Source organism: Antedon bifida, chromosome 10 (genome assembly GCF_963402885.1).
Source record: "Antedon bifida chromosome 10, ecAntBifi1.1, whole genome shotgun sequence".
NCBI lineage: Eukaryota > Metazoa > Echinodermata > Crinoidea > Comatulida > Antedonidae > Antedon > Antedon bifida.
Window position 1 is genome coordinate 13,318,312 of NC_136235.1, and position 288,358 is coordinate 13,606,669.

Below are 288,358 nucleotides of genomic sequence, written 5' to 3' on the forward strand. Positions count from 1 at the left end.
CATTTGTTTTATCAAATCTATTGACATTCAAATGAGTATTACTCCACCTAATGTATTCATTTATGTTTATTGAACGAGAAGTAACTATCACTGAAGTCATCTTTAATCTTTCTTTTTTGAAGAGCTGTAGTGGGCTTTTGTTTTCAAATGTTAATTCATCTAAACCATCTAACATTATTACAATTTCATCATCATGATTCATTATAAATTTTTTAATCAGCTTTGGATCTTCTGCTAGATTTGTTGATAAACCAAAATCTTCAAGCTCAATTTGCTTTAGAATTACATCTAATATAGTTTCACCTTTGTTTAAATCTCTAATATTGATAAGAAATAATAGTTTACCTTCAAAAATTGTAAATGAATCTTTAGTAGCCCAATTATATGCAAAATACCGCAATAAGGTAGTTTTACCAATACCACCCTCACCACTGATGAGAGTTCTAGGTTCAGATTGGACTATTTGTAAAACATCATTCAATTGTATAAGTTCACCACCTGCTTTCTTTGTTGTGTCTGATTTTAGTATTTCCATGTCAGTAAACATGTCAACTATATTTAGTTGGAATATAGAATTCATGTTTTGTGGTGTAAACCATTTTAAATTGCGGTACAAATTTCGTTGATTGGTTAGCAGATATTTTCTCATTTTTTCATCTAAAAAACAAAATAATAATAATAATAATAATGTCCATTGCAAATGAGTAAAAAAGTCCATTTGTCGATATGTTACGTACATTCATTAGAAGTAGAAGAAGAAAAAGAGAACATTTACTGGATAGGAAAAATAATTTCTTAAAGTAACACAACAGCTTATTGGAGATAAAATTACTTTTATAGGTCTGTAATTATGCCAAGCATAATCGTAATGGTAAAAAATAGGTTTAAAATTATTGAAGTGTTTTAGTTTGTCTGTCTAACAGGCAAAAAGGTGTATTTATTATTTAATTTTACTAAAATAAAATACTAATTTTATGCCTGAAATAATAAACTAAATTTGGTACAATACCTGATGATTTGGGGCTTGATGTTCTATGTTCTTGATCTGAAATATATAATTAAAAGAGTATTTACAATACAACTACAATTTTAAACATGTTTACTGTTTAATTAATAATGATTAGTAGTCGAGTTAAATTAGTTATGAAAAATGCATGTTACGTTATTGTTATTGTAAAATATGTTAATGCATCACATTGCTCTTATGCTATAATACAAAAATGTATTACATTTGAAGCTCCGCCTATAATTTTATTAAACTCGATAGAATATACCATGAAGAATTTCAAAATATACTATACTAATAAGAAACCATGTTTATAACATGTGTGCAATGAATTACTGTATATATTATCGCTGTCATGACTTAATTGAGTAAAAACATACCTTCTTCCTTCCTTGATTTTTTCTTTTGTTTTGATCTATCAGGTTTATCTGTATAAAGACAAACTATGTTGAGAATTGCTTTTGTCCATTTTTTTAAAAACAATAAATCTTTAACAGGTTTCTTTTTCAAACTTCTAACAATTAAGTTCAAAGGGTCTACATTAACTATTACAACGCATCAATGTTCATTTTCACTACGTCTTGTTTCAGCATGATTACATTTCAAGAGTATTAAAACAACTACAGTTTGAAACAAAATTGAACCATGTTCAATTTCTATTTTACTCTGTAAACGACACATTACAAGTCATTATTTTGCTATACTATTCAGGTCTTTATGGAAGCCCCAATAGATTTATCTGTACAAAATAAATATTTAGAATGGTATATTTCATTTTTCTTTATTTTTAAGAAATATTTAACCTAAATTTTAGACAGTTTGGAATATCTAAATAAGCCTATATACGATTCACGGCAATATAAACTTATAGAACTAAAATTTCAGTTTGGTCATCATAGCAATTATACATGCAAAGTGATTCAGGCCAATACAAAAATGGAAGCAATGACAATAGTAATGCTTACGATAATACTAATTTGAGCAGCAATATCAATTTGTATTGTATTAATAGTAAAATTGTTTCATAACAATTTAAACTTTAAAACGGTATTGGCAATTTTTATTATCACAGTATCATAATTGATTGATGGCATCATCAATTTGGTTCAATATTAATTTATCATACTGTACCATCAATAAAACACCTCTTAGCTAACTCCATTCCATTTTGCCGTAAGACTTCCTTAAATGCTTCCATTTTGTCTTCTTTCAGTATCCCTTGTGTTTCAAGGTCCGTAATTAAGCTCCAACTGTCTTTATACTTTTTAAGTTCTGGAAAGTTGTATCTTCCATCAAGAAACTCTATATTGGCATCAGTAAGTTCTTTGCCAAAATTGAGAATATTTATTCTGTGCTTTGTGAACGATGTTACCTGAAGTTTATCAATATTCTGGAAGTGATAAAGTTTCTCTTTAATTGTTGACGTTTACGTCCACGATGTCTCTGAATAAAACTTTTAACATTCCAAGAAGTCCACGTCCATCACACCATGTTGCAATGTCCATAATTAACTGCCTGAAATCATCATCTGAGAGATCTACGACTGGACTGGACCTCGGCACCGCCGCCTCATCTTCATCGTCGTCATCTTTACTACCTAAACATTTATCAATTATCAATTTAATTGAACTGACAAATTTATTGTATAACAAAATACACGATAAAATTAGTTCAAGAATATAGCAACAGCTAATCACAAGCCTGGTCCCTGCTAAGATTGGTTACATACACTACAGACGGACCTTCAAAGTTCTTTAAGTTTTTTTTAAGTTCTTAGTTTTTTAATATGGCATACAGTATATCACTATATCACTCTAAGATGTGCAATAGGCTGGAATTCAATAAAAGAACATACAATAATAATATATAATATTATAATTATCATTAGGGCACATTAACTTGGGCTTAAATTAAAAGTTGTTTTTTTAAACATTTATTTTTATCCATTATAGCAATCATTTACATAGCCAACAAAATGCATATGCATAGCTTACCCTCCTCAGATGACATACTTTCAGTGTTTTAGGATCTTCTGAAATTTAAATATGAAGCTATGCATTAAATGAGCATTTTAAAATTGTAAAATGTTATTGTGAAAATACATTATGTTTTTTTATTCTAAAAGGTCGATAGTTTTTTTTTAATTACTCACTCTACTCCTTTTTTTATTTTGTAATCTTTAAGGTATGGATAGGCTTGGAGTTTAATTACTTGGCGGTGATTACAGTCACGTCTATTTATATTAATATATATTTACATTATCTACAACAAATTTCATCATCCGTCCCTCTCTCCATCGTTTCAACGGTGTAGGCGCCTATTGATGTGCTTTTGGGCACTATAATAGCGTTTTATTATAATTAGGTATAGTAATGACAGTTAGGTTAACTCGTCAAAAACCGCTTTCGACGAAATTTGTATAGTTGTTCTGCTAATCATTTGTTCGTCATTATCATTTAAATGTCAGTTAGTTAACTCGTCAAAAACCACCGTCCGGTTTCGACGACGTTTGTATTAGGCCTATAGTTGTTCTGCCCATAATGTGTAACACACAGGTCATGTGTTTATGTGAATCTGTAAATAAGTTTGATTAAAAATGGGCTCTCTGTTGCTCCTTGTCTGACTTCTCCACATCTTGTTGTTTTTTAATACGTTTCAATATAACTGAAAAACTTCGGTTGGGTATGAAATATCTTGCCATGACAACTTTCGAATCACAATACCAATATAGCGCGCTGTGTCAGACACAGTTAAATGAAATGAATATTGAAATAATCATAACAATCCACTGTATATGGCGTTAAATAATAAAAAAGAAGAAAACCCTGACGGGGGACATAGAGAATAGGTGACTGGGATACAAATAACAGACCTGCACAGCTTAAGGTAATGAAAGGAGAATTTCTGTGGCGCGGTGGAAGTTTCAAATTCATAAGTCAAGTATAGGAAAAAAACACGACCAGCTCAGGAAATATAAATGAATGTTTAAAGTAAAAAACGAATTAAAGAAAATTGGAAGCTATAAAGTGAGATTCAAATCAGCATAAATAGTTGAAAGAAAAGCAATCATTCATTAACTGTAGAACAGTATTATTATCTGATCTAAAGCATGTAGTAAATTTGGATAATGTGAAATAGCCTCTGACACAGAAATAATTTAACGTATAGTAATACTTAACTTACAGTAGCAATGTACAGATGTATCCCTCTTTTTACCAGAGAAGAGTAATTATTACTCTTCCCTGTTTTTACTGTCTCAAATACAGCACGATTTTGTTCAATATGGTCGATCTTTGATAGTGAAGATCTACGTTCGTGCTCTGTCAATCAGGTGATTTTAGGTATTTCATTTGTTCAACGGGTCAATGTATTCCAACGGAGCATAGTTCACAGCACTAACCAATGAAAATCTTAGATACACTATATTCTATCATAAACAGTCACTAATCACTTTACAAATATTGAACCGAAAGAATTGTATAAATAAAAATGATATATGCCAAGCTAAGTGTGTACATAGTTCAACGTAAATTATCGATATTAATCAAATACTGGTACCTTTGGGGAAAAAATATAACGAATTGAACTTACAGGTACAGAATGGTGACAATGTACTACGTTACAATATAGAATCCATCCTTTGGGACACACATTATTAAGACACCCGGCTCTAATAAGAGACAATTTCCCTAAAAACGAGGGGAAATATAACTATGTTTAAAAAGTATGGCCTGTTTAAGGGACACTATTTAAAATAATTATAATTTCATATAAGGGCATGTAGCGCAGTGTGTTGGACGTTCGACTACTGTACTGATCGTGAGATCGAGGTTCAAATCCAACTCTCGCCGCATTGCTTGTAGGCAAGATTCCACCCAGGTGTATAAATGGGAACCCGCTTAGATCAAGACACATTACGCTGATTACTAGCTGCATTATGGGAGTATGTTTCCATACTTGTTTGATCCAAAAAATGACTGGGGTAATAATGTTCAGCGCATATATATATTTCACAATATTAGGCGCTATATAAATATAAATCTAGGATATTATTATTTCAATAGAATGATACCTATCTGGCTTTGCCCAATGCACTTCAGATTTTCATTGGTGGTATTAAAAGGGGTTCTACTTTATACGAAGTAAGCAACAATATAGGTAAGCTCCACATTGGGTAAAGCATTAACAAATTAGAAAGCTCATTCTGAAGGACAATTTCTGCTTAAAACATAATATAAAACAAATATTTGAGTTTTAAGTTATACCTTTACAAAATGGCCAACAACCTTCAGTAATGTATAGAAATGACATTGACTAATTACATTGATCAGACAACCAAAACTCCAAAGTCCAACTTCATAAAGCTTCCAATCTGATAATAACTTAACAACAACCTTTCAATATATTGTCAATCTGGAATCGAATTGATAATTGTTAACAACACACATATATTTTATTTTTATATAATTAAAAAAGGTAAAGGTGAGTCCCGTGTTCATCCTGAACGTAGGGGAATGAACTGTTAGGAGCTCATTATACTAAGCCTCGGCATTATGTGGTAGGGTGGCCAGCTGAGTGAACTGAGAGTTGTCGGGAATTGAACCTGGGTCTCTCTGTATGACAGTCAAGTGTCCTAACCACTCGGCTACTCCAACAATACCTAATTACAACAGCAAATAAATAACCAATCAATTATCATAGTAATATTATAATCATCAAAATCAAAACCACTTATACCAGCTAATGATCCGTTTTTTGTTAGACATTTTAGTTACATGATTACTAGTATTTAAAACTAAAATACGAAAATGTATTTAAAAACGATCATCAATTTGACACATATTGGCTGTATATCTTTGAAAATAATATAAGTTAAACCAGAAAATATGATAACAATTATTGTGCATAATACAGAAAACTTGCATTTACAAACAGAAGTTACCATATGAAATGTTTATGAAGGAATTAATACAAAACAAAATAAATACATGAATAATGTATAAACATAAAAATGACATTGACTAATTTCTTTCGCATTTTCAGGTAATACAGTAGTTTGTATTAATTAAGTCAGAGCATGAACATAATTTATGCAGTAGAACAATTGATTACCGAACAATTAACTAAATTGTGAGATTAATTGAATATAAAAAAATTACGCCAAGGAAATAAGAAAATCTAATAGATTGCCTAAATTAAATTAGCTATTTATAGAATATAAAATGTAATGTATATTTAAAAATAATTATTCTTAATTCAAGAACGGTAGAGTACAGACGATGGTTTAATAAAATTATTCTGAATCATGTCTACTACCTTTTGAAAAGTTGTTTTCTTTGGGAATTTACGTCGTTTTTTTATTAAAGACTTTAGTTCCAGTAACTTACCGTTATGTTTGCCTCAAAAGTTGAAGAAAACGTGTTTTGTTTTCAAGTTTATTATTTGTTTTAAATCAAATGTTATTATTCTCACTTCAAAATAGTTTATTTTATATTGGTGTACCATTAGATAAACTACTGCCTGAACAACCTGAACGATCCAACGTTCAATGTTTCGAAATTGAACTTCTTAACTTCACTTACGAAAACATATTGCACATTGCAAAATGACAATATCAAAAACAATTCACATTGTTTATTCACATTTTTCAATTTTGTTATTGTTCATTTGACAGTATGATTAACATATAATTTACACAGTGCTACGCAACACAATTGATTTTCATATACACAACATTATTTAAAACCGTTGCGTATTAAAGTTGGAATTTATTCTGGCTAGTAGGCCTCAACTAATTGTGAGGGCGTTTGTTGTATGAGAGAATGTATCTGGTGGGTGAAAATCTGTGATAATACCATATATGGCTGTGTGGTCTAGTGGCATGATACTCGCCCTGTAAGCGAGAGGTCGCAGGTTGGAATCCCGCCAGAGACATTTTTTAATACTAAAAATACGAGATTATAAGATCATGTTCCGAATATGAGTACTGTTTCAATCATTTGACAGTATGATTTATATATATATATAAATCCAAAGGCAAATTACTGAAAAAGTGGCTGGATCTCAATGGAGATACAAAAAAAAGAAGCGAAAAGCTAAATCAAAAGGATAAAGTAAAACAGCCAGAAATTGACGAAATATATATAACATACACATTATTTTAAATGTCTGAGATTGGAGTGGTAAGAATAGAATCTTGCATGTCTGATGTTTCAGTCAATGCTCGGTTTTTGCTCTTGTGGTAATGTCGTTTACAAATATCAAATTCGTTGACTATTCCTAAGAACAAGAGTATTGTATTCGAAGGCAATCTAACCGGAATATCTTAATATCTCTGTGTACACTATCAAACTGTGTATGATGTGCCCATATATGGACATGATGATGTCATTCATTTTTTCATTCATTCATAGTAACATTTATTTCCTTCATAATATACAAAATATAAATAATACAATACAAAATTCATATTACTACCATATTTGGTTTTGTAAAACTGGTTTGATAGTGTAGACAGAGCTTTAGATCTTGTACATTGTCAAATCCATTGGATACAAAGAAATATATTACACATTAAAACAGCACTACATAGCTTAACTTGTATTTGGTTCTTTATTACAAATCCTCAAATCCACGTATTAACAATATTTTCTGAGAACGTCATAAAAATAATTATCAGTAATAAATTTCACAAAAAGGTGTAGTTTCTTCCTGTGCGTGAACATCACATTTAATTCTCATTTGCGTAACGAGCTTAATTAAACGATGTGCGCACGTGTACTGTACAATAATACTTTTACTCTACGCATTATGCATAATTGTATATTAATAATTGATCTATGAAAATCATGTACTGTACAGAAGAGTTACAAGTAATTGAAATGAAATAGAAATGTAATTGTTCAATTTGTTTTTACTTCAGTAAATTATTTACCATCAAATGCACTAATAATATATTTTCAATACGAAAATGAAATAAATTGTCTACAAAATTACAATTATTGAAACTCAAAATAATATGTTATCTATTTAAATGAAATATAATGTTCTTCACAAATTATTATCACCATAATGTGAATTGTGTACAGCGTTTTGAGCAATATGAAAAATCTGATACAATTTAACAACAAATTATAAATTTGGGCACTAATCTAGCTGTCCTGTAAATGTTGTGTTTATTGTTTAACCTTGAAATACATAAGATGAACTAGAAACAAAAATGTATTTACCTATAAAACTATACTACTACACCTGTAAAGAATTCATACTATTGCGGAAACCGTTTGGTTTACACTTTTAATGCATCTAATAGCCCAAATTATAAATCGTCACTCTTCAACAGGGACACGTATTTTCACACATTTACTAGGAGAACACTTGGTAAATTACAATTTTTCAGTTGAAGTTTGGTGGTCAATACATTATATTGCGGTATATTATTGTTAATATCATAATGATTCCTATGTCAACAACCACATAACTTTTCTACTAATACCTGAACATTTATTATCTCACGTGACATACTGTAATGAATACATAAGGCCGGAGCCATACTTACCTATACTAAATAAAGAACTGTGATGCTCAATTTAACAGATTGCAATCCATTTTAGTTATTTTATCTTTCTAAAGATAGCCTCTTTACTAGAATCATTGTTTATAACTTCATTTATCAACTCATCAGGCAAACTACAATTATGCATATTAAGTTCACAATGTGAACGACCCATAGTATTTAGTAAAGATGTCAGTGAAACACCATCAATTGTACTGAGATTATTATAACTCATATCTAGTTTATCTAATCTCAGGTTATCTCTAGAACACTTTTCGATAGTATCTTTCATCACATCCCCTGATAAACTGCAATTATGCATGTTAATGTCACAAGGACAACTCAATAACAAAGCCAGTGAAGTACCATCAATTCGACTGAGGTTATTATCACTTATATCCAGTTTATCTAATCTCAAACTAACTCCTCTTCTAGAACACTCTTTGATCATATCTTTGATCACATCACCTGATAAACTGCAATTATGCATATTAACATCATAAGAACGACTCATTAAGGATGCCAGTGAAGCACCATCAATTTGACTGAGATCATTATCACTTATAGTCAGTATATCTATTCTGAACGTACGAGAACACTTTCTGATCATATCATTTAATATGTTCCCTGATAAACTGCAATTATGCATATTAAGTACGGTTTCCATAATTAACCGATACTGGCAATTATCACGATAACATTTCTTACTCATACTGTAACTCAATAAAGAGGCAAGCAAACCACCGTCAATTGTATTCAGATTATTATCACTTATATCCATTTCTTTTACCGTAATTCTTTTACTAACACAATCTGTAAGTAATGCATTCATCACCTCACCTGATACACCACAATTATGCACATTAAGTGTTACATTGCTAGATAAAGAAGCAAAACGCATTTGACTGGCATTTATAATGACAACTTCTCCACTAGAATTCTCATTCAACAACTCATCATCTAACTGTATAACAATACGTTGTGCATGACCCATAGTTATTAAAGATGCCAGTGAAGCACCATCAATTCCACTGAGATTATTATCACTTAAATTTAGTTTATCTAATCTAAACGTAACTCCTCTACTACTAGAACACTCTCTGATCATATTTTTTATCACCTTATCTGATAAACTGCAGTTATGCATACTAACTGTACGAAAACAACTCATTAAATATCCTAGTGAAGCACCATTAATTTCAGTGAGATTATTATCACTTATATCCAGTTTATTCATGTCCCTAGTAATTTTACAAGCTGACAACTTTCTAATCATATCATTGATGACTTTACCTGATAAGCTACAATGTTGCATATTAATATAAACCCTGGAATCCCTGGTATCAGTATTTATTAAATATGCCAGTGAAGCACCATCAATTTGACTGAGATTATTATCACTTATATCCAATTTTTCTATCCTCAAAATAACTCTTTTTCTAGAACATTCTTTGATCATATCATTTACTATGTCGCCTGATAAACTACAATTGTGCATATTAAGCTCAAGATGCCAACTGTGATAACTGGTATTCATTAAAGATGCCAGTAAAGTACCATCGATTTTACTGAGATTATTATCACTTATATCCAATTTAGTTAATCTAAATGCAACTCTCAAATCAGAACATTCTCTGATCATTTCATTCATCATGTCACCAGTTAAACTGCAATTGTGCAGAATAAGCTCAGAAGGGAAACAATTTCGAACATTCACACCGATACTCATTAAAAATGTAAATGAAGAACAATTAATTTCACTGAGATTATTATCACTTATATCCAGTCGAGATAACTGTAAGGTAAAACATTTACTAGAAAATACTCTAGTCATATCATTAACCACATTACTTGATAAACAGCAATTATGCATATTAAGGTAAGATGGAAATTGATCCGTACTGATATTTATTAAAGATGCCAGTGAAGCACCATCAATTTCACTGAAATTATTATCACTAATATCTAGTTGGTATGCGTTAAAAGTAAAACCTCTACTAGAAAGGTTGCTGATCGTTTTATTCACGATATCCCCTGATAAACTGCAATTATGCATATTAAGGTTGTGGAAGTTAACGGGGGTCGTATGGCCACTCAATAAAAATGCCAGCGTAGAACCATCTATTTTACATAAATTATTGTCACTTATATCCAGATCGCGTAATGTTAAGGGACCTCGGCTACAGTTGCTAATCATTTCATTCAATAAACCACCTGATAAATTGCAACTATGCATATCAGGCATATAACGACGACTCAGAATGAGCACTAAAGATAGTAGTGAATCACTGTCAATTTGGCTGAGATTATTTTCACTTATATCCAGATAAGGTAATTTATTCAAATCTCTATATCTCTTAATTATCCCATAGAATACTTTACTTGATAGAAAACATTTTCTCATGCTAAGGAAAAACATGTTTGAGCACATATCAAATAATAAGTAAAGTGAAGATGCCTTCAATTCACTGAGATTATTTCCATCTAGGGTAATGTTTGTTAATGTTTTTAACGTAACTGATTTCCTACAAAGGTGAAATAACACATCATTCAAAACAGTACCTGTGATAGTATTATGTCGTGCATCAATATGTCTCAGTTTTGGTGAATGTGTTATAATATGAACCAAAAATTCAGTAGTTGTAGTATGATAAACATACAGTTTGTCCATGTCATATTTCATATCATGTTTTTCGCATTCATCTATTACATAATTAATATAATCTCCAGTAATACTTCCCAACATCTGCTCTTGATTTGACACAGCAATTAGAGTGTGAGCAAGTGCTTTTCCCTTTTCTTTACATAACATATTATCACAGAAGTTATCAGTAATTTGCTCTGTATTGTAAACTTTTCTCATAAGATGTACTACATTCTTTGTAGATACATGTTCATTTGTTTTAGTATGAGCAAGAAACATTTGTAATGAGTTACATACAGAACCAATTTCTATTTTTAACTTTGTTTCTGTTATATGATTCATCAGACTTTTTTCTACTTCCTCCATATTCTTTTCATTCACACATTTTAAAAGTAAAATCAATGATCGATATGTTTGAAAACTATCTGTAATCCAATGCTTTAAAAACTTTCCAGCACTAGCACCAAGAAATCCAATCGCAAATTCACGAGACATAATTAAATATTCACTTTCTCTTATAATCTCCCATTCTGTATCATCTAATGGTGAAAGTAACAATTTCATATTCTCACACTCACTTTCCAACCCAGACGTTTCACATAGTTTGTATAGGTAAAACCCAACCAATGATTCTGCTATTAACTTGTGAGGAGCTGTAAAATATTTTGCCAAATTGGATTTGTCAAACATTGAATCTTCATATACAAATCCAAGCTTTAAAGTCATATCAATCATTTCATCATTATCCCTATCAATACCTGTTGTATCTAGATCGTCTTTGGTAAATGATAGTTGATTTTTCTTTAACTGTTTATACATACACCGCCCTAACAGAACCATAGCAGTTACATATTCCTCTGGGATTCTTTCAAATTTACAGATTTTAAGAGGGTTGTCTTGCCTGTCAAACTGATTTAAAATGCATAGGAAAAAACTTTTAAATAAATCTGCTTTGTCAGTTGGAAGATGTTGGTTCTTTTCCCACATGAAACAAATAGAGAGAAGCAACATTGGATTTTTAGACATCATATACACCTCTAAATGTTTTTCTTCAAAATCATAACTATCAAAGTTTTTATTTAAAGAATCTGCCAATTTAGATTTGTCAACATGTTTAAAATATCTCTTGATATAGCTTTTTACATTTGTTTTATCAAATCCTTTGACATTCAAATGAGTATTACTCCACCTAATGTATTCATTTATGTTGATTGAACGAGAAGTAACTATCACTGAACTCATCTTTAATCTTTCTTTTCTGAAGAGCTGTAGTGGGCTTTTGTTTTCAAATTTTAATTCATCTAAACCATCTAACATTATTACAATTTCATCATCATGATTCATTATAAATTGTTTAATCAGCTTTGGATCTTCTGCTAGATTTGTTGATAAACCAAAATCTTCAAGATCAATTTGCTTAAGAATTACATTTAATATAGTTTCACCTTTGTTTAAATCTCTAATATTGATAAGAAATAATAGTTTACCTTCAAAAATTGTAAATGAATCTTTAGTAGCCCAATTATATGCAAAATACCGCAATAAGGTAGTTTTACCAATACCACCCTCACCACTGATGAGAACTCTACATCCAGGTTTAGATTGGATTATTTGTAAAACATCAGTCAATTGTATAAGTTCACCATCTGCCTTCTTTGTGTCTGATTTTAGTATTTCCATGTCAGTAAACATGTCAATTATATTCAATTGAAATATAGAATTCATGTTTTGTGGTGTAAACCATTTTAAATTGCCATACAAGTTTTGTTGATTGCTTAGCAGATATTTTCTTATTTTTTCATCTAAAAAAGCAAAATAATAATGCTGATTACAAAGGTGTCCGTTTGTCTTTTGCTTCAGTGATATGTTTTGTACATTCATAGGGTAGAAGAGAACAGTTTCTTGATGGGAAAAATATTTTGAAAGTAAAACAGCAAAAATGATAAAATAATAGGTGGCATAGGATGTCTATGGTTTTTAGTTATTTGAGATTAATTTAATATTATAGATCTATAATTATGCAAAAATTTGTTTGGAAAAATTATGGTTGTTATGGTAAATACTAGGTTTAAATGATATATAAAGTGTTTTAAATTCTACGGGCAAAAACGGGTATTATTATTATATTATTTCATTTTAGCTTACTTCTATGCCAAATTTATGTTATGTTGCTAAGCAAATTGTTACTAAAACCAAAGGTTATTTTATTGTAAAATAGGTCAGTGTAGTCAAATATATTACATTTGTATGCCTACACATAATACAATTTTGAAGCTCTGGATCCGCCTATAATTTTATTAAACTTGATAGATTATACCATGAAGAATCTCAAAATACATGTACTAACAAGACACCATGTTTATAACATGTGTGCGATGAATTATATTATTATCACTGTCATGACTTAATTGAGTAAAACATACCTTCTTCCTTCCTTGATTTTTTCTTTTGTTTTGATCTACCAGGTTTATCTGTATAAAGACAAACTATGTTGAGAATTACTTTTGTCCATTTAAAAAAAAAAATTTTAACGGGTTTCTTTTTCAAACTTCTAACAATTAAGTTCAAAGGGTCTACAATAACTATTACAACTCATCAATGTTCATTATCACTATGTTTTGTTTCAACGAGCATAATATTACATTTCAAGAGTATTTACAAAAGAACTACAGTTTGAAAAAATGCCACCATCTTTAATTTCTATTAGTAGTTTACTCTGTAAACGACACATTACAATTGATTTTTTTATTTTGCAATACAACTCAGTTGTTTACATAAGCCCCGATAAACAGATTGATCTGTAAAGAATAAATATTTAGAAAAGTATATGTTCATTTTTCGTTAAAGACATTATAAGAAATAATTAACCTAAATTAGCTTGGAATATCTAATAGGCCTATATACTATATTCACGGCTATATAAACTTATAGATCTAACATTTCAATTTGGTCATCATAGCAATTATACATGCAAAGTGATTCAGGCCAATACAAAATTGAAACAATGCAATGTTTGCGTACGATAATACTAATTTGAGCAGCAATATCAATTTGTATTGTATCAATAGTAAAATTGTTTCATAACAATTTCAACTTTAAAACGGTATTGGCAATTTGTATTATCACATAACTGATTGATGGCAACATAATTTGGTTCATCATCAATATCAATTTATAGCATACCATGAATAAAACACCTGTCAGCTGACTCCATTCCATTTTGCTGTAAGACTTCCCTAAATTCTTTTATATGTTCTTCTTTCAGTATCCCTTGTGTTTCAAGGTCCGTAATTAAGCTCCAACTGTCTTCATATTTCTTAAGTTTCGGAAAGTTATATCTTCCATCAAGAAACTCTATATTGGAATCAGTAAGTTCTTTGCCGAAATTGAGAATATTTATTCTGTGCTTTGTGAACGATGTTACCTGGAGTTTATCAATATTCTGGAAGTGATACAGTTTCTCTTTAATTGTTGACGTAAAACCAGATTGTTTAGTTACTTTTACGGTGTCGTACAAAATTGTTAGATTTTTTTCGTTCAATATTCCAGGCCCAACATGAGATAACAATTCTGTTACATTCGATGCTCTTTGCAGATCTTGATTTACGTCCACAATGTCTCTGAATAGAACTTTTAGCATTCCAAGAAGTCCACGTCCATCACACCATGTTGCAAGGTCCATAACTAACTGCCTGAATTGATCCTTTGAGAGATCTACGGTGTAATAATATTAGACATATCTTATCAGTTATTTATCTTCAAAACGCTTGAAAACAGTTAAAAGAATATGTCAAATAATTTTCAGTAAAGTTGGGTTGTTCCAACACCCTCCATCCTCTTTTTTTAAACTGAAAATATTTAAGATAGTTTTTCTTTCTTTACTATTATTTACCTTGTGGTTGCACTCTGGATCTCGACTCCGCCGCATCATCTTCATCATCGTCATCTTCACTACCTAAAGATTTATAAGCATGGACTAATCATAAATGAATTACACTATGAACGCTACCTATACCCAATCGGATTTGAACGATTCTATGACAAGCACCAGTGATCTGATGTTTGCATATCAAGCAGAAGATCCGGATTCAAATCTCAGTTGGGGCGGCTTTATCTCATTTCCTATTATTTTATTATTCTCAAACTTTAAATCAGATTAAATTAAAATAATGATTATTTCTCCATAAGCCTACTAAAATGCCCATCCAAGCAAACAATATTAGTTTACCTCCTCCTTCCTCAGACGACATGCTTTCAATGTTTTAGAATCTTCTGAAAAAAAAATTATAAAAAGAAAGTTAAAATGACCTAAAAGATCATGATGCAATGCACATGTAACTATTTCAAAATGTACACATTTACTATTTATTTAAAAGTATTTAACTACTTTGTACTAAAATAAAAAATAACGTTATTACATTTACCCATTTCCTATATATAAGTACATACACGTTAATCTGAATATTATAGGTAACATTGTCGACTAATGATTAATTAATAATATTGATTTACTGTACCGGTATTTAAAACAAATATGTTATAAGATGTCCGAACTAAAAAAGGTCTTATAGACACTGCGCCTGCTGACGTTAATTTAATAGAGTATTAATATCTATATACAAATTGTATTTAATTCTGACATAGGTGGACACAATGCAAACACTTCTGTAAAAAAAACAACTTTCTTGACTACCTGCCCTCTATTGTAGGTGTTCCGCGAAACATAGAACATAGTTGGTTAAATAACTATAACATATACAATACGGTATTTTTCCATTGTAGGTTTGTTTCATTCAAAAATTATTCAAGCATTATACAGTAATACGTTTACTTAAGCTCTATCTACACTATCAAACTTTATGTGACAAAAAATGTGCTGTGCCCATATATATATGGACATGATGATGTAATATCATATGTCGAGTGGAGTTGTGGCTTGGTGGTTATGATGCTTGGCTACCACTCTAAGGGTCCTGGGTTCAAGTCCCGTCACATGTCAGGATTTTTTCTAAGGACCAAATTACTCCACTCCCAAAGACTTGTAATAAGACTTTGTTTATGTAGAGCATCTTGTGTATATGTTTGTCCTGTGAACCTCTGAGGGTCCCTAATGATCAGCAATAGCTGGATGGATCACCCTCATTAAATATGGTTAAAAAAAAATATCACTACCAATTTAAGCATATACTATCATATATGTTCACATCACATTTTTTTTGTCACAAAGTTTGAGAGTGTAGACAGAGCTTTATAATCGGTGCGTTTATTGTTTCTCAATTTGTCAATCAACTTGAGATTTCAGCTTTTCTTCATGTTCTCTAGAACAGACAGCCGGTTAACTTATTTTGATCAAAACGGTATTGTTGTATTACCGTGTTCTTTGTCGTATTTTACATAATGGTGGATAACTCAGGAGGTATTATACCTCCCTGGATAACCTCTCGTGTGGTTCGATTATCAATACAATACATTTCCTCTTGGTTTCGTTGAATATGGTTATTCCATTGTAAACCATTGTAAACGTAGGTAGGTTGGCAAAATGTTTATTAAAAAGAATTACCAAACATTTCAGCTTATTCGTATTTTACATTTAAAATAATTGTTTTCCAACGTAATTTTAGCAATACCCGCATTTGGTTGATTTACGCGGCGATCGTGAAACTGTGAATTACAAAGTTTAACTTTTACAAATATTGTTACAAATAGGCATAGGCCCTATAGGCCTACAATTGGTTTCATACATACAATATACGTCATCGTCATCGAGTAAAGTATAGGAGGCGTTTAGACATTTTTGAAGTAGTGATCGTCAACCCCTGCTCCAGTATGGTTTCGAGTCGAGTAATAGTTTTAGATCGTTCTGTTGCCCCCTCCCCCCCCCCCACTCCAAAGACCAGGGACGCTTAGGTAGACACATTTATAATGAATTTATAATGAAATAATGAATTTATAAAAAAATGCATCAAATAGCTTTTCCGTAAATCACCACGTATCCTCATTGCATAACACAGTTGTTCTTTATGCTATAACAGAGCTTTTCCAGAGTTTTCATAAAAATGATTAATTAATTATTAATAGTCCGAGTTCAAACTTCTGAAAATAATATGAAAATCGTGATATACATCAAAATACCTTGCTAAACACTCGGTTGGCCAAGGAAGAGTGTAAATGTCCTTACTCGGAATAAGTTCGAACGATGCTCTAAATCCCCCCTACTTTACTTAAATTTTGAATTCGCTGGTAAGAGGAAGTGAACTTTATTTTGTATCAACTATAATAATAATTAGGCCAATAATTCATATATAAAAACAAAATCAAATACGTTTGATGGAAGTTTTATAATTACGAAATACGTATCAGATCAGACAACTTCCCTTATGGTATGGTACATTAACTGCTTCATTTATCGATATTTTAATCGATTGCTTCTAACGACAAAAATGAAATCGGGTGAGATTTTACACTACTCAGGCAGAAAGACCAAACGCAAACGAATAAATCAGATATCTGTTATTAAATTATAAGGAGTTTTTATGTTCTTATTTTGGTAACTAATTAGCCATGACCATTACGTATCGTAATATTTATCTCATAGCTCTGACAAAGGAATAAAAGTACGAAAGCTTGATAACTATTCTTTCTGTGTGTTTTACTTCACTTTACTGTTAGTTAGCTTTTTGTTAGGCCACAGCATTGTCATTTTCTCAGCAATTGTTCTGGATTTATATACGTTATGTCTAGATGGTTATGTCAACAAAATAACCTAATGACTTTTCTTTATAATTAATCTTCAGATACTTTTTACCTTTAATTGTATTAGAATGTTGGAATGTTGAATTATAGTTAAAGCAAGTTTAATACATATCCTAATAACATGTAAAGAAAACACATTCAAATATCTTCCTCTACTTTCCGTAGATATCACAATGATTGTATTTTTCTTTCTAAATGCTTCATTCTATTTTGTATTTTTCAATTTTGATCTTCATCGTAATTTTATAAACAATCCCATCTGTGTTCCCATTAGTAGAATCAATGTTCTAAAATATGGTTATATTAGTAGATTAAGTTATCTTATATAATAGTTTAGTTCAGGCCCATCCCCATATCGACATTTTAAATTCCAGTCTTCCTCTTTCTTTTCGTTGAAGTGTTTCTGAGTCTAAATTTTGTTTTTGTTTCGTGTTTCTATTAACCATGCTATAAGCGATGGATTTGTTGTTGTCGAAAATAAAAATATAACCTACCTTTTTGAAACAAACTTCGTTTATATCAGGCACACACCTAGATTAATGGCGACTGTCTCTCCTTCCTGCTCTTCGGCTCGATTAATAAATATAATACATGTTCTATTGATGTCGTTGAATATGGTTATTCCATTATATTTTTGTATAATCTGGGGTTTTATCAAAAATACCAGGTACCTAATATATACACTTGATATAGTACATTGAATATTGCAGAATTATTTGGAATGGAGGTGTGCAGAAGAAAGTAAATATAAATAACGACAAAGGAAGACTTGCAAGAAAATGACTACATTTATACAGAATCGTCCATGCGACTTCATTTCTCTATGTGTACAACATTAGTATCTATAGTTTTGCAAACAGTATTTTATTAAAACGTGAATTTCAATTTTTCCTACAAAATGCATAGTATTTTATTTTTAATACTGTATATGTAATAATAAATAATTTCGAATAATACGTAATGTTTCCACTTTTTTCTCTAAAAAATGTTGTACCTTTTTATGTGTATTTATATTGATTGCGTATTTAAGTTTTTTTATGATAGCTTTATATATTTTTATATGTACATTAGAGAATTAAAAATTAATTGAACAGTTATCAAATATTACAGAATTACAAAGGATCCGAATTTGGTCCGATTTCTGAATTGAAAGCCAAGTAACTTGTGTAATGTAAACAATGAAAATGAACTTTGTTCTGAGATTTGTAAACATACTTTAGGACACAAAGAAACCAAACAATTTTAGGACATAATAACTTTTTTTTGGATTGGACTTTTATCCATTTTTCTTATGGTTTTATCATGTAAACAAAATTACATAACATTAAAATGGCCTATTCAACAAAATCAAGGGGCAATAATATCGGATATGTTCTTATTGCAAACAACGGAAATAAAAACAATGGATCTTACTCTTCACAAACCATTTTAATATTTGTAATCAGAAATGTATTGCAAGTATGTAGGGCCTATCTATGTATAAAAGTATGCCTTAATACAACTAGCACATGTAAATGTATACTGTTTCGTTGGTGCACAATGCATCTTCACTCTTTATGCCAGTGTTTCACAAATGACCACAACTTAAGAATTATAAAACTTTTGGAAGAGTGGATAATGGCTATCTTTGGCTACAGTTCACTTTTCTCCAATATAATACCATTTTATTTTTATTTTTTTATTTATTATATGGCCTATCCAGTTCCAGTGAACTAACTGATCATTAAAGGCCCCTAAATCTAAATCTTTGATTTTACAGTAATGTTAATGCCACGGATTATACAGAATTAAAAAAATCAAGTAGTATGGTGTTTATGTCACCTGTTTTTTAATCTATTTTTATAAGTCTTTTTCTTTTCTGGTAATGCAGGGTCTTCTTTGTGGTGATGAGCGACTGCTCCATGCTGTAGTTGGTAGTTGCAGAGCGCCCTCAATGGCTTCACCAAAACCTGTGTTAAAATAATTAAGGAATCAAATATTAAGGAACTTAATATAATGTCACTTAAAGATATAAATACTTATCAGCAATATATTTTTGTTCATAACTGTATTAATCATAATTATGCTCATAGATTTTACGATATGTTTAAATTTAATGTTAATTTCTATAACTACAACACTAGGTAATCCTTTTATATTCATCTCCCAAAACATAGGACTCTTTATTTCACCAAAGTATTAGATACTCTGGTGCAAAACTTTGGAATGTTTTGCCTCTTTTGTTCCAAAACATACAAAATAAAAATAGTTTCAAAAAGATTGCAAAATATTATTTATTATCAAACAATACTTAGCGGCCATGTTTTTGTTAATATATTTACCTCTAGCAATTGAAAATGTATTAATTTGATTTATACTGCAATTTGAATGTACCGCTTTACGTCGTATTGTTATTTTCATTTCTGTGATTTTTATATATATATGTTTTGTTTGCTTTTGTCTGTTTTGTTTTGGCGTCCCTGACACAAGCATTTGCTTTAGTGGTGACGCTACCATTTTGGAAATATATGTCCATTTTTTTATTGATTGATTGAAAATATGAGTTAAATTTGATAGCAAGGATATATAGAGGACTTAGTCCTGTTTTCAGTATATCATCTACGTAAACACAAGTAATAACACTTGTTTGAGAAACAAATATTCTGATATTGTTGTACAATCAGTATACATAAAACTCACAAAATGGTTGTTTAAATTACTTATACTGTACCATAACTGACCTCATGAATATCTGTATCTCTTTCAAGAATTGATAGAGCAATGGCAGCAGACTCACATGTTGATAGCGACATTTTGGAGGGTTGTGTTCTTATAACATATTCACTTAATCCAACATCTTGAAGTTGGACCTAAATGAAAAGATTACATTTACACTATTAAAGCACTTTATGTGTCAAAAAAATGTGATGTGCCCATATATGGACATGATGATGTCATATAACTAGTAAGCATAGCACTACCATATAATTATGGGCACATCATTTTTTGACACATAAAGTTTGATAGTGTAGACAAGGCTTTAAACTAATATATTGACATAGTCCTACATTTGAATATCTGTGTCTCTGGTAATGGTATGATTCATTACTGTACCAAAACTAAGTATAAATTGTAAAATGATGTTTTATACAAATTAACTAAAAATGTAGTTTTTTTGTAGTTTTAGTATTTATTTATCAGTACATCAATTGTTAGTACACATATGCTATAAGTACCTTCTTAATTGAATGTAACATTTTATTCTTGGCATACAATCCTTTAGCCTGAGGCCAAGTTCCGTCTAACAGGATGAGGTTATAAGGTACAGATCTATCTACCGGAATCGTCTGAATATCAACAGCATCAGCTCCTGGAAAAAGTAGCAGAGAGCTATCATCAGAACAAATGGATGCCAAATCTGGGTATCTGAAAGTACAGTTTGAATTTCAATAATGTAATGTTCATTATTAAAAAATGAATGTAATTCAATGTTCTGCAACTTTGGGTTGCAGCCCAATGGTTTGGTTGCAGAGAACATTTTGTAGCAAAATAAATCAGGCAATATTATATAATACTTCCATATTGACATGCTCACAGTAAATAATTGTCTTCACTTTGCATTAAGCCATGCTTAGTAAAAGACTGCCATTTACAGGTTATTTTAGCTACAAATTTAAAGTATGTAAACATTAGTGTTATTGATTTTAATACATTGCTGCTACAATAGTTTTTCTACACAGATTTTCCTTATAGTGATATTATATATGCACATATAACACTTTTTAATTTTCTAGGTGTCTGTGAATGGTCAGGTTTTTAACCATTTTATGACTTTTGAAAATTCAGTGTTTTATGCTGAAAAAAATTAAAATGAAATGGTGAATATAGCCACTAGTGTGTACAAGTGAAATATACCTGGCTGATGAAAAACGCCGCCCAATAACCACTTTACATTTATCCTCTGCAAGACAGCTGCTTAAAATGGGAACAGTTCTCAGGACTTTGGACTCCTCACACGGATGCTGCATAATGATCACATTGGTTGAAATCTTTAACCTTTCTTTAGGAAATGCAGAACATATACACACTTTTATTGGACGACTAAAACACAAGAGAACAAAGTATTAATACAATGTCAGTGAGTAGTAGTGATATGCCGATTGTATACTCTGTTACTGATTTATTAAGAGTAAAAGTTATCACTCAACAATGCAGAAATATTACAGCAGATATGTTCATTCATAGCTAATCCAAAATGAAGTTTAAAGTGGGTTACACATTACAAAGTGGGGATCCAGGATTTTAGAATAGGGGATGAGACAGGGTATAAACATACCCACAGCTATCACAGCTTCTTCTCTTGGCGATTGGGCTGGATGGCAATGCTGAGAATTCCTCCAAAACATGGTCAACTGATTCCTCTTCATCATCATCATCATCTGATTTCGCAGAATGCTCAGTCAAAGCTGAATCAGCTAATGGTGAAGCCATATAACAATGGCAGTGTATGATGCAATAAAATTAGTCTAAAACAAAAAATGTAGTAATAAATTACAAAGATAAAAGCAATCCAAAATTTAATTTTTGTCATAACGCAACTACTATTGTTTAATTTGTAGTAGGTCTACCTTAGGCCTAGGCTTGTACAAAAACTATATATATATTATATAGGTCTAGGCCTATTTATTACAAATTATTATTATTATTAATGAGTATGACAATTGAGTGATAACTATTTAATTAACAAATCAGTAACAAAGTATACAATCGGCATATCACTATATAATTTGTCATTGTATTATTAATACTGTACTTTGTGTTCTCTTGTGCTTTAGTCGTCCTAGACTAGGCTAGGGCCAGGCCTAGAATAGTAGTACTAGCCTAGTAGGCCTAGGCCTAGCCTCTAGCTAGTACTTATAGAATAATTCTCATTAGTAGTAGGCCTAGGCCTACTACTAGAGTAGTAGTACTACTCTATAGTCTAGGTAATACTAATAGGCCTAGGCTAGTACTAGTAGATAGTAGTTACGTATAGGCTAGGCCTAGGGATTCTAGTCTAAAGTTCAATTACAGTAAGTAGGTAGGTAATTAGTTAGCCCTAGCCTAGGTCTTTATTGGATTTTAATTACATGAAAATCTCTAGGCCTACTACTAGCTGGACCTCTCTACACGTACATTTTCGCCTCAGCTCTCTCTCCGTCCCCACCAGTCCTCTATATATCTCCAAAGAACTTATAAGTTCTTTGATATCCAATTGCGGTTTGCTGCAGCACGTCGCTGAGAGTGAGGCATACATATATTGTATTTGGCTTGAGGTATTGCCTGTTAAAGAATAGCACGGGCTATTCCATTTTACTGTGGGTAATTGCGGTCAAATTTATAATAAATATTGAAAAACTGCAGGTACAGTATAGTATATACAAATGATTTCCTGATTGCTGCCCTCTATATATTTTATTCCATGGATTTTTAACTGTATTCAAAGATACTATTTGCTGTATATTGTAGAAACCTACTGTAAAGTTTTGTTTTTTTCTCTTTCGTGTTTTATTTCGCACTTCTACTTTGATAAACTACGGTGTACTTCTGTAGTATGATTTAAGGTTTTATTTCAATTGCCATATACAATTAATAAGAAATAACACGAGGTCAAAAGATGGAGATATAAATTAATAAATATAAAAAATGATCAAGGGAATTTTCCATCGAGGGTATTAAAAAGAAAATACCCGACACGGGTCATACTATACTGGATAATTTTTTAAAAGCATAACATGGCACAAGCGTACATGCATAGGCTATAAAAGTGTTTAAATTTCATATAAATATTATTTTGATGATTTGCATCTCTAAGTATGATTATTAAGAATGTCGATTTTAATTCAATTTAAGTTTCATCTTACTCAATGACAGATTCATCTTTTTAGCATGCTCTTTTTTTACTGCTCTAATTTTGTTCCAATATAACAAACCTAGAATTAAACATAAACAAAGTCCCAAGTTAAATATGCAATTTCTGTTATTTTTAGAGCGAGTTCGTTTTATTGTATTTAATTAAGTATTTAATTGTTGTAATAACCAATTTAACGATGACCACCATATTTACCAACCTGAGAGATTTAAAATGCGGGACAGACTATTTTTGTAGGGGGTGAGGGGCGGGTGGGGGGGGGGGGTGGTCGTGAGCGAACACGAAGTATACAGCCCCCACCCCTTAGTGGCGGCTTGCGACGGAAACAAATTTAGTTCACTGGCACTCCTATGGCCGGAAATATTACTCTCGCACGTAAAATTCATGATGAATGGCACCTCTTGTATTCCGGTACGGTAAGCGATGCAAATATTATTAGATTGTATGTTACTCTTTTTTTGTTAATCTATAATTCAACGTTTTTCAGCATGCTGATTCTTGAAATTATTTTATTAAAAAACATTTTTTGGAGTGTAAAAATTGAACTGATCCACCAACCAATAGCAAGAAAATTGGGTTTACCTTTCATAAACGCACACATGTCATGTGTAATATTGCGATCATGACAAACGCATGGTTATAAGCCCATCCTCGTCACGGCGAGCGACCACGGACACATTAATTGTAACGTTCCCCTGATATTACGTATTTTATTGATGTGTGGTGTAATAATATAAATAGGCCTACTCGTATAATGTTCTATACTTTTAAAATATACCAATTAATTTGAATGCATTTTCCTCTCAAATTGTGATAAAAAATATTAACGCATCGTATTATAGGCCTACTTAGGTTTAAACGCGTGTTTCATTAAAAAACACTTGAAATGCGGCTGTCCCGAACGATGTGAGACGGTTGGTAACTATGGACCACATAAATAATTTTTAAGTAGCCCTACCATTTGTTTGTTGGAATTAATGGTATCGATTAATTACAAAACTATTGAATATTATGTAATGTCGTACCTTATACCGCCAAACCAAAAATTTGGTGCTGAGAAATGTTTTTGTCTTATCTTACACTTTGATAGCATGTGTTATTGGTGGTACAATTCAGAATAGAATAGGACAGGCGGTTTTAGCGTTAAACCCGGCCGATGTAAAATAAAAATCGGATAAAGTTAATTTTCAGTAGAGCGTTTCTTTGGTTGCCGATGCTCTAAATGTCGTCAAATTTAATAACACTTTGTAATAGGCCTATATATATATAACAATAATTAATCAAAAATAAACTTATAAATTTGTAATTGTGTTCTGACCACTCTAAAGGTACTTTTTCACCGGTTGGTCTCTTCCCGTCACGCCGCTCCTTTTGTATATTCTTATTGATGATATAATTCTGCTTATGCCATATTTTTCTAATCTATTTTTAAATGTGCCTGTAAAAATCCTAATAATAAATATGAACCTCTAACCACTGAAATTTTATAAAAGATTTACTTATACAGTGTTATTTAGGGTTAAAATTCAATTAGTAAACAATATGCATACATACATAGTAGATTAATAAAATTTACAGCTTGCCCAGCTTGTTTAAATGGACCCGCACTCAAGGTTACAAAATGGGGATTTGAATTGAATGCTATTTAACTAAAAAACACGCTCTCAGGGAAAAATCACAGAAATTGCATAACTGTACCTTTAAATTTATTTATAAAGTAAAGTCAAACAAGATAAAATCAGGTCTATTTAAGCAATTGAATGCTGTTTAATTAAAAAACTCGCTCTCAAGGAAAATCTCAGAAATTACGTAACTGTACCTTTAAATTTATTTTTATTGAATGAAATTATTAGTGTTTATCACATGGAACTAAAGTAAACTCAAACAAGAAAAAATCAGGTCTATTTAAGCAATTGAATGCTGTTTAATTAAAAAACTCGCTCTCAAGGAAAATCACAGAAATTACGTAACTGTACCTTTAAATTTATTTTTATTGAATGAAATTATTAGTGTTCATCACATGGAACTAAAGTAAAGTTAAACAAGAAAAAATCAGGTCTATTTAAGCAATTGAATGCTGTTTAATTAAAAAACTCGCTCTCAAGGAAAATCACAGAAATTACGTAACTGTACCTTTAAATTTATTTTTATTGAATGAAATTATTAGTGTTCATCACATGGAACTAAAGTAAAGTTAAACAAGAAAAAATCAGGTCTATTTAAGCAATTGAATGCTGTTTAATTAAAAAACTCGCTCTCAAGGAAAATCACAGAAATTACGTAACTGTACCTTTAAATTTATTTTTATTGAATGAAATTATTAGTGTTCATCACATGGAACTAAAGTAAAGTTAAACAAGAAAAAAATCAGGTCTATTTAAGCAATTGAATGCTGTTTAATTAAAAAACTCGCTCTCAAGGAAAATCACAGAAATTACGTAACTGTACCTTTAAATTTATTTTTATTGAATGAAATTATTAGTGTTCATCACATGGAACTAAAGTAAAGTTAAAAAAGATAAAATCAGGTCTATTTAAGCAATTGAATGCTGTTTAATTAAAAAACTCGCTCTCAAGGAAAATCACAGAAATTACGCAACTGTACCTTTAAATTTATTTTTATTGAATGAAATTATTAGTGTTCATCACATGGAACTATAGTAAACTCAAACAAGAAAAAATCAAGTCTATTTAAGCAATTGAATGCTGTTTAATTAAAAAACACGCTCTCAAGGAAAATCACAGAAATTACGTAACTGTACCTTTAAATTTATTTTTATTGAATGAAATTATTAGTGTTCATCACATAGAACTAAAGTAAAGTCAAACAAGATAAAACCAAGTCTATTTAAGCAATTGAATGCTGTTTAATTAAAAACACGCTCTCAGGGAAAATCACAGAAATTACGTAATTGAATGCAATTATGCTATTGAATGCTGTTTAATTAAATAGCATTCAATTGCTCAAATAAGCTTGATTTTATTAGTGTTCATCACATGGAACTAAAATAAACTGCTTAACTTTTCCTTGATAGTGCGTTATATTAATATTTATAATATGTGAATAAAAGATACTGTACATAAATTGACCCGATTAAATAATACTGTAGAGTAATAGACGAATATATAACATCTTGCACCTTAATATTTTGCATCATTGCAAATTTGTTTTCAACAGATGCTGCAGTTTGTTGAGGAGCCAACAAGCTATGCAAGACAAAATAATTCAGCTACCATACACTCTAAAAAGAAACAAACAAATATTAAATGTCAACCAGGAACTAGATTGAGCACCAAAAAACAAAAGTATTATATCAGCCACAGTTTCTCTTAATATCATATAAATAAAACTAAACATTCTTATTCACCAGGTTTTATTGTAGGACATTTTGATTATATAAATCCATTTACCTGAAAATGTATTTGAATTTCTTGGCTAAAATCACAAGCCCTTACGGCATTATCAACTGCAAGTTCAATCAAGGTCATGAAAGTGTTTTGGTACAGCTGATTTTTATTATCCTACGGTAAAAAGAAAAAAAATCATAAAATAAAATATTCTATATAGATTAGAAGTCTGCAACATGTATACAAATAACACACCTATGCACTTGTTCTGACGAGTATGATAATATGAATATTATACCATAATTAATATAACAGAGGGCGCTGGTCATCAGTTTTGGAATAAACCTAATCAGAGTATTTTTACATTAAATTGTAAAAATGTATAAATTAAAATGTACATGTATAACATTGATTAATAAATATAATGTTAGCTAGCATTTACTTCTTGACATTGTATAATATATCGTAAAACACTAACGGTTGATACTGTGTGTAAATTAGTATGACTTCTATTCTAAAAAAAGTCTGTCTGTAGGGTAGGCCTAGAAGAGTATTATTATTACTAGGTGCTTGCTTCATCCCGCCTAGTAGTAGTAGTATAGTAGGTCGGGCTGGGCGCGCCTACCTGCTACTACTAGGCCTACTTACTACTACTGCTACACTCTTCTATTCTAGCTAGTAGGGCTACCCTATCCCACTATAGTATAGGCCTAGCTAGCTAGCTAGAGGGCGTAGCTACTAGGCCCCTAGGCTCAACATTAATTAACCAGGCCTAGGCTAGGCTACATAAGTTAAAAAATACCATTAATGAATTGAAAAGACAGCCTAGCCTAGACGATCCGCCTAGACTAGGTTTCTTAGACGTTAAGCCCTGCCCACCCAAGCCTTCCTCTAGTAGGCCGAGGGCTAGGCCTACATCATACAGCACCCGTTCCTCGAAACACACGGCAGCATTAAACAATCTTTGCTGCTGTCGCGTTCCTCTTCGTCACACACACAATACTGTAATCAGACTTATATGACGGTTTGCGGTGAGTTAGAAACACAAAAGTAACGCCACTTGACGCGAAATTACAGTGGAAAACAAATACCCACGAACAAATGGTACAGGCAATACCTCAAGGAAAATGCAATATATGTAGGGCATATCCTCAGCGACGTGCTGCAGCAAACTGCCTATCTTGATATCTCTCTCTCGGGCCGGTCATATCGTTTGGTGGCGCACCACCTTCTTATTTCGCAGAGCTATATATGGCTCTGTTATTTCGTCGAGCGTTTTGTAGTTCACGCAAAAACGTGTTTTTGGTCTGGGGCCTAGGCTAGTCCTTCTTAATCAGGCTGCTCTAGACTTTAGACGTCTGTGGCGGTGACACGAACATTTTGAAAAGGTAGGCCTATGATGCTAGAGGAGTCAGTAGCTTTGAAAAAAGCTGATCCAAGCTATATTTTGAATAGGCCTAGGCTAGGCCTAGAGAGCTCAGAGTACTACTACTAGGCTAGTAACTAGGGCCCTAGCTAGTGTAGTAGGTAGGCCTATAGCAATAGCAGCTGTAGTGTAGGCCTCTAGCTAGGCCTATCTTATTAGTAGTACTAGCTAGGCTAGTAGCCTATATATAGGCCTAGCTAGGGCCTACTTCTACTAGAGGTAAGAGGGCCAAGCTAGTATAAGTAGGCCTCAGGCTCAGACTAGCCTACTAGCAGCTAGCTGCTAGGCTATAGGCTTTAATTACTGTTCAATGTCTGTCACTTTTTCCACAAAAGGAGAGTCATGGTGCGTCCTTGTTCTTTAAAAGGTCCGTCACTGTTTTTAGGTGCGTCATTGAAATTGTCACTTTATAACAATTACCATGGGTTCAAGCAAAGATGTAGCCAATCAGTCGCGGTTGAATGAGTCACGTGTGCGCTCTTTTTCACTATCATGCACGGGCGTGCAAAAAGTGTGCAGCAAAAAGCATAACAGCACGATGGTGTGTAAACCGCATTGCAGAATACTGATTGCGCAAATTTAAAACAAAACACATTTATCTTGTCAATTCTGCTAGTACACGACTGTTTTGCTAGGCGCTAATTTGGTCGTCGAGCAGAGGTGCTTGCCGTGGTAGGCCTAGCTTCTTTCTACTAGGCCTATAGGTGTATTCACCCTCAAAAAGGTTGTGAAAATAGTTCATATAAAATAAATAATGCACAAGTCTAAATTCGTACGTTAGTGGAGTTGCGGCGCACTCTCGGTCGAGTATAGTATACACAATGTCGTGCAACATGCGACGTCTCACCATTGTGTGATACCCTAGAGTGCGCCGTATCTTCACTTGTGCATTATTTTTATAACAAAAGTACATCAATTTTGTGACACAGGGGTGCGTCATGGTACAGTATACAGTACATTTTAAAGGTATGACTCACATCGGACAAATGACACACCTCTCCCGGGGGTCGTATACTCTGTAAGTATAGTGGGTCATACAATTGACAAGTGCATTATTAATATACAGTAGGCCTAGCTAGTGGAGGACCCCTAAACTGATTGAATAAATAGGCTATAGGTCTGAGATTCCCTAGGCCCTAGCTAGTACAGTACTACTATATACTCTGGGCTACTGTATGTCTACTTTTATTGTCTGAGCCCTCATCCTTATTGAACTGAAGCCTGACAAGAGATTCCCTTAGTCCTAATCTACTAGATGCACATGTGGCCACATTTGACTCAACAACAACGACAGATTTTCCAGTCGCGTTTAAAATTGGTTGAAATTCTTTGGAGAATGGAGAAGAAATGACTGTGACAGGATTTGAACCCAGACGACAACCTTAATATGACTCCACTACCTAGAATTTGAGAGAGATGAGGAGCGCAGTTTGACCAGCGGCACCGTGGTGACTATGTGAGAGCAAAATTCCCTTCCATTCGAAAGAAAATCAATAAATTATAACGCCTAGGAGTGTTGCCAATCAGACAACTATAAACGAAAATTTTGATTTATAGTCTACAATACGTAACCTTTTTTAAGTGGGTGCATTGTTATAGGAGGAGAGTGTCTAGTCTATGTACTGCATTGCTGATCAAATTTGGAATTGTTGCAATATATCAATATTTTTACTTAAACTGAAAGAAAAACTAGCAATAGTGAAGTTTATATTTTATTTTACAGAAATTAAAATGACACAATCTATAGTGATACAAGTTGGGCAGTGTGGCAACCAGATAGGATGTCGATTCTGGGACCTTGCATTACAGGAACATGCTCAGTATCGGAAACATGGATCTAGGGACGACTCTTGGAACAGCTTTTTTATGCAGTCAAAATCAGGCAATTTATCGGATAATTTAAGTGAATCCATAAAAGCTCGAGCTGTGCTTGTAGATATGGAAGAAGGTGTCATCAATCAGTTACTCAAAGGCCCTTTGGCAAAACTCCTTGATCAGAAACAACTGTTGACTGATGTTTCTGGTGCTGGGAACAATTGGGCTACTGGGCATTTGCATTTTGGTGCACAGTATAGAGAACGAATTGAGGAATGTGTACGCCGTGCTGCTGAGCAGTGTGATTGTTTACAATGCTTCTTCTTGTTTCATTCCATGGGAGGAGGAACTGGATCTGGTGTTGGGACTTCCATACTGTCCATGCTGCAAGATAATTACCCAGATATCTATCGTTTTGTCACCGCAGTGTATCCATCCGCTGATGATGATGTTGTGACATCACCGTATAATGCGGTCCTTGCCATGAATCAGTTAACGGAACATGCAGATTGTGTTTTGCCATTTGAGAACCAAGCACTTATGGATATAACAATGAAATTTGGCAAGGAAGGAAAAGATAAAGCTGACAAGAATCCGTACGATTCAATGAATGATATCGTTGGAAAAATGTTGTTGAATATTACAAGTTCTTCACGTTTTGAAGGCGCTCTCAATGTGGATATAAATGAAATTACAACAAATCTTGTTCCGTTTCCAAGGTTACATTATTTGGTATCAAGCCAGACTCCTCTTGTTCAGGATGGATCTAGTATGCCATTAAGGAGACTAGATCAACTCTTCACTGACGTGTTCCTCAGGGAACACCAGATGATTAAGGCAGACCCCAGAAACTCTATGTACTTGTCATGCGCTTTGATGTGCCGTGGAAAAATAGAACTATCTGATCTCAGACGGAATATCGACCGTCTTAGACCATCATTGAATTTCATCCATTGGAACACGGATGGATGGAAAACTGGTCTTTGTTCAGTAGCACCAGTTGGACAACAACAAGCTCTGGTTGCGCTTTCTAACAACACTTGTATCCGCCACAGTATGCAAAATCTGAAAGACCGCTTTGTGAAGTTGTACCGCCGTAAAGCACATATTCACCACTACACAAGCATCGATGGAATGGATAATGAAATCTTCTCTCAAAGTCTTGAGAGTTTATCAACACTGATACAAGATTATACTAACTTAGAAACTGGAAATCTACCATCTAATGCAGCTCCTATTATTATTGCAGATTAAATTTGAAAACTGCAATTTTACAATACAATGTAGATGCATCTGCCTCTTAATAACTTAAAGAACATTGGTCAAGTCGTAATACTGTAGTAAATGAGTATTTCAAAGTGAACCTAACATAATCAATCTGAACATGGAATATCTACTGTATAATAAACAACCCAACAGGGATGGGAAACAATTATTTAAAAAATTATGTTTTCAATCAATCTAAAATGTGTTGTATAGTAAAGTAAATTTGCATATTATCATTAAAAAAAATTATAAGATTTATGCCTAATCAGTTTGTTTTGTTTGGAATTAAATTAATTTTGGTTAAAATGATTAATGTTAATGTTACACTATCTTATTTGGAAGTTAATTGAAGGGACAGAGGGTGGAGATTTTGACCCCTATTCTGCATCCTTTTCTCAAAATCGTAGAACTTAGTATTTATGAATGATATGAGGAGTAAATATTTTATTATTATGTGGGCCACAAAGGTCCAAACTTGAAGAAGTTTTGGCTTTTGGGAGAATTTATAAAAGCACAGCCAGGCTATAGAGGGGGTGCTATTAAAAACTATCTTGGGCATCTGCATGTGTAGTGGATGCAAGGCACCTTCCAAGCATTTCCAAACACATTATTTGTTTGTTAAATATTAAAAAATTCCCCTTTGGCAAAAGGTAAGAGTATCAGAATCCATTGCCAAAATATCTGTACAGGTTTGCGGCTGACAGTCATACGTTCAGTATTTCTAGTCACCGTAGACAATTTGTATAAAATTAGTGAAAAAAGGATGCTGGACATATGATTGAGTAGGTCCAAGTGTAAACATCCATATTATAATCAACAAGCATGACTATACATAACAAAGTTTTAATATTAAATCTATTTCAGAATAGTGTTCATCTGAGGCTTGTAATAATGTTGTCAACATTAATAAGAAGACGACCACTTCATGTGAGCACTTGCAAGATACTGCTAGGCTCATACTGTAAATCATCAACCTCTTTTCCTCCAGAGGTTGCAGAAACTTCAGTTGTCAAGGAAAATCTTGCCACTTCTGCTAGGAAGAAACAGAAGAAGAAATGGAAATCACGTGTGTACGTTACTCAACGAAGTAATGCTGCTAAACACGTACTAAATATTGCCTTTCCTGGAAATGACACAAACATAGAGCCAGGTATATTGGGAATCAAAGCTTCACGATTTAGAAGAAAATTCCTTGATGATATTCCATCATTATCCACAAGTATGAAGATCGTAGAGAAGAATTATAAAAGTGAAGATTTTTCTAAAGTTATTGACTTTAATGGCTTGATGGCACACATTGGTTTGCAAGACATGACCATCAATGATGTCTTGACCAGCAAAACATCTCAAGGTGAAGTTTCTTCATTATTGATAGAGAAGTTAAATTCGATGTCGGACGCCTCGTTCATTGATGCACTTATCTTGTTGTATAGAATGAAATGTGATATTAAGAATATTCACATTGTGGAATCACAGTGCCTTCAGAGAATAGAGACGTTGACATTAAACAACATCTTCCTAGTTGGAGATTGGTGGTTAGTATCGGGTTACAGATCTGAAAGTTATCATCTGAAGATGATGGCAGTCATGAGTAACGTTGTAACCCAGCTCTCAACACCAAACATTCTTCAACTTTGTTACAATATCAGTATATATCAAAATGTCCCCATGCCTTTTTTAAATGACATTTTGAAATTGATTGAGGATAATGTTGATAGTCTTTCTTTAAATGGCGTTATTATAATCTGCTCTGCGATTATAAAATGTAAAGGAAAAGTTGACAATAATGACAAATTAATGTATCAAATTGGGGACCGTGTGTCACGGAATATACAAGACATTTCTGCACATGATTTAACAGTTGTTCTTCGAAGTTTATCAAGATGTTATTTCTTCCACCACAAGTTTTTAGAGGCAGCAGTCAAACATTTGCCAGAGAAGTTTTCAGACATGACATTAGAGATGCTAGCACACAATGCATTTGCTTTGTCTAGATTCAGAGTTCTTAGTCAACCATTCATGGACAGTGTGGCAAAGAGGGTTGTTGAAGAAACTACAACAAAGCTTCGTATCAAAAGCACTTGGATGCTGCTAAGGGCATTTACACGATTAAATTATGAACCTTCTGATGCAGACACTTTTTTTGAAAAGTGTGTTGACCTAATGCTAAAGCGCAAACAGCAATGTCAGCAATTTCCATTTCAGTTCTTGAGGGCGCTCATCTCTCTTGCTTACATCAACAGGTACTATGACAGTCTACTTGATATTCTATATGAACCAGAATTTCTGGAATTTTGCATTGGTAAGTACAGTATACACCTTTACAGTATTGTTTTTCAAATCTTATTCCTAAATATACATTTTGCATGATACAAACTTTTTAAATTCATTGCAGCATTGAAAAATGTCTTGCACACCTTTTTTACAGCTTTGTACTAGACTTCCAGGAACGGATCCATTAGATTTAGATAGATTTCAAACAAGGGTGCATTAACAATAGACTTAGGCAGGGGTTTGTGTACACTCTTTTTTTTTTATGCAGTGGCGATTTCTCTCCAATTTAAAAAAGTCTTTCAAAATTACAGTAGAATGATATGAACAATAATATTGGCTACCAAACACACTATGATACTGCAGTGATACATTAAGTTGCCTTCCTTTTCGAGCCGAGTGTCCCATAAAGCTACGAAGTAGCCAATAATAATTGAGTTCAACAACATTTGCATTTACAGAGAGATCACCACCTGGAGTAGAGAAGCATCTACAGTTCCTCAGCACCTGTATTGAGATTGACAAACCTGAATACAGTGGTCACAAACTATTTGCTAAGGTAACAACATAGTACTTGGGATAATGGAACTATGTTGCCATGAGCTCATTTTGTCTCAAAGACCATACATGCGTTGCAGGGCCGTAGTCACCAATACGGTTGGTAAAGGTTTCAACCGGACTACTTTTTCACAGAGGCCTTTGACAACACTGTGGGTTGCACAGGGGATTGTTCTTTTTTCTTTTGCCAACCTGCACCACTTTATTTCTTGTGGTTACATCACTGAATTGCAATAATGTACACTACAGGTATTTCTAGTCTTTCAACAGCAAAATATGGTACTGTATATTGCATGCTACATTATTTCTCGGAAAAGAATGTATTGTATGTAGTATGAATCGTACAATTCACTTTTCAAGTTACATCTCTCTTTGAGGAAGATAGGATATTTTCAGTTTACCCAAAAGTAAATAGACTACCAACACAACTGTTTGTGTATCAAGTGTTGATGAATGAGTGCATTCAAACATATCAACTATTTTAATTTGTTTTACTAGGATGCTTTATATCACAATGGAACATTGCAAGAACATTCCTTTACAAGAGATTTTAAGATTGAAGTGAATGCAGTTTCAGAGAGTCTGCAAAGACTGGCTGGCGGTCCAGAGTTTGTCAAGTTGCATTGTATACTCAACCATGCTGGCTATTTTAGCACAGTTGCAGGTAAAGACAGTGACGGCAGATCTAAGACCCATTTACACTTACGATTTGGGCTAGCCAAGTGTAAACACTCCATAAAGTTAGGCCAGCCCTGGGTCGGCTTATCCAGTGAGCCGTGACCAATGACTTGAAAAAATGAAGTAAATGAATCTTCAGGGCTATCGTTTAGAATGCAAGTGTAAACACGCTGGATCTTGCCCAAAAAAATTAATTTTGACCGACCCAGGACCCAATCGTAAGTATGAATAGGGTGCTTGATTTTGGGGGTTTTAGAATGTGAATTTAATACTCCTACCTACTACCTTTACTTTTATACCTTTCTTCATTAAACTTCTTTAACAACATGATTCACTCTACTTTTCCAAACTGATCTGGTTCTATTGTTTGTGTATTTAATAACAAATTAAAGCAAGATTTTAAAAATGTTATTTTTTTTATAATTTAGATAAATTGTTGAATGAAAATTTAAATACTGTGTTATATAACTATTAGCCTTTCATTTACAGACATAGAAATGCTGTTGGACAAAAATGGTCAACCAATGAAAGTTGGTGGAGAGACTAACACTGAATCAGAGCCAACAACTAAGTAGGTTCATTTCCCATCATTTTTTACAACACTCAGAGTCTGAGTATATGAGTCCCATATACTGTGGTACTGTAGTTTGACTCTTTGTTACTATGTACAGTACTTTATAATTTATAGTCATTCCTAGTTTTAAAATTGCCCCATGTGGGAATAAAGAATTTGACTTGATTTAAATGTCTTTTAATCCAGTGTTAGTACTGTTGTGCTGTTATGTCTTTAATCCAGTGTTAGTACTGGTGTGCTGTTATGTCTTTAATCCAGTGTTAGTACTGTTGTGCTGTTATGTCTTTAATCCAGTGTTAGTACTGGTGTGCTGTTATGTCTTTAATCCAGTGTTAGTACTGGTGTGCTGTTATGTCTTTAATCCAGTGTTAGTACTGGTGTGCTGTTATGTCTTTAATCAAGTGTTAGTACTGGTGTGCTGTTATGTCTTTTAATCCAGTGTTAGTACTGTTGTGCTGTTATGTCTTTAATCCAGTGTTAGTACTGGTGTGCTGTTATGTCTTTAATCCAGTGTTAGTACTGGTGAGCTGTTATGTCTTTAATCCAGTGTTAGTACTGGTGTGCTGTTATGTCTTTAATCCAGTGTTAGTACTGGTGTGCTGTTATGTCTTTAATCCAGTGTTAGTACTGGTGTGCTGTTATGTCTTTAATCCAGTGTTTGTACTGGTGTGCTGTTATGTCTTTAATCAAGTGTTAGTACTGGTGTGCTGTTATGTCTTTAATCCAGTTTTAGTACTGGTGTGCTGTTATGTCTTTAATCCAGTGTTAGTACTAGTGTGTAGTTATGTCTTTAATCCAGTGTTAGTACTGGTGTGCTGTTATGTCTTTAATCCAGTGTTAGTACTGTTGTGCTGTTATGTCTTTAATCCAGTGTTAGTACTGGTGTGCTGTTATGTCTTTAATCCAGTGTTAGTACTGGTGTGCTGTTATGTCTTTAATCCAGTGTTAGTACTGTTGTGCTGTTATGTCTTTAATCCAGTGTTAGTACTGGTGTGCTGTTATGTCTTTAATCCAGTGTTAGTACTGTTGTGCTGTTATGTCTTTAATCCAGTGTTAGTACTGTTGTGCTGTTATGTCTTTAATCCAGTGTTAGTACTGTTATGTCTTTAATCCGTTGTTTCAGGTTGGCCGTGCTCCTAATCTCTCAAAGCCACTGTCTTCAGGATTCTGACACACCTCATGGTTCACAAGCGATGAAGGTTAGACATCTTCAAAAGCTAGGGTATACTGTTAAACAGGTACGTAGCCTTACTCAGTACAGTACATTTATTTTTATTATTCTCTAAATTGAATTAAACATAGAATCAAATGATAATGATAACATGGTTGTCATTTTCAAAAGCTATTCTTATATTGTTATTAATTATCACTGGATTATCACCTGATCTATGCATGGGTTGTTTGTCACTGACTTGACCTTTGACACCATCAAGTTTTAATTGCTAAAATGCCCTCCCTGTATGAGCACAATCATGTGTGAGACGCCGCGGATCTAGCGATTCATTATGACTGTTGTACGCCGATTACCGTGACTGGGGCGGATCCAGACATTTTTGAGAGGGGGGGTCCGCCGATAAAAAGGGCACATCAGATATTGAGTATTTGAGCCACAGCCCCCCCATGGTGGGGGTTGTGGCGAAGCGAATTTTGTTACAGGACACACTTAGATGACCGGAAATGGCACTCTCGCACGCAAAATCCATGATAAAATGGCACCTTTCTAGTTCGCCGGAAATGACACTTATTAGCAGGGTATAACGATGCAAAATTAAAAGTTGTTATTTTTCAACCAATTTAAACATTATCTGTTATTTTGTTTCAATATTCCAATAAAGAAAGAATTACGAAAATCTGACTTGTAGTTTTCGAAATATAGGGTCTAAAACATTGCCGAAAATGATCGTTTTTAGCCACGAACGTTGTAAACAAATTGCGCCATTTTTCGCTAAAATAATTACATATAATTACGTTTTATAGTAATTTCTTTTATATATCAACATTGGAAATATCAATAAAATATGTTATTAAATGTTTTTAAAATATATAGAGTTGTTTATTTAACGGAATTCGTACAAATTCATTGCTCTAAATTTGTGTAGTACCGTTTCAGTACAGAGAGATCACGTGACTTCTTGGTACACGCGAGAGAAAACATTCCGCTGTGGGTGATTCGCGTCCACCAATCAAATAGCCAGAATCCAAAATCATTCAACCGTGAGCTCTGCCGATCGCGGGAAAGCTCAGCTTTGATTGGCTTACGATGACATCATATCACAAAATGGTGGTTTTGTAGTTGAGCCTCACGTAATTTTCACAAATATTGTTTCAAAAATGAAATAAATGAACCTTCTTTATGGTATGTGTGATTTTTCTTTAAAAGATTTGAATAATAAAGGCTTCATATCGAGAAAAAAACTATTTTTTTGGCACTTATAATAAATATTTCTCAGAGAAAAAAGCACATGGCTTCAACTTGTAGAACTATATTATCTTGGCATAGGAAGACAAACAAATCCCAGGTCATGAGAGGCTCAACTACAAAAACAAGGTTGAATAGTGTAATTTCGATGATTTTTGAGTAAACAATCTACCGCGTATGGTCGTACGCGCTAGATAGTACGATATTTTAACTACATTTTTTACATATTTGGTTGGATGTAATGGAAATAAAAAATAGTTGATCTGATGGAATGATATGTAAATAAACAAATACTCAAAAGAATTATGTTTACAGTTCAATTATTTTCAGAATAATAATACATAAAAATGTGTTTACCAATGGACAAATAATCGAGTCAATGACATAGCGCGCATGGTAACGTACGCGGAGTTGAATCGTAAAAAGTTTATATGCGCCCTCTGTAGTATGTGAAACGATCTATTTTTAGAAGTTTAAGTAGAGATCATCACGCGTCACCACCTCTCACGATGCTCTTTGATCGGCCGCCGTAACTTAACATCGCGCTCATTGTGATAAATTTCTGTTTTTATTTTTGGGGTTAGTGTAGCCTACTCTGTGCATACTAATATACACACAAATATGTCACACAAATAAAATATTGAACCTCTAAAAAAAGGGCACCCTTAAAATTTAGGGGGGGTCCGGACCCCGTGGACCCCCCCTCTGGATCCGCCCCAGCGTGATCGTTGATAACTTGCGTTGCATATCAACACGGCGAGAGCTGGGGCAATCAGAGGCCCCTGGCCCTTGGCTTACAGAGCGAGTTTATAGCTTGTTTTAATCAGTTTACAGGCACATGTAAATATGGTAAAAGGTGAGATGTAAAAATCGGTTTTGCAAATAAACAATGTTAATTTATTTGGCAAAAAAAATTTGATGTACCCATATATGAACATGATGATGTCATATCACTACCATATTTGGGAATATCAGTACCATATTTTAGCACATCACACTTGTTTGTCAAACTAGTTTGATAGTGTAGACAGAGCTTAAAAGATAATATAACACAAGTGTCTGTTATTTGTTAATATAAAAAATGATCACTTAATATGTATATATAGCTTTTATATTTTACAGTCATTCAGTTATTTATAGCAACTATATTTCTAACTTTTTAATTAATACGGTAACAATATTCGTTGATTCATGATTGTGTTTCCTTACACGTAGGTAAAAACTAAAGAATGGAGCGAATCGCATAGTAACAAAGAAAAAGAGGACTACCTTATCAACAAGTTATCCTTATCATTAGAATCACGTGAACAAGTTTGAGACAGTGGTCTACAGAGCAGTAACAATTAAAAATATAATGGTACAGTCAGGGGGAAAAATGGCAAAATGATTCCTACTTTCTTCTTGTACAGTAACATGACCACAGTGCTGATTTTGTCATTTTTCCTCTAACTGGGTACTTTTTTACATAAATTTTATCTGAAAGCAAAATTTTGGTACATTCTAGAATCAATAAATATATCAAATGATATTTATGGTACATTAGTTTTTTGTTTGTATTGAATATGTACATAAAATCAATATCACCTACAAAAAAAACCAAATATGTACAACGTAGACAAAAACTATATTCCACAATATAATTGATTTTATTTACCACAATACTACAATAATTACATGGTACAGTATTTACAATTTTTAGAAAGAATATTGTTGCTTTAGCTTGTCTTTGGTGAAAGTATGGAATGGCTTGGGCATTTAATTTTTGGGGAGATTTTGCAAATGAACCATGGGTATAAAAGTAGAAGACCAAATGTGTACACACTAAAGTTATGTAAAGCAAAGCCATGTATAACGGTATACTACCTTCTGTGTACACACTAAAGTTGTGCAAGGCATACTACCTACTGTTTACACACTTAATTATGTAAGGCAAAGTCTTGTATAAAGGTATACTACCTACTGTGTACACACTAAAGTTATGTAAAGCAAAGCCATGTATAACGGTATACTACCTTCTGTGTACACACTAAAGTTGTGCAAGGTATACTACCTACTGTTTACACACTTAAGTTATGTAAGGCAAAGTCTTGTATAAAGGTATACTACCTACTGTGTACACACTAAAGTTATGTAAAGCAAAGCCATGTATAAAAGTATAATGGTAGAATATCTACTGTGTACACACTAAAGTTGTATAAGGCAAGGTCTTGTATAAAGGTATACAAACTAAAGTACTGTGTACACTAAAGTTATGTAAAGCAAAGCCTTGTTTAAAGGTAGACAGCATGGAACATATTATTAATTATTTAGTCGAGCATGAGTAAAGTAACAGTAAATAATATGTGTATGTCAATTGGAATGGTACTAAAGCATGCCTAAACATGTTACATCACTGTTGTTCAAACAAATTTTCCTCCCATTAAAGGGTATAGCTGCAAGTTTTAACATTTATATAGTGTTTATTATAAAATATAAACCTTCGCAACATTCAACTTATTTTCCGACAGTAGTGAAGCAGAATAAGCGTTGTGAAATTGGCGGCTGATGATGGGAGCCCCCAAGTACAAAGAAGCTAGGATATAGCTAGCTCGAGTCTTCATTCAGATCCCACACAAATAATACAATAAAAAAAAGATAACCAAATCGCTCTTCATAAATAAGTTTTTATCTGGTCATTCAATCAGAATGTTTTAATTACTAAAATTGTATTATTTAATATTCTATATTAGGACTGCCCTCTACTGTGTTTCACCGACTTTCAGAATTTGAGCCGGTGTCCTCGGCTCGCTGGGTGAACCAGTTACCATAATCCAATGGTTATTGGGTTTTTCTGCTTTATGTGAATCAAGATCAGTGTATGCCACCGCTTCGTAGTCGACTCCAAAGGCAGTTCTAGATATAAAACATGAAAAATTCGTTATTAAAAATGGCAATGAGACATGATTACAAGAACCAGTGGCATTTTGGATTATGTATGACATGCCATGTGTGCAAAAATATTAAAAATTAAAAGATAGCCTTACCTAACAATTTTATTTGAGATGACACAAAGATCTTGATTTGTCTTACAATGATTGAAAATTATCTTCTGATTTGCCTGTAAAAGAAAAGTAATGTATTTTATTCTGTCAGTCAGTGTAAATCTCTCAAGCACTTCAAGACACTTCCAAATCTATTTTGTAGTGATTTGTATGGTATGTATACAATTTTTCTACAGTCAAGGGAAAAATGGCAAAATGTTTCCTACTTTCTAGGATTTTTATCAGATAATCTATATTGTTTTGACAACTCTTGTAACATGACCACAGTGCTGATTTTGCCATTTTTCCTCTAACTGTCTAGGGGATTTTAGTTGCTGATTTGTTAAAAGATTAAAGCCATATATTGGCTACCTCGGCCATAGTTCTGGTGGTAGAACAATTTTTCTCCAAAGGTACACTTCTGGCTTGTGTGCATTTTTAAATAAGCAAATGCATTTTTTAGAAAGGTATTCTGGTCCATGACCGACTATACTGGTTTCATTAATTCTTTTGGGTATTTTTAGGCCATAAACAGTGCTTTATAAATATGTATTACTTATTTTTGTATTTACCTGTACTGGTAAACCCTCGGTCTCCATTCTTAATTGTGGGTTAAAACAAAGAATCCTCCATTCTCCTATGTACGATGAATCATCTTCACTAAACTCCAGCAATTGTTTACGAGATTTCTTGGCAGACGACTGGAATGTTGCAATATCACTCTTCATAATCAGCTAAAAAACAATTATTTAATAATTTACAAAACTGCAAAGACCACTTAAAAGTGATTCCTTCTTGACGGGTCTAATTTAAGTTAGATGTGTTTACTGCAATGTACGCCGATGCTCAGTACATTGAGAACTCTTGGCGAAAATGTTTTAAATTCTCTGGTGGGACTTGAACCCACTATCTCCAGATCAATAGCCTGGTGTTCATTTCTCTCAACAGCCAAGCTTGTGCTGATTTTTTTACGAAAGTTTTATTTTATTACTTTGTTATATCTTTATTTAAAGCACAATTCTTCAACATAGGTGGTTTCAATGTACTGAGTGTTCAGTACAGTTACTTAATGCATTGTAATGTAATTCCTGTTATACAGTACTTACATCACCACCGACTCCTGGTAAAGTACGTAAGTAGAAATGTTGATTATACACTAATGGTGATCCTGTTGGAATATTGGAGCCTTTTCTGTTAAAACATAATATTAAATAAATTAACATATAGTATCCTGAACATTATATTCTTCATAATATATCTTGTACGCATAGTGATGCTATGTTTAACTTCTCACTAAGATGTACATCCGAAGAACTAGACATAACATAGTGAAGGATGGGACCAACAGGTGGTGAACACCTTTAAAACGGTCCAGTCCCATTGCACAATGAGCCCAGTTATGACCAGTGGATGTGTGCGACAGTGGTTGTGTGTGTGTAAACCAGGGTAACCCCCTACTCATCTGGAAACATGTACTAGGTTCTTTAGTGCACCTGAGATAGATCATATGTGTACACTGGACCTACGGTTTATAGTCCATCCGAGAAGATGTTATCTAGTCTGCTGGATCTGTCACACTGATATTAACATGAAACAATTCAAATCATAGTAAATTTTGTGTATGAGCATAATTTATACATTTTTGTATTATAGTACTCCCAACACAATTAAACTAATTAAGAGATGATAATGGTGCTTACACTTGTGAAATAACAAAGGTATTTCGTGCGCATGGTTGTAAGAGTTTTGAGGCAGACACGCTGCAATTACCCTCAAACTTTAATGCTTCGTGTATTTTACTCTCTGCCATGTTTACAGATAACGCACTTGATGTTTGCGGCATGTCGCCAAAGCTTGTGGCAACCTGTAAGCGTGGTGCTTCATTCATTACCATGACAACATCGCCAAAATGTAGTAATCCATCAGAAGTTACTGATAGTTCAACCTACAGTACAACAATGAAAAACATAAAAAAATTAATAATGGTATTTATATATTGGAAAAATTTCATCTAGTTGTGGAATAGGTATTAAATAAAATTTCTTTTTGAACAACCAAAAATAGTATAAGCGAACTTACAGTACGTTTCGAAACCTATCAGGTTTCATTCTCAACTGGCGTTTCATCGTCTAGCGTTGTTAATTCCATGACAACGATGAGTTGGTATAGCGCCACCAATAGGTCCAAAAGAGTATTCAACCAACATCAAATTGACACCTTTTTCATCCCATCTAATAAGATCAGGCAAAACCTCGTTCATCCGAAAGACCGCATCGAAAAAGACCAAGTATGCGGTTGCATCTACAAACTACAATGTTTGAACTGTCCACAAGCTTACATAGGGGAAACAGGGAGGGCTTTAAAAACACACATAAAAGAACATCGCACAGACACAGAAAACAACACGGGAGGGATTTTAACTAGGGCTCAAAGATCGTCTACATCTTCAATCATACATAAATCTGCAATAACAGATCATGCACTACAACACAATCACCTCATTGATTGGAACGCTGCTATCCTTGAGAAAGAATGCAACACTCAAAAAAGGCAAATAAAAGAGTCGATCAACATCAGAAAACATGGAAAAATCATGAACAGAGATGAAGGAGCCCACGAATTATCACACATTTATGATCAACTATTGAAGAAGGAGAAGGGGGCACGTCCTTTTGGACCTATTGGTGGCGCTATACCAACTCATCGTTGTCATGGAATTAACAACGCTAGACGATGAAACGCCAGTTGAGAATGAAACCTGATAGGTTTCGAAACGTACTGTAAGTTCGCTTATACTATTTTTGGTTGTTCAAAAAGAAATTTTATTTAATGGTATTTATATATAAAAAAAAAATAATTATAAAACATAGCAGCCAAAAAGGATGAATTGGAAATTAAAATATAAATATAATAATAATAATACTGTATATTATTATTATTATATGTTATTAATAAACCAACTTTAGATGAGTAAGTAAATCTGTATTTTTGATGTTTAATTGTTTTTTTTTTTTATTTTGGTGATAATATAGCAAATACTTTTATATATAAACAAACTTACTGGTTTCAATATAGTTTCTGACAGTCTGGAGGATTTCTGGATAAGTAGTTCGCCTCGTTCTCTCTTTTCTAAATGATCCTTCAGTGTATCCTAAAATAAATAATGATATCAAATATTGTTTTTGATACAGCTTGGCAATTGAAAACATGTTATTAAACTGTGCTGTAGCCATAGAGAAAGATACTATTCTACTATATACAGTAAAATACTCAATTTTAATTTACTGCTATTTGTTTAGCAAGCAACAACATTGAAAACTAATCTTTTAGAACTACCATTATACTGTATACTACAGTACAAATACAAAACAAAAAACCTTCTTTAATGTACTCTTCCCAAAGTTGATATAAAGACTCAAAAAAGCCATGTTGCCACCCATCCCGACCCCCTTGAATAACATTTTATTTTTGACACAAAAGCCATTAATAGGGCTCATTGATTCTCTAGTTCTAGTTGTCCCATGACCTAGAGGTAGTTCTAGTTGTCCCATGACCTAGAGGATTGTTGGGGCGTAGCATATGAGATACAATAGTAGTATTCATCATGATATGATACACAGGCATAAGCAATATCTCCTCTCCGCACTGGCGGGGTTTTGCTGGATGGCCCTAGTAGTTGGTTTTTGTTTTTAGTACCAACTGAGTGTCCAACCACCCTCCACACCATGCTCTTAAAGGAGTTGGTGTGGGTATCGGTGTCTGACAGTAGCTGTGTGTGTGTGGACTAGTACACCGGGGTAACCCCCAACTTGTCTCAAATGTGTACTAGGTTCTTTAAAGTGCACATTGGAGAAGTGTACACTGGACCTACGGGTTATAGTCCTTATCCGAGACTCGTTCTACCACCAGAACCATGTAGTTATTGAGCCTTGAACCTGTGCTGATGTTATGGTTACGTAATTACGGTTCCACTGTCTTGACCGCTAAGACACTCACTCGTTCATTGATTAAAGATGTATTGTCCCCCAAAAACATGAAAAATGAAGATTAATTAAATTAGACTTTGAATATGTTATTTTGTAGTTTTAATAAAGTTATTCACCTCCATGTAAAAAAAACTTATCACTTATAAAATGACAAAATAATAAATTCAACCAAAAATCCATTGGCTGGCAGCCAATTTGACCATTTTTGATTTAAATTACATTTTTTTCAGGTAAATACATTTTTTTTCCGATCCAATTTTTGGTCAAAGTGGATAAATATTATGTTACATTAAAATGGAATATTCAACAAAATTTTTTTTAAGAATTATTTTTTCAGGGGGACAATACATCTTTAATGAGACCTGTATTATATGATTCAGAGTTCAACTTACAAAATAAATATTAGATATTACAGTATTAGCATTTTAAGCATTACAGTACTGATTGATATAAGCTATGCAAAAATGTTGAAAAGCACATTTGGCATCAGATTAAAGTGTATACAAGATCAAATATTAATGCACTTGTCAATTGTATGACCCACTATACGACCCAGAGAGAGGTGCGTCATTTGTCCGATGTGCGTCACCCTATGAATATCAAAAAAGTGACTTACCTTTAAGTGACCATTTTAAAGAACAATGACGTATTGTACCATGTTTTTCATGATATGGTGGGTGGTTAACTGACGGACATTGACACACCATTTTTATTGATGTGACGTACCATTTAGGTTTTTTTGGAAGCACCCCTGTGTCAATAATTATTTGTAAATGACGCATCCTTAATGCACCTTTCCCGGCGGTCGTATAGTGGGTCATACAATTGACAACAAGTGTATAATTACTACTGTTTTACCAAAAAACTAAAACTTCAAATTGTTGCTATTCTTTCAAAACATCAAAAAAAAATTTGACTGGACATAGTAATACTGTACTTTGTCTTTTTTGTATTTATTGCTTGTAAATATGTAATAAATTAGAAAAAATATCAAGATTCCAATGACAATCCTTTTTTTTATTAAATATTTTGAAATTATTTCGCTTCAAAACAAAAATACACAAGATTTTGGTCTTTCATTTTCTAACCAGAGATGACACTTTCATCTCATGAAATATTTGCCCTATTGCACTCCTAAACATTAATTAGTTGTATGCCTGTATAGTATAATATAATAATAACTCAATTGCAGCAAAAAATGTAGATTCAAGGTTTTGGAAGAATAGCAACAATAAAACGTCTCTATAAAAGCACGCAACTAGGTAAGTGTTTTTTATTGTACTACTGTACATACATAAGCATCAAACAAAATACGCCTGTCATTTCCCAAGCATTAGGCATGAGCAATATAAATGAACATAATAATATAATAATAAATACAGTAAATTAATGACTAGGGCCCAGGGGCCTAGCTTTTAGAGCTAGGCCTACTGTTACTACCCCAGATAACTACTGTATTACCATAAAACATACTTTCTTTTATTAGAATGTTAAACATTTCATTTTTCTGTACTTACTTTATCATACAACTGAATTAGCAATTTTGATCAAAAACAAAAAGACAATTGTTTGTCAACAATTTCATATTATTATTATTATTATCACAAACCAGCAACATTTGCCAATAATATACAATTCATTACAAACCATTGGCTACTTTACTAGGCCTAGCTAGCCTAGTAGAGGCCTCTCTAGGGCTAAATATAGGCCTACCAGTACTAGGTAGGAGTTTTGGCCTACAGAGAGAGCGCTAGCTAGAGAACGCCTAGCTAGGCCCTAAGCCTAGCCTACTAGACTAGCTAGGCCTATACTATAATAGGCTAGGCTAGGCCTAGAACACGATCGGTTTTAGGCTACCCTAGGCTAGGAGGGTAGCCTAAAACCGATCGTGTTCTACAAATTTACAAACCTCTTCAAGACATATGTCTTCACTCCAGTTTCCCACTCTTACTGACGGATTATATGTTCTTACACTCATGCTATTCAGTTTGATATACAGTGAGTTTTAAAATAAAAATATAGCTAGCAAGTCAGAACTGATTGTTTACAAATGTGAGAGGAGTTTACCTGCGCTAAGCAACTAGCTCTTATACAAGAAGCGCATGCGTGATCTAGAGTGAAGGATGAGGGCGACATTCCAATCTTAATTCAATTATCACGCAAAAAAAAAAAGCTGTCAAAGTTCTTTAACCTATAGCAAATTATTGCGTGGATTCTGCTGTGAGAATTAAAGTACTGGTCTGGAAAAAGTTGGATGGGAATTGTTCTTGTCAAAAAAACATTTAGAGTATCATCAGAATGTCAAAGACAATTACAGAAAAACTTCTGAAAAAATGTCTGGTTTTCATATTTGTTTGCTTTTGTTCGACCATGTTTTTGTCATGATTTAGCCTATGTAGGCCTACAATATTTGATTTATGTACAATTAACCAAATATTATATTTAAAATTCATGACTGTACCTGAGCTTTAAGCAACATTTTTATCAGCGAAATTATGGAAAATCAAGAGATATGTGGGTAATTTTAGTCCCCATCAGATCCCTTTATTAATAGTTATTGGGCATATAGGCCTACAGTAAAATAGGTTAATAGGCCTACCAGGGACACTAATACATTCTTGGCATATTGAAAAATAGTATACGAGCTACAACACAAGTTGCCTCTGATTGGCTGATATGAATTTTCAAAAACAAGAATAAGACGCTGGCAATTTCACCGAACGACCGAACGCAGTTTTTAGTTCAGGAAGTAAAGACGAAAAACAACCGTGATTATACTAACAGTTCGTTTTGTTCAGTTTGAAAAGCATGGATGGGTGGATAAATTACTCGGTGATGAAGCAATAAGTTGAGTTCAGAGTGAATTCAGAGGAATCAGGTTTAGAACAACAACCTCTGTAAGTAGGCCTATAGCACCCAACCAATGTAAGAACATCCGACGTTACTCATTATATGCAATACTTCCGCCATGCCAAGTAGTTGTTTTCCCGTACCGGATTCCAATCTAGGTTGTAGCAAATTGTATATACATCAGAACACCTACTTTGGAACACCCCTATTCACAAGACACCCCATTAATAAGGTGACACCTTCACGGGTGATATATTAACCCCTATTAAGGGGACGGGACACTTTGGGGGAAAATGTTGGTCCCAATGGTGTCCAATTAATAGGTGGTTCTATCCATGTTCTATGGTATTTGCAATGATATTTGAACGATTATTATTTTTTTCCTACGGTACTTATGTAGAATAAGTTAACTAGAGGCCTAGTTATGATTGTAACTTAGAGGCTATTTATGGAACGTAATGAGAAGAAAATCAATTTTCAATAACACCACTCCCTAAAAAACCTAAACCAAGTACTGTATTAACAATGACTATAGACCCGTTGCCTTGACATCGATCATAACAAAGTGTCTAGAATCCATTGTTAAGCATTTTCTGCTAAATGAATGTAATGAGTTACGTGATCCGTGTCAGTTTGCGTATAAGAGTAAGAAAGGGGTTAGTACGAAAGCCCATTAATGCCATTTTAAGTATATGTTTTTCAAACGTAATCCGTTCTAACGAATTAGTAATTCGTTTGAACGGATTAATAATCTGTTCAAACGAATTAGTAATCCGTTCAAACGAATTACTAGTTCGTTTAAACGGATTACTATTTCGTTCAAACGAATTAGTAATTCGTTTAAACGGATTACTAATCTGTTTGAACGAATTAGTAATTCGTTTGAACGAATTAGTAATCCGTTTGAACGGATTAATAATCCGTTTAAACAAATTAGTAATTCGTTTGAACGAATTAGTAATCCGTTAGAACGAATTAGTAATTCGTTTGAACAAATTAGTAATCCGTTTAAACAAATTACTAATCCGTTTGAACGGATTCCTAATTCGTTTAAACAGATTATTAATCTGTTTAAACAAATTAGTAATTCGTTTGAACGGATTACTAATCCGTTCAAACGAATTACAACATATACTTTAAATGGCACTTGTTGTATATGTTGCAATTGGTTTGAACGGATTACTAATTCGTTTGAACAGATTACTAATCCGTTCAAACGAATTACTAATTTGTTTAAACAGATTAATAATCTGTTCAAACGAATTAGGAATCCGTTCAAACGGATTAGTAATTTGTTAAAACGAATTACTAATTCGTTCAAACAGATTAGTAATCCGTTTAAACAAATTATTAATTTGTTTAAACGGATTACTAATTCGTTCAAACGAATTACTAATTCGTTCAAACAGATTAGTAATCCGTTTAAACAAATTATTAATTTGTTTAAACAAATTATTAATTTGTTTAAACGGATTAGTAATCCGTTTAAACGAATTACAACATATACTTTAAATGGCACTTGTTGTATATGTTGCAATTCGTTTGAACGGATTACTAATTCGTTTGAGCAGATTATTAATCCGTTCAAACAAATTACTAATTCGTTAGAACGGATTACGTTTGAAAAACATATACTTAAAATGGCATTAATGGGCTTTCGTAGGTTAGTGATGCAGTCTTAACTCTTTACTTCTTGACGCTGTTTATTCTGGTCTTGAGAGACCGCGATCATATGTTCGCTCTATGTTCTTCGATTTCTCTTCAGCCTTTAATACTATCCAATCACATATTCTGCTCCGGAAACTCCGTGATATGAATATTAATTCACACATAATCTTGTGGATTGGTGATTTTCTATCAAACAGACCACAGGTGGTTAGGATAGGTGGACATTTTTCTAGTACTCTTTTCACTAACACTGGTGTCCCTCAGGGATGTGTTCTTTCTCCTGTTCTTTTCTCTCTTTACACAAATTACTTCAAAATTAAAAGTAATAATGTTAGTATTGTTAAGTATGCAGATGATTCTGTTGTTACGGGTAGTATAATTCAGCATAACCGTGAAGATGAGTATAGAAATACACTTAAGTTGTTTGAGTCGTGGTGTAAGAAAAATGTTGTTATATTAAACCCGGATAAGACCAAAGAATTAATTTTTGATTTCAGAAAGAAGAAAAGTGTTATTTATAATATTGTATTAAACGACCAAAAGATAGAAACTGTAAAAGAACATAAATATTTAGGAACAACGGTAGATTGTGAATTAAATTGGAATGCAAATACTGTAAATATTGTTAAAAAATCTAATCAACGGCTGTACCTTCTCAGAAAGCTGAACTCTTTCAGAGTGAATAATGATGTACTTTTTATGTTTCACCAGAGTGTTATTCTTAGTGTTGTAACTTTCAACTGTGTTGTTTGGTACAATAGTCTGAGTGCTAATGATAAAAAGAAACTTGACCGTACTATGAAAACTGCTAGTAAAATAATAGGAAGGAATGTTAATGTTATCGACGCAGTTTACAGGCGCGATGTTATTAGCCAAGTTAAGAAAATAATGGAAGATAACTCACAACCATTGAATGATAAATATGTTGTTAATAAATCAGGTAGAATTCGTCCTTTAATGTGCAATACCACTCGATGTAGGAAATCATTTGTCCACAACTCTATTCATGTTTCCAACACAACATTCCAAAGATAGTTTGTTTACTTGTTTACTGCTGTATATAGTTTTAATGTATTGTATTGATATTTTTAATGTTTTATATATTGTATGTGTTTTTAAGCATCAAGGAAAACCAATTTCATGTTCGCCTTGTTGTGTTCATGACAATAAAGATTTATCTTATCTTATCTTATCTTTTTTACAATGGCCCAAAATTATGAAATTTATTAAGCATTTAAATCTCTTTCTAATCTTTCTTCTTTCAAATATAATCTCTGGTTGCGGCTTATGGCAATTAAACCTCCTGCTGCTGTTTCTTAATATTATTAGATGTTCTTTTTGTAAACTGGGATACTATATACCTTCAATATTTTATTTATTTATTTTAATTTAATCTGGTGACCATGACTTAAAGTTTGTCCCCAAACTTATTTTGGCCTCTTCTGCATAGTTAGGCTAACTAGTTTAACTTTTTATTCAATGTTATTGTTATGTGTGTGCAGAGAAACAATACAAACAAGCAAACAAACAAAGGTATCTAGGTTTGCCATGTCATTTGTAGATCCCTCTCAATTTGCATGTTGTCTATTAATTTATTTTTTCCCCTTTCAGTGACACATACAAAGGGAGCACTGAGACGAGACAAAAGCTGTCAAAGACAGCTCTCGCCAAATGGCGTGTCTCTCCTAATACTATATCCTACTATTTGGTTTTTTGTTTTATGTACAATATAATTTTCCACAGTATAATTATTTAACAAAATGGAAGGAGGATATGAAACGTATGAGGAGTTCAGATTCATTGGTCGGGAACAGGAATTCAAACATCTAAAAGAGATATTAATGAATGCCGTACTTGGCTTACAATCTGAGCTAAAATTCAAACAGAGTATTCGGGTTATGCTACTCACAGGAGAACCAATGATTGGCAAAACACGTCTTTCGAAAGAAATTAAACAACAGCTTGTACACGATTTTCACCAATCGCATTATCATCTGAATGCGTATCTTATTGAACTAAGGCGTGTAACAGATTTCAGAACAGTCCTTGTCAAGTTATCTGCTGCATTAGGACTGCCACCGTGCTCTGATAATGCACTTATAAAACATTTTAAGCGACTTGGTCGTCCTTGTCTAGTGATATTTGATTCGGCGGAACACTTGTCTGTCGATACGTCTAATGAGTTGCAGACTCAATTTCTAGACTTTTGTACAAGACTTGTCAATAACTCCAAAGTGTTGCTTCTAATAAACTCCAGGTTTAAATACAGGTTTCTTTCGATGCACGCTAATGTATACCACCATCGTTTAAAGCCACTGGACATCCAAGACTCCATTGACCTGTTGACGTCTATTGCGGTAAACGTTGATTTTACAGCTAACACGAAGGAGACACTCGCTGATCTGTGTGCTGGCATCCCACTTGCATTGGTAATTGCTGCAACTCTCCTCCTCGATGCGGATTCATATTGTCCAAAAGAACTTGTAGATTTGTTGGAAAAAAATCGATTAGAGGCCATGAGCAAAAACAACTATTGCAAAGAACAACAAGTTCGCCATGTCATCAAATCGTCAGTCGACAGGTTAAGATGTATATTAAAAAATGAGTACATCAAGTTGTCTGTTATCCCGTCGTCATTTAATGCTGACGCGGTTGCACACATTCTTGAATTGCCTGATAACAACCCAGCACTTGCTAAACAAAATGTCCTTATTCCATTAGCGATTCGTTCACTGGTTGCCAGGGACGTTTTGTGTGATCGTTTTGAAATCCATGATTTCTTGCGTGAATATTTATCAGATGAATTGTCTTCGCTTCCAAAAGAGCAGCTACTGAGTCTTCGAAATCGTTATTGTGTTTTTTACGGGAAGCTGCTCCTAGCTATAGCACCAGTCGTCGAAGAAGAATCGTGTAAACAACTCTCATTATTTTCGCTAGAGATGATAAACATTCAGAAGATGTTAGAGGAGGCTGCATTGAGTCCCTCCGAAAATTACAAACTCTTTATTGACATTGCATACGAGGCAGAATACCTGATAATAAATTTTCTTCCACGAAAGGAATCTATCGAGTTTTATGCGGCGTGTGTTCGAACGGCGGAGAGTCGCGGTCTTTCAATGAAGAACCAATTGGGTTTGATGCTGTCTGGATACGGTCAAGTGTTGGGTCATGCACAGACCAATTACAAATTGGCAGATATACAATATGAGAGAGCTTTGGAATGTTTATCGCCATTCGGTGACAGTGTTGATTTGGCATGGCTTTTTAACCATATAGGATTTAGCCGTTACGTCAATGGAAAGTTTGATGAAGCTCTAAGGTAAGATGTTTTGAGTGCAATATTTTAGTTTAGCAGCCTAAAGCTTATGAAGAAAACATCTGCCCAAACGATAATATATACTGAGTTAAGGACGAGCCAGCACTGTAAATACTTCATGATGATTTACATTGTATACTGTTTGGTATTGTAGTGGTTATACAGTATTTAGGAGAGCCCATATTTGGTCAAAATATTGTAGAGAATAATTTATTTTATTTCTTGTACAGCAACTTTAAGAAAGCTGAACGAATGTTGAAACGCTGTCTTCAGGTTGGATCTGTCAAAGACATATCTGGAGGACAACGTACAATGGCGTCTGTCGTGTCTTGCTTAGGGCTAACTTATTTGCATTACGGCATGGGAGTTGCTTCTTTTAACTTAAAGTTTTTAAATTGTTTTACAGGGAAACCAAGACTTGCACTAGACTATCACAAACAAGCTCTAGAGATACGAAAGAACCTGTGGGGGAGCCACCCATCGATTGGAAGTATCTATAACAACATGAGCGAATCCTACCATCAAATAGGTAATCATAAACAGGCTTTGGATCATGCGAATTTAGGATTAAAATTAAAGACGTTTTTTAAGCGCGAGCCATGCACAGACGTCATAGATTCGCTGATAAATGTGGCAACCTACACATGTAATGCTGGCAGCAATTACGATAAAGCACACATACTTCTGGATAAAGCATTAAAAATGAGAACATCTCTGGGTGGAATGCATATCGATATCTCAAATATCCACCATTGTCGAGGTTTAGTGTACAAGAAACAAGGAGATTACCGCCACGCTCAGACCAGTTTTGAACATGCATATCGTATTAGGAATGATATTTTAGGTAGTGTTCCGGATACGCTTGAGTCACTCTTTCAAGCTGCACGTCTTAAAATGATTCAGGGCCAACTAAACCAGGCTTTGAGTTGCTTCCAAAACTGTTTGGAAATTATGGAAGAGATATCCTATGAGAAAGATGAATTGATTATTGAAGTTATGGATAGCCTTGGTGATCTTTATCTGCAGCAAGGTAACTTACGGTTGGCCCAGAAGCATTGGAACATAGCAGAACGTCATCTGGTCGGTATCGTTAAATTGTAAATACTACATTCATATTAGTCGGGACAAAAATGAAAATGTAGGGCCTGACTACAAAAAATGTAAGAAAAAGAATTCGATGTTAATTATCTTTCTGCTTGTAGTCCAGCAGCAGTGACAGAAGAAGACATGTGTCGTAACCAATAACCACTAATGTTTTCAAAGAGATTCGGAAACAAACTATAATGGATACATACACCCAACGTGAAAACAAGTGAAACGAGTCACGGTACACGTCGAATCCACGCGTACAAACAGCTTCATCAATTCCTTTCACAAAAAGACACATTCATACAATTTAAAAAATATAACTTACAAGACGACTTGGTGAGTTCCAATCGTCTTTGCGTGTCCAGATTCCACAGAGTAAGATAAATCATTTTTTCTCAAACAAAGGTTTGTATAAACACACCATGGTTTTACGTTGTAGAAAATGTGTTGTGCTCCTTTTTTCTAACCTGACGTTCTTATTTACTGGCTCAGATAGCGCAAGATACAATGTAATTTTTGCAAATCATAGCGTATATACATCTTTTACAAAACTCTAACGTAGGCCTATAGGGATAAAATAAAATAAATATTTTTGCGTATTTTTTTTCAGAAATATTCTGGATTCTTGTCAATGTCGTATCTCCACAGGGGAGTGCCCCACTGGAGGTGCTGACCGGTCGTGGGCGACCAATGTTTTTACTCTTTTTTTTGTACATAATTTTTGTAAATGTTGTATGTACCGTACATTTAAATGCATTTAAATAATGGTTACCAAACTGCACTCGCTTTTTTGGTATACTATTCAATATTGTAAATGTAATTGTGAATTGTGAATAAATAAATATTTGGACGTGGCAAACGGGAGAAGATTTCTTCTTTACGTCGATTTGAAATTGTGGAATTCAATCGGTTTCCAATTTTAATGGTATATCTGAAAATGTATAACCTATATTCAATATAAATTAATATACAAGGTTTTGGTTTTTCTAGAAACAAATTACATTTAATTATTTGTAGTACGCATTCCATTCTGGTTCAGAAGTTTTTAAACAAGATTTTCTAAAATTGAAGAATTAATCATCTGTGTCCACGTCTCATTTGTACTTTTAAAATCGTCAATAACAATAACAAAGTTTAAAATACCATAAGTGGTAAGGTTTTTGCAGCTGTTGGTGTGTACTTCTGTAGACTCATAATAGGACCAAAAGTGCATAACATTTAGTAGACAAAAGGATCTTTGTGTCGGTGATGCAATTTGACTCTTAACCTTCGTTTCGGAATATTTATTCAATCAAGAAGAAAAAACAATTCAATTCAACAACATTTATTTCATAAATGGCTCAGTATAACTAACAAATAGTAAAAAGATATAAAATAGATTTGATATAAAGAAACCATAATAGGATCATTACTAGAAGATAAAAAAGTCTTGTCACGTAAGACCCTTTTAGAGTAATGAATATTTACATTGTTGATTTACAGACTAATAGTATATAGCATAAATATTTACCATTTTTAAATTAACATTTTTTTAACATAGGATCTGGTTTAGAAGTAAAAACTTGTCTCAATCAGACCCTTACAAAACAAAATATTATAAATAAAGAAATAAACGCCATTTTAAACTTCAAAATATATCTATGTAAGTATGAAGTTATACAGTAGTTATTGGGCCTATTATAGAATGTACAGTAATATAATTGTAAGGTTCATACCAGGGACACTAATACTTTCTTGTTGTAAAATAGTACGAGTTACAACACAGGTTGCCTCCGATTGGCTGATAATCCCTTTAAAAAGGTATATATAAACCGCTGGTAATTTCACAATAGTAATGAACGGATCAATGGATATCACTATGTTTCTTGAGTTCTAGAAAAACAACTTTTTTTAGTTCAGAAAGTAAATACGAAAAACAATAGTTATTATACTACCATTTCGTTTGAGCTCAGTTTGACGTCATCATGCATGAGTAGTCAAATTCTTCCGGTGATTGACACATTATTGAGTTGATATCATCATGGAGATGATATCATAGTGCACCATTCACGAACCAGGATAGTAATTAGGACTACATTCAGAATAGTGGGGACAAAATATTAAAATGTAGAAGGCCTAACCCCAAACAAACGGAAGAAAACAATTTGTCAAGTGTTCTTCCGCTTGGAGTCTAGCAGCAGAAGCAACCATCAGTAACGACAAAGAAAAATAAATATGCAGTAGGCCCTAACTGATAAGAACACTAATATTGTTAAAACTATTTTAGGAAACGAACTAAAATCGATACACATGCAGAATAAGAAGTCATAGTGCACGGCCACCTGAAATCATAATTATGTAAAACAGCTGCCATCAATTTATTCCTTGTTCACATGCGAGGAACCAAACCGCCTTGTCGTTTGCATCCACCGGCTTGAATAACATTACGACGATGATTAAAAACAAATGTTAATAGGATAAATATACATGTTAATAGAATTTTTTTTTGTAAAAAAAAAATACAAGTATAAGAAAATATATATGAAAAAAAGTGGTTAATTAAAAAAAAAACGACGAGAGAAAAACATCAACGTACAAACAAAAACCTCATTGAATTTTCAATTTCATCAAGCACTGTTATAGAGAAAGTTCAAGAGCGTTCCGATGCACATCTCAACAAATCCATTGGCTAAGTTCGAATACGACCGCTTTTCATCGATCAAGTTTACAATCTTAAACTATTTGGGAAAACAGACGAGTCCGGGTCCTATCCACGCGATCGAAAGCTTCAAATGTCACTCTGACGTCACGTTGCAATCCAAAAATCCCCTTTAAAATACCTTGTAATAGTTAAATATTGACATTGAAAGGCTAACGTAGAATTCTGTACTTTCTGGAAATTCCAAGACTCGTAAAACTTTGCTAAACGTCAAAACATATTTATTTTAATTCTACCAACTATGGTTGTGATTGTTTAAAATTGCACTCTGTATAAATTGCACACAATTGAACATTAGCTGCAGTATAGGGTTATAGGTCATATTGCATTGCTGGAAATTTAGCCTATTCATTATTCTATATTAAAAGAAAGTTTCGATTTTCTGGAACCGTCGATATTATTTTCAGGATTATGCCTTTTAATTTTTTAAAGGTTCAATTATTTATGTGCAGTCTATAACATAATAGATAACAATCCAAAACAAACATTGTTTTAGATTTGGTATGTGGGGGTTCCCCTTATTGTTCCCTTGCATCTTTATGCATCATTTCACAGTGTAGGCCTCACACCACAAATACTATGACAAAGTGTCGAGTGTTCTGTTGAACCGCAGTGTAACATTTTAATAATTAATGGTCTATATGTCATTTCGTTAAGCAACGACATTTATACAGCTTTAGTTGGTATTACGTGTTGAAGGATGACTAATTCATTTTGCTGCTTTATCTTTTTATCTTGTCTTATCGCGTTTACTTTGGCTTCTTCGAAAAGAAATCTTGTTATTCTAAACGAAGGCGGCTATGAAAACTTATTGATTGGCATTAGTAACAAAGAACCAGAGAGCCAGGACTTGATAGACAATATCAAGGTAAGAATGTCCGACTCAATTTTCGGTATCGATTTAAAAAGATCCGCATTCACCTTCAGAATGTACACAGGAGATAAATAAAAACAATGGAAAGTTTCGCCCTATGAAAATAGGTGTGGATCTAGGGTTAGTTAGTCTGCCACCGGACCGGATTTATTTTTAACGTACGGTAACGTAACGGACCGATAAGATGCTAGGTATAAACAACCTATATACAGTATCGCACACATTTATCAAAGTATTTTAAAAAGCCGAACGTGCAATAATAGTACGGTACCCATAGTCGTTGAAATTGGATAAATGACATGTGATACGAAATACCAATAAAGGGTATACATGTTAATGATACTCCTAGATGTAAATGAATGTTGTGCAATTAGTAAATTATTTTATCATTCTTGTATTTTACCATATTTAAGATAGTTGTAATTGAAAGGTTACTATATGCAATTAAGTAATAATAATAAAAACTATATGAAATTAAGTAAAAAAAAAAATAAATAAATAAATATAAATAAGAAATAAGTGAATAATAGTATTTTATTATGGTACTCTTGATGATAATTTGCTGTGCTTTTTGTAATTTATTTCTTTATTTAAACACATGTTATTGATATTTGTCTTCCACGAGCAAAGGATTTTGCCAGAGTGTGGGATAGATAGGTTAATAAAGTTTTTTTAATTTATTGTAGGTAAAGTTGATCAAAACAATAATTCGATTTGTTATGGTAGAATAAGCACAGAATAAGCACGTTTCAATGAGTGATCGTGTTAAATACGCCACTGCTTGTTAATGTTAGGCTATTTTCAATTCATTATTTAATATTTTTGCATTTAGGAAATCTTCACTACGGGGTCGTCGTTTTTGTTCCAAGCTACGAATCAAAGAGTTTACTGGAAAAATATCATAATACTCGTACCAACGTCGTGGCCCCGACACGACGAATATAACAATGCAAGAACAGAAACATACGATAGGGCGAATGTTGTGATAAAGGGTGACGATGGCCCGTATGTGACTAACATAATGGGGTGTGGTAAACAGGGCGAAATGATGGTGTTATCTCCAAAGTACGTGCGAGATAAAGTGTACGCTGAAAATCGTTATGGCAGAAGAGGTATGTGAAATAACAATGATATAGGCCATCTATATTTTCTGCTTAGTGGCAGGAAGGAGGAAAAGATAAACAACTTTAGAGTGGTGGTCGAGAGAGGAGTTAAACTTTACTTTTACTTTACAGTAGTATTATTTATTATCTGTAATTGGCAAGTCTCCAGTAGTAATTTTCCATCCAAAACAATTATTAGTTTACTATAGTTTATTTTTAAATCTATACCCTAAAATCTTTAAAAATATTTTAGCTGAAATTGTAACTTGCAGGTTAAAACATAATTACTAATAAAATTATTAATTAGGCTTAAACCTTATTTTTACTCTACTTGGTACATTTTTCTTATTTTCACTCTTTCTTCTTCTCTTTCTTTATTTTACTCTTACATAGTTTCTTAACACTCTAATTATTTAACTCTTTATTAGTTTTCGTTTTTAATGTCACTTTTTTTTTTACTCTTTCTTATTTCACCTTTTCTTATAGATAAGACTGTTGTCCATGAATGGGGTCATTTGCGATGGGGTGTGTTTGATGAATATCCAACACCCTTGAATCCAAAATTCTTTGTGAGCAGTAGAGATTTGATAGAAGCAACGCGTTGTTCAGAAGCAATTAACGGGAAATATGTAGAAAACGGGGCACCATGCCAGGCAGACCCAAAAACAGGGGTATACCGACAAAGTTGTGATTTTACGGATGAAAGTATCAGGCAGACATCTCAAACCTCGCTAATGTACAAACAGTTTCTAGATTCGGTGAGTCAAAACAATTAGGGCATAGAAACAAGATATAGATCTTATTTCTTTTCATAAAACTAAAGTTTTAAATTGTTCCTCCAATTTTTGTATCTTAGACAGGACGACAATGTAAAACGTATATTTTACCTGATTGCCAAATCCTGTATAAATATGTTGTTAAATAATAAATAAAGTTATTCTATAATTTGGTGATGCTTTTGCCAAAACTCAGTACTTATTTCTTGAACATCTTTGTCAAACGCACTTTAGGAGCCCAAAGCAATTTTAAACCATAATGATACTGTTCACCATTTTATCAATTCAAGATGACTAAAAATACATTATTATGTCTACGTAGGGCCCTTTTTATCTACATAATAAAGATATGAATTTAATATTTTAGTGAGCTTTTATACCAAGAAAAATATTTTTGTAAATGTTTTTTGAAGTACTGGTAGTTTATCAAATAGAATTTACATAGCTTTTTTTTAAATGCAGATATTTCGTACATATCGTTTTCTTGATTTTGGGCAAATCCTCCGAAACTCAATAATTGTATATTTTTTGTAATTTATATTTGTCTAACGAATATTCATAAAATTAATGTGTGATGATCATAGAAATATTAATTTCAGAATGTTTGTGGAGACTTTATACATATCTTTTCAGTTAGAGTATTTCATTGGCTACATTTTGTTTTATCTTCGTCAGGTAAATTTCTTTTGCAGCAGTAATGCGGCCGATGAAAACAAACGTCATTATGAAGAAGCTCCAAACAACCAGAATAAACACTGCAGTCGGCAGGGTACATGGGATGTCATTTTGAATACTGATGATTTTAAAGGTGGCAACAATCCGCCAATAGAGGGAGATGTAAACACAAATCCAACATTCCAAATTGTTCAATATTCGTCAACAAGACGAATTGTGTTAATTCTGGATACATCTGGAAGTATGCAAGTAAGTGCAGATCAAAAGGACATCATTATTAAGTCTATTTAATCTAAACTGCCACGAAAAAGCTACTCAATCGAGTTTGTTACAGGATATTTTAAAAAGAATTTTAATTAATATTTGGCAAAATCCGTTGCACCTAAACGAATAAAACTGAAATTTAGATTGTGTATAGGCCCTATAGTTATTAGATATTACAATTGAGCCCATTATGGTATGTATCACAGGCAATTTGAAATATTTAACAATCAATGTTTATATTGACATAGGGAGATCCAATAGCAAAGCTCCGTCAAGGCATGGACCAATATATAAGTTCAATCGTACCTACTGGAAGTTACGTTGGTATTGTAACTTTCTCAGCGACTGCATCTAGAAAAGCTGAATTAACACTCTTAGACGATCAACGTTCTAGAGAAGATCTTATTCTTAAACTTCCCTCGATTGCAAAGGACTCCACAGGCATAGGTTTGGGTGTTCTTGAGGGGATACAGGCAAGTATATTCACACCGTTACGTAACTGAAAGGAATTTAATGTGAACACCATTGATAGGCTTCCACTGCCGTCAGTAAACATAATAATAATTATTAATAAGCTAGGCCTAACACACATGTGCCTATACTAAACAGTCAATATGTAGTAGGCCTATGGTTTGTTAATATTAATCGCCATACAGACACCACATTAATGTAATAAAAAGTAGGCCTACACTTAATGTTATTGAAATAAGATGCTTTTGCTACAATGTTTCTATCAATACTTTGATAGGTTCTGTCTTTGGACCAAGATCCAGCTGGTGGTTTTCTGCTTGTTTTAAGTGATGGATTAAACAATATTGATCCAGATATTGATGATGTGCTTGATGACGTCGTGAATGCAGGTGTTATCGTCGATACAATTGCATTCACCGATAATGCTGATACCTCTCTGAGAAATCTATCCGACGTTTCTGGAGGAAATACATACTTTTATCGTGCAGATAGTGACAGCATCACGGTTCTTAACGAGGCATTGATTGCAACGATCACAGATAGATCTGATCTGGAAAATCAGGATCCGCCTATTTCGGTAACACGATTATCTGATACAGAGTAGGCCTATAATCTGAATCTAAAGTGTCTGACGTTAACTAAATTGCCTGGTTAAGTTAGACCAGATACTCCATCAATTAAAATACTTTAGTCAATTATTATTTGTAGACTTTGACGTGTAAAATCTGCGTTTTAAAAGATTATCTTTTCAATTTGTTTTCTCTAATTTACAGCTGTTCAATGAAGCACTGTTTGTTTCCTCTTCTGCAAACACTACAACAAACACTACAGGTGAAGTCATTATTGACAAAAGTGTCGGGGTCGATACAATATTTTCCTTCGCTTGGTTGGACTTTCCTATAGAGGTAACCTTGAACGGCCCAAATGGTATAAGTTTTGACCAATCGAGTGAAGAATATGATCTAAATAACAATGATAATATCATCACAATCCGTCTTACAACAACAGCTGTAGTAAGTATTGAGTACGATTCACAATGTTTGCTCTTGTTGGTTCTACATGGCATGTGGTCGAAAGATCATTGAGTAACTTGAGTATTTTTAGGTACAGATTATTTTATGCAAAAACGTAATTCAAAAATATATAATGACCTACCGTACTTGTTTTTTCAGAGTGGAAATTGGAAGTTCTTCATAACACTCTTGTCATCATCATCACAGTCTCAATCTCAAATTGTTAGCGTTAATGTACAATCTAAACAAGTATCTGAAGATGACCCACCAGTTAAGATTAATTCGTTTGTCAGTGATCCATTTATCGATTATCAAAAAGATCCTTATATTGTAGTATTTGCGTTCGCTACTAAGGGCAACGATCCTGTTGCGAATGCTGACGTTATTGCCATTTTGGAAAAGTCGGATGGATCTGATGACGTCATAAAACTCTACGACAGTGGTACAAGCGCAGACATAACGAAAGACGATGGTGTTTATTCAGGGTATTTCTTCAATTTTACCGGTGATGGTCGATATAATGTTGAAGTTAAAGTTCGTGGAAATCAAAACACAGCAGCAATTTCAAATGGTGGGAATTCAAGAGCTTATCCTATTCAAGGTTAGCATAATTATTACGAATACAGATCATTCAAAGATGTATTGTCCTCAAAACATGAAAAATAAAGATCAATAAAGTCAAACGATGAATACTGTTATATATCACTTTTGCAAAAAAAAATGAGCAAAAATAATTCGCTTATGATAACAGTAAAAAATAAAAAACCAAACAATGGTTTGACAATAATTAAGATTATGATTTATGTTTTTTTTCCAATTATTGGCCAAAGTGAATAACAATTATATGACATTAAAATGGCCTATTTCAAAAGATTTCTGGTGGACAATTATAGTACATACTAACTTTTATCGATGTGCAAAACCTCGCGCTTTAGTATGTTTGTGTATTACTTGTTTTAGCATCAGGATACTGAATTTTACTTTTCTATTCTTCCAAAAGTGTCAATAAAAACATCTTGTATCTTGAAGTCAATTATGTTTATGTAGCAGTGACCTTTTTCAAATTATCTTTAAAATAAACATAAGATTATGTAGGAATAGTATATGAAAGAGAGATACTTGTCAATGTACTTGTTGTTATACATGTTTTATTTTAATACTGATAGGCCTAGAAGAGGAGGCGGTTATGATTCCAGTTGACATGTTTGAACGCTCAGCATCAGGAGGCGCTATTCAAGTGACTAATCATGTTGACAGTGATATTGACTTTTTTGAACCGTCTCAGATTATCGATCTAGCCGTTATTGGTGTGTCTTATGAAAAGCAAAGTGCCACCTTACAATGGACCGCTGTTGGGGATGATTTCGATAAAGGAAAAGGTAATGTCAGATCTTGATAGGAAGTTTGCGGTACACCACGTATATATAGTTCTGAAAAGGACTGTTGAGAGAGAAACAGTTCTTTTCAGAACTATATATACTTGGTGTAACGCAAACTTTACATCAACTTTGATTTCGCCATGCAAACCTCAGATCATTAGCCTATACTCTCTACAACTTACAAATTATACCTTTATAACTACTATTATGACTACGGTATTGTGTATCATTATTGAGAAGTAACATTTTGTCTACACAGTTAAACAAAGTAACTATAATGAACTATTTGAACAAAACATAGGCAGTACCATCACGCCAAAACATAGGCCTAATCAACGATAAATATAGTCGGACTTAGAACCTACACAATATTATGACCATATTTACACCAAACTCATTCTTGCATTCTAACTTTTTTTTGGACAATTGTGTTTCCTATATCTAGTTTTCGAATACGATATTCGCTTCGCCGAAACATTTCAAGGGATATCAAGAAACTTTTCTGACGCGGACAGAGTGACGTTTGATGACGTAATCAATGGAGACCTATCAGTAATCGGGGAACCCGGTGAAATTGAAGAGGTAACGGTTCGTTTGCCGTCACGTGGGGACGAAGTTTCGTATTTTTTCGGTATCCAGGCAATCGATGATGCTAACAATACTGGTGGGTTATCTAACATTGTAGCTGCAAATCTTCAGTATATTCCGCCGCTTGAACCTGATGAAACTGATACTGCTATTGTTCTCTACGTTGTGGTAGGAGTGGTTGGGGCTATGGGTGTAGTAATGATGCTGATCATTATAACGTATCTGAAACGACGAAGAAGAAATGCAAATAATCCTAATGCAATGGGACATATGAATCCAACTTTCGCTTAAGTGTTGCCTTTTATTCGTTTCGTGAGTTTCAATCTAGTGGAGGGAAGTATAAGGATGCCTGTTGAAGATGGGTTTTCGGGATACATTCCGTAGAGAATAGAATTAAAAAGCCTCCCTGTCGGATATCGGATAAGAAGATTTACTCAGATTTCATTGATATCGCATTTAAAGTTATAAATTAATAAAAAAGAAAAAAACCGTTCTATATTATTTTTGCAATTAGTCACACTTTTATACGAATATAATATTTTAGGCATAGCCTACTTCAGAATTCCGTCAATGTTTTTGTAATAATACAGGTATTACTGCATTTACATCATAAAGCCCTGGAACAAAGACGCCTGCTGAACACTGTTTAGAATAATGTTTCGCAAATACCTACTACAGAAGCTAGTAATCCGTGAATTATGTTAGTATTTTGGTTTATCGCAGTTTTTTAAAGATTAGACTTCAGATTGTTAGGTACGGAAATATTAATTTTTACTGTATGATAAATATTTGATCATTTGAATTATGCAAAATATTATGCAAGTCGTGAATTTTATTTAAGCACTCATGATATTATACAATATTTAGTTAAGTTAAGCCTTTAGTTTTTGTCACTGTTTGCATTTGAGATTCAATGAGGAAATAGTAGGCCTACTGTAGTACATTATAATCGATCAGTTTAGAGATTGTCATTAAACTAAAAAAATGAGAGTTTGTGGGATAGTAAGGGAAAAAAGTTTGAACTTTAGATTAGTGTGCAATACTTTATATTCTTACAACTTGATTGTTGACAATCTTGATGATCTTCTATTTTATCAAGCTAATAAAAAATGTTAATACAATTCATGCTAAGCTGGAACTTCACGCTTAAAATATGGGCTCCATATGGGTTATATATGGGCTATGTGGGCCTTCCCATGTGAGACCCATAGTTATTGGGTGCAAAGATAGTTGAATCAATATGATACCTATCATATGCTTTGAAATATGGGCCCCATGGGTTATATATTGGCTATGTGGGACCCACATGGTTCTTGGGTGAAAAAATAGTGGAATCCCATATGGGAAACCCATATGATACCCATGTATGCTCTCATATGGGTCCCATGTGGGCTTGCTACCTGGGAGGCCTATTTATAAATATATGTTTATTTATTTTAACATGGAATTTCGAATCGAATCTCGATTAGGCGTTTGTACCTCATTCTCACATCATCTTTATTGATTCTTCTAATTAATATTCAGTATATATCAATCGGGTGATTGAATTAAAATTTATATTTTAAAGTTACGCGTCCATTTTATATTTGTAGTGTAGTACACATTTGTGACAATTAAATATTTGTATGCATTCCCTTTCTATTGTATCTTAGGCTACTACGATTAATTAATAATTAGTGTATTGTAAAATGTTTTTGCCACGATTGACCCGAGTACTCTTCATTAAAATTTGATTTCATTCTTTATGTATAAGATTATTACAGAGCCATATATATATGTATATATATGGCTCTGGATTATTACAGAGCCATATATAGAGATTATTATACAGTAGTACCCCCTCTATAGGAACACAGATTAAATGACGTCATTGGCAGCCATGATGTATTTTGTGTACGTGTTATGAAATAGGGACTACTCGCATACATTGCAAGTGTTTTTCTCGTTTCATTGTTCATTTAAAATAAATTAAATTAAAATACTGTTAAAGATTATAGTTAGGCGAATAGTTTAAGATGTCAACTTTGACAAAACGTTCTGGGGAAAGTGTTGTTCAACGAAGGAAAACAGCTGGCGGAGGCTCGAATTCGGGAGGAGCAGCTGATAGGGAGGCTGATGACGACGATCACTACGAAGAACAGGACGTCGATGAGGTTTCGAAAGAAACAAGAATGACATTGATGGAAGAAGTGCTGTTACTTGGTATTAAAGACAGAGAAGTATGACTGATTGTTAACTTATTTTTGTAATTGTCATGATGGTGACTTGAACACATTTGAAATATTTGTTTAGGGGAAAAGAAGCGAAAATAATAAATTCATTTTGTAAATAAATCATGAGTTATTGAACTTAACTCGGGCAGGGTGTGTAGGCCTAGAAGTAGGGCCTAGGCTAGGCCTATTAATAATAAATATGTTTATTATACTACTGTACTGTAAGTAGTGTATAAATGATTGTACTGTACTCTATTTAGACAGAGCCCAGGTCTACTTGCTACATGACCTACTCTATTTTATGTAGGCTTAGCCTAGCTTTGTTTGGTAACGTAAGGCCCTAAATTATTAATTTTATACTAGGCCTAATTATTAATACTTTAATAAATAGGCCTAGAGTATGATGGGGGTTACGGGATCATGATGATCGGTCACATTTGTCGTGTTTTATTTTTAGCGGGTTGTTTTGATCTTAAAAATCCCTACATACGCCATTTCTTTTCAATTTAATTTGTAAAAACAAAAAGAGAATTCTCAAATTAATTGTAAACATTTGGGGTTTCTTAATATATTTTTATTAATTATTAATAAATTTGTTTTAATTTTTGTTGTTGGTAGTTTTGTTCAAACTAGGCCTATTAATATTATCAACCAAATATAATAATCCAGTAGGCATTACTCTATATTAAATACCATTAGTCCCATTTTGCCATCAATGAGTACTTGACAAAAGTGCTAACAACCAATTGTTTTCTGATATATACCGTAATAATGATATTTAAGATTACTATTGTTTTTTTGTTCACACCTTCCTTTGTTTTTAGGTGATAGCCTATAGTAGTAGTTCAATAGCATTGTACAAGAAATATTGATAAACAAGTTCATACATTAAAGCTTGGTACAAACAATAGAACATTCTTACTACTGTAATTTTATTTGCTAATAAAAATGAAGTAACATTACTGTAAATATATTGAATACTTTTTTCAGGGATACACATCGTTTTGGAATGATTGCATATCATCAGGTTTACGGGGGTGTATGCTAATTGAATTAGGATTACGAGGACGAATAGAACTTGAAAAGTCGGGCATGAGGAGAAAAAGTCTTTTAAATCGTAAAGTTCTCCTAAAATCAGACACGCCTACTGGTGATGTATTACTGGATGAGGCATTGAAACATATTAAGGAGACTGACCAACCAGAAAGTGTTCAAAATTGGATTGAATTGCTAAGTGGTAAGTTAGGTTATTAGTACATGCTATTGATCCCTTATGCTTAATAATTACAGTTTACCTTGCTACTTTAGACTGGCCACAGATACCCACAGTAATACTACCCATAGCAAACTCTTGTTTTAGACACACTTTTTGTATGGGCTAGAAATTCTATCACTGGCAAACCTTGCTAGCACACAATCTAACTAGCCAAAAAAAAAGACGACTCAAAGTCTAGCAAACGAGAAATATGTTAGTAATTGAATTTACAAAGATTGGCAGATCAGGTCTTTTAGACTAGCCTTTTTAATTAGGCTCAAATAAATAAGAATGTTGTCAGGGCCAGTAGTTAGTTGAGCTCCACACAGTCTAAAACAAGTTTTTTAAAACCAGACTCCCACTGTAAGTGTAACCCATGTTTAAAACCACATACGTTTGTTTTATTGTAGGAGAAACATGGAACCCATTGAAGCTACGATATCAACTACGAAATGTACGAGAACGATTGGCAAAGAATCTTGTGGAAAAAGGCGTTTTAACAACCGAAAAACAGAACTTTCTACTCTTTGACATGACAACACATCCGGTAATTAATTCAACAATAAAACAAAAATTAGTGAAGCGTGTCCAAGATGGTATGTTGAGTAGATGGCCAAATGACCCACATCGAATGGAAAAACGGTTGCTTGCTCTTATCTATCTGTCACATGCTTCAGATGTTCTAGAAAATGCTTTTGCCCCTTTGTCTGATGAAGATTATGAAGTAAGTTTATTTAAAATGTTTTAGTTCCATTTTAATTTAATAATGTGATATGTTTATATTAATTTTCCTGTGTGTAAAGATGGTAGTAACATTATTTGGTTCAATATCATCCCGGTATCTGTTGTAAGACTACGCTACTCAGTCGCGGATCCAGGATTTTGAAATATTGGTGAAATGAAGGGCTGAGCTTAATTTGATGTCCTATCTTTTGCATTATGGCCCGGGCCGACTACTAAATCTTTTGTGTGTTGAGATTTTTTCAGCGCATCTAAAATGTTAATCTGTTATCCTTGTTTTTTTTTTTAAAGCAATAGATATTAAGATTGACAATGAAAAATCTAGGAGGTAGGCCTAGCCTAGGTTCATCTATCCTAGGCCTAGCCAACATTTCTTACTTCTTTGTCATTTTCTTGAATAATTTATGTTTAAGTTTTGCTGGTATAATGTGATCTGTGCCACTTTAACAACTTCATTTTTAACAAATAAATCGAAAAATTTGAACTTCAAAACGCATCGAAAATCGGTATCACCATGGAGATGGTATCACGTATGGTATTGATATCTAGCTAATTTGTGACGTAGTACACAATTGTAGGCATACGTGTACGAATACGCGAAGGTTGCCCAAACTGCCTAATAATATTCTGTCCTTGAGTTTATACGTGTGTTAGTGCATGCTGTTAAAATTATGTGATTGCAAGGGAAGGCATGTAAGCCATTGAAACTACAATTTAAAAACGTACATAGTGTATTTGAACGACTCGGGATAAAGAATCTTGTGGAACCAGTCTCATCAAAGTAAAATGTACCAACCTCCTCAAATTTTGAGATGCTGACAAGAACCACATGCAGTAAAAAGGAGATCATGTCCATCGATATGCCATCAGTCATTGCCTTGACCTTAGGAACCAGGGTCGGATCCATTCAATCCCCCCCCCCCCCCCCTAAATTTTGCATTGTAATGCAAAAGATAGGACATCAAGTTAAGCTCAGCCCTTCATTTTACCATTTTAGGCACTCTATTTCAAAATCCTGGATCCTCCACTGGAAATCTGCATTGAGGTGTGGATTGAGGACACGCGTTCCAGTAATATTTTATTTATTTTTCACTTATGTTCACTTGTGCCTAATATATTTCATTTGTTACCTTACAGATTGCTATGAAACGAGTACGAGAACTCCTTGATTTAGATCCCGATGCTGAAGCAATGAAGGGAAACACAAATGATGTTTTATGGTCAGTCATAGCGGCATTTGTAAAATAATTTCATAGTTAAACTGGATGATGTTTAAATTCAAATGCATTTATTTTCCAATCATGTATATATTTTCCGAGTATGGGTCAGTTAAGCACTGAAATTGTTGCGGTACCTTCACAAACGGCACAATTTAGTATTCTATCCTAGGGATTCGGATGAGTACTCTAAGTTTGAACACCTTTGTATGCTAGTGAAAAAAACAAGATCGGCATAGACAACATTTTTTAAGTGCATAGTTAGTCATGTTGAGGTTGATGGCACTAGCAAATTGGCTCATTGGGCTAGTATACTGTACACTAACTAGCCCAATTGGCAATGTGAGAAAAAAAGAGTAAATCTAGTTCTGCTTACCAGTGCAAGAATAAAATGAAGGCTCTAAAACTACACTAGCAAATTCATGATACAGTATAACCCAAGCTCTGGTTGTGATATTAAGCAAATATTCTATTTATATATTACTGTTACATGTATTCTAATGAAATTCTTGTTATAGTTATTGGTGATGGGGAGTGGTTTCCTAAATTTCCTCATTTCCCCATTTAACCCTCCGAAAGGTCTAAGGTTTAAATCAGGCCATATCAAATAACACTCCCATGTATGTACTGCCGATAATGTTATCATGTTTCAAGTTACACATGTTCTTTATGAAGACATCTCGCATATAAACTGTGTTCACATGATGCTAAGTCACATGACCAACACAAGTAGTCGATCGCATGTGGATTGTTTGCTCATTTAAACATACATATTTAAAATGTGTACAATTTTGTTTTATATGTGTTTATTTGTATGTTAATTAAATACACATGTTCCTACAAAATACATGGTCCAATATATGTACCCATTCAAACAAGATAAGTGAATTGACAAAAGTTATTCTCCTGCAAGAAAGTTCACTCATGCATGACATGTCCTTACAGTATAGGGTGTAAATGGTATGTTCACAATATCTATGCTTATGTATATACCTAACCATCTTTGGAGATTTTTTAAATGAGAAAAATATGCGTTTCTTATGCTATACATTTATTAAAGCACACGCATTATTGATACACTTGTTTGGTAATGTATTTTTAGTATTTGAAAACGTAGCATGGGCTAGAGAAATTGCCAGTGTATGTATTGAAAATGGCAGTTTGTGGCCCTAATAGTGGTATCTTGTGATACTTACAGTAGGCAACGACTATTATAGTGTTGATTGCTGATATCTCTCTGCTCTAATACTGTACTTCCTTGGGAATATAAAAATGTCTGCTTTCCTGGTAACTGCACACAATATAGACTTAAAGTATTGTTTCTACCACTGAGACTACACTTATTCAATATTTATTCAGGTTGTTAACTTTATTCCATTTTTATACTTCATATATGAGAATTTCCATCCTTATATTATTGCATAAACATTAATTTATGTGTAATTTTAGAATTTTATTTTTATTTATTATGATTTACTAGTAAGCAATGTTTTAGTTTTAAAAGAATTAAAATGTAATTTGAAAATTTAACATTTTAAAAACCTTACAAATTAAATTAAAGTTACTTAATTGAACAAACGTTTTATCAAATTATACTAGGTAATGCCAAGATTCATTTGTTTATTACAGCACAATATTTTCTAATAAGGTGCGATTTATGTTAGTATTTCATTATTACATTAGTTAATTATAAAAATGGAAGAAATAATTAAATTATTATTAGTGGAACTGTAAATATATTATGTTCAATTTGTAACAAATTAAAAAATATAACTTTTACTACCAGAGATACTTCCTTAATATTTAATTCACTAAATCTTGACAAATAAATATATTAGACGTTCATCTTAATAATATATTATTTAAAGGTTGCATGGCAAATGAACACTAGTAAAGTTATGTTTGTTGTACATCATGTTGAGAATGTCTCAACATCTCTGCTGTTATGTCATGATACAACTGTCTTTGTCTTCTGCAGAAGGTGGTTGTAACATAACAACCGATACATTCTTTTGGAAAGTCATGGTGTACCGCAAACATAACTTTACCACAAAAAAAATGGTTTCAGTGAGAGAATCATGGAAATGTGATATACTATAAAGTGAGGGCTTTATAGACCAAAAAGTCTAACATCAACCCCAGGATAAAGCTTTGTCTACACTATCAAACTTTATGTTTAAAAAAAAATGTGATATGCCCATATATGTACACAATGACCTCATATCACTACCATATTTGGGCACATCACATTTTTTTGTCAAACTAGTTTGATAGTGTAGACAGAGCTTTACCTTTCTTTAAACTCTTGCACTTGATTTTGATGTTTTTTCTTTGTGTTTAAAAACTGAAATGATTTATTTTGGGTACTAATGAAAATAATTTAATTCTATTTTGGTGAGGGTGAAATTAATTAATAAAAATTTAATATAATGAATTATAAAAATATATTATAATGTAGAATAAAATTACAGAAGATATCTCTTGGTGCGCAATGCTCCTCTTCATACAGCGAATTTTTTTTTTTTTTAGATGTTGATTTATTTGTGGTCAAACCAGTTACTGGACAGACCTAGAAGGCCCTATTTTTAATATTGATTGTAGGATGGAGTATTTAAAATATGGTTTTGTTTGTTTTTAGTTCTGACTTGGTAAATAAGGTTTTAATTTTTGTTTTGTTATATTTGTAGATACAAAATAAAAGTTTATGTAAGTAACTCCAATGTGCTTAATTTTGTATTCAAATATAGAAAAACTGAAGCATTTTAATAGTATCTTGGTACGTGTCACAACAAATCATGTGACAAATTTAAAATATTCGGTTGCCTTTGTTTACATGTATGTGTGTTGTGGAATCGGCTACGCCTTCCATCTTTGAGGTTATTCCTTTATTTATTAATAAACACAATTTAAAAGGATAGGCGTAAATGTATTATATCTTTATTATTCGCATAATTAAGGTAGTACTAATTGTACTTTGAATTTAAATTAGCGCTGAATTAAACATTAACTATCTCCCACTCCACCCTCCCCTTCAAGAAGTATACACAATTCGATTGGCTGAATGAGTTACATCAACTGCAACAATAGTGATATTTAACTCATAATCGGGTTATTTCGACCAACATTCTCGTTTAAATCCATGGTTTCCAATTGGACGCAACGCAAGTGAGTTGACCAATCACAAGCAACAGTTGTTCTTGCATTGTTGAGCTTATGTCTTTTTGAACCGCGTTTAAAAAGAATATTGTTACATGCGACATTACACTTCTTTCGTCAAGCAAGTAGTTCATAAGGACTTTCAAATTAATAAAGCCGCCGTTTTGTCACAATTAACCGCTACATGGTTATAGTCAAGTTTCGCCCGTGCTGGTTAGAAGCTAATCAACATCGGGGCCACGTCCACCACTGAAGCTTTTGTTGTATTAAAGGAAATCAGTAAAAACGTATTGCTCCTCACAGCCGGTTATGACCAATGTTCTAAAATTCAAATTGACAGGGAAGCAATAGGCTTTTCTTATTGTTTGTAGGCGTGGCAACTTCGTATTTTAATGTCTCCAATAGAAGGTGTGTATATTTCTTGCTGCTCTGTGTCGTAGATTATTGCTCTGGCCAATCGGAAATTTCTCTTACAAAAACAACTGGAGAAATAATTACATCGGTCACTGACGCACAATTCTTCCTCAAATTCTTGAATAACTTGCAATGATATCTGTAATAGAACGATTAAAATTTATATTTTTACAACCCAATATGATATTGTACTTAAAAAGGAGTGAAACCAAGAGAAAATGTATTTGTTGAGAAACAATGAAAAGAAGAAACAAGAAGAAAAGAGGAAGAAGAGCAAAATGACGAATCCCGGATCTTGTCTTTCTTGTCTGCTGACCATAGTTCATAGTTCGTAGTTCATTTTATACACTGTGTTTGGATGAACAACCTGTAAAAATTTCAGGTTTCAGAGATCATTATTTTTAGAGATAGTACCACGTATCTTTAAGCAAAAAACAAATAATTCTGGTATTTTCCAAGGCAAAACAACGTATCTACCAGATACGTTGTTCTGCCACGGAAATGCATACGATTTTCACTTTAAATTCTCACAATCAGCTAAGTTACGTAATTTTGAGACAGAAACCGCTGATGCATGACGATATGCATAGCAACGATCTTAACTAAAAGTAAAAGATATATTAAACAATACTAGGCTTATTAGGCTAGACAACTAATTTAATGTATTAAAATTTATTCTAAGAATTAACTATATTTACGAAAAAGTTCAGGCAAGCTTGAAACTAGGCTAGGCTATTATTTTTGACAGACCTATCTAATCTAGCCTACGCCTAGTACCCCAGTACTGTCATTGGAACTAGACTAGGCCTAGCCTAGTAGGACGGCCGTCTTTGCATTGTTGTACATAGGCCTTCTAGTAGCAGGCTAGGGGGTAGGCTATAACATAATAATGTAAGTAAGTAAGTCTACATCATAAATAGTAGATCCAAAAGGCTAAGCCTAGCTTCAAATGCACTCTTTGTTAAGACAACCTAGTTCGTAGGCATCATTAGTGATCGCAGCCCTCCCTGTTGTTCAAAAAAAGTTTCAATCCATTGTTTTTAAAATCATCACAGTTACGTTGTTTTGCCATGGAATGACCACAGTTACGTTGTTTTGCCACAGAATATCACAGTTACGTTGTTTTGCCTTATAAATGACTTTCATTCTATACACCTCATTTCCAAGGCAAAACAACGTATCTGTTAAGAATAAAAGTGGTAATAACTTTTGATCAAATTGATTAAATTATTTAACATTTTGTATTTAATAATAATAATTATTATTTATATATACTCATGCAAAATTTCACATCATTACGATAATTTGTTGTTGAAATGCAAACACTCAAACTTCAATTCAATTTTTCTCGAAAAGCAACATTTTGTAGTTACGTTGTTTTGCCTTGGAACGGCCGGGGCTGAAAGTGCTATCATAACTTCCCCATCGGAAGGCATGGTTTAAAAATCGTTCAATATCGTTTATTTTATTTTAAATAAAAGAGATATATCTGATTTTCTGTATCACAACGTGTGATATGCTTTTTACCGTCGCTTTACATTAAACAGCACAACAGTTTCTTGTGAGGCATAACACCGTGCAAGAATCGGCTGGTTTTATTCTGTATGATCTGAGAGAGCACTATAATTGGTAACGGTAACACCCTTCAAAACGATCACTCTGGATCATGAAAATTGATATAGTCCAAGGCAAATTGCTCTTAAAAACTGATAGACGAAAAGAAACCTTCCGAAAAGTGCCAAACTGTTAAGCTTTAAATAATATCTTTGCATGATGATAGACATTGATGCAAGGCAAATTGCTCTTATAAACTTGTAAGAAAGGACCATTCCTTGACATGTTGACATGGTGATGCTTTATTTTTAGAATCGTAGAGAGTATTTTAAATTCGCTCCTTACCTGAACTACCACCGTTGGTCTGTTGGAATCAGAAAGAGCAGCAAAGTATGGTGTAGCTTGAATGACGACAGAGCAGATCCTATCATTAGATCGTGTGATTCGACCACTTCTTTGAATCGTCGGGCCTGCATCCAAACACACATTGTTGACGCTATCAAAATTCTCACACGTTTGGAAAAAGTCTCTGAAATCATCCAATATTGCTATCTTCTGTTTCGGAGTTAATCTGAAATGACACGTTGGTTCAAAATGTATCAGTTTATAAGAAAGCTTTTTGTACCAATGTTTGCTTTTGCTAAATGTTGAAGTATTAGTACAAATGGTCTGAAAATGCAAACATTTAAATTATGTTTTCTATTCTGGAAGTCTCATAGGTAACACTGTTACAGCAATGTAAGTTACTAGTGATATTTTATCAGTAACTTTACTACTCCAAAGCAAATAATATTTTCGATCTGTTTTATACCGTATTTTATTCGAATAAACCTCTCCCGCGCTTTGAATAAACGCCTTCCTAGCCTCGAATCATCATGATAATAGAATGCTAATTTATGTTTAAATTATAGGCTTAATAAATGTGTATCTTAAAATGTTTAGCAAAAGCAACTCACTCAAACACTGGTTCTGTCCGATCGTATAACGTTTCGGGACTCGGTTGTTCGTTGATGAACCAATCTCGGAACCTGTTCAGTTCAAGAATCTGATCCTGATTTAATGCTGAAGGCATTGTATCACGTGTAAGTGGTATAGCACACCAACAAAAGGAACAGTCTCGTGTTTGCCGATTTCTTGGACATGCTATTTGACGGGTGAGGTACTGTCTGGTATAATGACTCCCGTTCACAACTCCAGAAAGTAGGATAAGCGTCAGCAAGTAAACCACATAAGGACTTGCCATTCTAACAATTACAATTTAAGAATTTGAAAATAATTTATAATTGTTTACTAAATAATGTTCAAACAAATTGGGGTCAACTAAGCACGAAACATTCACACATATATTATGTATAGGCCTAATGTAGAAACAAATGTAGATTTGTCTACAATTTCAAACCTTGTGTAGTAGGTAGAGATGATTAAAGGTAGATTGTCCGCATCAGGCATCCCACAGTCAATTTAATTAACAATTTAAAGAATTAATTAGACCTATAATCTATAAATAAATATATAATCAAAAAATTATTTTTTACAAAATATAAACAAATCAACAAACAAACACAACGCAAGAAGAAAATATAAAATCATATTCACTAGCTGCAATGAGGAAAGCACAGAGGCAGCCTAAGCCACTGTCACCAATTATATATAATATTTATTATATTTTATTATAATATATAATAAACAATGGCCAATATATTTTTTTTTAATGGAATGAAGTTTATCATAGCAAATAGAAATAAATAAATTCCAAACAAATACTTCTTAAATATTACACTTGTTAGTTCATTAACTAAAATTGCTAATTACAATTAAAATAATTACATTTTATCTCTTCATTATCTTAAAAAGCTAGCTATGTGGAATTACTGTATTAGCAAGCTTTTGTCTTATGAAGGTTGATATAAAGAAATGAACGTTAAATCTACCAACTACAGTTCAACAATGAACGCTGTATTTAGATATTATATGCATGCACATATTTCCTGAAGCGAAAGTTCACTATTATTTGTATTATGGTAGGTACAGTAGGTGATACTTTCGGAGAACTTTAGAAGAACAGAAATAGGCCTACAGATTATTCTTACCTGATAATAAATAATGTTCAAAATATAATTCACTAAAGTTGAGGACAGAATGGTTGACGAAGTTACAAGTTGGTAAGTTAGGAATGACTGACGAAAAAACCAAGAAGGAGCTGAATAAGATATGATACAAGGTCCTTGAGGTGGATTCGCAACCATTGTTATTTACAAGTAACCAGATGGGATGTATCTTAAGTAACACTTGTTGAAAAAGAAATATTCGTGGTCAACAACATGAGATTAAAGTATACTATTATTCTTATATTATGAGGAATTTACCGGCAGAGAATGTTTAGAAATATTATTACAAATTTTAACTTTCAACAGCATGACAGTTATTTAGTTTCACAGTATTTGAAAAATCATTGAAACTGTTTTAATTATGGAGAAATCCAATCCAATTCGATGATATGATTTAAACTTATGGATTTTTCATGTATATTTTGGCCAGAAAAGTTCAAACACCATGTACTACTACTAACTAGTATTTTTTTCTCCAGAAGTTGCGGTGATCGATTAGACAAGTACTTTACTAATACTTTATTGTCACGGTATCATTCAACGGTATTTTAAACAAAATGTACGGTGATCTTCAACATTATTTACATTGACTTTAATGATATAGGCCTAAAAAGAATATGTTCAATCTTATTAGAATTAGAGTGAGAGAAAAAATGTTTGTTATTTTAAAATTCGTCAGTGGGTAAACGGATGACGCCCTCTGTTATGTGCATTTACAAGCAGTTCTATGTAAAGATATTTTTTTTCGTTTTAAAGCGGTTTTAATTTTTCGATAAAATACATTTTACAAAAATCACGCAAACAACTAGGTGAACGAGCCAACGCTATTCCACGTGGTATTACGTTCGTTTGTAAACTGTTGTTTCCCGCCCGGCAGGAGACACGTTCGACAATCAGTAGGCCTATTCAACATTAAATATTCCACATTCAGTAGTGTAAGTTACACCACAATTGTTTAATGTTATTCCTGATATCACAACTAACCCGGCCTGTTTAATGTGTAACACTTTACAACAAGATTCATGTACTGTTCTATTAGATTAAATAATTGTAATGTAGGCCCACTAACTAGTTAGTAGGCCTACAGTTACACCGGCACTTCGCCACAGTTTAATGTGTGCATAACAAATTCTAATAGGCCTACAATAATCCGCAACGCTTGTTTAATGTATAACACTTTGTAATAATATTCCTGTACTGATTTAGATTAAAGAATTGTACAATAGTATTCGCTCCCGTTGTTTGATGTATTTTACACGTTTCAATAAAATAATAAAGAATCACGTGCTGAGTTAAGATTAGGCTCATTAGGTAAAAAATGGCAATAGTCCCACCTGCACCAAAATCCGGTATTCAACTTTTAATTGTTTTAGTTTATTTATAAAACTTAATATATATAATATATTTTGGAAATGAAGCAAACAAGAAAAGTCCGAATTACTGCTATAGCCTATTCACATTTCATGGGGGTCTTCCAGGTTTAACGACAACAAGTGACAGTCGTGAACTATTCCCAGGATCCGCAATGAATTGGTGATGATTGTAATAGTTTAGTTTGGCCAAAATGTGTTAATCTTGTTATTGAGATGTTATTATGATGTAAAGAATTCATTACATTGTATTACAATTATTAAGATAAAGAAATTTGTTTTTTTATTGTTCTAATAGGGGTAGGTACTCTGTGCATCGTAATTTCCACGAAAAGTCACCAAAATTAGTTTTACAAAGAGATGAGACAAAGACGCATGCTAAAAGAATGTGGCGTGTAAACCGTAGTACGCGTGCCACAAAACTAGCCAATCGGTGTCCTCAAAATGACCTGTCGTTAGAATTCGGCCTACTTTCTTCGGACAATAACCGCTTATTACAACTACCGGTACTTAATAATTAAGTCATATAAATAATTAAGTGTGGCATTATGAAAATTTACGATAAAATATACATTAAAAGATCAGAAACTTAAATTGCGAAACAGATTCATCTGAGCATGGATTGCATATCTACAGTACGATCCAAGAGAATATTAAATGCAGAGAACGACATTTAGTTTAGATTTTGTGACGTAAATTTTCTTTAAATAAATCTGCAACTATACTGTTATACATAAAATCTTCTTTTATACTAAAAGCCTCTGGGTTAAATCTTTGAATGTTTTTATTTCGACAACAGAGGCGTAGGCTGGTTTCTGTCTGGTGGGAAGAGGATGAGAGTGTGGTGGTAGGGGTTGCTTAGTTTCCAGAGACTCAGTCCCACCATGGTTGTTGGGACTGAGCTAAGAAAAGTTTGAAAAATAGAGCTGCTTGGTCCCCGGAATTTGCATTTATTATACTGTACTTCGAAATATGAAACAAAATTATAAGTCTACAGGAGGACCAGCCCTAACATTAGGCTGAGATAAGTCAATTTTGCCGCAGTCCATTGTTAACATCATGTTCCTTCATTATAATTATGTTATATATTATAATTATTGATAATTAATTATTATTATATATATGATAAATACAATTTTTAATTTAATATTGTTAATAGGCCCTACATATCGTTGTATAAATAAGTAAAGAGAAAACAAAATGCATTTACTGTTGTAAGTGCTATAAAATATTTTTTACATGGTTCCTAATATGGTTTAAAAATAACCCAGGACGATGCAATAGAACTGTACTTTTATTTATTGTAAAAGCCACTATTAACTACCAACTTGTCCTGTAATATTGTGTGTGGGAATATATAGCGAAGTAAACAAATAAATTCCTTTACAAAAATACATGTCATGATTATAATTTAATAATCTACTTGTACACAGGTATATACAATGAACAACATCCATTATAAGACTCTTAACACAACCATATGCTGACCACTTAAGATCCCATAAGGTCAAAGGTTAGTGACATGCTCACCTGTACATAACAATACAAGCTATATAATATTTTGATCTATGTATTTATATAATCCACTCAACTTTGTTGACCCCATCTGATTAACACAATAAAAGATACTTATGTTTTATTCAAATTGATACTCAAGTACGAAATTAATTACGGATTGTTATCAAGTTGCTTGTGCACTCTCGTGCCAGGTGACTGAATGGGTTTATTGGCATTTAATCTTTGATACCGAGAACCACTTGAAACAACATGATTAAATTCTTGATTGGAATTTCATTAACCACCATATTGTAGCTTTGATGTACTGTAGACAGGGTTAATCACCTATAAAGTTGACACAATTAACTAATAACACATCAAATTGTTTCAATAATAATATTTCAAAAAAAATGTAAAGTAATTTCCAAGGATGAAATTAATAACCTATGCTTTCTAAATTTATAATATGTTTTGTTATGGTACAGTAGAGCAGTAATAATTCGCCCTGGTAGTGGTGTAACTTTGCCCTGGCATTGAGCCAGAATGAGAACTTGAAAACAGAACCTAAAGATTTGTTATTCAATCTTGGTTGCCACTTAAACACAACTCGGGCACAACTCAACTGAGTGGACCAACTTTGGATGACATTTCGTCACCGTTACTCAAATTAGGTCTTGCGTCCTTGCGGTGTTTCCAAGTGAGAACCACAACAGTACCTTCATATAGTATATATAGTATAGAACATACTTGGCAATAATATTATAACAACAAATTTACAAACTCAATTTAAATCTTAATAAAGTATTGAAGTTGTCTAGGGCAATATATTGATAATTTCTGATTATATCACAACTTTCTGATCATGTGACTATTACTGTACATGGTCATGTGACTACTACATGGTCATGTGACTACTACATGATAATGTGACTACTAGGTAATGTCTTGTATCAACATGAAAGTAAATTTAATATTGTAATTTACATAAACATTTTTATTGTCCAACATGGTCCATTTAGAGGGCATCTGAAAAATGACTATGTTTTTGGAATTTAAATTTAACAGGAGCAGCCTGCTCCAGATTGATAACCCATGCTTACTGATGCTTGTTAGTTGACCAATCAGATTCTTTATTTGCAGTAAGGTGTGGGAAACATTCTCAGTTGACCAATCAGATTCTTTCTTTGCAGTCAGGTGTGGGAAACGTTCTCAGTTGACCAATCACATTCTTTCTTTGCAGTCAGGTGTGGGAAACATTCTCAGTAGACCAATCACATTCTTTCTTTGCAGTCAGGTGTGGGAAACATTCTCAGTTGACCAATCACATTCTTTATTTGCAGTCAGGTGTGGGAAACATTCTCAGTTGACCAATCACATTCTTTATTTGCAGTAGGTGTGGAGAACATTCGCAGTTGACCAATCACATGCTTTATTTACTATCATTGTGAGGCATATTCTCTGCTGACCAATCACATTCTTTATTTGCTTTCCAGTCACTATCACCATCTTCATAAACTTCCTAAATGTAGAAATAAAAAAAAAGGAAATTGTGACTGGGATATTTTCAAATTTTTTTTTAAACAAACGAACATCTGGGGATTTTTAACACCACTACACTTAAGGGTCATTGGTCACCTGAATTTGACATCTTAAAATGTTAACGTCTGCTTCAGCTGGACATATATCCGTACTTTAACATGACTTGAGCAATAGATGGTTTGTTTTCCCCACACTACTTTACTATAATCGTGGTATAACTTTAATCTTGAAATATGTTCACTCTATAGCTGAATTAGTCGACACACTTTATTATAGGTTTGGTATGTACAGAATCCGTGTTTCCAAGACACTTATCAAATTCACTATATGCTTATGTTTGTCAATCAACTACCCAAGTAGAAATGATAATTATTTGTTGTTTGTCATGCACATCCAATAGCAAAAAACACGCCAAATGATGAATATGATGTCTGACAGACTGTGCGTTGAGATGTGTTGGTTGAACCATTTTTGATTGATTGATTGATCACTTTATTTCAGAATAAAATTCCATATATACAACAATACAAAACGGAAAATGACAGTAAAATAGGATTTTCTCCCATTTAGTGAAGAGATTTGAAGATTGTAACAGATAGTTCGTTGTACAACTAACAAGATTATTTTCACTATTAAAAATTATAAAAATGCTCTAGCGGACATGCTCGTAAAAAGAGGGTATTCTCCTCGTGGCAAACATGTAGTGCTTAGGTAAGCCTAGCAACCTTTTTGTTTACTGTAGTATAATATAACACTAGTGTAGTACAACAAGAACTTTACCTTTTTCCATATTTGCACCTTTTCACTTTACCTTTTTCCATATTGGCACCTTTTCACTTTACCTTTTTCCATATTGGCACCTTTTCACTTTACCTTTTTCCATATTGGCACCTTTTCACTTTACCTTTTTCCATATTGGCACCTTTTCACTTTACCTTTTTCCATATTGGCACCTTTTCACTTTACCTTTTTCCATATTGGCACCTTTTCACTTTACCTTTTTCCATATTGGCACCTTTTCACTTTACCTTTTTCCATATTGGAACCTTTTCACTTTACCTTTTTCCATATTGGCACCTTTTCACTTTACCTTTTTCCATATTGGCACCTTTTCACTTTACCTTTTTCCATATTGGCACCTTTTCACTTTACCTTTTTCCATATTGGCACCTTTTCACTTTACCTTTTTCCATATTGGCACCTTTTCACTTTACCTTTTTCCATATTGGCACCTTTTCACTTTACCTTTTTCCATATTGGCACCTTTTCACTTTACCTTTTTCCATATTGGCACCTTTTCACTTTACCTTTTTCCATATTGGCACCTTTTCACTTTACCTTTTTCCATATTGGCACCTTTTCTTTCAGTCTATCAATACAATACTGTACTGCTTGCAATGACTCCTGACGATGAGTAGCTGAGATTCCAATGATGACACTAGCTTCACCAATTTTAACTAACCTTAAAAGACAATATTATAACAGTGGCTTAAAATAAAAATGCATTCCATTTGAATCTGTCCCATCACAAACAAATAATTAATTTCTCCAACCAACATATTTTTCAATAATTATAATTTATTGAGCATTAATAAGAACAAGATTTAATTGCAGTTTGTTTGAACATAAATATTACCTTTCTCACAATAGATAGAATCTGGTTGAACATGATCTCTAAACAGTTTCATTTCAATAACTCTTTCCATAGTAAATTACTATATATATCAAATATTACTTTACTGTATTTAGTGTACAATACTAAATAGTAATGTATGCATAGATCTGGTATAATTTGGAAAAATCACCCATAAATCTATAATATAAAAATTACAGTACTTTTCGACATAAGTTTTATGTTGAATCTTGTGTATGTTAAATATAGCATGTATGTTTCTAAGCTCTAAGAAACAAATATCATGTAATTCTATGTGACAATAAATTGATTGTTGAATATCTTACCCTAATCTATGATAAACAGCAATGTGTTTAACCTGCCATTTTAATCTGACTTCCGCACATATAGTCTCTATTTCCTTTTCAGCCATAGGTATGTAGGCCTCGTACTCAAGCTCAACAACTTTTTTACCCTCAAAATGGTCCCTAGTTGTTCCTAAGAAAAGGAAAATACATTTGATTGCAAATCGAACTGTCAGGACCTGGAGCAAACAATGGGTATTTTAGTAATCGGCATGCAAAATGGATTAATTTGTTATTAAAACTTTACCAACAAACAGAGAAATAGCTCCACAAGTTGGACAACCAATCATCTGATAGACATCATCACATTTTAAAACATCATGCGATATCTTGATAATATTTTGACTCTCTTTGCACTCCATACCTAAAAAGTAAAAAAAAAAGATTATCATTTTTCTATGAAATAATAATTAATATATTAGTCAATATTCAATTCAATTAGAACTTTAGGGGGGAAAATCAGCACTGTGGTCATGTTACAAGAGTTGTCAAAACAATATAGATTATCTGATAAAACTCCTAGAAGGTAGGAAGCCTTTTGCCATTTTTTCTACCCTGACTGTAGAGAAACTTGTTTGGCCTTAACAACAATCTGCTGTACATGAAAAGATATAAGAAATATTAAAAAGACAGCATCTCACAATTAATATATTAAGAAATCATTTTGTAGATAAGGAGTTCTCCATGATTGAACGTACCAATCCAATTAAATTATTAATATCAATTAGCCACCACTCAATGGTGGTATAATTGCAATCTCAGAATTCTCTTTCAAATCAAGTGGCAGCGACCGGTCTTGCACATATTCTTGGTTTACAGCAATAACTAGATTTTCTTTCAACACATCAAGTCTAAACAAAAACATCAGAGAAAAGCATGTGTTATTGATATGTTAAAGCTCAGCTACACTACAGGCAAGAAATTAATTTTGGATTAAATTAAGATTAAATTGGTAAGAATTTACAGGGTATCTTCCTCACAGACAGTGCCATTTTTTTTTATTGTGTAACCTAACACATATTTCCCAAAATTTATGATTGATAATGGGTCGATAATCAATGAAAATGGAATGTATGATCAATAGACTAATAGATTGTTTGACTTTACTAGCCTTTAACATAATGAGAGGAAGGGAGTAGAGGATCTGTTCAAATCATCGATCGTATTCCTAGCCCCACAGACAGGCAAAAAAATCAGTATATATATGCCTAGGCCCTAGGCCTAATATAATACTAATATAGTAAATACCGTACATAGTACAGGACAGCACTATTTATATGCGGGTAGGTAGGTATACAATAAAGCTTTGACACCAAGGTTGACTATACACTCTAGAGAAGGCCGTTGTTGTAGTCCGACGCTGTTGTATCGACTATGCTACTAGCTAGCTAGGCCTAACAGAACAGGCCAGTCAAGATACACACTGTAGTAGGATTACAACTTACTTTGGATATGATGTAATTAACTGTTTTAATAGCTCTATTGTATTAATATTACATGGAAGATCTAGATACGTCTCCGTTGTACCAGTTAGTTCTCGACTTTTTGCGAAAAACAACACATGTACATTTATTGTTGTTACTGCACATTCAGCCATCCTAGATTAAAAACATCCAGGTAAGTTAAATAGCGCCCTCTGTATACAGAAACTTTAAAAGACCAACCAAAACACAATGACTTCCAGTCAATTTGACTATTTTTAGTCGCGTGCAGCTCACTATGTCGGTCGGTCGGTTGGTCGGTCGGTAAACACTAACTTGAGCACGCGAATGCAACCGTGTATATGGCCTTGTTTCGTTTAATTACAGTTTGTTCAGGTAAACAATTTTTTTTAATCCAATTTTTGGTGAAGTCGAATTATTATGTGACATAATAGTCATGGTATAGTCAGCAAAAACAATTTACAAAATTATTTGTTCAGGGACAATATAATTATATTTAACAGCCTCGAAAAATCCAACAATGGGTTAATGGAGGAACCATGGTTAACGCATTAGAATCATTGACAAATTGTAATTGCCCACTTTCCTGATTAGAATCTGTGAGATTGAAATACAAGCAGGGCAGCAGCATTCAGGCAATAGCAATTATGGTCAGGTTCGGTGGTTTTCCTTATTGTGTGTCACACCATCCAAAAGTTCATGTGAAAGAATGGATGTGCGTGCACAGTATTTTACAAAATTGCCTCGAATTACGTTGGGACGTCCGGTGGATTCGCTCCCTAACCCCAGGGTTCCCCTTGGCAGCCCCTGTCTCCCAGACTCAACTGATGCTCGATGGCATAGCTATTTTAGACTATAAGCATAACAAAGACGGGATTAATATTAAAAGTATACTCTGTAATCGGTTATGTTGTGACAAGAAATTCAGTTCATTTTATGAACCATCCGACAATCTACTTATTTTACTTATGTACTAATTATATCGCGTGAATTTCACTGTGTGTTGTTTTTGCGTAGGCCTATATTAGAAAGTAAAGTGTTTCAAAACAGAACAGACAACTATGGCGTTCCAGTATAATAAATAATAATTTTTTTTCAATTATTTATTAATTAATTCGCTGTCATTGTAACATACATAACTGACAGGTTCCCTCGGGTGACTGCATTCATCCTAGAGCCTTAATTGTCACAAAATGCGTCCCATAGGAACTGGACTTGTTAGATGAGTTACGGATTTGAAATTCATTTGAAATGAATTATCGCCTTATATAGATCTACGATTGAACACTATACGAGTTGAAGGGTAAATTATAATGTCTATCATGTGTTGAAGATGTATTTATTAATATAGAAATTCATTCATTCATTCAACCATTTTTCAGAACAGTAGCCTTAAACATAAAACAAGGTTATTAAAGGTGTATTGTCCCTTTGACTAATTCTAAAAAAATGAAAAAATTAAATATTTCAAAAAAAAGTGGGTCATTTTGAAGTATCATAATAGTTATTTTCTTTCACCAAAAATTAGTCGAAAAAAAAATCATTTAACTGAAATACAGACGTTTTTTTGTTCAAAAAATAACTTTGACTTCCAGTCAAAGTTTTCGATCAAAACATCTCATAATAATGCAACGCGCTTGTTTGACTACTCTGTATGCATAATCCTCGCGATCTGTGTGAAAACACCTTCTCAACCTTGACGAGTTGTAAACAATCTTAATTAGCATCATGCATAATGCATACTCGTGGTTTGAAATCTTTGTTTACTTTCGCCCATGACGATTTTACAGACGAAATGTAATCAAATTAATTACCTGTTAATTACGTAAACTTGTTGTTTTTGGCTCACATTTTCGACTGAAAGTGAATAACTTTAAAAATTACTGTACTTTGATATGGCCAATTTAAATTCAGAATATTTTGACCTTCATTTTTTGTGTTTCAATGGACAATACATCTACATACATATTATTAAATTGTTGTTGTTGAATATGCTATTAAAAATAGTTATTCACTTAAACCAAAACTTGGATAAAAAAAATTATTTACCTGAAAAAATTGTAATTTAAAGCAAAAATATAGTCAAATTGTCTTGTCAGACCAGGGTTTAGTACAGCTAGCAAATTATACAATATCAAGGATCAAATTCATTAGGAGCCCTTGGTGCAAGCGCAATGTGATCTCGTAGGCCACTGAGTGGGGGCATTCTCTTGCATTTGGTTTATGCCACTTTTTCCTCAAAATCTGTATCCTGGTGGTTGCAATGAAAAAAAGTGAAGTACATTCTTCAAACTGCTTGGTAGATACCGCAGGCTACGGTACTCGGTATAGTAGGTCTACCAAGCATTTGAATGAGACCTTTCTGTTATTATTTAAAAAATGTATTTACAGAGGAATACTGTCAAAAAGCGCTGGAATAGGAACATAGGTCTATTTTAATGCAAATGTTCTTGTTGTAATGTGAAGGAAAAATCATGAAGAAACATTTCTTTCATTTTTCCTTTAGTACATTACAAGAACATTTGCATTCAAAATATGTCTTTTAGAATGAGATACATTTATTTGAAATGTATTTCCATATTTAATATCGGTTTTATTAGAGTAATTCATCGGACCTGTGGTTTTGAGTTTTATTTACTGATACTACAAACTGATTGATCTTTTTTTTCCCTGTGTGTGCGTTTTTTTTGTATTGCTTGTTTCTCTTAATTCCCACTCTTATAACACATCCATTTTATTTGCATAGGCATACCCATCTCAAGATACCCACATCTTCTCGGGATTATGCCTTTCTCCATAGCTTATTTTTTTTTATTCTCTTTTCTTTTTTGTCCATCCAACAATCATCATTATCTTAATTATTTTTTTACCTTATCATTTCTGTATACTATCTTGTATTATATTGCTATGGAGGAAAATAAATGTCTTTTGAATGAAATGAAACTGGGGTGACATGGGTGCTTCAGTGTAGTTAATTGGGGTTTGATGTAGTTCATTAGGGTTCGATGTAGTTCATTGTGGTTCGATGTAGTTCATTGGGGTTCGATGTAGTTCATTGGGGTTTGATGTAGTTCATTGAGGTTTGATGTAGTTCATTGGGGTTTGATGTAGTTCATTGGGGTTCGATGTAGTTCATTGAGGTTTGATGTAGTTCATTGGGGTTCGATGTAGTTCATTGGGGTTCGATGTAGTTCATTGGGGTTTGATGTAGTTCATTGGGGTTTGATGTAGTTCATTGGGGTTTGATGTAGTTCATTGGGGTTTGATGTAGTTCATTGGGGTTTGATGTAGTTCATTGGGGTTCGATGTAGTTCATTGGGGGTTCGATGTAGTTCATTGGGGTTTGATGTAGTTCATTGGGGTTTGATGTAGTTTATTGGGGTTTGATGTAGTTCATTGGGGTTTGATGTAGTTCATTGGGGTTTGATGTAGTTCATTGGGGTTTGATGTAGTTTATTGGGGTTTGATGTAGTTCATTGGGGTTTGATGTAGTTCATTGGGGTTTGATGTAGTTCATTGGGGTTCGATGTAGTTCATTGGGGTTCGATGTAGTTCATTGGGGTTTGATGTAGTTCATTGGGGTTTGATGTAGTTTATTGGGGTTCGATGTGGTTGTGGAGGTGGACAGCAACTGTGGTGGAGGTGAATGTGGTGGTATGCAGGTATGATAATTATATAATACTAGAGGGGGTACTTCAATGTGATGGATGTGTTTCTCTTTCTCTCCAAATTCGATGTTATAGATTCAATTATTTTTCTATTTGTTAGTTGTACTTTGTTTTAATCCTATAAGAATGAGCAAGTTTAAAATATTTACTTCAACATACAACCGAAAAATTGAGTGGATTACATGCTTTTTGTGTTGATTTTTTGCGGATGTTTCTCATGCAGGCCTTGGCTTGGCCAACAATGTAAATAAGTACATATAAATAAGTATTAGCAAATTAAGCGTTTATGGTCTTTAGGTTTATTGTTTTATAAAAATAAATAATATACAATCATACTACAATCTTGTTGCTTTCAACCGCCATAACAACAAAGTCTTAAAGTTCATAAGATTTTTCTCGTGTACGCGTGAAGTCACGTTGTCTCTCTCAAGACAATAATACAGTATTGAAATTCTTCGAATGATGTTAAATAAACATTATTTTTTATTTACTAATCATTTAATATCATATTTAATTGAATTTAACAATGGTAATAAAAATATTTTACAAAAACCCGTGATTGTATGCAATTATTTTATCGAAAAATGGCGTTGTTCATACAATTGCCGACTGAGGAGGCTCAACTGGTTTATCGTTTATGGCTAAAAACGGTAATGATTTTCGGCGATGTTTTAGACCATAAAAATATTTCGAAACTATACAAGTCAGATTTTCATAATTCTTTCTGTAAATTGTAATTAAATATATACTAAAAACTGTGATATTAACTTTCGAATATACATCGTTATCCCCAATATAAATAGAACTTCTATTAGAAGAAACAACGAGCACCGGCGATAGTTAGCATTTGGCGTTTCATAGAAAATAATGTTTTCTGGCGGCGGCTCAACTTGGTCTAATCCCTAGAGTGTGTGGGATGTGGCTTTGTAGTTTGATAGACTTACTTTTACAGCCGTCTATTAATAAACGTCACGTGATATTCTAATTTTTTTGATATGGGGCAGTATAGATTGTAACAATTTTACGTTTGGTGTGTAATGTGCAGGATGATTGGTGTGCACCCGCAGGTTGATTGATGTGAGGCCTACTGCGCAGGATGAATTTTGAACTGAAGGCAGAGAGAGAAGGCGTTCCATAGTTTTAAAACGCATTTGCATTTCGATCTGCTTTTATGAAATGTAAAAATCGTCATAGCTCAGGAATATTTTATTCATGCGAATAGACTCGCTATAATAGTCGAAAACGTTTACGACTTTATTATTAATAACATTGCCTTTTATTTGCAACATTTGCGATGAAATTAAAAAGCAAATACTTTCAACAATTGGCTTAACCTATCACAAGCATGTTTTTAAAATGTAATTCTTTCTAACAATATGCTAATTGACTTCCTAACCCCAATTGCCATTACTTTTGAGCCTTAAAGAACAATAAATGGACAGACTAAGAGCAACTAATATGACATGACTGGTATTGGAAAGATATGAATGCTCAGAATATGTAATGATTACTATAGGATATGCTATCATATCATTTTCATATTGCTAATAAGGGAAAATTAGATTGCCCGATTTTTCATCAACGTTAGTCCAACCACGGCAATCTAACAACTCGCCTTGTCAAGATAGAAACTCGTAAAAAGTCCTTTGATCTTACAGTATGTCTGGCTGCGACAAATACTAACGGTACTGTACTATTCTCCGCGGCGCAGTGGTATTCTCCAGGGGCACAGATAAACCATCATGATCTCCGGAGCTCAGCAACCTGTTGTTTGATTGTCTTGGTCCAACAATGTTTTTGCCGTTACTTATATATTCATAATCTTATTATTGCTCGTTGAGGTGAGATGGCTAGGTTTCATATCTAGAAAATACAAATGTGATAACATAGGCCTATAGCATTTATAATTATCATAATAATAGGTGCAAAATAACAAAGAAAGATACTTGTTTGTTTATTATCTACTACAGTATAACACAAATACAGTAATGTTAGAGCAAACAAAGCTGTCATAGAATTCAAATAGACATTAAGATTCAAGACATTTTATTGGTCCACTTAAAATGAAAATTCATTTTGCTTGGCATAATTAAGAAAAAAAAATACATCGTTGCAAAAACGCTATATAGGCCAATGTTAAAACAGATTGCAAAAACGCCGTGGTAATCAAATTGTAAGATGTGGAGATCAGTTAGTTATGGTTATGCTGCAGTATATCTAAAAAATATATAAATAATTGCTTACATTTCAATTATTACAAAACGATGTTGATCTTCACTACAGTTAGGCCTCAGGGTCATTGGTTTTAATCTTTAATGTTATTTTAAACATGACAATGAAGGCTACTCCTAAGAAGATTAAACGATTTTTACCCACTGGCCATTCAATATATTGATCATCATTCGTTTGGTCCAACGCATGGATCGTTAGTAAACTGGGTTGATGAATGAAACCTATATATTTTACCATATTCAACTTAGTGGCTGGCACTACAGATTTAGCATATATAACATATGCTATAAATTCTTATTATAGGCGGATCCGGTCCAGAGGTGGGAAGGGCGTTTCTGGACACCATTTCTTAATTGGGTAGGGATCACATATCCCCTTTCAGTGGCGGTCCAGGATTTTCGAAAGGAGCAGAGGTGGGGCAGGGTCTAACGGTAAAAAGAAGTTCTTGCGAACTAGTACGTACGTCACATGTAGCATCCTACTTTCAGCCCCACCCTCTCTTATAATCAGACCAAAAATTTAAAAAATTGAATTAATTTTGATCAACTTTGTACACTCCGTTGAATCCGCCACTGTTTATTCGACTTTATGTTAATAAATACAATTATAAGTTTATAAAGGCTACGTAGAGACCTTGTATATGCTTTGAATTTATATTTGTTATATTTTAATATGTTAAGTGTTTTTTTTTGTCAGCTCCAAGCTTTTAGCTTGGACTAATGACAGTGAATTGTATATATGTTTTATTAGTGAAACACGAGGCAATTATTGCCCTATTTATGTGTAAATTACCTAAAATGAATAAGCAAGTAGCGCACACCTTGAAATCCAAGTTGGTTACCAGTAAACAGGCGTTAATTCTCATTAACATGCAAATAAGCACACGTTCATAATAGAATACCTCGTTGAATCGAAATGCCAATCTCGATCAGTGCCACCGCGCATGTCACGAAATCACCAAAATACGAACAATAGCCAGTGTTGTAGCAACTAAAGGATAAATCGGCCTCCAGTACGGTAACAATAGTTCCGGAAACAAAAGGGGTTGGATCTTTTTAGAAACAACATTGAGCTGAGATCTGCTAAGTAGGGGTGAAGAGGTAACGGTGATCCCCTAGCTGTACATTGGAATATACTCCAAGGAAAATACTTAGGCCTACACAACGTATCCTTAGTCCTTATCAACACATAGTTAGGATGGGTTTCTAGTTTCCGATTGATATTAATTTGTTCACATGTGAATGGTTCGTTATTACTTGCCACAATCTCTTGACAGAATGGATCGATATTTCTTTTCGTACAGCAGCGCCTTTAGTCGACAGCAATGGATTTTTAACATCGCCTCCCTATAGTGCCTTCCGCATGTGAGGACTCAATTATTAGTGGATATAAATTGCGATCAAGACGGTTTGTTCATACTCTTTATACATGGCATAATTATTTCTACATTGGATTGTTACGTCATAGATGTGTTCGACATTGAGACCGCAAGTATCTATCCCTATAGTTTAAATCATGTTACCAAACCATGGAAGGCATAGCTAACATTGTTTACTTTTATATTCAAAATTGCATAGCGATAGATTTATTGTCGAGGTGTAGAAACAGATAAAATGAGTACAGACAAGGATAGTCAAAACTCAAAATTAAAACTCTTCACGGTCGACTACCTTCAGAATGAGGTGGAAAGAGGAACGGAAACAACAGATGGCAACGTGGAAAGAGCCGCCAGTAAAAGAAGTATACTCTCGGAAGAGGAAGAAGAAGAGGAACCGAAGTCTAAGACATACGATGTGGATCTTATACCTCCTAAACCTCTACCAGAACGATACGGAAAAGTACCAAAGACATATCTGGGAAAACCTATAGTGGAATTAGATCCAGCTAGAGAAGATGAACAGGTAATAATGTTTAGTATGTGTGCTAGTAAAAATATATAAAACTATATAACACTACTGGTAATATATAATTACAGAATACTGTTATTATTATTACTAAATTAACTATATTATTATTAAAGGCCAGGTAAAGGCAACATTTCTATCGATCATCTATCAATTATTATCGATTGTCCTTGTTTCAAATTGTTTGGGATTTTTTTTTTGTACTACATGATTTTGTTGAAAATTCAGCGCATAGTTGAAATTAGACAGAAAATCTGGGGGTTTTTTCGGTAATATTTTTGGGAGTTAGGCCTACAAGATGGTAACATCTTGTCAGACAAAAAAAAATATGAATGGTTTTTATATTTTTAGAGAAATGCTTGTTTTTTTTTCAATTGTGTGAGATTCCTCCCACCAAATTTCCCATCTCGAGTGTCTTTTACTGCACTTTCTATGACTGTTTGCACTCCATAATATTAATCCGGTATCCTTTTTTAAGGTGGTGGAGGGGATTCATAAAGTCTAGTACGATTATCTAATCCTTATTTCCTTCTCATACCGCATTTACGTTCTCCCCAAACCTCTCTAACAAGAATCGTACCTATAATACCCGTAAGGTATGATAGGCTTATAGATATATACAATTATTGTATTATTATAGTGTATTATTGTAAGGTATATCGACACCTAAATCACATTACGACACTTATCATTAACTTGTAAAAATATGACTGACCTGTTAATTGGTAAAAACACAGGTCGCATGGTGTATCAGATAATTTAAAATTGCAGACAATTAATGTAATGGTGTTATGGAGTAATGTCCTTGACGACGGGTATTAATTTTTTTTAAATCCATAATGACTCGCGGGATCGTGTAGATAATCTAATAACGTTGCATAATGACAGTTAGTTGTATCTAGTATATAGCACACGTATATAATAAGTAAGCATATACTTCTTTTATGAAATGAGTGGAGCTGTAGCTTCGTGGTTAACGTGGGTTAATGGTTCAATCCTGACCTTAGTGCCAGGCTTGTAATTTTTCCAACTCCACTCCCTAAGCCTCAAATGAGACTTGGTTTAAACACGATAACTTACAAAACAGTTTATCCATCCTGTAATTGGCGAGTTACTCGCTGTTGGATGCGTATAAAATGAAATTTAAAAAAATCAATAGTCAATGAATTTCACTGTAGATACGGTATTAATTCGTGGACTAAACAAAGTGTTCCTTTAATGGCTTGCATCATCAGTGTTCCTTTAAAGGTATTATCTTATACTAAATTGAGGTCTTCCTCCATTTTAGGGATTTGTTGTTGTATTATAGTATAGGGGCATTATTTTACATACATTTAGACCTTTGGTACATTGTTGGCTTATTCAATGTATTGTACAATTACATCTATTACCAATCACAATACTTACAATATAACACCTTGGGAATCAAAACAAAATATGGGGTTGACCACGGTGTTAACACAACATTGGGTGACTTTCAAATATTCTGTGGTAAGCATACCAATTGAACTTGGGAAATTTTCTTTAAATGGTAAGTATTTTACACAGTCAATAAAGTAATTGGTATTCACAGCAAACAGTTTAACTTCTGTTGCCATTAAGGAACTTTTGATTTAAACTTAAATTTCGACCGGGACGTACCTACAATCTAGTGCATTATTGTGCCGTCCCCAAACAAAGGTAATGAAGGAATCAAGCGAGGAAGCACATTTCAATGTTCTCATTGTAGGCCACGCTACACAATGAATTAACATGCGTAACTAGGTTCTGTATAGTATGTCGAAATCGAAGTCCCCTTTCGACAACAGAGATGACGCACTGATGAAACTCTTCCTCCACAAACCAAAAAGTAATCAATAGTAAGAAAGAAAGAAAATTGGGATGATAATATCAGTTGATGGTAATAATACATTGATCATTTTAAGGATAACATTAATACTATAGCTGTATTAATGTTTTTGTCTTGTTTCCGTTTTTTTAATGAGAGGGGGGAGGAGAGGAGGGGGGGGGGGACTGTCCTAGTTCAGTAATATCAAAACGTCGAGAAACTCAACAGTTCTTTTCAGAACTAAATGTACACGTGGTCTACCCACACTTTACATCAATATTAAGTATAGCCTAATATCCTTTCGGATAGTGGATGTGTTCGTTATATTATGTACACTTCTACAAATCGCTTGACAAAGAAACGGATTTTTTTTAATCGATACGATACTGGTTATCCAAACGTATTAAACGAGCAATATTATTAACGGCCACTGTATCAGAAAATTAAAATATTGCATAATAGACCTATCAATAATAAACTAGAACTCATTTTGCGTCAATTATATTCGTTACGACGCAATACCCATAAAATGCAATTTCGCTTCAATAAATATATTCATCAATTTTAATAGTTATATCATACAGTAATAATGATATCGTGCGGAATATGTCCGTTCTTCATATATTAATGCAATGCTTATATTATAAATAAACAATGAATTTAATATATATCTTGTTAAAATTATATGTAACTAATAAATGTTTATGAGATAATAATATTAATAACAACTATACAAGTTAATAATGCATATTCGTGTAATACATTTCTTTGCATTTTTTCTGGTTGATGTCAACCGAAACTGAATGAATTATTATTATATAGATTATACTGTCAGTTTAGAGACAGTATTTTGACGTGATTCGCGTCCCTCTTTTGTCAGCCTTTTGATCAATGGTACTATACCCCGTATACATGGTTTTTACGATATCGAAAAATATGATGTATTATTATTATTATCATCATAAAGTATCGATTACTAGTAATCCTCAGATAATAATAATGATTTTTTTTAAGGGCAGAGTTCAAAATTATTTTTGTTTACGTTGGCCCACAACAATCAGTAGAATATTGGGGAAGACAAAGCTTTAACTCCCGTTTAAAATAGCCTGTCTCGCAGATAAACTTTTCAAATAAACTTTATCCAAACGTTGTAACTGCATATTGAAATGACACTTAGACATAGGAACTGTATCTCGTTGGGGGAGGGAAAATACTAGCATAACATTCTTATTCTACACTTAATGCATTTATTGTACCTCAAACCTATGATTTTATATTATTTTTATTTACCACAATTCAAAAATTTTTTTATCAGTTGAATTCATGGTTGGTCTTTCATATTATGTATTTATACACACAAAGCCCCATTGTAAAAGGAATTTATATTGTGACGCCCTGAAAATAAAATAAGTTCGAAAAAACAAAAATGCTGAATTTAATATAACTTTCCCTTGATCTCAGTTTGGTCGAAATACTAATTATTCCAAAATAATATCGGGGTTTTTTCGTTATGCACCGCTCACCAGTTGCCTCCCCCGCCCCAAATAGACCCTCCTAAAGTATTAATTTCTTATGTTTTTTTTCTTTTTGTTTAATAGAACATCAACAACCTCATTTATTATAACTCAGTATGTTTCTTACCAGCAGGGAATCAGATAATGATTATGTCTAAATTAAATTACATATTAATATACATTTCAAACCCGAGGCAACCTAAAAATAAATATAAAATAATGATCAGATACAATACATTTTTTAAACATTTTTTTAGTGCAATAAACTAAACACATTTTTATTACTCTCGTTCAAAGTTATATTATTTATTTATTGTATTTGCAATTTGCATTGTATCAATTACGTATGTGTTGCATTGTTAGATGATTTTCAACATACCATAGACACGTAGCCGTATCTCCATGGAAACTCTTATAATTGGGTTGTCTATTGAGTATATCGGACTTTGCATAGACGGATTATTCAAACAAGACAATTGTTTGGGGTGCAGATGCGTAGGCTGGTTGCTGTCTGGAGGGTGCGAAAAGTGTAAATGCGGGACTAACACTAATTGACCCCTCCCCACCTTGGCTGAAAGTTGCAGAAATTGCGCTTATACATTGATATATGAAACGAAATTATAAGTCTACAGAACCAGCCCACCATGGTTGGGATGGAGCTAAGACAATTTTGAAAAATAGAGTTGCTATGTGCCCGGAAATTGGATTGTACTTCGAAATATGAAAGAAAATATATAAGTCTTCAGGACCAGCCCTACAATGGTTGGGGCTGAGCTAAGATAATTTTGAAAAATAGAGCTGCTACATCCCCGGAATTGCACAATTATACATTGATAGGCCTATATGCAACGAAATTATAAGTCTACAGGACCAGCCCACTCTAAACTCCACTATGGTTATGAATCAACCACTGCTAGATCAATTCTTAAAAGTGTAAGGCTACAGAAAAGAACGTAGTTAAATTATTTTACAATCTAATAAAATATAAATAATTTATTTTGGATCTAAATGTCTCTATTTTTAGTTTTAGTAACTCGTTATGTGTTTTATCTTCTAATGTACTTTATATATCGATATACACTGAATAATGACAATCAATTAAATTGTCTTGGATAAGAATAATGTTTTTTTTTGTAAACGACTTCCATCTTACCATTGTTGAAAATGTGTATCATTAATTAACAAAAAAACTGTATACAATTTTAAATACTAGAAATTAATAATAATAATAGGCCTACCTAGATAACTTAAGCCTAGGCTTGATCGACTCGCAACAACAGCGCGCCCTTTACTTTCGCGATCATTGTGCAATAAAGGGCGCGCGACAATTTTGGGCTTTAGGCCTACAGTAAATAAATAAGAATCATTAATCAAAATGAATATATATGAATTTATTTTGTTTTTTTCTTATTTTTTTTAATTATCAGACAGATAAATTAGCAAACTTATTAACGTCAACAGCGAGACTCATGGTCAATAGATACTTGTATAGCCCTCACAATTATTAGATGTCAGTTAAATTAATTAGAAATAATCAAACATCTAATTATGTCTAATACAACATGTTTGTGACTCGTGATAGAAATCAGATTATTTTTAATAGCTAATGGTACTTACGTATACAAATTTAAAATATTTTCAGAGCTTGTAAAAAAACCATAGGTTTGTGTTACATTGTTACACATGAACATTCTATTAAAGTGTTGTATTATACTTAACTGTTTGCTTTGAAATACAATTGATCAATATAAACATGACCACTCATAATATAAAGTGAATGTATGTGCATTACAGTGTTATCAATTCAAGCAATGTGATCAAAAAGGTGTAAGACATTTTTTAATATGCAAATATCATGTTTGTATACTCTATTTAAATTATTCAATATTGTATGTAATCTTGTAATATATTATGAAATGATAGAATTAGCCTAAAATAAAGTGTTGATCATTTTGACAAATAAGTAAAATATGTGTGGGATAGTTTGAGATGAAAGAACGTGATTACACAAAGGTGAACAGTTCCAGTGACATTGACGAATGTGTGAACACTTTTAAAGCGTTTAATTAATCACTCTCCAAACGTGAACACGTTTAGATATAAAAAAAACTCTTTAATTAATATGTGAACATGTTAGATAAGAACACTCTTTAATTATTTAAACACATTTAAATAAACACCCTTTAAATATCGGTTTAGATAAACACTCCTTAAATATGTGAACACGTTTAGATATAAGAAACTCTTCAATTAATAATGTGAAGACGTTAAAAATAAACACTATTTACATGTGTTAACATGATTAGATAAGAACAATCTTTAATAATTTAAACACACTTAATTAAACACCCTTTAAATACGTTTAGATAAAACACTTCTTAAATATGTGAACACGTTTATACAAGAACACTCTTTAAATATGTAAAACACGTTTAAATAAACACACTTTAAATATCTGTCCGCCCAATTGATTTCCTAATACCTGTATATTATATTTCTAAAATATAGCAGATCTGAAGGCAACTAAACACAACAAATATATAAATATATTATCACAAATTGGGTGCACGTCTACATCGCATAATATATATTTGTATACGTATTTTAATAGAAAAGTAGCAATTACCAATCTTCTATTATAAAAAACACCATAAACAGAGATTAACATCAACAAAAGGACACGTATATATTTCTATGGAAACAATAAAAAATGACAAATTATACATATATATGTTGAGATGAAATTGTCGACGATATTAATACGAAACGAAATATATTGTTGTTAAAATACAAATTATTAATTTATCATGTATAATTCATTAGTCTCTTCTCTGAGTTGACGCTGAATTGAACACGTCAATACTTAGTAACTGCGTACAATTGGATCCTATCACATGGATGTCACATATCATATGTACCCTTATATTTATAATCCTTCGCATGTACATCCTTTGGGATAACATATTATGTTCTGGAAATAATCTTCTTTGAACCGTGGAGATATAGATATATATATATATACTCTGTATTTATCCATGTTCAGACTGATATAGCGTTTTTATGAAATTTATAATCAATATTATAATATAAAATATGTTTTTTTTCATTATTTGCAGTTGATAACAGGCAATGTATGAATATGCACATTGACATAATTAGGCTATAATAGAACCTTCTTGTCTTCAAGGACACACCCCTATAAAATACAACAAATAACACTTTATTATCACAGACTCCAGGGAAATTCATTTGGTTGTGGCAATACAATTTCATAAAAACGTTTACAAAGTACACAGAAGGCAAGAACAATCACAACTAAAAATCTAAAAAAAAATTCCCCCCCCCCCCCCACCCCTATTCATGGAACCCTCCTATTAGGAGACGTTTCACTGAAACAAACAAGGAGAACTTGTTTTAACACTCAACCCCTATTTAGCGGACATACCCATTTAACACACATATACACTTTTACAGAGCCATATATTTCAAATAATTATGACTCTGTACTTTTGCTGGTTATGTGGCGCCCCATACGTTTCATATGAAACGTCACTTCGTATCCACATGCTTTGCATAGTAATACATGTACCCTGATCATCCACCCTGAATGATAAAATGATTTTAAGTATACTTTTACTTTGTTCATAAATCTATCATTGATTATTTAAATCACCTGTGTTTCTATTTTTAGACGTTTATGGTTGTTGGAGAGCGCTTTGGAGGAAAGACGTCACTGTACCGATTCTCCGCATCAAAAGCGTTGTTTTGTTTTTCACCTATCAACCCGGTTCGACGACTCATGCTGCTTATTCTTACACATAGATATCCTTTGATTAAATTACTTGCAGTTACTTACGATTCGTAAAGTCTTTTGGAAAAATATCTTTAAGTTAAGAGGTATTAGTATAATTTGCTGCCTGATAATTAAATAATTTGCTGATCCTCGTACACGCGTGTTCACACGAAGTAATGCCAGTCAAATACTGTTTTAATGTATTTTATTTAACAACATCTTTATACAATCAGGTAAAAGAAAACCTGCATTGTGCGGTATTATACCAAAGACATTTTGTGAAAGTAAAACGTCCCCAATAAATAAATAATGAATAACCTTGGTGAACATTTAAAGTAAATGATACAAAAACGAATAAGAAAAGAACGTGTCTAAACTGAGTTTATATTATAAAAAACACATTGTCAATATTGTTCTGGGCATACGATCGACTTTAATTTAGACTGTAAATGAGCATAAAGGCCTATAATATAAAAATAACTATCGGCTACATGTACTTTCTTAAAAACGTAATTATCATGAACACAATCATAATATTATTTAAAACAAGGCCATATACATGGCTGCAGTCGCGTGCTCAAATTTGAGCTAGTGTTTACCGAACGACTGACCAACCGACCAACCATCCGACCAACATAGTGAGCACGCGACTACAAAGAACTACGTGGGAATTTACAATGTTATTTTCATATATTATGTTTACAATGTTATTTTCATATATTATGTTTACAATGTTATTTTATATAAGATCTGGGAAGAATGAAATTGTTATAAAACAATTTATGTATTGTTTTGCCTATAGTTTGTCCAGGGCTTGTCTCTCTAAAGCTCTGTCTACATTCCAAACTTTATATGACAACAAAATGTGATGTGCCCATATATGGACATAGTGATGTCATATCACTACCATATTTGAGCATATCACTACCATATTTGGAAAGATCACACTGTTTTTGTCAAACAAGTTTGATAGTGTAGACAGCGCTTTAAAATGTATATAGGCACTGACTGTCACATATCGTATCTCTCAATGTCTGACCACTCATACTCCTTATTCCGGGCATATAACTACATTGTGATTTATACTGTTCTACCTTTTGTTGTGTTCCTTAACAAGAATCACATTATTTGATATTTTTGTAATTCTTACCATTTTAGTAAACTGTATATTTTTAGCAATGGATGTGCCTAGGCCAGAGGATGAAGATGTGTGAGTTTATCATTATTATCATTATTAGTTTTATTTAATGTTATTATAATTACATCATCAGTATCTTCTGACTAGTAGCCTCGTCAACTTAATCGTCATTATTATTAGTCTGATGCAATTAGACCCTCTGTCTATTGTGGTGGTTTGTAAAGATCTGTCTACACTATCAAACTAGTTTGACCAAAATGGTAGTAATCCAAATATGGTAGTGATATGCCCAAATATGATAGTGATTTGCCCAAATTCGATAGTGATATGACATCATCATGTCCATAGGCACATCAGATTTTCACATAAATTTGATAGTGTAGATATAGAGCTGCTTAAAGTAACTTTTTAAACCATACGCAGTTTTGTTTACAATGTTTTAAATGTGGACCACTGAGTATATACAGCTACGAGTTTTACCAACCTGACCAATGAACTCTCCCATGACTTCCAAATGTTATTATTGTATTTCTTATAATTATACTTTCATTATTTACAGGCCAATACATTTAGAAATTGCCGAATATTTATTCACAACCATATATTCTATTGAAATGATGGTCAAAGTTATAGCAAGAGGTTTTGTACTAAAAGAATTCACTTATCTAAGAGATCCATGGAATTGGCTGGACTTTTTAGTTATTTTATTAGCGTAAGTACTATTTTTTATGTGGTTGGGTAGGGGGGTTGAAATAAAGTCAACGCGTGACATTTACTGCGACACTTAAATGTTCATCATTAATTTTATGTTTGGTTCAGTATTCGCTGTCTAGAAGTAGTATTTTTGGTTCGTCTAAATCAACTTCAAGTTGAAGTTAAATAAGTGATGTTTCCATGCCCTGTTATACATACAATTAGGCATATGTAGCCATAACTTGAAATTAGATTCCCGTTGGAACTAAGGATAACGGTAAAGCCGGTTTAGTTAATTTAACCCGCTAAGTTTAACTTCATGGGCCAATTATCGGTAACTTACCTGGGTAAATTACAAAGTCTGAATGCGCCATGGACCATGGAGGAAATATATCTATATAATCTATGACTGATGAAGGGCTAGTGTTGCCCGAAAGCTCTGCTAACTTTTCTGGCTGTTTTACTTTGTCGTTTTGATTTAGCTTTTCCCTTTTTTTTTGTATCTCCATTGAGATCCAGCCACTGATACACAGCATTGTAATTTTTTCAGTAATTTGCCTTTGGATTTATATAATCTATGACTTATATATTTCCTCTATGGTTGGACTGTATAGGCCACTGACAATCGGTGTGATTTTCAGTGGTTGGTATAATTGCTATTGTTGTTATTGCTACTTATACATGGCAAATAAAGCAAGGCTGACATGACCAGTACAGAATTATATTTAGCAATAATAATGTTAGCTTGGGCCTGTGTAGACCTATGTTTCCTTATGAATGAATTTATGCATAGGCCTACATTGATATATTATTATTTTATCGATTTTGTTGACAATGAACTGTATGTTCATTTATATTCTGATATATTAAACCATAAAATTCCTCCCTGCTTACACAACAACAACACAAGGCGATACCAATATCAACAATGACCTTTAAGATGTGAACAAGGTTAATGACGTAGTTGATGAATAATTGAAGATGCAATGTCAGATACTTGTGACATTCTCTTTTGTTATTAATTGTTATAGAGCAAAGAATAGCTTATCAAAACACAATACCCGTGACATCACAATGATGTGTAGTCAATTGAATCTCGAGCAATAATCATTAAAGGTTGTTGTTAACAGTGAAAACAATTTCTTAGTTTTTACGACTCAATTACACTAAGAAAACAAGCACATATTTATGTAAATTGAAAGATTGTACCTAGGAAATAATATTGTACAGTGGCTATATGCTCAGTTTCCCCTCATTTTAACGTAAGCAGGGCCTCTAATAATTAGTTTTTACGACGCAATTACATTAAGAAAACAAGCACATTTGTATGCAAATGAAATATGAAGATTGTACCTAGAAAATTAATAGTGTACAGTGCGTATATGCTCAGTTTCCCCCTTATTTTAACGTAAACAGGGCCTATAATAATGTGGTCTCATGAAAGACGACACACTTTAACTGTTTGTGAATGAATAACGAATATTTTAAACACTGAATAATTATATTTAAAAATAGTATTATTTTCTTTACAGGTATATTACATTTTGCGTTAGTCTTTTTAACGTAGAAGTTGGTGATTTTACAGCCCTGAGGGCGTTTCGTGTTCTAAGAGCATTAAAGACGATATCCGTAGTACCAGGTAAAGTAATTCAAACCTCTTAATTGATGTTTTTTCGCGATACAAACCTTTAGGAATACACGTTTGGAGCCTATAACAAATATATACTGTGTAAACAAAAGCTAAATAAGTATACAAGGTACTTAGCCCAGACAGCCTATTTTCTATTAAGATTAACCCAGTAGATCGATTAAGCTATCTAAAACAGAATTAATTAATTTCGTTTCCTATCATTGAAATATCATCATTCAGATATCCGATAGTGTTTTTAAAGGCGTTTCATGCGATCATGTTTCTATTGCCAACGGTAATTTTGTATACAGTAATAATGACTGAATCCCAGGGTACGTCTGATATAATAGCTTATATTTGGCCTGTGGGTTTCCGTTTCTTTCATCAGGTTAAATCTGAAGATAATGAACTTAATCATCCATCCATGTTATAAAGATCTACATGCTCTTCTTAGAGATCTACATGCTCTTCTTAGAGATCTACATGCTCTTAGAGGGAAGCATAGACAATGCTGTGTTCGGAAACAAAAGAAGTTTTAACTCCTTGAAAGAATGTGTCTCTGCTTAGGGAAGAATTTGAAGGAAAAGATTTTGTCTTGAGAGACTTTCTCTCTGCTTAGGGAGGAATTTGGAAGAAAATATTTGGTGTTTAATTTTTCTCTGCTTAGGGAGGAATTTGAGAGAAAAGATTTAGTCTTGAATTTTTCTCTACTTAGAGAGAAATCTTTAATTTTTCTCTGCTTAGGGAGAAATCTTTAATTGTTCTCTGCTTAGGTAGGAATTTGGAAGAAAAGATTTTGTCTTTAATTTTTCTCTGCTTAGCGAGGAATTTGGTAAGAAAAGATTTGGTCTTTAATTTTTCTCTGCTTAGGGAGGAATTCGGCAGAAAAGATTTGGTCTTTCTAGTAGAGAAATATTTATATAACTTTGTTAATTATTCATGTATTGTTTGCGGGTGGCGGTTGTAAATAACAAGTTTATAAATAATTCATATGTCAAATATATAGCATGAATATTGGGCGAAATTGACATATTATTGTAATTATAAAAGTGTTTTAAAATCCGTTACGCTTCGAGGGGATCGTATAATTGAATTTGAATAAAAGATTTAAGCTTATTTATAGATATTGATGATTGACTGCTCTAGACACGCATGTAATACTGTTTTACATTGAGCACAGTTTCCATTATGGACTATTGTGCATTTTTATTTATAAACATCGCATAACGATCAATATTGTCAACGACTGGCAAACATGTTCTACTAAAGAATACTTACTTTTTTTTACCACGAACTGTTTTTTTATTGCATATTTTACAAATTAATCGGCGCTGAGGTAATTTATAACTTCTCTTCGTATCGCTCTTTGGTCGCTGTGCTTCTACTAGGACGCAACGCAAGGAAGTAAGCGCAACGCAAGCGATGGTTTATTCAAACTGTCACTTGGTCAACTAGCTTGTGTGAGGCTTACGTCCTTGCGTTGCGTCCTAGTGGGAACCAAACTTAAAGCTCCCACAACACTGAAGATCAATACGAGGGTCGGTATCTCAGCGTCAATTTGCTTTTAGGCATTTGCAATATGATTGAATGCTGTTCATTAAATAGTTTATAACATAAAAACTTACATATCCTAGCCAGTTTTTAACTATCGCGTGAATGTTAAAACTGCGCATCCAATTCAGAAATGTTCGATTCGCACAAATAAACACGCCTGAAGAAAACAGGCTTTTTTTCTCGAGGTTAAGAGACTCAAAATAAGGAAGTGTGATATTCATTCTGATTAAACAAAATTAACAACTGGGAGTAGGCTTGGGATTTCCATCTCTTAAATTTTTAATTTCATCATATTTTTTAATTAGTTACAAGCATTAAAAATCAATTAACGTGTAATAGAAATTCTCAAATTACCACAATTTAATCTTTTTTTCAGGGTTGAAATCTATAATAAATGCACTACTGCGGTCTATGAAGATGCTCGGTGAAGTTATGGTGTTAACTTTTTTTATACTTAGTATATTCGCGTTACTTTCGTTGCAAGTGTATATGGGAACTTTGAAACAGAAATGCGTTGCATCGATTGATATTACAGACATAAATGAAACGGAGGAGTATTATAACAGTTATATAACCAATGAAAGTAAGTTGTTGTTATTATTACTATGCCTACGTTTACTTATTTCTTTATTGGAAAACCACACAAACATAATTCACCAAATAAGGCGAACATCCACGTAAAGAGACGACAACAAACAAAAGTGAGTATAGGCCTAATCACTTTTTGCATAAACTCACAAAACGAAGGTATTCAACTTTTATAAACTACTTAATATAATAGAATAAACTAGTTTGACAAGCATTAAATCTCTTAGACTTACATTAAAAAGCTCTGTTATATACATACTAGTGAAAAAATGAACACTTACATTTTTAATGCCGATTTCCCGACTATCTCGGAATGAAATCCCTGTTTCTGATTCTAGAATCTATATACAAAAGGATGTGCTGGACACTGATCAACACAGATCTTTGGTTCAAATTGCGGGCTAAGTGAATAATGCGATGTGCTCAAATATAGTGATATTACATCATCATGTCCATATTTGGGCACATCACACTTTTTTTTGTCACATAAAGTTTGATAGTGTAGCCCTACTTTTAAGTATCACTCCCATATTTGAGCACATCACACCTTTTTTGTCACATAAACTAGTTTGATATTTTAGACAGAGCTTAAGAAGTGACTAATAACTGGAACGATTGAGATTCTCACTCTTCTTAGCCTTTTAAAAATTACTAATATGATTGGCAGTCATAAAATATAATTTAGTTTTTTCCTAGAAATTCGCTGACGAAACAAAATCATCAGCAATGTGCATTTGATTATTATTATTAGTGCAATCAATCCTAGATTGATGCCATTTTAATGCAATGTAAACACCATTAACTCCTACTACCTTAAATGAGACACCTATTTTTACAACATCAGTATTATTTCTGCGTATGAATATATTCATGTGACGTAATTCAAAATCTTTTGAACCAAAACAAACATCATTTTATGCAGAGTCTAGCTATTCCACTACAAATAATTTATATTTGTTTTTTTTTTTTAAAAGCAAATTGGTTGATGTGGAACGGAGATCCTCTGGTGTGTAGCAATATTACGGGGATTGGGTGAGTTAAATTATATATATAATATAACTTATTATATTACATAACTTCATCATATTACCGGTACATAATATATGAACTAGAAGATCTCACTTTAAGCCTGTTTTCCACTACACGAATCTAACCAACAGAACTCGGATATGCTGCGCATTTTTTACATTTAAACAATTTAGTAGCCTATTGTATTTTAAACAATTTAGTGGCCTATAATTCTAATCTCCTGTTTTATTTTATCTTTTGTTATCATAGCGGTGGATGGAGGTAATATCTGTTATTTTCATGTTTATCTGTATTTAATTTGTGTGTATGTTTCATATTAGAGATAGTTTAGTGTATAACAATTTTTTCATTTGATTAAGAAAAAACTTGTTTTTCTTTCATTTGGGAAATGGGTTTCTGAGCATGGTTTTTAACTGCTTTTCATAGAAACTGAAAATAAATCACATGGACAATTGTTTTTGCATGAAAAAATACTAGGAAAACTATTTCAAAATGAATGAATGAGATAAGTTAGAACTATCAATCGGCGTTCTTGAAATACAAATGAGGGAAATGGGCTGCTTTGTTTAAACTGAATACTCTCATTTAATGATTTAATATATTTACATATTATTCAATTCTATTGAATCATAGGCATATTTTATTGTTAGAACAACTTAATCACCCTGTTTCTTTCAATAGTGATTGTCCAGAGAATTATACATGTCTGCCAGATATCGATCCGAACCCGAATTATGGCTATACTAACTTCGATAATTTTGGATGGGCTATGCTCACGTGTTTTCAGTTAATAACTCTAGACTATTGGGAAAATGTGTACAATTTGGTAAGTACGTTTGCAAAAAGTATATTGCTAAATTATGGTATTGTACTGCGCAATTGGTGGCACTACCCGGTGGCACCCTCTGTGGCATTGCCTCGGTTAGACTGTGCTCGCTGGCAATGCCCTCGGTACCCCTGCCTCAGTTTTGGCAATGTATAGTCACTCTGTTCAGGGGAACTACACTAAGTGGCAACGAAATAGCACAGCACTCTGTAGCACTGGGTAGCAGCAGTGCGCAAGGCAATTAACGCTCGATGTCCTTTCACTTGAAAGTCACTGCTATTTGGGTGACACTGCATTTAGTCGCACGTGGTTAAAATATTATCAACAATGTCTACTGCAAAATAGTGTATTACTCTCTTTTGGATTCCAAGGATCTCGCAAGAGAGTTAGCTTACTTAACGCAGCCGTATCATAATTGTGAGTCTGTCGATCCAATAAGATTTAAAGTATTTATTCTATAACGCTTCAATAAGCAACATAGTCATAATAATGTTAAAATAACGACTACAACCTAATGGAGGCAGCATCTATCTCAGTCTGCGTTATTTTGAGTTGCAGGAATAGGATATTAATTTCTTTTGGGAATTTCAATCAATCTAATTTTACTGTATCTAATGAACACGCTATATTACAATCAAAACTATTGGATTTACTTTATAGATTAAATATGTTTTAAGGAGACTTTCTTTGTTGTACGATTGTGCTTTATAAAGCTACTGTTGCCAATGCTTAAAACGAACAATTAAGAGATGATATTTTAATAGCAATGCCTTGTGAACAAATGCGTATTTATTTTTAATATAAAATAATAATTTGTGGCTGATTGTTTTTATTAATTTCAGGTTATTCGAGCAGCAGGGCCATGGAACATGTTATACTTTCTGATGACAACCATGTTGGGTGCATTTTACCTGATAAACCTTATGTTAGCTGTTGTTTCTATGGCTTATACGGAAGAAGTTGATAGCGGGGTATGTTTATAATATACATTTCATTATTATCATCAATACATCATCATGGTAATGGAAGGATAACAACATCATTATCACCAATAATAATAATAAATAATATCACTGTTAATAATAATATATATTAGAATAAAATTCACAATAATTATTGTGACAAGCCCACAGGATTCAATTAAGAGGGTTACCACCATGATCTTTGACCTTGAAGACCTAACAAACGCAGACAATAGTTCTTTCATATACCGAGCTGCACCCACTCACCAAGTTTGAAGACCGTGCGACCCCTAGTCTCTGAATAAAGCCGGACAGAAGGACAGACACGCAGATGTATCAAGATACTATTGTTCATCGGTGTTAAGCGCCTAGAGACAACATTGTTTGTGGAACTCTCTATAAATACATTAAAATTCTCAGCAATAATAATAATGAGCTGATTAACAATGATTAAGTGCTCTTCTGATAATCATTTCAGAAAAAAGATATCAAAAAAGAAAAAGAATCAGTAATGACAATGGATGCAGAGAAGTTGCGGAAGATGGCTGAACGAAAACGAAAATTAAGATTAAGAAAACAAAAATTATTAGAACAACAGAAACTACAACAAGAAACAAATAAACCTGAAGATAGTACTGATGGAAAATATGACAAACAAGATGGAACAAATGAAGAAACAGTAAAAGAAGTTAGAAACGAGGTAAATCCATACTTTCTTTTGTTATACGAAAACAGAGGTAGAAGATTAGGCCTACTACAATGGGACAGTTTCAGAACAAAGTCTTTCCTTAAAGATGTATTCACCTTTAAAAACATGAAAAATAAAGTTTAATCAAATCGAACTTTGAATAGGCCATTTTGAAGTTCCATAAAAAAAATGGAAACAAAATTATATTTTCACTTATAAAATGACAAAATAATTTTCTTTGCTTTAAGTTACAGTTTTTTTTCAGGTAAATAATCAAATTTTTTGTCAAATTGGATAACTATTTTGTGGCATTAAAATTGCATATTCAGCCAACACATTTTTAAGAAATATTTTTTCAGGGGGACAATACATCTTTAATAGGCGTGTTCCCTGTCCCATAGGTGTGTTCCTGTAAAGGAGTGTCTCCATCTTCATCGACCACAATCAATAAATTGATTGTTACGGTACTAGGAAGGCTACAGGAAGGCCTACTTTTAAGTAGTGGCTGTGTGTCACTCTGGCTGTTTGTACTAGTACACCGGGGTAACCCCTACTCACCTCGAAAGATGATACTATAGGTTCGTGAGGAAATAAATATTCTCAATAATGCTAGGCATAAAAAACTAGATCTAATAGTGTCAGTGAATTTTTTAACGAGTTACTTTTTACACTTTTATTAAATCACAACTAAGGATTTACTTGAAGAAGATGATGATGTAAGTTACAAATCAGAATGGATTTTGTTGTTCCGCACATTTCATTTCCACCCTCACACCATCCCCTTGATTTAGTTTTTTTTACCCGTTTTATTTTAAAATATTTTGTTGTAATTGTAGTTGCACATAATATTTATTTATCTGATGTTTCATTGCTACTCAAACTATACCCATTCCCCTCATCGATTCCAAAAATCCAAGTTGTTGTGCGCGTTCAACTGATGATGAACATTGTTTGCTTTTGCGCGCGACAACGTTGCGACTCTATTGATAGTTTTGTTTAAAGGTTGTTTTTATTAACATACTGATTTACAGCGAGACGTTATAGTATCTCCATTTGGAATTTGTTTTCATAAAGTTTGTGTTTTTGTTTGCAGTTTGTTTTTTTTCACTAAATAATTGTGTTATAGTAAACCTGGGTATTGGTTTTATTGAGAACATTTGAGTGTTGTAATTCATTTCTGTTGTTTGCTAATCCAATACTTTGAATTGGAGATTGAATTACCTTGCCGAAACAGACTGTAGTGCTTTATCATTATAAATAACATTATATTGATTCCCTGTATCACCAGCTATAGTCCGTAGGCCAGTCTTTAAAATAAAGAAAGACAAGTCCGCTAAACAATTTTATAACAATATTTTAGGCCATATATTATTGACACTAATCTTGTCACTTGGTGGTGCCAGCGACAATATGTATGATGTTGTACGTATTAATGATCGTTCTCATCTTGTTTCAGGCGAGATATGGAGATTCCGTAGACATGTTTTCTGTAATCAATGTTAACAGAGATGGCAACCAGGCAGACGGTAAGTTAGTAATGACGTCACAATCTAAGTACTACTCATTATAAATTAATTCGTTATTGATTTTTGATTGAGCATGTTAAGCTTTGAAGTTTTTATTATTGTATAACTACTGTGGAGTTTTTAATAAATAGAAACAGATCAAATGAATTTGTAAAGCAAATTTTATATGCTAGTGAGGTACCACAAACGTCAGTCTAATAAGCATCGCAATCGAATATTAAGCGCCTCCAATTGAAAACGCAGTGTTTACAATAGAAAGCGTCAATTGAAAGCGTCGTCGCTATCGAATAAGCGTCAGAGTTTTTGAAAAAAGCGTCGACATAATAGTCCACACTGAAACATTGTTCCTTTAATATTTTACACTACCATTTGTATAGACTAAGTTACAGTCAAATACGATATTGTAATTGCAAAAAGCACAATTAAATAATAATATATTCACATCTCTTCCGAACAAAGACGCTGCTCATTTTTGTTTATGCAACATCTTGGTGCTACATAATGTGTGTCCATCCTAACAGAAACAATACAATTTTGTTTAATTTTCTTTTAGATAAATCAGCACATATAGTGAATGATAGTGACTATATACATATTTGCAATTATACTTGGTGTTGTTTGTGTTGTCGACGAAATATCAAGTTATCGAAACCGATTTACCGCTGGTGGCGACAGTTTAAATTAGCCGTTTCGTGGGTTGTGCTTGACCCGCTGTTTGACCTTTTCATCACAATATGTATATTTGTAAATACAATATTTCTTGGAATGGACCATTATGGTATTAGTCCTACACTACTTCAGATACTAAATATTGGAAATACAGTAAGAAAAAAGATTTTTGACAGATTACTATTAACCAATATGATGTTCGAATCTCTTGTTGAAATGTGGACATTCACTACAATAAACTAAAATAAACAAAACTAAGAACTATGTTAGTATTATAAATTATGAAAGAAGCAAATTATAGGCAATCAAATAAGATAGACCAACCGTCCAAGAGTTAATACAGTACAACGTTGGCTGGAGTCTTTGAAGATATGCAGCAAGAGATCTTTGGAAAAGTTTAAGATAGTGAAAACATATGTGAGGCGACTGAACTAGACTCTTTTCCATTATTTTGATTTGTGGAAGTTACTTTTTTATTGTTTTATTAACATAATTTTGTTTTCATTTTTAGATATTTACTATTATCTTCACTGCGGAATGTATAGCCAAAATAATAGCGCTTGATTTCAACTACTTTAAGAGTAGCTGGAACTTGTTTGATCTGGTCATTGTATGTGTTAGCCTGATCGAGGTATTTCTATCAGGCTATGAGGGTGGTGGTTTATCGGTGCTACGGACATTTCGTTTGGTAAGTACCCATATGTTGATTACATGAACATAATATAGCATAACCAACATTTGAACATGCCTACACTATCAACATAGTGGTAGCTTCCGCACCTACGCCATATTCTGAAATTGAGAATATGAATATGTTTGATAATAACAATATACAACAAATGAGAATACAAAATAATAGGCTTTTTTCGAGTATTAGTTATAGTCAATTGACGTCTCCAATTGAATGGTTGTTGACAGTATGTGGTGGGCTTGTATCTCATAATGATTGACGGTCAACAATAGCATGATGCTACTGGCAGTAAGTTTCTGAAGAAAACGAAAATCTCCAAATTAGACGATATTAAGACAATTTTCGACAAATGCCATATTATGAGACATACATTATTCGGAATTAAATCAAACAATAAAATGATTAATAACTAATTTTGACTATAAATTAATCATAATTGTTAATGTTGAAATCAATCTTCGACAGCTTCGTGTCCTAAAGCTAGCCCAGTCATGGACGACCATGCGGGTGCTTCTGTCCATCATCGGCACCACCATGGCAGCAGTCGGAAACCTCTCTTTAGTGCTCCTCATCATTATCTACATCTTCGCTGTCATCGGAATGCAACTGTTTGGTGGAGACTATATTGATAGTAATTTTGAGGAAGGAATTGTTCCCAGGTGGAATTTCAAAGATTTTCATCATTCTCTTATGATGGTGTTTAGAATCTTGTGTGGAGAGTGGATAGAACCTTTGTACGATTGCATGCGGGCATCCAATCCTGGCACCTGTATAATTGTCTTTATTTTAACTCTCATAATCGGTAACATCATGGTAAGTGAAACCGTATTTCAGTGCCTTTCTTAAATTTGGTTTGGCATGGTCTGTGTCTCGCTATGACTTGCCCGATTAAGAGAAAGCTTACGAAACACAAAGTATTCAAGTACGTATTTCGTCGTTTTCTGATAAAATATTTGTAACAGTGGATTAAAGTGAATTAAATTACGTGTCATATAAGACACAAGAGCAAAGTGCTTTATTACATACTTATTTCTATACATTATGATTGTGTTTATATTGATTACCACGCATTCTTATGTCAAAAACCACTACGTACCGTTGATTTTTTCTATTATTTGAATTTTAGTAAAGAGCTTAATGTGCAACTCATAGAAGTTTGTTGGCTAGGCTACAAATAAATATGCTTGTGTGTTTCATGCTAGATAAAAGTCAAATTAATTCTCAACATTGCATTTTCATAAGAAACACGACTTTAATCAATTCAAATATTCTTTGTTTAGATATTAAATCTGTTTCTGGCGTTGCTGCTCAACTCCTTTGCGAATGATCTGAGTCTGAACAGTTCTCCCGAAGAATCACGTTTAAACCTGGCATTCTTAAAGATTAAAAGATTCTTTATGTTTATATGTAAATGTTGCCGAAAACAGAACAGAGTTAGTGACAAAGTTAATGAATCGAAGGATAATGTTTCCTCTAGTGTCAATGAAAGCAAGCCACCGTGTGATGTAGTGATAATCGTTAGTCAATGTAAAGCAAACGATGGTGACAGTGATTCTCATGTGTCACCTGCTAGACATGATCCAAATCTACCTAGTAAGTAACAACTGTTTTCATTCTTAATTCTCAGTTATACCATAATATATACCTTCTTGCCGTGTCTGTATCTCAGTGTAGCCTGCATAATTTTGTAGCAATTCGCAAATCACCAGCGCTCACACAATGTAATTTATGGTAATAACTGTTTAGAATCTACAAAATAGTTGTTAGATAGCTAACCTGTTATAAATAATTCATACTTACGAAGAGCATGGACAAAGAAAAAACAAATTAATGTATGCATTGCAATTTTAATAAACTCGCAACTATCTTTTAATTTTTACGAGTTTCTTGAGTTTACAAGAAACGGCTGTAAACATATATCAGTTCTTCTCTAAAGCCTTTGTCCAAGATATTTTTTAGGTTGTTTCTCAGCCTTGTTTGTCGTCCTTTTCGTCTTTTTCCCCGGGTCTTTGTTGCCAATCTTGTTTCCAACTGCTGTTGTCCTTAAATCTACATTATAAAAGAGAACGTATACGTTCGTTATACATACATGATATGTCAAAACAAATCGAACTTGAAACCTCCCTGGGTGCGTATCTTTCTTTATTACTAAAATACATGCTAATATTTGTTCTAAATAGAAATAATTGAGATGAAAGTATTCCCTGTAAACAAAGATGAAGATAATAATGTGCTAGCATCTAATGAATCACTAGTCTCCAAATCCAGATCCATCCATTCCATTCTGTCTAACGGCAATCAAGGAACACCAATGATGTCAAGAAATGGCAGTAAAAACGGCAGTAATAATAGCATACAGGTAAACCTAACATGTCACATGACAATGATTATGTGTTTATTTCAAAATATAGAAATCATTACTAAAGTTATATAATTTGATTGAAAGTGGCACTGAAGCTTGGTGTTTGCCATGCTTGTTTGTCAATTCTAAGATCCACTACATATCCTCTTCCTCTATCCCTCCCTCTATCCCCTCTTTCACCTCCCCTCATAATAGCAGAACATATTTTCAAGGAATGTAAAAATATTAAATTATTAGCTCCTCCTACTAAAATATACATTATGCTTTGGTTGAATATGATTTTTTATAAAGTGTAAAGAACCAGTTGCCACTCAACAATGACAGAATGTATCCATGGTTTGTTCTGTGATGGCGCTAGTTACAATCCGTTATGCGTGAGGTATTAATGAATGACGTAATGCATATGTATTAATTGGGAGTAAGATCCGTTCTCGTCGTTCACTGTGAATACAGGAAAGTCCGGTAACTCGTCATGCGTCTATTAAAACAAGCCAGATAGTTTGCACATTGATTGTCGTTGTTTTCACTTGACCGACATCAAAGTTTGTATTCTTTGGTACACAAAGTTTTGAGAGCTGTGCTTTATATCATAGTATATTTTTTTTAGAGTGGAAACAATGCACGACGGTCTGTATCCTTTGATAGCAATTTAGATGTACCACGCACAGAAACACGCATTACTACAAATGAAGAAACTGGAGAGAGCGAGGTTGGAAAAGACAAACAAAACGGAAAGGAAGCCGCTGTTATAGATGATGAAGAAGACGACGTCATTGGAATAATGAAGGCTGAAGATTGTTTTCCAGTTAAATGCAACGCATTTTGTTTGAGAAAGTTTCCAAAACTTCAAGAGCTCTCAGAAACATCTTGTGTTAAAACGTGGATGAAAACTAGACTAGTTGCCAACATCATTGTCGAACACAAAATCTTCGAGTCTTTTATTCTGCTTACAATATTTGCTAGCAGTATAACATTGGTATGTTCTTGATTATCATATCTATTATCACAGTACAATTAATAACATTTTCTTTTGTATACATGTACTAAACTCAACTCTTCAATCTACTTCTTATCATTCTCCTCCTACTTCTCCTTCTCATTCTCATCTAACTTCTTTTCATTCTCCTCCTACTTCTCCTTCTCATTCTCCTCTTACTTCCTCTCATTCTCCTCCTCATACTCCTTCTCATTCTCCTCTTACGTCTTCTCATTCTCCTTCTACTGCTCCTTCTAATTCTCCTCTTACTTCTTCTCATTCTCCTTCTACTTCTCCTTCTCATTCTCCTCTTACTTCTTCTCATTCTCCTCCTACTTCTCCTTCTCATTCTCATCTTACTTCTTCTCATTCTCCTCCTACTTCTCCTTCTCATTCTCATCTTACTTCTTCTCATTCTCATCTTACTTATTCTCATTCTCCTCCTACTCCTTCTCATTCTCATCTTACTTCTTCTCATTCTCCTCCTACTTCTCCTTTTCATTCTCCTCCTACTTCTCCTTCTCATTCTCCTCTTACTTCTTCTTCTCCTTCTACTTCTCCTTCTCATTCTCCTTCTCTTACTTCTCCTCATTCTCCTCTTACTTCTCATTATCTTTCTTCTTCTTCTTCTTCTTCTTCTTCTTCTTCTCATTCTCTTTCTTCTCCTTCTCCTTCTCCTCTTTCTTCCTCCTTCTCATTCTCCTAAGAAGCCATCATCTATCCACTAGATATTAGCACATTTAATATTCATTTGTGTATTCTTATTACTTTTGTTATAGACGTTTGAAGATATCTATCTAGAAGAAAACTCAACTTTGGATAACGTTTTAAACATATTAAATTATGTCTTCATTGTAATATTTACACTGGAAATGCTCATTAAATGGATCGGTTTAGGATTCAAGAAATATTTCTCTAGTTTTTGGTGCTGGCTGGATTTTGTAATTGTTATTGTAAGTTAAAACACAATTATTTGTTATTCGTTTTCATACTTTGATTATATTCTCTATTTAGGAAGTTTAAGAAAGTTTCTTTCGATTCTTTAAAACCAGAACCTATTTTCATATTTCTACATACAGTACTTCCCAAACGTTTGACATTTTACGAAAATAATTAAAATGATATTATATAATATACTGTAACGATATTACATTTGTTCCGTACAAAAACGTAACGTCACCTAGAGTTTTCTCCGGGCACTGGATCGAATCCCGTTTGAACCGTAGCTTAAGACATTATTATTTAATAATGGTGTTTTATAGATATCAATACTGAGTTTGTTGGCTGATGCTATGGGTTTAGGCAACTTGACAGCATTTCGATCACTCCGAACGTTGAGGGCCTTGCGACCACTTCGAGCCATATCAAGATGGCAAGGCATGAAGGTTGGTATACGTTATTTTTCATCAATAATTTCAGGCACAAAACAAAAATGGAATATAATATATTAAAGGACATACTGTTCTAGTTCAAAGGGAAATGCATTATAACAGATCAGTTATCCAAGTCTAGAAATCCAATGTCTTCACAATGGTACGTTTATTTAACAACGGTACTATTTTGTGAAGTGGACCAGTAACCACAGGTTTTTAAGTACTCTCGGATGATAAATAATCGAATATCTAAAAACACAGTTTTGTTATTATGGCACTTTATGTGAATTTTAACTTGCGAACCTCTGTTCTCTTAATGTTGCACTCGGTAATTAATAACGGAAATAGTAAGCCGATTCTTCTTATTCTATATCTCTCCACATATATTATTTGTTCATGATCATATACAAATTCTGTAAAGCTGTAAAGCTCTGTCTACGACATGATGATGTCATATTACAACCATATTTGTGCATATCACTACAATATTTGGGCACATTTTTTTTCAAACTAGTTTGATAGAGTAGACAGAGCTTTATACAGAATGTATCACATTGTGACCATATTGTGACGTCTGTATTTTAATTAAGGTGTATAGTCTATGATAACACATAATGTACCATTTTTCTTAAATTACTAGTCCATTTTTTGTTTCGTCAGATTGTAGTAAACGCGCTGGCCCATGCTATTCCAGCCATTGGAAATGTGCTTCTTGTTTGCCTAGTATTCTGGCTTATATTCAGCATTGTTGGAGTTCAGTTCTTTGGTGGCAGATTCTTCAAATGTGTAGATGATGACGGAGAAATTCTATCCATTGATATTGTCGATAATAAGACGGAATGTATTTATAAGAATTACACATGGATAAATACAAATATTAATTTTGATACTGTTATTAATGGCTACGTTGCCCTATTTCAAGTGGTGAGTCGTCTTCAATATTATATAACACATTATTAATACATTCCTGTCATTTGATTGGATTGTGCGTCACATGGCGTGCAATAGTACGCAATATAATATTTTGTTTATTTTAAAGACGCTACTGCTATATTACTTAGATTAACAAACAATCTAATTTATACTTCTTTTCTCTTAAAGGCTACATTTGAAGGATGGATGGAAGTTATGCAAGCGAGTGTGGATGCGAGAGGAGTAATTTTATTTTATTTTTTACTTTACTTTATGTCTTTAGGCTATGTGTCCAAGGATTACCAATAGTAAATTAATCACTGTCCTATCAGATAGGTGGTAATCCCCCTGATACAAGGGCAATTTTCACCGGGGTAACCCCCTACTCTTCTCGAATAATGAACTGGGTTCACATGTAAGTATTATTTTTGCAGGTATTTCTTGTTGTATGACATTTTGTTTGTCATTATTTATCTTATTTATTTTATTGTACATTATAATTATAATTATAGAAATACGTATTTATCTTATTCGGTGGCCAGAGAAAATGCTTTTAACACGGGTATTATGTATTCTTTTAGGAATCCTTGCGTGGATTTTAGCGTCGTATGAACAACTAAATGCATAATATAACTTATCAATGTCTTATTTATGTTAGATTGACCAGCAACCGTCAAGAGAAGCAAATTTCATCGCTTATTTGTTTTTCGTTGTCTTCATCGTGCTTGGATCTTTCCTGACGTTGAATCTATTCATCGGTGTGATCATTGATAACTTTAATAAACTTAAGAAAAAGGTACAATATTGTATTATTTTATTGTTTAAGCTTAACAGTGTGATTTAGGAACATTCCATTGTGTATTAAAATATATTAGGATTTCGGTCTGCAATGAAAAAAATGTCAGTGTGCCTAAAGCTCTGTCACTATCAAACTACTTTGACAAAAAGGTGTGATGTGACCAAATATGGTATGGATATGCTTAAATATGGTAGTGATATGCTTAAATATGGTAGTGATTTGACGTCATCATGTCCATATATGTGCACATCACATTTTTTGTCACAAAGTTTGATAGTGTAGTCAGAGCTTTAAACAAAAGAGAAAAGGAACATTTTTGTGTGACGGTAAAGAGGGCGCTCTAACTATTATCCATGCAGAGCCATTAAATACTATTATTTTCAAGAAAACAACTGCTAATTTAATAATGCTTTATGTCAATACTTGTTGTGATTTTGTGTTTAGTATGAAGGAGATAGTACTCTCGACATGTTTTTAACAAACAACCAGAAGAACTATTACTCGACAATGCGACGTATTGGAATCCGTAAGCCAAAGAAACAGTTAAAGAAACCAACGGTAAGTCGAAAATGAGATGTAACCAATTACTAATAGCCGACATTATCTAAATGATCGATGATGAGCATAAGCGAAATCCTGCAAACAAGACAAACGTGTACACACGATGCAATACATTAAAAGTATATATTAAACAGGTCGTTGGGGCTCTAGTGGGGTGTTTTTTTAAAGAAAAATACTTCATTTTATTTATGACCTTTTACTGATATTTTATTGTTATTTTCTTTTATCATATTCCAGTCAAATGTAAGTATTGATAATAAGTGTCAGTCCAGTCAATAGAATCAATTAATATTCATTATATTACATCATTCTACAAGTAGTATATATATATTTTTGCTTATGTGTCATGATGTAAAATGTAGAAATGTCGTCTTTACAAAACCAGGGGCCGATTGCAATAAAGGTCTTAACCGCGGTCTTAGACTTAAGCCCAAGATGAAACCCTTAGCAACGATGGTCTTAGATTTAAGACCATTGCAATAAGAAGTCTTAGGCTTAGAATTTCAGCGCCGTGGTCTTAGATTCTAAGCCTCCTCCAGGCAGGCTTACGCTAACCGCGCGACGCGAGCGCTCCTAGGCTAGCTTGTAATATCATGGCGAAATTAACTTCTTTAAATATTGCTGTGAATTGATTTTATGATACTAGTGTAGAAAAGGGGTATTGAACTATAAGACATGTGTATTATTATTTTTGTCTACCAATTGTTTCAATAGATAAAATCTGTATAGGCCCACACCTACCTGACGATCAATTACTATTAGCGGTCCACAACCGCACCAACAAGCTGTACGCATATTCTCCATACGCGGCCTAGCGCTACACTATTTTGACCAAGAAAAGACTACATATAGTAGCATATTTAAAATTTATTTTTTTGAAGTATTTGTTTTTAAACTTTAAGCATGTATTATTTAACCCATATTTACTATCAAATTACATACAATTTTGTTGCCAATATTTTAAATTATTTGCTAAAATGTACGTAATCTTAACGCTATTGAATAGGCAGTGTGTCCATTCATGCATTAAAATGGCCTCAATATGTCCTACTGAGGAGCTTGTCGCTACTCCTTATTGTTAACTTACTCTATTTGCACTTGTTGTATAGCGCCCTCATTTGTCGGTAACTATAGGCTGGTTTGATTGTTTGAAATTCTTTACTAATAAAGTCTCAGTTAAGACCGCTATTGCAATCGACTTTGCTGAGAGGCTTAACTAAGACTTTCGCGAGGGGCTTAGGGCTTAGATCTAAGCCTAAGACAAAGTCTTTATATTGCAATCCGCCCCTGGGATCACTCTTTCCTGACAAAACTATACGTTTAAGCTAACCGGTTAGCTTTGTTTTGCTATTGGAACATTTCTGTGTTGAATAATTCTGTAAAATGTTATTCACGAAGAACGTTTTAAATTTTTTTTTTTTTTTAAGTAAATGTGTGTAGCATGTTATTATACTAAAGTATTGTTTTCATTGTAATGTGTTTTTGTGCAATCTATTTAATAACCTCCACTCCTATTGAAGATGACACCACCAACTATCTATACTGTCACACAGGTCGGGGTTATGTGGGATTGTTGATGTCGTATGGGAAAAATCACTTTCACTTCCTTATAAGGCGTCTCTTTCTACCGCTAACTCGTTCCTTATAATACATCTTTTTCTACCGCTAACTCGTTCCTTATAATACATCTTTCTACCGCTAATTCGTTCCTTATAAGACATCTCTTTCTACTGCCAACTCGTTCCTTATAAGGCATCTCTTTCTACTGCTAATTCATTCCTTATATAAGGCATTTCTTTCTACCACTAACTCTGTTCCTTATAAAGCATCTTTTTCTACTGCTAACTCATTCCTTATAAGGCATTTCTTTCTACCATTAACTCTGTTCCTTATAAGGCATTTCTTTCTGCCACTAACTCTGTTCCTTATAAGGCATTTCTTTCTACTGCTAACTCTTTTCCTTATAAGGTTGTTATAAATCCATAAACCTGTTTAATTGTTCAATGTCGTTCTTCAACAGTGGCGTATTATGTGGTATCACGATATCAGTAGTAGTTTAATTTTATTTTTCCTTATTATTATTTAAATAAACAAATATTATAATATTGTCCACTATCTTCAACAGTATTTTATTATAGTAGAATGATTTCATTTTTTTCACATCCTTACTATTTACTGATATACTGTTATTCCTTTTCCCATAGAATACCGTCCAGGTGTACATGTACGATTTGGTAACAAGCACACGTTTTGAGATTGCCATAGTGTGTATTATCTTCTTAAACATGATAGCGATGATGATAGAGCATTACAAACAAGACCAGTTGATAACGGACGTTCTGCGAATTCTCAACATCGCTTTTACGGTGATTTTTTCGATTGAGGCAATAATGAAATTTATTGGCCTTCGTTGGCACTATTTCAAAGTTTCTTGGAACACATTCGACTTTGTTGTCGTAACCCTTTCAATTTTAGGTAAGTACGTGGTAATTTGTGTATTTAAGATTTTACAATAGATGTAGTTTATTGTAGCACTGGTGCAGATCTTAAGATGTCCCTCTGTATTTTGTAAATGAAATGGTCTTCACACTAGTCGACGGCAAATCCTTAAGAAAAGCAGCAAAATCCTCCGTACTGTCCTATTTAGTGGAATTTTGTTTTTAACCCCTCGAATGACCGGTGCCGCTAAACACAACACCCAAACATATTTACCAATGTAATACAGATCTACATTTTTATAATTTGTTTTAATTGAATTCAACTAGCGCTGAAATAAAATGTTATAATATTCAGCCGCAATAATATTGGTCAATGTTTTTATTCATTTTTTAGGTATTGTGCTTGATGACGTATTGTCGGATACCATTATAAATCCAACGTTACTTCGTGTGCTACGTTTATTTCGAATTGGACGAGTTTTACGTCTAATTAAGGCCGCTAAAGGAATTCGAAAACTACTTTTTGCTCTAGTAATATCATTACCTGCGTTATTCAACATTGGCTCATTGTTATTTCTTATTGTATTTATATACTCTATTATCGGTATGGTACAGTTTGGTCATGTTAAACACGACGGTGCGATTGACGACGTCGTTAACTTTGAGACGTGGCCAAATAGTTTACTGTTGTTATTTCGGGTCGCGACGTCTGCTGGTTGGAATGACGTTTTAGAACCACTTATGACGTCTCCGCCGGATTGTGATCCCAATTACGGAACGCATCCGAACGGAAACTGTGGAAGCAGATTATTTGCTATCTTATATTTTATGTCATTTTTAATAATTACATTTCTTGTCGTTATTAATATGTATATCGCTGTAATACTTGAGAACTTTAGTCAAGCGCATGCGCAGGAGGAGGTTGGGATTACAGAAGATGATTTTGTAATGTTCTACCAGGTTTGGGAGCGGTTCGATCCGTTAGCAACTCAGTTCATTTCGTACGAAAGTTTATCTGACTTTTGCAATGATCTTGGTCCGCCATTAAGGCTTGCAAAACCAAATAATATTAAAATAGCGGGTCTTGATTTGCCGATTTATGACGATACAAAACTGCATTGCTTGGATGTGCTCTACGCGTTGACAAAGCGTGTACTCGGATCAATCGAAGAAACGGAAGAATTCAATAAATTGCAGAAACAAATGCAGGAAAGATTTAACGAATCGTTCCCTGGAAGAGAAAGTTACAAACCAACGACATCTACACTGCAGATAAAGAAACGCGCAACGGCTGCAAAGGTTCTGCAACGAGCATGGCGTCTATATAAACTAAAAATGGTGATTGGCCAAGCATCGCAATCTTACCGTAGCAGAGCTAACAGCCGTAGGCAGTCAAAAACGGAATCTGAAATCGATGCTTTAGAACTCTCATATGGAAATACGTTAACAATTCCTGGTAAAAGTTCGCACCCTAACAAATGCGTTGTTACTGCAACGATACAAAATGAAGAAAGTGGCAAAGTAATAGAAACAAGCAATACTAGCCAACGGCAGTGTTTAAAAGTTGATGAACAAACTAAAAACGCGTCACCAATAAACGCTTCAGTTGAGGTGATAAACGCAGTAGGCCTAGATAACAATAACAAATTAGAACCTGTGAATGTGTAATTATATTATATGAAAGTAATAACATACAGTAATATTTTTAACATCTTTTAATACAGTTTTAAGTAAACGTACTTGCAATATAAGACTATACGTAATCGTTAAGTATAATCGTTATTTATAATTTCAAAAAAACAATTTTCTCCCTAAAAGTGTTTTTAAAATTTTACCCGAATACACAACAATTAAAACATGGTAATTATCTTTTCTAAAGCCAGTATTATATTATTATTATTTTGACGGTTGGTTCTCTCCTAGAAGTTTAAATTTAACTATAGCACAATATGCATTGTGTAAACTACCGTTAACTAGAATTAGGACTAGTACCACCGTACTCTACAAAATTAATATAACTATTAACTAATAACTATTTACTTTCAGTAACTACAAAAATGTACAAATTTTTGTACAAAAGGTATCATATTTTTATATTCATATTTTTTTTTCAATATAGACTTTAAAAGTAGAAGTTTATCCAGAATGTATATACAGGGTACAACGTAATGCAATTTAATATTTCATTATCAATAATGTATATAAAATGGTCAATATTTGTATTAAAAATTATTTTTTAAAAATAGATTATTCAAATAACAATAAAAGCATACTGTGTGTTTTAAACAAATCTATTGATACTGTAATGCAATTTGATTATTTTAAAAGAAGTGTATTACCCAGTAAGGGATTAGCCAAACACTGCAGTAACTATACCTTGTTTGGTCAGATGTTTTGCCCTGGCGTTCATACCTCTAGACCACGAGCTTGCGCTCTCAAAGTACTTATGAAATACAAATTACGTCAGAGTAGTAGGGCAAAACATCTGACCAATTACTCAACACCCTGCCACTCCACAGTATAGTTACAAACAATTATACCTTGTTTACTATAAAATTAATTCTGTTTATATAATTTATTTAGCAAGCGTTGGGGCCATTAATACTGCCTCCTAAACATTGAAAAAAATCATATTAGTAAGTTACTGCAGTAACTGGAGTAGAATCATTGACATGATTCTAACTAGAATGTATATGTAGTGTTTACATGTGTATCTATTTATAGTAACTTTAGTAGTACGCATCTTTCAAACTTCGTTATCACAAGACTGTCCCGTCAGTGGTGTGTGTGCGTGTCCACAAGTTTTTATTTCTTTGTGTTTGTTTAAAATTAGTTTTTTCAAAAATTTATTTTATCATTGATAAAGAATACCACCAGATTTTACTATATCGAATAAGTGCTAAGTACAGTAGTATTTTTTTAAGTGCAGATATTTTGTTTTCTTTGTGAAAGATTTCTATTATTTTTACTAAGCTATTATTATTATTATATTATTTGTTTCATTATTATTTTATTGTTATGAATTTTTAAACAGGGTGCTGGTTTCCCACGATGAGAATTATATGTATACCATTATTATGTCGATCACTGATTTCGCATGTATTTTATACTACAATTATGCTTGTGTATGGAAGCATATATGAAGATAAGATGTATTCTGCGTAGGCCTACCATTTGAAAAACAATCTGTAAACTATGAGACTTGATTGTTGAGATAATTAAGGGTTAGGTCAATAACATATTTATATGATAGACATTCGTTTTGACAATGTTGACATTAAAATTCATAAAACCAGATTAATGTGTATACTCACTTATTGTTATGTTTCCTCAGAAAAGTGACTCTCATACATTCTTAAATTCTCGTTTTGATTAATTTATATTGAAATTGGGAAGTTTTTTTTACGGATGGTACCGTTTTAGTCATACTCACATTATCACTATCTAGATGACTGTAAACATAGTGGAAAAATCTCAAGATTCCCGGTTATATTATGCGGCATTTTTGGGAAAAAATCTAAACCTAATTTAAACCATATACCGCCCCCTGTAGTACCAGATTTTTCTGACATAATTTTGTGCTGCCGCCTAGAGGCCTATTATCGCCGCGGCCCGCCTGGCCCGAAGAACGGTCGGTGGAGGTAAACGGTAAGTCCAGGCCACCCATAGGCCTAGGCCTAGCCTTGTTTATTCCAGCATTAGTAAATATGTTATTGTATGGTAGAACAGGATGATCTATTGAATTGTAGTAGTAGATTTTATTTATGTCAATTTAGAATATAGGCCTAGACAACTTTAGTATAGGCCTAGGGCCCGGCTAGGCCTAGCCTACGTACTAGCTAGGCTAGTAGTACTAGTAGTACTACTACTAGCAAGCCTAGGCCTAGTAGTAGTAGTAGGAGGCTAGGCCTAGCTAGGCCCCTAGGCCTACTTCACTCTATTAGGGCTAGATCTAGGCAAGGCCTAGTTAAGTTTAATAACTAGGAAGGACTGAGACTGGTGTCGAAGAAGGATCAACAACTTACTTTATTTTTATCACTGACTTAATTTCCAATTTATGAGTTCAATTCTTTCGAATTGAAGAGCAGAGCAGCTAATCCTAATTAAATGAGAAAAAATATATCATATTGGTAAATATCTTGAAATAACGTTGACATTATTCAAGTTTCAATGAAGATAGCTCCGTTGCATTAGTTAAGATGCAGTACCTGTTGTACATAACGCCAAGTCAAGGATGCGACATAGTGATTAGAGATACGCCATATGTATGAACATCTCCTGTGTGATAAACAGAGTTGTTTGATATGATCGATAGCCTTGCCCTTGGGTAAACCAAACTGCATGATTATCTCGGATAGTTATTTACAGTATCATCATGCAATAGACTCTATATGTCTGATGATTCAGTCAGGGCCTAGGCCTAGTTAGGCCTAGCAATAAAATGTCTGAACTAAAAATGTAAAACTTGTTCTTTCAAGCACCATAAAGCCAATCTATTAATTAACCTTAATCTTTCCTTTCTTCCTTTCTTAGTTTTGGTCACACATTATGGCATCACAACCTTCTGAACCTTGCAGACTGTGTGGCGATTTGAAGTTATCTACAGATTGTAAACGAAGTTTAAATTCTCAAAAAAAAGAAAGATTTATAATTGAGATTAAAACTATATTTGGATTTGATGTCAGCGATGAAAATGACGAAAGGCAATTCATATGCAGTAAATGTAAAGAGAAATTGTTGAATTGCAAAAAATCCAGATACAGAAAGAAATGTACAATTGAGGTAGGGCTTAAGCTCAAACTAGTTTGACCAAAAAAGTGTGATGTGCCCAAATATGGTAGTGATGTGCCCAATTATTGTAGTGATATGACATCATGTCTATATATGGGCACATAAAGTTTGATAGTGTAGACAGAGCTTAAGAGTATTAACAATAGTCTTCAAACAGGGATTCGTGAAACATCTCAAAGGGTTCTTTATGGCCATTACCACTACCACATTTTTGCTTGATAAATTTGAATCTTTTCTAAAATGTTTTATTTACACTACAGCTGAACGATGATGTCAACAACTTTTCTTTGGACAAGGTTGCTAAATTTGCTAAAGGTATTGACCTCGTTGTTCTTCAAAAGTCTAATAATTTCCTGCAAGTTCTCTGGTTTCTTGACGACGAGATTAGTACTAGACTTAAAATATGTTATGATGGAAAATGGAATTTGAATGTTTTTGGACTTCCGAAGGAAATTAATGAATACCCAGAAATTCTAACAATAGACATGATGACAACGATGATAAGTTTTATTGATAACCATGCTGTTTGTCAAGGAAATACAGATTTTCAAGACATTGTTGAGGCAAAAGGTGGAGAAATGATTCCTATCAACATTACAAGTAATGATATATATTCTGAACGGTACAAGACTGTTCGCAACAAACTTTGCTACTTACTGATTGATCAAAATTCAACACGCTGTTTGCGATGCAAAGACTCAAGGTAAGGTCATTAATTAAATTAATTATTACTTTAAATTTTAATTTTAAAAATCAACACTAATATTACAAATAAATTATACATGCATATTATTTTTTCAGGGATAATCTAACCCGGTTGAGAAGAAGAATGAAAGAAAGAAAAGACGGAAGAGGAAAATCGGCTCCAAACGATAGTTTGACAAGAAATGAATTAAAATTCAAGATAAGTGAAACTGTGAAGGAACTGACTGCTTCTAAAAAGTTAGTGGTATCTCAGCAAAAAAGAATAGAGGAATTGATGAATAGAGAAAGTGCAGAATTGTTGGCTGGCAGTGGCACAGCTGCTGTGGTTGAAGACCGCATTCCAAATCCTGCTTCTGAACTTCCGGAAGGATCACCAGCTAAGCTGCTATATGATCAGCAGGTCAAGTCAAATAAATCTGGCAGTGGCATGCGGTGGCATCCAACTATCGTGCGGTTTTGTGTTGCCTTACATTCAAAGTCCTCATCGGCGTACAAGTTTATCAGGGATAGCCAGATGTTAAAATTGCCCCATCCTCAGACGCTGTTGAACTACACACAGTTTGGTGAGGTAAAAGGAGGAATCAATCCAGACATTTTACACAATGAAGCACAAATATGGCTTGGAAAACGACTTCAGGAACACGTCACATTGCTAGTTGATGAAGTTAAAATAGAAAGCGGTCCAGAATTTTCGAAATGCACCGGAAATCTGGTGGGATTTTCAGATATCGGCGATCTTTCAAATGAGATATCGGAGTTGGAAAGAAAATCCAATGGAAAGGTACAATATAAGTGAATATAAATCATCATTTTAATTTTCTATTTTGCCAAAAGGTATATTTTAGATATCGGACAACAGAATATTTTATTATGATGCATACAGTTGGTTATGAGAAATGAGAATAAATGTGGCTTACATAGCGCATCGTTAACAAAAGAAATAAAAAGAATTTAAAATAAGCGATTGAAGTACCTTGACAGATAGAGATTAGTAAACTGTTCCAAACAACAGAGGCCCAAGAAAAAGAACGAGAGCCATAATGCTTTGTTTATTGACAGATAGATGGAATGAATGAGTAGAGACTCTGAACTTGATCGCAAAGATCTCTTAGGAATAGATGGATGAATCAAATTCAAAATAACGTGTATATAATGCATTTTCATTTTAACAGGAAGAACAGTTAGCTACACATATGCTTATGGTGATGATGAGAGGTATTTTCTCCGATATGAACGTTTCTGTGGGATTCTTTACAACAGATAGTCTGAAAGGTTCACAACTCTACCAAATTATGAAGGAAGTGATTGACAAGGTTGAAGCAGCTGGATTCTTGGTTCATGGCATTATTGGAGATGGATCACCATCATTTAGAAATCTGTTTAAGATTTCTGCTCTAGATGGTATTAAGCACTACATGGTCAACCCTGTGGATTCAAGTAGAAAGATATACTTTTTCTCCGACGTCCCTAATCTATTGAAGACCATCCGGAATGATGTTGAAAACTCTGGAAGCAACAACCAAACACGGAATCTATATGTAAGAAACCACTAAATTTATAAATGACTTAATTTACAATAAGGAGCAAGTATAGTTGTTAGTGTATTATAATTGTGCCACTTTTTTTTTGTCTTTAAAAGGTCAATGGGCAGCTGATTATATGGAAAGATTTTAAAGACACTGTTGAGTGGGATAGAGGTTCTGAGCCTGGATTGAGCAAACTTGATAAAATAAAGAATGAACACCTCAATCTAACACCAAGTTTGCGAATGCGAGTTGACCTTGCAACACAGGTTAGGAACATTGGTATTTAAAAATAATAACAACACATTCTTATAGCACACTCTTCATGAGTAAACATGTTCAAAGATTTTTTCTACATGCTTCTCCCTTAAGTGTCATATCTTGTAGGTGCAGTCAACTACTACTACTCTGTTTACGAAAGTCTGTGTGAATAAACAGCAACGAGGTAATACCCCTACACTTTAAAGTGCACACAAACATTTTGTGTTCCAGATAATCGACTTCTTCTTCTACCACCAGAACCGTTGGAGCGAGTGAGCCTTGAACCTTTGTCGATATTGTGTATGTAGATTACGGTTGCACTGTCTTAACTGCTCGGCCAATCACTGTACTGTCACTGTGGGAAAGTAATTTAAGTTTTTTAAACTAAAAAAATGTTATAACATCTTTTAAGGTTTTAAGCACTTCAATGGCTAATGCTATGGAGTCAATGGACGAAAATACTGGCACAAGTCATTCATCTACAATTGCATTTATCCGTTTGGTTGACAAGTTTTTTGACTGCCTGAATGTCAGGAAACTCCCATCCGAGGACCAAGATAAACCCGAGTTAGAGCCTTATAGAACCAAAGTTGACTGGAGATTCAAGGTTCGTAATCAAAGTAATCAAATCAATTTTGTTGTTGCAGTACTAATGATAACTTTAATATGCTGTTGGATTTTATTGGTTTTTATTTACAAAACCATTTTGATTCTTAGTGGCTGAAGGAGGAATTTCTTGGATTTCTTGATAAATGGGAGGAGCAAGTGAATCTGCTTAACGAATGCAAGGCCACTAAAAACAAAATGTTACTCAGTTCAGAAACGCTGTTTGGCTTGCATTTAACAGGTATGAAGGTATTTTGTCACTTCTCCTCTACTTGCCTTAATTACGCCGGACTTTAGTCGTAGTTCGAGCTAAAACTTTAAAAATGACGTCATTTTAATTCATAAACCGAACTTCAACTAAATCGGCGACTAAATCAGGCCAACCTCGACTAAATCGAGAAGGATTTTGATCGATTTTTTTAGTCCTCGAGAGGACAGGCTAAAACGCCAGCTTTAATGATATTTAAACGAGGTTAATGTAACAGTCATTGAGGTGTTGTATTGGCCAGATATTGAAGAATGAAATATCTATTTTTATATTAGCTTAATTAAATATACATTAGTATATGTTATAATAATGCTAATCATGTTTATTTTCAACCATATACAAATTACATTATTTTCCTCGCGCAAGTCCGACTTGAGCAACGTCATGCCATAGTGACAATAAGAGATGAAAACAAAAAAAACTATTTTTCGTGTATAGTCCTGAAAATGAAAAGTGATATCGTCTGCTCCTCAAATACTCTCTTGTCATTGGCCAATGTATAGCCTTTGTTACCCAGACGTGTGCAACTCGACTAAAAGCTTGACTTCATTAAGTCGAACTGTAAACTTCGACTACTGCTTTTATGAATCGAATTTGAAGTAATAGCTCAAACTAGGACTTTTTCAAGTCAAACTTCGAACTACGACTAAAGTTCGGTTTAAGAATACGGGCGTTAGTGTTTTAGATACATGAAATAGCATAATTCTCGTTTACATTTCATTCATCCATTAAAATTGGTATTTTTTTTCCATTTTTTTTAAAAGGTAATGTAATCTAATGGCCACAAACTATTCTAACATTTTTTTGTTCACAGTCAACTCATTCATAGATCTGGGAGTATTCCTTCTAGAGAAGTATGTCAACGAAGGAGAGTTCTTGTTGTCTGGTCATTTGAATCGAGATTCTATCGAAAATGATTTTGACAAAGAAAGGGGATGTGGTGGAAGTGATGCCCATCCAACAGCACTTGAAAACCACCAAAGTTCGTCAGGGCCTTCAAAAAGAGCCAACTGCAATGATGATGTAAGCCAGTTGGGTCAACTAGATGACACACCACCGTTGTCCAAGAAAACGAAAAATCAAGAACTTATCGAAAATGATTTTGACAAAGAAAGTGAATGTGATGGAAGTGATGCCCATCCAACAGCACTTGAAAATCAACAACATTTGTCAGGGCCTTCAAAAAGAGCCAACTGTAAAGATGATGTAAGCCAGTTGGGTCAACTAGATGACACGCCACCAGTGTCCAAGAAGATGAAAAATGTCAACCACCAAGATGTATAATTTCTTGTAAAAAAAGGAAAAGGTAATTAAAGATCAACATAAAAATATTAATAATGTCATGGTTTATTATAATTCCAGTCTTTTTTCTTTTAAAATCTATTTTTCCATTTACCTTGTTACTTTCTTAGGTCCTGTTGCATATTGTGCCCACCCTCTTTTCCAGGTAAACATTTTTATTTTATTCCTGTCTCCAAACAAACAAGCAAACAGCACAATAGAAGCAGAGTGTCAAGGAAAAATGCTGCTATAAAAACCAGAAGTTAGGTAGTTTAACCTAATGTAATAACATGTCTGGTGACTCCCTAGCAAGTAGAAAAAGATGGTGGGTAGTATGCAGTGGATAATTTTTGCTATAGCACAAAAATTAAAACACCAGAAACGTAAAATCTGGTAACATTTTTTACCGCACAGTTTATTTTTCATAGTATTTTTAAATGCCTCACTATTTACAACATTTGTGTACAAAAGAATAGATGTTACTGTGTAATTTGAACTATCCCCCTACTGATAAGAAAATGCTTATTTTCAACATGATGATGTAAAACAAATAAAATTTTTAAAAAATATGAAACATAGGGGAAATAATAGATAGATTGATAATTATTGGAATGTATGATCAATACAATTATTTTGCCCGCACCTTTAAATAACAAAATGGGTATTGTGTTGACCTCACAAGCTTGAACCGTCAACTCCGCTATTCAGTAGATAAACCCAATCCACAACAACAAAAAAACCACTTTAATATACAGCAAATTAAGCAGCCATGAACAGGGTGAAAAGCTATGTTCGGCCTACTAGATTAGAAAATTACACACGATCTCGGCACAATAAGACATTTAGAGGCCGAACTCTAGAACACATGTCGTCAAATCGAAACGTATAAACTTAAGTCCTAATTATATACGCCCACTCTCTTAAAGGCACGATGCAGCTAAAAATAGGAGCAGCACAAACAAACTACACACTTTCCGAGATCAAAATTCTGCTAAACCGCTTGGATCCCAGTGATTTGGCTAATTGAACTTCTGTAGCACTGGTAGCTACGACAGGTCTTACTTCGGAATCCTCTTCAATTTCATTGAAGTCCCAGATAGATGTGTTTCTCTCACATGAGTTCTTATTAAGCAGGAATCTTGGTCCTTGAATCCATGCCAAGTTCTGTAAGTCTTTAGCCTTGATGGATCTTGTAGCTTGATCGGCTGGGTTTATGTCTGTTTTAACGTATTTCCATTGTTCTGGTTTGGGCGACTGAAGAATCTTATCCACTCTGTTCGCCAAGCACATATAGAACCTACGGGTTTTATTTGTGATATAGCCAAGAACCACCTTGCTATTGGTGTAAAAATGACACATTTTGCGACTTCTGACACAGCTCCAATGGCTGTGTTAGAGGCAACGGAGAATGTCTGGATGGACTGGTTTGATGGAAATGATGTGTAAGGATGAGAGATTAGAACATCTGACAGTTGAACTATGGAGCTTCGCCACTTCTGCCATGAATCTTGAAGCTGCTTTGGTAATGGCTCATCCCAATCTATACATTGATCTCTTGTCATTTCCCTTAACAGCCTTCTTCCCTATATAATTCTTCAACATTAGCATTGGCATCTTGATAATAAGGATTGTGAAACTTATTCTTCAAGGTATGAATTGTGTTTGACAAGTTTTTTTGCAATCAATGAACTCTTGTTTGTGACTGTTTTTCATCTTTTTCATTCTTTTCAATTGGACTGGTATTAAATGAGCATCTTTTGGAATTCGGGGAAGCTGCTCAATTGTGTGGCTAACGTCTTCAGCTGGTACATTCACTGTTTTATCTATCATTGCGTTCCATCTACTTTTTGGGAGGAGTTTGATTTTTTGGAAAATTAAGTTTCGAGCAATTAATTGATTCTCAACTTCCTTAACTTTCAACTGAGGTATCTGCTGATGTCAACCAATTGTTATTTGTTTTGGTTTAACATAGGTGCCATTCTTTTGTCATGTAATTGTGACATGTAAAGCATGCATGTGGGTATTCAGTCTTCTCATGGCACTGAAGCTGCGCTCACAAATACATGACGTTACTGGAACGACACAGGCAATCTTAAGTAATAAAAAAATGTTTGGAAACTGTACTTCGTTGCAATGCTTTAGTGCATCAGCACAGTTGTTGAATTTCAGTTGCCAACCTAAAAATTCATCTTCAAGAACTTCAGGGCTAGGTGAATCATTTCTGTACAACTCCGCATAAGCTTTGATGTCGTCAAAGCTAACACTTGCATCCTTAGAAAAGAAAACACTTGGAACTAGTACACACAATTTGAATGCTTTTGTAGAAATATCTGAGAATGTGACATCAAGTTCTACAATAATGTGATCAATAAATGGAATGCCAATATTTGAATCTGCATTATCACGATGAGTCTGTTTCTTAGCTATCCTTCTATGCTTTTGGTTCAGTGCCAACTGAAGCTGCCATATCAACTGCATGGTCGTAAACCCCTTCAAAATATTTTTTTTTTCACTGTATTCCAACTTTACTTCTTCTATCATTGATACAGCACTAATAATATCTCTTGCTTCTTTTTGCAAAAGAACTGTAATTTTACACAGGTCAAGTAGTGACTTCTCCTTGATGTGTCGTGCGGACTGGCTACGGGCTTGGGATCAGTTGTACAGTGTCCATCAATGAGACTATGAAGGGCATAAGTTGCACAACATGGACTGCATGTAGACCTGAATATGAGTACTGACCATTGATAAATCGTGGGTTCTAAATTTTCGTCGCAATTCCTCCAGATAACCCTTAGTAATGGTTTGTCTTCTGAACGAAGGTGTACTTGATGAAACATGACCTGGATATCACCAGAGAAAGCAATAGGGTGCTGGCGAAATCTTAAGAGGACTCCCTAGAAGTGAGGATCCCAATTGAGGACCAGGAAGGAGATGTTGGTTTAAGTTCTTGTTTTTATAGTTATAGGAGCAATTGAATACTAGACGTGACTTCCCCTTGTTCGTCACCACATGATGCGGCACGAACCATGACTCTTCAGTTTCTTTATGTGTTATTGTCCCTACGATTCCATCTTCCACAAATGTATTAATCAGTTGGTTATGGATGACAGTTTCTCGGGTTGATGTTGGTAGCTCCTTTCTATCTCTGAGAAGTGGTACTACTAGTCGGTTTAAATCATTGACCATCGTTTTTATGTGTCTTCAAATGTGTACTGTTGGAGTTTTAGGATCCATGACTCTAGTCGTACATTCGCTTTGGAATGAGGGTTGTTAAATATTGGTACCAGCGGTTTGTTATCGGTATGCACTTCAAATTTGTTACCAAGTAAATATACTTTAAATCGTTTAATGCCGAATTTGATAGCAAGTGCTTCTCGCTCTATCTGTGCGTAGCGAGATTCAGTCGCTGACATAGCTCTGCTCCGCTATAATTTTTCCTTCTTGGCATTACATAGCGGAGACTCCAAACGGGCTTGCGTCCACTATTACTACAGTTGATTTGGTTGCATCATAGCATGTCATCGTCGTGTCACTGGTAAGTGCGTCTTTTAGCCTGTTGAATGCCGCATTGCAACTTTCTGACCATACAAATGGAGTTTCCTTTTTTGTTAACTCACGTAATGGAACGGTAATGGATGCATAGCTTTGTATAAATCGAGAGACGTATTGTGTCAGTCCCAAAAATGAGCGCATTTCACTCGCGTTGGAGGGTATCTAGTGTCCTTGATATCTTTAATCTTTGTTGGGTCTGGACGGATTCCTTTTGCGGAGAATACATGTCCGATGTATGTTACTTTTTGTTGAGATATTTTGCTTTTTTCGCGATTGAGTCGTGCGTTACAGTCTAACAATCGCTGAATCACCTTTTGGAGATTGTCATCGTGTTCGCCTTGTGTTTTACCGAACACAATTATGTCGTCAAAAATGTTGATGACACCCGACTAACATTTGCCGTACAGCTTTCTGAAACTTTTCGCTTGCCGCATTCACACCGAACATGAGCCTCTTATAGCGGTAGAGTCCTCTGTGTGTTGTAAAAACAGTGATTGATCTGCTGTCTTCCTCGAGTTCGAATTGATGGTATCCAGCACTTAAATCAAGAGTACTGAAGACTGTTGCACCGTTTATCTCGTTCATTAATTCATCAATTGTTGGCATAGGGTATCTTTCCCTTTTGATTGCTTTATTAGCTTCTCTCATATCGACGCAGATTCTGACGCCTCCATTTTTCTTAGATGGAGTAACGATGGCAGAGAACCATGGTGTCGGTCCTTCCACCGGTTCTATGACATCTTCATCCAGCAGTCGTTGGATCTCAATGTCGACGTCGTTTCGTACATGAAAAGGTATTGTTCTCAATTTCTGTGTTTTTGGTTCTATGCCCTGGTCGATGTGAAGTTTAATTTGTCTGTGTTGATCTTTCCGATACCTTGGAATAACTGTGGGTATGTGCTAAATATGTTCGATTCCACAGATTTCCTCCGTTTCCATCAATTACGCAAAAATGTGTTGTTTTAGAGTTTCCACTTTCAGTCAAGACGTTTGCTTTAATGCGTCCTAAAGTCGGCAATGGTTCTGTTGAATTGTATGCGCAAGGTTGAATACAATGTTCTGGTGCACAGACGTTAGCTTTCAACTGTGTAAATGTTGCTTTGTCCATGATATTTACGCTTTCTTGCGAATCTATCTATCCCTATCTTAAGTTTTGTGCCTGCTATGATAACATCACATGATGGTAAGTTTAACAAATAGTCCGAGTCGTCTACACTAACTTGTTTCACTTGCAAAATTTTGCGAAGTGGTTCATTGTACCGCATTTGTGACACTCTATTCCTTTTGCTGGGCAAGGAGAACTGTGGGGATACGCTCCACTGCAGTTCTGACAGGTGTTATTATATTTACTACTCTTCTTTCTCTACTTCGTCTATGTCCAACAGAGCTTTATCGGCTTCCATTTCAGCCTTCAACGCCTCTAACTTGGCGGCACTATTCCTATTCGCAAATGTAACACGATCCTTCGCTACAGCAGCATCAGCACGAGCTTGTGCAGCAGATGCCTCCAATGATGACACTGACTGTGATTAAGCCTTCGATCTATGGCTCCTTGACCCTATTGATCTTGCTACATTTCTCGCAACATCACGTCTTCTAGGCCTACTAGAAGTCGACATTCCTTTTCACTGTGCTGACCTAACGAGCTTTAACCCCGCTATTCAGTAGATAAACCCAATTCACGACAAAAAAAAACAACAATCTCTTGTTGACTGACTCTTTTAATACAGCAAACTCAGCCATGAATAGGGTGAAAAGCAATGTGCGGCCTACTAGATTAGAAAATTACACACGATCTCTTCACAATAAGATATTTTGAAGCCGAACTCTAGGACAATTGTCGTTAAAACGAAACTTATAAACCTGGATCCTAATTATATACGCCCTCTCTCGGAATGGCACGCTGCATCTAAAAATAGGAGCACCACATGTATATAACGTTTTTGTTTATTAATTAATTAAATGTTATATACAGGTGGTAATATTAATATTTCTATTCTATTTACGTTTTAAATTAGTTTTACACATCCAGTAAAAGATACAACAAATTGTATTAAATAATAATGACGAAAATGAATTGTTCCATGATCGAAAAAAGAATAAAATGTAGTTTTAATTTATTACACATCCAGTAAAAGATAGAATAAAAGTTATTAAATAATAATAATGGCGGAAATGAATTGTTCCATGATCGAAAAAAGATTAAAATGTAGTTTTAATTTATTACACATCCAGTAAAAGATAGAATAAATGTTATTAGATAATAATAATGAAAATTAATTTTTCTGTGATCGAAAAAGATTAAAATGAGGTTGTAATGTATTCTTGAAAGTTAGCCAGCTGTCACAAACTTAGGAATCTTTTATCCCCATCGGTTGTTATAATCTCATAAATTTTCCAGGAATACAGTATTTTGTGGAATCAATTTTAACTTTCAAATGAATAACAAAAATGTATTAACATGCTGATGGCTGAAATTAATGTTATCAAGAACAATGGAGTCAAATGAACATGTAAATAAAAGTTTACAAACAAACAAGCAATATTTATAGCTTCTGTTGTGCAAAGTCCTACTGTAGTTATTGTTTCATAAAACCAGAATCCTGACATTTACCCGCTTTTTTTTTATCCTTTGTGGTTAACCACCACCTTTATTCATTCAATGTTTCATAAACAACAATTACAGAATCTCTAAGCATTTTCTACATTTTATCTATAGTTCACTATGTCGGTCGTTTGGTCGGTCTGTCTGTCTGTCGGTCTGTCTGTCGGTCGGTCCGGTATCACTATGCGTTTTATCGCTTTCTGACCTTATCTTGATATCAGTTTAATCTAGCTAAGTCAATTTTTCACAGAATATTCCTTATGGCCAGGAATCGATGTGGTTATGTTTTCACGGTGCGCAATAAAAAATTACGCGGTCTACGCACGATTTAACGAAATCACGTTTGTAATCATATCTTCACAACCATGAATCACAATTAAATAAAATTTGGTACTCATAAATTTCAGGGCATAAATCATCATATGGCAATACAATTACGTGCGTAGCGCATGTAACGCATGCGTACGCGCGCGTAAAATTTTCAAAATTTATTTTCGATGAAATAAGAGTACGTTTCAGGCAATTTTAAGCGTTTACAAAATTGCCATGAGTGCGCATATTTTTGCGCGCGCACTGCGCGTTAAATGTTATTGCGCACTATTTTTGCCCGATTTCTGTTTTTTAGACTTACTTTGCAACTCGAAATTACGTTATACGAGCACGTCAAAAGTGACAGGCTACGCACATGTAAATTAAAAAAATATAAACATTTGTAAACATGTTCAGTAATTTCGGTCAGTATAGTTCACTATGCCGGTCGGTCTGTCTGTCGGTCTGTCTGTCTGTCGGTCCGGTATCACTATGCATTGTAGCACGCGACTTAATAGCTGTTGGCCTTGTTTCGTTACTTTCTTATTTTTATCCTCTTTAATATTTTGGAAAAAAAATCCCTGTACTATAGTAAAGGGATTTTTTCGAAAAATGCCCAAAATATCGACTTTTTAAAATTCCATTATTATGCGATAATAAGACTATATATGGGCATATATTGCTTTTTATCATCTTATAGAGCCATATTAACCAGTTTTGTAGAAAAATAAAAAAGTCGAAATTTAGCTATTTTTAAAAAAAATCCTTGTACTATTAGTACAGGGATTTTTAGAAAAATGCCCACAATATCGACTTTTTAAAATTCCTTTATTATGCGATAATATGGCTATATATGCGCATATATTGCTTTTTATCATCTTATAGAGCAATATTAACCAGTTTTGTAGAAAAATAAAAAAGTCGAAATTTACTATTTAAAAAAAAAATCCTTGTACTATAGTACAGGGATTTTTAGAAAAATGCTCAAAATATCGACTTTTTAAAATTCCATTATTATGCGATAATATGACTATATATGGGCATATTATTGCTTTTTATCATCTTATAGAGCCATATTAACCAGTTTTGTAGAAAAATAAAAAAGTCGAAATTTAGCTATTTAAAAAAAAAATCCTTGTACTATAGTACAGGGATTTTTTAGAAAAATGCCCAAAATATCGACTTTTTAAAATTCCATTATTATGCGATAATATGACTATATATGGGCATATTATTGCTTTTTATCATCTTATAGAGCCATATTAACCAGTTTTGTAGAAAAACAAAAAAGTCGAAATTTAGCCATTGAAAAAAAAATCCCTGTACTATTATAGTACATGGATTTTTAGAAAAATGCCCAAAATATCGATTTTTAAAATTCCATTATTATGCGATAATAAGACTATATATGGGCATATTATTGCTTTTTATCATCTTATAGAGCCATATTAACCAGTTTTGTAGAAAAATAAAAAAGTCGAAATTTACTATTTTAAAAAAAAATCCTTGTACTAAAATAGTACAGGGATTTTTAGAAAAATGCCCAAAATATCGACTTTTTAAAATTCCATTATTATGCGATAATATGACTATATATGGGCATATTATTGCTTTTTATCATCTTATAGAGCCATATTAACCAGTTTTGTAGAAAAATAAAAAAGTCGAAATTTAGCCATTTTTGAAAAAAAAAATCCCTGTACTAATAGTACATGGATTTTTAGAAAAATGCCCAAAATATCGACTTTTTAAAATTCCATTATTATGCGATAATAAGACTATATATGGGCATATATTGTTTTTTATCATCTTATAGAGCCATATTAACCAGTCTTGTAGAAAAATTAAAAAGTAGAAATTTAGCTATTTAAAAAAAAATCTTTGTACTATAGTACAGGGATTTTTAGAAAAATGCCCAAAATATCGACTTTTTAAAATTCCATTATTATGCGATAATATGACTATATATGGGCATATTATTGCTTTTTATCATTTTATAGAGCCATATTTACCAGTTTTGTAGAAAAATAAAAAAGTCGAAATTTAGCCATTTTTGGAAAAAAAAAATCCCTGTACTATTTTTAGTACAGGGATTTTTAGAAAAATTCCCAAAATATCGACTTTTTAAAATTCCATTATTATGCGATAATATGAATATATATGGGCATGTATTGCTTTTTATCATCTTATAGAGCCATATTAATCAGTTTTGTAGAAAAATAAAGAAGTCGAAATTTAGCTATTTAAAAAAAAAATCCTTGTACTATAGTAAAGGGATTTTTAGAAAAATGCCCAAAATATCGACTTTTTAAAATTCCATTATTATGCGATAATATGACTATATATGGGCATATATTGCTTTTATCATCTTATAGAGCCATATTAACCAGTTTTGTAGAAAAATAAAAAAGTCGAAATTTAGCCAATTTTGGAAAAAAAATCCCTGTACTATAGTACAGGGAGTTTGTAGAAAAATGCCCAAAATATCGACTTTTTAAAATTCCATTATTATGCGATAATATGGCTATATATGCGCATATATTGCTTTTTATCATCTTATAGAGCAATATTAACCAGTTTTGTAGAAAAATAAAAAAGTCGAAATTTAGCCATTTTTGTACAGGGATTTTTTAGAGAAATGCCAAAAATATCGACTTTTTAAAATTCAGTTATTATGCGATAATATGGCTAGGCTATATATGCGCATATATTGCTTTGTATCATCTTATAGAGCCATGTTAACCAGTTTTGTCGAAAAATTAAAAGGTCGAAATTTAGCCATTTTTTTACAGGGATTTTTTCGAAAAATTCCCAAAATATCGACTTTTCAAAATTCCATTATTATGCGATAATATGACTATATATGCGCATATATTGCTTTGTATAATCTTATAGAGTCAAATTAACCAGTTGTGTCGAAAAATAAAAAGGTCGAAATTTAGCCATTTTTTTACAGGGATTTTTTTTCGAAAAATGCCCAAAAATAAAAAAGTCGAAATTTAGAAAGGCCAAAAATATCGACTTTTTAAAATTCAGTTATGCGATAATATGGCTAGGCTATATATGCGCATATATTGCTTTATATCATCTTATAGAGCTATGTTTTTCAAAATTCCATTATTATGCGATAATATGACTATATATGCGCATATATTGCTTTGTATAATCCTATAGAGTCAAATTAACCAGTTGTGCAGAAAAATAAAAAAGGTAAAAAAGGTCGAAATTTAGCCATTTTTTGCAAAAAAAAAAATCCGGACAGAGATTTTCGACTTTTTCCTTTTTCGACAAAACTGGTTAAATAGCAAAATGTCTACCATTTTATTTTTTTGCATAATTAGTTAGTATGGCTCTATAAGATGATGATAACAAAATAAATGCGCATATATCGCATAATTATTGAATTTAAAAAAGTGGATATTTTGGCCATTCTTAAAAAAAATTCTTTTGATAGTTTCCAACTATTAGCCAACTTACTATACTGTAGTACATGCGTAATACAGTTTAATGAAATTGTTTCACTCTTATTGTTATTAGGCTGTGTGTTTCTTTAATAATAACTTGAGTTGAAGCTTAGTTTAAATGCCTCAGTGATTCTAATACAGACAATGAAAGCACATACCGTGTCAAACCTATTAATAATTCGGCAGAAACAACAGAAAATGCAAGCATACTAATAGAACACCTACTTTTAGTCTATTTATTTTTCTTTGCTTATATTTTATTTGCTTAATATGCCTATACATTCCCAAATTATACGGAGTAGTACTACAATAATTATGACATGTTGATGTCGAATTCTCACTTACTGTACAATCGTCTCGCGGGCCTGTAAGTACTATTATTATATACATTTCATATTAATTAGACAAAATTCTCCATGAGCTACGCATCGGTCACTTCTACGAACAGAATAGAAGCATGTTTTTTATTTCAATCGCACGAATGTACAACAGCATGAATAAGAACAATTTTTTTTAAACTCGTAAAAAACATATCATGAACCGGATGTATCGAAGTTGTATGACCAGAGAAGATTTCACTCTTCCCTGGTATAACCATACTATCAAACAACCAACCAAAAATGCTGCATATGTATATTATATTATATCCATAAGAGCACGAAGAAATGATAATGACGAATTTGTTATTTAAAATATCTATTAAGGTATGTTATTTTAATACGTGTGTATTCATTTGTTACTGCGTATGAAGAGGGCGCAGTCATTTTAGCAGGTCGAGTACAACAGAATATTATTTACGTTTCGTGACAGAGTGGAAAGGCGACGATTGATCTACAATATCTTCATAACGGTAAAGTATTCTCATTACCTTTCATTGAATTAAGTTATGAATTATGGACCAGTTAGTTCAGGGAGATATTGACTAGTTATTTAAAGATATGTAGGCCTAATAAAATAGATGTGTTAGTTGTTGAGTCCGTGAATATATCCGGTATAGACCTACTGTATGCTACAACAAGGAAGTAAATAATGTTTGTCATTCGGGCCTGGTGTGATGTGATGATTAAACATTATTTAAAATGTTTGTGTTAAAATACTATGAATAAAAGAAAGAAGTATAATTGTTTTTCTTTATATATTATAATATAATATATTATTGAAAAAAAGATATTCAGAAGAAAAGGGTGTTTGAAATAAAATAGTATCATTACTAAACATAGGCCTAAACGTAGTGTAGGCCTATGAACTTAATAGGCGGCCTACACTAAGTTTTTTTGCATATTATAAAAATAATAATCACTACATCCGATCGTTGTTCATTCACTATAGGATATATAGAATATAGGCCTACCACTTAATTTAGGCTAGGCATACGAAATAACACTAATAAATCACATAGTGTAATACGAACAAATACATTATAGAAATAACATTGGGTGAAGCTGTTGATTATATAGATAAACCTTATAATAATCAAGCAAGCCCTCTCAAGAAAAATAAACATTATGCAGTGGACGAATATTGAAAAGGAAATGCTAAGTAATCAAATTTGTAATCTGATATTATTGAGAATATAGAATACATGCACAAACCAACAGGAAATACTTTCCAGTGCATAAAAGAAGTGTTTTGTATTGTTCAATCAAAACATAATTGTATTTCATATCCTCAATATAAATTGAGATTTCGGAGCAGCGCATGTGCAGTAGTCATGGCGAACAGCGTGCTGCAACAGGTACAGTTCACAAGTTTTACATTCGGTTGTTAGGCCTATAGGCCTACACATAATGAATGTTTATGAGTGGAGTATGGTACAAATAAGTTCATGAGATGAAAGTTTATATTAGGCAAAGCCGAGTGAAATATAACAAATGTTCAATGTCACCGAATTAAATTATTTGTACTATCTTACAAAAAGGAAGGCGCAAATAGCAGTACTCCATTGTATAAAGAGACACCGCACTCTTGAGAGTGCAACATAACATTTATTTAATACCATGTGACCCACAATCCAATGACAAGAATCTATATAAGTATCTAGAATATCTAGGTCCACAGTATACAGATACACGTTTAAATGCCAAGAGGGGAAAATCAATCAATCACTACTATTACTAGGAAAGAATAACTAAATTGATACATTCGTAATTATTTGATAATCATCCTATCTCTCCCATTCTGTCAAGAAATTGTTCAATTCAAGCTAACAAAATAAATAAATAAAATAAAATATATAGCAAGATAGGTGTAAATTCATAAAGAGCACACCCAATTGCCATTTAATGTATTTTTAGTCGCGTGGACGCGACTCTATAGTTCACTATGTCGGTCGGTTGGTCGGTCTGTCTGTCTGTCTGTCTGTCGGTCTGTCTGTCGGTCTGTCTGCTGTCGGTCCGGTATCACTATGCGTTTTATCGCTTTCTGAACTTATCTTGATATCAGTTTAATCTAGCTATGTCAATTTTTCACAGAATATTCCTTATGGCCAGGAATCGATGTGGTTATGTTTTCACGATGCGCAATAAAAAATTACGCGGTCTACGCACGATTTAACGAAATCACGTTTGTAATCATATCTTCACAACCATGAATCACAATTAAATAAAATTTGGTACTCATAAATTTCAGGGCATAAATCATCATATGGCAATACAATTACGTGCGTAGCGCATGTAACGCATGCGTACGCGCGCTTAAAATTTTCAAAATTTATTTTCGATGAAATAAGAGTACGTTTCAGGAAATTTTAAGCGTTTACAAAATTGCCATGATTGCGCAGATTTTTGCGCGCGCACTGCGCGTTAAATGTTATTGCGCACTCTTTTTGCCCGATTTCTGTTTTCTTGACTTACTTAACTCGAAATTACGTTATACAAGCACGTCAAAAGTGACAGGCTACGCACGTGTAAATTAAAAAAATATAAATGTTTTTAAACATTTCAACATTTTTAAACATGTTCATTAATTTCGGTCAGTATAGTTCACTATGTCGGTCGGTCGGTCTGTCGGTCTGTCTGTCGGTCCGGTATCACTATGCATTGTAGCACGCGACTTAATGGCTGTTGGCCTTGTTCTCATTTTGTTTTACTTCTAAATCCTCTGATTTCACCTATAATCATTGTATTCTGAACTTTTCTTTGCTTATAGAAGGATATACATACCAGAATAAAATGGATAAAAAGATGATGAATTACTTGAAAGGATTAGCTGAATCGTTCAAGCGGAGTTTCAACATGCGAGTTTTAGCAGACGATACCGAGATTAAAGAAGCTTACAAAACTGCTCAAGAAAAAGGAAAAGTACCATTTAACAGAACCAAGCTTCTTATTATGGGTGATCATGGTGCCGGGAAAACGTCAACCTGCAGGCGTTTACAAGGAAAAGATTTTCGACCAGAAGAGCCTAGTACAATCGAAATAGAAACAAACACTGTTTCCGTGAACGTTAGTGATGTTAATAGTAAATGGTGTGAAGTAACCAGCACCCCACTTGAAGATTATGAAAGTTCAGCAGCATGGTGGACAGTATCACATGTGCTCCAACAGAGCAAACGTAAAATATCGAGAGCCTTTGGTTCGTCTGACACAAATACATTATCAATCCGAAAGCTACTGGAGGAGATTTGTTATCTAATGTTGTATCTGATCCCTTTTACTGTCATACTGTGTTTTGGTGGGTTTACATTCGGGTTTGGTCCAGTCGTGTGGTTATACATCGTTTGTATTATGACAATATGTGATGTCCACAGTGCATATCGCTTTGGATGTGGATGCACTATAGTGATGGTCCTTGTAGATAAAGCAACACAATTAAGTGAGCAGACTGAACAAAGTATGGAGTTAAATACATGGGTTTATGTGACAGCACCACTAATGATTGTTTGCTTGTATGGATTGGGATCGTTCATCGTCGGATTGCTCATGGGTACAGGTGGTAGGACGGGTATCTGTTTAGCATTGTGCTTCATGGTACATCCAAAACAATACATTATTTCTATGGAATTCTTTTTAGAAAAACTGTCATTTATTTGCAAACTATACATTGAATTCGTCATTTCTGCAGTAATTATAACAGTAATTTATAGAAGCATTCACACAAAAATATTTTCAATCAGTCGAAGAAAGTTTACTATTGTGTTATTACTTAACATAATCATTATCATTGCAACGACATATTATTTCGGAAGAAACAATTTTGTTGACATATCTATTTTATTTTGCTTGCTTGCAATTGTATTTTCGTTAACATCCGGGGTTTTATTAGGAAGAAAGGTTATGGCTTACGGCTATGTGCCTGAAAATTACATTTTAAAGAAATCTTTTGGTTTTATGGCTGGGATATGTTTAGCAAAAATATGTGGCTGGGAATTTGGAAATAAAAACAATTTAAATAATTTAATCAATGGCCATAATCATTCAAAATCACGGTATTGTTTGGACTTTTTATTTTTTGCGCCAATTGTTGCGTTTATTATCTATGAGTTATTAGCTTATGTCAAAGTAAAAACTACGTCATCAATACCAATACTGCATATCAGAAAATCAATGAAAGCAGATCTTCGAAATGAAACAAATATTGATGCCAGACTAAGTTTATGGGATTTTTCAGGACAAGAAATGTACTATAATACACACCATCTGTTTATGCCAAAGCAAGGCGTATACTTGGTTGTTTTCAACGCTGTAGCGGCGATTTCTAATCCTGATAGATACATTAAACAGCTACAATTCTGGTTACAATCTATTGCTATGCATGTTGATATTGAGAATGCTGTAGTGTTTCTTGTAGGAACAAGAAGAACCAGTGTTGTACGTGATGAAAAAGCTTTTTCTACGTTTGATAAATTTGTAAATGCACATCTTTACAAAAGGTTTTCAAGATTACTTGCTTTTCATCCAAGTGGACGACTTTGCTTTTTTATTGAAAACGCATTTAAAATTGATAAGGAGCTTAACATCTTACGAGAAAGAATATATAGTGAAGTTTCGAAATTAAAATACTTTTGTGAAAAGTTTTCTTTAAAATACTTATTATTTAAAAACACGTTAAATGGATTTCGTCATAGACAGTCCGTTATTGTGAGTATAAAAGATATTGAAAATGAATTAAAGTTAGCAAGCACCATTTTTGTGAAATTTGAGGTACGTCAACTTTTGAAGTTTTTGGATAAATCTGGAGATATCATATACAATGAACTTGATGAACTACTTCAGAATTATGTGGTCTGTGATCCTCAGGTATTAATAGACATTCTGAAATTATTAGTGAATGTGCCTGAACCACACAAAAGAAACAGAGCTGTGTCTGATCTTTGGCAGAGATTACTGGAAACAGGAATTGTTGATAGTAGACTATTGGAACACATTTGCCGAATGAAAGGAATTTGGAGAGTTTATCCTTATGTGATTCAGTACTTGGTAGGAACACAGTTGATGTTTCCACTTACAATAACTAATCAAGTTGATCAAGTTGGAACATTCTGTCTTCCTTGCAAATTGCCCAAAATTGATGAAATTAATTATAGTGATCATACTTCTGACATATTTTATTTCGATTTTGGTGAAGTTTTGCTAGAATTTATATTTCTTCGACTTATTGCAAAATGTTGCCAAGTTTTTGATTGGACTAGAATATATTATAACTCTGCACATTTCAAAGCAAGTGAAACACTGTTTTTTCAAATAAACACTAAAACAGTTTCTTCTTGCAGTATTTTCTTATACGATAGAAATCTCATCAAACTGTCAGTGTCTAAAGAAATCCCGAGTCAGTCAGTAAATATCTTACAGAAAATGCATACTTTCATTGAAGAAATAGTCTTACAGACATTTAATCCGGATTACTTTCGTGATCAGCTACTTTTTGGTCCAGTGTGTGAAAGATGTAGTTCATTGGATGGAACGATGTGTTTGGTTAATCTAGTTGACTTAAGTGACGATGTATCTGCATTGAATGAATACAGACCAGATGAACACCACAAAGTTTATCGTAAACCAGATGTAACTATTTTACCTTGTGCATGCTTGTTTTTCTTCTATTAGGCCTACTATAATGTTTGCTTTTATAATTTCATTCCAAAGTCTCCATGAGAGGCCAGGTAGTCACATGGCCCTAGTAATTTGTAACGCGGCCATATTCCAGTGTATGTAAACAAAGATAAATCATTTGTAGATAATTTTAATTTTAAACGCTTTGTTTTTTTTCAGTTCCGTTTTACCTGCAGTAGACCGACAACGATCATCAAACAATAATACAGTGTATGTATGTATCTTCTGTATCCAGTCAGTTGTCTTCGCTCGCGTACCATCTAGGTCGTGCCCACAGATGGTTCTCGAATACACAGTCATTTCAGCGTAAAAAAACTGGCTATTTCAAATGTAAGTAACGCAGGACTATAATACATTGTCGTTTACAGAGAAACAAATAAATAGACACGATGATTTATGTAGTCAACTAAAATTATCGCCCTGGGAATTACTTTCGAAAGAGAAACTTGTCACAAAATGATTCCACACTTTTTATTTGAACTGATTTGTGTTTTGTTTGTAATAACAATTGGGTTGAGAGAATGGGAAGAGGATGGTACAAAGAGAAACAATTTTTAAATATATTCTTTATCCACTCAGTAACGACGTATTGCTTTCATGTTTTATAGGCCTATAAATAATAATTATACTACTAAATACAGTAAAACATTTGCGATTTAATACTTTGTTAAAACTGTCGCTGTCATAGTCGATTGAAATAATAAAGTACAGTACATGTAACGATACACCACTACGACGTTAGTATTTTGTAATAAAGTTTATTTGTATATTATGTGTTTATATATCTAACAGTACCCACACTCACAGAATAAAGTTTATTTGTATATGTGTTTATATATAACAGTTCCCACACTCACAGTAAGACATTTGCTTTTCAAAGTATTGCAATAATATACCTAAATATTTTAGGTGTATCCCCTAGCCCATAAATTTGCCTACTTGTGTTAAACCAACTGGGAGATTGGAATGTTCCATTCATCGCAAATCAATACATTTGTATAAACGTATTAAAAATAGTATTTTTTTAAAAGAAAATCGGCCTGTCTTCAACATTATGATGCTGTACTCGATCTGTTCAACCGGTTTTCACCTATTGAAAACAATTATCACAGGAAGAGATAGGAAAATGCGAAGCATCCTCGTATTATTGTGTGTGGGTATTTTTCAAGATGGACATCCATTAGACAGTGTCTACCACGGTCGGAAAACATTTTGTTTGGGGCAAACCGTTGAACCTAAATTCGGTTTAATTGTCAATAACTAATTATCTAACTTTATATACCATCGAGTAAACATTCGAGAAATAACGATTTACTGAATTTTGCCCTTACGTAAATTTATATATAGATTAAGGTAAATGTCATTTATTATTAAATGACGAAATAACTAAATATATAATGTAAAACTACTGTAATAATAATAAATATTGAATATATAGTATTAACAATTAGCATTCACAATTGTTATATAGATAAACGCACCATTAATATACTTGTAAAATAACCGATACTATAATATAAAAGTTATAGGTCTATACAGAATCGTAACTAACATATCGTAGAATTAATATTCATAAACAAATTGAGATATAATTATTATGGGCACACACGCTAAATTGAGATATAATTAATTAATTCTATCATGAAACGGTGGAAAGAAGGGGTGGATGGAGGGAATAACAATTTATTGACGTGTTGGTCCGAAGGAAGGCAAAGGAAAAAGAATGTACATTACTTAAACACTTATACAAAATATCCCCTGAACGCCAATGGGTCAAAGACATGACCTTCTCAAAGGTAAAAGCCATTAAACACTTATACAAAATATCCCCCTGAACGCCCTTGGGTCAAAAGTCACGACCTTCTCAAAGTTAAAAGGAATAACAGAACCCTTGGGAACATTCCTGAACTCTATCGACACAAACCCATCTTTCATTTGGTGAAAAATGTTCTTTTTTTCTTACACGAAAAAAGGTACTATTAAACGATCGTTTATTAGTGCGTACTATTGCACGACATGTGACCCACGATCGTCCAATCAAATGACAGGAATGTATTTAGGTATATAGTTTTTGATTTTACAAATACTTAAAATCAAACATTATCGTACAGAAATCAACTGAATTCACTTATATAACAAGTAGGGTAGCATTGTTATTGCCATTTATTGTTTTATGTATGATCTACTACATGCTTATTTGATACCATTTGATAACAATACCTAGGGGCTTAAGAGGAATATACCCTTTGTCTGTTTATAAAATTCCCGTTTGTGACTGTAGGCCCTATACTATAACACTATACCTTTAAAAGTGGATAATTAATTTTAAAATAAGTTTTTAAAACATAGATTATTCTAAAGATTATTTTTTTTTAAAGATCTTGAGCTAATGTATTGCTATTGAGTAAGGAATGAATGGTATAAACAACAGCCATACATTACAAACAAAAGAACTGATATGTAACCTAGTGTCTGATAGTAACATGTTCAAAGTAATATTATATTAAAGAAATAAATAATAATGAAAAGTCCATTATTATAAGTTATATACTTATGTTGTGTTTTTGCATTAGCTTTATTGAGAGAGAAGCAATGAATTCTAATTGAAGAATCCAATCAAATCAAAGAAGATTCTGATATTTCAGCGAAAACAAAAGAGAGCAAAAGGACAACCCAAAAACCACCTGGAAATATGTATAGAAAATGATACGAAAAAAAATAAATAGCACACAACAATCGTTCTGATTAGAGAAGTCAATTTGTTTCTTCATGTTCTTTTGTCTCTCAAAAAATACTTTCTGATACTGATTTCCGTCTGTTTGCTGATGACAAATGTAATTCGTTCCTTCTTCTAGAGTGCTATTGAACCTTTATATTAACAATATTATAATGTATAATAGTATGTTTGTAAGGTTTTTATAATTTAGGCCTATGCCTTTGTCATTTAAAGAATAAATGTCAGGGATTGACGAACCGGGAAATAAATTGGCTTGATTCAGTGGTTATAGTTCGGTACGTTACTTTTATTTGTTGTACGTTTGTTGGTTGTGTATCTACACATGGATAACTGTTTGACAGTAGTCCGAATGGAGAGAGGTAGACTGATTCAGTATAGATAAATTATGAACTTCAACATTTTAAGCAGATAGACCAGTTTCGATTTATTGTTTGGACATAGAAGATAGTAATTAACCTAAATTCTTAAACGGTACGTGTTGCTCCGAGTCCTCGAATATATCCGGCATTAAGGAAATAAATTGTACTGATCACTCAAAGGATATTAAGGTACTGAGTAGGCTTGGGTAAGATTACAATCAATTTATACTTTAAACATTATCCATTTCAAGAAGTAACTTTGATTCCTTACATGTTGATGTTGTCAAATGTATATAGCGCTTTTAACAATTGTTCCAAAGGGCTTAAAAATTAAGAACAAAGAACAAAAAGGTGGGTTTTTAAAGGTTTGACAACTTCGATAGATTGTGTATTTTGAATTGAATTAGTTTAGTAGCTGCAACTGCAAAGGCTCAAAGGCAAGTACAGTATAGATGTACTAGTAGTCGACCTAAGAGACCTCTTACAGACTGAAGATCTACGTATAATTAAGGTGGAAATATATGATGGTGATTTTGGCATGGGTTGTTTATACAATGTTTACTCAATATTATAGAAAAAGTAACAAATGTAATAAGAAACAAAAAACACCGCTCGACTTTTTGGTTAACATTTTTAATCATTGTTCTTTCTTGAGATACAATGATTTATTATATCAATTATTTTCAATCAGTAGCAAACATTCTGTGTAAATTTAGTCTGGCCTACTGTACAGAACAAAAATATAATCATAAACTAAACTACAGTATATCATCATGGATTAAGCCATGAGTATAATTATGCACATATTCCCGGGTAGGAGCATTAACTTCCTAGGTTTAACGATGCAACATTAGAAGTTAATAGCATACATTGTCTGTTAATATTTTGTATCAATATTAAAATAAAGAAAGAATTATGAAAATCTGACTAGTAGTTTTTTAAATATAGGGTTCAAAACATCGCCAAAAATCGTTTTAGCCACAAACGAAGTAAATAAATTGCGCCCCAGTAGGCAATTGTATGAACTTAAACAATTACGGTTTTTATTAATATATTTTGTATATCAACATTTTAAAATTCAATCAAATATGATAATAGGGTTAGGGTTAGGCTATATTTACACAAAATGTTTACTACCGATGACTACTGACAGTCTGTAAGAGGTCTCTTAGGTCGACTACTAATAGTACTGTAAGAGGTCTCTTAGGTCGACTACTAATAGTACATCTGTACTTTACTTGTCTTTGAGCCTTTGCAGTTGCAGCTCCTAAACTGTGAATTTCAATGCATTATTTTCCCGATTTGTGTTGGACATGCTAGTCGTTATGGAGATGGTTCGTTCCTTATTGGTGTGTTTATGAGTACAGGTGGAAGGACTGGTATCTGTATGGCATTGTACATCATGGTACATCCAAATCAGACTGATATTTCCATTGACAGTTTAAAAAAAAACATCTTTCTTTATAATATAATATTATATTGTTTTAAATTCCTATTTTCGGCAGTTACTATAATTGTAATTTTTAGGAGCAATAACAGACACATATTTTCATTAAGTCGAAGGAAGTTGATTATTCTGTTAATGATAAAAATATTGTGTATCATTACTTTTGGAAGTAATAATTTCGTCGAGATATGTATTTCATTTTGCTTTATAGCAATTATCTTTTCATAGCACGTGGGACTATATTAGGAAGAATGATTGTAGCGTATGGGTATGTCTCTGATAACTAAATTGTAAAGAAGACTATTGGGTGTATTGCTGGAATATATATTGGCAAAATGTGTGGTTGGGAATTGTTCAATTTTACGATTTAACTATTTTAGAGAAAGAACATAACTTTTCTTTATCAAGACATCGTTTAAAGTTGTGTCATTGTGCACAATTTGCCGAATGAAGGGAATTTGGATAGTTTATCCTTATGTGATTTGGTAGTTGCAGGGTACACGGTTGATATTTCCACTTACAATAACTAATCAATTAATTAATACATACACTGTACATAGAATCATATTTTATTTGGCAATTTTGTGATTTAGAAGCCAATAAGTACATTAGCCTGCAGTTTAAGTATGGTATGTACTTCCTGGATTGAAAGAGCGGATACTATTAGTTACACCCTGCTTGTTCACGGAATACCCAGAACGTAGATATTTCCGCTTGCTCACCAGCTCATTATATAACCCTGGATGAATTATTTAGAATATCCATGTTATAACTAAGCATTGCTGCTATTGTCATTATGGTTTTATGTACGATCTACTACATACTTATTTTATAGCTTTGGATAACAATAGATTCAACAATTGTCTGTCTATAAGATATTGTATATAAAAAGAGTACTATACCTTTAAAAGTGAACGATAAGGCAACAATGGTTAAAGCCTAGTTTCTAAAGATTATTTTTAAAGGCACTATTTTGAGCTTCGTTGTATACTTATTTACCATGCACCAGTATATATATATATATATATATATATAGATTTCCTCATCTTTAAGTTTCAGTATATCACCGGGCGGTTTAGAATTAATGTTCATTGCCTGATGATCAGGCAAAGAACATTAATTCTATATATATATATATATATAAATCCAAAGGCAAATTACTGAAAAATGACAATGCTGTGGGTATCAGTGGCTGGATCTCAATGGAGATACAAAAAAAAGCGAAAAGCTAAATCAAAACGATAAAGTAAAACAGCCAGAAAAGTTAGCAGAGCTTTCGGGCAATACTTTATTGACTACAAATTTGTTTCGTATGCTAGCAAAGCTAACAAACTCGTCAGGTCAAAAGTACAACCATAACTGACACAGCTCTACAGGGTTACATAACATGTATGGGCAGGAAGTCGGATTGTTCAAAATTGCCTATTGTTTGTGGTTCATTTTTTACATTGTTTTATAATTTTCCATTTAATATTATAGTGTATCTTTGAGTCCTTGAGAGTCCATATATTAAATGAAAAATAGTACCAGTTCAAGCAAAATTTTTCAAATACAGATCGAAAGCTACTGGACAATACAATACTGTCAAAAGTAACAGGGTAAGTATGAAATTTACCGGATTCTCGATCAGATATGTAGAAAAAATGTTGACCAATAACATTAGATGTTGTTAAAGATATGTTAATATTGACATTATTTTATATAGCACACGATTTGATGCTACTCAGCCAAGGTAAAGATAGTCCTTTGAGATGGATAAAAACCATTTGAATTACTTGAGAGGATTTGCTGAGTCTTTCAAGCGAAGTTTTAACATGCGAGTTTTAGCAGACGATAATGAGATTAAAGAAGCTCATAAAACTGCTCAAGAAAGAGGAAAAATACCATTTAACAGAACCAAGGTTCTTATTCTTGGTGATCATGGTGCCGGGAAAACGTCGACTTGTAGGCGTTTTCGAGACAAAGATTTTCGGCCAGAAGAGCCTAATACAATCGGAATAGAAACAAACACAGTACAGGCGAAAGTCAGTGATGTTAATAGTAAATGGTGTGAAGTAACAAACACTCCTTTAGAAGATTATGAAAGTTCAGCAGCATGGTGGACAGTATCACGTGTTCTTAAACAGAGCAAACATAAGCTACCAAAGGCACTTAATAAATATGATAATGATGTAAATGTGTCGATCCGAAAAATATTTGAGGACATAACTTACCTGCTGTTTCAGTTTATTCCTATGACTATAATTTTCTGGTTTGGTGGACTTTCTTTCGGGTTCGGACCAGTTGCATGGTTATACATTATTTATCTTTCAAGAATGTATGATGTTCACAGTGCCTATCGCTTTGGTTGTGGGTACACAATATGTATGGTATTCATAGACAGTGCTACACAATTGAATGAACAATTTGCCCAGCAACCTATCGTTGAGTTAAATATATGGCTTTATATGACTGTTGTTATGGTTGTTTGCTTGTATGGGTTGGGTTCGTTCCTTGTTGGTGTGCTTATGAGCGCAGGTGGTAGGACTGGTATTTGCTTAGCTTTTTGTCTCATGGTACATCCAAAACAGAATATTATTTCTATTGAAGTTTTTTTAGAAAAAATATCATTCATTTACAATATAATATACATTGAGTTTGTAATTGCTGCAGTTATTTTAATGGTTATTTTTAGAATTATGCATACCAAAATATTTTCACTTAGTCGAACAAAGTTGGTCTTTGCATTTATACTAAATATAATGCTTATAACAACAGCAATATATTTTGGAAGCCATAATTTTGTTGACATATTTACATTTTTTTGCTTTATTTCCTTGGTGTTTTTTATAATTTGTGGAGTTTTTATAGGAAGGAAATTTGTAGCGTATGACTATTTCCCTGAACACTACCTTTTTAAAAAGGCTATTGGGTTTATTGCTGGGATTTATATTGGCAGAATGTGTGGTTGGAAATTTGACAATTTTAACCATCTAACTAACGTAGAGAAAGACTATAACGTTTCAAAATATTTGCTTAAAGTTTTGTCATTTGTTGCACCAATTGTGTTTTTTATTATCTACGAGTGGCATTCTTACATGAAAGTAAAATCTACGTCATCAATACCAGTAGTGCATATCAGAAAATCAATGAAAGCAGATCTACGAAACGAATGTTACATTGACGCAAGATTAAGTTTATGGGATTTTGCAGGACAAGAAATGTACTATAATACACACCATCTGTTTATGCCAAAGCAAGGCGTATACTTGGTTGTTTTCAATGCTGTAGCGGCGATTTCTAATCCTCATAGACATATTAAACGGCTACAATTCTGGTTACAATCTATTGCTATGCATGTTGATATTGAGAATGTTGTAGTGTTTCTTGTAGGAACAAGAAGAGGAAGTGTACGTAATGCAAATGCGTTTTCCACCTTTGAGAGATTTGTAAATGCACATCTTTACAAAAGGTTTTCAAGATTGCTTGCTTTTCATCCAAGTGGACGACTTTGCTTTTTTATTGAAAACGCATTCAACGTTGATAAGGAGCTTAACATCTTACGAGAACGAATATATAATGAAGTAACAAAATTGAAATACTTTTGCGAAATGTTTTCTGTAAAGGACCTATTATTTAAAAACACTTTAAATCAATTTCGACATAGACAGTGTATTATTGCGAGTGTAAACGATATTGAAAATGAATTAAGGTTAACAAGCAAAATCTTTGTGAAATATGAGGTGCGTCAACTTCTGAATTTCTTTGATAAATCTGGAGATATCATATACAATGAACTTGATGAACTACTTCAGAATTATGTTGTTTGTGATCCTCAGGTATTAATAGACATTCTGAAATTATTAGTGAATGTACCTGAACCACACAAAAGAAACAGATTCGTGTCTGATCTTTGGCAGAGATTACTGGAAACAGGAATTGTAGACAGTAGACTTTTAGAACATATCTGCCGAATGAAAGGAATTTGGGGAATGTATCCATTTGTGATTCGGTACTTGGTTGGAACACATCTAATGTTTCCACTTACAATAACTAATCAAGTTGATCAAGTTGGAACATTTTGTCTTCCTTGCAAATTGCCCAAAATTGAGTTACAACAACGTAAACTTGATGTTGATCATACTTCTGATATATTTTATTTCGATTTTGGTGAAATGTTACTGGAATTTGTATTTCTTCGACTTATTGCAAAATGCTGCAATGTGTTTGATTGGAATAACATTTATTATAACTGTGCACGGTTCAGAGGAAGTGAAACATGTTTTTTTCAAATAAACACTGAAACAGTTTCTTCCGATAGTATTTTCTTATACAATAGACATATCATCAAACTATCAGTGTCTAAAGAAATCCCGAGTCAGTCAGTAAATATCTTACAGAAAATGCACACTTTCATTGAAGAAATAATCTTACAGACGTTTAATCCGGATTACTTTCATGATCAGTATCTTTTTGGTCCAGTGTGTGAAAGATGTAGTTCATTTGATGGAATGATGTGTTTGGTGAATCTTGTTGGAATAAGCAAAGATGCTTCTGCATTGAATGAATACAGAGTGGATGAATACCACAAAGTTTATCGCAAACCAGATGTAACTATTTATCTTTTGCTTGTTTTTTTATATTAGGCCTACTATAATGTTTGCTTTTTTATTTCACTCCAAAGTCTCCATGAGAGGCAAGATAGCCACATAGCCATAGTAATATGTTACGCGGCCATATTCCAATGTGTGTATACAAAGATAAATCATTTGTAAATTATTTTAATTTTAAACGCCTTGTTTTTTTTTCAGTTCCGTTTTACCTGCAGTAGACCGACAACGCTCATCAAACAATAAGACAGTGTATGTATGTATCTTCTGTATCCAGTCAGTTGTATATTATATACATGCATGCAAATAGTACAGTAAATTAACATAACTAGTTGGTACGCTCGCTTCGCTCGCGTCCCATCTAAGTCGTTCCCACAGATGGTTCTCGAATACACAGTCATTTCAACGTAAAACGATTTCAAATGTACGTATCGTAGTACTATAATAATTGTCGTTTATAGAAACGAATAAATAGACACGATGATTTATGCATTTAACTAGTACTGGAAATTACTTCATAAAGAGAAACTTTATGAAGCATCCTCGTATTCATATGTGCGGGTATTTTTCAGTATCGACATCCATTAGACAGTAGGCCTATACCACGATCGGAAAACACCCCTATTTGGGGCAAATCGTTGAACCTAAATTCGTTTTAATTGTCAAAAACTAATTATCTAACTTAACCTAATTAAGGTTATCGTTTTAATAATTAATTGATATATAGATGCCAATCTGTTCGTTTAAACACACCTAATTCAAAAAAGACTAACACAAAACATGTGTACCATTTTTAATGTGTTTCTTTGTGAACATACATCATTTTTTGGTTATGTATATTATTCATAGTTCAAGCTGGTATCGTCAAGTAATAATATATATAACGTACACCTATAGGCCTAGAGTTTTGATTTTATAAATACTTAAAATTAAACATTATTATACACAAATCAACTGAATTCACTTATATAACAAGCAGGGTAGCATTGCTATTACCATTTATTGTTTTATGTATGCTCTACTACATGCTTATTTGATACCATTTGATAACTATACCTAGGGACTTAAGGCGAATATATCTTTGTTTATAAAATTCCTTTTTGTGACTGTATACTTAAACTACTAAGTGGATAATTACTTTTAAAATAATTTTTTAAAACATAGATTATTCTAAAGATTATTTTTCTTGAGCTAATGTATTGCTATTGAGTAAGAAATGAATGCCATACATTACAAACAAAAGAACTGATATGTAACCTAGTATATGATAGTAACATGTTAAAAGTAATATTATATTAAATAAATAAATAATAATGAAAAGTCCATTATTATAAGTTATATACTTATGTTGTGCTTTTGCCATAGCTTTATTGAGAGAGATGCAATGAATTATAATTAAAGAATCCAATCAAATCAAAGTAGATTCTGATATTCCAGCGCAAAGAACTCCGATCCGATTTTATGAGAAAAGCAAAGAGAGCAAGACGACAACCCGAAAACCAGCTGGAAAAATGTATAGAAAATGATAAGAAAAAAATAAATAAATAAGTCATGCACACAACAAGCGTTCTGAATAAGTCAATTTGTTTCTTCATGTTCTTTTGTCTCTTAAAAAATACTTATAAGTATCATCTGATTTCCGTCTGTTTGCTGATGGCAAATGTATTTCGTTCCTTCTTCTAGAGTGCTATTGGGGCTTTGTCGACAATATTATAATGTATAATAGTATGTTTGTAAGGTTTTTATAATGTAGGCTTATGCCTTTGTCATTTAAAGAATAAATGTCAGGGATTGACGAACCCGGAAATAAATTGGTTTGATTCAATGGTTAGTTCGGTACGTTATTTGTTGTACGTTTGTTGGTTGTGTATCTACACATGGATCACTGTTTGCCAGTAGTCCAAATGGAGAGAGGAAGATTGAGTAAGTATCGATAAAGTATGAACTTCAAGATTTTAAGCAGATAGACGAGTTTCGATTTATTGTTTGGACATAGAAGATAGTAATTAACCTAAGTTCTTAAACGGTACGTGTTGCTCCGAGTCCTCGAATATATCCGGCATTAAGGAAATAAATTGTACTGATCACTCAAAGGATATTAAGGCTACTTAGTAGGCTTGGGTGAGATTACAATCAATTTATACTTTAAACATTATCCATTTCAAGAAGTAACTTTGATTCCTTGCATGTTAATGTTGTCAAATGTATATAGCGCTTTTAACAATTGTCCCAAAGCGCTTAAAAATACTATGGGAGAAACAGATTGAATTACAAAGAACAAAAAGGTGGCTAAGGCTACTTTGTAGGCTTGGGTAAAATTACAATCAATTTATACTTTAAACATTATCCATTTCAAGAAGTAACTTTGATTCCTTGCATGTTAATGTTGTCAAATGTATATAGCGCTTTTAACAATTGTCCCAAAGCGCTTAAAAATACTATGGGAGAAACAGATTGAATTACAAAGAACAAAAAGGTGGCTAAGGCTACTTTGTAGGCTTGGGTAAGATTACAATCAATTTATACTTTAAACATTATCCATTTCAAGAAGTAACTTTGATTCCTTGCATGTTAATGTTGTCAAATGTATATAGCGCTTTTAACAATTGTCCCAAAGCGCTTAAAAATACTATGGGAGAAACAGATTGAATTACAAAGAACAAAAAGGTGGCTAAGGCTACTTTGTAGGCTTGGGTAAGATTACAATCAATTTATACTTTAAACATTATCCATTTCAAGTAGTAACTTTGATTCCTTGCATGTTAATGTTGTCAAATGTATATAGCGCTTTTAACAATTGTCCCAAAGCGCTTAAAAATACTATGGGAGAAACAGATTGAATTACAAAGAACAAAAAGGTGGCTAATGCTACTTTGTATAGACAAGTTCTATTTCTCCTGAAATATGGTGTAAGAAGCATTTTTGGGTAGAAGCTGGGATCCACTTGATTTAGGATATTTCGACCTCGCTGATTACGAATATGGTGGATCCCAAGCAAAATTCGGCCATCTAAGCCCTTAATTTGCATAATTCAAAATGGCGGCCATTTTTTATAATTACCCTATATCTTGAGAACCACTAGTCACAGATAATTAATTTTGGTGTCAAAATGTTTTAAATATATGTTTTTATATTCACTTTAATGAGAAATTTTGTCAAAAAATGGATGCAAGTCTTATTTCTGACATTTTGACCCTTGACCTTGATTTATTGTATCTCAGTAACCAATAATCGGAGAGACACGAAATAGGGCTCAAATTGTTCAGAAACTATACATTCATATTTATTATAATGAAATGTTTTTACAAAAAATGGCCGATTTTACAACTATTGACCTTTGAACTATTAGTCAAATATAATAATATAACTGGTCTTATGACATTTTTTTTCTTTTAAAATTGTATAAAACATGTGTGTTTCTATCCAGTCTAATGGCACATTTTGTACAAGAATGGCCGATAGTATGGTTATTGACCTTTGAACTACAGCATAGGCCTACTGTATAATAAATAAAATTGCATAACTATGAAATTATTTATACACAATAATAATGAGTAAAATTATAAAATTCACTGCCATCAAATATGATGTGTTATGATTTATATAGATTACAAAAAAATGCGAACGCGCAAGTTACATTTGGAAATTACCTGCCATCAATATGATGGAGTATGATTATAGATTTTTAAAAATGTGAACACGTCAGCTACATTTGGAAATTACCTGCCATCAATATGATTATGATTGTATAGATTTTTTTTAAAATGTGAGCACGTAAGCTACATTTGAAAATTACCTGTCATCAATATGATGGATTATTATTATAGATTTAAAAATGAATTTTAACACGTCAGCTACATTTGGAAATTTGGAAGTTACCTGCCATCAATATGATGGATTATGATTGTATAGATTTTAAAAAAAAGGTGAACACGTAAGCTACATTTGGAAATTACCTGCCATCAATATGATGGATTATGATTATGGATATTTAAAAAAGAATTTGACCACATAAGCTACATTTGAAAATTACCTGCCATCAATATGATGTATTATGATTATATAGATTTAAAAGAAAATGTGAACACGTAAAGCTACATTTGGAATAAACATGTTAAGGGCATCAGTTTTGATCGTTCATGCAAAGGTTTCCGTCATCTTTAGCGTTGTTACAGCGGCATAAAGCTGTACATGGTAGTTTTGACTTTTTGCACCTACATCTATTGGTTATGCATCGTGTCTTGCATCCACAATAAATCATCTCCAACGAAGCAGTAGGAATAGCTTCATTTTTCAGAAGCACTAGTTGAAGTTTACCATTAGATAGCTCCCAACCAAAATTTGTTGGTGATGGCAAATGCTGGATTGGCAATACAGCTTTTTTCCATACGAGTGCTTGGAAGTGTTCTCTTTTTATATGCTGGTGCACTGCATCGCTTGTTGGAGGTAATGCCTCTGTTTTTTGTTTTTTTTAAACATGGCATGCCTAACTTAAAACTGTCGATAAAGGGCACCACCAGACAAAGACACACAGACCAATTCGTCGAATTATAGAAAGTGGTGAGATACCGCTGACAAATTGCTGGTCAAACTTTTTGGCATTACAAGAATAAAGCAGATCTGGTACGATTTCTATCAGATGAGTTGATTCGTCAAGCTCCTATAGACAAAGAAATTGTCACAGCTGGTGGATTTATGGAAGAATCAGTTGTTAAATCATCAAAAGTCTACACGAATACGTTGTCTCTGGTCGCAGATCATGAAGAAGTGGACACGCGACTTGTTCTTCATGCTGCCAATGTCCGATACGACACAGTTGTAGTTGCTTCTAGGGATACAGACGTACTAGTGATTCTAGTGTCTCACTACCAAAGCATGGTATCCAAAGATATATGGATGATGACAGGGACATCCAAAAAAAGAAAGTATCTTCCTATAAAAGACATTTTTTAAGCCTTCAAAGTATGCAAAAACACTGATTCCATTTCACACTATTACTAGATGCGATACTACCACATATCTAAGTGGTCACTCAAAGGCATCGGCATGGGAAGTTACTAATTAAAGACCTGGGAGAACAACCTATCAGTGACCAAGTTATTATGAAATCGGAAAGATTCATTTGCTATACGTTTACGGTGTTGGTCAGGTTAAAAGTAGGCTACCAATGAAGTTAGGCATGCCATGTTTAAAAAAAAACAAAACCAGAGGCATTACCTCCAACAAGCGATGCAGTGCACCAGCATATAAAGTGCACACTTCCAAGCACTCGTATGGAAAAAAGCTGTATCGCCAATCCAGCATTTGCCATCACCAACAGATTTTGGTTGGGAGCTATCTAATTGTAAACTTTAACCAATGCTTCTGAAAAATGAAGCTATTCCTACTGCTTCGTTAGAGATGATTTATTGTGGATGCAAGACACGATGCATAAACCAATAGATGTAGGTGCAAGAAGTCAAAACTACCATGTACAGCTTTATGCCGCTGTAACAACGCTAAAGATGACGGAAACCTTTGCATGAATGATCAAAACTGATGCCCTTAACATGTTTATTCCAAATGTAGCTTAAGTGTTCACATTTTCTTTTAAATCTATACAATCATAATCCATCATATTGATGGCAGGTAATTTTCAAATGTAGTTTACGTGTTCAAATTCTTTTTTAAATTTATAATAATAATCCATCATATTGATGGCAGGTAATTTCCAAATGTAGCTTACGTGTTCACCTTTTTTTTTAATCTATAAAATCATAATCTATAATCATAATCCATCATATTGATGGCAGGTAATTTCCAAATGTAGCTTACGTGTTCACATTTTTAAAAATCTATAATCATACTCCATCATATTGATGGCAGGTAATTTCCAAATGTAACTTGCGTGTTGAATTTTTTTTTAAATCTATATAAATCATAACATAATATTTGATGACAGTGAATTTTATAATTTTACTAATTATTATTGTGTATAAATAATTTCATAGTTATGCAATTTTATTTATTATACAGTAGGCCTATGCTGTAGTTCAAAGGTCAATAACCATACTATCGGCCATTCTTGTACAAAATGTGCCATTAGACTGGATAGAAACACACATGTTTTAAACAATTTAAAAAGAAAAAAAATGTCATAAGACCAACATTTTCAGAGTTATATTATTATATTTGACTAATAGTTCAAAGGTCAATAGTTGTAGAATCGGCCATTTTTTGTAAAAACATTTCATTATAATAAATATGAATGTATAGTTTCTGAACAATTTGAGCCTTATTTCTTGTCTCTCCGATTATTGGTTACTGAGATACGATAAATCAAGGTCAAAGGTCAAAATGTCAGAAATAAGACTTGCATCCATTTTTTGACAAAATTTCTCATTAAAGTGAATATAAAAACATATATTTAAAACATTTTGACACCAAAATTAATTATCTGTGACAAGTGGTTCTCGAGATATAGGGTAATTATAAAAAATGGCCGCCATTTTGAATTATGCAAATTAAGGGCTTAGATGGCCGAATTTCGCTTGGGATCCGCCATATTCGTAATCAGCGAGGTCGAAATATCCTAAATCAAGTGGATCCCAGCTTCTACCCAAAAATGCTTCTTGATTCGTTTTCTAGGCCGTTTTTTGAGAAATGGAACCTGTCTAGTAGGCTTGGGTTAGATTACAATCAATTTATACTTTAAACATTATCCATTTCAAGAAGTAACTTTGATTTCTTGCATGTTAATGTTGTCAAATGTATATAGCGCTTTTAACAATTGTCTCAAAGCGCTTAAAACTAAAGATGGAAGAAACAGATTGAATTACAAAGAACAAAATGGTGGGTTTTTAAAGTTTTGACAACTTCAATAGATTGTGCATTTGAATTGAATTAGGAAGATTGTTCCACAGTTTAGGAGTAAACAGATGTACTATAGTAGTGGACCTAAGATCTACGTATAATTAAGGGGGAAATATATGATGGTGATTTGGGCATGGTTTATTTATACAATGTTTACTCAATGTTATAGAAAAAGAAACAAATTTAAACATTTAGTATTAAACAACGATGGACAATGAATGCCTACTGCGTATATTTTCAATCGGTAATCGGAATGAATTGTCTAATGGTAGGTCTGTTTTTGCTGCTCGTCACCAGTACAAATAATGTATTTACTTTAGACATTGGATATGTGCATGATTGTTAACGTGCAACACAATGTAAACGGACACGTTTCGTTGAGGTTATGTTGGTTATAAAATAAAGATAAACATCACGATAACCAAAAACGTCATCGTTATTCAATGGTGTTTGACAGCAGACAAATACTGACAAATGTCTGCCGTAACATAACCTAATGTACTCTACTGGCAAACCTCTAGACGGTTACCCTGTCCTAATGGTAGAATGAGCACTATCATCCAAAAGAAACAACGTCCTTCCCACACGACAACTAATGTAGACATGTATTAATTAGCATCATTCGTACTGTTGCCCTATAAACTAAAAATAAATAACAATACAAAAACTATGTTACAAATTACTATGTCTTGACACTTTCCATTTGAATGCTTTATTAAGATAAAATCTTCTTGTTATAGAAAAATACAAATGAGGAGAGGAGCCTTTCTTAGATAAATAAATATCAAAAAGGAAATAACCAGCAAAATGGATGAAAAGGGGGTGGAACACTTGAAAGGATATGCTGAGTCGTATAAGCGAAGTTTTAACATGCGAGTTTTAGCAGACGATACTGAGATTAAAGAAGCTTACAAAACAGCTCAAGAAAAAGGAAAAGTACCTTTTAACAGAACTAAGGTACTTATTCTGGGTGATCATGGTGCTGGAAAAACCTCGACTTGCAGGCGTTTGCAGAGTAAAGAATTTCATCCAGAGGAGCCTAGTACAATCGGAATAGAAACACACACTGTTGAGGCGAACGTTAGTGATGTTAATAGTAAATGGTGTGAAGTGACCAGCACTCCACTTGAAGATTATGAAAGTTCAGCAGCGTGGTGGACTGTATCACGTGTGCTCAAACAGGGTAAAAATAAGGTAACAAATGCTCGTGGTTGGTCCGAAAATAATCCACATGTATTAATACGAAAATTACTGGAGGACACATGTTACATAATGTTGTATATTGTTCCTTTCATGACTATACTTTGTTTTGGTGGATTTACATTCGGGTTTGGCCCAGTCGTGTGGTTGTACATTGTTTGTGTTATGGCAATATGTGATGTCCACAGTGCATATCGATTTGGTTGTGGATTAGCTATATTTATGGTAATATTAGATAGCGCTACAAAATTAAATAAACATTTTTTAAACTTACAAAGCATAGACTCAAATATATGGATGTATGTGTCTGCGGTGATAGTTGTTAGCATTTATGGAGTTGGTTCGTTCCTTATTGGTGTGTTTATGGGTACAGGCGGAAGGACTGGTATCTGCATAGCATTGTGCTTCATGGTACATCCAAATCAGACTGATATTTCCATTGACAGTTTTTTTAAAAAATTATCATTTCTTTATAATATAATATATTATTTTAAATTCCTATTTTCGGCAGTTATTATAATTGTAATTTTTAGGAGCACTAACAGACACATATTTTCATTAAGTCGAAGGAAGTTGATTATTCTGTTAATGATTAATATAATTTGTATTATTACAGCAATATACTTAGGAAGGAACAATTTTGTTGAAATATGTATTTTATTTTGCTTCATTGCAATTGTCTTTTCCATAATGTGTGGGGTTATATTAGGAAGAAAGATTGTAGCCTATGGCTATACACCTGAGAATTACATTTTAAAGAAATCAACAGGGTTTATTGCTGGAATATGTTTAGCAAATGTATGTGGTTGGAGATTTGAAAATGTGTTTAATTTAAGAGATGTTCATAGCCATTCCAATTCACAGTATATATTTGAATTGATTTTATTTTTTGCCCCAATTACTGGGTTTTTTATCTACGAGTTATTATCTTATGTTAAAGTAAAAACTACGTCATCAATACCAATAGTACATATCAGAAAATCAATTACAGCAGATCTACGAAACGAATGTTACATTGACGCAAGACTAAGTTTATGGGATTTTGCAGGACAAGAAATGTACTATAATACACACCATCTGTTTATGCCAAAGCAAGGCGTATACTTGGTTGTTTTCAATGCTGTAGAGGCGATTTCTAATCCTGATAGATACATTAAACGGCTACAATTCTGGTTACAATCTATTGCTATGCATGTTGATATTGAGAATGTTGTAGTGTTTCTGGTAGGAACAAGAAGAGGAAGTGTACGTGATGGAAAAGCGTTTTCTACTTTTGATAAATTTGTAAATGCACATCTTTACAAAAGTTTTTCGAGATTACTTGCTTTTCATCCAAGTGGACGACTTTGCTTTTTTATTGAAAACTCATTCAATGTTGATACGGAGCTTAACCTCTTACGACAAAATATATATAACGAAATTATAAAACTGAAATACTTTTGCGAAATGTTTTCTGTAAAATACCTATTGTTTAAAGAAACTTTAAATGGATTTCGTCATAGAAATTTCATTATTGTGAGTATAAAAGATATTGAAGATGAATTAATGTTAACAGCAAGCACCATTTTTGTAAAATTTGAGGTGCGTCAACTTCTGAATTTCTTTGATAAATCTGGAGACATCATATACAATGAACTTGATGAACTACTTCAGAATTATGTTGTTTGTGATCCTCAGATATTAATTGATATTCTGAAATTATTAGTGAATGTACCTGAACCACACAAAAGAAACAGAGCCTTATCTGATCTTTGGCAGCGATTACAAGAAACAGGGATTGTAGACAGTAGACTATTGGAACACATTTGCCGAATGAAAGGAATTTGGAGAGTTTATCCTTATGTGATTCGGTACTTGGTAGGAACACAGTTGATGTTTCCACTTACAATAACTAATCAAGTTGATCAAGTTGGAACATTTTGTCTTCCTTGCAAATTGCCCAAAATTGATTTACAACAACGTGAATTTGATTATATTGATTGTACTTCTGATATTTTTTATTTCGATTTTGGTGAAATGTTACTGGAGTTTGTATTTCTTCGACTTATTGCAAAATGCTGCCAAGTATTTGATTGGAATAATATTTATTATAACTGTGCACGGTTCAGAGCAAGTGAAACCTGCTTTTTTCAAATAAACACTGACACAGTTTCTTCTGGCAGTATTTTCTTATATGATAGAAATCTCATCAAACTTTCAGTGTCTAAAGAAATTCCGAGTCAGTCAGTTAATATCCTACAGACAATTCTTACTTCGATTGAAGAAATAATCCAACAGACTTTTAATCCGGATTACTTTCATGATCAGTATATTTTTGGTCCAGTGTGTGAAAGATGTAGTTCTTTGGATGGAACGATGTGTTTGGTGAATCTTATTTTATTAAGTAACGATGTATCTGCATTGAATGAATACAGAGTAGATGAATATCACAAAGTATATCGTAAACCAGAGGTAAATATATTTATTTTAATTTGTGAATATTTGGCTTTGATTTTTGTTCTCTTTAGTGAGATGTAAAGCCGTAATTTTAAAGGACTGGTTAATGGAAGTTTGTTTTTGTTTGCTAAGTGAAAACAGACATATTAGTAGCATTGCATATGTTTTACAGTAAACAGTTTACGTGAAAGGAAATATTTGGAAAAACATAGCAACGTTTTAATTTCAGCAACGTTTTCACTCGTCTTAACATAACATAACATAATTACAATGCACGATGCAGTTTCACTATTTTTATACTGTATGGTGAAACCAACATTTACGTACTTATTCCATAATACTTTAAAGTTAAATTGATGTACCGGTACTTGACGTTTAAATAAATTAATATGGTCTAGTAAAAGTATCAGAAATACAACACTACTGTTAGTGATAAACAAGAAATATTTCTTACAAAAAACGCCGCTCGTTTCGATACATTATTTTCCCGTGTATTGAACATCCTCATAGACAACGTGACTTCACGGCATGTGAGAAAATTCTTCCGCAGTGTGTTGATTCGCGTCAACCAATCAAAGGACGAGAATCCAAAATCGTTCAACCGTGAGCCCTCGTCTCTCTTCCCAGACGTACTTTGGGTCGAACAGCATGGACCTATACATTATTCGAGTTTACAAAATCCCTAAACTCGTAGTAAATAGCTTTCGCGATGATAATAGTTTCCTAATGATTCCGTTCTCTTGATTATAATTGCTTAAAGGCGCGGCGCGAAAAAACATGGGGTGTATGTGTGTAACTACTTGAAGTGGAGTTGTGACTTGGTGGTTATGATGCTTGGCTACCACTCCAAGGGTCCTGGGTTCAAGTCCGGTCACATGTCAGGATTTTTTCTAAGGACAAAATTACAACTCCACTCCCAAAGACTTGTAATAAGACTTTGTTGATGTAGAGCATCTTGTGTATATGTTTGTCTTGTGAACCTGTAAGGGTCCCTAATGATCAGCAATTGCTGGATGGATCACCCTCAATAAATATGGTAAAAAAAAACTGTAAATATGTTTATTTAACCTAACTTAATTTTAAAATGTTTTAATTTTACAGTTTAGTTTTACATGCAGTAGACCGATAACCACTAGACAAGTTGCTATTTGAGAAGTTGCCTACAATTAACTTTATTCAGATGGCTAGCTGGTACCAATCACTAAATGGCGATTGCATATACACATACGTATCTCCTACATGCGGCAAGTTGTATACAGATATTTGCTTAATGTTGTCTGCCATTTGTTGCATTCAATTTGCAGTGCAGTGTTTCTTTTAGGAACAAGAAGAGAAAGTGTACGTGATATAAATGCGTTTTCAATTTTTGATAAATTTGTAAATGTACATCTTTACAAAATGTTTTCAAGATTGCTTGCATTTCATTCAAATGGAAGACTTTGCTTTTTTTAAATTAAAAACTCATTCAACATTGATAAAGAACTTATCCTCCTACGACAAACATTTATAATGAAGCTACGAAATTGAAATACCTTTGTGACAAGTTTTCTTTAAAACACTTTAAATGGACATAGACAGTCCGTTATTGCGAGATTAAAGATATTGAAAATGAATTAAAGCAAGATCAACAAACAAAATCATTGTGAAATTTAAGGTGCGTCAGCTTTTGAAGTTCTTGGATAAATCTGGAGATATCATATGCAATGAACTTGATGATAATACTTCAGAATTATGTTGTTTGTGATCCTCAGATTTTAATAGACATTCTGAAATTATTAGTGACTGTACCTCAGCCACACAAAATAAACAGAGCCGTGTCTGATATTTGGCAGAGATTACTGGAAACTGATTTGGTAGTTGGTGGGTACACAGTTGATATTTCCACTTACAATAACTAATAAATTATTACATACACATATTTCATTTGGCAATTTTGTGATTGTTAAGATGCCAATAAGTACATTAGCCTGCAGTATATATATGGTATGTACTTGGATTGAACGAAACCGCAGATGTGTGCCCAGTTCAACGGATACAAAACATTCCACCAGCTCATTTATATAACCCTGGGAGAATTAGTCCATATCCATGGTATTACTAAGCATTGCTGCTATTGTCATTATGGTTTTATGTACGATCTACTTCATGCTTATTGTATAGCGTTGGATTTCAACAAAAATTGTCTGTGTATAAGATTCCCTTTTGTAATATTGTATACAAAAGAGTACTGTACCTTTAAAAGTGAATGATGAGGCAACAATGGTTAAAGCCTAGTTTCTGAAGATTATTTTTTAAACGCACTATTTTGAGCTTCGTTGTATAATTATTTATTGTTGTTACTTAAATAAATATATAAATATATATTTAATACCAGTAAAAATATATATATAATCTTTATGTTAAACTTACTTCAGTAATTTAAAATTATTATTTAAAAAAAATATATTAGTTAGTCCAATAGTTTAAGGTTTCACATGTTATGTATTGGACCTTTGTCCTGTCTTCATGTTGTTTGTAATGTACTTAACTAATTGGTGGCCGGTAAACGAGCTTCTTCATACAAGCATTTGTACAGTATTTGAAATGATTTGAAACTGAAACTAAATTGAAACTAAAACTTATGCTTTTATTAGCTTTATTGAGAGAGAAGCAATTCTCATTGCGGAATACAATAAAATCAAAGCAGTGTAAAGGCTTTTCTTTGTTCTATTGACTTTAGGTATCTATTGACATTTGTGTGTGTATATATAATGTATATAAATTATTTATATAATAGTATACTAAAGCGGAAATCAGAAGACTCTACACCTTCGTTTCCTATACTAGCTCTTTAAACTTAAAGAAGCAATCGATTTTGAATACTATATCACATGACTACCAGTACCAGTTCAGGCAAAATTATTCAAATACAGATCGAAAGGTACTGGACAATACAATACTGTCAAAAGTAACAGGGTAAGTATGAAATTAACCGGATTCTTGATCAGATATGTAGAAACTACTAATCTATATATAAATTAAGGGCAACATTCGGTAAATCGCGCGTTACTTCTATAATGTTTACTCGATGGTATATAAAGTTGGTTCGTACTTTCGGTACTGATTTTAACCACCTGATGTAACCCTGTTTACTAATTGAGTTAGATAATTAGTTATTGACAATTAAAACGAATTTAGGTTCAACGATTTGCCCCAAATAGGGGTGTTTTCTGATCGTGGTATACACTGTCTAATGGATGGATGGTCCATCTTGAAAAATACCCACACACAATAATACGAAGATGCTTCGCATTTACCTATCTCCTTCTGCGATACTTGTTTTAATAGCTGAAAACCGGTTGAACGGCTCGAGTACAGAATCATAATGTTGAAGACAGGCCGATATACGTTTATACAAATGTTTTAATTTCCGATGAATGGAACATTCCGATCTAAGTATTAAATCCCAAATGTTCTACTGTATTAGTGGTATATTATCTATGGGACTATAAAACATGACAAAATATTTCGTTACTGAATGGATAAAGAATATATTTAAAAATTGTTCCTCTTTGTACCCATCCTCTTCCCCCATCCCATAACCCTAATGTTGCATACAAAACACAAAAAAGACTCATTTTGTGTGACAGGTTTCTCTTTCGGAAGTAATTCCCAGGGTGCTAATTTTAGTTGACAATGTATTATAGTCCTGCGGTACGTTTGAAATCGCCAGTTCTTAGACGCTGAAATAACTGTGTATTCGAGAACCATCTAGTGTTAACTACCGTAAATCTTCTAATAGTAACCCCCTTCTAATAGTAACCCCCCTCCTAATAGTAACCCCCCTCCTAATAGTAACCCCCCTTCTAATAGTAACCCCCCTTCTAATAGTAACCCCCCTTCTAATAGTAACCCCCCTTCTAATAGTAACCCACCTTATAAGCCAATCTATAGTAATAACCCACTACTCAAATAGTAACCCATGGGGGTTACTATATTAGAGTTACATAAACTATTGACAATATGACACTAAAATCAACATTTGTTTATTATATATTTTTCGTTTTTGATGCAGCCGTATATTTCAGTTCAACCAAATTTGTTTATTCGTACTGTTTTATTATTTTGCTATGAGTTGCTGACCGAAAAAGTTGGGGGTGGGTTACTAATTACAGGTGCCTAATTTAAGAGTAGTATTAGTAATAATAACCCACTGTACTTAAATAGTAACCACCTTTCTAATAGTAACCCACTATAAAAAAAAACAATCAAAGAATAATAACCCAGGGTTACAATTAGAAGATTTACGGTAATTTGACTAATAACACTGATTTCGCATCGTGATATTCTACAAAACACTTGATTTTCATGTTCCCACCTAACTATCTCGGCTATTATAAATCGGATTTATTTGGATAGTAGCTCAAAATAAACTGTAGACAATACTGAACATTATGATATATGTTTGAAATTGTAAAGTTACAAAAAGTATGTGTCATTTTACGTTTTAAAACTCACCATCCATTGCCCGCTGACAGTGTGAGGTCAATTTTTTACCTATTTTCTAAAGCACCACAGTGTTTTATTTGCAATTTAAGATCACTTGTAAGTCATCAATCATTTTGGATAGTTTCTTAAAAGAAAGCTGAATATTCATAGATTCCTTACATACTTTTCTTATGAGCATTAGCTTAAAATAGACTGTGTCAAAATAGCAAAATCTATTTTGAAAAAAATCCAAGCCTTCACTTGACAGACCGTTGGATTGTAGCTAAGGTTGGGGTTAATTTTTCATTATATAATTGTAAGTTGCATTTTAATTTTTATATCATTCTAATGTTTGATATATAAGGAACAATTATTAGGTGTTATTTAGTTATATATGTCGTGTTTTATATTCACAATTGCCAAATTAAGATACCTATGTTTGAGTGCTAGCGAGCTGGGATCTACCATTTTTCACTCGGGTAATGGTTATGATTATCTTTCTGTGACCTGTTTAATGAATAGATGGTAATTATTACAAAGTCTGGAAATGTTCACACTTTACTAGTTTATGTCATTTTAATTTCTTTGGTTAAAAAATGTAATCAATAATTATGAAAATTAGTTGTAGTCATAATGGTTGACCCCCCTATATAATGGACGATGACAAGACTTGGGTTGCATGAACTTGGTATGAACCTATAAGTAGATAAACAGCTCAATAGGTACATATTAAAAATCACTGTTTGGTTGCAAAATTTACACCAAGAGATTCACATGAATGTTTTAATTTCCGATGAATGGAACATTCCGATCTAAGTATTAAATCCCAAATGTTCTACTGTATTAGTGGTATATTATCTATAGGACTATAAAACATGACAAAATATTTCGTTACTGAGTGGATAAAGAATATATTTAAAAATTGTTCCTCTTTGTACCCATCCTCTTCCCCCATCCCATAACCCTAATGTTGCATACAAAACACAAAAAAAAGACTCATTTTGTGTGACAAGTTTCTCTTTCGGAAGTAATTCCCAGGGTGCTAATTTTAGTTTACAATGTATTATAGTCCTGCGGTACGTACATTTGAAATCGCCAGTTCTTTGACGCTGAAATAACTGTGTATACGAGAACCATCTAGTGTTAACTACCGTAAATCTTCTAATAGTAACCCCCCTTCTAATAGTAACCCCCCTTCTAATATTAACCCCCCTTCTAATAGTAACCCCCCTTCTAATAGTAACCCCCCTTCTAATAGTAACCCCCTTCTAATAGTAACCCCCCTTCTAATAGTAACCCCCCTTCTAATAGTAACCCACCTTATAAGAATCTATAGTAATAACCTACTACTCTAATAGTAACCCATGGGGGTTACTATATTAGAGTTACAAAAACTATTGACAATATGACACTAAAATCAACATTTGTTTATTTTATATTTTTCGTTTTTGATGCAGCCCTATATTTCAGTTCAACCAAATTTGTTTATTCGTACTGTTTTATTATTTTGCTATGAGTTGTTGACCGAAAAAGTTGGGGGTGGGTTACTATTTACAGGTGCCTAATTTAAGATTAGTAATAATAACCCACTACTCAAATAGTAACCACCCTTCTAATAGTAACCCATCATAAAAAAAAAGCAATCAAAGAATAATAACCAAGAGTTACAATTAGAAAATTTACGGTAATTTGACTAATAACATGTTCGTTGTTAAAGCTATGTTAATATTGACATTATTTTATATAGCACAAGATTAATTTGATGCTACTTAGCCAAGTTAGAGATAGTCCAATAAGATGGAAAAAAACCATTTGAATTACTTGAGAGGATGTGCTGAGTCTTTCAAGCGAAGTTTTAACATGCGAGTTTTAGCAGACGATACTGAGATTAAAGAAGCTTACAAAACTGCTCAAGAAAGAGGAAAAGTACCATTTAACAGAACCAAGGTTCTTATTCTGGGTGATCATGGTGCCGGGAAAACCTCAACTTGCAGGCGTTTTCGAGACAAAGATTTTCGGCCAGAAGAGCCTAGTACAATCGGAATAGAAACAAACACAGTTCAGGCGAAAGTCAGTGATGTTAATAGTAAATGGTGTGAGGTAACAAACACTCCTTTAGAAGATTATGAAAGTTCAGCAGCATGGTGGACAGTATCACGTGTTCTTAAACAGAGCAAACATAAGTTATCAAAGGCACGTAATAAATCTGATAATGATGTAAATGTGTCGATCCGAAAAATATTTGAAGACATAACTTACCTGCTGTTTCAGTTTATTCCTATGACTGTAATTTTCTGGTTTGGTGGACTTTCTTTTGGGTTCGGACCAGTTGCATGGTTATACATTATTTATCTTTCAAGAATTTGTGGTGTTCACACTGTCTATCGCTTTGGTTGTGGGTACACAATATGTATGGTATTCATAGACAGTGCTACACAATTGAATGAACAATTTGCCCAGCAACCTATCGTTGAGTTAAATATATGGCTTTATATGACTGTTGTTATGGTTGTTTGCTTGTATGGGTTGGGTTCGTTCCTTGTTGGTGTGCTTATGAGCGCAGGTGGTAGGACTGGTATTTGCTTAGCTTTTTGTCTCATGGTACATCCAAAACAGAATATTATTTCTACTGAAGTTTTTTTTGAAAAAATATCATTCATTTACAATATAATATACGTTGAGTTTGTAACTGCTGCAGTTATTTTAATAGTTATTTTTAGAAGTATGCATACCAAAATATTTTCACTTAGTCGAACAAAGCTGGTCTTTGTATTTATACTAAATATAATGCTTATAACAACAGCAATATATTTCGGAAGTCATAATTTTGTTGACATATTTACATTTTTTTGCTTTATTTCATTGGTGTTTTTTATAATTTGTGGAGTTTTTATAGGAAGGAAATTTGTGGCGTATGACTATTTCCCTGAACACTACATTTTTAAAAAGGCTATTGGGTTTATTGCTGGGATTTATATTGGCAGAATGTGTGGTTGGAAATTTGACAATTTTAACCATCTAACTAACATAGAGAAAGACTGTAACCTTTCAAAATATTTGCTTAAAGTTTTGTCATTTGCTGCACCGATTTTGGGTTTTATTATCTACGAGTGGCATTCTTACATGAAAGTAAAATCTACGTCATCAATACCAGTAGTGCATATCAGAAAATCAATGAAAGCAGACCTACGAAACGAATGCTACATTGACGCCAGGTTAAGTTTATGGGATTTTGCAGGACAAGAAATGTACTATAATACACACCATCTGTTTATGCCAAAGCAAGGCGTATACTTGGTTGTTTTCAACGCTGTAGCGGCGATTTCTAATCCTCATAGACACATTAAACGGCTACAATTCTGGTTACAATCTATTGCTATGCATGTTGATATTGAGAATGTTGTAGTGTTTCTTGTAGGAACAAGAAGAGGAAGTGTACGAGATGGAAATGCGTTTTCCACCTTTGAGAGATTTGTAAATGCACATCTTTACAAAAGGTTTTCAAAATTACTTGCTTTTCATCCAAGTGGGCGACTTTGCTTTTTTATTGAAAACGCATTCAACGTTGATAAGGAGCTTAACATCTTACGAGAAAGGATATATAATGAAGTAACAAAATTGAAATACTTTTGCGAAATGTTTTCTGTAAAATACCTATTATTTAAAAACACTTTAAATGGATTTCGACATAGACAGTGTATTGTTGCGAGTGTAAACGATATTGTAAATGAATTAAAGTTAACAAGCAAAATCTTTGTGGAATATGAGGTGCGCGAACTTCTGAATTTCTTTGATAAATCCGGAGACATTATATACAATGAACTTGATGAACTACTTCAGAATTATGTTGTTTGTGATCCTCAGGTATTAATAGACATTCTGAAATTATTAGTGAATGTACCTGAACCACACAACAGAAACAGATTCGTGTCTGATCTTTGGCAGAGATTACTGGAAACAGGAATTGTAGACAGTAGACTTTTAGAACATATTTGCCGAATTAAAGGAATTTGGAGAGTGTATCCTTATGTGATTCGGTATTTGGTAGGAACACAGTTGATGTTTCCACTTACAATAACTAATCAAGTTGATCAAGTTGGAACATTTTGTCTTCCTTGCAAATTGCCCAAAATTGAGTTAAAACAACGTGAATTTGATTATATTGATCATACTTCTGATATATTTTATTTCGATTTTGGTGAAATGTTACTGGAATTTGTATTTCTTCGACTTATTGCAAAATGCTGCAATGTGTTTGATTGGAATAATATTTATTATAACTGTGCACGGTTCAGAGCAAGCGAAACATGTTTTTTTCAAATAAACACTGACACAGTTTCTTCTGGCAGTATTTTCTTATACGATAGAAATCTCATCAAACTTTCAGTTTCGAAAGAAATCCCGAGTCAGTCAGTAAATATCTTACAGAAAATTCTTACTTCGGTTGAAGAAATAATCAAACAGACGTTTAATCCGGATTACTTTCGTGAAAATTATCTTTGTGGTCCAGTGTGTGAAAGATGTAGTTCATTGGATGGAACGATGTGTTTGGTGAACCTTGTTGGAATAAGCAAGGATGCTTCTGCATTGAATGAATACAGAGTGGATGAATACCACAAAGTTTATCGGGAACGAGAGGTAATTGTATTTATTTGAATTCTGTGCATATTTGTTTTTCTTTCGTAAGTCGAATTGTTTAAGAACTAGTAGACCTACTGATGGGAGTTTTCACTCCACTTAACATAATTGCAATGTACGATGTAAGTTCAATACTTTTATAGTGTATAACAATTACACAAAGATTACTGAGAATGTAATTCTACAAGCGGTCTTCCAAGAATATTTCGTCAAGTTTGCACAACAATCAATACTCTATTTTAACCTTAACTTAATTTGGTTTTAAAATGCTTTGATTTTGCAGTTCAGTTTCACATGCAGTAGACCGTTAACCACCTAGTCAAGATTCGAGAAGTTAATGTCTACAATTAGCTGGTACCTATAACTACTGTAGATATGCGGTCACTGATTAGATAAGTGTTTTTTTAATATTTATTTTTTATAATATAAGACCTACATAGAATATGTTACATTGTGTTCTAACTTGGTTCATCGCACATGACATTCCCTGAAAATCATGATAATGAGTAATATAGTTTGAACATCGCATCAATTTAGAAATACCTTGTTATTGAAACCAAAACATAGTTAATAATAAAATAGACATATACAATATTATAAGACAAGAAGTAACTACTAAATAAAGTATTATTTTCATTAATGTTAAGTAAGTTCCATAATGATAGAGACTGTAATGTATGTTGGTAGTACTGTACAATGTATTTATAGATGTTTATAAGAATTACCACGTGTTAATAAATTATAATCTATAACCCTGATAATGAAACAGAACATGTGTTTTTTTAAATTGAATATGTGTTGTCTGCATCGCTAATTATGTTATGTAACAATACTGTATATAGGCCACATACACAAAGTGAACCTTCTATGTTTATTGAAGACGAACAAACACAATTATTATTATTATTGGTAATATGTTTTTGGGCCCTTCTTAAAGGTAGGTTCCAGGAATAAAATTTCTAATCGTTTACTTGTAATTATTAGAGGTAGATATTGTACTTGTACAATTTTGTGAGTGTAATAATTTGTTGATTTATATCTGAATAGGAAACGGCAATTGGCAGTAATAATGTAATTACGGTACTTTATTTGAATAGTAGCCTTAGTGGAGAGAAAGAGGTTGATTTACAAACTTATAAAGTATCAATCCAAGATTTACCTATATGTGAATACTTGCGAGCTGGGATCTACCATTTATCACTCGGGTGATGGTTATGTTTATCTTTCTGTGACCTGTTTAACGAGTAGATGATAATCTAAATATAAATGTACGTAAGGGAAAAATTCGGTAAATCGCGCGTTATTTCTAGAATGTTTACTCGATGGTATATTAAGTTGGTTCGTATTTTCGGTACTGATTTTAACCACCTGAAGTAACCCTGTTTACCAATTAATTTGAGTTCGATAATTAGTTATTGAAAATTAAAACGAATTTAGGTTCAACGATTTGCCTCAAATAGGGGTGTTTTCCGATCATGGTATACACTGTCTAATGGATGTCCATCTTGAAAAATACCCGCACACAATAATACTAGGATGCTTCGCATTTTCTTATCTCCTCCTACGATAATTGTTCGAGTACAGCATCATAATTTTGAAGACAGGCCGATTTTCTTTTAAAAGTACTATTTTGATAGATTTAATATACGTTTACACAAATGATTGATTTGCGATGAATGGAACATTCCAAATTATTTGGTTTAACCATGGAGGTATAGGTTTAACACAAGTTGGTAAGTTTATGGACCCTTAGAGAATAAAGTAAATACCTATTAACCACTTTTGTTTGCCATTTGAATCGCAAATTTCTTACTGTGAGTGTTAGTACTGTTAGATATAATATAAACATATATAAAAAATAAACTGTATTACTGTGAATGAGGGAGGCCCTACTGTTAGATTAAAAACACATAATATACAAATAAACTATATTACTGACAGTTGCTTCTCAACGTTTGTATTAATTAAAGAATACAAAAAATAAAATAAACGTCGTAGTGGTGTATCGTCACATGTACTTTACTATTTCAATCGACTATGACAGTTTTAACAAAGTATTAAATCGCAAATGTGTTACTGTATTTAGTGGTATATTAGGCCTATAAAACATGAAAAAATATTTCGTTGCTGAGTGGATAAAGAATATATTTTAAAATGGTTTCTCTTTGTACATTCCCTCAACCTTAATGTTACATACAAAACACAAATTGGGTTTGTTTAAATGAGTCCAAAAATGTGGATTCTCTTTCGGAAGTAATTCCCAGAGTGCTAATTTTAATTGACTACATAAATCATCGTGTCTATTTATTCGTTTCTGTAAACGACAATGTATTATAGTCCTGCGCGGTACATTTGAAATTACTGTGTATTCGAGAACGTACAATTCTGAAAATGTTCATACTATTCGACTTCATGTCATTTTAATTTTATTTGGGTAAAAAATGTAATCAATAATTGTGGAAATTATTTGTAGTCATGGTTGACCCCCTTTATTATTGACGATGACAAGACTTGGGTTGAATGAACTTGGTATGAACCTATAAGCAGATAAACAGCTCACTAGGTACATATTAAAAATCACTGTTTGGTTGCAAAATTTGCACCAAGATATTCATATGGTCATGTTGAAATATGAAGAAGACATTTGTGTAGGGAGGAAGTATTTTCTATGGTTCGCCCTGTATGTTAACAAGTTATATTCAATAGTATTGGAAAACGATATATACCGTATACAAAGAGGAACAATTAAATACTTCACGGTCCTTGAATCACAATAGGAATAACGAATTTTTCTTTTGGAAAAGTTATACTGAACTTTAAAAATACAATACTGATTTTGGTGATTGTAAATAATACAGTACACAGTACGATCATATTCAAATAATGAATGTTTATGAGTGTAATTGTCGGCTGTCGCCTCGTTGATATATAACCTTTCATCATTCACCTCATTATTTGTAGCATTACACGAATATCAAGCATTCATTATTTGTTTTATATAACATCTAAATAGCATTTGATTCACATTAATTAAAACAGTAACATTTGGTTTTTAGTAATTATATTAAATATTATTATTTATTTATGGATTTTATAAATGCACCTACTGTTAGTGTTAATTATGTCATCAAACGACCAAACATTCCAAGGCCTAGTAAGGCCAAACCCCCAAGCCCTAGCCTAATACTAACAGGCCTATGCCTACTACTGGGCGTAGCTAGGCCTGGACTGAAAGACAGCAATATACACTTCGACAGACAACTGGAACTCATCTAGGCTAATTATGTTTTTGCAACGATTCAACGTCTTAAAAACGATCTAAAGTTGATTTAAATGCCTTTTTGATCTAAATTATTACATATATATCTCGCCAAAAATGTACTTCCATCACGAAACCAGTCATAACAATAACAGTTGCGCCAAAATTACAAAATAGGTGGCGCTGTTGCATTTCAAAAGCAATAGTATAACAAAAATATTTTCCAACGGCGAACAGACTTTTTTTTCGTACACGAAAAAAGTACTATTAAGCGATTGTTTAATACTGCGTACTATTGCACGCCATGTGAACCACAGTCGTCCAATCAAATGACATGAATTTATTTAGGTGTTATATAATATAACTTATTGCACTATTAAAGAGTATAGACATTTATACAAACTAAATAGCAAATGAAAATCAAACAAAGAAAAAGAGATAAAATGACAAATAGACGGTTCGGTTCTCCTTCCTTCCTCCTCTTTTCAGAAAGAGTTAGAAAAATATGTTCAAAGCATTCGGCATCAACACAACTATGTAATCACGCCATCAGATTATAGAAGAATATGGACCGACAAAGAAGAAACACCGCAGTACCACACCACTTCAGTAAGCCAGCCAATCAGTCGGAAAAACTTTGTACATGAGGTTATAAAAATGTGCATGCATGAGCGATTTTCAATTGACCAATCAATTGCGTTGATTCTGAATCTATCTACCCGAATCCTAACCACTTTGAAGAAGAAATTATATCACCAGAGACCAAAGCGCACACGATTCACAAGTATTACCCTGAATTTAAACATAATTGGCCATCTAGAGGTCAATCTGTTTAGTGACAGAATGTCATTCTTCTGAAAATGCTGTTAGTGAAAAGAACAAAACTGATAAGGTAACTTTTAAACATCTTTCATTTTAATATACTGTTTTGTTTGTTTTTTTAACACTATTACCAGTCATTTAGTTGTTCTACGTCAATTAAAAAAAATACTGTTAAAGTAAATTGCAGAATGACGGACATTAGGGATCTCTTTTGTATACTCGAGTAGTTTTATGATATAAAATGGCGCATATCAACACACAACCCTCAGTTAAATTTAAATGTAACAGTGTGTTACATACATTTTCTGCAATGAAATGCAACGTAAGTTTATATTAATTAATTTGTATAACAAACACGCAATCGGGGTTGTTTTCAATGTCACTGTTACTACCTCAAGGTGATTAGAATCCTTTATTCTGTTAAATACTAAACGTGAAAAGTATATTAACATAAAAATACCAACAATTCCCAATTCAAATCCAACATATTTGTTATTGAAATTACACAATCGTAATAATACAGAATTATAATGGATCACTGAACTTTAAAAGTGACTTGCTTTTCTTCACAAATAGGCTATACAAAATGTTTAGCATTGAAATTGGAATCACTAGGTCATACTAATATGTATGACTGTCATTGAGCAGAAAATGGTGATCCACATAATAAACTATGCTTCCTTATTGTGTATCGTTTATTATTTGCAGCATTTTTAAAGTCCAACATAAGAAACATGTGACTAAAATATAATGTATTACATGATCTTCATTGAAACTTGGTAAAATATTTTTTTTTAATGAAAACCGAATATACAACAAATCAGATACATGGTTCTAAATTGTTCATAACATCTATTCTGAAAAAACATTGTTCCTAAAGCGCCTCAAGCAGATATCGTAACAGCTACATTCCATACATGATTATGCAGTGGAAACGCAACTGATCTTACTTCTGTATTGAAAATAATTTTATTCCTCTGTATAATATAATGTTGAAGTAATAAGAATCAAATATAATATGTTAGGTAATTTTTTTTTCAATTCACTTGGCCAGTCATTTAGATTTTTACTAGTTTTGATGTTGTGCTCGTTTATTTTAATGTTTTTATATGATGTATTGTGTGGTTCTCAATTTTAGATGTTATTTTATGCTATCTTTTTAAAACATTTTAAATATTTTAAGTACCTTTTAATAATGTAAAAAATTGTCACAATTCATTTTTTCTGTGAAGATGATTTTAATAAATATACCATTATGAATGAATGAATGAATGAATGAATGAAAAGCAGGCAATATCTCTATAACGAATCGTCTTAATAATAGATACACTTGTGAGTGATGGTGTTAAAAACGTCATACAATGCACTCCGATCCGATTTAGTGTGGCATGGTAATTAACTGGTAAATTGTTATCATTTATAATTTCAATAATTGAGAACAGTAGTCTCAGCCTCTCATAAACGCTTGGGTGCGGGTGGATATATTAATGATTTTCATTTTAATTTTTGCTTTATTAAACTGTATTATAAAAATGTTCTTGATACAGAAACAGAGAGGGGAGTAAACTATCTTAGATAAATATCAGAAAGTTAGAAATCTCAAATAACGTACAATAAGATGGATAAAAAAGGCCAGAATTACTTAACCGGATATACTACATCTTTTAAGCGAAGTTTTAACTTGCGAGTTTTAGCAGATGATACAGAAGTTAAAGACACTTACAAAACAGCGGAAGAGAGAGGGAAAATACCCTTTAATAGAACTAAGATTCTCCTTTTGGGTGACCATGGTGCCGGGAAAACTTCGACTTGCAGGCGTTTACATGGAAAGGATTTTCGAGCAGAAGAGCCTAGTACAATCGGAATAGAAACAAACACTGTTGAGGCGAACGTTAGTGATGTTAATAATAAATGGTGTGAAGTGACTAGTACTCCACTAGAAGATTATGAAAGTTCAGCAGCGTGGTGGACTGTGTCGCGTGTACTCAAAAAGGGTAAACATGTATCGAAGAAGACAAGTGTGTTGTCTGATAAAAATAAACGAGTATCGATTCGAAAAGTACTGGAAGACATATGTTATTTAATGTTGTATATTATACCTTTCACTATTATACTATGTTTTGGTGGGCTTACATTCGGGTTCGGGCCAGTCGTGTGGATATACATCATTTGTATTATGGGAATATGTGACTTTCACACGGCCTACCGCTTTGGTTGTGGAATAGCTGTATGGATGGTACTCGTAGATAGTGTTACACAATTAAATGAAAATTTCGAAAATGTACAAAGCATGGACTTATGGATTTACACAACAGGTGTAATGGTTGTTTGCATGTATGGAGTTGGTTCGTTCCTTATTGGTGTGCTTGTCAGTGTAGGTTGTAGGATTGGTATTTGTCTGGCATTGTGTTTCATGGTACATCCAATACAAACTTCAATCGAGGACTTTTTAGAAAAACTCTCATTTATTGACAATCTAGTTTACCTTAAATTTGTTATTTCTGTCGGTATTATATCAGCAATATTTAAGAGAATTCACACTAATATATTTTCACTTAGTCGAAGGAAGTTGATTATTGTGTTCACGATAAACATACTTTGTATCATTGCAGCAATATATTATTTCGGAAGTAATAATTTCGTCGAGATATGTATTTCATTTTGCTTTATAGTAATTACCTTTTTCATAGCATGTGGGACTATATTAGGAAGATTGATTGTAACGTATGGGTATGCCCCTGATAACTACATTTTAAAGAAGACTATTGGGTTTATTGCTGGAATATATATTGGCAAAATGTGTGGTTGGGAATTCTTCAATTTTAACCATCTAACTATTTTAGAAAAAGAACATAACTTTTCCTTATCAAGACATTTGCTTAAAGTTGTGTCATTTGTTGCACCAATTTTGTGTTTTATAATCTACGAATGGCATTCCTACATGAAAGTAAAAAATACGTCATCCATACCAATAGTGCAAATCAGAAAATCGATTAAATCAGAAGTGCGTAACGAATGCTTGATTGACGCCAGACTAAGTTTATGGGATTTTGCAGGACAAGAAATGTACTATAATACACACCATCTGTTTATGCCAAAGCAAGGCGTATACTTGGTTGTTTTCAATGCTGTAGCGGCGATTTCTAATCCCCATAGACACATTAAACGGCTACAATTCTGGTTACAATCTATTGCTATGCATGTTGATATTGCGAATGTTGTAGTCTTTCTGGTAGGAACACGAAGAGGAAGTGTACTAGATGAAAAAGCGTTTTCTACTTTTGATACCTTTGTAAATGCACATCTTCACAAAAGGTTTTCAAGATTGCTTGCTTTTCATCCAAATGGACGACTTTGCTTTTTTATTGAAAACTCATTCAACGTTGATAAAGAGCTTATCCTCCTGCGACAAACATTATATAATGAAACTTCGAAATTGAAATACTTTTGCGAAATGTTTTCTTTAAAATACCTATTATTTAAAGATACATTAAATGGATTTCGTCATAGACAGTGTGTTATTGTAAGTGTTAAAGATATTGAAAATGAATTAAAGTTGACAAGCAAAATCTTTGTGAACTTTGATGTGCGTCAGCTTTTGAATTTCTTTGATACATCTGGAGATATCATATACAATGAACTTGATGAACTACTTCAGAATTATGTTGTTTGTGATCCTCAGATGTTAATAGACATTCTGAAACTATTAGTGAATGTACCTGAACCACACAAAAGAAACAGAGCTGTGTCTGATCTTTGGCAGAGATTACTGGAAACAGGAATTGTAGACAGTAGACTATTAGAACATATTTGCCGAATGAAAGGAATTTGGAGAGTTTATCCTTATGTAATTCGGTACTTGGTAGGAACACAGTTGATGTTTCCACTTACAATAACTAATCAAGTTGATCAAGTTGGAACATTTTGTCTTCCTTGCAAATTGCCCAAAATCGAGTTACAACAATGTGAATTTAATTATAGCTATCATAACTCGGACATATTTTTTTTCGATTTTGGTGAATTTTTACTAGAATTTATATTTCTTCGACTTCTTGCAAAATTCTGCGAAGAGTTTGATTGGATTAAGATCTATTATGACTGTGCATATTTCAGATCAAGTGAAACATGTTTGTTTCAAATAAACACTGAAACAATTTCTTCTGGAAGTATTTTCTTATATGATAGAAATCTATTAAAACTGTCAGTGTCTAAAGTAATCCCTAGTGAATCAGTTAATATCTTACGGAAAATGCATACTTTCATTGAAGAAATAATCCTACAAACTTTTAATCCGGATTACTTTCATGATCAGTATCTGTTTGGTCCAGTATGTGAAAGATGTAGTTCTTTGGATGGAACGATGTGTTTGGTGAATCTTCTTGCAATAAGTAATAAAATCTCCACATTGAATGAATACAAAGTAGACGAATATCACACAGTATATTGTAAATCAAAGGTAAATATATATATATATATATATATATATATTAGATTATATTGTTTTGCTTTAATATTTTCTCTGTTTTTAAGTGAGATGTAACACCTCTTTTGTTGTGTGTTATTTACTAATTTGATTTATAAATGTTTTTTTTTTCAGTTCAGTTTTACCTGCAGTAGACCAATCACCTTCACCCAGACAAGTGTTTGAGAAGTTGCTACATCTTAGTAAATAAAACACAAACAGTTTATAATAGTGTTTAATTGTTATTATATAACACCTAAATAAATTCCTGTCATTTGATTGGACAATTGTGGGTCACATGGTGTGCAAGAGTACGCACTATTGAACGGTCGTTCAATAGTACTTTTTTAGCGTACAAAAAAAAAAGCCGCCTATGTTGTTGACAATATTCCGTCGCGAAACGAGAATTTTTGGAGAGATATACATACTAACTTAGGCCAAAAAAGCATTTAAATTAGCTTTAGATCGTTTGTATGATTTTGAATAATTAATGGAAACAACTCTACAAGACATAGAATTGTTGGAAAACACAGAATTAGCCTAGAACAATGTTAGTTGCCTGGCGAAGTTTCGTTGGTATCGCTGCCTTTCAGCCTAGCTAGCCTAGCTAGGACTAGCAGGATTGTTTGGGAGTTCGTTAATTAATACGAAGTAGGTGTGATTATAAAATCAAAATAAATACATTTAAAATATTATAAAAAACCAAACATATATAATTATTTTGCAATGTAAATATGTTACAAAAGTATCAATGTGAATCAAAATGTAGGCCTAACTTTTCTGATTCAAATGAATATATTTAGATGTTATATAAAACAAATAATGAATGTTTTATATTCGTACCGTGTGATGGTACATTGTCACGTTTGTTAAGATGCGTTGCATAATATCATATGGAATTGATAGTGTAAGTAAGGATAAAAATTAATTGTAATATAATAATGTAAAATAATCATAATTATTATCATCGTCATAATATTGCATGGTTATTAAATGTTACATCTACTTTTTCATCACACATGACCCTCACCTTGAAAATTAGGATTTTTTTTTCTAATAAAACTGTAAAAAAATAATAATGAACAACTAAACAACTTTGTATAATTGTATTTAAATGTATAATGATGTAAAATGTTTTTTGTGTATTTCTACAGTTCACATTTTCCTCGTTTTTAATTTTTTAACTGTTTCCACTTCTTACTTTTTCTGATTTTAAATATATGGACCCAATTGGAAATAAATCGGCCACTTAATTGTCGACTTAATAGATACCTTACCGTACACAAGCTATATGAAATAAACTGAATACCGACAAATAATGTTTTTCTACAAATATCATATAGGACAATTTTAATTATTATTATATTATATAATGAGAATACACAGGATAATGAGTAGACGTTTTTATTTATTGAAAACATAGACTTCCAATAAAAGCAAAACGAGAATTAATTTCAATCAAATAATTATGAAATGACAATAACTAAAAAAGGATAGCTCCATATACTGAATGTAGATTCTATAAATAAACCTTGCCCCTTCATTTAAATAATGTATTCATGTATATCTACTTCCTCTATTCACAATCCTACATGATTTTCTGCAAACAACGTCATTCGATATCACTCTGCAATAATAATAATAACTATATTCCATGCTGGAAAGATATTTCTATTTAAGTATAAGTAAACCATCCGTGAAGATCTTTTAAATGTACCTGATCTCGAAATATGGTGAGTAATACTAATATTTACGAAACGATATCCATACAGTCTGCTGTAAATGCGGAACTGTTTCGCCTCTAATTTCAAGTTCACAACGATATCAATAGAGGCTAGATAAACCATGAATTAACAAACGCAACAGCGTATTGTCACCAGAGAACGAACAGTTTTAAAGACTGGCATTTAGGATAAAAACCCTCCCCCTTCCCAACGTGTAGTTTTTCCCCCTTCCCAACGTGTAGTTTTCCCCCTTCCCAAAGTGTAGTTTTTCCCCTTCCCAAAGTGTAGTTTTCCCCTTTCCCAAAGTGTAGTTTTTCCCCTTCCCAACGTGTAGTTTTTCCCCTTCCCAACGTGTAGTTTTCCCCCTTCCCAAAGTGTAGTTTTTCCCCCTTCCCAACGTGTAGTTTTCCCCCTTCCCAAAGTGTAGTTTTCCCCCTTCCCAAAGTGTAGTTTTTCCCCCTTCCCAAAGTGTAGTTTTTCCCCCTTCCCAAAGTGTAGTTTTCCCCCTTCCCAACGTGTAGTTTTCCCCCTTCCTAAAGTGTAGTTTTTCCCCCTTCCCAAAGTGTAGTTTTCCCCCTTCCCAAAGTGTAGTTTTCCCCCTTCCCAACGTGTAGTTTTCCCCCTTCCTAAAGTGTAGTTTTTCCCCCTTCCCAAAGTGTAGTTTTCCCCCTTCCCAACGTGTAGTTTTCCCCCTTCCCAAAGTGTAGTTTTCCCCCTTCCCAAAGTGTAGTTTTTCCCCCTTCCCAAAGTGTAGTTTTTCCCCCTTCCCAAAGTGTAGTTTTTCCCCCTTCCCAAAGTGTAGTTTTCCCCCTTCCCAACGTGTAGTTTTCCCCCTTCCTAAAGTGTAGTTTTCCCCCTTCCCAAAGTGTAGTTTTTCCCCCTTCCCAACGTGTAGTTTTCCCCCTTCCCAAAGTGTAGTTTTCCCCCTTCCCAAAGTGTAGTTTTTCCCCCTTCCCAAAGTGTAGTTTTTCCCCCTTCCCAAAGTGTAGTTTTCCCCCTTCCCAACGTGTAGTTTTCCCCCTTCCTAAAGTGTAGTTTTCCCCCTTCCCAAAGTGTAGTTTTTCCCCCTTCCCAAAGTGTAGTTTTTCCCCCTTCCCAAAGTGTAGTTTTCCCCCTTCCCAAAGTGTAGTTTTCCCCCTTCCTAAAGTGTAGTTTTTATCTTTAAAATCCCACTGTGTTTTAGCGTTTTGTATCCTATTTTCGATTTTTACTAAAAGACCCATTATGGAAACTGGTGTAAATTTACCAGAGGTAGTGAGCGCATCCTGTAATTCACAGTTATTGCTAAAAAATATTAAATATAGACTAACTAACTAGACTAAACGGTACATTTGAAATTCGTGAGAGACTGGTGAGTTTAGGTAGGCTATGTTTAATGATTAATTAGATTGTATATCCGACTAGTAGTGCAATAGGCAGAATACATAATGTACGATATAGGCCTACATTGATTTTCAAACTTAAGGTATCGTTAGTTTTTCAGGATTTTGCGGAAACAATTTTCGATCATTTAAGAATAGGAAATGGAGGGTCATTCAAAGTTTATGTAGTTGAGTTCTCAAATATAGGCCTATCCAGTTTTACGAGGAAGTATTATACATCAATAGTCTATGAAGAAAGGATCGTTTTTGTAATTAAATAATAAATGAACTTCAAGGAAAAGGACAGATTAGTTCGATACGTTACTTTCAATACATTGCTTTCAATACAGAGAGTCTTCGTACTAAGTGTGTGGTTGGTTGAGATCTAAAGTACGTATACTTCATCTGATGGATGGATTGTAGGCCTACAAAGTAGACATCTGCTATATTATGTAAGAATCATTAATTACAAAAAGGATGTTAAAAACATATTGATATAGTCTATATTTTGTGATATCTATATTAACAATAATATTTATTATTATTATAGTTATTTATATAGGGCTTTTCCCAGAGACCAAAGCGCTGTACAAAAATATAAATCTTACATACAATAATTTTCCGAATCAAAAAATATTACATATGACATTGACTCAGTACTTAAAAGATTGCACATTAGAAACCTCACGAACCCAATCAGGTAGGCAATTCTATAACCAAAGCCCAAAAACTACAAATGCCAGTTTGGTAGACGAGGACTTATCTGAATAGGATATTATCCTATTCAGATAAGTCCTCGTCTACCAAACTGGTATTTTAAGATACAATTAACAAATAATCAGAGGCCAGGTCATAAAGGAAATTTTACACATGCAGTAATATCTTATACTCAATTATCTGCTGGACAGGCAACCAGTGCAACTCACGAATGAGTGGGGCTGCAAAAGTGGGCTTGTCAACCTTAAAGACCAGACGCGCCGCACGATTCTGCAGTACTTGTAGTCTCTGAACATCGATGTTTCTGGTATCTCTTGATAGTTTTTACTGTTAAATGTATGACATTTGTATTTGTATATATATAATATTGAGAATACAATTAATAAAAATGTGTTTACTCTTTAAAAGGAAAAGTATTGATAAAAATTATTTCTTTCTCTTTACAGAAAATAAATGTGAGAAGTCTAACTATAGATAAAATGCCAAAACCTATTTAACTGGATAACATGGATAAAAAGGCACTGAGTTACTTGAAAGGATATTCTGAATCGTACAAGAGAAGTTTTGACATGCGCGTTCTAGCAGACGATACTGAGGTCAAAGAAGTTTACAAAACCGCCCAAGAAAACGGAAAAGTACCATTTAACAGAACAAAGGTACTTATTCTGGGTGATCATGGTGCTGGAAAAACGTCAACTTGCAGGCGTTTACAAGGAAAGGATTTTCGTCCAGAAGAGCCTAGTACAATCGGAATAGAAACAAACACTGTTGAGGCGAACGTCAGTGATGTTAATAGTAAATGGTGTGATGTGACAAACACTCCACTAGAAGACTATGAGAGTTCAGCAGCGTGGTGGACTGTATCGCGTGTACTTAAACAGGGTAAACATAAGTTGTCAAAAGGAAACTGTTCATCTACAAATAATTCACTGATGCGAAAAGTACTGGAGGACACATGTTACTTAATGTGGTATCTTATCCCTTTTACGGTTATACTATGTTTTGGTGGGTTTACATTTGGGTTCGGGCCAGTCGTGTGGTTATACATTATTTGTATTATGGGAATATGCGATGTCCATAGTGCCTATCGCTTTGGTTGTGGATATTCTATATGTATGGTCCTCTTAGATAAAGCTACACAATTAAAGGAACTGTTTGGAAGCATAGACAACATAGATTTAAATATCTGGATTTACGTGACTACTGTTACAGTTGTCTGCATATTTGGATTGGGTTCGTTCATTGTCGGTGTTCTTATGAGTACAGGTGGTAGGACTGGTATATGTTTAGCATTGTGCATCATGGTACACCCAGATCAGACTCTAATTTCCATTGACAGTTTTTTAGAAAAACCATCGTTTCTTTACAATATAATATATTATCTTAAATTCCTCCTGTTTCCTGCAGTTTTTATAATTGTAATTTTTAGGAGCCTGAACACACAAATATTTTCAATTAGTCGAAAGAAGTCAATTATTGTATTAATAGTTAACATAATTTGCATTGTTGCAGCAATATACGTCGGAAGGAGCAATTGTATTGACATATGCATTTTATTTTGCTTTATTGCAACAATATTTTTAATGTTGTATGGGGTTATTTTAGGAAGGAAGGTTAAAGCGTATGGGTATGCACCTGGAAATTACTTTTTAAAGAAAGCTATTGGCTTTATTGCTGGAATATGTTTAGCGAGAATGTGTGGTTGGGAATTTAGACATGTGAACAATTTCATTAATGTAAGGGATGACCATATCGATTCCAAATCACAATATTTCTTTAATTTATTTTCATTTTTTGCCCCTATTACTGGTTTTATCATCTACGAATGGCATTCTTATATGAAAGTAAAAACTACGTCATCGATACCAATAGTGCATATCAGAAAATCAATGGAAGCAGATCTACGAAACGAATGTTACATTGACGCCAGACTAAGTTTATGGGATTTTGCAGGACAAGAAATGTACTATAATACACACCATCTGTTTATGCCAAAGCAAGGCGTATACTTGGTTGTTTTCAACGCTGTAGAAGCGATTTCTAATCCTGATAGACACATTAAACGGCTACAATTCTGGTTACAATCTATTGCTATGCATGTTGATATTGAGAATGTTGTAGTGTTTCTTGTAGGAACAAGAAGAGGAAGTGTACGTGATGCAAATACGTTTTCTACTTTTGATAAATTGGTAAATGCACATCTTTACAAAAGGTTTTCAAGATTGCTTGCTTTTCATCCAAGTGGACGACTTTGCTTTTTTATTGAAAACGCATTGAAAGTTGATGAGAAGCTCAACAACTTACGAGAAAGTATATATAGTGAAGTAACCAAATTAAAATATTTTTGGGAAAAGTTTTATGTAAAATTCTTGTTATTTAAACAAACGTTAGATGGATTTCGTCACAAACAGTGTATTATTGTGAGTATTAAAGATATTAAAAGTGAATTAATGTTGACAACCAATACTTTTGTGCAATATGAGGTGCGTCAACTTCTGAAATTCTTTGATAAATCTGGAGATATTATATACAATGAACTTGATGAACTACTTCAGAATTATGTTGTTTGTGATCCTCGGATGTTAATAGACATCCTGAAACTATTAGTGAATGTACCTGAACCACACAAAAGAAACAGAGCTGTGTCTGATCTTTGGCAGAGATTACTGGAAACAGGAATTGTAGACAGTATACTATTAGAACATATTTGCCGAATGAAAGGAATTTGGAGAGTGTATCCTTATGTAATTCGGTATTTGGTAGGAACACAGTTGATGTTTCCACTTACAATAACTAATCAAGTTGATCAAGTTGGAACATTTTGTCTTCCTTGCAAATTGCCAACAATTGATTCACAACAATTTAAATTTAATTCTAGCGATCACACTTCTGACATATTTTATTTCGACTTTGGTGAAGTTTTAATAGAATTTGTATTTCTTCGACTTCTTGCGAAATGCTGCCAAGTATTTGATTGGATTAGGATATATTATAACTGTGCATGGTTCAGAGCAAGTAACACATGTTTTTTTCAAATAAACTCTGAAAAAATTTCTTCTGGCAATATTTTCTTGTATGATAGAAATCTTATCAAGCTTTCAGTGTCTAAAGAAATCCCGAGTCAATCATTTACTATCTTACGAAAGATTAATATCTTCATTGAAGAAATAATCCAACAAACTTTTAATCCGGAATACTTTCGTGACCAGTATCTTTTTGGTCCAGTATGTGAAAGATGTAGTTCATTGGATGGAACGATGTGTTTGGTGAATCTTATTTCATTAAGTAACGATGTCTTTGCATTAAATGAATACAGAGTGGATGAATATCACAAAGTGTATCGTACATCAAAGGTAATTTTCTTATATAATACATAATAATGCATAGAACAATAACTTCGTTTTATTAATGTAATTAAATATTTTTTTTTTTTTTGCAGTTCAGTTTTACCTGCAGTAGACCAATGACCTTCACAAACACAAGTATTTCATAATATTGATTACAAGCTTTTTAATGGAAACTCATGTTGGACATTTGTATCGTTTGTTTGAAATCCAATTCGAATATAAACACTGTTCTTGTTTTTAGACAATCATCCTTGATTAAAATTACTCGTTGCGAACAATTAATTTGCGAGGGGTATTGACAGCATGCACAATTGCGATGAATAAACGGTAAACATCACTTTTTTAATAATTCCATAAATTACACGAAATCGGAACAAAATCAAACGTATGCGCGATGCAAACAATATTTGTATTTTACTTGTTAAGTTGTATTGTTATGTTGTATTGTTTACATAATGTATTATTCAATATTTGTAAATGTCTCTTGCCGCAACCATGGAGGTAAAAAATGTATTTGTTTACTACCATGCCGCAATCCTCTATAGAAAGTTTCGAATCAACTGGTAGTCGTAAATAACTATCAACAACAAAACCTACCGTACACATTATTAATCGTGTGTGCAGTCGGATTGCTGTATTGATTTATATGCGTCAAGGGTTTATTAACAAATATATTATACTGCACTTGTCTTTAATTTAATTAAAATCGGACAATGGAAAGTTCCTTTTTTTACGACCGACCGGCCGTACTTCCTTCTAAGTATTAATTATTATTATTAAAATACATTGTTCCGGAAAACTCCTAAAGCTAAACTTACGGAAAACTATAGCCTATAATACAGTAACTCTGTTTTAATAGGCTGCGCGAATGACTTGCAGATACTGTACGTTACTTCGTCGTATTTCAATATTATTAAAGTGCTTTGGGAGTACTGGGATCATAACTCATGCGCATATCGAGGTTTTGTATACAGATGATACGCTCGCTTCAATCTCGTCCCATCTAGGTCGTTCCCACAGATGGTTCTCGAATACACAGTAAATTCTGCGTACAAATATTGGCGATTTCAAATGTACGTACCGCAGGACTATAATACATGATTGTCGTTTATAGAGAAACAAAATAAATAAATAGACACGATGATTTATGTAGTCAACTAAAATTATCACCCTGGGAATTATTTTCGAAAGAGAAACTAGTCACAAAATGAGTCCACATTTTTTTATTTTTTATTTGGACTGATTTGGACTTTTCCTAAACAATTTGTATTTTGTTTGTAATAACAATCGGGTTGAGAGAATGGGAAGAGGATGGTACAAAGAAGAACAATTTTTAATTATATTCTTTATCCACTCCACGAAGTATTGTTTTCATGTTTTATAGGCCTATAAATAATAATTATAGGCTACTACTAAATACAGTAAAACATTTGCGATTTAATACTTTGTTAAAAATGTCGCTGTCATAGTCGATTGAAATAGTAAAGTACATAATTCCACATTTATTTAGTCATCAATTACATCATAATTGCAATACAAATGATAACAAGGATCCTGCATAAAAAAGCTGTAGCTTTGTTTTTTGTAGGACCCTTTTACAAAAGAACAATATAAGTAAATAGAACTTAGATAAAACAGTCATTTCCCATAAACAAAGGTGTTGTTAATCAGCATATAGTGATAAAAAGTATTTTTTGACCTGTTTTTTATACATTAATTTTGTTTCTTTAAAATAACTGGTTTATTACCACCATTACAAGTGAATTCTTTCCACAATTTTGGTCCATATATGTGTATAAACTGTTGACTGCAAGTTAGTCTTGTGAAGGGAATTTCGAATTCAGTTTCTTTTCTGAGGTTATGAGTAGGCCTAATACTGTCACAGTAATTAAAAATATTGAAATATGATGTGGTAATTCATTGAATTTTACGTTTGCCATAAATCGTATGACGTTTACTTTGTAAATATCATAAACGTTTAATATTTTTAGTGGCTCTGAGGCTTGTCTGTAACAATACACCACTAACTACGACGTTTATATTTTGTAATAAAGTTTATTTGTATAGTATGTGTTTATATATCTTACAGTACCCATTGTATATGTGTTTATATATAACAGTACCCACACTCACAGTAAGACATTTGTTATTCAAAGTATTGCAATACTATACCTAAATATTTTAAGTGTATCCCCTAAGGGCCCATAAATTTACCTACTAGTGTTAAACCAACTGAGAGATTGGAATGTTCCATTCATCGCAAATCAATACATTTGTATGAACGTATATTAAATCTATCAACATTATGATGCTGTAATCGTTCTGTTCAACCGGTGTTCACCTATTGAAAACGCATCCTCGTATTATTGTGTGCGGGTATTTCTACAGCTCACTATGTCGGTCGGTTGGTCGGTAGGTCGGTAAACACTAACTTGTTTGTACCATTACACGAATAAATATAAAACATTCCTTATTTGTTTTATATAACATCTAAATATATTCATGTCATTTGAATCAAATAAAAGGTAGGCCTAACCAAGGCCTACATTTGATGCACATTGATTAAAACAGTAACATTTAGTTTGTAATAATATTATATTAAATGTTATATTTATATTGATTTTATAAACACATGTACCTACTTTGGTGTTAATTATGTCAACAAAGGACCAAATAATACTAGGCCTAGCAAGGCTAAAACGCCTAAACTAGGCCTAGCCTATTTCTAATAGGCCTATAGGCCTAGTACTAGCTAGGCTGAAAGGCAAAACTTCGACAGAACCTTAGAACAAATTAGGCTAATTATGTTTCTTTTCAACGATTCCACGTCTTGTAGAGATGTTACCATTAATTAATCAAAATCCTAAAAATGATCTCAAGCTAATTTAAATGCCTTTTTGATCTAAATTAGTACATATATTATCTCTCCAAAAATGTACTTTCATTGCTAAACCAGTAATAACAACATTCGCGGCGAAAGTACAAAATAGGTGGCGCTGTTGTATTTCAAAAGCAATAGTATAAACAAATATTTTCCAAACGTGAAAGATTTTTTTTTTCGTACACAATAAAAGGTACTATTAAACGATCGTTTAATAGTGCCATGTGACCCACGATCGTCCAATCAAATTACAGAAATTTATTTAGGTATAGTTTTTGATTTTTCAAATACTTAAAATTAAACATTATCGTACACAAATCAACTGAATTCACTTATATAGCAAGCAGGGTAGCAATGTTTTTGCCATTTATGGTTTTATGTACTATGATCTACTACATGCTTATTTGATACCATTGGATAACAATTCCTAAGGACTTTATGGGAATAAACCCGTTTGTAACCTAGTATCTGATAGTAACATGTTAAAAGTAATATTATATAAATAACAATGAAAAGTCCATTATAAGTTATATACTTATGTTGTGCTTTTGCATTAGCTTTATTGAGAGAGAAGCTATGAATTCTAATTGAAGAATCCAATCAAATCAAAGTAGATTCAGATATTCCAGCGCAAAGAGGACAACCCGAAAACCACCTGGAAATATGTATAGAAAATGATACGAAAAGAAAAAATAAATAAGTCATGCACATTTGGCCATCCATAAATAGTCAATTTGTTTCTTCAGGTTCTTTTGTCTCTCAAAAAATACTTACATATATCATCTGATTTCCGTCTGTTTGCTGATGACAAATATATTTCGTTCCTTCTTCTAGAGTGCTATTGAGCCTTTATATTAACAATATTATAATGTAAAATAGTATGTTTGTGAGGTATAAGGTTTTTTTAAAAGATTAAATGTCAGGGGTTGACGAACCAGGAAATAAATTGGTTTGATTCAATGGTTAGTTCGGTACGTTATTTGTTGTAAGTTTGTTGGTTGTGTATCTATATATGGATCACTGTTTGCCAGTAGTCTGAATGGAGAGAGGAAGATTGATTAGGTATCGATAAAGTATGAACTTCAAGATTTTAAACAGATAGACCAGTTTCGATTTATTGTTAGGACATGGAAGATAATAATTAGCCCAAGTTCTTAAACGTTACGTGTTACGCCGAGTCCTCAAATATATCCGGCATAAAGGAAATAAATTGTACTGATCACCTAATGGATATTAAGGCTACTTAGTAGGCTTAGGTAAGATTACAATCAAATTATCCATTTCAAGAAGTAACTTTTATTCCTTGCATGTTGTTGTTGTCAAATGTATATAGCGCTTTTAACAATTGTCTCAAAGCGCTTAAAAATAAAGATAGAAGAAACAGATTGAATTACAAAACAAAATGGTGGGTTTTTAAAGTTTTGACAACTTTAATAGATTGTGCATTTGAATAGAATTAGGAAGATTGTTCCACAGTTTAGGAGTAAACAGATGTACTATAGTATAATAATTATTATTATTATTAAAAAATAATACGCTAAAATATGATTATGCTAAAATGAATATGCAAAAATATGATTACGTTAAGAAATTAATTTGCTAAAATTATGACCTATGTTAAGAAATGAATATGTTACGAAAATGAATGTATTAAGAAAGAATAGGTTAAGAAAAAGGAATAAGATATGAATACTTTTAGAAATGATTATGTCAATGAATATTTTAAGATATCAAGATTATGAAATGTCATTATGAAAAAAAAAACTCTTTTTTTTCTTTTATTACTAAAGTATATTCATCATCAGTCCAAAATGTTTTTTTTTTTTGTTAAAACATACTAAAATATAGGCGTATACAGATATTAGTATCTAAAATCTATCCTGGGTTGTTTATTATTAATTACTTATTTTTTCCATAAATTCAAAACGGCTGCCATTTGAAAAACTTTTTCCATAATTTTCTCTTTAACCTCTAAGTTTTTTGTAAAGTTTGTTTTAAACACATACAAACATTATCCTTAAAATTCAGAATAACTAATTTAATTCTGCCTTTGGAGTCTAGATCAAAGGCCAATTTATTACACTATATACAATTATTTTATATCTTAAACTTGAGTATTTTGAATAAGAATGTATTAGGTACAAATATAAATGTGGCCTTAAAGCTTTAAAATAACATTTAATCTGTGCTTTCTTCTGGAGATACAATGTTAAAGGTCAAAGGCTTAATTGACCCTCTACACTTTTTTTTAATTATTGAATAAGCCATTTTAATGTTACAATAGTTATTCACTTTGACAACAAAATTGATGGAAAATTTATTTAACCTAATAAAATCATGATTTTAAAAAAGAGTAGTAAACTTGAAGCCCATTATCTGAAATTCAATGGGTTTGTATTTGATTTACTGTTTTTATTTTTTTAAAGTTAAATCATTATTTTTTAAATAACCTGATTAAAATACGAGACGTCTACACTACGTACATTTTTTGGTATCTTTATGTATGCCTACCTATATCCAGTGAACACAAAATCGATGTTAACATTAAAAATTCTCATCCCTAAGGTGGGATTTTAACGTATTTCTAATTATACCAATCAGTTCCACGGGGTAGGGAACACAAATATCTGTAAGTGCAGTTTTCCTTACTCATAATTTTTGGTATCAATGTATAAAGCAATGTCTCTTTATTTTGATGTAAGTTGATTGTAATTAGATAATTAATGACGTCACATAAGGTTATGTTTTTTTAAAGATGTATTGTCCCCCAAAAACATGAAAAATGAAGATTAATTACATCAGACTTTGATAGGTTATTTGTAGTTTTAATCAAGTTAATCAATTGCGTAGAAAAAAAAACGAAGAAAAAATCATGTTTTCACTAAAATGACACTAAACCAAAAATCCATTGGCTAGCAGCCAATTTGACTTTGCTTTAAATTACATTTTTTTCAGTTAAATAATTTTGTTTTCGATCCAAGTTTTGGTCAAAGTTTATTATTATAGTATTTAAGGTTAATATGTTTCATGGTTTTCACAAGCGCCTTGAGCACTTTAGTGGATATGTGCGCTGTATAAATCTTATTATTAATATTATATATAAAGTGGATAACTATTATATATGATATTAAAATGCCATAATCAACAACAAAATTTTAAAAAAAAATTGTTTAGGGGGACAATACAACTTTAAATAATGAACATTTCCGTATCTAAAACATGTAAATATTAATTTTAAGATATCACTAATATATCTAAAATTATCATATATATATATATATATATAATATATGATAGGCCTATACTCTGATTCATTTAAGCATCGTTATGCACATGTTTATAGATATGAATATGTACACAAGTTAACAAAACACTGAGTTCTAGATTATTAAAGAATTTTCAAATAACATATCCTGAAATCAGAAAAAATACAAACTTTTGCGACAACATCAGTATAACAAAAATGTATTCCCCAAAGTTTTTTGGCTTTTATCCATTCACATAAGGTTCAAGGTTCGCAATTCAAGTGTTGCCATATACGTTGTGCAGGCCCGTAGTCAGGGGGGTTTTTATGGTTCGGGCGAACCCCCCCCCCCCCCTTTACAGCGAACCACCCCCCCCCCCCCCCTTAACCGACTGCGAACCCCCATCCCCGACATCCCCAATACCTCACCACCCTCATCTCTAAAAATTCTCCAAATACGTGCCCCACAATACAAAAGGTTATTTGTAAATTGAAAAATTCGTTAACTCGTTCGTGAATAACTCATACCTTATTGTTAAACAAATGAATTGGTTGCCGAAAAATAATACGAATTTTTGGTCCCAGGATGTAACATGATATTGACGTGAGCTTGGGCACGAACGAATCGTACAAAGGACACCGCTAGACAACCGCGTATCTATTGTTTCGATCACTGGCAGTCAGCATGCATATATAGCCTTCCGACGTACATCAAAAAATGGAACGCTGCGGTTACCTACAATATGTATGTGTGGCTATGAAGTATAGTGGATTATAGTGAATTTAATATATTACACTATAATATCTATGGTATCATGTACTGTAGTTTACACCTATAGCATTCGATTATTTTTTTCTAGACCACCAGCCGATACGTAGGCCTACTCAACTGTATCAATACCACCTATTTACATTGATATTATTTAGTTTCCTCAACAAATTGCTGTAAATAAATATAGATATAGAGCTATCAGGGGCGGTCGCAGGACTATTTTAAGAGGGTTGCCCAAAGACTCCAGGGCTGTAGACACTGAGTATTTGAGCAAGAAAATTGTTAAATGACACCCCTAGATGGCCGCAAATGGTACTCTCGCACGTAAAATTCATGATAATTTTTTTTTCGTTCAATGCCAACGTCACGGGGAGGTCCCCGATGAAGGCACTTTTGGTACGGTAATACATTCTAATAACTGTACTCAATTAATGTAAATTAATTATCAATTAATAATTTTAAAAAGTTATACAAAAAATATGAAGCTGTTGCTATAAATATATTGAGCAAAAGGTTAAATTGTATAATTTGGAATTTTAATTCATTTGAAAATGCTAAATAAAGTCAGATGTTAAAACCACCATTTCCAAAAATTCATTTTTATTTATCCACTATAAACTTTACAAAAGTGTTGTTTTAAACCACACTCCAAATAAAACATAGAAAAGAATGATAGGACATTTGCAGAAAGAAGCAAACTTTGCTCTGCTACCGGTATAACACGGTTCAAATTTCGGAACGTCTATAAATTACTACGGAAATTCGGCCTAATATTTACGAACGTACGGAAATGAAGATAAATAGGGTACTACACGCATCGGAAATACAGAATACGCACAATTATTATTTGGCCTAAAAATTGGCCTAAGATTATGGAAAACCCCCGGCAAAACGCAATAATTATGGACAAATCGATTATTAGCCTTGGCAATATGCTTAATATTTATAAGGAATGAATATAGGCTATATTTCGTTTGTCGATGAATTTTTGAATTCCTGTATGAATGATTGATCCATTAGAGGTAATCTGTGATGGCTCTAGTAACACTGCTATGCGTGGGTAATTTGTGAATAACGTAGTATGCTACATACACGAGCCTAGATAGGGAAGATCTGTACTGTCGTTCATTGCGAGAGGAGGGGGAAGTCCGGTAATGTGTCATGAAAAATGTAACAAGCCAGAGATGAAATAAAATCACTAACATTTAGCTGATTGTCGTTTTTTTAGTCGTCGTCAGAAGTTTATCGACCGACATCTATTTCTCATGTGTTGAGCGTTTCTTTAATTGAATAATTTTGGATTTTCAGTAAATTACCAATGGTTTATTCAAAGTCAAACTGTAACTAATCCCTCACTATTCAATCAAAATGTTATTATTATACTACTATATTGTTGAAAAATGGATTGCGTGACATGAAAATGGATTGATAGTAAAACGTAACAAAGATACGTTCTTGTCTGGTTATTAGGTATTCATGCTCCGATGAAGCAGATGATTATTTTTGTAGCGTTCCATTTAAAATGAAAAGAAATATTTTGGTTGTGAAGGTCGTTTTAACAATTAGGCTAATATCAAAACATTCAACAATAATAAAATGCCCTGCAACTCTGTAACTACTTTATGACTAAGCCTATCAAGTTCCGGGTCCGGATGGATATTGTATACGATGAAATGGAACTCAATTTTAATTTAGTGGCAGAAACAACATTTAGTATCAAATTAAGGCTGTTGCCCGGGCCACAAGGGAAACACCCCTGGGTCCGCCCCTGGCTATAATAAGCATTGAATTTGCCTTCTCACCCAAATTGTGCTTTTTTTGGGGGGCTTGTAACTTGAACGCAAAACAAAATACCGAGTGAATGATCAAACAATCGGCGGTGGTTCCGCACACAGAGCACGCGCATCTAACATACGGCGGCAACAAATGTTATCGTGAGGAGGAGGAAAAAAGTACGATCGTTTTGTTCAATCGTAGCATGCTGCATGAGAGTGTTTTTCCGGCCAATTAGAGGTGCCATTTATCATGAATGTTATGTACGAGAGTACCATTTCCGGCCATCAAGGGGTGTCACTAAATTCGCCTCAGACCCCACCCGCGGCGTAGTGACCCAAATACTTATTGTCCGAACCCCCCCTTGACAGATCCTGGCTACGGCCCTGTTGTGAAGCTCCAAACTTTATCCAAAATTGGATTTTTTACCACAAGTAAAAACACCCCTATTGAAAATAAATGGTACGGTCCATTCTCATGCCCGACCAACATTTTTTTGCTTTCAGTTTGTTTATAAGTCTTTCATCATCTTGTATTAAACATTAAATTAAATTTCAACAATCCGTGTAAGAGTTATTGAAATCAACGTTTACCTTATTTGACAGTGAAAAAATTACAAGAAAATGCAGTAATTTTTAAAATGGCCGTTACTATGGCAACAAGATACAGATATCAAAAATAATTTTATCTGTGCATGTTTCAACCAAACCGCTTTCATTGTGAAAATTTTTAAGAAAATCTATTTTTTTGACTTGGCCACCTAAAGGTCGATATTTATAGACAAAAGCTCTTAATTCTTTGTTTATTTTTTAAGCATATTTATTTCTAAAACCTAATATACTCTACTAGCAAACCTTTAGACGGCTACCTGTCCTAATCCCAAAATGAACACTATCATCATCCAAAAGAAACAACATCCTTCCCACACGACAACTAATCTAGACATGTATTAATTAGCATCATTCCTACTGTTGCCCTATAAACTAAAAAATATATATAATAATACAAAAACCTTTTTGTACTTATTTGTAATATATTCTTTTCGCTTTCGGCTAGTTTTAATTTTAAATTACTATGTCTTGACACTTTCCATTTCAATGCTTTATTAAGATAATATGTTCTTGTTATAGAAAAATACAACGGAGGAGAGGAGCCTTTCTTAGATAGATAAATATCAAACTGGAAATAACCAGCAAAATGGATGAAAAGGGGGTGGATTACTTGAAAGGATATGCGGAGTCGTTTCAGCGAAGTTTTAACATGCGAGTTTTAGCAGACGATACTGAGATTAAAGAAGCTTACAAAACAGCTCAAGAAAAAGGAAAAGTACCTTTTAACAGAACTAAGGTACTTATTCTGGGTGATCATGGTGCTGGAAAAACCTCGATTTGCAGGCGTTTACAAGGAAAGGATTTTCGACCAGAAGAGCCTAGTACAATCGGAATTGAAACAAACACTGTTGAGGCGAACGTCAGTGATGTTAATAGTAAATGGTGTGAAGTGACCAGCACTCCACTTGAAGATTATGAAAGTTCAGCAGCGTGGTGGACTGTATCACGTGTACTCAAACAGGGTAAAAATAAGGTATCAAATTCTCGTGGTCGGTCCGAAAATAATCCAAAAGTATTAATGCGAAAATTACTGGAGGACACATGTTACTTAATGTTGTATATTGTTCCTTTCATGATTATACTTTGTTTTGGTGGATTTACATTCGGGTTTGGCCCAGTCGTGTGGTTGTACATTGTTTGTGTTATGGCAATATGTGATGTCCACAGTGCATATCGCTTTGGTTGTGGATATGCTATATTTATGGTAATATTAGATGGCTCTACACAACTAAATGAACATTTTTTAAACTTAAGCATAGAGTCAAATATATGGATGTATGTGTCTGCGGTGATAGTTGTTTGCATTTATGGAGTTGGTTCATTCCTTATTGGTGTGCTTATGAGTACAGGTGGAAGGACAGGTATCTGTGTAGCATTGTGCTTCATGGTACATCCAAATCAGACTGATATTTCCATTGACAGTTTTTTTTTTAAACTATCATTTCTTTATAATATAATATATTATTTTAAATTCTTATTTTCGGCAGTTATTATAATTGTAATTTTTAGAAGCATTAACACACACATATTTTCACTAGGTCGAAGGAAGTTGATTATTCTGTTAATGATTAACATAATTTGTATCATTACAGCAATATACTTAGGAAGGAACAATTTTGTTGAAATATTTATTTTAATTTGCTTCATTGCAATTGTCCTTTCAATAATGTTTGGGGTTATATTAGGAAGAAAGATTGTAGCCTATGGCTATACACCTGAAAATTACATTTTAAAGAAATCAACAGGGTTTATTGCTGGAATATGTTTAGCAAAGGTATGTGGTTGGAGTTTTGGAAATGTGTTTAATTTAAGAGATGGGCATAACCATTCCAATTCACAGTATATATTTGACTTGATTTTATTTTTTGCTCCAATTACTGGGTTTTTTATCTACGAGTTATTATCTTATGTCAAAGTAAAAACTACGTCATCAATACCAGTAGTGCATATTAGAAAATCATTGAAAGCAGATCTACGAAACGAATGTTACATTGACGCCAGACTAAGTTTATGGGATTTTGCAGGACAAGAAATGTACTATAATACACACCATCTGTTTATGCCAAAGCAAGGCGTGTACTTGGTTGTTTTCAATGCTGTAGAGGCGATTTCTAATCCTCATAGACATATTAAACGGCTACAATTCTGGTTACAATCTATTGCTATGCATGTTGATATTGAGAATGTTGTAGTGTTTCTTGTAGGAACAAGAAGAGGAAGTGTACATGATGGAAATGCGTTTTCCACCTTTGAGAGATTTGTAAATGCACATCTTTACAAAAGGTTTTCAAAATTACTTGCTTTTCATCCAAGTGGACGACTTTGCTTTTTTATTGAAAACGCATTTAACGTTGATAATGAGCTTAAAATCTTACGAGAAAGGATATATAATGAAGTAACAAAATTGAAATACTTTTGCGAAATGTTTTCTGTAAAATACCTGTTATTCAAAAACACTTTAAATGGATTTCGAGATAGACAGTGTATTATTGCGAGTGTAAACGATATTGTAAATGAATTAAAGTTAACAAGCAAAATCTTTGTGGAATATGAGGTGCGCGAACTTCTGAATTTCTTTGATAAATCCGGAGACATTATATACAATGAACTTGATGAACTACTTCAGAATTATGTTGTTTGTGATCCTCAGGTATTAATAGACATTCTGAAATTATTAGTGAATGTACCTGAACCACACAACAGAAACAGACTCGTGTCTGATCTTTGGCAGAGATTACTGGAAACAGGAATTGTAGACAGTAGACTTTTAGAACATATTTGCCGAATTAAAGGAATTTGGAGAGTGTATCCTTATGTGATTCGGTACTTGGTAGGAACACAGTTGATGTTTCCACTTACAATAACTAATCAAGTTGGAACATTTTGTCTTCCTTGCAAATTGTCAAAAATTGAGTTAAAACAACGTGAATTTGATTATATTGATCATACTTCTGATATATTTTATTTCGATTTTGGTGAAATGTTACTGGAATTTGTATTTCTTCGACTTATTGCAAAATGCTGCCAAGTATTTGATTGGAATAATATTTATTATAACTGTGCACGGTTCAGAGCAAGCGAAACATGTTTTTTTCAAATAAACACTGACACAGTTTCTTCTGGCAGTATTTTCTTATACGATAGAAATCTCATCAAACTTTCAGTTTCGAAAGAAATCCCGAGTCAGTCAGTAAATATCTTACAGAAAATTCTTACTTCGGTTGAAGAAATAATCAAACAGACGTTTAATCCGGATTACTTTCGTGTGTTTGGTGAATCTTGTTGGAATAAGCAAGGATGCTTCTGCATTGAATGAATACAGAGTGGATGAATACCACAAAGTTTATCGGGAACGAGAGGTAATTGTATTTATTTGAATTCTGTGCATATTTGTTTTTCTTTCGTAAGTCGAATTGTTTAAGAACTAGTAGACCTACTGATGGGAGTCTGTGTTTGTTGTTAAATGAAAACAGACATATTAGACATTTCATAATGTTGTTACTGTGTAGGCTTCAGGCTTAAGTAAATGGAAATGTTTGTGGAAACACAGTAATGTGTTAGGTCTCAGTGACGTTTTCACTCCACTTAACATAATTGCAATGTACGATGTAAGTTCAATACTTTTATACTGTATAACAATTACACAAAGACTACTGAGAATGTACTTCTACAAGCGGTCTTCCGGGAATATTTCACAATCAATACTCTATTTTAACCTTAACTTAATTTGGTTTTAAAATGCTTTGATTTTTCAGTTCAGTTTCACATGCAGTAGACCGTTAACCACCTAGTCAAGATTCGGGAAGTTAATGTCTACAATTAGCTGGTACCTATAACTACTGTAGATATGCGGTCACTGATTAGATAAGTGTTTTTTTAATATTTATTTTTTATAACATAAGACCTACATAGAATATGTTACATTGTGTTCTAACTTGGTTCATCGCACATGACAATCATGATAATGAGTAATATATTTAATCAATTTAGAAATACCTTGTTATTGAAACCAAAACATAGTTAATATAATAAAATAGACATATAAAATAAATAAAGTATTATTTGCATTAATGTTAAAGTTCAATAATGATAGAGACTGTAATGTATGTTGGTAGTACTGTACGATGTATGTATAGATGTTTTTAAGAATTACCACGTGTTATTAAATTATAATCCATAACCCTGATAATGAAACAAAACATGTTTTTTTAAATTGAATATGTGTTGTCTGCATCGCTAATTATGTTATGTAACAATACTGTATATAGGCCACATACACAAAGTGAACCATCTATGTTTATTGAAGACGAACAAACACAATTATTATAATTATTGGTAATATGTTCTTGGGCCCTTCTTAAAGGTAGGTTCCAGGAATAAAATTTCTAATCGTTTACTTGTAATTATTAGAGGTGGATATTGTACTTGTACAGTTTGGTGAGTGTAATAATTTGTTGATTTATATCTGAATAGGAAACGGCAATTGGCAGTAATAATGTATTTACTGTACTTTATTCGAATAGTAGCCTTAGTGGAGAGAAAGAGGTTGATTTACAAACTTATAAAGTATCAATCCAAGATTTTGCTATTAAAGGCAGATCAGTTTGCGATACATATGAATCTCTTGAGCAACGAAATAGCTAAATTTCCTCCGCTGGGACATGAATATTAGTTATTATTTTAGTAGTAGTAGTAGTAGTTTAATATTAGTTGTTATTTAGTTATATATGTCGTGTTTTATAATCACTTTATGCCAAATTAAGATACCTATATGTGAATGCTTGCGAGCTGGGATCTACCATTTATCACTTGGGTGATGGTTATGTTTATCTTTCTGTGACCTGTTTAACGAATAGATGGTAATCTATATATAAATTTACGTAAGGGCCAAATTGTTATTTCTAGAATGTTTACTCGATGGTATATTAAGTATTGGTTCGTATTTTCGGTATTGATTTTAACCACCTGAAGTAACCCTGTTTACTAATTAATGTGAGTTCGATAATTAGTTATTGAAAAATTAAAACGAATTTAGGTTCAACGATTTGCCCCAAATAGGGGTGTTTTCCGATCGTGGTATACACTGTCTAATGGAGATGTCCATCTTGAAAAATACCCGCACACAATAATACGAGGATGGTTCGCATTTTCTTATCTCCTCCTACGATAATTGTTTTTAATGGCTGAAAACCGATTTAACAGCTCGAGTACAGCATCATAATTTTGAAGACAGGCCGATTTTCTTTAAAAAATACTATTTTGATAGATTTAATATACGTTTACACAAATGTATTGATTTGCGATAAATGGAACATTCCATATTATTTGGTTTAACCATGGAGGTATAGGTTTAACACAAGTAGGTAAATTTATGGACCCTTAGAGAATAAAGTAAATACCTATTAACCACTTTTGGTCGCCATTTGAATCGCAAATTTCTTACTGTGAGTGTTAGTACTGTTAGATATAATATAAACATATATACAAATAAACTGTATTACTGTGAGTGAGGGAGGCCCTACTGTTAGATTATAAACACATAATATACAAATAAACTATATTACTGACAGTTGCTTCTCAACGTTTGTATTAATTAATGAATACAAAAAAAAAATAAACGTCGTAGTGGTGTATCGTCACATGTAGGCTACTTTACTATTTCAATCGACTATGACAGTTTTAACAAAGTATTAAATCGCAAATGTGTTACTGTATTTAGTGGTATATTAGGCCTATAAAACATGAAAAAATATTTCGTTGCTGAGTGGATAAAGAATATATTTTAAAATGGTTCCTCTTTGTACATTCCCTCAACCTTAATGTTACATACAAAACACAAATTGGGTTTGTTTAAATGAGTCCAAAAATGTGGATTCTCTTTCGGAAGTAATTTTAATTGACTACATAAATCATCGTGTCTATTTATTCGTTTCTGTAAACGACAATGTATTATAGTCCTGCGGTACGTACATTTGAAATCGCCATTTTTTTACGCTGAAATTACTGTGTATTCGAGAACGTACAATTCTGAAAATGTTCATACTATTCGACTTCATGTCATTTTAATTTTATTTGGGTAAAAAATGTAATCAATAATTGTGGAAATTATTTGTAGTCATGGTTGACCCCCTTTATTATTGACGATGACAAGACTTGGGTTGAATGAACTTGGTATGAACCTATAAGCAGATAAACAGATAAACAGCTCACTAGGTACATATTAAAAATCACTGTTTGGTTGCAAAATTTGCACCAAGATATTCATATGGTCATGTTGGAATATGAAGAAGACATTTGTGTAGGGAGGAAGTATTTTCTATGGTTCGCCCTGTATGTTGACAAGTTATATTCAATAGTATTGGAAAACGATATATACCGTATATGCAAAGAGGAACAATTAAATACTTCACGGTCCTTGAATCACAATAGGAATAACGAATTTTTCTTTTGGAAAAGTTATACTGAACTTTAAAAATACAATACTGATTTTGGTGATTGTAAATAATACAGTACACAGTACGATAATATTCAAATTAATAATGAATGTTTATGAGTGTAATGGTCGGCTGTCGCCTCGTTGATATATATAACCTTTCATCATTCACCTCATTATTTGTAGCATTACACGAATATCAAGCATTCATTATTTGTTTTATATAACATCTAAATAGCATTTGATTCACATTAATTAAAACAGTAACATTTGGTTTTTAGTAATTATATTAAATATTATTATTTATTTATGGATTTTATAAATGCACCTACTGTTAGTGTTAATTATGTCATCAAACGACCAAACATTCCAAGGCCTAGTAAGGCCAAACCCCCAAGCCCTAGCCCAATACTAACAGGCCTATGCCTACTACTGGGCGTAGCTAGGCCTGGACTGAAAGACAGCAATATACACTTCGACAGACAACTGGAACTCATCTAGGCTAATTATGTTTTTGCAACGATTCAACGTCTTAAAAACGATCTAGTTGATTTAAATGCCTTTTTGATCTAAATTATTACATATATATCTCGCCAAAAATGTACTTCCATCACGAAACCAGTCATAACAATAACAGTAATTGCGCCAAAATTACAAAATAGGTGGCGCTGTTGCATTTCAAAAGCAATAGTATAACAAAAATATTTTCCAACGGCGAACAGACATTTTTTTCGTACACGAAAAAAGTACTATTAAGCGATTGTTTAATACTGCGTACTATTGCACGCCATGTGAACCACAATCGTCCAATCAAATGACATGAATTTATTTAGGTGTTATATAATATAACTTATTGCACTATTAAAGAGTATAGACATTTATACAAACTAAATAGCAAATGAAAATCAAACAAAGAAAAAGAGATAAAATGACAAATAGACGGTTCGGTTCTCCTTCCTTCCTCCTCTTTTCAGAAAGAGTTAGAAAAATATGTTCAAAGCATTCGGCATCAACACAACTATGTAATCACGCCATCAGATTATAGAAGAATATGGACCGACAAAGAAGAAACACCGCAGTACCACACCACTTCAGAAAGCCAGCCAATCAGTCGGAAAAATTGGTGTTAAACGTTGTACATGAGGTTATAAAAATGTGCATGCATGAGCGATTTTCAATTGACCAATCAATTGCGTTGATTCTGAATCTATCTACCCGAATTCTAACCACTTTGAAGAAGAAATGATATCACCAGAGACCAAAGCGCACACGATTCACAAGTATTACCCTGAATTTAAACATAATTGGCCATCTAGAGATCAATCTGTTTAGTGACAGAATGTCATTCTTCTGAAAATGCTGTTAGTGAAAAGAACAAAACTGATAAGGTAACTTTTAAACATCTTTCATTTTAATATACTGTTTTGTTTGTTTTTTTAACACTATTACCAGTCATTTAGTTGTTCTACGTCAATTAAAAAAAATACTGTTAAAGTAAATTGCAGAATTACGGACATTTAGGGATCTGTATACTCGAGTAGTTTTATGATATAAAATGGCGCACATCAACACACAACCCTCAGTTAAATTTAAATGTAACAGTGTGTTACATACATTTTCTGCAATGAAATGCAACGTAAGTTTATATTAATTAATTTGTATAACAAACACGCAATCGGGGTTGTTTTCAATGTCACTGTTACTATCTAAAGGTGATTAGAATCCTTTATTCTGTTAAATACCAAACGTGAAAAGTATATTAACATAAAAATACCAACAATTCCCAATTCAAATCCAACATATTTGTTATTGAAATTACACAATCGTAATAATACAGAATTATAATGGATCACTGAACTTTAAAAATGACTTGCTTTTCTTCACAAATAGGCTATACAAAATGTTTAGCATTGAAATTGGAATCACTAGGTCATACTAATATGTATGACTGTCATTGAGCAGAAAATGGTGATCCACAGAATAAACTATGCTTCCTTATTGTGTATCGTTTATTATTTGCAGCAAGTCCAACATAAGAAACATGTGACTAAAATATAATGTATTACATGATCTTCATTGAAACTTGGTAAAATATTTTTTTTTAATGAAAACCGAATATACAACAAATCAGATACATGGTTCTAAATTGTTCATAACATCTATTCTGAAAAAACATTGTTCCTAAAGCGCCTCAAGCAGATATCGTAACAGCTACATTCCATACATGATTATGCAGTGGAAACGCAACTGATCTTACTTCTGTATTGAAAATAATTGTATTCCTCTGTATAATATAATGTTGAAGTAATAAGAATCAAATATAATTATGTTAGGTAATTTTTTTTTCAATTCACTTGGCCAGTCATTTAGATTTTTACTAGTTTTGATGTTGTGCTCGTTTATTTTAATGTTTTTATATGATGTATTGTGTGGTTCTCAATTTTAGATGTTATTTTATGCTATCTTTTTAAAACATTTTAAATATTTTAAGTACCTTTTAATAATGTAAAAAATTGTCACAATTCATTTTTTCTGTGAAGATGATTTTAATAAATATACCATTATGAATGAATGAATGAATGAAAAGCAGGCAATATCTCTATAACGAATCGTCTTAATAATAGATACACTTGTGAGTGATGGTGTTAAAAACGTCATACAATGCACTCCGATCCGATTTAGTATGGCATGGTAATTAACTGGTAAATTGTTCTCATTTATAATTTCAATAATTGAGAACAGTAGTCTCAGCCTCTCATAAACGCTTGGGTGCGGGTGGATATATTAATCTTGTAATAAATGATTTTCATTTTAATTTTTGTTTTATTAAACTGTATTATAAAAATGTTCTTGTTACAGAAACAGAGAGGGGAGTAAACTATCTTAGATAAATATCAGAAAGTTAGAAATCTCAAATAACGTACAATAAGATGGATAAAAAAGGCCAGAATTACTTAACCGGATATACTACATCTTTTAAGCGAAGTTTTAACTTGCGAGTTTTAGCAGATGATACAGAAGTTAAAGACACTTACAAAACAGCGGAAGAGAGAGGGAAAATACCCTTTAATAGAACTAAGATTCTCCTTTTGGGTGACCATGGTGCCGGGAAAACTTCGACTTGCAGGCGTTTACATGGAAAGGATTTTCGAGCAGAAGAGCCTAGTACAATCGGAATAGAAACAAACACTGTTGAGGCGAACGTTAGTGATGTTAATAATAAATGGTGTGAAGTGACTAGTACTCCACTAGAAGATTATGAAAGTTCAGCTAGCAGCGTGGTGGACTGTGTCGCGTGTACTCAAAAAGGGTAAACATGTATCGAAGAAGACAAGTGTGTTGTCTGATAAAAATAAACGAGTATCGATTCGAAAAGTACTGGAAGACATATGTTATTTAATGTTGTATATTATACCTTTCACTATTATACTATGTTTTGGTGGGCTTACATTCGGGTTCGGGCCAGTCGTGTGGATATACATCATTTGTATTATGGGAATATGTGACTTTCACACGGCCTACCGCTTTGGTTGTGGAATAGCTGTATGGATGGTACTCGTAGATAGTGTTACACAATTAAATGAAAATTTCGAAAATGTACAAAGCATGAACTTATGGATTTACACAACAGGTGTAATGGTTGTTTGCATGTATGGAGTTGGTTCGTTCCTTATTGGTGTGCTTGTCAGTGTAGGTTGTAGGATTGGTATTTGTCTGGCATTGTGTTTCATGGTACATCCAATACAAACTTCAATCGAGGACTTTTTAGAAAAACTCTCATTTATTGACAATCTAGTTTACCTTAAATTTGTTATTTCTGTCGGTATTATATCAGCAATATTTAAGAGAATTCACACTAATATATTTTCACTTAGTCGAAGGAAGTTGATTATTGTGTTCACGATAAACATACTTTGTATCATTGCAGCAATATATTATTTCGGAAGTAATAATTTCGTCGAGATATGTATTTCATTTTGCTTTATAGTAATTACCTTTTTCATAGCATGTGGGACTATATTAGGAAGATTGATTGTAACGTATGGGTATGCCCCTGATAACTACATTTTAAAGAAGACTATTGGGTTTATTGCTGGAATATATATTGGCAAAATGTGTGGTTGGGAATTCTTCAATTTTAACCATCTAACTATTTTAGAAAAAGAACATAACTTTTCCTTATCAAGACATTTGCTTAAAGTTGTGTCATTTGTTGCACCAATTTTGTGTTTTATAATCTACGAATGGCATTCCTACATGAAAGTAAAAAATACGTCATCCATACCAATAGTGCAAATCAGAAAATCGATTAAATCAGAAGTGCGTAACGAATGCTTGATTGACGCCAGACTAAGTTTATGGGATTTTGCAGGACAAGAAATGTACTATAATACACACCATCTGTTTATGCCAAAGCAAGGCGTATACTTGGTTGTTTTCAATGCTGTAGCGGCGATTTCTAATCCCCATAGACACATTAAACGGCTACAATTCTGGTTACAATCTATTGCTATGCATGTTGATATTGCGAATGTTGTAGTCTTTCTGGTAGGAACACGAAGAGGAAGTGTACTAGATGAAAAAGCGTTTTCTACTTTTGATACCTTTGTAAATGCACATCTTCACAAAAGGTTTTCAAGATTGCTTGCTTTTCATCCAAATGGACGACTTTGCTTTTTTATTGAAAACTCATTCAACGTTGATAAAGAGCTTATCCTCCTGCGACAAACATTATATAATGAAACTTCGAAATTGAAATACTTTTGCGAAATGTTTTCTTTAAAATACCTATTATTTAAAGATACATTAAATGGATTTCGTCATAGACAGTGTGTTATTGTAAGTGTTAAAGATATTGAAAATGAATTAAAGTTGACAAGCAAAATCTTTGTGAACTTTGATGTGCGTCAGCTTTTGAATTTCTTTGATACATCTGGAGATATCATATACAATGAACTTGATGAACTACTTCAGAATTATGTTGTTTGTGATCCTCAGATGTTAATAGACATTCTGAAACTATTAGTGAATGTACCTGAACCACACAAAAGAAACAGAGCTGTGTCTGATCTTTGGCAGAGATTACTGGAAACAGGAATTGTAGACAGTAGACTATTAGAACATATTTGCCGAATGAAAGGAATTTGGAGAGTTTATCCTTATGTAATTCGGTACTTGGTAGGAACACAGTTGATGTTTCCACTTACAATAACTAATCAAGTTGATCAAGTTGGAACATTTTGTCTTCCTTGCAAATTGCCCAAAATCGAGTTACAACAATGTGAATTTAATTATAGCTATCATAACTCGGACATATTTTTTTTCGATTTTGGTGAATTTTTACTAGAATTTATATTTCTTCGACTTCTTGCAAAATTCTGCGAAGAGTTTGATTGGATTAAGATCTATTATGACTGTGCATATTTCAGATCAAGTGAAACATGTTTGTTTCAAATAAACACTGAAACAATTTCTTCTGGAAGTATTTTCTTATATGATAGAAATCTATTAAAACTGTCAGTGTCTAAAGTAATCCCTAGTGAATCAGTTAATGTCTTACGGAAAATGCATACTTTCATTGAAGAAATAATCCTACAAACTTTTAATCCGGATTACTTTCATGATCAGTATCTGTTTGGTCCAGTATGTGAAAGATGTAGTTCTTTGGATGGAACGATGTGTTTGGTGAATCTTCTTGCAATAAGTAATAAAATCTCCACATTGAATGAATACAAAGTAGACGAATATCACACAGTATATTGTAAGTCAAAGGTAAATATATATCTATTGTTTATATTTTTTTGCTTATATTTTCTCTGTTGGTAAGTGAGATGTAACACCTTTTGTTGTGTATTATTTACTAATTTTATTTATACATGTTTTTATTTCAGTTCAGTTTTACCTGCAGTAGACCAATCACCTTCACCCAGACAAGTGTTTGAGAAGTTGCTACATCTTAGTAATTAAAATATAAACAGTTTATAATAGTGTTAATTGTTATTATATAACACCTAAATAAATTCCTGTCATTTGATTGGACAATTGTGGGTCACATGGTGTGCAAGAGTACGCACTATTGAACGGTCGTTCAATAGTACTTTTGAAAAAAATTCAACAGCGCCTATTATATGAACTCTCGTTTCGCGACGGAATTTTTGGAGAGATATACATACTAACTTAGGCCAAAAAAGCATTTAAATTAGCTTTAGATCGTTTGTATGATTTTGAATAATTAATGGGAACAACTCGACAAGACATAGAATTGTTGGAAAACACAGAATTAGCCTAGAACAATGTTAGTTGCCTGGCGAAGTTTCGTAATGGTATCGTTGCCGTTCAGCCTAGCTTACCTAGCCAGGACTAGGATTGTTTGGGAGTTCGTTTACATAATTAACACGAGGTAGGTGTGATTATAAAATCAAAATAAATATAACATTTAATATATTATAAAAAAAACCAAACATATATAATTATTTTGCAATGTAAATATGTTACAAAAATATCAATGTGAATCAAATGTAGGCCTATCTTTTCTGATTCAAATGAATATATTTAGATGTTATATAAAACAAATAATGAATGTTTTATATTCGTACCGTGTGATGGTACATAGCCACCTTTGTTAAGATTCGTTGCATAATATCATATGGAATTAATAGTGTAAGTAAGGATAGAAATTAATTGTAATATAATAATGTAAAATAATTATAATAATTATCATCGTCATAATATTGCATGTTTATTAAATGTTACATCTATTAGTACCTAATCATTGCATACAGAAGGTATCAGTTCAACCGAGTCGAATACATATATCAATAAATGGGCAGCATAAAATGTAAATAATCCAATAATACCAAATATGTAGTATATTACTTTATGGGAAATCAGATTTTAAATTTAATAATTATATGCACACTCATTATTATTAAACGAATGTCAACAACACCAAAGCATTCGGCAGAAAAAAACAAACGAAATGTATGTGCCTACGTAATCACACATGTCTTAATGTAATTTACTACTTTCTATTGTAGAATAATATACAATGTTTAATATTATTAACCGGCGATAACATTATTTACAGTAAAATGTCCCTGTTAAAACGTTTGAACTACAAACCAACCAACGAGACCAAATATGTAGTATATTACTTTATGGAAAATCAGATTTTAAATTTAATAATTATATGCACACTCATAAACGAATGTCAACAACATCAAAGCATTCGGCCGAAACAAAACAAACGAAATGTTCCATCGAAAGCTCTGTATGCACTAGTTTGACACAAAAGTTTGATGTGCCTAAATAGTAGTGATATTCCCAAATGGTAGTGATATGACATCATCATCATGCCTATATGGGCACATCACATTTTTTGTCACATAAAGTTTAATAGTGTAGACAGAGCTTAAGACGTTGTCTGCTTCATCGGAAGTTTGACATAATTTGGTGAAAATGGATGAATGAACGAATTCAGCAAGCTCACAAATTTATTTGGAAATATTGACTATTGGCAATACTGTTGATTTTTCGTTTTGCTTACATTTGACTAGTATATAATTCACAATGAGGGATTACATTTTCTTTAATGTAAACACTACGTTGGCGTATACTTAATCTTTGTTACATTATAATGAATATCATGACTTGTTATTAGTTATCAATTTTACCTTGTATAAATAAAAGGATTCATTTTGCACTCTATGTTCTGATTTTCATCACACATGACCTTCACCTTGAAACTTAGGATTGTTTTTTTCTAATAAAACTGTAAACAAATAATAATGAATAAATAAACAACTTTAAATGTATAATGATGTAAAATGTGTTTTGTGTATTTCTATAATTCACATTTTCCTGGTTTTTAATTGTTTAACTGTTTCCACTTCTTACTTTTTCTGATTTTAAATATATGGACCCAATTAGAAATAAATCCACTTAATTGTCGACTAAATAGATACCTTTAGCGTACTCAAACTATATGAAATAAACTGAATACCGACGGTTAATGTTTTTTTACAAATATCATAATAGGACTATTTTAATAATAATACATTATATAATGAGAATAAACAGAATAATGAGTAGACGTTTTCATTTATTGAAAACAAAAACATCCAATAAAAGCGAGGAAAACGAGAATTAATTTCGATCAAATAATTATGAAATGACAATAACTAAAAAGGATAGCTCCATATACTGAATGTAGATTCTATAAATAAACCTTGCCCCTTCATTTAAATAATGTATTCATATTATATATCTACTTCCTCTATTCACAATCCTACATGATTTTCTGCAAACAACGTCATTCGATATCACCTTGCAATAATTTAGACAACTATATTCCATGCTGATCCTACATTTTTGGAAAGATATTTCTAATTAAATATAAGTAAACCATCCGTGAAGATTTTTTAAATGTACCTGATCTCGGAATATGGTGAGTAATACTAATATTTACGAAACGATATCCATACAGTCTGCTGTAGACGCGGAACTGTTTCGCCTCTAATTTCAAGTTCACAACGATAGCAATAGAGGCTAGATAAACCACGAATTAACAAACGCAACAGCGTATTGGCACCAGAGAACGAGCAGTCTTAAACACTAGCATTTAGGATCAAAACCCTCCCCCTTCCCAAAGTGTAGTTTTCCCCCTTCCCAAAGTGTAGTTTTTCCCCTTTCCCAAAGTGTAGTTTTTCCCCTTCCCAAAGTGTAGTTTTCCCCTTTCCCAACGTGTAGTTTTCCCCTTTCCCAACGTGTAGTTTTCCCCTTTCCCAACGTGTAGTTTTCCCCTTTCCCAACGTGTAGTTTTTCCCCTTCCCAAAGTGTAGTTTTTCCCCTTTCCCAAAGTGTAGTTTTCCCCCTTCCCAAAGTGTAGTTTTTCCCCTTTCCCAAAGTGTAGTTTTCCCCTTTCCCAACGTGTAGTTTTCCCCTTTCCCAACGTGTAGTTTTCCCCTTTCCCAACGTGTAGTTTTCCCCTTTCCCAACGTGTAGTTTTCCCCTTTCCCAACGTGTAGTTTTTCCCCTTCCCAACGTGTAGTTTTTCCCCTTTCCCAAAGTGTAGTTTTCCCCTTTCCCAACGTGTAGTTTTCCCCTTTCCCAACGTGTAGTTTTCCCCTTTCCCAACGTGTAGTTTTCCCCTTTCCCAACGTGTAGTTTTCCCCTTTCCCAACGTGTAGTTTTTCCCCTTCCCAAAGTGTAGTTTTTCCCCTTTCCCAAAGTGTAGTTTTCCCCCTTCCCAAAGTGTAGTTTTTCCCCTTTCCCAACGTGTAGTTTTTCCCCTTTCCCAAAGTGTAGTTTTCCCCCTTCCCAAAGTGTAGTTTTCCCCCTTCCCAAAGTGTAGTTTTCCCCTTTCCCAACGTGTAGTTTTCCCCTTTCCCAACGTGTAGTTTTTCCCCTTTCCCAAAGTGTAGTTTTTCCCCTTTCCCAAAGTGTAGTTTTCCCCTTTCCCAACGTGTAGTTTTCCCCTTTCCCAAAGTGTAGTTTTTCCCCCTTCCCAACGTGTAGTTTTTCCCCCTTCCCAACGTGTAGTTTTCCCCTTTCCCAACGTGTAGTTTTTCCCCTTTCCCAAAGTGTAGTTTTTCCCCTTTCCCAAAGTGTAGTTTTCCCCTTTCCCAACGTGTAGTTTTCCCCCTTCCCAAAGTGTAGTTTTTCCCCCTTCCCAAAGTGTAGTTTTTCCCCCTTCCCAAAGTGTAGTTTTTCCCCCTTCCCAACGTGTAGTTTTCCCCCTTCCCAAAGTGTAGTTTTTCCCCCTTCTTAAAGTGTAGTTTTTCCCCTTTCCCAAAGTGTAGTTTTGTTTTAACGTTTTGTATTCTATTTTCGATTTTTACTAAAAGACGCATTACGGAAACTGGTGTAAATTTACCAGAGGTAGTGAGCGCATCCTGTAACTCACAGTTATTACTAAAAAATATTAAAATAATTACTAAAATTGCTAAATTAATCAGAATAAAAGGACGTCCACTCTATGTATTCACTCTAGTATAGAGTTACAGTCAATTTTCAACTGTGTAGCTTGTCAATGAACATTTTACTAAAACATTACTTGCATGTTATTTAACAATTCAATTTGAAAAGCAAAGGAACTAAACGGTACATTTAAAATTCGTGAGAGACTGGTGTGTTTAGGTAGGCTACAATTATTAGTTGTTGATTGTATATCCGACTAGTAGTGCAATAGGCAGAATATATAATGTACGATATAGGCCTACATTGATTTTTAAACTTAAGGTATCGTTAAATTGTTCAGGATATTGCGGAAACATCCGTTACGAATAGTAAATGTATGATCATTCAAAGTATATAGTAGAGTTTTCAAATATAGGCCTATCCAGTTTTACGAGGAAGTATTATACATCAATAGTCTAAAAAGAAAGGATATAGGATATATAGAAAGGATATGTTTTTGTAATTCAGTATCGATATGGGAACTTTAAGGTTAAGGACAGATTAGTTCGATACGTTACTTTCAATACATTGCTTTCAATACAGGAGGACAGAGTCCTAATTTAGAGTCTTCGTACTGAGTATGGAGGGGGTTGAGAATCAAATCTAAAGTACCTATATTCATCTGATGGATGGATTGTAGACCTACTAAGTAGAAATCTGATATACTATGTAAGAATTAATAATTACAAGAAGGATGTTAAAAACATTAATATAATCTGTATTTGGTGACATCTATATTATTAGTATAGTTATTTATATAGCGCTTTTCGTAGGGAAAACAATAAAAAAATATAAATCTTATATACAATAATTTACAAATCAAAAAGTATTACATATGATTGACTCAATACTTTAAAAAAAGTTTGGAAAAAGAGGCAGATGCAAAGAAGTAGTTTCTTAACAGATTGCAGATTAATAGAAACCTCACGAGCCCAAACAGGTAGGCAATTCCACAATCGAGGCCCCATAACCAAAAACGACTTATCACCAAAAGACCGCTTAGTTTTAAGACTGTTAAGTAATATCTTTTTCAGATATAAGTCCTCGTCTACCCAAGTGGTATTTTAAGATAAAATGAACAAATAATCAGATGCCAGGTCATAAAAGAAATTGTACACATGCAGTAATATCTTATACTCAATTCTCTGCTGGACAGGCAACCAGTGCAACTCACGAATGAGTGGGGCTGCAGAAGTGGGCTGGTCAACGACCTTAAAAATCACGGTTCTGCAGTCTCTGAACATCGGAGACAGACAAGCACCCAAGCAAAGAGTTGCCATAGTCCAGCCGAGAAAGAATTAAAGATCTCACTCCATGTGCACAAGTAGACCTGTCTAAAAAGCAACGGATTCTACTTCATTCAATTACGAATTGAATTATGAATCGTTCTACTGACTAGCATGGTTCTTCACGCAAGTTGCTTATCAAACATGATAGAGCGGAAGTTTGCTCACCTATTTTCAGATTGAGGTGAGATAGAGAGTTAATATGCCTATTTGATGAAATCAGCAGGAAGAGCTCTGTTTTTTAATCATTGAGGTTCAATTTGTTTCTAACAATTTGATTCGTGAAAGAAGGAGGAATTGCATGCATCATCATTGAATAACAATATACATTATACAATGAAGAACAATATAGGCCTATAGGCTAAATTCACGGTCGTTGAATTCCATTTTCCTTATTATTATTATTATAATGAACTCTTAAATAACAAATCTGCTTACCATAATAAAGTAAATACGATACGTCAAGCACTTGCACTTGTATATTAGTATAATTGACTTGCACAGGGTATTTAACAAAAGAAACCCTAACTAGTGTTTTGGTGTTGGTTTGCAGAGGGGATTTAACCAAACAAACCATACTAGTGTTTTAGTGTTCATCGCTAATATTGTGAATTCATTTAACATAGCAACATGTAGTAATAAAAAGGCATACATAATAGCAAACAACATAAAACAAACAGTATGATATTACTGGTATAGATTTTTAAAATAGGTCCTCTCTTGATAGTTTTTACACTAATAATATTGAGAATAAAATTAAATGTTTTTACTTTTTAAAAGTAAATGTATTGATAAATATCGTTTCTTTCTCTTTACAGAAAATAAGTGAGAGAAGCCTAACTATAGATACAATTTCAAAACATATTTAACTGGATAAAATGGATAAAAGGGGGCTGAGTTACTTGAAAGGATATGCTGAATCGTACAAGAGAAGTTTAGACATGCGCGTTCTAGCAGACGATACTGAGGTCAAAGAAGTTTACAAAACCGCCCATAAAAACGGAAAGGTACCATTTAATAGAACAAAAGTTCTTATTCTTGGTGACCATGGTGCCGGGAAAACGTCAACTTGCAGGCGTTTACAAGGAAAAGATTTTCGACCAGAAGAGCCTAGTACAATCGGAATAGAAACAAACACTGTTGAGGCGAACGTCAGTGATGTTAATAGTAAATGGTCTGAAGTGACAAACACTCCACTAGAAGACTATGAGAGTTCAGCAGCGTGGTGGACTGTATCGCGTGTACTTAAACAGAGTAAACATAAGTTGTCAAAGGGCAACTGTTCATCTAGGAATAAATCACTGATGCGAAAAGTACTGGAGGACACATGTTACTTAATGTGGTATATTATCCCTTTTACGGTTATACTATGTTTGGGTGGGTTTACATTTGGGTTCGGGCCAGTCGTGTGGTTATACATTATTTGTATTATGGGAATATGCGATGTCCACAGTGCATATCGCTTTGGTTGTGGATATTCTATATGTATGGTCCTCTTAGATAAAGCTACACAATTAAAGGAACTGTTTGAAAGCATAGACAACATAGATTTAAATATCTGGATTTACGTGACTACTGTTACAGTTGTCTGCATATTTGGATTGGGTTCGTTCATTGTCGGTGTTCTTATGAGTACAGGTGGTAGGACTGGTATCTGTGTAGCATTGTGTTTCATGGTACATCCAGATCAAACTGTAATTTCCATTGACAGTTTTTTAGAAAAACCATCGTTTCTTTACAATATAATATATTATCTTAAATTCCTATTTCCTGCAGTTTTTATAATTGTAATTTTTAGGAGCATGAACACTCAAATATTTTCAATTAGTCGAAAGAAGTTAATTATTGTATTAATAGTTAACATAATTTGTATAATTGCAGCAATATACGTCGGAAGGAGCAATTGTATTGACATATGCATTTTATTTTGCTTTATTGCAACAATATTTTTAATGTTGTATGGGGTTATTTTAGGAAGGAAGGTTAAAGCGTATGGGTATGCACCTGGAAATTACTTTTTAAAGAAAGCTATTGGGTTTATTGCTGGAATATGTTTAGCGAAAATGTGTGGTTGGAAATCTAGACATATGAACAATTTAATTAATGTAAGCAATGACCATAGCGATTCCAAATCACAATATTTCTTTAATTTATTTTCATTTTTTGCCCCTATTACTGGTTTTATCCTCTACGAATGGCATTCTTATATCAAAGTAAAAACTACGTCATCAATACCAATAGTGCATATCAGAAACTCGATGGAAGCAGATCTACGAAAGGAATGTTACATTGATGCCAGACTAAGTTTATGGGATTTTGCAGGACAGGAAATGTACTATAATACACACCATCTATTTATGCCAAAGCAAGGCGTATACTTGGTTGTTTTCAATGCTGTAGAGGCGATTTCTAATCCTGATAGACACATTAAACGGCTACAATTCTGGTTACAATCTATTGCTATGCATGTTGATATTGAGAATGTTGTAGTGTTTCTTGTAGGAACAAGAAGAGGAAGTGTACGTGATGCAAATACGTTTTCTACTTTTGATAAATTGGTAAATGCACATCTTTACAAAAGGTTTTCAAGATTGCTTGCTTTTCATCCAAGTGGACGACTTTGCTTTTTTATTGAAAACGCATTGAAAGTTGATGAGAAGCTCAACAACTTACGAGAAAGTATATATAGTGAAGTAACCAAATTAAAATATTTTTGGGAAAAGTTTTATGTAAAATTCTTGTTATTTAAACAAACGTTAGATGGATTTCGTCACAAACAGTGTATTGTGAGTATTAAAGATATTAAAAGTGAATTAATGTTGACAACCAATACTTTTGTGCAATATGAGGTGCGTCAACTTCTGAAATTCTTTGATAAATCTGGAGATATTATATACAATGAACTTGATGAACTACTTCAGAATTATGTTGTTTGTGATCCTCGGATGTTAATAGACATTCTGAAACTATTAGTGAATGTACCTGAACCACACAAAAGAAACAGAGCTGTGTCTGATCTTTGGCAGAGATTACTGGAAACAGGAATTGTAGACAGTAGACTATTAGAACATATTTGCCGAATGAAAGGAATTTGGAGAGTGTATCCTTATGTAATTCGGTATTTGGTAGGAACACAGTTGATGTTTCCACTTACAATAACTAATCAAGTTGATCAAGTTGGAACATTTTGTCTTCCTTGCAAATTGCCAAAAATTGATTCACAGCAATTTAAATTTAATTCTAGAGATCATACTTCTGACATATTTTATTTCGACTTTGGTGAAGTGTTAATAGAATTTGTATTTCTTCGACTTCTTGCGAAATGCTGCCAAGTATTTGATTGGAATAGGATCTATTATAACTGTGCATGGTTCAGAGAAAGTGAAACATGTTTGTTTCAAATAAACACTGAAACAATTTCTTCTGGCAATATTTTCTTGTATGATAGAAATCTTATCAAACTTTCGGTGTCTAAAGAAATCCCGAGTCAATCATTTAATATCTTACGAAAGATTAATATCTTCATTGAAGAAATAATCCAACAAACTTTTAATCCGGAATACTTTAATGATCAGTATTCTTTTGGTCCAGTATGTGAAAGATGTAGTTCATTGGATGGAACGATGTGTTTGGTGAATCTTTATTCATTAAGTAACGATGTATTTGCATTGACTGAATACAGAGTAGATGAATATCACAAAGTGTATCGTAAATCAGAGGTAATTTGCTTATATAATATAGAATAACCATGCCGGTATGCATACAACAATAACTTGCGTTTGCCTAATGTAATTAAAAATATTCTTTTTATTTTGCAGTTCAGCTTTACCTGCAGTAGACCAATGACCTTCACCGACACAAGTCTTCCATAATATTGACTACAAGGTCTTTTTTTAATGGAAACTCAATGTTGGACATTTGTAACGTTTGTTAGAAACCGTTAGATATCCAATTCGGATATAAACATAGGCATATTGTTATTGTTTTTGGACAATCATCATCGATTCAATTTACTCTTGTTGAGAACAATTTATTTGCGAGGGGTATTGACAGCATGCACAATTGCGATGAATAAACGGAAAACATCACTTTTTATGTATTTCATCAATTACACAAAATCGGAACAAAAACAAACGTATGCGCGATGCAAACAATATTTGTATTTTACTTGTTAAGTTGTATTGTTTACATAAGGTATTGTTTAATATTTGTAAATGGCTCTTGCCGCAACCATGGAGGTAAAAAATATATTTGTTTACTACCATGCCGCAATCCTCTATAGAAAGTTTCGAATCACTGGTAGTCGTAAATAACTATCAACAACAAAACCTATGCGTGAGTAATCGTGTGTGCAGTCGGAATGCTGTATTGATTTATATGCGTCAAGGGTTTATTAAAAAACATATTATACTACACTTGTTTTTATTTTATTAAAATCGGACAATGGAAAGTTCTCTTTCTTACGACCGGCCGTACTTTTATGTATCTTATTATTATTAAAATACATTGTTCCGGAAAACTCCTAAAGCTAAATTACGGAAATCTATTTGTGACAACTGGCTCTCACAAAAATACGAAACAAAGTTAGTGTCAAATGCCATTTTATTTGATAATGACGCAAAGTAGGGAAGCAATAAAAATTACGAGAGAATTGATCTTCCCTACAAAATGTGGGTTCACTCTCTGCCCTTAAATTACAGGTTAAACATGTATAATAATAATTGATCGAATAGAAACAAAAACATTGAAATCAAAACTGTAGTTAACACAGTAGTTTAAATTAATATAAAATAAAATATAATGATATAATGATACATGCTTATAATCGTGGGTGCCAAAAAGGCAAAACTTATAAAACACCGTACAATAACACCGGTGGAGTAAGGGGTGGAGGCGGGAAATTATTTTATACAGCGAACTTAATAAATGTGATGTTTGTCCGGAGACGGTTATGAAGCGAATGTCCTGCTTCAGAATTAAACCACACGCCTAGAATTAAATGAGTTTACCAGTCATACTCTGAATACCATTCTACCCTGAGGATATCATAAATCGGTAGCTTCATGGTCATCCCATCTAAACAGTTTACATAAGCCATGGGAAACTGACCAATAAACTAAACTAAGTGTCAAATGCCATTTTATTTGATAATGACGCAAAGTAGGGAAGCAATAAAAATTACGAGAGAATTGATCTTCCCTACAAAATGTGGGTTCACTCTCTGCCCTTAAATTACAGGTTAAACATGTATAATAATAATTGATCGAATAGAAACAAAAACATTGAAATCAAAACTGTAGTTAACACAGTAGTTTAAATTAATATAAAATAAAATATAATGATATAATGATACATGCTTATAATCGTGGGTGCCAAAAAGGCCAGAACCCATTGTAAATGGGAGCACCCAAACAAAACCAAGAAAGAAGAAAAAAAAAGACAAGGAAATTTAAAACGAGACAGTATCATCTAACATACCAGTACTAGTACAGTACTTAGTTAACTACCAAACTATCTATTTAATGTAAAAGACCTTACTCATGAGCCACAAGCTCATTATCAAGAGCCATACGCTCGGTATGTTCGGCCAAACGCCGTGTTTTATGTGGTAAACTAGATTTTGAAGGAATGTATCCGTATATAGGTTCTGTAATGATATTACATTACAAGTGACTGAACTTACAGGTTCAACAGGTCCACACACCTTACTGGTATCTAGGTTAGCTATCCTCATAGCCATGACAACCACATACCAGACGTATTAGTAATGATAACTAATGTTTCATAACCACTTGCTATATTGCTGAGCTACAATAAACATCTACCAAACCAAACTAACGTCTTCGTTCATTTATATATTATATTGTTGTGTACAAACAAAGACATAACATCACATGGTGTCAGAAATTCGAACCAATTTAATGTGGATATATTTTATGTTATCATCGGATTAATTTTTTCATTGGCATATTGAAGTTAGACCTCTGTTTTCTTCGGATCTTTGGACTCTTCTTGCTTCAGTGGATAATATCAAGGTCTGTGAGTAACTTTATTTTATAACACATTAACAATGGCCGAAAAGAATAAACCAGCAATGGACTGGGCATCACCAGATTTGTTGAGAGAATTTAAACGGTTCAAACAACACTGTCAATTCACGTTTGATGGTCCTTTAGACGCAAAGACGGAAATACAAAAAGTTAACTATTTAATGACTTATATTGGGGACCGTGGACGAGAAATATATGGGACATTTGTATGGGCCGCAGCTCAGCCTGAAAATGGTGACCAAGCAGCAATACCTGCAGAAAACGAGATGCTGAGTGGGGTTTTAAATAAGTTTGAAAATTACCTAAAACCCAAGCGAAACGTGATCAAGGCAACAATAGACTTCCACAAAAGATGCCAGCACAAAAGTGAAAATTTTAATGACTTTTTGACGGACATTAGAATTCTTGTAAAATTGTGCGACTATGGCGATCTAGAGGAAAGGATGTTGCGCGATGCTATTGTACTGAGAGCCATTCATCCCAGAGTCAAGGAAAAGTGTATGGATGAAGGGGACAATCTAACCCTGGACAAGGCAATCAGCATTGCACAAAATCAAGAAGTTAGTGATGACACGTTGCAAGCATCGGCAAGTCAACTAAATGCATTGAGCATGAATAATCATAGTAACTCAAAAAGGAGCTCTACTAAACACTTTGACTGTAGAAGATGCGCCACAAAACATGGACCAAAATCATGTCCAGCATTTGGTAAAATATGTGACAAATGCAACGGGCGCAATCACTTCGGAAAATGCTGCACAACGAAAACAAGCTACGCAAAGAAACACGCAAAAGATGATAAACACAAATATCACAGCAAAAGCTTTAAAAGAGCGAATGTGGTTGTAGCATCGGAATCTGAATCTGAGGAGGAAACCTTTCTATTGAACACAATTGAAATAGAGTGTAACGCCATTTCAAAACCCTCCCATGGATTTTTCTGTCAACTTGACATAAACAACAACAAAGTTGTATTTCTACTTGACAGTGGGGCAAAAGTTAACATATTGCCATACACGGAATACAGCAAACTGAACAGCAAACCACTCCTCATTCCCGTAAGTACGCCAGTCAAAAGCTACTCTGATGCTGCTATCCCAATTTTAGGGAAATGCAACCTGGACATAGCGTACAGTAAGGATCGTAAAGGAACATTTGCAGTATACATAGTTGATGACAAATTGACAAATTATAAACCACTATTAAGTGCCGATACATGTTTGCAGCTGCAACTAATAATACCGAACTTTGAGGAAGCGTCACTGAATACAGTGGAACGAAACACCACTAACGGCATTCATCATGTACAAGATATTGTAAACAAACACGATAATGTCTTCAAAGGTCTTGGGTGCTTACCAAGGAAGTATCACATACACACTGACAAATCGATTCCACCAGTTCAAAGTCCTTGTCGGAAAATACCCTTCAAGATAAGAGATAAAGTTAAAATGGAACTTGATCGCATGGAACAGCTTGGTGTGATAGAAAAAATTCAGGAACCAACTGAATGGGTAAGCAACATCGTTACCGTGAACAAACGGAATGGTGACATTCGCCTATGCCTTGACCCTAGAAATCTCAATAAAGCCATAAAGCGTGAACACTTCAAGCTACCGTCGAGGGAAGAAATTATGGCCGAATTCGCTGATGCTAAATTTTTTACAAAACTAGATTTCACATCAGGATATTGGCAGCAACCTCTCGATGACGAAAGTGCTCAACTAACATGCTTTATTACACCTGTGGGACGTTACATCTTCAAACGTTTACCATTTGGAATTAACTGTGCAAGCGAAGGGTTCCAAGTGGCAATTAGCAACTTGTTGGAAAACATACCACGAGTAAACTCAATGCAAGATGACATCATAATATCATCTAAAACAATTGAAGAACATAGAGACACATTAAGCCAAGTACTTGACATCATAGAGAAGAACGGCATAAAGCTAAACAAACGAAAATGTGAGTTCTGTGTCAAGCAAGTTGTATTCCTTGGGGATTTACTGACAGATAAAGGCATAAAGCCAGATCCAGAGAAAATTAGGGCAATAACAAATATGCCACAACCCTCAACCAAGCTCGAGATGCAACGATACTTAGGCATGGTCACATACCTAGCAAAGTTCGTACCAGACTTATCAAACATAACTGCTCCGCTAAGAGAGTTGACGAAAGATAACGTAGTCTGGGTATGGCAAACATCCCAAGATAATGCTTGGAGAGAAGTTAACAAGCTGCTGACAACTGCGCCAGTTTTGCAATTCTATGATCCAAACAAGCAATGCAAAGTCAGTGCGGATGCATCAAAGGATGGCATCGGAGCTGTTCTACTCCAACAACACAATGATAGATGGGCGCCAATAGCATATGCCTCAAGAGCAATGACCTCAGCAGAAACAAGGTACGCACAAATTGAAAAAGAGTGCCTAGCCACAATGTTTGCATGTGAAAGATTCCACCAATTTCTTTATGGACAATCAGTTATATGCGAGACTGATCACAAGCCACTTGTATCAATTTTCTCGAAACCGCTAGCTGATGGACCTCTGCGTCTACAAAGAATGCGATTGCGTCTGCAAAAGTACGACATAAAGATAATCTATGTACCTGGAAAATCACTCCAAACAGCGGATACTCTTTCACGAGCAGTTGACGCGACATACCAACTGTCGTCAGAGCAACAATTTAATGATGACATTGATATGTATGTACAATCAATAATTGCAGCGTTACCTACTACTGACAAAAAACTCAAGGAAATTGAAGTTGAGTCAGGCAACGATGAAGCGATAAGAGAACTGAATCGCACAATTCAACAAGGATGGCCTAACAAGCGAAACAAATGCCACCCAGCAACACGAGATTACTGGAATTATCGTGATGAGCTATCAATAAAAGGCGATCTCGTATTCAAAGGTGATCGAATCGTAATACCTGCTAAAATGACAAAGGACATGCTTAAGCAAATCCATACTGGACACTTGGGTATCGAAAAATGCAGGAGACGGGCTAGACAAGTAATATTCTGGCCAAACATCAACAAGGACATAGATGACAAAGTAAAATCTTGTCCGACATGCCAGAAACACCAACCAATGCAACCAAAGGAACCAATGGTATATGCAGCCGATAACACCCAACCATGGCAAAAAATTGGGGTTGATCTTTTCACGGTAAACAATAACAATTACATCACATGTGTTGACTATTATTCTCAATACATTGAAGTTCGTCAACTAACAAGTTCATCTTCAGCAGCTGTAATCAACATACTGAAATCATGGTTTGCGATACATGGTACACCATTTGTACTCTTTTCTGATAATGGTCCACAATTCGTCAGTGAAGAATTTCGGAAATTCACCAACGAATGGAACTTTGAACATACAACTTCCAGTCCATATTTTGCGCAGTCAAATGGACAAGCTGAAAATGCAGTAAAGATAGTCAAACGAATTATCAAGAAATGTACAGAGACAAAGGAAGATATATACTTAGCACTACAGATATATCGTGCTACACCACTCGAGCATGGACTTAGTCCAGCAGAAATGATGTTCTCAAGGAAAATCAGATCAAACCTCCCAGTTAATGAGTCAGCGCTAAAACCAAAACTTATTGAATTAAAGGAAAAGAAGGATGAGCTAAAGCAAAAACAAGCGCGGAACTATAACAAACATTCAAAAACTCTAGAAACCATACAATACGGACAGAAAGTTAGAGTATATGATACAACATCTAAGTTGTGGAACAAAGTTGGAACAATTCACAAATCACTACCTCATAAATCTTATCTTGTGAAATGTGGAAATGATATCTATAGACGGAACAGAAGGCACATCATGCCAATACCATCCATTGACAGATATGACAATGACGACTATGACTCGGATGACGACGTACCGGTTACAAATGACAGAAATGGTCAAACTACCGATCAAAGCCGACCACGACGTCAAGCCCGACGACCAGCATACTTAGACGACTATGTTACAGACAAAATATAATGTATATAGATAATTATGCAACGACTTATGAATAATGCTAGCATGTACATAAATAAATTTAAATAACAAGATAAAAATATTTAAAAAAAAAAAAAAATCAAAAAAAAATCTAAGTATAATACTCTTGAAATCTTATGCATGAACTATGGATACATAAATGACAGATTTAAAAGAATACTAAGAAAAATATTTTAACTTTCAAAAGAGGGAAGATGTAATGATATTACATTACAAGTGACTGAACTTACAGGTTCAACAGGTCCACACACCTTACTGGTATCTAGGTTAGCTATCCTCATAGCCATGACAACCACATACCAGACGTATTAGTAATGATAACTAATGTTTCATAACCACTTGCTATATTGCTGAGCTACAATAAACATCTACCAAACCAAACTAACGTCTTCGTTCATTTATATATTATATTGTTGTGTACAAACAAAGACATAACATCACAGGTTCTAAAGGCAGTAATTGTGTTGTTAATAGGCTGCGCTTTTGACTTCCCGATACTGTAAGTTACTTCGTCGTATTTCAATTTTATTATCGAGCTTTTGGAGTACTGGGATCATAACTCATGCGCAGATCGGTGTTTTGTATACAATTACTTTCACATTAGGCCTACTGTCCTGATTCGAAAGCTCGTGCGCTATTTATTAGTAGGAAATGGCGTAGGCCTATTAACAGTTGTGTCATTGAGTTTCTAACATATTCCTCCCAAGTTATGTATTGTAGGGTTGTTAGGCTTCGATATAAGTATCAGTATAAGGAAGTACATACTGTATCTGATTGATGTATTGTGAGTTAACGAAGGTAAGACTATCAATAGTTATAAACGGATGTTTATTATTTCTATGGCGTACTCATGTTTTAAGGAACCTTAAGGGGTTAAGGGTTACTGTACAAGAAAATATACCTATATAATGTATATCTTCTGATTGCATTGTTTTTTAATCACCGTGTGTTTACTGCTCGTCATAAATACAAATGATAAGCATAACCTTAAATGGATCGTATATGGTAAACTAATGCCAGGTAAGCTGTGCTTCGAAATTTTTCGTACTTTTTTCCCTTATGTATTATATTATTGGATTGTTTTCTTTAAGATCGAAAATAAATGAGAACGTAACACAGTAGCTTCCTGTTCTGTAGATTGTTAGGCAATTGGTAATCGTTATAGCACAGTATACTCCACTGGGTTGTTGGTTTACTGAATATCGGATGCATCACATTCACAAGTAACTTTAGTTTAAGTGTAGTTCCTTCAAATAATTTCAATCTAAGGAACAGTTTAAACTTTTCGAATTTGTACTCAATGGTATATGGTAAGTTGGTACATACTTTCGGTACTTATTTTCAACACCTAATGTAAACCTGTTTACTAATTAAGTTTAGTTAAATAATTAGTTGTTGACGATTAAAACGAATTTAGGTTAAACGATTTCCCCCAAAAAGGGATGTTTTCCAGACGAGGTTTGTACTGTGTAATGGTTGTCGATGCAGAAACATAATAAAAGGATGCTTCGCATTTAGCTAACTCCTTTTACAAAATTCTTTTAATTGCTAAAAACCGGTTAAACAGCTCGAGTACAGCATCATAATGTTGAAGACAGACCAAATTTATTTGAAAAAAATACTACTTTAATAGATTTAATATACATTTATACAAACGTAACGTAATGTTACATACAAAACACAAAGTGGGTTTATTTACATTTGATTCAAACGTTTGGACTCATTTTGTGACAAGTTTCTCTTTCAGAAGTAATTCCCAGGATGCTAATTTTAGTTACATAAATCATCGTCTCTATTTATTCGTTTGTGTAAACGACAAACGACATGTATTATAGTCCTGCGGTACGTACATTTGAAATCGCCAGTTTTTTTAAGCTGAAATTACTGAGAACCATATATGTGGGCACGATCTAGATGACCATCTAGTCAAAATAACTAATGTAGTGCGCTAAACCTTTCCAAACCACAGTGTTCTGTACCCTCGACGCGTCTTTCACATATCCTTACGAGCTTAATTTTAAGTGCCGATGTTTGTCTTACCCTTATAAATAAAAGTGTTACTTTTAAGAAATGTTTGATTTAATAATTTTACAATATTTAATTGATAATAACGGTTGAAGAAATGCCCTATTTTATACAATTATCTTATATAGGAAAAGATCTGATCCGCGATAAACAGGAATATCTGGGAAAAGGGGAAATCAAATCGGAAACCAAGATGGAACAAAAAGGATTGAATTACTTGAGAGGATGTTCTGAATCTTATAAGCGAAGCTTTAACTTGCGAGTTTTAGCAGATGATTCCGAGATTAAAGACACTTACAAAACAGCTCAAGAAAGAGGAAAAGTACCTTTTAACAGAACGAAGGTACTTATTCTAGGTGATCATGGTGCCGGGAAAACGTCAACCTGCAGGCGTTTGCAGAGTAAAGAATTTCGACCAGAAGAGCCTAGTACAATCGGAATAGAAACAAACACTGCTGAGACGAACGTTAGTGATGTTAACAGTAAATGGCGTGAGGTGACAAACACTCCATTAGAAGACTATGAAAGTTCAGCAGCATGGTGGACTGTATCTCGCGTGCTTAAACTGGATAAAAATAAAGATAAGTTAAAGGCAAATAATACGTCTGAAAATGATACTCATGCTTCGATCAGAAAAGTATTACATGACGCATATTACGTGATGTTTCATATTATGCCTATGACAGTAATGCTCTGTTTTGGTGGACTTACATTTGGATTCGGGCCAGTTGCATGGTTTTATGTCAGTTGTCTTTCGGTATTTTGTGATGTTCACAGTGCCTATCGCTTTGGCTGTGGTTATACTATATGTATGGTACTCATAGATAGCGCTACACATTTTGGACAGCAACAGGTCATAGAATTAAATTTAGGGATTTACATAACGGCTATAACATATGTTTTTATGTATGGTCTGGGGTCGTTCCTTGTCGGTGTTCTGATGGCTACAGGTGGGAGGACTGGCATATGTATAGCTTTGTGTTGCATGATACATCCAAGCCATAACATAATTTCCCTCGAAGTCTTACTAGAACACATATCTAAGATATTTTACAGTATGAAATATTTAGAGTTCTCAATTTATGGAGTTACTATATTGGCCATTTTTAGGATCATTCACACCAAAAGATTTAGGCTTAGTCGAAGACATGTGATAATTGTATTGCTACTTAATATGATTCTTATAACAGTAGCAATATATTTCGAAAGGCACAATTTTGTTGACATATGTACATTATTTCGTTTTATTTCTACTGTGTCTTTCTTATGTTATGGGGGTATACTAGGAAGAAAATTTGTTGCGTATGGGTATGTCCCTCAATACTACCTTCTTAAAAGGTTTATTGGGTTTATTGCTGGAATATATATTGGTAAAATGTGTGGTTGGGAAATTGGAAATGTTAACCTTCTAAGTATATTAGAGAAAGATCATAGCCTTTCTATGTCTAGATTGTTGACATTTATTCCCCCGATTTGGGGGTTTATAATCTACGAATGGTTTTCTTACATGAAAGTAAAATCGACGTCATCGATACCAATTGTGCATATCAGAAAATCAATGGAAGCAGACCTACGAAACGAATGTTACATTGACGCCAGACTAAGTTTATGGGATTTTGCAGGACAAGAAATGTACTATAATACACACCATCTTTTTATGCCAAAGCAAGGCGTATACTTGGTTGTTTTCAACGCTGTAGAGGCGATTTCTAATCCTGATAGACACATTAAACGGCTACAATTCTGGTTACAATCTATTGCTATGCATGTTGATATTGAGAATGTTGTAGTGTTTCTTGTAGGAACAAGAAGAGGAAGTGTACGTGATGCAAATGCGTTTTCCACTTTTGATAAATTTGTAAATGCACATCTTTACAAAAGGTTTTCAAGATTGCTTGCTTTTCATCCAAGTGGACGACTTTGCTTTTTTATTGAAAACGCATTCAACGTTGATAATGAGCTTAACATCTTACGAGAAAGGATATATAATGAAGTAACAAAATTGAAATATTTTTGCGAAATGTTTTCTGTGCAATACCTATTATTTAAAAACACTTTAAATGGATTTCGACATAGACAGTGTATTATTGCGAGTGTAAAAGATATTGAAAATGAATTAATGTTAACAAGCAAAATCTGTGTGAAATATGAATTGCGTCAACTTCTGAATTTCTTTGATAAATCTGGAGATATTATATACAATGAACTTGATGAACTACTTCAGAATTATGTTGTTTGTGATCCTCAGATGTTAATAGATATTCTGAAATTATTAGTGAATGTACCTGAACCACACAAACGAAACAGAGCTGTGTCTGATCTTTGGCAGAGATTACAAGAAACTGGTATTGTTGACAGTAGACTATTGGAATACATTTGCCGAAATAAAGGAATTTGGAGAGTTTATCCGTATGTGATTCGGTATTTGGTAGGAACACAGTTGATGTTTCCACTCACAATAACTAATCAGGTTGATCAAGTTGGGACATTTTGTCTTCCTTGCAAATTGCCCAAAATTAGTTTACAACAATGTGAATTTAATTCTAGTTATACTTCTAATATATTTTACTTCGATTTTGGTGAAGTTTTACTAGAATTTGTATTTCTTCGACTTATTGCAAAATGCTGCCAAATTTTTGATTGGCTTGAAGTCTATTATAACTTTGCACATTTCAGAGCAAGTGAAACATGTTTGTTTCAAATAAACACTGAAACAGTTTCTTCTGGCAGTATTTTCTTGTACGATAGAAATCTCATCAAACTGTCAGTGTCTAAAGAAATCCCGAGTCAGTCAGTTAATATCTTACAGCAAATGCATACTTTCATTGAAGAGATAATCCTACAAACTTTCAATCCGGAATACTTTCATGACCAGTATCTTTTTGGTCCAGTATGTGAAAGATGTAGTTTATTGGATGGAACGATGTTCTTGGTGAATCTTGTTGGAATAAGTAACGATGCATCGAATGAATACAGAGTAGATAAATATCACAAAGTGTATCACAAACCAGAGGTAATTATAATGTTTATGTTACCTAAATGTGCTTCAAGTAATTATCTATGTTAGTAGTGAGAATTAACGCCATTTAATTGATTAGGTTTTTGTTTTATTTTTCACTAATTTGCTTTAAAAATTCTTTTATTTTGCAGTTCAGTTTTACCTGCTGTAGACCAACCTTCGCCCAGACAACTGTTTGATAAATTAATAAAACAAAATGGTTATGTATACAGTGTTATGTTGCATTAAATACAAGAGAACCAATATTCGGGGGACACTACCAAAACTGTCCCTTAATAGGGGTTTTCCAGGGAAAAAACAAATACCAAAATTTATATAGTAAATGAATTGATCTGGACAAGAAATTTTGAATAATGATTAAAACTTTTTCAGTCAACGTTTCACCAATACAATGAAAACTATCAAGTCAGAGAAAGTATCATAATTATTATGAGATCCATGTTTTTGAAAATAATGCAATAAATGACTAATTATTTGGCCTGTTTTGCTGTTTTTGGGATTAAAAAAGAGAAAAACTAGGAATTGAATCAACCATTTGGCACAGTTTCCCCGTCCTCTTAATAGGTTGTCCCCTCAGTAAGGGGTTGGCCATAGTGTTACATATAAACATTATTATTGCGCCTCGTTTCGCGGGTAAGTGTCCCTTATTAGGGGTGTCCTCTGAATAGGGTTGTCCCAAGGGGTTCTACTGTACAATGTTTGTTAAGTTAAAATCCTAAGTAGGTCCACACTGGATAAATACTAGGGTAACAAATACATATGATTAATATTGTTAATGTCAAGTTTTTTGACATTTATTCCCCCGATTTGGGCGTTTATAATCTACGAATGGTTTTCTTACATGAAAGTAAAATCGACGTCAACGATACCAATAGTGCATATCAGAAAATCAATGGAAGCAGATCTACGAAACGAATGTTACATTGACGCCAGACTAAGTTTATGGGATTTTGCAGGACAAGAAATGTACTATAATAGACACCATCTGTTTATGACAAAGCAAGGCGTATACTTGGTTGTTTTCAACGCTGTAGCGGCGATTTCTAATCCTCATAGACACATTAAACGGCTACAATTCTGGTTACAATCTACTGCTATGCATGTTGATATTAAGAATGTTGTAGTGTTTCTTGTAGGAACAAGAAGAGGAAGTGTACGTGATGCAAATGCGTTTTCCGCACTGGATAAATACTGGGTACCCAATACATATGATTATTATTGGTAATGGGCAGATTTCAAAACAATACACCTATGCAAAAGAAATTAGAAATGCATTTTTATCCTAGAAGAATGGATAACCATTCGATGAAAATAATATCGAAAAGTATTCGATGAAAAATAATATTTTCACAAATCATATCATATGACGTCATGATCAATACAAACAATAAAGCGTTGTATTTTAACGATTTTATTGTTCTAATTGTTAATTAATATAGACAAACTACTTTCAAATAGACAATATACTTGAAATAATTAAATCATGCACAGTTGTTATGTTATCAATTATTGGTAATAATATAGATATTCAATTACATATTTTAATAAGTAAGTCCAGTTAATTTGATAATGATATGGTTATATTGTTAATGTACTTTCATGTAAACATTAGTTTTCTATAAGATCATTGTAATATGCCAATTGTAATGTACCATGCATATACTCGTTACCAACTCGTTACCAGACGATATACTCGTTACCAACACGTTACCAGACGATATACTCGTTACCAGACATATACTCGTTACCAAAATTTATACTCGTTACCAAACGATATACTCGTTACCAACTCGTTACCAGACGATATACTCGTTACCAGACGATATACTCGTTGCCAGAAGATATACTCGTTACCAAACGATATACTCGTTACCAGACGATGTACTCGTTTACCAAACGACATACTCGTTACCAAACAATACTCGTTACCAAACGACATACTCGATACCAACAATACTCGTTACGTTACCAAACGATTTACTCGTTATCAAACGACATACTCCGAGATGTTACCAAACGATATACTCGTTTGAAATGTACGTATACCGCGCAAATGAGATTAAAGAATACTTTAGACTATGATTAAATTTGTACATATAACAAATATAAGTTGTTTTTTGTGAATAATTATAGGATTCAAATCAATGGTTATGTTAATATACTCATCGCCTTATAAATGTGCTGAACTTATGACTTACCTAAAGTGTAAATAATTTCATCTGGGTTTAGTTTTACTATATAAGCCAATGTAACTTACCTTGTCAGCTGGGGTTCTTGGTCTATTGTTCTGAGCATCTGGTCGTTTTAAAATTATGCACAATCTGGTATTTTCCATTGGCCATATTCATTATTATTATTTCATTGCTTATTTTTCCTTATTCAGTTGGCGTATTTTCCACGTATCTCATCTGCTCATATTTAGCTCACATAAATTTCTTCTCCAACGATTACTGTAAACCTATATTTTTAGTTTAACACGCAATTAAAACACGAAAAACAATCACTATTTTGAACGTCAGTAGTAGTGTTTTCGCGGGTTGTTATACACGTCACATCATCTACAGTCACTTCTGGTTTATGTACCGCAGCAGTGAGTAGTATGCAATTACCGTGTCAGTTCATGAAAATAAACCTGTCTTTAGTCTTTGGGACCAAGTCGACACATTTATTTCGGTTGTTCCGCCGTAGCACGCCGAGGGTGTGTTAAAGAGTCGCTATCCGAGTTTGAACAATACAACGAAAGCCCCAGTGGTCTAATGGTTAGGACATATGCATATCAAGTAGAAGGCTCCGGGTTCGAATCTCGGTTTGGGCGACTTTTACTCATTCTCACAGATTTCCTCATCTTTGTCGTTTCAAAATAATTAAATATCACCAGGCGGTTTAGAATGATATATATTTTTCTTAAATTGAATGTGATGAAGATGTTTATAATTTATGTTCGCAAACATTAATTAAACTTGAGGCAATTACAATTTAATTCTCGTGTCATATAAAACAATACAAAAACTTACTTTACACACTACTTTATAGCGATGTGCATTTAGAACTAATGCCATATTTGCAATTATTTTGTTAACGGAATTCCATAAACTCGGTTCATTGGATACAATCGCCTACGATAATGGTAATGTTAACATTAATTTACATTATCCAGATGCGACTACAAAGTTTTATGTAGGAATTTTCTGAAATTCGCGTTGATTTTTATCGTATCCTATTATACATTATCACTGCTCGCTAGTACAACCAAAATGGATGTAGTAGCGCTCAGTCTAAACTTTGAATTGATTTTAATCGTGACATCATCATGACAGAATCCAATATGGCATCCATTTTGGCAGGAAAAAACAGTTTAAAAAATTCCTTTTAACGTTAAAATGTACGAATTATATACTATCTTAAAATTAAATGTACTAGAGGGTGAGCTCGCTTCGCTCGCTCCCCCTCTAGGAAGTGTAGACGATGGTTTTTGGAATGATAAAAATGTTCTCCTTGTACGTTTTCTGTCGGTTACCATTATTGAAAATGCTTGACATTCGTAAAATTAAACTATACTCTGTTTCACAGTGTTTTAGATGATTAGTAACATTTTAAAGTATAGTGTTTATTGTTTGGTAGGGCCCTTTGGGGAGGCGGAGTTCATTTGAGAGAGGTGCTTATTCGAGGGATATATGTTAATTTTTTTTGTTTTAATAATATGGTAACATTTATAATCAAATTAAATCCTCTATCTAATAGATATGAAAAGTGGTAAAAAAGAATAACAAATGCTTGGTAAATTGTAGATAACAGTGCGATGAATTCTACTACAAATAGTATAATTGTGTTATTATAAATGTGGATGGACGTTTATTAGATAGTTGGGTTGGGGGTGGGGGGAGAGGGGATTATTATTCAAATGGATGTTTTATTGGAGAGGCGTTTATTTAAATAAATACCATCCTAATAATTATAAATACATTATTTAATTTAAACATCTTTTGAAACTAACTGCCGTGACAGAGTGGGCCCAAGAAAGAAGACATTACGGCTTGCAACATGGGCAGACATCTCGGTCCTAACGGGACACAGATAGCCTACAGTTATTCCTGCCAGCTTACTCAATATAACTCAGCTATCGGGATTTCACTCGATTTTAAACAAAATGTCTTATCATCAAATCTCCCTATGTAATTTTATAATACTATTTCCCATAATATATTCCGATTTTTATGGCATATATTTAATTTGATCTTTATTAATTTGCAGTATAATTTTTATTTTTTAACTACTGTACCTTCACACACGCGTGGTCCGTTCCTAAAATAAACAAAAAACTGAAATGGCTATGACTAATGGCCAACTTAAGCTCCAGTCCTACTATCTGTTTTTTTCTTCCTTCTTCCAAAGGGACACTGTATTGATTGATGGAAAGTGCCTTTTTCCAGTCACCTTTAGGGTCAAATCTATTATTTTAACTGCTCCCTTGTGTATAAAAGAGAGAAAATATTTGAAACCAGGTTGTTGCAAGGTGAACCCGGAAATTACTTTGACCGCGAAGAATTGAAATTGAGTTGAAAATCTACTGTTGAAATCATAAATTTTGTTAAAAAACTCTTTATAATATCTTCCAAGAAATATGGAACAATAGCGTCAAACTGAACACTAATGTTATAAAATCTACGTTTTGCGGTACATCTAAGATAGATAAGGTAGGTATCCAAGGCGGAGATTTGTACCGAAGTTTTTGTATTGTGCTCGCCTATGTCAGAATTAACCATAATTTATATATAGATACACAAATCCAAACGCGATTGTATTGTATTATACCTCTCAGCATTAGAAAAAAGGGTCGCAGATAATGCTGACTCAAATACGCACTTCAGATGCAAAGGAACATTCACGATAGGGTGTTGCTTTTGGTAGCCATGTCACAATAGCAGATTCCGATCAGGGTGTTATAGTATGCATCAAGTGTATGAGACATCCTTTTCGATAAGGGCATACCAATTATTCCTTACACAACACCATTACGGTTCCACCTGCAGTATTCAAAATTACTCTGGAACTCCGCAAAAATGAAATGAAAAATGACTTCCCCAAGAAGAAGATGGACAAACTGATCTGACATTATGTATTGTGCGTATAAAAATGAGTGATAAAATTAGTGTTAATGTGTTGCAATCATTGGCCTGAATCCTTGTAATTAAAGTGGAATTTACTCTACTCCAAGACCAAGTTTCAAAACTAAAACTTAAGTATCAAGTATATCTGTAACATTTCTTTGATCAACTGCTCTTCATTAAAGATGTTAAAATCAACAACTCGCAATTTTATTTGGTGGGTCAAAATCAATTAGTGCAATAGGAATGATAATTAAAGATGCTTAACATTGTAACTAGTACAATGCTGCAAAAAAGAGATCTGAACAAATTAAAACCTTGCAAAATCTACGTCCTAGGGTTCGGTTAAGCAAAAAGACACTTCACATTGATCAGCGATTCTTCTCAGTCATATGTTCAGAAATCTTTGTCTGTACAAAAAATATGTCTTGACAGGCACTATACATAATGGCGTATAATAGGGCCAACTATCAGATAGTGGGACTCATCTATTCCTGACATCATATGATTCCTATTGTAAGTTTGAGGTGTTTGGTTGTAGCGATTATAACAGATTTAATGAAGAGCATAACTAACTTGGTCTTGTACATACGACAATGAATAAATTATTATAGGATTCAGGTCAATGTTTGGACAATCTCTGGTGCAAGGAATAATTATCAAAAGTGATGTCTCTTAATATACTGATCCTTTCCAAAAGCTTAACACTCTGGTCGGTAATTTGCTGTCTACTTTGAGGTGGATAGCAAGAAACAACGCCTATAAAAAACCAAATATATATAATTGTTTTGCAATGTAAATATGTTACAAAAAACAAATAAATGTCACTGTTTCAATGTGAATCAACTGTAGGCCTACCTTTTATTCAATCTGATTCAAATGATTTATTTAGATGATATATAAAACGAATAATGAATGTTCATTATTTGTATAATATTGCACAATATATTAACAGCATCAGTAAGAATAATACAGTTTTTTTACAAGTGCATCTCTCTCAGATTGAGACATCCTTTCATAGCTTGATAATTCTAATGTAAATGTTGCTGTTCCAGATGTAATTGTCCTTAATGATGTTGCATAACCCTAGAAAAGAAAGAGAAAGACTTAAAGCTAAAATAGGTCTACCTCAAATTATAGGACTACCTCAATTTAAGGACTCAACGTCCAATTAAAAGGCTACCTCAAGTTGCTGGACTACCTCAAATTAAGGGACTCCTTCCAATTATATAATACTCCTTTCAATTTAAGAACTCCCTTCAATTTAAGAACTCCCTTCAATTTAAGGACTACCTTCAATTTAAGAACTACCTTCAATTTAAGAACTACCTTCAATTTAAGAACTCCCTTCAATTTAAGAACTACCTTCAATTTAAGGACTACCTTCAATTTAAGAACTCCCTTCAATTTAAGGACTCCCTTCAATTTAAGGACTCCCTTCAATTTAAGGACTCCCTTCAATTTAAGAACTCCCTTCAATTTAGGAACTCCCTTCAATTTAAGGACTCCCTTCAATTTAAGGACTCCCTTCAATTTAAGAACTCCCTTCAATTTAAGAACTACCTACAATTTAAGGACTACCTTCAATTTAAGAACTCCCTTCAATTTAAGGACTCCCTTCAATTTAAGGACTCCCTTCAATTTAAGGACTCCCTTCAATTTAGGAACTCCCTTCAATTTAAGAACTCCCTTCAATTTAAGAACTACCTTCAATTTAAGGACTCCCTTCAATTTAAGGACTCCCTTCAATTTAAGAACTCCCTTCAATTTAAGAACTACCTTCAATTTAAGGACTCCCTTCAATTTAAGAACTCCCTTCAATTTAAGAACTACCTTCAATTTAAGGACTACCTTCAATTTAAGAACTCCCTTCAATTTAGGAACTCCCTTCAATTTAGGAACTCCCTTCAATTTAAGGACTCCCTTCAATTTAAGAACTCCCTTCAATTTAAGAACTACCTTCAATTTAAGGACTCCCTTCAATTTAAGAACTCCCTTCAATTTAAGAACTCCCTTCAATTTAAGAACTCCCTTCAATTTAAGAACTACCTTCAATTTAAGAACTACCTTCAATTTAAGAACTACCTTCAATTTAAGAACTCCCTTCAATTTAAGAACTCCCTTCAATTTAGGAACTCCCTTCAATTTAAGGACTCCCTTCAATTTAAGGACTCCCTTCAATTTAAGAACTCCCTTCAATTTAAGAACTACCTTCAATTTAAGGACTACCTTCAATTTAAGAACTCCCTTCAATTTAAGGACTCCCTTCAATTTAAGGACTCCCTTCAATTTAAGGACTACCTTCAATTTAAGAACTACCTTCAATTTAAGGACTACCTTCAATTTAAGAACTCCCTTCAATTTAAGGACTCCCTTCAATTTAAGGACTCCCTTCAATTTAAGAACTACCTTCAATTTAAGAACTACCTTCAATTTAAGAACTACCTTCAATTTAAGGACTCCCTTCAATTTAAGAACTCCCTTCAATTTAAGGACTACCTTCAATTTAAGGACTACCTTCAATTTAAGGACTCCCTTCAATTTAGGAACTCCCTTCAATTTAAGGACTCCCTTCAATTTAAGGACTCCCTTCAATTTAAGGACTCCCTTCAATTTAGGAACTCCCTTCAATTTAAGAACTCCCTTCAATTTAAGAACTCCCTTCAATTTAAGGACTACCTTCAATTTAAGGACTACCTTTCCTTCAATTAAAGGATTCCCTCCAATCAAAAGACTTCCTAAAATAAAAAAAAAACTCTCTCTGAACCTGGAAAAATATTTACTTTATCAATAAAAATGGAAATTTAGTGTTACACTTTCATAAGAACTCATCAAAGGAAATCTTACTAGCAATTTAAAAATTACAAACGTACAAGCATCTCGGCCAATGGCGTTCTTGCTACAACAACCTTGCAGTCTAACCGATTCTCAATGTCAATAATATGACCTCGTCTTTTTGAAAGGTCACCTAAAACTGCTCCTAGTCGGTCTTGATCTGTGGTAACCTTAAAAATAAGTTTGCAACATATTATTCAACTAAACTAAACTTACGCAAAAATCACTTTAAATCAATGAAGTCAGCTGGACTAAATAAATCACTATTTTGAAATATTCATATCTAGAAATACCATACTAAAATCATTATCTTGAACTTAAACGAGAAAATTGAGATGTACAGTAGACTGCACTCTATATGATCATCAGCATCAGATGACTTCAGATCAGACAAGGGATTTGTGTCTGCTTTGTGAAGTAGAATAACAAACTTTTAGTGAGATTATATGAAGACTAAAGCACTGATTTATCGATTTAAAGCTCTGTCTATACACTATTAAACTTTAAACAAATTTGATGTGCCCATATATGGACAAAATGATGTCATATCACTACCATATTTGGGCATATCACTACCATATTTGGGCACATCACACTTTTTTTGTCAAACTAGTATACACAGAGCTTTATACACAATATTTTACCTCGACATTCATCATTGGTTCTAAAACTTCAGATTCTGAAGATTGCAAACAGGATTGGATACACTGTGCTGCACAAGCTGATACTATTGCAAGAGAAGTACCAGCAGCAACATGTAAGCTCTCAAGGACTACCTTAACACCTAGTACTTGTGCACTGATCCGTGGACCTAGCAAGACAAAAACTTGTATATTAATGTTTTTATTAAGATGCAAATGCCTCAAACACCAACTTTATACCCCACGTTTTTAATCAAAGCATCCGCATCCTCAGTTAGCTCAATTATGTCAACCCCTGCATAAAGATTTCCAGACACTAGACACACAAATTACAAGTGTAACCAAATACAGTACACATTTCACACCTAAAATTAATCAAAACTATCATGTCTTACATGAAGCATTCTTTCCATTCTATTCTTTTCTATATAAAGAGAACAATTGTGCAAAGTATCTAACTCTCACATTATACAAACAGTGTGTGCATAATATATAGGGAGACACTGTATTTATCAGTTTAAAGAACATAAGTTCTATTATACTATTGAAAGTTAATAACTTGGCTAAAGTCTTGTAGCCGAGATTATTACAGAAAGGCAACAAATACGAATTTGTCTGTGCTTATCATCGCAGTGTAGGATTTACAGGGTAAAACAAAACGTAATTGAAATGGATTTAGACTTACTGTAGTAGATGAAATTTGCCTGATGGCTAGGCATGATGGCCAAAAATGTGCTATGCCTAGGCTTTGATACTAGTCGCTAGGCCTAGTTTAGAAAATAATACTTCAGAAAAAAGAGGGTTTGCTCTAACCTGCTGATAATGCTGATAACGCTCCATTCTCCACAGCATCCATGGAATCCTGGTCATAGACAAATTCGTCATTTTCTTCTGGGAAAACCACTGAATCAGGTACAGAAAGTTCAAAGGTAGGTATCACCTTCATTCCTATATTAGCCATGTGAGATTGTTCACCAATAGTTGTTTCTAAAGTTGCTGAAAAAAAGAACAAAAATACATTGACAGGCACATTCAATTGTAATGAAAAATAGTTTTGGGATCATTTCATCATGATCATTGTAAAATTCTGTGAACACTCACTGCTGTTTAACAATGCAGTGCTAACCACATTTTACATATTTATTTATTTATTGCAGTGAATGTAAAATAAAACATCAATTACAAAGCAAAAGCTACAAGCTAAGCATGCTAGGTTAAAATAAACTAGATATTTACCTATAAAATGTTAAAATAATCAATTCAAGAGCAGTGCAGATAACTTAATTTTCATATAGTATTATATTTTGCTATACCCATCTTATCAATTTAACATTTTAATTGTATCTTTCAAAGTTGTTTTGTAATATACAGTTGTATTTTTTTTATATTTGTAATACAAACTTTTTTAGCTGTGTGCTATCGTATTGTACTTTTTATATACCATATTAAATAAAACTCAATGAAAAAACACAGAATGTAAGTTCAGAACTTCATTTTAACTATTTTTAGACTCTGGATCTACCTTATTTCAAAATCCTGGATCAGCTACCATTCATGCAATACTGTTTCCAAATGTCAGAAACTGTCATCCTCCAAAGGATCATGTGATGTGCGCTAATCATAATGAGATCGAACCAGTGCTCACAGACATCAATGTGATCATTTCTGGCTAAAGAACATAGTTGATGATATGGTACTTACACTCCTCTGACACCTCTTCTGTTATCATCTCCCTGTATGATATTTGTAGTGGTCCTAGATCAGCATCTATCTTGTATTCTTTCTTGATTCTGTCATGTATTATCTCAAGGTGCAGTTCACCCATTCCTGATAAAACTGTCTGCATGATAACAAAAATAAATTTTAGTCTTCTTCTAATTGAAAATATTTACGTAAAGAGTGACTTTCAACCATATTTCAACCTTTCAGCATTTTCTTAAAAGTCAAAGTGACTGCTTATCCTGAAAAAAATCCGGTTGAGATGTTTAGAAATATCGAGTGACTTCATGTGGCTAACAAAAATGTTAAATCTAATGCACATATTATGACTTGGGATACGCAACTACTTGGGATACCAACTACTTGGGATACCAACCACTTGGGATACCAACTACTTGGGATACTAACTACTTGGGATACCAACTACTTGGGATACTAACTTGCCCAGTTTCTTCATCTGTTTTTACTTGCAAACTGGGGTCTTCTCTCTGTATGCATTCCAGTGCATTATCAAGAGCTGAGAATTTAATATGAAGATGGTGTAATAAATATTTGATTAGCAAAATAAGATTATGTCAATAAAAAATCACTTTCTAGTCAGGAGTACGCTCTCTAGCCTTCGGCTTATATTATCTCTATGGGATGCACACATCAATTTTATGCAATGTTGTCCTAAAGAGCAATCACATAAATCTATTGTTATAAAGGTAGTGAATGTATGCTTACCATCTTGATAAGCCATGGACGGAGCCTCTATAGTACAGAAAAACACAGGCTGAGGGATGTCTAAGCCTGGTAGAAGTTCTAATTGCCTTTCTGTTTTGTCTTTAACATCTTGGCCTAAATGTTTCCTACTCTTTCTGTTTGAATGTGTTTTAGTATCCTTTGAGATTTTCGCTAGATTTGATTTTGATGAAACCAAGGTGTCCCCTGTTATTGTCTAAAGAAAGTAAAATATAGGATTAGTTGCCAAAAAACTGAAATTTAGGTAGTAATAATGGGCAAATTGCTGCAAAGTGGCTGCATCTATGCCTGGGAGTAAGTAAGAGATTATATCTACACCTAAAAAGAGGGTTCTATGGCTTTGATAATAGACTAATGTGTTACAACATCAATCAATTTATCTTAAGCAAGTCGAATGGCTAAATAAAGGGGTACCTCGATGTACTAGCTCACACAGAGCCACTGTTGTGGACAGAAGCAATGGCGCCGTAGTTGGCAGCCGGTGACATGACGTGACCCTTAGTGGATACGAATGTTGTTGAAAGGTTAGCGTCTTAGTCCACAGCGCCATGAGCGCCATTTCGAATATGGCGCTATATAAATCTTAATTATCATCATAAATCAGTGCGTAGGTTCCACAAAGTAAGGCTATGTTTAAGTGTGTGAAATTCATTTAAGTCTAAGAGTAGCCACAGCAAAATGATTGATACTGATTTCAACCTCCTATAGCTTTAATAAATAATGCATCAAACCTGTTTCATGCCAACAGCAACAGCAATATTACCAGAGGTCATATTGTGAACTTCCCTATGCTCATCGGCAAATACCTCTAATAATCGGCTTATTCTCTCTCTAGGGAAAACAAAACAGAGAACATTTTATTCTATTTTAGTGGTTTATATAAATAGCATTATGAGACAACAAACAATTTTTAACTTTAAAAATGTTTATATAAATGCGAGTCATGGGCTTTGACTAAATCTCCGCAAAAAAGATTGATGCCTTGTGAGATGTCGGTAGATAGAGAGTCCTCTTAGTTCCCTGGACTGCAAGGAAGAAAAATCACTGGGTACTCCACAAGGATGCTACGACAACAGATGCCAGTTAGAATAATGCAATTCTTCGGCCATGCCATTCGTCAAGTAGGTTTGATAAAGAAATAATACAGGGGTCAGTGGATGGACAATGAGGAATACCAACAACATCACGGGCAAATGACATAAAAGAATGAATGATGGAACAAGGATGATAGAAGCATAAACTGTGGACAGAGATTCGCACCACCTGACTAAAAAGAGAAACATTGCTAGTACAGTACATTTACTTTATTGTATTTTTTAAAAACAACTTAATTATAAAGCAATTCTTACACTGTTCCTCTATTTAAATTATACAAAGCCGACTGAGGTTTGAGTTCCCCTGAGTAGATTCGTAGGAACACAAGAGGGCCTCGATGTTTGTCATGGACAATCTTAAAAGCATATGCACACAATTCACCATCAAATGATTTTCTGAAAAAAACAAAAGAAAAAAAGTATAATATTAATATATGATATTGATATGTTACACATACAAGACAATCAGAATTCCATCTGGAAATAAAGTAATATGTATATTTAAAGTAGGGCGACTAATTCAGGATTTTAAAGTAGGGATGAAGATGTGTAGGGGCTTAGAATTGCAAAAAAAAATAATTAAGAGCTGAAGTTCTAATTTTTGCGCTGTATTCTTCAAAATTTAGATTTGGATCTCACTTACTTTTTTCACTGCGAAATGTCGCCTAGTGTATAAAATGCAATATTATTTTATAAATGATATAAATAAATATAATTTATAGTAAATAAACGTACACTAATTCTTGATTGCATTGTTGAGGTGATGGTAGGTAGTCTATTACAGCATCCATTAACAATTGAACACCTTTGTTCTTAAGTGAGCTGCCACATAATACTGGTACTGCACCTTGACCTAATGTCACTCTACGAATTACAGCTTTTAACTATAAAAAGAATTACACATTAAAATCAAGTCATCATCACAAACATCATTAAATAAATGTATTTATTCTTTTGACCTCTTCAGCACAAAACTGTTCTCCCAGAGGGTCCAGAATACAACTTACAAAACAATTAAAAAAATCAATTTACAAACAAATAAAAAATGAAACACATTTTTCTATAACTGAATGTATTACTTACTCTTCATGCAATAAAATTCAATGCCGTACATATTTTTCTGATGAATATTATCTCAACTTTTCACTAGGCCACAATTCCACTCTTAAGCTCCGTCTACACTATCAAACATTATGTGACAAAAAATATGATGTGCCCATAATTATATGGACATGATGATGTCATATCACTACCATATTTGGTCATATTACTACCATATTTGGGCATATCACTACCATATTTGGGCATGTATCACACACTTTTGTCAAACTAGTTTGATAGTGTAGACAGAGCTTTAGACTGGTTGGATTACAACTCATTGATTGGATTATCAATTAAATCAAATAGAAAAGATTGATCCGATTGATTGAATGATTGATTAAAACACCAAAATACCCACCTCATCAGCTTCAATTTGAAGAGGATCAAATGAATCGGTTTCCAAAACTTTATCACCAAATTCTTCATCCAATTCCACAAGCTGTAAATAAATGTTGTAATTATGCTTGTTAGTAAACTACTATCCATTTAATGTACTACACAGAAGTGTTAAATCAAGGAAGATTTGCCAGCATGTGTAACTTGTTCATCTCATTGGGACATAGGGCCACTCTTATGGTTTCTGTAAAAAAGTAATAGCAACTGGTAGGGGCGTAAGCTCAATCATAAGGTGATTAACAAATGGGGGTGAAATGAACCAGAGCTTTGGGATAATCCCCTAAATCTCTATAAAAGATGCACTGGGTTCTTTTAAGTGCACACAAACCAATTGTGTTCACTGAACCTCTAATTTTTCTTATCCGAGAAGACAATGTTCTATCACCAGAGCTATGCCTTGAAACGGTGCTTATTATGACGGTAATATGCAGTATTTCTGTTTTAAACCGCTTGGCCACAACATAATAATAACACAACTTTTTCAAATTTACAACAAAAATATCTATATATGGCAAGAGATGATCTTATAATAATAACAATAACAATTGGTGAGAATCTGACTTTCGAATAGAATCATGAAGAAAATAACAACAAAAGACAGCTCAGTACATTACCGGCTTTTACATCAATAAAATAAAAAGATACAAGAAAAACTATTACATCTTCAACTAAAGCTGTTCGTGCTGCTACTACTTGTTCCCAAGCAACCGCATTATTTTTATCCACAGGCTGCTGTACATATGCTCTGCCATCATCTTTTAAATTCCAAGTTACAGTTTCCATAGTAACAACGTCTATAACACCTTCAAAACTTGTATATTTTCCCAATGGTAACTATAAAAGTAATGTTGTCATCAGTTTAATAATGTAATTATGATGTGATATAAAAAAATGAGTTAACCTAATCTTCTCTCTCTTAAAAAACAACATACCTGTAAAATTAGTGGTTTAACTTGTAGCTTTTCTTTTATAGATTGAATTGAGAATTCAAAATCAGCATTATGTTTGTCCATTTTGTTTAGAAAAGCTATCCTGGGTATCTGATAATTGTTAGCCTGTCTCCAAACTGTCAGTGTCTGAGCCTAGCAATAAAAAAGAATATAACTGTCATGCACACAGAGTAGTGAGCCTAAAGAAATAAAAGGAAGACAGTATGTAAGGGCGTGTGATGCAGCGTGTTGGATCGTGAGATCGTGAGTTCGAATCCAAATTTCGTTTCATTACTTGTATCCTTAGGCAAGACACTTTACTTATGTTTGCTCCTCTCCATCTAAGTGTAAAAATGGGTACCTGGTATAGGTCAAAACACAACTGCGCTGATAGCGGCTACAACATTATGGGAGTATGTTTCAAAATATTACCAGGGTAATAATATGAAGCGCTTAGAGGCTTTGTACATTATGCGCTATATAAGACAGACATATTATTATTATTTTCCTTTATTACCTCAACTCCTGCAGAGGCGTCAAAAACTGCAACCGCTCCATCTAGCACCCGTAGACATCTCTCAACCTCAACAGTAAAATCAACATGACCTACAAAAAGATATATATCAGTAGATCATCCTTAACACTGTAACCACTGTCACAATCTTATTCTTAAAATCTCACTATATTTGTTGCAATTAGGAAGTTTTCGTAGCAGCATGTACATGTTAACTTTAACGCTATTTCCCAACATGCAACGTACAAGCTCTGTCCACTTTGTAAACAAATCAATCATCGCATGCGCAAGCATGACGAAAACTTTACTTACATACGTCGAGAATCTTATTTCTGAAAATAGCGTCAATGAAAACCGTTAATAGAAGGGTATCGAAACATGGAAGAATCATTAAATTTCTGAAAAATGATTAAGAAAACAAATGGTAAATTTAAAGGTATTTTTAATTAAGCCAAACAAATTGACAAATTGTTCATCGCATTATCCTATTTATCACCCAATATACATGATCAAACAAGCCCAGCTGAGCCTAGAACTAGCACTAGACCCAAGGTATTCCATGATTTGTTTTAATACGAGTGGCGTATGTTGCATGCGCGACACATGCGTTGCGTTCTACACTTTCACCATCGAAGCGCAATAAAAAAGAGCAAGTATGTTGCGCAACTGTTGGCTGAACCTACGCTGTTATGCAAATGAGTAGAATGTTGACGTCATCCGTTAGAGTTAACGTTTACATGCTCTGCGAAAACTATTATTATTTTCTATAATTCCACCACTACTATCTCTCATTATTCATTGGCATTGGCAATATTGTCACATTCCATCTCTGTGACCTTTAACATTTAACTGTTATAGATATATATATATATATATATAAACACAACAGGCAAAGAACATTAATTCTAAACCGCTCGGTGATATACTGAAATTTAATTAATTAATTTGAAACGATAAAAATGAGGAAATCTGTGAGAATGAGAAAAAGTCGCCCCAACCGAGACTCGAACTCGGACCGCCTGCTTGATATGCAGATGTCCTAACCATTAGACCACTGGGGCTTTCATGGTATTGTTCGAACTCGATTGGATAGCGACTCTTTAACATTCTCGGCGTGGTACGGCGGAACAGCACTAGTCCTCAGTTGTACGCACGCGCAACAGAGATCAAATTGATACGCCATTATCTTTCAGTATTTTTATTCACGAGGCAGGATCTCCGAAGAGATACTTTTATATATATAAACACAACAGGCAAAAAACATTAATTCTAAACCGCTCGGTGATATACTGAAATTTAATTAATTAATTTGAAACGATAAAGATGAGGAAATCTGTGAGAATGAGAGACTATGGGGTAGCACTACTAGGGATAAAGATGCAATAAAGCAAACATTTTGAAAACATTATCGAAAATGATCATTTTTTAGTCACGCGAACGATGTAAACAAGTTACGCCCTCTGTTGGCCGCTTGACGAATGCACGAAATAAACAAGGTTTTCGAAGTAATAAATTGAATATAAAGTTACGTTTTTTTAGTAATTTATTATATATATTATATCAACTTTGTCAATATCAATAAAATACGGATTGTTAAACACCTTTAAAAACTTGATAAATACCAAAAAAAATTAATATGAATTTGGTCTAAAGTGAGACGTTTCGGCCCACAAAGTGGGATGTTTCAGCCTAAAAGTGGGCCGAATAGTCCCGGGCCGAATCGTCTCAGGGCCGAATCGTCCCTGAATCTTTTTTAACAACATTAGTTAATGGTTCTGTATTTGTTATTCTGTATATAACTTTGTTGTGAATTGTGTTGAGCCATTTAATATATAAAAACCACCAGAGATCCCCATATTCATACCTGGAGTATCAATAAGATTTATTCTGTGATCTTTCCAATGGTATGTAACAGCAGCTGATGTAATAGTTATTCCACGGTCTCTCTCCTGTGGTAAATAATCTGTCACAGTATCCCCATCATCAACATCTAGTAAGAGTTAAGTAGCAGACGTCAATAAAGAAGCTAGCATGTGAAAATAAGACTACTAGGTTTGTTTTGTTAGTGTACAGTATACCAGTTGATAAACTAAGCATCTTCTTTTTGACATACCAGTTTGCTGAGGTTTGTGAACTAAGCTTGGTGGTTAAAGATACTTGGCTACCAATCCAAGGATCCTGGGTTCAAGTCCTGTCATATGTCAGGATATTTCTCTTGGCAAAAAAACAACTCCACTCCAAAAAACTTGTAGTAAGACTTTGTTTATGTAGAGCATCTTGTGAACATGATTGCCACATTTAAGAAGGATAGTGAATTAATTCGCTTATGGTTATTGCTTTGGTAAAATAACAAATCCTGACATAGCATCCATAAACACTTACCACCAAGGTGTTTGATCTGTCCCGAGTAGAATAATATTCTTTCTGTTGTGGTTGTTTTGCCTGCATCAATATGTGCCATGATACCTATATTACGAATATCTTTAGCATCGCTACTCTTTGATGATAAGTGCCTTCTCCCTGGAAAAAAAAACATTGTTTATTTAAATGATTGTACAAAATTACATGTGTAACATCTTAATGTGGCAATCTCTTTCTTTAATGGTGATATGATTATGTCAAATTGTTGCTTGGTGGTTGACATGCTTGGTACCAATCCCACGATTCTTGGTACAAATCCTCTCAAAATTACAGGATTCTTCTTATAGAGTATCAGTTGTTGTATTCTATATTGCTTGTTTAGTAGTTGTTGTTAGTTCAGTTGATCACGAATGTAAATAGTATGTGTGTATTGTTTTGCTTGTGTTTTTCTGCCAAGAAAACAATTATCATTATATACTATGTATGAAGGACTTAATAAATTGAATCGAATCGAATCAGTATCACAGTTCTAACGTCACAATACCATGCGACATCCCTTTTTACTTGGCAATGGCCCAAGCGTTCAATGATGTAACAAGTGGTATTGTGACGTCAGAATGTGCTGAATATTAGAAAAGGTGTGATAAAAAAAATTAAATTTATAAACAAATGGTAAATAAATAATTAAATATTATACCTCTGTGACAGTGGCACATGCAAGGGATGTAAGACAAAAGGCTGGTAGTAAGTGGAGCATATTTAAGGGTATTTCCCTTGTGTATAGCAGTTCTGAATATCAAAGACAACATTCCTGAACAAGAGAAACAAATCATTTTAAATTGAATATAATCAGAATAAGCAATAACCAACAGTAACACTAAACCAAAGACAAAGTATTATAAAGAATATGCTTGGTTGGTGATAATAAAAATACTTTTTACTTTACTTTAGAATTGTCACTACATACAAAACATTAAATTCATACAAATTATTCTGTTCTCTTATCACCAGTGTATTAGGCCATGTGTGGGTAGGAATCCGGGACGATTCGGCCCTGAGACGATTCGGCCCTGAGACGATTCGGCCCTGAGACGATTCGGCCCTGAGACGATTCGGCCCGGAACGATTCGGCCCACTTTTGGTGACGATTTTGCCCACTTTTGGGCCGAAACATCCCACTTTGACTTTGTGGGCCGAAGGCCCGAAACGTCTCACTTTAGACCAAAAATACTGAAAATAAAGTTTGGGGGAAAATGCTTATTGTCCCGGGCCGAATGGTCCCGGGCCGAATCGTCCCAGGGCCGAATCGTCCCGGGCCGAAGTGTCTCAGGGCCGAATCGTCCCGCGGCATGCATGGCCATGAGGCATTCATTTTCGGTCCTGCTAAACACCGCCAGATTCTGATACCACCATATACCTACCAGAGCAACAAATCCTATCACCAGAGAGTAGCCACCTGCTTGGAATTGATTGTATATTACAAATTTCAAAGCTCAGAAACTGATAAAATTGAAGTTAAAGGTGAATTTCTCGCCGTCGCAATTCCAGAATCGAATGCGTTTCATCATCATAGTAGTAACGAAACGAACGCGTTCATCCGTGTCTTCAGCGGTCAACTGTGATGCGCTACCAATGCATTTATTTGGTCAAATAAAAATTCTTTTCTGTGCACTATAACATTTTAAAATAAATAACTTATTTGTTACTCAGTCAACTGCTCTCACAGAATTTATTTGGTCAAATAAAATCAGAAATTATTTTCTGTACACTATAACATTTAATAATAACTACAACTTTACAACTATATTCGCACAATTTATTTTAATGAAACCATAGAATTGGCTAGACGGTCATTTCATTAAATCCGACACGCCCTTCTGTCAGCAGTGATGGTATTCTGTTTAATAATGCGTTTTTCGTTTTGATCATCTAAAATTGTATTTATTCAGACACAATCCAAATGTTATCATTTTCGATTTTTAAGTACAGTAATATTATTCTTCCGAAAGTCGATTATTATTTTTAAATTCGTTACCGCGTTTCCGTATATTAAAAAAAAGTAGAATCATTATATAATAGGGATGTGGCAAGAGAAAATAAAAACAGAAAATTTAACTTGATATTACCGTGTATTTTATAGCAAGCAATCAGCAATAATATAAATATTACATCATAACATGCAATAACAAAATGAATAAAAATGATTGTGTTAATTGTGATTCTTAGTCAAGAGTTTTCAGCTTACATCCCGTCATCATCTCAAATTCTCTGTATACGCCATCTGGAGCAATGTTCAAAGACAAATTTAAAAAAAATTGGTACAAAAGAAAATGACGATTAATGAAGACTATTTTTGCAAAACAAGGTTTAATTGGATGTGAAGACAAACATGACTTCCAAAAAATGTCGATGTTACTAAAGGAAATAATCATTAAAACAAATCATGATTTTGTTAAAATACGCTCTTTCCCGCAGAAACACATGGTTGCCGTTTGATTGGAAGAAAAATTCTTGCGAGAGCATATAATACTAAAATTGGCAACCAACTGGAAAACATTAAAAGTAGCCGACCTGAAACCAAAAAGCCATTTTACCCCGTATGTATTGATGAACATCCACGTTTACTTTTATTATGTATGTTATTTGTTATCGTTACCGTTTTTGCCATACGATCGGATAAAAACATAATGAAAAAGGAAAGAAATCGCGCAATCGATTGATGTATTTTTTGTACCAATTGTTTGAAGATGTCTTCGTACATTCTTCTCCAGTAGACATAAAATGTGAGATGAAAACACTTGACTAAATATCACAATTAACACAATCATTTTTAATTCATTTTGTTATTGCATGACGGTAATAATTATTATTATTGCTGACAGATTACATGCTATATAAAATACACGGTAATATCAAGTTAAAACTTTCTGTTCTTGCCACATCCCTATTCTATAATGATTACTCTTTTTATAACATACGAAAGCCTAACGAATTTTAAAATTATAATCGACTTTTGGAAGAATAATTATTAAAAAGAATCCATCACTGACAGGGCGTAATGTCGGATTGTGACGGACTGGCCGTAGCAAATTCTATATGGTTTCAACCAATAAAGAGAAGAAAATATCAACCAAAGATTGTGTGAACATAGTTGCATTAGTGTACAAAAAAGAATTTCTGATTTTATTTGACCAAATATAGGGCCTATAGGTCTACTGTAGGAGCAGTTGACTGAGTAACAAATACTAGTTATTTATTTTGAAATGTTATAGTGATTTATTTGACCAAATAAATGCATCGATAGCGCCTCGCAGTTGACCACTGAATACAATACACAATCAGGGAAGAGTTAAATTACTGTAATTTAACTCTTCCCTGACACAATATAGAACGGATGAACGCGTTTGTTTCGTTACTATTATGATGATCAAACGCATTCGATTCTGTAATTGCGACTACCGGCGAGAAAATGTCAGTCTCGATACGAGGTCAGTTTCTGAAAGAATCTTCTAGGCCAAAGATCGTAAAGCGCCACGTACGTAGTCCACGTCGTGGCGCTAGTATCTTTGATCTAGACTTGGCCTAAGTAGCTTTGAAATTTGTAATATACCAATAATCATTTCCAAGCAGGTGGCTGCTCTCTGTTCTGGTAGATTTGTTGCTCTGGCTGGTAGGTATCTGGTGGTGTAGGACCCTTCATTTCTCTTTTTACAAAAATTCAATAATATTAAAATAATAAAATAGGCCTCTACTCTAGGCCTGGCCCCAAGCTTACCTAGCTAGAGCCTCTAGTAGACCCTAGTAGAGGCCTAGCTAGGCCCTACCTTCTACTAGACCCTAGGGTCTAGGCCTAGCCTTCCTACCTATGCTAGGCCTAGGGTAGGCCCTATTCTATACAACAAACATTTTAAAAAATCTGCTTAAAATTCTTATTTATTATTTATTAAGTAAGAATTTTAAAGAGATTTTTTTAATGTTGATATTGGAATTAATTACTGATTTTGATGTGTGTGATGTTATTTTGTCTATAGACTAGGCCCCTAGGCCTATATGAAGAGTATTCTTTGAAAAATGCTGCTCACTGGCTTTTAAAAATTCTGTCCTATCTTTTAATTTATTACCACTAGCAGCTGGTCTGAAAATAATACTAATAGTAAAAAGTGGTCCAAAATTTGGATTGTGGTCAGGATTACCTAAAAAAATTAAAGGAGTAGTCCTTGACCACATATCTATCTGTATTTTCATTTTGGTATTAAAGATCGTGCAATAACTTTTTGAACTAACTATACTAACAGACACACGCGATACCTCCTTGGCGGAGGTAAATAAAATGAGAGAGGCGGAACATTTAAAATTTCTTTTTGCTGTTAATATGAATATAAATAACAAACAACATAAATGTTTATTTTCCACATTAGTATGGTACATTGATAATTACAAAATATTATTATGTCTACTATTGCACTAAATCTTGAAACTAAAAACTATATTGCACACTTTTTTATTAAAACTAAATTTTTTCCTAATAATATTTAACTTTTCAAATAATACTTTAAAGATTCATTTTCATTCAAACAACATAACACTTCTTGAATTAACAAAATTGTTAATTAATTAAATTTAAATTACCAGAAAAATTGCTTTGCCACTAAATTTACACCTAATTTTATGTTTGATGATAGGCCAACTTTAATATGAAAAATTTTGAAATAATATGTGAATGATATGAGGGGAAAAAGTAATAGATTTGATCAGCTATTCTTCAATTCCCAATCTAAATGTTGTTTGTTGTGACAGTAACGTCTTCATCACCATATTACCAGCAATTTTTTCTTCTTTAACTGTGTAATTATTCCTCAATTCAATGGGATACATCATTCTTGGTTTCGTCAAAAAAGGATTCGAGATATCATCAGTAGGATCTGAAATTTTTATTTATAAAAAAAAATGCAAAATTATACTACTGCAATTCCCAAATATTAATTTGCTTCCACAAGTCAAATTTGTATCATGAGCAAAAAACAAAGAAAGTAACAATAATTTATTTGGATAAATTACATCTAGAGAAACAACATTTTCCAATGGCTTTTTAAATCTCACACATTTAATAACAAAATTATAAAGTGCACATATCCACTAGAAGTGCTCAAGGAACTACCAAAGTTGACCGTGATCATGGGTTATCACGGCCAATAAATTAATGATACATTTTTTTTAAACGAATATTTTTTCTAGTAAGGGCAACATCAAACTGTTTGGGTGGGCATTAATCAATGTAATAGTGATGTGAATTAATTTAATAAATCTTATATCTCTTATTCTAACAGCATCTTACCAAATTTAAAGTCACTTTTATCATCATTCCGTATTGGTCCACTGCTTTCATTCACAAATGGCTGTAAAATTTTTAAAAATTGCATTATTGAATGATTTGACTTAAACCAGGGAAGTGTTAACTCTTCCCTGGTTAAACAAAAATAGTAATGCCAGCATACAGTACAGGGTATAGTATAGTAGATAGAATTCTGCCATCAGATTGGTCAGATGTTTTATCTAATAATGATTTTTTTTAAATGACCCAGCATATATTTGGATGCTAGAGAAGACTGCCTCTTGGATGCGACTGGCATCAGTGGGAGGAACGAAACTGTACTGTACTGAATTGTACTAAATAGTTATTATATTATATACTATTTAGTCAAATAGATATAATAAATCAATTTATGTGAAAGTTGAACACAATTAATGATTATTTTAAACTATAACTATATAATTTTTTATTTTTGCGAATTTTCTTTTTCTGTTTGTACGTTTGTTTATATGGATGAAATTTCCGAAATAAAAGAAATTAATTGATTAATTGATAAATGTTTTTAATCTAATTCATTTTTTGTTATGGCTTTATTGTTGCAGTGACACGCCTTGGCACAATTAAAGCTATCTCTGTTTTTGTTTGTTTGCCAAAATTAATAAAATAAAATAATGTATGCATGTTACAACTTAATTAACTGATAAAAAAAGTTTCTTTTTAAAAATATACGATATTTTTCACATTAAAAAGTAGTGTAACTATTCCTTATACAGGAAAAAAAGAAAAGTGTTTGTGTTGTGATTTTATTAATTTTCACTTTTCTTGTTTTTGGGGGGACGGCGAATCGAAGGCCAATGTTTCGTTATCCTGACGCTCCACGCGACCATGCCACAATCGATATGCGCATAGCCGCGTAATAACGAAATATTGACTTTTGATTTGCCGGCACTGGACCGGAACAGGTGTGAAAGACCCTTTAGGCAGGTCACAATTCTAAATCTACTAGATTCCAATGCCTACCTGATTATAGCCATGATCCCACTCAGTGCCTGTACAAGGATTATATTTTATTTCAGTGGGTAGTACGCTTCTTGGCTGTATGTCCTCTCGCTTTACTGTGACACTTTTCTCTTTGTATAACATTCTAGAGCGTGGTGGTACAGTACTAAAAAATATTTACATCAATTTTATTATTTATAAATTCCCTTAAAACTAGACATTGGACCAATGGCATAACATAGAGACCTGATGCCCCTGGTTTAGGAACCCTAAAGTGGCCCTACAACGCTGGAGGCCTTGGGCGTTTTTAGACTTTATCGACATATTTTAATACTTGTTTTTTCCTCTGGGCACAGCTCAAGGGCCCCTAAGCTCCGGGTGCCTTTGGGTTTAGCCAGCTCATAGCCGTTACGTCACTGCATTGGACTCAAATGATACATTCACATTCTGAAAATCAGACATTAGCCACCCAGACACTAACCACCTGTTATGGACTGTACCATTGTTAAAGTGGGAGGGGCTGACAATGTTGGGTGTTGTTAATTAGCAACTCCCTGGCTTAAAGATGTATTGTCCCCTAAAAAAATAATTCACTAAACATTTTTGTTGAATATGCCATTTTAATGTCGCATAATAGTTATCCACTTTGACCAAAAATTGGATCGGAAAAAAAAATGTATTTACCTGAAAAGACTGTAATTTAAAGCAAAAAAATAGTAAAATTGGCTGCTAGCCAATGGGTTTATTTTGTCATTTTATAAGTGAAAACACTATTATTTTTTTTTTCTATGGAAGTGATTAACTTTATTAAAATTACAAAATAATCTATTAAAAGTCTGATTTAATTAATCTTTATTTTTCATGTTTTGGGGGAAAAATACATCTTTAAGTTACATTGTTGCTTGACTTTCAAAAGTTAATGTTTTATATTTTGTGATGTACAACAGATTGAGATCTTGAGGAATGACATACAGTAATGTCATTTTTTTTTTTTCTAACCTGTTATTAAACCCTGTCTGTTTCCTTCTTAACTGGGCTAAATGTTCATCAATATTAAACCTCAGTTTCCTTTGTTTTTTCTCTTTTTTTGCTTTGCTTTTTCTAAGCATACTTGGATGAATAAGGTATCTCTTCAAGCCACTACCAGAAAGTGGAGATAGTTGTAATGGACTTCCAAATGTCCTTTCCTTTTTTACAGAAATCTAAGAATAAAAAAATAATCAGTAGATCATTTATTTCAACTTTACTTAGAGAGATTAACCCTTCCAGCTGAACACACAGATCAGCTATATTCAGCCCGCTTAATTAAAAGTAGTTACAACATCTGTTGGTATGGTTTGAATATATATATAATAAGAATTTTATACATACCATGCCTGTTCCATTTTCAGTGTGGTACATTGGTATAGACAAGTCATCATTCCTAAGAGAATAAATATTCATTCATTTAATCATGCTTAAAGTACAAAAATAAACACAATTTAGAGTATTCTAAAATATTATTTTAAATTAAGGAAAGGGTTTATTTATTTTGTTCCCCGTCGTATATAATAATTACATTGTTCAAAATGATTTGTTTTAAATAAAGGAAAATATATACTGATTTGATTGATTTGTCATACAATAATCCAAATTACCAGAATGAATTGAGAGCCCTAGGAGCCTTCTGGTTCTCTTCACTTTTATCGTCTTCTCTGGATACTGTTGACGATAATCTAATGGTAATATTATAAAATTTGAATGAATAATTTAATAAAATAAACAATGAGTTACTATAATATTGTATTACTGTATTTAGTACAATTATGCATGGATTAATTTTACTTTAGAACAATCAACATAGATGTGTTATAAACACTTTTGTTGAACAAGATAATTTTATTATTTTAAAAGCCTGACTCACAGTTTTATTCAACTCGACTCCAGTATCAAATAGAAGAGGCAATTGTTTAATATAATATTTGTACTACTACCAGTTAATTTTAAAAAGTTTAATTACGATTACAAAATCTCTACCAAAACAACTAATTAAAAATAGTTTGAATAAAGAATTCTAATTTATATTCTTACTTCATAAATGGTAGCATTGTTGGTATTATTCCTTTACTAGTAGTTGTTTTTTGTAATGGCATATACATTAATAATGAGTAGTAGTATTGGAATTAGATTTAACAGTCAGTAGTCTACATTCATTAACCTGCAACACACACGGTCAATCTGTGTTTAAATCGATGAAATTAATCTATGTTAAAATAAAAGAATTCATCATTATTGTAAAGAAATTTCAAAATCAAACAAAGACTGAGTCATGACATTTTTTTAAAAAGAGGGTATATAGGCCTAGGGCGGCTAGGCTAGATAAATTTGTTTAGGGCTAGGCCTAGGCCTATTTATGGCAGGCTTATCGGCGCAACACTCACAGTGCCGAAACGAGGCAGCCTAGTCTGCTAGCCCTGCCTGGCCGCCATATTAATTAATGTAGTACTACTAGGCGTAGGCCTAGCTAGCTAGGCTAGACCTCGTCTCTCTAGGGCGGCTAGGCCAGGCCTAGTATTTTAGTAGGCCTAGCTGCTAGGTAGGCCTAATAATTATATTGCATGGAGTAATTCTTTACTCCATGGTTATTGATGTTAATAAATAGGCCCTATGCTAGTGTTATAATAGTAGGCCGAGTATATGGGAGTATAAATACCAGAATCCTCCTTTACTAGACTGTAAAATGATACTGTCTTTCTTTCCACCACCACCACACCACGACCTGCCATATTGCCAAAAAGATGCCTCTCTCTCCCCAGCTCCAACCCAATAAATTAATAAAAAAGTTTTGAAGACGTTTTATTTAGAGGGCGCACTACTAAGAAATGATAACTAAATCAAACATTTTCGGTATTAATATTATTTAAAAACATATATAAAACATAATATAAAGTATAGCAAACTAAATTTATATTTCAGTAAAATATGTACTAAATATAATGAACTTAATTTTATACATTTATTATAACAATTAGAACAATTAACACTTGGAATGGTACAAATATATATACAGTACCTGAAATCATATTTAAATAATTGAGAGAAAATGATTAGGTTCCATATTCTATTTTTGCGATATTCTATTCTAGCTTGATTTCTATGCATTTTTTGCTACCTCTTCCCCCGAATCAACTTGCTAAATATGCGGGGCACAACAAATATAAAACACTTAAAATAAAAAGGCAAAAATTGTATACAAAACAAATCAGGCATACAATTCAGATTGTTATAAAAAAAATACAGCTACAAAATGACATTATTAGGGAACAATTTTCCCACGTCGGTTTAAAGCGGGTATTCTATATGGTATAGCTACATACCAATGCCGTCTCGCTTAGTTTTTTATTTATTCCTTTCGTTTTACTTTGTTACACAAAACACAGCTTGAAAATAGTGTATCGAGTGAATGAAGTTTTTTTTGTTAACAATCCACGGCTTCCTACCGCTATACCATATAATAATCTACATGTATAGTCTTTTAGTGTAAAATCATTATTGAATTCTGCTGGCTACTTTACGTTCGTGGGCTTTACTTTCTTACTTTCAATTGGGACAGTCAGTTCATTATTTTCTTTAATTGTTTTTATTATGTATATTAATATATGGAGTCATGTCTCCAAGTGTATCGAACTTGTTCGCGAGTGAAAAATCAAAATCTCCATTACTGTCCACGATTGTACTACGCCACCCTTACAAATATGCTAATTTGCATATTCCTTCCTTTGAGGAGGCAGGTGCTTGGTATACGATCTGTTCTGTTCTCATTTTGATGCAATGCTCGACGGGTGTGTGTAACAGACATTGCGCAGCACGATGTGCTTTTGGTTGATTCATTTAGTAAGTTTTACATCAATCAAAATGATAGCTAATTATAGTAGTATGCCGAAGATTAATTGTTAGAATTGAGGTTGTTGCTAACATAATCGTAAGCCTATACTTATCAACTAAAAATGTTTCATTTTCGACTTCGACGACAACTCAAATATCCATGGTTCTCAGTAGGCCTACACATTGTTGATATGCCAGTATACAGAACAAATTTAGTATGCCTGTGAGTAATTTTGTACGAAACAATGTTTCGCCCATAAAGCATATTCGCCCGGTTTTTTAAATCTTCCCTCCATTGTTATGCCAAGTATTTGAATAACATAATAAGGAAACTAATTATAATTTTGTTTTGTTCTTGTACCAGTATAAGTAGTGACGCTATCTTATGAATGACTTGTTCAATTCATATAAAGCCGAACCGCCCTTATCCGATTAAAAAGTGCATCCGCCTATTATAACAAAGGGACGCAATAAAATGCAATTATTTGTAATAAAAACCAAAGGTAGCAATGTTTCGATTCATTTTTGCTTTGCTTTTCATCGTAGACGGAATGAATGTGGTTGACCTACCAGACGTTTTTGCTGCCTGCTGTAACCATGATGTCGTATAGAAGGAATGCAAGGGGTAAGGGAAGGTAAGTATGCCTACATTATAGTACAACTTGTACTTATTATCAATTGCTATGCCGTCTAGTCACTGTCTATATAATATGTATATATTTTAATTATTATTTTAACTGTCGTATTTTAGACTGTAGGCTTCCAGATATTCAATATTGTATCATTTTATATTTCTTAATTCTATAGCATCTATCGCTTTACTTGATTAAAAATTTTGTTTTGATACCAAATGATTTTTACTAGCATCGAAATCATCCAATGTTTCAATAGGTATACCCTCCATAAAACATAATGTGACTATATATTTAGTTCCGTAACAAAATTACCAAATGTTTTTCACCTCCGTTTCGTGCATGGCAGAAATGTCGCTATCGTATCTGGTTTGAGAAAATAAATTTCAAGCAAAAACGTTATTGCATGCGGAGGAAAAGTAGTCACTCATTCTTTATCGATACCATCGTTGAGAACCGTAACTTTCTTACGCAAAGGTTAAACAACATTTGCGTAAAATATCAATCACTGACACAATAATCGATTAGTTCTCGTCTAAAATTAAATGTTTCTTTAAGATTGCATACTCTACCCGTATATTCATTACATTTATTTATTTATTTACACTGTTCTTTGGCCATTATTTGAAAATGTAGGCCTATTATTATCGAAACATTTTTGATTTTTAAAGAACGACAACATTCGTTACAAGAAATTAGAGAAATTGAATCCAATGATGGTGTGCAATCTTTTAAACAAAGCTCGCAAGTAAATTTGTAAATACTTATTATTGTATCCCTTGAAATATAAATTCGAAAAATAATTTACTTCAAAAAAGCGGTCATTTTAGTTTCAGCTAAATCGTAGTGGTTATCATGGTGATACAGATTATTTGTTTTTCTCTATGTTCACCGCTGAATATCACAGAATGTAAATTATCCTGGGAAATAGCGGTAATTTGGTAACGACGCTTCCTGAATTCGCTTAAGCTGGGTATTCCATAAAAACTGTTATCTACTCCAGTCCCCAATAAAAGACTTTCAGCCGCTTTTTTTGTAAATAAAATCCCCGTCTAATATTATGCCATCTATTTTTATTATTTAATTTATCTTCCAACATGGAAACACCAATGACAATTGCTCTCGCGCTGCAAATTTGTCGTTTTCATTTCTAATTTAAATAAGGCACATAGACCCTTTCTTAGTTTTATCTATACCTTTTTAAAAAAATGTACTACCACCTCCAAACGGCATGGCTATATGTTGAATATTAAAAGTTAAATATAATATCCATGTGCGATTGAAGGACTTTAGTTAGATGTTCTCTTAATAAAAAAGGTAATGAAATCGGAATATCTAATCCGTTTGCCCAAATGACTATCCTAATTCATGTGGCTGAACATCTTGGCATAATGTATTCAGCACATGTTCAAAAATTATAATAAATAATGGTAAAATATCTATAACGCAAAATTGGTCTAACCCTACTAAACTAACTAAATGATCACTTGGAAATAAATTAAAACGTTTGTTGAACTTATCTCTTAGCCTCCTTATACAACATAAATCTTCGATGTTTACATTATAAATGTTACGGTTATCCTCTTCCGACTCGTCTGATTCAATGCATGGCATTTACTAAATTTGATTCATCCAATTGTAATTGTCATTGTCTTTTTTTCTGTCGGAACGTTGTGTTCGGCTTGGTTTAAACACCACCTTCTTCCGTTTGGTAATATTCTCGGATACATACAAACATATCACTACCCCAACGTTGAACAACGTGCCTCTTTTCACTCAGATGAATACGGTTAGTTGCTGTAACTGTCATTCGATTATTAGATTCATTAGTAAAAAAGGGAATGTAATCGGAATATTTAATCCGTTCCTAGGCTTCCGTTGTTGACGCGTGTTGATCACTTGATCTGTGCTGATCATCGACATGCTAATGAAAGGAATACGGATATGCTGTATTCTTTAGGCCTAAGTATTTAATTTCACCAAAATATAAACTACAAAAATGTATATGTACAAAAATAGTATAAAAAGTTAGTATAAAAATTTAAATTACAGTTTTTACAGTAAAAAGTCAAACAAATCAGTGCTTTGTTAATTGCCCGCTGAATCGTTTTGTTCGTTCTGTTGTAGAAGGCGAAGTTTTTTTTGCTTGTTTTTTTTAAACTACAGAATTGTTTTCGTTTGGCTTTTTTTGTCAAGTTTGCCGTTGGAATTCTAAAGCCATCTCTCTGAAGGCATACTTCATGTCCGATTTGAGAGAAGATAGCATGTCTTTGTATTCTTCTTTTTCTTTTGTCCAGTTGGCTGTTTTATCTTCCATTTCTCCCTCCCATTCCTTTGTTTTTGATTCAACATCGCCTATCTGGCAGAGTTGCGTTTTTTTTGCCACCCGTTCTTGTTTTGCATCATTAATTGTCTTACGAGGGCATCTAAACATTTATTTTCTTGGACGTCCACGTGTGGAGAGATAGGTGGTGTTTGCGATGGCCTTTGCAAGCACTTGTTTGCGTTCTACCACCCGCTTCACCTTGCCCTTGGCCACTTCTATTTCGTTGTTAGAAACTTCCACGACGTTCAGGACCTCAATCCATTGCCGTTCGAATGAGGGCGATGACTGAATGGCCCTGCTCAGAAATTTTCCGAACAGGCTGTTCTCTTTGTATTTTTTCGTATGATGGCTTGAGTCGTTCGTGATTGAGGCGATGATCCTAGGAGAAAATGCCCTCTCGTCTGGCGTTGATGTTGATAGCGAACCTTTTGGGCGCATGGTGTCGTCGCCACAGCTGTAGCACCTTTTATCCTTGTTGCGGAAGGTTCTTCCCACAGCGTAAAATGGAAGTTTTTAGATTATTATTATTTTCCAGCTTCTTGTTCATAATTATATTCAATCACATCTTCTTAGGAATCTACATCATCATTAATATATTCGTAATCTCGTTTGACTCCTCGTTGCTGTTTGCTGTTGCAATGTCAAAGTAATACCTTTCTTGAATGAACCATAAAAAACCAATTTTGTAGTCACTCATTTAAATGACAAAGTAGAAGAACTTGCAAATAAACAAAACTCTGTTTTTGAGAATATGGAAAGAGTTCTTTACTTAGATTTATTAACAACTGTCCTAGAATAAGAATGTTTTAGGTAATTTAGATTAATTATTTCTATCAGATCTTCTTCAGAATCTATGGACACCGTTAGATTAATTATTTCTATCGGATCTTCTTCAGAATCCATGGACCCCAATGGAAATAAGCTGGAATAATATTTACCGGCTTTTTGGGTTATCCATGGAAGACTACCGTATGTTTTAATTGTTCTTGTTTACCAATTGTAATGTATATTTGTGTACTTCCGAATAAATTCAAATCAAATCAAACCGTTAGATTAATTATCTCTATCGGATCTTCTTCAGAATCCATGGCCACCGTTAGACCAATTATTTCTATCGGATCTTCTTCAGAATCCATGGACATCGTTAGATTAATTATCTCTATCGGATCATCTTCAGAATCAATGGCCACCGTTAGACCAGTTATTTCTATCGGATGTTCTTCATAATTCATTGACACTATTTCTATATGGAATCTTTTTCAGAATCCATCCATTTTTAAAATTGAAGGATTTGTGCTTACTTTAGTTAGTGTCTTCTTCCTCGTCATCGCTGATAACAATCACTTCTATTGGTTCTTTGTTTATAGCACAACATACTTCTTCGTATCCTTCTTCTTCTTCATTGATGATTAATATAACTTGTATCTACTTTGGTTTTTCTTCTTAATACGATATAAATCGTTTACACATACTAACCATGGTAAAAAGATGAATCAAACAAGTGTACGTTAATATAAATAAAGAAGTCGTTATTTTATACGTTTTTCTTCCAAAAAAAGCATAAAAATAAATAACATTTTAAAATTCATAATAAACTGAAATGGGCTGGAAAATTAAGAATCCAGGTGCCCCTACATTTAATTTAATAAAATAACAAAATTACGATAACAATAAATTATATAAATTTCTTAAATCAATAAAAAGAAACTTAATTAAATATTTTAGTTTTAAATATTGGCTTTACCTATTTCATATTTAAAATATTACATTTGAAATAGAAATACATTGAACTAAATCTGAAGTGAAAGTATTGTTAACAAATTAACAGATCCAACAAAAATCACCGCCTGGCTAAATTATCTCGTTGATGCATACATGCCTACACCTTGGCGTAAACCTTTAACAAAATGTCCACATTACTGTATTTGTTTATATTCCAACAATTCACACTCTTTCGAGGATTCACTAGCAGTTTAACAAGTCTCGAAGCATTTTTGTTTTTAACGAAAAGGATTAAACATGACTAGTTTCACAGAAAAGAACAAAATGGATTTTGAACATCACAAGTTTCGCAGACACAGTAATGATCGTTGTAAAAGATGGAATACACAGTAATAATGAACATTCAACAGATTTTTGTCATTGAGCTGAATATGTTTTTGAAGCCGACATACCACGTTCATTAAAATATTGTACTGTATAACACACAGTAGTTTGAATTGCAGCAGAATTTCATTAAATGGTGTACTGAAAGTAATGATTATACATCTCCACAGTAGGTGCTCATGGAATATTGAGAGGGAATCGTCCAATACTGTATTTCAATTTATGTGCGTTATGATAGGATACTTTTAGTACCTCACCAAAAACAAAATGTGTCGCAATTCCTTCAGAATGTTGAACTCATTGAAGATCTGGAATTGGGACCATCATCATATTCAAGCAACTTATCCAGATGGTTGAAAAACAATCCAGAACCAACTCAATCTACGGAAAGCATTGGACATTTGAAGGAAACTTGCTCGGAGAATGCTACATTGCAAAACTTTATTGCATGCGATGGATTCGAATTCACTATTTGAACGTCCAACATCATCAAAATATACATTACAATTCATACTACAGACATCTGAATATTGAATCCAGCAAGTTCAACAAGTTTGCTTCTATGAAAAACAAAACATTAAACATTAAAGGCCCGGATATTTAAAGCAATACTAAACACGTATACGCATGAATATTTAACGTATTACTAAACACGTATGCACGTGGAGGTTTAACGTTAATGCCATTACTGAACGTGAAGGTTTAACGTATTACTAAACACGTATACACGTGGAGGTTTAACGTTAATGCCATTACTGAACGTGAAGGTTTAACGTATTACTAAACACGTATACACGTGGACGTTTAACGTTAATGCCATTACTGAACGTGATGGTTTAACGTTCTCAACACGTATACATGTGGAAGTACTGTAAAGTTAAAGGTTTATTAAAAAACTATACAACAAAAATGCTGCATTCCCCTTTTCAACAATATTAACGGATTATTGTTAATAATACAGTATTTCAGATTTTCAATGTATATTTGCTTTTTCTATAAAAAGTTGCACATTAATATTATTAAATTTAATGTTATTACAATAGAAATGATTTATTAGATTAAAAGAACATAAAATTCCAATTTTGCAATTTACAATAGATTAAAATTTTAAAATGCATTTACAAAATGTGATATTTAGTCCAAAAAGAAGACAAAAAACAAGCTAAATTAGGTCAGGAAATATACTAAATAAAAAAATTGTAATAAATTAAAACAGTAAAATACTTTTACAAATTTACAAAACAAGAAAAACAAATTAACTCTTCAAACTTGATCTTGTTGAGAACAAGATATACAATCTATCGTATAGATACCGTATCACGATAAATTTAGATATAAAGGTCTTTTTAATTGTTTTTTTTTTTATCATTTACTATTCCATTTAATTTCACTAGAACTTGGAACGTCTTTTTCTTCTGAAACCATGGTTCTAGTTCTATTGGTTTCATTCGGTTTTCGTTTTGGAATTTGTCGTTGACAATTGGTTTTATGAAACATTTATGTTCGTATGATACATAAACGGTGCAAACTCTGCAAAAGTATTGATCGCATTTGTGATTTTCTGCTTTATTAATAGATTACAGGTCTTACATGTTTTAATTTGTTCACAAGTTGACGTTATGCCATTTTTATGAGTATCCTGGTGGTACAATAATTTGAAAGTTTGGTAAGGCAGGTTGAATCTTGTTTTAATTGTGAGAAAAAAAAATTACCTTATCTTGCAATGTTAGTGATAAACCACCATGCTGCATGAGGCACGTTGACACGTTGACGTTATACGTCACACCTTGACAATACCTTATCTTGCGATGTTACTGATGCACCATGCTGTATGAGGCACGTTGACCTTATACACGTTCAAGTGATTATCCTGGTGGTACAGATATATTTGCTTTATAATCACCGTTGAAAATATCAATCTTTGCCAAACATAACCGTATGGTACAGTTTTGAAATCATCCACTAATATACGTTTATCATACACTATTCTATAATCTTGATGATTCATTAACTATTTAACCATAGAAATAATCGTATCAAAATTAATTTGTTGAGCATTTTTGTAATTTAATGTGAATTCTTTAACCTTTCACACGGTTTTACCCGAATCTAGTTTGTATACGTAATTTTTTGGACCTCCGGACACAAAAGAAATAAACTGGTCATCTTTCGGATTAATTTCATTTGTTAGTTCACCGAGATAATCCCCGATTAATGGTTGCTATTCGCCAGAGTTAGTAGTGTTAGAAACGTAAACGCAAGAATCGGTGTCGTAGTACAAAACACGATCTTGTAGTTTTTCTAAAAGATTGTATAATTTAAGCCTAGCAGGAGCCGTTGTAAACGCGGCAATAACTACGTTTACTTTCTTATTTACAGTGATGCTTTGTTCTTGCCTTTCGTACTTAACTTCTGCTAGATTGTCATTAATTAAATTAACATCATTTACAAGAATACGTCTGTCACGTTGCAGCGTTGTAAAATGTCCATTGTCGTTTTCATCTATTCCGGTACCGCATTCATCAACACTTTTCAATTCTTGTGCCAACAATTATTCTTCTGATTTAATAGTTCTCGCCACTGGAACATTGTTATACGTCACACCTTGACAATACCTTATCTTGCAATGTTAATGGTGCACCATGCTGTATGAGGCACGTTGACGTTATACGTCACACCTTGACAATACCTTATCTTGCGATGTTAATGATGCACCATGCTGTATGAGGCATGTTGACACGTTGACGTTATACGTCACACCTTGACAATACCTTATCTTGCGATGTTAATGATGAACCATGCTTTATGAGGCATGTTGACACGTTGACGTTATACGTCACACCTTGACAATACCTTATCTTGCGATGTTAATGATGCACCATGCTGTATGAGGCATGTTGACACGTTGACGTTATACGTCACACCTTGACAATACCTTATCTTGTGGTGTTAGTGATGCACCATGCTTTATGAGGCATGTTGACACGTTGACGTTATACGTCACACCTTGACAATACCTTATCTTGCGATGTTAATGATGCACCGTGCTGTATGAGGCAAACCATTATTTCAAAGGTAGTTTCATATCTATTCAGATATATATAAAGTGGAGTGTTTCCATCCTTGGAACAAAGTCTTACGGACGTTCGCCCCATAAGCTGATCAACCAGTGTTGTGTAGTTCACGTCACTGCCTCTAAGATGAGTTCTATTTCTTTTGCATGAGCAACCGATCCAGTAATTCTTCTCTTACATTTGCATTGTCCCATCTGGACTTATTATTGACACGGTCTTCGATGGACGAAATACCAGTAACAATAGGCTTAGAACAGCACATGTTCTCATCGTCATTACTATTAATTCTAATTAGGCAACGCGACTTGTTAAATTCTGTATCGATACCCTTTGTAACAAAGGTACCTCCTATGGCCATCCTCATACGTATTACATTGAATTTTAACTTTACATTTACGAAAACATCTGATTTGGATTGTGAGAAAAAAAAATTACCTTATCTTGCAATGTTAGTGATAAACCATCATGCTGCATGAGGCACGTTGACACGTTGACGTTATACGTCACACCTTGACAATACCTTATCTTGCGATGTTACTGATGAACCATGCTGTTTGAGGCACGTTGACCTTATAGACGTTAAAGTGATTATCCTGGTGGTACAGATATATTTGCTTTATAATCACCGTTGAAAATATCAGTCTTTGCCAAACATAACCGTATGGTACAGTTTTGAAATCATCCACTAATATACGTTTAGCATACACTATTCTATAATCTTTAATGGATGATTCATTAACTATTTAACCATATAAGTAATCGTATCAAAATTAATTTGTTGAGCATTTTTGTAATTTAATGTGAATTCTTTAACCTTGCACACGGTTTTACACGAATCTAGTTTGTATACGTAATTTTTTGGACCTCCGGACACAAAACAAGAAATAAACTGGTCATCTTTCGGATTAATTTCATTTGTTAGTTCACCGAGATAATCCCCGATTAATGGTTGCTATTCGCCAGAGTTAGTAGTGTTAGAAACGTAAACGCAAGAATCGGTGTCGTAGTACAAAACACGATCTTGTAGTTGTATAATTTAAGCCTAGCAGTAGCCGTTGTAAACGCGGCAATAACTACGTTTACTTTCTTATTTACAGTGATGCTTTGTTCTTGCCTTTCGTACTTAACTTCTGCTAGATTGTCATTAGTTAAATTAACATCATTTACAAGAATTTCTGGGTTGGATAGAAGATCGTAAACATCGTTTGCATCGCTAGTGAATTTGGTTTTAGATTGGTTTTCTTTTTCGCCAAACTTTCCCCAAAAATGGAAACATAAGTTTATCATTGTTTATAAGTTTAAAATAAATAAATATACAAAGATGATAAACTACATACAATTATAAATTTTGGAAAAAAAGGTTGTAATCACTTGAAATGATTCTAATCAGTAAGTTAAATTCATTAACGTTCATAACACGCAGGTTAAAATGTTTAAATGCCCATTCAAAGTGGGTACTCCCGTTGTCGACGAGATTTAAACATGATAGCTTGATTTGGATTGTGAGAAAAAAAAATTACCTTATCTTGCAATGTTAGTGATAAACCATCATGCTGCATGAGGCACGTTGACACGTTGACGTTATACGTCACACCTTGACAATACCTTATCTTGCGATGTTAATGATGCACCATGCTGTATGAGGCATGTTGACACGTTGACGTTATACGTCACACCTTGACAATACCTTATCTTGCGATGTTAATGATGCACCATGCTTTATGAGGCATGTTGACACGTTGACGTTATACGTCACACCTTGACAATACCTTATCTTGCGATGTTAATGATGCAAACCATTATTTCTAAGGTTGTTTCATATCTATTCAGATATATATAAAGTGGAGTGTTTCCATCCTTGGAACAAAGTCTTACGGACGTTCGCCCCATAAGCTGATCAACCAGTGTTGTGTAGTTCACGTCACTGCCTCTAAGATGAGTTCTATTTCTTTTGCATGAGCAACCGATCCAGTAATTGTTCCCTTACATTTGCATTGTCCCATCTGGACTTATTATTGACACGGTCTTCGATAGATGAAATACCAGTAACAATAGGCTTAGAACAACGCATGTTCTCATCGTCATTACTAATAATTCTAATTAGGCAACGCGACTTATTAAATTCTTTATCGATACCCTTTGTAAGGTATCGTTTATAACCGCATTAAACCGCTGATTAAAGCGATCGCTCAATGTTATCCAAATCATCAACAGCTTCCATGGCATCTGCAAATGCTATCTCCATGGGGTTCAATAATGACTTCGTCAGTATCAATGGAAACATCGTGATTTTCGTGATCGTCCAGGTTAATTGAAGAGTTCAAAATCAATCAACTGTATGGCTTTATCGAACGCGTCAACATTGATACAACGTAAATGAAAGTAGTTTAGCGCCCATTCAAAATGGCTAGCGCTATTGTCCACAAGTTTCAATGCCAGAATTGGTCGAAAAAATGTTAGGAGTTGCTCATATCTTGAGCCGTGAAAGTTATAACGTTCAACCATGTCATTCAGAATGAATATAAATTCTTCTATGAAAACCTTCTCAATTGTTCTCATAATTTTTTTGTACTCAAGTTCGGTAGTTTCTTTCTTAATCTCCGTCTCCAGCACAGGGTTCAGGTACTCTTCCGTAAACAGCTCATCTTCTACCTCATCTTCTACATCGGCTTTTCTTGCCAGAAATAGGTGGTAGTCACCTACCGACGACGTGTCGTCGTATACAATCCTCTCCTCTTCAGAAATTATTCTCGATCTATAATGTTCGTCTTCTTCAGTATTAGATACATCATTTAAATCAACGTTCATTGGAGGTGAGGGTTGAATCGCCAGTAAACACGTCATATCCCCCATCTCTTCCCTCATCTCTTCCACCTCCTCTGCTGTAAAATAGGCACCAGTCATAGCTAGTTTACTTTCTTAGCATTTTTAAAATTTAGAGTCAAACATTTGACTTTGCAGACAGTTTAGCCAGAATCCAATTTATAAACATAGTTTTTCGGACCACCCGAAACAAAGCATGGGATATATTTTCCGTCTTTGAGATCTATTTCGTTCGTTAATTCACCCAAATAATCACCAAGCGATGGTTGCCACTCATCAGGGTTAGTTTTATTAGTAATGAAAACGCAAGAATCCGTATCGTAATAAAGTACACGATCTTGTAATTCTTCTAACAATTCGTACAGCTTTAATCTAGCTGTGGCCGTAGTAAAGGCTGCAATTGCAACGTTTCTCTTCATTTTGATATTTCAATTCGGCCAAATTGTCATTGATTATAGTAAGGTCATTTACAATTACCTCTGGGTCAGAGAGAAGATCGTATACATCATTAGGATGGTTGGTGTAAAGCGTTTTAGACTGGTTTTCCTTCTGGCCAAACTTTCCCCAAAACATCAACATCGGGTAAATCAGAATCTTCTTTCTCTTCAGATTCAGAATGGCCTGAATCGCTTCATCACAAGCCGCAAATCTCGCTTGCGAATTATTAGGACGGGAAACAGAAACTTTATCGATACCCTTTGTAAGGTATCGTTTATAACCGCATTAAACCGCTGATTAAAGCGATCGCTCAATGTTATCCAAATCATCAACAGCTTCCATGGCATCTGCAAATGCTATCTCCATGGGGTTCAATAATGACTTCGTCAGTATCAATGGAAACATCGTGATTTTCGTGATCGTCCAGGTTAATTGAAGAGTTCAAAATCAATCAACTGTATGACTTTATCGAACGCATCAACATTGATACAACGTAAATGAAAGTAGTTTAGCGCCCATTCAAAATGGCTAGCGCTATTGTCCACAAGTTTCAATGCCAGAATTGGTCGAAAAAATGTTAGGAGTTGCTCATATCTTGAGCCGTGAAAGTTATAACGTTCAACCATGTCATTCAGAATGAATATAAATTCTTCTATGAAAACCTTCTCAATTGTTCTCATTATTTTTTTGTACTCAAGTTCGGTAGTTTCTTTCTTAATCTCCGTCTCCAGCACAGGGTTCAGGTACTCTTCCGTAAACACCTCATCTTCTACCTCATCTTCTACATCGGCTTTTCTTGCCAGAAATAGGTGGTAGTCACCTACCGACGACGTGTCGTCGTATACAATCCTCTCCTCTTCAGAAATTATTCTCGATCTATAATGTTCGTCTTCTTCAGTATTAGATACATCATTTAAATCAACGTTCATTGGAGGTGAGGGTTGAATCGCCAGTAAACACGTCATATCCCCCATCTCTTCCCTCATCTCTTCCACCTCCTCTGCTGTAAAATAGGCACCAGTCATAGCTAGTTTACTTTCTTAGCATTTTTAAAATTTAGAGTCAAACATTTGACTTTGCAGACAGTTTAGCCAGAATCCAATTTATAAACATAGTTTTTCGGACCACCCGAAACAAAGCATGGGATATATTTTCCGTCTTTGAGATCTATTTCGTTCGTTAATTCACCCAAATAATCACCAAGCGATGGTTGCCACTCATCAGGGTTAGTTTTATTAGTAATGAAAACGCAAGAATCCGTATCGTAATAAAGTACACGATCTTGTAATTCTTCTAACAATTCGTACAGCTTTAATCTAGCTGTGGCCGTAGTAAAGGCTGCAATTGCAACGTTTCTCTTCATTTTGATATTTCAATTCGGCCAAATTGTCATTGATTAGAGTAAGGTCATTTACAATTACCTCTGGGTCAGAGAGAAGATCGTATACATCATTAGGATGGTTGGTGTAAAGCGTTTTAGACTGGTTTTCCTTCTGGCCAAACTTTCCCCAAAACATCAACATCGGGTAAATCAGAATCTTCTTTCTCTTCAGATTCAGAATGGCCTGAATCGCTTCATCACAAGCCGCAAATCTCGCTTGCGAATTATTAGGACGGGAAACAGAAACGTCTTCTTCTTTCTCCAAATCTACAGCAATATTGGAAGGATTCAGATTCAGAATGGCCTGAATCGCTTCCTCACAAGCATTAATTCTCGCTTGAATACCGGCTAGCTGCTTTACAATACATGGACCAAACATCCAGGTTATTAGATTTCTTCTAAAAATCTATCTACAAGTTCTTCTTGAGTTGCCATACACCAAAGGTCGTGGTCCTTCTGCCCTGGTCGATCAAACACACAGCCATAGCAATGTGCTACAGATAGCTTTGCTATTTCATTAGCGAACTCCTCACAGAAAATGTCTGAAACGCCTTCTATATAAATCCACCATTCTGTTATATCCACTTCTGATGTTAGCTGTGCCTCAGAACTAAAAAAGACCCTATCCCACCAGTCATCACCTCCACTTCTAGCCTGCCCCGGTTCGATTATTGGGTGATCTACTGTGTCAATTAGTGTATCAGCTCGAAGCATGGCTTCAATATCTTCATCTTCAATATCATCGGGGTTTCCGTCTTCTTCGATATCATCGGGGTTTCCGTCTTCTTCGATATCGTCGGGGTTTCAGTCTAATTCGATATCGTCGGAGTTTCCGTCTTCTTCGATATCGTCGGAGTTTCCGTCTTCTTCGATATCGTCGGAGTTTCCGTCTTCTTCGATATCGTCGGGGTTTCCGTCTTCTTCGATATCGTCGGGGTTCCCTTCTTCTTCGATATCATGGGGGTTTCCGTCTTCTTCGATATCATCGGGGTTTCCGACTTCTTGATTGAGTTTAATTACTGGAATTGGTGTATCGGTTTCGTACGTTATAAATATGGTTAACGGTTTGTTAACATCCAAGTCAGTACCCATTAATAATTTCTATAGAGGTACTTTTGACCATTAAGTACAAGCTATGGTAGCGTCCTCATTATCTTTCAACCAATAGGAACACACTAAGTGTAAACAATGGTAAACATATCCCCCATCTCTTCCCTCATCTCTTCCTCCTCCTCTGCTGTAAAATAGGCACCAGTCATATCTAGTATGTCTTTGTCTTCAAATTCTGAATCACTGCTTATATATATAACTTCTTCTTCGACATCAGAGTCCATAGTAAGATCAATGATTTCAATCACGGAACCCATAGTAACTAGTTGTTGGTTTTTGGTCTGTCTTGTCGAGCTCTGTAGCGTTGTAGAATGAGGTAAATATTACAAAATATTCGAGAGTTATATACAGTGAAAAGCGCTGTGTTCCTTTTGTTTCATTAAGTAGCTTCCCCAATGTCATTGAATTTAAATCATCATTCCATTTTTCCAAAAGATTGCATTGTAATTACGGGAACTGTTTTAACCAATCGTAATTGTCATTCTGGTAACTTTTTTTGGTCCGTGATTCTAGCATTCCATTATCATTCGTGTCTACACCATTTCCACAATCATTAACCCCGTCCAATTCTAAAATCATTTCATCGACCATGTCCTTTTGCTCCATTAGATCTCTCCACTGCATCATTGTTAAATTAATACCTTTCTTGCCCGGTTTAAATTTACCATCTGGTTCTGATTGATAGTATTCTCGGATACACACGTACATATCATCACCCCGTGCCTCGTTTCATTAAGTTTAATACGTTTAGTAGCTGTAACTGTAATTCGACTATCATTCTTAAAAAAGTGATTCTTTACCACCGGTCGACAATCTTGTTGAAAAGAAGCGCTAGTATTTGGTTCATCTTCTACTCTCTATCTCTTGCTAGACCTCATAACTCGCTGCATAGTAGCCTTAGCCTTATCGGCTATTTTAGAATCGGTGTAATCGACTGTTGGTTTGTAGAAGTTCATACTGATGAAAACTGTACTAAATTCTCCTAATCAAGATTGTAGAATTGAGTTCATTTAAATGAAAATGAAACTTAATTTAAAGTTAGAAATAATTATTATTTGTTTTACTTTTTTGAAAAATAGTGAAACTAACATCTTGTTTGGCGATACACTATTCATAATTTACACGCATATTCATTTCATTTATGATCACAAACCGTTTTTGTACCATTTGTTGAAGATTTGTGATTGTTAAAACATTTTTTATTCTTAAAAGAACGATTACATTCATTACATGAAATGATAGTTACTGATTCTAATGAAGGAGTGCAATCACGGGATCGACATATTGAATGAATGAATTTGCATTTGTGATCAAATTTTTTGTTGTAACCTTTGAAACACAAGTTGCAAAAGTATCTTACCTAAAAAAATGCAGTTAATTTAGTGATCAAATCGTAGTGGATATCGTGGTGATATAAATATATTTGTTTTTCTCTATGTTCGCCACAGAATATAATCGAATGTAAATTATCCTCGGAGATAACGATAATTTGATAATTTGGTAACGCTTCCGGAAAACGCTTAAGCTGGGTTATCCCACAAGGACCCTTATCTACCCCAGCCCTCGATAAAAGACATTCAGCCGCTTTTTTCTGTTCATTCCTACCCCGTCTAATATTGTCCCATCGTGATTTATTAATTAATTTATCTTCCAGCACGGAAACACCTGTAACAATAGCTCTCGCGCAGCAAATATTTTCGTCGCGTTCATTTTGAATTCTAATTAAACATCGCGCTTCTTTTTTGGTTTTATCAATACCTTTTTTTAAGAATTGATTACTGCCTCCAATAGGCATGGCTAATAATATGCTGAATATTAAAAGTTAAGCCATCCCGCACTAAAATATCCATGTGCGATTGAAGGACTTTAGTAATCTCAGCTAAAATGAATTCTGGCGTTAGATGTTCTCTTAATAAAAAGGATAATGAAATTGGAATATCTAAACCGTTAGCGTTAATAACAATCCTAACTCTATCATGTGGCTGAACATTTTCTCACAATGTATCAAGTACATGTTCAAATATCCTAACTAATAAAGGTAAAATGTCTATAACGCAGAATTGGTCTAACCCTACTAAAGTAACTAAATGATCACCAGTCATCACCTCCACTTCTAGCCTGCCCCGGTTCGATTATTGGGTGATCTACTGTGTCAATTAGTGTATCCGCTCGAAGCATGGCTTCAATATCTTCATCGGAGTTTCCGTCTTCTTCGATATCGTCGGAGTTTCCGTCTTCTTCGATATCGTCGGGGTTTCCGTCTTCTTCGATATCGTCGGGGTTCCCGTCTTCTTCGATATCATCAGGGTTTCCGTCTTCTTCGATATCAACGGGGTTTCCGTCTTCTTCGATATCAACGGGGTTTCCGTCTTCTTCGATATCATCGGGGTTTCCGTCTTCTTCGATATCAACGGGGTTTCCGTCTTCTTCGATATCGTCGGGGTTTCCGTCTTCTTCGATATCATCGGGGTTTCCGTCTTCTTCGATATCATCGGGGTTTCCGACTTCTTGATTGAGTTTAATTACTGGAATTGGTGTATCGGTTTCGTCCCTTATAAATATGGTTAACGGTTTGTTAACATCCAAGACAGTACCCATTTTATTTGTTTTTCACAGTTCAGTTCGTATAGAATTCAGATTGTAATATGATCAAACTTCAAATATAAAGGATCCCACTATCTGTATTTTAATAATGTATTCAGTCATATGAGTAAATTGAATTCATTTTTATTTCCTGCATCTATCACTTCTACAATCATACCGTCTACGTGCTCCGCTTGTTCCAACAAATCGTACCATAGTTCAATCCTTAAATTTATACCCTACTTGCCAGCTTTGAATGGACCATTTTCTTCTGATTTCGAGATTCTAGTACAGGTATCTTTTATCAGAATAATTAATTTCTACAAGCCAACCCACGATTTCACCGATAAGGCAAAGGGGACTATGCAGCGAACTGTTTCAAAATTGAATTGAAATTTAAAGTCAAACCTTTGACTTTGCAAACAGTTTTGACTGAATTTAATTTATACACGTAATTTTTTGGGCCATCCGAGACGAAGCAAGAAATATATTTGCCGTCTTAGGATCTATTTCGTTTGTTAGTTCACCCAAATAATCACTAAGCGATGGTTGCCACTCATCCGGGTTAGTTTTATTAGTAATGAAAACGCATGAATCCGTATCGTAATAAAGTACACGATCCAGTAATTGTTCTAATATAGTAGTTCATACAACTAGCCGTGGTGAAGCAGCAATTGCAACGTTTACTTGTTTGTTAACAGTAATAGAATGTTCTTTATTTTCATATTTTAACTCGGCCAGATTGTCATTAATTAGGTTGCACTGTTGTTGCCCCGGTCTCGTCCAAATTACATATATCACTTGGAGCAAATTTGTGCCTGTCCATAACTGCTGCAGACAGTTTGTCAAAAAAGTTTGAAACATTGTTCCGCTTAAAATTCATTGCTCTTGCTAAACTTGTCGCTTCTGCAGCTCTTATACTAATGTCTGGGTGACGCTTCATAAAAGAACAAAACCAATCCTTCCCCGCTTTCTGGTTTTCAGTCCAACTTTGTGGCAAATCTACTTCATTTATTATGCTATGGCCTAAATTATCTTTAGAGATTACTATAATTTGATAAGGCAACTTGACATTTTTTCAATTCGTCAATATCACAAATACCCGCAATAACAACACAATTAACACATTCTTTAAAATTGCATTGAAAATTACATCGGCTGTAAGATGTTCCCTACGACTAAACGGAATTGATATTGGTAAGTCTAAACCTTCGGCTTGGATAACTATTCTTAAATAATCATTATCGCCTACATCTTCACAAAGATTAGACATAATATGATCAAGATAAAATGTAGGAAGAATTTCAATAATACGAACGTTATTCAAATTTAGAAAACTAACGCTGTAATCGTTTATAACAGCATTAAACCGCTGATTAAAGCGATCGGTCAATGTTATCTAAATCATCAACATCTTCCATGGCATCTGCAAATGCTATCTCCAAGGGTTCAATAATGACTTCGTCAGTATCAATGGAAACATCGTGATTTTCGTGATCGTCCAGGTGAAGAGTTCAAAATCAATCAACTTTATGGCTTTATCGAACGCATCAACATTGATACAACGTAAATGAAAGTAGTTTAGCGCCCATTCAAAATGGGTAGCGCTATTGTCCACAAGTTTCAATGCCAGAATTGGTCGAAAAAATGTTAGGAGTTGCTCATATCTTGAGCCGTGAAAGTTATAACGTTCAACCATGTCATTCAGAATGAATATAAATTCTTCTATGAAAACCTTCTCAATTGTTCTCATTATTTCTTTGTACTCAAGTTCGGTAATTTCTTTCTTAATCTCCGCCTCCAGCACAGGGTTCAGGTACTTTTCCGTAAACACCTCATCTTCTACATCGGCTTTTCTTGCCAGAAATAGGTGGTAGTCACCTACCGATGACGTGTCGTCGTATACAATCCTCTCCTCTTCAGAAATTATTCTCGATCTATAATGTTCGTCTTCTTCAGTATTAGATACATTATTTAAATCAACGTTCATTGGAGGTGGATGTGTTGATGTATTCGGAAAATAATACCGACGAGTTTGAATCACGATCAAAACTACTTTTTTCAGTGAAATGCCAAGCAACGTGTACTTTTACGGCTTTGGATACTTCTGTGGTTATCCACGTACCCGTGAATTGTCTGTCAACACTTGTGTGTTCGCACGGTGTTTGTTGAAGTGAATCCGCGCATGTTTTACATAAAGGAAATAGCAATTTACCGTTTGATCGGTACGGAAGAACGGGGTGATATAGATTTTTAGGTGCCTCAATTGTGTATTTAACTACACCAAAATAATCATCGATGTTATCAGATAGGTTATTCGTAGCCATTATTTCTGGATGACCAACAGTGTAATCACAGTACTTATTCACGTATGGGTATAAAGAAGTGAAGTCAACGTAATGAATTTCCTCGTCTTCTTTGGTTTCGTGATACAATCGAGAAGCATTACTTCGACCGCCAAAGAAAGCCTCCCTAGGATTAAGTTTTTCGTGAATGTAAGGTACGTTGAAAATCTGGGGTTTCTCCGCGAGAGGTAAGGAGTCTTTTAGAATTTTCCAATCGTGTTCCCAAATTTCAGCGTATTCGAACTGAGGGAATTGATTTGTAAGAAAAGAAATTTTTTGTTTAGTTTTCATATAACTTTCGATCATGGGTTCCCGTGTAATAGGGTTGACTGAATCCCGTCTGTAACAGGTAGGACATCCATGAAAAAGACACCCTTGGAATTCAAAAATAATTTTGTTTTCGATGTTCACACCGTCTACGTGGTACCTACCAAAGAGCTTTTCACCTCCGTTTCTAGCGTGATTTATATGAATACCTCTTTTATACGCTTCATATGATAACCATTCAGTACTTGCTAATGAGTAATTTATGGTCGTCTGGTAATTAGATGGGGGAAATAAGGCTATTGTAGACGGTTTAAGAACATTTCGAGAAAATACGTAATTGCACGCGGACGCAATGGTCATGAGATTATTGGAAAAGGGATCAACACCCGCGAGTTTTGGGTCGGTTGTTGATGTCACGCTTAAAAATAGATGTCTAAATGTTAAACAGCAACGACGAAGAATGTCAACATCGCTGACGCAGTAATCAAAAAGTTCTTTTTTCATATCAAACTGTACATTGTTTTTAACTTTCTCGTTATACCATTTAAAAAACGCGTCCCTAGCCGAAGGAGAGATTTTCTCCGGTATGTAAAAAGAACAATCAGAGTAGGGGCCTACGTAATTTTGGTTAGAAGGAGTATTAAATAAATGCGGGAAGTATCCTTTCTTTAACTCATTAACACCGAAAGTCTTTGGTAATTTAGTGAGAGGCATAGGTAAAAATGAAAGGGAATCGATGAAACGTGTTTTTGTTTCCTTAACGCGAATGGAGATAGCTTTACCTCCTCTACAGACAACATCGGGGAGAATACCTTTTTTGTGTAAATATTGAAAAATGAAATAACTATCATATCCCTGGAAGTTATGTGCAATACGCAGAGATTAGGTTTGTGCTCACCAGTTTCCTGTGTGCACTCAAAGTCAAAAAAGAAATACTTGGCTATTGAATTTTTCATTTGATTTTCGTTTTGTGAATTTCTATCGCCAGTTTTTTTCTTTTCAACGATTTTTTGCATGTAACATTTGTGATCATAAGATGCTAAAACATTGCATACTCGACAAAAGTATTGTTCGCATTTGTGATTTTTTCTCATCACCCGATTACAGGTCGTACAAGTTTTAATTTTCTTTTTCGCCTTTAATATGAAAATCGAAACAACTCGCGTTTTTAAAAGTCCTATTGCAATCACTGCAATCAACAGAAACCTCAGTTTCCTTTGCCGGTAAGCATTCATTAGACTTGCACAGTTTACACGTATATTTACAAGTTTGAATTCAAAAAATACATTAATGTTACAAAGTGAGAATCGTGATGATACAGATAAATTTGTTTTTGTTTAAATTCTCCGCTAAAAATGACAGAATGTAAGTTATCTTTTGATATTACTATAATTTGGTAGAACGGCTTGAAACTTTATCTATACCCTTTCTAACAAAGGTACCGCCTATTGGCATTCTCATACGAATTACGTTAAATTTCAACTTATCGTTTACAAAAACATCCGATTTCGATTGTAAAACTTTTAAAATAGCATTAAATAGCTTACGGCCGATGTAATTTTTAATGCTAAGATGCTCCCTACGGCAAAAAGGAATTGAAATTGGTAAATCCAAGCCTTCGGCTTGAATGACTATTCTAAGATAATCGTTATCGTTTACATCTTCGCAAAGATTATAAATAATGTGATTAAAAATACGGTAAAATGTAGGAAGAATATCTAAAATGCGTACATTGTCTAAAATTTCTAAAACTAACGCTGTAATCATTAATAACAGCATCGAACCTCTCGTTAAAACGATCGGTCAATCTGACAATATTACACAACTCGTTAATAGGTACCTCTTCCGTTGTTGCTGCTTCTTCTTCTTCTTCTTGCTCATCATCAGAGGAAGAAAGAACATCATCTTTTTCGTCATCATTCATTCGTTTTCTTTTCTTATTGTTTCCACCAACTTGAAGAATGTTATTCAAATTATGAGCAGCTTCCATAGCATTGGCGAATGCTATCTCCAAGGGATCAATGTCTGTCTCAAAGGAAACATCATGATTTTCGATATCATCTAGATTAATTGATGAGTTTAAAAGATGTTCCAAAACATCAACATCGGGTAAATCTTCTTCGTCTATCTCCAAATCCACAGCAATATTGGAAGGATTCAGACTAAGAATAGCATGAATCGCTTCCTCACAAGCCGCAATTCTTGCTTGAGAATTATGACGGGTAACAGAAATATCTTCTTCTTCTTTTTCCAATTCCACAGCAACATTGGAAGGATTCAGACTCAGTATAGCCTGAATCGCTTCCTCACATGCCTCAATTCTTGCTTGAGAATTATGACGGGTAACAGAAACATCATCATCTACAGCTACATCTACATTCGGCAGACCAATTAGATTTGAATGTGTAACGTCGGTAATATTAAAATTCTCAATCAGCAATAAATTAATTTAAAAAAAAAGTTGAGAGCTACTCTACAATAACGAAATAAAAAATAAATAAACTCACATTTAGAGTATAAAATAAATAAACACACAAACTGGAAAATCCAAAAACGTGTCAAATGAGGCGAGTACGGCAAGGGATCTAGAGAGAGAAATGGAGACAAAGAAAAATATTAAAAACCTGGGAAAAACGATAAATAAAAGCCTTTTACATGACAGTACGACTTTTGTCACATTTAAAAACTATTTATTATTCTTGTCTTTACTCATACCAAATAATATAATGGTCGCTAATTGGAGGTGTCTTTAAGTATAGTGATCTTTCATTGGAAGCACAGAATTGTTTGCATGCTTTGTCTCCATCAAATATTTTGTTTTTTTCGCCACAAATGTCCTTATCCTCTGCAATACAATTTAAACAGGGTTTCTGTAGAACGCATAAATTAGGAATGTGAACCCCCGTTTTCTGGGTGCATTCAAAATCGAAAAAGAAATATTTTTCCACAGACTTTATCTACATTGTTAGTAGTGCCTGTTTTATCTGTTCTGTGCTATGGTGTGCCAAACCAGCGCACTTAACTGAAGGACGAAATTCCAGTAACAAATCATATTTGTCCTCCTTGGCATTTTAAATATCAATAATTAAGTAGTGCTCTTCATCTTGGCAGATGAGGAGATGAAGACGGTGTTTTTGGTTTTACTAGCGATGTGTGGGATGTATAAATATTATCCAAAACTATCCTACTATTTAATGCAAATTATCCTCCGTGTAAATTAAAATTATCTTTAGCGTAGTTTCAGATAGGAGCAGTAAGACTGGTGTATTCGACCTCAACATGAGTAAAACAGTTTGTAATCCGGGCAGAAGCTTCCGGGCCAGATAATGCGTTGTGGATTTGATTCAATGTCTGGAAATACATTCGTTTAACAAGGTGGGATTTTTTTTCTTCATTTCAAGCTTTTTATTCATTTCAAGCGTTTTCTTCATTTCAAGCGTTTTCTTCATTTCAAGCGTTTTCTTCATTTCAAGCTTTTTCTTCATTTAATTCATTTCCTCGTACATACTACGGTACTACAAAGTTGTACGATCCAGTACTTTGCATGGTAGTAAGAGTTTTGTTTCCTTCTTGCAGATTAAATACACAGACTGAGAAAAAATGTTTCACCATTTGGAAATCCCAGTGTCGATTGTAACGCTTTGTTGGACGAGTGGAAGAATGTTATTCACGGCAAGTTTGATAGGCCATGACCGTAAAAGGAACAAACATTATCTGATGCGTCGACGAGAGGTCTAACTATTTGATGTGGACACTGTATAAGAATCATCTCACTTCTAACTTTTGTTTTTGTCAAGTACGGTGATATGGAATCAAATAATGGATCCGAGATTATTAATAATGGTTGAACATTATAACAAGCTGAATGAAGAACAATCAAAAGAAGTAGGTATATTTCATTGTTTAATATAGCATGTGTAGTACAGTATTTGTATTTGTAGTACTACTGTACCTGTAACATTGCACGCTTTTAAATAAAAACTTTTTTTTCTTCAGTAGACATATGGCACAGAAAATGGGCACATATGAAACTTTTAAGAACGGTGGACAATCAAAGGCAGCAAGAACGTGTTACATTAGCGACAGGTTGTGTGAAACACCGGAAGAAGATCTGTTTTGGTCATTTCGGGTCACTAACTACGAATGGGAAAATCGTTGATTGCTTCTGTGGGGGTGGGGGGATAAATTGGTCACCGTAAACATTACGTGTACAAATTGGATAGCGATACATTTTAAAAAGTGAAATGTTAAATATTATGATGCCAAACCTATATTAAATTGGAATATGTATACATTTATTTCATCTTGCCTGATTTGTTTTTGGCTTTACAAAATAAAAGACGAATGTTGTTGTGATGATGGCTGTGATGATGATTAGGGAGACCGTTTTACGGAATTTTAACATTGAAATACGCATAGGTATATCCTGGACATCTTGCGGGATTAGTCACAGATCCAGAGGAATACATTTTATCTTTCTTTTATTTTTAATTTTACCTCTAAGACTGGTTGTATACAAACTAAATACTCGCATGCGGCATGCGCGTCCGTATACAGTAACCTTACGTAATTCATGCCATGTCGCAACAACTGATACTATACGAGAATCAACCTGTACACCACCAACCTAGATAAACTTGTGTTTACACGACCGTTTATCTCATCCAATCCGGTTATTTATTTCCGTTATCTTATTGATATTGAATACATAAGATAAATTTTACTATTGAGGGTGTGATCGAGAGAGCGGTATGTCAACAACGTGCTGAATGTCAACAACGTATTCTTAGTTATATAATATCATATTTATCGTAATTCAATCGATTTGCTTAGAACATTTGGAGCACAAATTGTAACAAATGACGACAAACAAATAAACTACTGGAAGAAAGAAGATCTAGTGCTCTTTGTAAGTCGTAGATTATAGATATGGATTTACATGAAGACGATGTTTTGGAGCTAAATGTTGGTGGTTGTTTTTACACCACAAATCGATCAACCTTAACTCGTTATCCTGATTCTATGCTGGGTGCTATGTTCAGTGGTCGTCTTCCTTCTAAAGTTGATCAGTGTGATTGCTACATTATTGACGGAGATGGGCCTACATTCCGACACATTTTGAATTTCCTGCGAAGATCAAAACTTATTCTTCCTGACGGATTTAAAGAGTGGGATATTTTATCTATTGAAGCAGATTTTTACCAGATAGAAGATCTTATCCGGCTTATTGAAAAAGCAAGAGAACAAATTCGTCGTGATGAAGAAAAGGAGAGAACTAGTAAGAGCCAGTGGCGTAGGCCTATATCTATTCTACAAAACACAGTCGATAAATTACCATCCATATCACGTTTTCTGGAATTGAAAAGAGGTGGTTACCAGTTTGAAACAAATTTCCCAAATATCACATCCAAAATCATTTGTAACACTTTATGGAAATAACCTAATTAGTGGACACATTTTAGACATTTATAATAGACTTATGGGCCTGTCGCCCATGACAGAGTTATAACGCCAGGTGATGTTTTTTTAATCAATGTTGCCGACATTGTACTCCTCCCCAACGTGCACAAGAAGACTATACATTTTGAAAATTGACAAATTTGCGGATTTATTGACTCTTTTTCGTCGATTTTCCAATCACAGATTGTTATTGTGTTTAAATTGAAAGTTTAGTAAATGTTTAACGATTGAATAGGAAGTCAACTTTTAAATGGGTTACCTTGTAATTTTTGACGAATAATCGTTGTAACGAACGTAAACAAAAATAATAATAAACACTTTCACAGGAACAAAGACATTGATCATTTTAATTTATTACAAATAAAGAGTTTGTATACATTTGTTATACAATTGTTCGAAACCATTACACATGGAATGTGTCCTTGAATGGCCATCGGATATGACTGGAATTGTACTGGAAAGGTTTTAAAACCAAAATCGCACCAAGAGCTCATGTGTTTTTGCACCCGATTCTATAGCTGTTAGTACACTCAGTGTGGAAGACTGTCGACAGTCTGCCAGAGACCTGTCTGACTGTATTAAGTACTTTTAATACACGATATCGCTGTCATTAGGTTCCTATCTAGAGACAATTTGTAACGTTATAATAATGTATTCAATATAAAATCCACTCGGCAACCAGAATAGTAGCAGGTTTATCGTATTGCCGTGTATTAAAAGTACTTAATACAGTCAGACAGGTCTCTGGCAGACTGTTGACAGTCTTCCACACTGAGTGTACTAACAGCTATAGAATCGGGTGGTTTTTATTAGAAATATAAAAGCATTAATTATAGTTGTAACTGAGGATGCGCGTTCGAGATTTTTTAGAGTAGTTAATAAATTATGCTGTGCGAAGCTGAAAGTGATATTGTTACATAGAAAAGGTTGTTAAATAAATCAAAAGTTTTAAACATAATTTGTTGATATTTTTTATTGATGCAGTGGTATTTGGTGGTCCCTCTCCATAGTGGCTTGTTTTTAATCGTGTTATTGTGTTGATCTAGTTTAAAAAAAAAAAAATCTAGTGTAAAATCTCTGATTAACTTTGACGTGCCAAAAGAGAGGCGATGGAAATAAGCTATAATGTAGTCTTTATGCCCAACAAATCCAACTAAGAGAGAGTGACGTTATTGTAAAACGGGAGTCTTTTATTGGTTGATTACAAATTAGTACACAAACGATGTGAATAAAAACATAGCGGGTAACATGCTTCCGTTATATTGTATTAGATACCCTGGGAAGGGAAGAGGTCTAGTCATTGCTTTTAAAATCATTATTAAAAGGAAGTATAGCGAGGCTTTGAATCATTCGTAACTGTTGCCTATAACGCGTTTGCCTAAACGGAATCGGAGGCTTGTATCGACCATCATTGTTTTTGCCTTTTTTCTTATTTCATCCAAAAATAACATTTTATTAGAGCAAAACTTGCTAAATTTAACCTGAAAGTCTGTATTTAACTTCATTTTGTATTACAAAATCACGTTTGCGGACATGGATTTGCAAGGAGACGATGTTTTGGAGCTAAACGTAGGTGGTTGTTTTTACACCACAAGTCGATCAACCATAACTCGTTATCCTGATTCTATGCTTGGTGCAATGTTCAGTGGGCGTCTTCCTTCTAAAGTTGATCAGTGTAACCGCTACATTATTGACGGAGATGGGCCTACATTTCGACACGTTTTGAATTTCCTGCGACGATCAAAACTTATTCTACCAGAAGGATTTAAAGAGTGGGATATTCTATCAGCTGAAGCAGATTTCTACCAACTAGAAGACCTTATCAAATTAGTTGAAAATAAAAAGAAAGGTAAAGGTTTAGACTTTATACAGATACACAAATTTGAAAGGCAGTGGCATATAGTTACCAGTCTTGAAAACATATTCTGTAAATTACCATCACTGAAACGGGCGTATAATTATTTAAAACTCGGGAGTGAAGAAGAGTATGAGGAACCTCCCGAGTTTGAAGTGGACATTGGCGCATGTGCCTTAAGAAATCCTATGCCAATGTTAAAGGAAATAACTCAACTAGGATTTACATTGGAAACCACATGCTTCGGCTCGAATGAAGGATGGACATTTACAAGAGACTGTTAGCCACTGAGTAAGAAGAGACGTTACCAATTTTTAAAATTAGTAACGCAAGTATCGGCAATTTTATCTGGGAGGTTGACAGATTACGGAGCTACCTTTGTCTATGATATAGACCTATATTGAAGAAACATTTTACGACTTGCTTTAAATCTCGAACATTACAAGTATACAATTTTCTTAAATTAAAGTTTACGAAAGATGCACTGTGTTCACTAAAGTACACACGAGCCAGAAGTGTACACATGGGCTCCAGTATCACTTGCAAAAATAGGTTTGTTACTGTTTATTTTGACGTATGTTATCAATGTTTCAACCTTACTAATATTAGTAACACAATAGTATTGTCGATGTCTGTCCACGCCCAAGAAGAATATAAATTATTTGAAAACATTTTTTTTTTAGAAATCATTTTCATGAGCTGGTTAACTGACTTTAATTTGCGAATTCATTGACTCGTTTGTTTTTTTGGTTCATTATTGTTTTATTTATTTTGGAATTATAATCGAAACGACTCATTAAACATAAATATAGTCAGTGGACTCTCTGTTAATCTAAACCTGCCATTTAGAGCACATGTGTTTCTATTAGAAATATAAAAGCATTAATTATAGTTGTAACGCGTTCGAGATTTTTTAGATCAGTTGATAAATTATGCTGTGTGAAGCTGAAAGTATATTGTTACATAAAAAAGGTTTTTAAAAAAACCAAAAGTTTTAAACATAATTTGTTGATCTTTTTATTGATGCAGTGGTATTTGGTGGTCCCTCTCCATAGTGGCTTGTTTTTTGATCGTGTTATTGTGTTGATCTAGTTGTATAAAATCTCTATGATTAACTTTGAAATAAGCTACATTGTAGTCTTTATGCCCAAAAAATCCAACTAAGAAGGAGAGTGACTTTATTACAAAATGGGGGTCTTTTATTGGTTGATTACAAATTAGTACACAGACGATTGAATAAAAACATAACATGGCGAATAACCGATTTAGTGTTTTATAGGCCCTGGGAAGGGAAGAGGTCTAGGGGTGTATGACTCGCGTGCGCAGTAAAAAAAATAGGCCTCTATTCAGTGTTTTTCCCTTGTGAAATCTTAGGAAGATTTTCCAAAAATTGTCTTCACACTAGGCACCTGGTTACAAGTTGTTACTGTTTGCAGGTGTGAAAGGGGTATAAGTAAAATGTTACTCACTGTAGATATAACTTTCCAAACCCTGGATCGTAAGAGGATTCCCTTCATTCCTTCAGTTGGAATTATTTCCTTCAATGCTTCATCATAGCCTCAATTGTCATTCCATAATCTAATAATAAATGTTATTATTTTAAATAATAATATCAATCAATCGG

The 288,358-nt window shown here is 33.5% G+C and overlaps 23 protein-coding genes, 2 long non-coding RNA genes, 1 other non-coding gene and 1 pseudogene across 32 annotated transcripts; 18 read left to right on the top strand and 9 right to left on the bottom strand.

Moving 5' to 3' along the window:
- Positions 1 to 7,635: 7,635 nt before the first annotated feature.
- Positions 7,636 to 18,511, bottom strand: LOC144853480 (uncharacterized). The gene is made up of 7 exons (XM_078711176.1): positions 18,453 to 18,511; positions 15,434 to 15,477; positions 15,098 to 15,160; positions 14,389 to 14,919; positions 13,629 to 13,676; positions 12,600 to 13,007; positions 7,636 to 12,515 (listed from the first exon to the last, which is right to left on the bottom strand). Exons 2-7 carry the CDS (start codon positions 15,453 to 15,455, stop codon positions 8,620 to 8,622), a joined length of 4,968 nt encoding a protein of 1,655 aa, XP_078567302.1. The 5' UTR covers positions 15,456 to 15,477; positions 18,453 to 18,511; the 3' UTR covers positions 7,636 to 8,619.
- An 860-nt stretch (positions 18,512 to 19,371) lies between these two features.
- Positions 19,372 to 23,272, bottom strand: LOC144854016 (tRNA-uridine aminocarboxypropyltransferase 2-like). Of its 2 annotated transcripts, none has more exons than XM_078711897.1 (6): positions 23,113 to 23,272; positions 22,274 to 22,463; positions 21,853 to 22,038; positions 21,174 to 21,363; positions 20,679 to 20,807; positions 19,372 to 19,907 (listed from the first exon to the last, which is right to left on the bottom strand). In XM_078711897.1, exons 2-6 carry the CDS (start codon positions 22,426 to 22,428, stop codon positions 19,776 to 19,778), a joined length of 792 nt encoding a protein of 263 aa, XP_078568023.1. In that variant the 5' UTR covers positions 22,429 to 22,463; positions 23,113 to 23,272; the 3' UTR covers positions 19,372 to 19,775. The 2 variants fall into 2 exon arrangements, with proteins under 2 accessions (XP_078568023.1, XP_078568024.1); XM_078711898.1 differs by lacking the exon at positions 23,113 to 23,272 and adding an exon at positions 23,067 to 23,084.
- A 3,128-nt stretch (positions 23,273 to 26,400) lies between these two features.
- LOC144853481 (uncharacterized) lies at positions 26,401 to 28,343 on the bottom strand. The gene is made up of 4 exons (XM_078711177.1): positions 28,288 to 28,343; positions 27,999 to 28,179; positions 27,260 to 27,370; positions 26,401 to 27,090 (listed from the first exon to the last, which is right to left on the bottom strand). The coding sequence occupies exons 1-4, from the start codon at positions 28,341 to 28,343 to the stop codon at positions 27,079 to 27,081; spliced, it is 360 nt and encodes a 119-aa protein (XP_078567303.1). The 3' UTR covers positions 26,401 to 27,078.
- On the top strand, positions 28,175 to 39,731 carry LOC144854271 (FAST kinase domain-containing protein 5, mitochondrial-like). Its single transcript, XM_078712198.1, has 7 exons — positions 28,175 to 28,584; positions 32,568 to 34,005; positions 34,436 to 34,533; positions 35,031 to 35,196; positions 35,700 to 35,781; positions 36,908 to 37,022; positions 39,419 to 39,731. The coding sequence occupies exons 2-7, from the start codon at positions 32,595 to 32,597 to the stop codon at positions 39,518 to 39,520; spliced, it is 1,974 nt and encodes a 657-aa protein (XP_078568324.1). The 5' UTR covers positions 28,175 to 28,584; positions 32,568 to 32,594; the 3' UTR covers positions 39,521 to 39,731.
- Positions 30,354 to 31,691, top strand: LOC144853482 (tubulin epsilon chain-like). The gene has a single exon (XM_078711178.1). It carries the CDS (start codon positions 30,354 to 30,356, stop codon positions 31,689 to 31,691), a length of 1,338 nt encoding a protein of 445 aa, XP_078567304.1.
- A 242-nt stretch (positions 39,732 to 39,973) lies between the features above and the next one.
- Positions 39,974 to 47,306, bottom strand: LOC144854274 (cilia- and flagella-associated protein 161-like). 2 transcript variants are annotated; one of them, XM_078712199.1, is made up of 7 exons: positions 47,107 to 47,306; positions 44,285 to 44,374; positions 42,924 to 43,168; positions 42,330 to 42,414; positions 41,796 to 41,957; positions 41,227 to 41,300; positions 39,974 to 41,095 (listed from the first exon to the last, which is right to left on the bottom strand). In XM_078712199.1, exons 1-7 carry the CDS (start codon positions 47,185 to 47,187, stop codon positions 40,942 to 40,944), a joined length of 891 nt encoding a protein of 296 aa, XP_078568325.1. In that variant the 5' UTR covers positions 47,188 to 47,306; the 3' UTR covers positions 39,974 to 40,941. The 2 variants fall into 2 exon arrangements, with proteins under 2 accessions (XP_078568325.1, XP_078568326.1); XM_078712200.1 differs by having other exon boundaries at positions 47,119 to 47,303.
- Positions 47,307 to 51,480: 4,174 nt separating this feature from the next.
- LOC144854701 (uncharacterized) lies at positions 51,481 to 53,584 on the top strand. Its single transcript, XM_078712647.1, has 2 exons — positions 51,481 to 53,046; positions 53,450 to 53,584. Exons 1-2 carry the CDS (start codon positions 51,488 to 51,490, stop codon positions 53,541 to 53,543), a joined length of 1,653 nt encoding a protein of 550 aa, XP_078568773.1. The 5' UTR covers positions 51,481 to 51,487; the 3' UTR covers positions 53,544 to 53,584.
- Positions 53,585 to 57,427: 3,843 nt separating this feature from the next.
- LOC144854700 (calcium-activated chloride channel regulator 1-like) lies at positions 57,428 to 65,098 on the top strand. The gene is made up of 11 exons (XM_078712646.1): positions 57,428 to 57,465; positions 57,511 to 57,698; positions 58,537 to 58,816; positions 59,294 to 59,565; positions 60,259 to 60,507; positions 60,771 to 60,995; positions 61,271 to 61,570; positions 61,767 to 62,006; positions 62,166 to 62,607; positions 63,173 to 63,385; positions 63,831 to 65,098. Exons 2-11 carry the CDS (start codon positions 57,531 to 57,533, stop codon positions 64,262 to 64,264), a joined length of 2,823 nt encoding a protein of 940 aa, XP_078568772.1. The 5' UTR covers positions 57,428 to 57,465; positions 57,511 to 57,530; the 3' UTR covers positions 64,265 to 65,098.
- Positions 65,099 to 65,835: 737 nt separating this feature from the next.
- LOC144854702 (Golgi phosphoprotein 3-like) lies at positions 65,836 to 72,324 on the top strand. The gene is made up of 4 exons (XM_078712648.1): positions 65,836 to 66,192; positions 67,177 to 67,423; positions 67,852 to 68,165; positions 69,320 to 72,324. The coding sequence occupies exons 1-4, from the start codon at positions 65,989 to 65,991 to the stop codon at positions 69,428 to 69,430; spliced, it is 876 nt and encodes a 291-aa protein (XP_078568774.1). The 5' UTR covers positions 65,836 to 65,988; the 3' UTR covers positions 69,431 to 72,324.
- Positions 72,325 to 79,393: 7,069 nt separating this feature from the next.
- Positions 79,394 to 83,851, bottom strand: LOC144853648 (molybdopterin synthase catalytic subunit-like). 2 transcript variants are annotated; one of them, XM_078711393.1, is made up of 6 exons: positions 83,713 to 83,851; positions 83,262 to 83,378; positions 82,997 to 83,147; positions 82,376 to 82,499; positions 80,992 to 81,017; positions 79,394 to 80,893 (listed from the first exon to the last, which is right to left on the bottom strand). In XM_078711393.1, the coding sequence occupies exons 2-6, from the start codon at positions 83,374 to 83,376 to the stop codon at positions 80,839 to 80,841; spliced, it is 471 nt and encodes a 156-aa protein (XP_078567519.1). In that variant the 5' UTR covers positions 83,377 to 83,378; positions 83,713 to 83,851; the 3' UTR covers positions 79,394 to 80,838. The 2 variants fall into 2 exon arrangements, with proteins under 2 accessions (XP_078567519.1, XP_078567518.1); XM_078711392.1 differs by having other exon boundaries at positions 79,394 to 81,017.
- Positions 83,852 to 91,960: 8,109 nt separating this feature from the next.
- Positions 91,961 to 124,097, top strand: LOC144854442 (sodium channel protein 1 brain-like). Its single transcript, XM_078712406.1, has 26 exons — positions 91,961 to 92,257; positions 99,294 to 99,424; positions 100,519 to 100,605; positions 101,093 to 101,245; positions 102,759 to 102,865; positions 104,787 to 104,993; positions 105,973 to 106,030; positions 106,709 to 106,853; positions 107,696 to 107,824; positions 108,294 to 108,515; positions 109,196 to 109,219; positions 109,960 to 110,029; positions 110,583 to 110,851; positions 111,210 to 111,386; positions 111,855 to 112,202; positions 112,670 to 112,982; positions 113,570 to 113,748; positions 114,359 to 114,727; positions 115,507 to 115,680; positions 115,990 to 116,112; positions 116,761 to 117,024; positions 117,202 to 117,255; positions 117,671 to 117,808; positions 118,256 to 118,369; positions 120,577 to 120,847; positions 121,205 to 124,097. The coding sequence occupies exons 1-26, from the start codon at positions 91,970 to 91,972 to the stop codon at positions 122,476 to 122,478; spliced, it is 5,688 nt and encodes a 1,895-aa protein (XP_078568532.1). The 5' UTR covers positions 91,961 to 91,969; the 3' UTR covers positions 122,479 to 124,097.
- A 335-nt stretch (positions 124,098 to 124,432) lies between these two features.
- LOC144853874 (uncharacterized) lies at positions 124,433 to 130,597 on the top strand. Of its 2 annotated transcripts, XM_078711730.1 has the most exons (10): positions 124,433 to 124,458; positions 125,344 to 125,592; positions 125,862 to 126,304; positions 126,403 to 127,087; positions 127,479 to 127,844; positions 127,946 to 128,098; positions 128,503 to 128,697; positions 128,808 to 128,937; positions 129,779 to 130,270; positions 130,377 to 130,394. In XM_078711730.1, the coding sequence occupies exons 2-9, from the start codon at positions 125,359 to 125,361 to the stop codon at positions 130,246 to 130,248; spliced, it is 2,676 nt and encodes an 891-aa protein (XP_078567856.1). In that variant the 5' UTR covers positions 124,433 to 124,458; positions 125,344 to 125,358; the 3' UTR covers positions 130,249 to 130,270; positions 130,377 to 130,394. The 2 variants fall into 2 exon arrangements, with proteins under 2 accessions (XP_078567856.1, XP_078567855.1); XM_078711729.1 differs by having other exon boundaries at positions 129,779 to 130,597.
- A 611-nt stretch (positions 130,598 to 131,208) lies between these two features.
- LOC144853483 (uncharacterized) lies at positions 131,209 to 131,604 on the bottom strand. The gene has a single exon (XM_078711179.1). The coding sequence runs from the start codon at positions 131,602 to 131,604 to the stop codon at positions 131,209 to 131,211; it is 396 nt and encodes a 131-aa protein (XP_078567305.1).
- A 9,386-nt stretch (positions 131,605 to 140,990) lies between these two features.
- On the top strand, positions 140,991 to 147,723 carry LOC144854270 (uncharacterized). The gene is made up of 3 exons (XM_078712197.1): positions 140,991 to 141,028; positions 143,329 to 146,177; positions 146,385 to 147,723. Exons 2-3 carry the CDS (start codon positions 143,349 to 143,351, stop codon positions 146,427 to 146,429), a joined length of 2,874 nt encoding a protein of 957 aa, XP_078568323.1. The 5' UTR covers positions 140,991 to 141,028; positions 143,329 to 143,348; the 3' UTR covers positions 146,430 to 147,723.
- Positions 147,724 to 152,519: 4,796 nt separating this feature from the next.
- On the top strand, positions 152,520 to 156,420 carry LOC144854501 (uncharacterized). The gene is made up of 3 exons (XM_078712456.1): positions 152,520 to 152,939; positions 153,672 to 155,357; positions 155,559 to 156,420. The coding sequence occupies exons 1-3, from the start codon at positions 152,520 to 152,522 to the stop codon at positions 155,601 to 155,603; spliced, it is 2,151 nt and encodes a 716-aa protein (XP_078568582.1). The 3' UTR covers positions 155,604 to 156,420.
- A 2,638-nt stretch (positions 156,421 to 159,058) lies between these two features.
- On the bottom strand, positions 159,059 to 159,878 carry LOC144854666 (uncharacterized). The gene is made up of 3 exons (XR_013614655.1): positions 159,469 to 159,878; positions 159,237 to 159,313; positions 159,059 to 159,080 (listed from the first exon to the last, which is right to left on the bottom strand). It is a non-coding gene; the product is annotated as an uncharacterized LOC144854666 (long non-coding RNA).
- Positions 159,879 to 163,016: 3,138 nt separating this feature from the next.
- Positions 163,017 to 168,587, top strand: LOC144854502 (uncharacterized). Its single transcript, XM_078712457.1, has 3 exons — positions 163,017 to 163,776; positions 164,119 to 165,860; positions 166,947 to 168,587. The coding sequence occupies exons 1-3, from the start codon at positions 163,017 to 163,019 to the stop codon at positions 166,995 to 166,997; spliced, it is 2,553 nt and encodes an 850-aa protein (XP_078568583.1). The 3' UTR covers positions 166,998 to 168,587.
- Positions 168,588 to 172,109: 3,522 nt separating this feature from the next.
- LOC144854503 (uncharacterized) lies at positions 172,110 to 175,315 on the top strand. Its single transcript, XM_078712458.1, has 3 exons — positions 172,110 to 172,509; positions 173,380 to 174,950; positions 175,234 to 175,315. The coding sequence occupies exons 1-3, from the start codon at positions 172,110 to 172,112 to the stop codon at positions 175,267 to 175,269; spliced, it is 2,007 nt and encodes a 668-aa protein (XP_078568584.1). The 3' UTR covers positions 175,270 to 175,315.
- A 5,279-nt stretch (positions 175,316 to 180,594) lies between these two features.
- LOC144854504 (uncharacterized) lies at positions 180,595 to 183,706 on the top strand. The gene is made up of 2 exons (XM_078712459.1): positions 180,595 to 183,487; positions 183,629 to 183,706. The coding sequence occupies exons 1-2, from the start codon at positions 180,650 to 180,652 to the stop codon at positions 183,677 to 183,679; spliced, it is 2,889 nt and encodes a 962-aa protein (XP_078568585.1). The 5' UTR covers positions 180,595 to 180,649; the 3' UTR covers positions 183,680 to 183,706.
- Positions 183,707 to 202,078: 18,372 nt separating this feature from the next.
- On the top strand, positions 202,079 to 204,057 carry LOC144854638 (uncharacterized). Its single transcript, XM_078712572.1, has 2 exons — positions 202,079 to 203,282; positions 203,679 to 204,057. The coding sequence occupies exon 1, from the start codon at positions 202,088 to 202,090 to the stop codon at positions 203,237 to 203,239; it is 1,152 nt and encodes a 383-aa protein (XP_078568698.1). The 5' UTR covers positions 202,079 to 202,087; the 3' UTR covers positions 203,240 to 203,282; positions 203,679 to 204,057.
- Positions 204,058 to 211,092: 7,035 nt separating this feature from the next.
- Positions 211,093 to 212,395, top strand: LOC144854251 (uncharacterized). Its single transcript, XM_078712180.1, has 2 exons — positions 211,093 to 212,128; positions 212,248 to 212,395. Exons 1-2 carry the CDS (start codon positions 211,127 to 211,129, stop codon positions 212,296 to 212,298), a joined length of 1,053 nt encoding a protein of 350 aa, XP_078568306.1. The 5' UTR covers positions 211,093 to 211,126; the 3' UTR covers positions 212,299 to 212,395.
- Positions 212,396 to 230,864: 18,469 nt separating this feature from the next.
- Positions 230,865 to 233,023, top strand: LOC144854250 (uncharacterized). Its single transcript, XM_078712179.1, has 2 exons — positions 230,865 to 232,715; positions 232,853 to 233,023. The coding sequence occupies exons 1-2, from the start codon at positions 230,877 to 230,879 to the stop codon at positions 232,898 to 232,900; spliced, it is 1,887 nt and encodes a 628-aa protein (XP_078568305.1). The 5' UTR covers positions 230,865 to 230,876; the 3' UTR covers positions 232,901 to 233,023.
- A 5,624-nt stretch (positions 233,024 to 238,647) lies between these two features.
- Positions 238,648 to 259,231, bottom strand: LOC144854269 (ribosome-releasing factor 2, mitochondrial-like). 2 transcript variants are annotated; one of them, XM_078712195.1, is made up of 25 exons: positions 259,163 to 259,231; positions 258,541 to 258,712; positions 258,108 to 258,185; positions 257,842 to 257,893; positions 257,470 to 257,672; positions 256,492 to 256,636; positions 255,496 to 255,556; positions 254,981 to 255,082; positions 250,858 to 250,971; positions 250,182 to 250,319; positions 249,664 to 249,789; positions 247,803 to 247,891; positions 247,289 to 247,438; positions 247,017 to 247,190; positions 246,319 to 246,399; positions 245,595 to 245,743; positions 245,115 to 245,255; positions 244,497 to 244,596; positions 243,748 to 243,961; positions 243,462 to 243,538; positions 243,004 to 243,142; positions 242,116 to 242,298; positions 241,306 to 241,472; positions 240,700 to 240,831; positions 238,648 to 238,912 (listed from the first exon to the last, which is right to left on the bottom strand). In XM_078712195.1, the coding sequence occupies exons 2-25, from the start codon at positions 258,606 to 258,608 to the stop codon at positions 238,784 to 238,786; spliced, it is 3,012 nt and encodes a 1,003-aa protein (XP_078568321.1). In that variant the 5' UTR covers positions 258,609 to 258,712; positions 259,163 to 259,231; the 3' UTR covers positions 238,648 to 238,783. The 2 variants fall into 2 exon arrangements, with proteins under 2 accessions (XP_078568321.1, XP_078568322.1); XM_078712196.1 differs by having other exon boundaries at positions 258,541 to 258,687; positions 259,163 to 259,217.
- Positions 248,789 to 248,860, bottom strand: Trnad-auc (transfer RNA aspartic acid (anticodon AUC)). The gene has a single exon. It is a non-coding gene; the product is annotated as a tRNA-Asp (tRNA).
- Positions 253,734 to 283,677, top strand: LOC144854276 (uncharacterized). Of its 2 annotated transcripts, none has more exons than XR_013614554.1 (5): positions 253,734 to 253,830; positions 260,881 to 260,969; positions 282,658 to 282,794; positions 282,996 to 283,304; positions 283,416 to 283,677. It is a non-coding gene; the product is annotated as an uncharacterized LOC144854276 (long non-coding RNA). The 2 variants fall into 2 exon arrangements; XR_013614552.1 differs by lacking the exon at positions 253,734 to 253,830 and adding an exon at positions 260,286 to 260,343.
- Positions 283,678 to 284,077: 400 nt separating this feature from the next.
- On the top strand, positions 284,078 to 284,858 carry LOC144854505 (BTB/POZ domain-containing protein KCTD6 pseudogene; annotated as a pseudogene).
- Positions 284,859 to 286,382: 1,524 nt separating this feature from the next.
- On the top strand, positions 286,383 to 287,577 carry LOC144854275 (BTB/POZ domain-containing protein KCTD6-like). The gene has a single exon (XM_078712201.1). The coding sequence runs from the start codon at positions 286,413 to 286,415 to the stop codon at positions 287,016 to 287,018; it is 606 nt and encodes a 201-aa protein (XP_078568327.1). The 5' UTR covers positions 286,383 to 286,412; the 3' UTR covers positions 287,019 to 287,577.
- The last annotated feature ends 781 nt before the right edge of the window (positions 287,578 to 288,358 follow it).

Excerpts from the sequence above, each read along its gene's own strand:
- LOC144854275 (XM_078712201.1), top strand. The coding sequence starts at position 286,413 with ATGGATTTGCAAGGAGACGATGTTTTGGAGCTAAACGTAGGTGGTTGT.
- LOC144854442 (XM_078712406.1), top strand. The coding sequence starts at position 91,970 with ATGAGTACAGACAAGGATAGTCAAAACTCAAAATTAAAACTCTTCACG. Across the intron at positions 110,852-111,209 it reads TACTAAATATTGGAAATACA|ATATTTACTATTATCTTCAC; the intron begins GTAAGAAAAAAG and ends TTTCATTTTTAG. Across the intron at positions 117,256-117,670 it reads CGAGTGTGGATGCGAGAGGA|ATTGACCAGCAACCGTCAAG; the intron begins GTAATTTTATTT and ends TATTTATGTTAG.
- LOC144854701 (XM_078712647.1), top strand. The coding sequence starts at position 51,488 with ATGGAAGGAGGATATGAAACGTATGAGGAGTTCAGATTCATTGGTCGG. Across the intron at positions 53,047-53,449 it reads AAGTTTGATGAAGCTCTAAG|GGAAACCAAGACTTGCACTA; the intron begins GTAAGATGTTTT and ends ATTGTTTTACAG.
- LOC144854502 (XM_078712457.1), top strand. The coding sequence starts at position 163,017 with ATGGATGAAAAGGGGGTGGAACACTTGAAAGGATATGCTGAGTCGTAT. Across the intron at positions 163,777-164,118 it reads CCTTATTGGTGTGTTTATGG|GAAGAAAGATTGTAGCCTAT; the intron begins GTACAGGCGGAA and ends GGGTTATATTAG. Across the intron at positions 165,861-166,946 it reads AAGTATATCGTAAACCAGAG|TTTAGTTTTACATGCAGTAG; the intron begins GTAAATATATTT and ends TTAATTTTACAG.
- LOC144853483 (XM_078711179.1), bottom strand. The coding sequence starts at position 131,604 with ATGTGTCATTTTTACACCAATAGCAAGGTGGTTCTTGGCTATATCACA.
- LOC144853482 (XM_078711178.1), top strand. The coding sequence starts at position 30,354 with ATGACACAATCTATAGTGATACAAGTTGGGCAGTGTGGCAACCAGATA.
- LOC144853648 (XM_078711392.1), bottom strand. The coding sequence starts at position 83,376 with ATGGAGTGCAAAGAGAGTCAAAATATTATCAAGATATCGCATGATGTT. Across the intron at positions 82,500-82,996 it reads GCTGTTTATCATAGATTAGG|GTTAGTTAAAATTGGTGAAG; the intron begins GTAAGATATTCA and ends TTGTCTTTTAAG. Across the intron at positions 81,018-82,375 it reads AGGTGCCAATATGGAAAAAG|GAAGTTTATGAAGATGGTGA; the intron begins GTAAAGTGAAAA and ends TTCTACATTTAG.
- LOC144853480 (XM_078711176.1), bottom strand. The coding sequence starts at position 15,455 with ATGTCGTCTGAGGAAGGAGGAG. Across the intron at positions 14,920-15,097 it reads ATCCAGAGTGCAACCACAAG|ATCTCTCAAAGGATCAATTC; the intron begins GTAAATAATAGT and ends ATTACACCGTAG. Across the intron at positions 12,516-12,599 it reads AATTGATCTTGAAGATTTTG|ATGGTTTAGATGAATTAAAA; the intron begins GTTTATCAACAA and ends TAATAATGTTAG.
- LOC144854504 (XM_078712459.1), top strand. The coding sequence starts at position 180,650 with ATGGATAAAAAAGGCCAGAATTACTTAACCGGATATACTACATCTTTT. Across the intron at positions 183,488-183,628 it reads CAGTATATTGTAAATCAAAG|TTCAGTTTTACCTGCAGTAG; the intron begins GTAAATATATAT and ends TTTTTTTTTCAG.
- LOC144854638 (XM_078712572.1), top strand. The coding sequence starts at position 202,088 with ATGCATGTTGATATTGAGAATGTTGTAGTGTTTCTTGTAGGAACAAGA.
- LOC144854501 (XM_078712456.1), top strand. The coding sequence starts at position 152,520 with ATGGATAAAAACCATTTGAATTACTTGAGAGGATTTGCTGAGTCTTTC. Across the intron at positions 152,940-153,671 it reads TTAATAAATATGATAATGAT|GCTATTGGGTTTATTGCTGG; the intron begins GTAAATGTGTCG and ends CTTTTTAAAAAG. Across the intron at positions 155,358-155,558 it reads AAGTTTATCGCAAACCAGAT|TTCCGTTTTACCTGCAGTAG; the intron begins GTAACTATTTAT and ends TTTTTTTTTCAG.
- LOC144854251 (XM_078712180.1), top strand. The coding sequence starts at position 211,127 with ATGTTTTCTTTAAAATACCTATTATTTAAAGATACATTAAATGGATTT. Across the intron at positions 212,129-212,247 it reads CAGTATATTGTAAGTCAAAG|TTCAGTTTTACCTGCAGTAG; the intron begins GTAAATATATAT and ends TTTTTATTTCAG.
- LOC144854016 (XM_078711897.1), bottom strand. The coding sequence starts at position 22,428 with ATGGCTTCACCATTAGCTGATTCAGCTTTGACTGAGCATTCTGCGAAA. Across the intron at positions 21,364-21,852 it reads CGGCGTTTTTCATCAGCCAG|ATACCCAGATTTGGCATCCA; the intron begins GTATATTTCACT and ends CTGTACTTTCAG. Across the intron at positions 20,808-21,173 it reads TGTTACATTCAATTAAGAAG|GTCCAACTTCAAGATGTTGG; the intron begins GTACTTATAGCA and ends CTTTTCATTTAG.
- LOC144853874 (XM_078711729.1), top strand. The coding sequence starts at position 125,359 with ATGGCATCACAACCTTCTGAACCTTGCAGACTGTGTGGCGATTTGAAG. Across the intron at positions 125,593-125,861 it reads GAAAGAAATGTACAATTGAG|CTGAACGATGATGTCAACAA; the intron begins GTAGGGCTTAAG and ends TTTACACTACAG. Across the intron at positions 128,938-129,778 it reads GTTTGGCTTGCATTTAACAG|TCAACTCATTCATAGATCTG; the intron begins GTATGAAGGTAT and ends TTTTGTTCACAG.
- LOC144853481 (XM_078711177.1), bottom strand. The coding sequence starts at position 28,343 with ATGCCCTACATATATTGCATTTTCCTTGAGGTATTGCCTGTACCATTT. Across the intron at positions 28,180-28,287 it reads CCTGTACCATTTGTTCGTGG|AGGAACGCGACAGCAGCAAA; the intron begins GTATTTGTTTTC and ends TGTGTGACGAAG. Across the intron at positions 27,371-27,998 it reads GTCTTTTCAATTCATTAATG|GATAATAAAAATCAGCTGTA; the intron begins GTATTTTTTAAC and ends TTTTTACCGTAG.
- LOC144854269 (XM_078712195.1), bottom strand. The coding sequence starts at position 258,608 with ATGTATATGCCATTACAAAAAACAACTACTAGTAAAGGAATAATACCA. Across the intron at positions 245,744-246,318 it reads TTCAAATTGAAGCTGATGAG|TTAAAAGCTGTAATTCGTAG; the intron begins GTGGGTATTTTG and ends TTCTTTTTATAG. Across the intron at positions 243,143-243,461 it reads CAGATGAAGAAACTGGGCAA|ACAGTTTTATCAGGAATGGG; the intron begins GTTAGTATCCCA and ends GTTATCATGCAG.
- LOC144854702 (XM_078712648.1), top strand. The coding sequence starts at position 65,989 with ATGTCAACTTTGACAAAACGTTCTGGGGAAAGTGTTGTTCAACGAAGG. Across the intron at positions 67,424-67,851 it reads TTGGATTGAATTGCTAAGTG|GAGAAACATGGAACCCATTG; the intron begins GTAAGTTAGGTT and ends GTTTTATTGTAG. Across the intron at positions 68,166-69,319 it reads TGTCTGATGAAGATTATGAA|ATTGCTATGAAACGAGTACG; the intron begins GTAAGTTTATTT and ends GTTACCTTACAG.
- LOC144854270 (XM_078712197.1), top strand. The coding sequence starts at position 143,349 with ATGGATAAAAAGATGATGAATTACTTGAAAGGATTAGCTGAATCGTTC. Across the intron at positions 146,178-146,384 it reads AAGTTTATCGTAAACCAGAT|TTCCGTTTTACCTGCAGTAG; the intron begins GTAACTATTTTA and ends GTTTTTTTTCAG.
- LOC144854503 (XM_078712458.1), top strand. The coding sequence starts at position 172,110 with ATGGAAAAAAACCATTTGAATTACTTGAGAGGATGTGCTGAGTCTTTC. Across the intron at positions 172,510-173,379 it reads ACATAAGTTATCAAAGGCAC|TTTTGTCATTTGCTGCACCG; the intron begins GTAATAAATCTG and ends ATTTGCTTAAAG. Across the intron at positions 174,951-175,233 it reads AAGTTTATCGGGAACGAGAG|TTCAGTTTCACATGCAGTAG; the intron begins GTAATTGTATTT and ends TTGATTTTGCAG.
- LOC144854700 (XM_078712646.1), top strand. The coding sequence starts at position 57,531 with ATGACTAATTCATTTTGCTGCTTTATCTTTTTATCTTGTCTTATCGCG. Across the intron at positions 59,566-60,258 it reads ACAAACAGTTTCTAGATTCG|GTAAATTTCTTTTGCAGCAG; the intron begins GTGAGTCAAAAC and ends TATCTTCGTCAG. Across the intron at positions 61,571-61,766 it reads ATCAGGATCCGCCTATTTCG|CTGTTCAATGAAGCACTGTT; the intron begins GTAACACGATTA and ends TCTAATTTACAG.
- LOC144854271 (XM_078712198.1), top strand. The coding sequence starts at position 32,595 with ATGTTGTCAACATTAATAAGAAGACGACCACTTCATGTGAGCACTTGC. Across the intron at positions 34,534-35,030 it reads GTCACAAACTATTTGCTAAG|GATGCTTTATATCACAATGG; the intron begins GTAACAACATAG and ends TTGTTTTACTAG. Across the intron at positions 37,023-39,418 it reads TAGGGTATACTGTTAAACAG|GTAAAAACTAAAGAATGGAG; the intron begins GTACGTAGCCTT and ends CCTTACACGTAG.
- LOC144854250 (XM_078712179.1), top strand. The coding sequence starts at position 230,877 with ATGATTCTTATAACAGTAGCAATATATTTCGAAAGGCACAATTTTGTT. Across the intron at positions 232,716-232,852 it reads AAGTGTATCACAAACCAGAG|TTCAGTTTTACCTGCTGTAG; the intron begins GTAATTATAATG and ends TTTATTTTGCAG.
- LOC144854274 (XM_078712199.1), bottom strand. The coding sequence starts at position 47,187 with ATGAGTGTAAGAACATATAATCCGTCAGTAAGAGTGGGAAACTGGAGT. Across the intron at positions 41,958-42,329 it reads TACCAGGAGTCGGTGGTGAT|CTGATTATGAAGAGTGATAT; the intron begins GTAAGTACTGTA and ends ATTGTTTTTTAG. Across the intron at positions 41,096-41,226 it reads ATCTCAAATAAAATTGTTAG|AACTGCCTTTGGAGTCGACT; the intron begins GTAAGGCTATCT and ends TTTTATATCTAG.